The 288,358-nt window shown below is 41.6% G+C and overlaps 5 protein-coding genes across 12 annotated transcripts in view; 4 read left to right on the plus strand and 1 right to left on the minus strand.

The window, feature by feature from the left end:
- Positions 1-77,986: 77,986 nt before the first annotated feature.
- Positions 77,987-187,096, minus strand: CFAP74 (cilia and flagella associated protein 74). Of its 2 annotated transcripts, XM_075839640.1 has the most exons (39): positions 187,013-187,096; positions 182,098-182,242; positions 180,045-180,138; positions 178,466-178,609; positions 174,969-175,067; positions 171,850-171,954; positions 170,754-170,927; positions 169,344-169,454; positions 168,160-168,262; positions 167,162-167,319; positions 162,981-163,182; positions 157,389-157,559; positions 154,376-154,549; positions 153,378-153,496; positions 148,989-149,055; positions 148,305-148,394; positions 146,860-147,030; positions 145,154-145,322; positions 144,019-144,110; positions 142,089-142,211; positions 139,088-139,209; positions 135,887-136,015; positions 127,597-127,684; positions 114,244-114,417; positions 113,161-113,294; positions 111,774-112,050; positions 109,617-109,760; positions 105,411-105,556; positions 103,044-103,178; positions 100,052-100,161; positions 99,020-99,075; positions 96,945-97,064; positions 94,180-94,335; positions 92,222-92,351; positions 88,140-88,294; positions 87,111-87,231; positions 85,049-85,176; positions 83,651-83,785; positions 77,987-80,618 (listed from the first exon to the last, which is right to left on the minus strand). In XM_075839640.1, exons 2-39 carry the CDS (start codon positions 182,219-182,221, stop codon positions 80,517-80,519), a joined length of 5,052 nt encoding a protein of 1,683 aa, XP_075695755.1. In that variant the 5' UTR covers positions 182,222-182,242; positions 187,013-187,096; the 3' UTR covers positions 77,987-80,516. The 2 variants fall into 2 exon arrangements, with proteins under 2 accessions (XP_075695755.1, XP_075695756.1); XM_075839641.1 differs by lacking the exons at positions 77,987-80,618; positions 85,049-85,176 and having other exon boundaries at positions 83,679-83,785.
- Positions 187,097-187,339: 243 nt separating this feature from the next.
- Positions 187,340-212,622, plus strand: GABRD (gamma-aminobutyric acid type A receptor subunit delta). Of its 3 annotated transcripts, none has more exons than XM_075840947.1 (9): positions 187,340-187,375; positions 196,048-196,160; positions 196,899-196,966; positions 197,806-198,026; positions 202,406-202,488; positions 204,323-204,460; positions 207,087-207,242; positions 209,123-209,331; positions 212,082-212,622. In XM_075840947.1, exons 2-9 carry the CDS (start codon positions 196,100-196,102, stop codon positions 212,373-212,375), a joined length of 1,230 nt encoding a protein of 409 aa, XP_075697062.1. In that variant the 5' UTR covers positions 187,340-187,375; positions 196,048-196,099; the 3' UTR covers positions 212,376-212,622. The 3 variants fall into 3 exon arrangements, with proteins under 3 accessions (XP_075697062.1, XP_075697061.1, XP_075697060.1); XM_075840946.1 differs by lacking the exon at positions 187,340-187,375 and adding an exon at positions 190,250-190,584 and having other exon boundaries at positions 212,094-212,622; XM_075840945.1 differs by lacking the exon at positions 187,340-187,375 and adding an exon at positions 190,251-190,584.
- Positions 212,623-233,461: 20,839 nt separating this feature from the next.
- LOC142662587 (transmembrane protein 26-like) lies at positions 233,462-237,368 on the plus strand. Its single transcript, XM_075840798.1, has 4 exons — positions 233,462-233,475; positions 234,236-234,436; positions 235,841-235,980; positions 236,806-237,368. Exons 1-4 carry the CDS (start codon positions 233,462-233,464, stop codon positions 237,366-237,368), a joined length of 918 nt encoding a protein of 305 aa, XP_075696913.1.
- Positions 237,369-240,527: 3,159 nt separating this feature from the next.
- Positions 240,528-264,677, plus strand: LOC142662729 (transmembrane protein 26-like). 2 transcript variants are annotated; one of them, XM_075840948.1, is made up of 5 exons: positions 240,528-240,776; positions 241,419-241,443; positions 250,349-250,565; positions 258,849-258,990; positions 264,087-264,677. In XM_075840948.1, exons 3-5 carry the CDS (start codon positions 250,369-250,371, stop codon positions 264,654-264,656), a joined length of 909 nt encoding a protein of 302 aa, XP_075697063.1. In that variant the 5' UTR covers positions 240,528-240,776; positions 241,419-241,443; positions 250,349-250,368; the 3' UTR covers positions 264,657-264,677. The 2 variants fall into 2 exon arrangements, with proteins under 2 accessions (XP_075697063.1, XP_075697064.1); XM_075840949.1 differs by lacking the exons at positions 240,528-240,776; positions 241,419-241,443 and adding an exon at positions 241,675-241,717.
- A 21,458-nt stretch (positions 264,678-286,135) lies between these two features.
- LOC142662730 (transmembrane protein 26-like) overlaps positions 286,136-288,358 on the plus strand; it is a 14,901-nt gene continuing 12,678 nt past the window's right edge. For 3 of the 4 annotated variants that reach the window (XM_075840952.1, XM_075840950.1, XM_075840953.1), the window contains exon 1: positions 286,136-286,749. The gene's annotated coding sequence lies outside the window, so the exon portion shown is untranslated. The remainder of the gene's footprint in view (positions 286,750-288,358) is intronic. The other variant, XM_075840951.1, reaches the window with a different exon arrangement.

Genomic DNA, 288,358 nt, shown 5'->3' on the forward strand with positions numbered 1-288,358 from the left:
AGATATATATTAATGTTTGGTCAACCCCTTTAAGGTCAAAATGAGACAGTAGTTTGAATGTGATCAACCACCCGAGCATTCATAGATCACATCAAACTCATGTGAATCCAATTCTCAAATTTACTAAATGAGACCTGTATAGAAAAGGCATCAACCTGAAATATACTTTATTATTTATTTCTGGTAGAGATACGCAACCTCTGCTGCTGTATCACACAATGCTCCTTTACGCCTGATTGTGTCTGTGCATTGGCTCGTGTTGGACTATGACAAACAAAAGTATTTTCTTCATAGAGTTCATGTTTGGATAGATTGTTTGCTTTGCTAAATGAGGTAGCCAATAATCCAGTCAAATGACTAGTTAATAAATTCCACGTGTAACGTTAGGAAAAGGAAGCCACTAATGAATTTTTTAACCAATACCTACAGACAAGATCTTCTGATGACATCAGAAATCTTTGCATTTACTAGACAGGTCCCCCGAAAATAAGACGATCACAAGATATCCTGTTGCTGGAACTCCAAAACACAAATTAAAGTGTAATCTGCTATGAACCCAGCAGCAGGTGTTCAATTCCCCTGCAGTGCCTCTTCAGGGAAAATGAAGCATTGCACCGTGCACCCTTAAATCAGGGGGCAGTCTATGTGATGCACAGACATGCTGGGTTCTTCATACAGAGATATGCTGTTTGCAGCCACTCTCTACTCCAGTTAATTAATGGAAGTCTTGGATAAATAACATGTAAGGGAACGTGCATAGTTTTTATTGATGGCCCTATAGGAAGCCAGAGCAAAACTGAAAAAAAGCATTATAGTTGTATTCCTACATGGTAAATATTTGGTTCCCAAACCATAAATGATTATAGTGCCCAACCACTCATTTTACTTCTATCCGGGTCTGCATTGCCATGCCGATTATAATCAGGGTTGCCAACCGTCTGTAAATTTCTGGTCTGTAAAAATAGGTCACTTTTTTCCAGTGTTCTGTTATCACATTAACATCAACCCATACCTGGCAGCTAAATACTACTGCCGGCGTCTTGGCTTTCCAAATATTTCTTCCACCAGATGTGTGAGCAGATACAATTTCCACCTAAAAGTTGTGCAATGTCAGACAGAAATACCTTTGTGCATTCAGTGTCATTAATCATTTTCCTTTAGGTAATTTTTTTTTTGAAATCTTGGTGGTTAAAAAAATTGTTCCACTTGCCCAGAAACATAATTTAACATTTTATAAGATTTTTAGTTCTAATGTTTTCTCCATTTAAATACCTAGCAGCTTTCAAAATTCTGCTTGTTGTCCTTGGAAACAGACAGCTGGTTATCTCAACTCTGACATCAAACATATAACCTAAAAGCTGAGCTCTAACGGTGTAACCATCACCTGAGCTCTGAAAATCTACGGCTCTACATTTAAGGGCTTGTCTAGTGTAAAAACCCATTTTCCTGTGCTCTATTAGGGAATTCTGAGTTAATTGAGCGGAATCATCTATCTATATGGTCAGAGTAGAGAGCGGTTACAAAGAGTGTCTCTTGCTCTGGAGAACCTGTCTTGTCCTGCATTACACGGACTACCCATTGATTTGAATGAAAACTGTGTAATGCTTAGTTTTCCCTGTGGTGACGCTGCAGGGAAAATGCCAACCCTTTAAGATGACACCAGCAAAATGCTAAATTTAACAATAACTTTTATTTAGAAAGGGCCAGCGTTTTTTGCAGTGGTATACGATAAGTAGGGCCATAGGGTTCTCTGTGAACTTAAAATGCTATGAGTGCAGATATTGTAAGGCAAGGAGGAAGTTCAATATAGGGGAACAGATGGTATATTTTTTTAACACTATATTGTGGTAGGATTCTTTGAAGAAGTGGGTTTATAGAACTCTTTTAAAGGGAATGTGTCGCTAGAAATTATAATTATTTTTTTTTAGTCAAACAGTTAGTGTATAAATGATTAAACATTGTTCTAATATTTTTAATTTTTTCACGAGTCAGGAAATATTATAAATTAGATTCTAATTTATAACATTTCCCAGTGCTGGTCACTAGATGGAGCAATTCCCAAAATTGCAGCATTGGCATGTGGTAAAGCAACCACATTGCTTTATGCTGCAAAATTTGAGAATACACACTCGCTCTAGTGAGCTCACAGAATCCCCCCTCCTTTATCCTGGCTAGTGCCAGGAGAAAGGATGGGATTGAACGGTCAAACCTCCTACACTGTGTGTCGCCATTTTTTGAGCGTAGTAGGTTTACATACAGTAGTAATCACACACTAAAACACGTACATACACAGACCTAACTTACCTGCTCCTGCCGCCGCCGCTCCCTCCGGTTCGTCCACTCCGTCTGCTCCCTCCACTCCTCGTGCTTGCTTCAGAACACAGTCCGGAAGCCGCGACCGGAAGTAGTAATCTTACTGTCCGGCCGCGGCTTCCGGTCCACAAGAAAATGGCGCCGGACGTCGCTCGGCCGAAGACCTTCAATTTGGACTGTGTGGGAGCGGCGCATGCGCCGTTCCCACACAGACGGCATACAGCATAGTGGATGGAACGGGCCCCGTTCGCATTCACTATGGGGCTGTATGTGCCGTATTCCATGTCTGTATGTGTCGTTAATCGACACATACAGAGATGAAAAAAAATGGCAGCCCCCATAGACAAGAAAAAGTAAAAAAATAAAAAAAAGTAAAACACAAACACACAAATAAATAAAACATTTTTTAATAAAACACTAAAAGCAAATTGATATCAAAAATTTTTTTTTCGCGAAACTCGTCCTTTAAAGCTTTGTATGCTGGTGGATAGTTTTATGGAATAGGAAGAGCATTCCAAAGAAAAGGAGCAGCGCGGGAGAAGTCTTGGAAGCAGGAGTGGGAGGCTTTACCATGGATTAAGACAGCAGTTGGTCCTTAGTGGAGTCTACGGATAGTCACATAAGAAGAGATTTCAGTAGTCAGATAGACCGGTGTAACGTTACTGAGTGCCTTGAATGTTAGGCTAAGAATTCCTTAGGAGATGGAAAACCAGGGAATTGACTGCCAGAAAGAAATAGTGTTCGTGGAGCAAATAGTAAGAAAGAATAGTCTGGTGGCTGCATTTAGACATGAATGTAAATGAAAATATCATGTAATTCAAAATCAGTAAAGCAATGGTTCCTAACAAATTTAACTGTGGAATGTAGTAAATTGAGGTTCAAAAGTAATTTTTGTAAGCCCCTGTTCTCCAACGTATGGTTTTCCAGCCTGTTGAGTTGTAGTTTTACAGCAGCTGGCAGTGGTGTGAATAGAGAGGGTCCCATAGCAGAGATTAAACAACCAAGACAAAAGGGCTTGGTGTTTTTTCTTCTCCCTCCAACTCCTTTCCATGACCTTTGGGCCAACTCCCTACCCCCTTGTTTTCTAACAGTGCAGTTCCTCTGGAGATGGGAGTGCTATACATAATAGCTAAGTGGATGGGACTAATGAGGAGTGGGTCTCCTCTCCCTAAGGGCCTCATACCAGTTGAATGGTTGGCCTCTATGTTACATTAGGCCCTTGATAGCTTGAGAGCTCATATTGGAGACCACTGATGTTAGCGCTCTACGCTATGGTGACCACTGATGTTAGCGATCTACGCTATGGTTGGTACTCCGTAGTGCAGGATTTTATAAGTATCAGACCTACAAATGAAGAGGGGAAAAGTCAAAGATAGAAAGAATATAATATAGAAATGTTATTCCCCTTCTTTTTACATAGTCTTCCGTATAATACTCAGAGGCCATACTGTATGATGATGGTCATACTGGATGAGATCACCCCATTGAGTGATGAAGCAATGGCTAAATAAGTTCCGTTTTTCCATTGAGACCTATTAGTTCCACCATGTTTCTTCTGCATTTTCCATCAAACCTACTAACAATACTATCATTTCAGATGACATTATCATAAGCCATCACATTTATTTTGGGAGCATAGAGACTATAATAAAAGGACCAACTAGCTGATAATAATAGGATTATTCTATGTGACTGACTTTATCAGATTGTTGTGGTTTATGTGAAGCCAAGTCTTCATGCCATTTAGTAGAATTGTTCTCTATACAAGCTGTGTGAGATTAGATTTAGTTTGATAAATAGACAAGCAAGTAGGCACATAGGCCCTTTATTGTTTCTAGCACCACAAGTGATTACAGACTGCAGAAGGTTCTGGATCTCCAGAAGCTAATTCACGAAGTAAAAGAAAAAAAAAACAGCAGTAAAAGCTACAAATGTGCTCACCTAATGCTTCTTCCTGGAATCTGTAGTTCCTCAATGGAGTACAATCAGAAAGGGGGGCTTGCAGGCAAGCAAGGAATCCAAAGTAGTGCAAAAAATGTAGGAAATATCCTCAGCACATCCGCATTTGAAAATGTAAAAAAAGAGCTTTATTAGAACATGGATTAAAAGTCCAGAAGGACACAGGTAGGGCGTGTTACCGCTAACGCATTTTGAACACTTCATTTGAAAAGCGTCAGTGGTAACACGCCCTACCTGTGTCCTTCTGGACTTTTAATCCATGTTCCAATAAAGCTCTTTTTTTACATTTTCAAATGTGGATGTACTGAGGATATTTCCTACATTAATTTACGAAGTGTTCATGTTAGAGCACCTTCCTCTTGGTCACACAGGGCCCTTGTGCAGCTCCGCTGCCTGCACTAGCAACATTAACAGCGCCATGCAAGGCCAAACTAACTGTTCTGGATTTACATATAATATATATATATATATATATATATATATATTCGTTGCCAATGTTTAAAAATAATTCTGTGAATTTGTGAATCTAATGTTTTCATACAAGAGTAATAATGTCTAGGACCAGTATGCAGCACTGCATTCTCTAAAATGGTTATTTTAGCTTAAAGTGAACGCCCACCTGTTAACACTGTCGTTTTTAGGCCCAAATGCTGTGCTAATTAATTTCTTAATACATACTAAAAGCAGTCAGATCTCCAAATCCTCTTCATAGTCATTGAGTTAAATTAAATTAGTCTGATTGCCGAAAATCATCACTAGAGGGAGCTACTGTATACTGTGTTCATATTCATTTCAATGTATCAATAGTTTGCTGTTACCTCTTATAATATATTAAAGGGGTTGTACCCGAATCGACAATTATCACCCCATTAGTCAAGCATGCACCTTACACTTTATTCAATGTCTATGTTCCGCCAGTTCCGTAAGTTTTGAATGGAGCGGCAGCGCACATGCTTAACCACTGCTCCATTCAAAGTTCTACTCACTGTGGTTTGAGCAGTGACGAGGAGCGGGTCATTCGGTACTCCCGTTCTAGAGATCGGTGGGCCCCCCAGTGATCAGACAATTATCACCAATTCTGTGGATAAGTGACAATTGTTGATTTTGGTACAACCCCTTTAAGAAATGAATCAGCACAAAAAATTGGACCAATTTAGATTTGAAAAAAAATAGCGTTCAAGAGCAGACATTCACTTTAAAGCCTAATTCTGTCAGGTCCGTATTTCACACCGAATAACCACCTCTGTAAATTGAAAGCTGAAGGCATGCCTGGAAGAAATAAACCAGCCAAAAATGTTTGGTACATAACTTCCCTTGATCAGACAAAGAGAACTGAACTTTATTCAGAACAAAGAAACACACAGAGAAGACACATGCCCCTCCCTATAGATGGGGGACTTGCTTAAATCCCATTGGCTCCTCAGCTGTAAGTTTTCCTGTACATTCTTCTGCACACTCCTCTTTGCATTCCAGGGGGCGGTGTCTTCCAGAGGCGTGTTATGCAGGCTCTTTGTGCTCCATGAATCCAATATCTTTGTGTAATATACTGAATATATATATATATATATATATATATATGTAAGGATAATATTTTTCAAACAATATACATGGTAATGATCCCTGACAGTCCCCCCTAAAAATATTATTATTCTATCCCTGAATCTTGCCTATCAACCTACCACTAACCACTCGAACCAGGCGGGTAGGGGTTTTGGATTTCTTCACCAGCTTGAGACGAGCTACTCCTGATGAGTAACCCCCCTTTGTACCTGGACTTCCAAGGTGTCGGAGTGGTCCTAACTTTCCCTATTCTCCTCTGGATGGTTGTCTTGATATAATCTACAAACCGCTGCTGGTTGTAATATATATATATAATTAATCCGGTCTACATTTTATTAATGGTAACAACTGTCGCACTGTCACTTACTGTCCTAATGGGACTTTTACCCCTGCAGATATAACAGGTCATGGGCAGCACAGTGACCTTCACCTCACACCTCCACATAAAACTCCTCAGATTGTAATTTGCAGCACCGTGGCATATTTACACACATTATAATTATAAACCTCAGACATTATAAACAATAGGGCCTCAACTAATAATCATAATGCTATCACCCTCAGGTTTCGGGTCCCATCAGTTCATTGCCAGTCCTGTACACCATCGTCTTCTTCTTCTCCTGTCTTCTGCTCTTCACTGACTGTCACCCTCAGGGTAACCCACACAATTGTGGAGTCAGACTACGTTGGTGTCCAGTGGGGGAGTTATTATTACCCCCTCCTAGCCACTTACTTATCAAAACACTTGATCCTGCTGACGGATTCACTCAGGTCTTTGGTCTTTACTTTGATCTTTGCTGATGTCATCAGGACTTGGTTTGGTCCTTCTCATCTGTCCGACACCGTCTCCTTTAGTTTACGTCATCAGGCTGTACATAGCACCTCATGTTGTGAGCCTGGGGTGAGATCCCACGTAGACGGATTAGTGGAGTTTTATTGTGACTACCACAAACCCTCCGTATCTGTCCTCTTCTTCCGGTAAGTTACTTGTCTGGGCGGCTGCTTAGAATTGTGACACTGCCGTCAGTTCATGATAAACGCGTTGTACTGGCTCAGGCTGCGCCTGCCGCATCTCAGTGATGGAGTTCATCGTGTTAAAAGTCTTTTAGTTCATATTTACTGGCACTTTTCTGGGGACCCCCAACTCTTGTCAATTGTTAAAATAAATACTAATCTGGTGATAACATCATCCGCATACAATATAAACGTTGTTCTAAGTACATACAATAATGTCAGGCCCTTAAATGACATCAAACACCTTTAGATAAGGAAAAACTTCTCTGTTACAATGGACAGGGCACCTAGAAGATGTGTAATTATTGGGTACATTTCATTTGCACTTGGTGATACCCTTTCAGCAGGATTTGTACCTTGATCTCAGCTGATTGCCTAGAACATCTCCACCTCACAGAAACATATACAGATTCCACATGTTTATCTGACAAGTGTCTTAAACCTATTTTTCTTACTCTAATCTGGTTCGTTCTACCTGGGAAGGCCTCTCAAGGTCGGTTCTCTTCGGGGGAGGCGGGTATGATAAGGTTGGCACAGGTCTGCCAGGACTGTTCTGTAGGCAAATCAAACAGCTCTAACAGAATTTAGCAGCATCAGCTGTAAAGCCTGGGACATACCAATTAGATCTTACCACGTCGATCCTTGCAGTCTTGGGGCATATGTGAGGTCATACACCATCAATGCAAGTGCCATCAAGAGTGCCTTGGGTGTTACCGGTTCATCTTCCCTTATCCGTCCACATTCTGTTAGAATCTGGTTCTCACGCCTTCCGCTCCCAGTTGGACTCTTCCTGTGAAGAACAAGCTTTTCATAGGCTAATCAGTAATTGATCTTAATCAGATAATTAACTTGAAGGAGAACATTAACAATGACAGATTTATTTTAAACGTTCACACTGATCAGTAACTAAAACTTACAAACTGATTCTTCTTCTTTATATACATATCTATACATACACATATACACTGCACAGAATTCTCTACTCTAAAATTTCCCTTTCACAACAAAAATAAACAAATAAAAATGTTTTCGAATGGGAATATTCCGCTTCTGTACCTTTTATCTGACGCAATACTCTAATAGTCCAATGCTAAGGCTGGTCTAGAACTTTACATAAAACTTAACTTCAGAATTTAATATTCCCACAACACTTCTTAAATACAGTTATTAAACAAACTAACTTTGGGACAACGTCTAGAGAACTGCTAACATCTTATCATTGTACAAACATCAGGTCAATACTTGGGATAACACTGTTCCCCTGTCACTTACACACAACGTCTGCAGTGGGGAAGATACCGGCCGGGCTTCAGGCCCCCCTGAGAACAGATCTACACACACGAGCACATTGTCATACACTTCTACCTTGGGTAGTTGTATGTTCTGCAGTCGCTGGGACTGTTAATCTGGCCGGGCTGCACTTTTCACAGGTACCTTTGCAGTTTTACCTATGTCATGCCGTACGCACATCATGCCGGCTGCTACAAACCTAGTGGTGGCATTATTGTATCCAGGGACAAGCCAATTTACTGACACCTAACTGCATATACCCTTGTTGTCAGGTCTGTCTTCTCTCGCTCTCTCAATTGGCTTACCCGATGATCCAATAAAGTTCCTACTACCAATGGGCCCTTAATTGTGGGCGATGCCAAAAGCGTACCTAGAGTCAGTGTAAATGTCGGCCGTCTTACCTTCTGCCAGGTTACAAGCCTCAGCGAGCACCTCCAGCTCCGCTCCTTGAGATGAACAAGAAGGTGAGAGTGGTTTCTGGATGATTTACCTTGTGCCTCGTATCCTGTCTTGTACATACTGTATATGATCAAGTATCTCTACATTACAAATTTACATTTAAAAAAAACCATGTCACATATAGATAGAACATTTCAAAGGGGTGGCGTCTTCATTCTCAAAAATAAAAACAAATGTTATACACTTCTTCACACTCATCAGATAACCTAGAATGCTTGAGAATCCCACCCCCATCAGGTCCTATAGATACCTGAATAATACCACAATAAAAAGATTCTTACTAAAAATCTGGCATAAAATTAACAATGTTCAGATATTTTTCACCTCCTTCCAAACTAAATCTGTAAAGACACATGGTCTCTTACACAATACCTCATATTGTGTGGAGACTACAGCACAGCATACCCAGTGCCATATTTACTGTTCTGGAAATATCTACTCAGAAAAACCTCAACATTTAGGTTACTCTCATACACATTTAATCTGGATTACTCATTGGGGTCTCTTACACATTTTTAGATCTCCTGAAACCAAATTAATTAACTCAAAAAAACCAAAATTGTACCTGATCAGTTCCTTCACCATTCCCCCCTTTGTGGACTCTGCGAAAGTAATGTAGCAGAGTTCAAAACGACATCTCAACATAACACTAGTTTAACCCCCTGTAATGTACAACAGCCTGAAACAAAAATGACTTTTTCCTGACAAATACATTTGATCTTTACAATGACATAATTTATATGTGAAATCAAAAACAAAACAATTGTAGTTAGTTATTCAATAAAAACAGAAAATATTATATCTGATAACATTAATTACTGCAAACCAATAAACTGTATATAAAAATAGGGAACGGTGGGGGCACATACATTTTCAACACCCCGTGTCTCACAGTATCTGTAGTTTAATACATCTGAATTATCAAAACACATGAAATCTGATCACATCATAACACATAAATATCGTAACTTTTATAAACAACAGCGCATGCGCAAAGAGAAGAAATTTATTTATGTTTGTAGACATTACTGATATATATATCTAGCAGTGCATATTGTAATCCCTTTGTCCCATCAGCCCTGCAGACTGCACCCAGTCAGCCCCCCTCCTCCACCCAAACACAGCACACTACAGGGGAGAGGGAGGGGGGTCACACACTCACAGCTTCTAACAGCGTCTAGTCTCACAATCTTAACACTTTCAATGCCGGCAAAACAACATACGTATCTGCAATCATTCATCACACTATTGTATAGGAATTATCTACGTTCAAAACATCAACCACATAATTTGTAACAGTATCCAATCTGTCGGCCACCATCTCTATATTATGATGACGTGTTGTTTCATCAGTGAACTAGACTGGAACTTCTGTAAATAGAAAAAAACACTACAAATGACAAAATTAACAAGGCGATTGTTTCATACTGATTTGGTTGGGCCGGGCGTGGCCACATCAGGGGTGGGTGGTGGGGGGCAGCCTCTCCCATTAGAAACACAGTGCGCAGCTGTGAGGGGGGGGGGTTTCCCACCAACAATGAGGACACACTCAACATGAGGTACGGAAGCCATTACCGGGCGTCGGCTGGTCCTGTTTTCTAATACATACAATACCTTTCTTATTCCTAACTTCCTCTTCTGCAAATCCCTCTAAAGCACTTTCCATCAATTTCTTCATTTCACTCACATACTGCCTCCCTTCTCTTCGCTTCATTAAATCATATGCCTAACAGTCTATATTATACACGTAATTTATATAACAATTTTCGGTCAACGACTCCCAGGCCTCGCCGGAAATATTAAAATTCCTCAGTCTACAGCTTCCGGTCCGCCGAAATATAATTTTTATTTAGACTCTCCGGCTTCGCTGGAAATATTAAAATTTCACAGTCTAGCTCTCCGGTCATGTTATATAATTTTATTTAGACTCTCCGGTTTCGCTGGAAATATTAAAATCCCAGTCGATAACTCTCCGGTCTCTTATATAATTTTATTTATTTCGACTCTAATTACCCAGAGGATGGTTAGTCGGGCGCGACTAAGGTCTCACAGGTTTTTTTACCCTCACAGCGGAAAATATCACCTCTGTCGCCTGAGATAACCCAGGAAATCAACAAAAGGGTTCTACAGATCGCCACAAGACTGCCCACTAACACAGATAAGACGAAGATTTATAAAATCAATTCGCTTACCGTGTTATTGCGGAGGTGATCAAATTCCTTCAGTGGGCAACTTTGAGTCCTCTGTTTCACCCTGTGATTGTCGGTTGTCCGGATTTTGATATTTCCTCAAGTGAGGCCCCACGTTCGGGCGCCAAATGTCAGATCCGTATTTCACACCGAATAACCACCTCTGTAAATTGAAAGCTGAAGGTATGCCTGGAAAGAAATAAACCAGCCAAAAATGTTTGGTACATAACTTCCCTTGATCAGACAAAGAGAACTGAACTTTATTCAGAACAAAGAAACACACAGAGAAGACACATGCCCCTCCCTATAGATGTGGGACTTGCTTAAATCCCATTGGCTCCTCAGCTGTAAGTTTTCCTGTACATTCTTCTGCACACTCCTCTTTGCATTCCAGGGGGCGGTGTCTTCCAGAGGCGTGTTATGCAGGCTCTTTGTGCTCCATGAATCCAATATCTTTGTGTAATATACTGAATATATATATATATGTAAGGATAATATTTTTCAAACAATATACATGGTAATGATCCCTGACAATTCCACTGTTAAGAAATTTCATGGTTTAAAACTGCCTTAACAATAGGCTTGCCATTGATCCCTAAATGTCCAGGAGACTCCCGAAAGAAGGGGAGATCTCCCGCAAAAAGGCACATATCCCGGGCGTCACAAATACTCACCTCTCCCCATTCCTGTACTCCTGGTCGTTGTCCTAACCCTGACGCAGAGGAGTGCAGGAATGGGGAGAGGTGAGTATCTGTACATCTAGACTGAGGTCTGTATAGGGGATAGTAGTCTGGTCTGGGGTCTGTATAGGGAAAAGCCTAGTCAGGACTGATAGTAGTGCACAGCTGATAGTAGGTTTGTTTGGTGTCTGTATAGAGGATAGTTTGGTCTGTGGTCTGTATTAAGAAAATAGTATGGTCTGTGATCTGTATTTAGGGGGAGCCTGGTCTGGAGTCTGTATAGCGTGTAGTCTAGTCTGATGTCTTTATAAAGTGATAGTCGTCCGGTCTGGGGTCTGCATTAAGAGGATAGTAGTCTGGTTAAAATCTGCCTTGTAAAAAGGTGTGGCCAACAAAAAGAGGCGTGTCTTACATAAGTCTCTCTGAAAGCCATTCCCAAAAGTTGGCAAGTATGATTAACAACTGAGTGACTTTGTAAATACTTTGTGTTACCTTTTCTATACTTATTTTGAGTCTTTTCCTTTCTCTATTCATATAGATAGAAGCTTTTAAAATTCTACTGGTCGACCATGGTAAAACAGATCTGATGCAGGGAAAATTTATTATTACATGGCAGTCATTCAGATGAATTTTCCGAAAATAGTCATTTTAAATAGATCTGTTCAATAAATTATAATTTAAAATGTTTTAGAAAACTGAACTGATAACAAGACGTAAGGCTTTGTCCTCAATGATGCTTAAAATGTAGCTTTCCCATCACAAGCAAGCATACCCACTAGGGCCTATTTAATAGGAAGGCATTTATAAAACTGGGACTGTACCCCTAGAGTGAAATGATACAATTCTGGCTGCCTGCAGCTGCCACAAGGGGGAGCTTGTGAGCTTACTGCATACTGTTTTATTATTTAATTTAATGCAAACACTTCATGCAGTAAGCTCCTGAGCTCCCTCTAGTGGTAGCTGCAGACATCCAGAATTTATCATTTAACTATATGGCTATGCAGAGGATGTGGAGTTCTGTATCAGAAAAACTGAGATCTGATCACTATAAAGATATATTATTAAATTAATCAGCACATAATTTTTACCTACTTAGATAAACCCCAATTGTGTTCAAGGGTGGACAATTAATTTAAATATTTATTCCATCTGCCTATGGGCCATACTTTCTCTTATTGTCCTCAATAACATTTAGAAAACTTTAGCTTAGTGTTAGGAGTATGATGCAAATGTGTACTACTGTCTTTGTTTTATATGTTCTGTACTTTGCGTTCCAAGCACTGTTCTATCAGGATTAGGGCCAAGATCAGGAAAAAATAACTACCCCATAATAGATGCATTCAATAAATGAAATATTTCCTGTGTCTTTTTAAGCTTATTTGAAATGATCCGCTAATTGCTGCAAGTTAATTTTAGAATTGTTTTGATAGCCTGTAAATGTTTATGCAGGTGTCATTTACGCAAGATTTATAAGAAATGAAAAATGATAAAGCGAGAGCTTTACACAATATTTTCCGATGTTTCTTCCAATTATAAATATCTGTTCATGGTCCCGTTTCCTAAAGGCACAATTGAAAGTTTTGTTATATATTATGATTAAATAGAACATGTTCTGTTAAGTAAGCAAGGAGCATACAAAGTGGCATTAGGATTTTTAAGTAAACCAATAAATATATCCCTTCATTGACATCAATGAAAAAAGATCAATATTTACCTAGCTACACTATATGGCCAAAAGTATGTAGACACCCTTCCTAGTTATTGAATTCAGGTGTATCAGCTACACCCATTTCAAACAGGTGAATAAAATCAAGCACACAGTCATGCAATCTCCACAGACATTCATTGATAGCAGTATGGGTGGTACTAAAGAGCTCAATGACTTTAAACGTGGCAATGTCATAGGATGCCACTATTGCCACAAGTCAGTTTGTGACAATTCTGATCTGCCCATGTCATCTGTAAGTGCTATTATTGTGGAGTGTAAGTGTCTAGGAACTCTATTCACACTGCGTTTGCAGTGTATGTTCAGCACATGCACCAGGAAAGTGGCTCTCCCTTCTATCTCATAGAGGTGGCTCGCAACAGGCTATTTCCTATGAGTTATTTCATACATAACCTACTATGAGGCAGGGTTTAAAGTGGCCCAGCAGAGTACCAGAGGATACACCAATTGTGGTGCTCAAGACTGCAACACTAGACAATCGCTATCATATGGGTGAAGCACGCATCAACACTGACAGAAAACAAAAAGGCACAAGTAACTCACCAGTAGACAAGCGGAACCAACACCGAAGATAGTAGAAGATAGAGATAATGCATATACGGTGTGCATGGCAGATAAATAGCAAACAAAAGATGTTAACAGACGAATAGACAGTGGACAATAATAAACAGCACTAATGACCCTATCTGAATACTATGCCACTGCAGGGTAAGACAACAGCTTGGCAGCAAACAAACCAGTGAAACTATGATCCCAGGATACACATTAAACCACTATACAAAAACGAGATCTCTCAGAGGACCAACAGGTCCCACAGTTAAACAAACACACAGACAGACAGGGAACAAGGTCACAAACAAGAATCTGGAAAGAGTTAGCACATGCCAGAAACAGAATAACTAGCACCTTAGTAATCCAGGCCTAAAGTATATATAGGCCCAAGAAAGGTACTTTGTCCTAATCAACCAGGCAAAGCTAAATCATGACCAAATCCAGATTCAGACCAAAGGCATTGCCTAGCAACGCCCAAACAGAATTTATAACAGAATCATTGATTAGCAGCAGTCCTGACATCTATGCAAAGATGAGCCATCTGTGGTGCATATGAGGCTAATAAACACCAGCGGGAGGGGTGCACATAGGAGAGACCATGGCTACTGAACACCAGCTAGGGGGAACTGCACATAAGATGGATCCAGGCTACTGAATGCCAGCTTAGGTGTTGCACATATGAGAGATTATGGCTACTGAACACCAGCTTGGGGGGTGCACACAAGAGACCACGGCTACTGAACGCCAGCTTGGGGGGTGCACACAAGAGACCATGGCTACTGAACGTCAGCTCGGGGGGATGCACATAGGAGAGAGAGCTGTCAACTTTTGTTAACTTATTCTTTTACCAGAGCGGTTACTGAAATTTCTCCTTGCGATGTTGATCACCTGGGGAGAAAAGTCCACAGATCTAATGGTAACTGGCAGTAGGAACTCTGTGCCCTTTTTTTCTGTCCCTCAGGGTATTGCCATGAGTTTCCACTGACAAACAGAAGTATGGAAGAACAGCTTCTGTGTTGAAAATTTGCTCTTATTTGGTGATGGGTCTGATTATTTCCATTTCTTGTCATATTTCTTGGACCATAAATACATAAATTGACAAGCTTGATAAAGAAATCTCTTCTTTTTTATGCAACTGCCTTATACATAACTGAGAAGTGCTATTTACCAGCCAAACATAGGTTAAATGTTATAATAACATAAATATTTGTAGGCAATTACTTAACTTACTGCAAGCATTGAGCAATCATATATTAAGGCGGAGGCTTCTTGTTATCGGAAAAAAAAAGAGCTACAAACAGGGCAGTCTGTCAAGACAATGTAGCCCCAGGTCTTTTTCCATGAAACTGTCACCCTTAGGAAAACAGATATTTAAGAAAGAAACAAAACCGGCAAAACATCCCACAACCGTGACACTTGGCTCTGGTAATGGGAAAATAATTTGCTAATGACAAGACAGGAAAAAAAAATACAGCAAGTTGTCTAGAATTTAATATTCTGATGTCTTAACTAATCTGCCACATATGGGAAATGCTGCAATATTTTATTTTACTTATTGTTTTTTTAACTTCTGAGCACAATGGAAGAAAAGTAAGAAATGGTAATGTACGTAGTCTCCTATAGTCCAGGTCCAAGGAGATGTTAGGTTAGAGTTACAACATGGTAAATGATGTCCTATGACAGCAGCAGCTGTACGGACAATTTTTTTTATTATTATTTATTCTAAAAGAAAATACAAAAATACAAAAGAGTGAAAGCAATGACCAATTTAAAAAAAAACACCCTGAATCCAACTCCCCTTCCCCCGTCACGGGAGACAAAGAGAGAAGGAAAAAAGAAAAGCGGGGCCAACCTAGGAACTTAATAAAATAAAACATAGTGTGGAAAATTATGAAGCCCTCTACACCAGTTTCTATTTTTATGCTAGCTCTGGCACTTTTCAAAGTGTAGGTGTGGCTTATTGGGAGGGGCGGGGCACAGTATAAATTTACTATAACTAATGCCAGAAAACATTAAATAAGTAAATTATAGCGCAAATGTACTCCACATAACTATTGCAGGGTATTGTACCAGCGATCTAACGATCGCATGTTCAAGTACACTAGTGGGATTAAAAAAATAATATCAAAAAGTAAAAGAAAAAAAAAACATTACTAATTTTTCGGCAAAAGTATTTGAAAAAAATCCAACATAATTGGTATCGCCATGTCCATAAAAGTCCAAACTGTTAAGCTATAACCTTATTTAACCCTCAGAGTGAACATCATAAAAAAAGAAAACACCATAATTCATGTTTTTTGGTCACCTTACCAAAAAGATGCTTGTTCCCGGAAATAGTACCAAGAAAAATTACAGAGCGTCCCGCCAAAAACAAGCTCTCACGCCAATCCATCAACAATTTTTTTTAAAAGTTATGGGTAATATGGCAACACATATTTAACAAATGGTTTTTATTTTGCGAAAGTAGTAAAACATAAAAAAACAATATAAATTTGCTATCGCCGTAATCGCATTTACCCGCAGAATAAAATTAATATCTAATTTTTACAGCACAGTAAACGCTGTAAGAACGAAACACAAAAAACTATAGAGGAATTATTGTTGGTTTTTTCCAAAAGTTTTAACAGATCATAATTTTTTTAAGTTTCCAGTACATTATATGGTACCTTATATGGTGCCAATAAAAACTACAACTCGTCCCTCAAAAAAAAACCCTCATATGAAAAAACTAACAAAAAACGAAAAAAGGCGGCGGCGGCGGCAAGGGGTTAAACAAACAATTGGAAATGTAGTGCAATCTATAATTCAACATAAATTGAGAAAATGATGAGAGTGGTTGAGTGAAATCAAACTTATACCTTAGACACAATGTATTATAGCAAAGATCTTGTTCTCACTTTCTTTGATTAGTGAATTAAAATTGTCATTTAGCTTTGAAAAGTGTCTAGTGGTGACGCATCTTAAGGGATTCATCTGTGTCCAGGACCCATGGTAATGCAAGATAATCGGATACAGGGCAATGGTTAAGCAGCGCCACTCTTGTTCATGGGCTGTGGCTAGTATTGCAGCTCAGACTCATTCAGGTCAATGGAACTGAGCTGTGATACCAGGTGTGTCCCAAGACCAATCACCCTGGTAATGCCATCTAATTATGGCTATGGAGCATCTGGTAGTTAGTAGGACATCCCTCCATCCATCCTCAGACCTCTTGCGATTAACAACGTCCCCCCCCCCCCCCCATTTCTTAACAAAAGGCAATGATCTTGATCATTACAAAGAGATTGGCCAGATTTTCAGGAAGTTCATCATATAAAATAAGACCACGTAAGCAGAGGTGACTTGAGTCTTCTGGTCCCCGATATGAAATCTGTACAAGGACCCCACCCCCCCCCCCCAATTGTAGTGTGAATTTACAGTATCGCTATTGGGCTACCTCAGACACCAGGACCCAGTTGCATCTGCAACCTTTACACCTTCCATTGTGACTATCAGGGTATGTTCACACGAGGGCGTCCGTAACGGCTGAAATTACGGGGATGTTTCAGCCTGAAAACATCCCCGTAATATCAGCCGTAACGGCATGTGCAGGCGCTTGAACGCCGCGTCAATTACGGGCGTAATTGGCGCTGCTATTCATTGGAGTCAATGAATAACGGCTCCAATTACGGCCAAAGAAGTGACAGGTCACTTCTTTGACGCGGGCGTCTATTTACGCGCCGTCTTTTGACAGCGGCGCGTAAATTACGCCTCGTGTGAACAGACAAACGTCTGCCCATTGCTTTCAATGGGCAGATGTTTGTCAGCGCTATTGAGGCGCTATTTTCGGACGTAATTCGGGGCAAAAACGCCCGAATTACGTCCGTAAATAGGCCGTGTGAACATACCCTTAGCTTTCGGCATTGAACATTTTAAGTCCAGATACTCATCAGAAAATATCCTTAAATTCATTAGTAAGTGGCGTTGGTCATTAAATAGTGAAGTTTCCGCTTTGTAGTTGGCATTAATTGTTGATCTACAATACAATACACAGCACAATTTGCAATGTATTCACTTACCACAGGCATCCAGTGCCCCAGGCTGTGTCGAAGCTCTTTATGTATTGTCTCCAGGTATCTGTTCCATTCCTCAGGCGTGTAAAATCTATACACATAAGAGTCATGTTGATCTATTGAATATTATACTATCTGATCATTAAGAAGTTATTACTATCTTGTTCTTCCTTTAACTTTTTAATTTATTAGATTTTTTCCATCGTTTGTGTGCAAGACTAATAAAGACATTGCAAGAGTAGAATGATTCATTTGTTTAAACTTCATACAAAGCATAAATTGTGTTTTTCTGCACTTGCATACTGTGTATTGTGTGACAAACTGACATTTTTAGGGTCATATAGTTTCATTTATCACCCTCTGAAACCTTCTCTATTTTAGCAGGTGCCTTACAATCTGTGCCGCCTATAGGCGATGGCCTACTGTGCCTAAAGGTAAATCGGGCTCTCCTGGTATATGGACCCCTTCCTATCCAATAGCTCATAATACATTACCTCCCTTATATCTTTTAGCAGATCCCCCATGGATTAGGAAATTTTGCTGTTGGATTGCAATAAACCAGGAATGGAAATTCATATAATCCATAAATTTTGTGTTTTACTAGATTTTGCAACATACTGTACTTACCTATAAAACATAGAGGTCCTCATTAGCTCAGGTCCACCACTTCTAGCCTCCTGGCAACCATAACTCTAATGATTTGCCACTCAGTTTGACTGAAGAAGTCATACTATCGGCCATCACCCTGAAGCGGCGGGAGGCCAATAGCAGGGGACCGGAGCAAAATTTTAAAGGACAGTATATTGTAGAGTTTATAGTTTTTATACAAAGGGCAGCTTTGTCAGGTTTTTAAAAACTGGACCTACTTTTAGACAATCCCTTTAAGTAATAATTTAGATGTTTTGTTCAGGCTATATGACACTACTGATAATATTCTCATAATTAGAGTGTATAAAGCTACTATATCACCGGACAGTATTAAAAATGGCAGTACAGGATATCCCAGGTTCAGAGCTGTTAAGTGTGTATAGGGGCTTAGCTTTTGCATCAGGAACATGCAGCAAATAAATCTACAGAACGTGCCATGTATGTCTTGATGCACCTACTCAATGCAACAGTCATACACAAGACGACAAATAATTTTTCACCCTCTATACTCTATGTTCATGGGATTCATTAGGGGACTACATTTTTGGACCTTTTGTCCCAGGACGACAACCACTATCCATAAACCCTATTGACATCATAGAGAGGAGGTCCCCAATTTTGGATTCCCCTCTATGTGTCAGAACAGAGAGCTATTCTGTAAATGCCACTAATGCTCTGGTGGATCCAGAACTTCAAAGCATTACATGGACGGTCATTCATTTGAATGGCCACAATGTAATGCTAGTTGTATGCCTAGATGCGAGCAGTCGCCTTCATTTTTAAAGAAGGATTATTTTTTTATCTGAAACAATCAGCTTAAGAATCACACACTTTCCATTTAAATCAATGGGTTATCTGTATAAGGCACGAATGTGTCTGGTCCTCCAGAGCTATAGACTCTCTATGTAGCCACTCTCTCCTCTGGCTTATAGGTGAGGGTCCTGAATGTGGGTCCCCCTCTATTAGCTCGATATTCAGTAATATGTTATTTAAAAATGGGTTTTCTAAACCAGACAACCCCTGTAATGGCTCTGTAGCACTTAGTGCGACTCTACCTCTCTGCATTCTTCTTTGAAAGCCAGGTTACACTCAAGGCGAGTGCTAGTGATCTACAGCTATTATGTATCAATAAATAGAACAAAACCCTTAGTTGAATAGTTTATACTAAGCAAGGCCGATATATCATCGGCAGTCTATTGCTTTATCAGCTTTATTGACAATTATCCTTACAATTAAAAAGGCTCTGTCACCAGTTTAATATTTCTCTATCTCCTTATTCACAGGTAAAAAGATTACGCTGTGACGTGACTTCCGCAGTTCCTTCACCGGAGCGACGGGAGAATGACCAGATATCGCCTCCTGCCGTGCCAGGACAATTATCCTCCTCAGCACCATTCCTGGCACGGCTGGAGGCGATATCTGATCATTTTCCCGTCGCTCCGATGTAGGAACTGCGGGAGGAAGTCACATCACAGCGTGATTAGATAGGAGATAGAGAAGTATTAAACTGGTGACAGAGCCTCTTTAAAATACAAGTTCTATTCACAAATTTATTGGCCATCTGTTCGTTCGCCTACAGGATCTGTCTCACAACTGCTCCAGACACTCACTATGGTCCAACAAGTTCTCCGTAAACATATAATTATCTGCAATCGAAAAGCAATCTGTTAATAATTTGTTCATTTTGTGTACCAGATGAACTTTGATATTTATTTCCAAGAACCCACAACTGGATTAAGATAATATTAGTGACTCTTTATTAAAGTAGACAGTTTCTATCCTAAAATATCCTAAAAGAGGAATACCCAGACATCCGTTACATTGGCTAAAGTATTTGGTTTCAACTGTATTTTTATTGAAAGTTTTCAAAATTCACACGTGACATAAGGACTCATGGGCAGACCATACAATCCATTTGACATATTAGAAAATACAAACAGATAAAACAAGACACAAGGAAAAAGACAAGAGGGAGGGGGGGGGGAAGAAAACCAAAAAGGTCAATCAAGGACCAATCAAAATTCTAACTCCGAGATATTGGTAGCCAATACTTATCCCATGGATCCCAGACCACTTTAAAACTGTATAACGTCAATACGTCAAGTGAGGCCATCATATGTTCCATAGTACGAATTTCCCTAATTCTAGTCAGTAAGTCGATGTGAGAGGGAGGGGCAGTCTGTCTCCACTTCCAAGTAATCAGGGTTTTAGCAGCAGTGAGAAAGTGCTGAAAAAGTCGAGCTATGGGTTTCTCCAAGGACCTAGGAGGGACATTCAGGAGATAATGAAGAGGATCTAGAGGAATATCCTGCTGCAATACCGCTACCACCAAATTCCTAACCTCCAGCCAAAACTGTTGCACCAGGGAGCAGCTCCAAAAAATATGGAACAGGTCTCCCCTCTGGACTCTACATCGCCAACAATCCGAAGGAATACCCGGATTGAAGCCGTGCAAGTGGGCGGGGGTATGGTACCAAAACATAAGAATTTTATATTGATTTTCTTTATATGTAGTACAGAGGGAAGTTTTAGCTGCTTGTGACCAAATGATCTGCCACAATGAGGAAGGGATAGATTTATTCAACAGGGTCTCCCATTTTAACATATATCTATGCCCGGGTAGAGGGGAGTCATCCGGGGACAGTAATATTGTGTAAATAGCGGATATGAGCCCTTTAGTAGTGGTAGTATGATGACACAGTTTCTCAAAGTTTGTAGGTGTAGTGACCCGATTGGATCCGAAAGTTTGTTGCATGTGATGCCTGATCTGAAGATAGTGAAAAAAGGTAGAAGAGGGGATGTTATGATGCTGTTGGAAATAGGAAAACGGGTGAAGCTCTAGCGTATGAGGATCAACCATATCTGCCAGGTGGAATACCTCTGCCCCCGTCCACAATCGGACCACCCGGGAAGTAGTACCCCCTGGAATAGTGAGAGTATATAGTACCGAGGTCAACGGCGGACAACCCGACGCCAAATTAAAGCATTGTTTACAAGCTTCCCATACCTCCCGTTGAAAGCGCATTGGACCTAACAGAGACGAAGAAGGCAAGGCCAGCGGGTCGCCCCATAACAAAGAGTTTGGATGAACAGGAGCCATCCACAATTTTTCTATTTCGGTCCACTTGTTGTACGCCCGTAGGGACACCCAACAGGGGATACGACAAAGATGGGACGCCCAGTAGTACTTCACAATGTCAGGAACAGACAACCCCCCTGCAGATCGACTAGACAATAAAACAGATTTCGGGATTCGATGTCTGCCGGAGTGCCATATGAACCTGAGAATGGAAGACTGCATTGCCCTCAGTTCCCTCATAGGTACTGCCACTGGTAGGGTCTCAAAGAAGTACAATAATTTAGGGAGCAGGGTCATTTTGACCACTGCAATGCGTCCAAAAAAGGACATGGGGAGAGGACCCCACCTGGCCATAAGTCTACGCAATTCTACAAAAAGGGGAGGGAAATTAGCCTTGTAGACCGATGCATAAGAGGGAGTGAGCTGGACTCCCAAGTAAGTCAGGGAGGCTTCTTTCCAGTTGTAGGTGTAGTTGTGTTTGAGGAGCAATAGGTCTTGGTGTGGGACATTAAAAGGGAGCGCTTCCGTCTTAGAAGTATTAGTTTTATAACCTGAGAGCCGCCCATACCTATGAAGAAGGGCAGTAAGGGTAGGAAGGGAGATATGGGGTTTAGTGATAGTCAAGAGAATGTCATCGGCAAATAGGGGAACCTTGAACTCTTTATCTTGTATCTTGACCCCTGCTATATCTATGGATTGCCGTATTTGAGCTGCAAGGGGTTCAATACAGAGCACAAATAAAAGAGGGGACTGGGGGCATCCCTGACGCGTACCATTCCAAATCTGAAATGGGGGAGAAGTGGAGTGCGGAAGTTTAATCGCCGCCGTCGGGGTGGAGTAAAGACCACGCAGAGCCGTCAGGAATGGACCCGAAATCCGAAATGATTTCAGAGTTTCAAACATAAATGGCCATCCCAAGCGATCAAACGCCTTCTCCGCATCCAGGCTAAGAAGGATCGCTGATTCCTCTTGCCTGTGAAGGGCATCAATTAGATCAAGGGTCCTCCGTGTGTTATCTCCCCCTTGTCTAAGGGGCACAAAGCCCACCTGATCTTTATGGATCAAAGATGGGAGTCAGACATTAAGTCTATTTGCAAGAAGACGAGTAAATTTTTTTTAAATCAGAGTTCAAAAGAGCTATGGGTCTATAATTTGAGCAATCTGCATGGTCTTTACCCGGTTTAGGGATTAGTGTAATTTGAGAATGCAGAAACGTTTGAGGGATGGGAGAACCCTGTAAGAAGTCGTTAAATAAGGAAACCATTTTTGGAACCAGGATCTCTGCAAATGTCTTATAATACTCATACGTGAAGCCATCCGGCCCAGGGGCTTTACCACCAGGGAGGTCCTTCAGTATATCCGACAATTCCTCCGCAGAGATCAGTGCATTCAAAGACGAAAGCTCTGTGTCTTTTAAGCTAGGGAGATTACATGAGGAGAGATAAGTTTGTAGCGTTTCCCACCTACGGTCTGGATCAGAGGGTAATGTGGTTTGGCAAATGATATAAGGATTTATAGTAAGCATGGAAGAGTGTGGCTATCGTGTCTGGGTGATGTTGGAGGAGGCCAGCGCTATCTTGGACCGCTTGCAGAGTGCGAGCAGTCGCCTGATCCCTCAATAGACGGGCTAGAAGCGAATGGGCTTTGTTGCCCTTATCATAATATCTCCGTTTTGTGTATAAAAGTGATTTTTCTACTCCATCCATCCTTAGGTTGCGCTCTAGCCTCTATCAACTTTCGCAGTATCGGCACTGTCAGCTGAATCCCCATTTCCCCCTCCAATTTAGTAATTTTCCGAAGGAGAGCCGCCTTTTTGGCCCTAGAGGCCCTTTTTAGTCTGGAACCCATAGCCATGCAATGCCCTCTCATCACCGCCTTATGGGCCACCCAGAGAGTGGAAATTAGTGGAACCGAGCCCTTATTAAGTGTGTAGAATTCACGCATGTGATCAGCCAGGCCGTCCCTAAGGGTGGGGGATTTAATTAAAGTTTAATTTAGACGCCAATGACATACTCTCATGGAGGGTCTACCTATCTGCAAAGTAACTGAGACTGGCTCATGATCTGACCAGGAGATTGGGTCTATGACCGCCGTCTGAAGCAAACGGAGGGCGGGACATTACCAAAGAAGTAATCTAGGCGCGTGTGAGTGTTATGTGTATGAGAAAAGAAAGTATAAGACCAATCACTCGGATGATCAACTCGCCACAGGTCATAGAGATTATGTTCCCTAATCAGCTGCCTGAAGCGAGTAGAAAGTCTCGCGAGGGTGGGAGATGGAGTAGCGTGCGTAAGAGAAGCCCTGTCCATAATCATGGAGAACGGGATATTGAAGTCCCCACCTACCAACCATGCTCCCCTAGGGAGATTTTGTAGCTTAGAGAAAATTCTACGTAGGAATGGGATCTGCGCAGTATTAGGGGAATAGACATTACATAAGACAATGGGCTGGCCAGACAGAGTCCCCTCCAAGATAACATATCTACCCCCAGGATCTAAATGTGAGGTATGGACCTGTATGGGACACGTAGAGGAAATCAGAATGGCAACCCCCTCCCTCTTACGACCAGAAGAGGCGGAATACACAGCAGGATACGCCCCCATAGCAAAACGAAAGGAACCAGAAGAATCTAAATGTGTCTCTTGTAGAAAGGCGACCTCCGCTCCAAGCGATTTCAGCTCTCTAAGAAGTAAGCATCTCTTCACATTAGAGTTGAGGCCCTTTACATTAAACGTGACAAATTTAACCATGGTCATAGATGTAGGGGAGAAAAAGAAGTGATGTGGAAAGTGCAAATGTATAAAGCTCACAGTTACGTCGGGGCCGGTCTCTGTCAAGTCTCATGGCAAACCGTTCTCTATGATACCCGTCCTCCACGGAGGTTCGCGGAAGAGACAAATTTGTCTCAGCTATTATCGCGGAAAGAGGTGTAAAGGAAGGGGGAAACACCGGGAGAGAAACAAACCAGGGAGACAATACAAATATCAGCATTAACAACAAAAATACATTAAATCAGTGCACATCAGTTAAAGAACGGAATGTACTACCAGGGAGAATACTATACCCTGGGGTGGGTGTTGTTAAAGCAATTAAAAGCTTGCAATACAATAGTATCTTTTGCAACTCTCTCCTAAAACAGAGGGAGAACTGCAAAAAAAATACCCAAATCCAAGAGGAGGTCGGGTCTCAGCAATCAAATAACCTGGTACAAGGGTACGTAGAATTATGCAAAGGCCAAAGAAAAAAAAAAGGTGGATGAGCAAAGTTGTCTCAGGTCGATCCTACCCTGCCACAATTTACTTTAAAGGAATAAAGAAAAACAATTTATAACAAGAAATATAAGCTTAAATCAGCCTAAAACATTTCAGCTGGTGAAAAGAACATCTGATATAAGTGACCAGACTCCTTCACTTAAAGAGGCTCTGTCACCAGATTCTCAAATCCCTATCTCCTATTGCATGTGGTCGGCGTTGCAATGTAGAGAACAGTAACGTGTTTGTTTTTTTTAAAACGTTCATTTTTGGCCAAGTTATGAGCTATTTTATATATATATATGCAAATGAGCTTTGAAATGGACAACTGGGCGTGTTTTTTTTCGTATGTCCAACTGGGCGTGTATTGTGTTTTTAACTGGGCATGTTTACTTGTTTTACTAGCTGGGCGTTGTGAATAGAAGTGTATGATGCTGACGAATCAGTGACCAATCAGCATCATGCACTCCTCTCGATTCATTTACACAGCACATAGTGTTCTTACTAGAACGATGTGCAGCCACATACACAAGTGTCCTGATAATGAATACACATGACCTCCAGCCTGGACGTCATGAGTATTCAGAATCCTGACACTTCTGAATCTTTTCTGTGAGATTCCAGCAAGCCACACGTAATCTCGCAAGATTACGAGGTAAACGAGATTTTGTTTCCCTTGCTGGAAATCTCACAGAAAAGATTCAGAAGTGTCAGGATTCAAGTGCAAGTGATCTTCTTATAAAGATATCTAGGCAGGGCCTACATCAGGGCACTTCAGGTGGAATTGCTGTCAGGGGCTCAGGAAAATTAGGCTAAAAAAAGGAAACCACATTCACCGATTGCCACCTGCCACACCCTCCCCACACTATTTACTGCTGTGTTTAATAGGACTAAATATATTGGGGCCGATTTACTAATGTGTTTGCACCTGGAATAATGTTGCATCAGGTTTTAAACCTATTCATTGAACACATGTGCCAAAAGGAACAGATCTTTATGCCTCTTTAGACACTTTTGAAAAGTGTCTTGACAAGGGGGTGTAACTTAGTGAAAAGGGGGGGGGGGGGGGTGGTACACTATTCTGCCGCAAAATAAGTAAAATCCAAGGTCATATAGGGAAGAGAAAAATATCTATCAGGTCAAGCAAGATGCGTTACATTTTTTATCACTTGCCTAAGGAGGACACCTGTTCGGTGTTGAAACGCTTAGCCCTATGAAATAAAAATAAAAATCTTTTAAACTTTTAAACACTTTCTATGTTCTTTATCCAGCAGCACCAAGATATCATTGATTTTTTTTAAACTTTTTTAACTTCATTTATGCTACTTATTGCGTATGCTTTCATGCACAACCGGCCAAAGAGGAGTTGCAGCTGGTCGTAAACGACTGAAAGCTACTGTACGGTGTTGTGCCTGTTATCAGCACATCTCGCCCAGGTGAGCAGTTATATCTCTCTCTGTCCATTCTCAACATACCAAAAAGTTTCCTCACTATGTTTTTATTTCTTAAACAGGTTCACATGTTCCGAATGGCGGCCCTACAATTAGGAGCAATAACAGTTCAGCTACAAAGTGGTAGGGCACACAAAGGCTCACAGAACAGGAACGCCAGGTTTAGTATTCTAAGATTTGGGTATTTTCATTCATGACAACCTGTGTGATACAATTTATCACAAATTCTAATTTTGGTGCATACATACTGTGCATTGTGGTGCTTCACATCGTCTTGGTTTGTCTGAACTAAACTTGAAATTGTATAACTCGTAACTAGACATCATATGAAATGTTATCTGCAAATCGTCAAGCTTCAAAATGGTCAACTTGGCTCTTAAAATATACACTATGTCCCTTTCTGATTGACATTATATGCACCATGGATAATGTCATTGATTAATTATTAATTCTGAAACACATCATTACATAATTATTTTTCAGAGATAAAATTCATTTATTGACAAGAAAAGAAGTCCTAATTCCTACAGTTATCTAAAAGCATATGGAAATCTTTGACACTAGGTTACACAAGTATCATATACAGGTACAGGTCAATGGCTTTATATCCTGTTGTACATTATTACCACCAGGTACAGGTTCCAACAGGAATCAATTTCAGCACTGATTAAAGGTTCATTGTTTGCAGTTTATTGTAATATATGTTATACTGTGACCTGTGACATCACAAATGAACATTTAAAAGGTTTAAAGTCAAACTTTCCTTATCGATGTTTTCTAACATGATTACGTAATATACTTCTCTATGCATCTCTGGGATGTCAAGCAATTTAGACATATTTTTTTTGAAGGCAGTAGTCCACCTTTTCAACTAATAGTTTTTACTGTTCTTATGCATCTGACATGAAAAATAAAGAATCTTTGCAAATCTGTGTTTACAGCTTCAGTGCGGACATATACATCTCCATGGTAACAGACTACAAACTCTGTGTAGACGGATCATGCAATCATCCTCTCTTCTACCCTTCTTACTACTTCTTGCTAACTTATATTTGGTAGGATATCACGAAGTAGTGGACAAATGGATAGCAATACGACTGGAGAATCAGACTGCACAGGATTTGTTTATAGTCTGTTACCATGGAGACACATAGGTCTGCATAGGAGTTGTAGACACAAAAGAGAAGATTTTTTAATTTATAAAAACTAAAGACTATTTGCAAAGTTGCCTCAATTTTTATTTTAAATGCAGTGGCACTATATAAAAAAAAATATTGTGAAGGTGGACAGTTTTTGCTTTTATGTCCCACTTGTTTGACATTTCCCTAATGGGGAGAATTGTCCAGCCTTGTGCTTAATATCCTTTCCCTTTTGGATCCTTGCAAGACACCATCATTGTGGTCTGGCATGTAAGTGCAATAAACTGGAAAAAAAAAACCTGTTCCCTACAATTTGACTAAGTTTCTAAAATCCAATCGTTCAGTGGAGAATCTCTTCTCAAGAAAGACTTGCCTCCTAGGAGTTTTACAATAATGGGGGAGACTTCTTCATACTGGTGCACCATGCCAGCACCCATTTAGCATGAATGATCATACATTGCAAATCTACCTGTAACATAAAAAGGGCGATTGACACTAATATGGGCCCCTGCTACAGCCACCACATCTTACACATGACTAAGGTAACATTAGCTATAATGCAGTTATACTGGAATTCCAGTCCACACAAAGGTACAATTCATTCTTTGTCAGCTTTATCTTAATAACCGATCGCCAGATGCTCTACAACTCATCGGTCCTTCTGGTACAGAGTAAGGGCCATGCACACGACCGTGATTTTTATCCGCAATTACGGATCCATAATTGCGGGTAAAAATACAGATACATTTGTTTTTATGGCTCACGGATAAGTGTCCGGGCCGTAGAAATGACCCGCAAAAATACTTTATAGTGGGAGCACGGCCCGCAAATGCAAGTGACAGTCCGCGTGCAGATGTCTACGGCTGTGTGCATGAGGCCGTACTTGCAGTGGATATCATCTACAAGAACAGAAACATGTGCCTTTACACAGAGAATGTGTAACTGGAGCCTGAGGTACCACATTCTAAAACTTCTGGTAATTTATAGATGACAGATTCTCTTTAAGTAGATATATGCGGAGCAAAGTGTCTGCCTACACAAAAGACATGATTGGTGGAACATTTAATTATGTCTCTGGGCTTTTTCCATTACACCTGCATGTGGGACAAAAGTTTTAAAGGAGAGTATGAATCTTGTCATTCCAGATTGTAGCAGTCCGGTTTTAGAAACCTATATCTATACAGTCATAGAGCTGTCCAGTTTGGATTATTGCTCCTTCAACTACAAGCTGATCGTGGGGGTCCTACTCATCGCACTTCATGTCAACTGCTTTCATTGGGGAAACCTCTGTGCTAGTGTTCATTTACCTGTAACTCAGGGTACATAAAGTTAAACCTACAGCAAGAGCTTAGGGTCATCGAGTTAAACCTACTAACAACGGAAGAGCACCCAACTGAAGTCAGCCATACACGTTCAAGTCTACTGCCTACCAGATAACTATTTATTCGAATAATGACAAAATAGTTGAAACCTCATTTACATTTTAGATGGCATTAACTACTGCATACAGATAATAACAACAAGAAGCTACTACACAAGTTTACCATATTTTAAAAGGATATAGAAAAGCTTGAGAGGGTTCAAAGGTGGGAAACTAGATTAATAAATAGAATGGGAGGGCTATTAAATTAGACTTGATTTATTCATTACAAAAACCGAACAAAGGGCTAGGGTATATTCCTTACATTTGGAAGAAAAGGTGACTCAGACATCAATATAGGAGAGGGTTCTTTACAGTTAGAGCAGTCAGACTATGGAATGCCTAACCCTAGCACAATTTTTTTTTTTCAAAAATCGGCACCTACAGTCGTGGACAAAATTGTTGGTACCCTTCCATTAAAGAAAGGAAAACCCACAATGGTCAATGAAATAACTTGAAACTGACAAAAGTAATAATACATTTTCATTTACTGAACATCAACTAATGTAAATCAGACATTGCTTTTGAATTGTGGTTCAATAGAAAAAAAAAAACGAAAAAAAAACTAATGAAACTGGCCTGGACAGAAATGATGGTACCCATAACTTAATATTTTGTAGCACAACCTTTTGAGGCAATCACTGCAAAAATACTATTTCTGTAACTCTCAATGAAACTTCTGCAGCAGTCTACAGGTATTTTGGCCCACTCCTTGTGAGGACACTGCTCCAGCTATCTCAGGTTTGAAGGTGCCTTCTCCAGACTGCAGTTCTCAGCTCCTTCCACAGATGTTCAATAGGATTTAGATCAGGGCTCATAGAAGGCCACTTCAGAATAGTCCAATGCTTTGCTCTTAGACATTCCTGGATGTTTTAGCGGTGTGTTTTGGGTCATTATCCTGTTGGAGGACATGGTCTGGAATCACTATGATTTTCAGTAAACCTAACTCAGGCTCTCAATGCATGCCAACGAGGCTCCCATAGGAATGCATTGAGAGTCTGACTTCCGGTTTTCTGAAAAGCAGTGATTCAAGACTAGGTCTGAATGAAGATCACGTGGACGGAGCTCGACCAGAAAACGACACGATGTGGGGATCGGTAAGTATTTTTGCACACAGCACCCCACTGAAACACCAATGTACAATTGGAGGGGGCAATAAAAGAATAAAGTGGAGTGCTTCTTTAAGGGTTTGGATCTTATTCAGGGAATTCCCAGGTCACATCCCTAGAATAGTCTCCAATAGCTGATGGCTTGCAGATGGTGATTTAATAGCGACATACCAGAAATTATAAACTGAAAGTGTGGGCATACAAGTCCGAGGTCAGGGCTGGCAGAGTTCAAGCAATACAATAGATTGCTTGAACTCTGTTATAGATAGATATCCGATCATAACATTTCAAAAACTGTACAATAGCAAAATATAATAAAATCACCATCAGAAGCATAAGAGGGGCAACTGACTAGACAAGTATCTTTTTAACTAGTAAGAGAAAAAGAGAAGATGGGATATACAAAGTACAAACTCTTAATGGTTTTTAGACAAATATGAATTCACCATAGATCTGATGAGCCGCACTCCATGAATTATATAAAGTTGCAGTTATTTACATAACTCTGTTTATTATGTGCTATAATGTTTTGTCCTTGCGTTTATATTTTACATTTATAATCCATCTGTGGGAATCTAAGAGACAGTCCAGGACAACTTTGTAGCCGATGTGATACAAATGTATGGGGATGAGCGTTCGGAGTAATAAGCACTCATCCCCATCTATGGAAGGCGTTTAGGTCCTGCCAGAGCAGGATCTAATACGCTGCCTGTCAGTGTGAAACTGACCGGTGTAATACCCTGCAATACACAAGTATTGCAGGGTACTATAAAAATGATCCAACAGTTGGATCTTCAAGTCCCTAGTGGGACTAAAAAAAAATAGTAAAAAAAGTAAGAGTTCCAAGTAACAAAATTAAAAACTGCCCTTTTTTCCCCCTAAAAATAAATAATCTATGCATAATTTGGTATCACCGCGTCCATAACGGCCTGAACTATAAAAATGTAATGTTATTTATCCCACATGGTGAACGGCGCAAAAAATAAAATAGAAAAACAATACCAGAATCGCTGTATTTAGTCACTTCAGCATATACCCAAAAATGATACCAATAAAAACTAAAGTTTGTTCCGCAAAAAACAAGCCCTGACACAGCTTTCTTGATGGAAAAATAAAAAAGTTATGGCTGGCACAAAAACGAAATAATTTTGTAAATTTGTAAATTAAGTAAATATGTAATTTATAATGCACGGTGAACGCCGTAAAAAAAAAAAAAGAATAAAAAACAATAGAAGTTTTCACGGCTTAATTCCGCTGAATTCTGCAAAAAAACTAGGGGATCACTTTTGGGGGGTTTCTACTGTTTTGGTATCGCAGGGGCTTTGCAAATGTGACATGGCTCCCAGAAACCAATCCAGCAAACTTTAGCTCCAAAAGCCAAACGACGCTCCTTCCCTTCTGAGCCCTGCTGTGGGTCCAAACAGCAGTTTATTACCCCATGTGGGGTATTGCCGTAATCGGGGGAAATTGCTTTTCAAATGTTGGGGTGTTTTTTCGTCTTTATGCCTTGTAAAAGTTGATAATTTCTATGTTTTATTGGAAAAATGGAGATTTTAATTTTCACGATCTAATTCCACTAAGTTCAGCAAAAAAATTTGGCCTGGTAAAACCTTCAGTGTTAGAGAAAAAAATGGATTTTCTAAAAAAAGAAATTAAATTTATACATTTTACCCGCACATTGCTGTAATTCCTGTGAAACACCTAAAGGGTTAAGAAAATTTCTAAATGCTGTTTTGAAAACTTTGAGGGGTGCAGTTTTTAAAATGGGGTGGCTTATGGGGGGTTTCTAATATATAAGGCCCTTAAAGCCACTTCAGAACTGAACTGGTCCCTGAAAAAAATAGGTTTTGGAAATTTTCTTGAAAATATGAGAAATTGCTGCTAAAGTTCTAAGCCTTGTAACATCCTAGAAAAATAAAAGGATGTTCAAAAAATGATGCATACATAAAGTAGACATATGGGAAAAGTAATCTAGTAACTATTTTGTGTGGTATTACTCAGAATCACTTGGATAGGTGAAAGCATTCCCAAGTTATTAACACATAAAGTGACACGTCAGATTTGAGAAAAATCGGCTGCGTCCACAAGACCAAAACAGGCTGTGTCCTTAAAGGAACAGTGTCATCACAAATTTTTTTTTGATATGTTAAAGATGTTAGTGCTTTATTAAAAACGTTTATATTTATTTGTGTGTTTGTGTTTTACTTTTTCTTATTTTTACACTTTTTCTTCCCTATGGGGGCTGCCATTTTTTGTTCCATTTCTGTGTGTGTCGATTAACGACACATACAGACATGGAATACGGCAGCCACAGTCCCATAGGGACTGCGAACGGCTCCCGTCCCATCCACTTCTGTGTACGCCGTCTGTGTGGGAACTGCGCATGCGCCGCTCCCACACAGTCCAATTTGAAATTGGCGCCGTCCGGCGCCATTTTCCTGTGGACCGGAAGTCGCGGCCGGACAGTAAGATTCCTACTTCCGGTCGCGGCTTCCGGACTTGTGCACTTGGACCAGCGGCAGCAGACGGAGCGGACGGGCCGGAGGGAGCCGCGGCGGCAGGAGCAGGTAAGAGATTTCAATGTATGTTCGTGTTTGTGTACGTTTACTACTGTATGTAAACCTACTACACTGTGTGTTAGCTCAAAAAATGGCGACACACAGTGTAGGAGGTTAGACCGTTCAAACCCCTCGTTTATCCCGGCACTAGCCAGGATAAAGGAGGGGGGGATGCTGAGAGCTCACTAGAGCGAGGGCTTTTTACCCAATTTTGCAGCAAAAAGCAATGTGGTTGCTTTACCACTTGCAATGCTGCAATTTTGGGAATAGCTCCATCTAGTGACCAGCAATGGGAAATATTATAAATTAGAATCTAATTTATAATATTTCCTGGCTCGTGAAAAAAATAAAAAAAATTTGAACAATGTTTAATCACCTACACACTAAATGTTTAATTAAAAAAAACCAAACATGTTTTTCTGGCAACACATTCCCTTTAAGGGGTTAACATCATGGGTATGAAGGTGTAAAACCAGAAATGAGCAGGTAATGGGTGAAAACTTCTCAGTGTGTGTATAAATTAAAGAAATTCTCTTTTATTACTTGGATAAAAATTATACAGTTTTGTCATCTAGTAGATTTCTCAAATATTGAGGTTCCTGAGCCCTTTATTGGCCACCTTATCAGGGATGTACCCAGGGCCAGACTGAGACAAAAAAAGCAGCCCTGGCACACAAGCCCCAGCAGCCAACACACACTGTCTAAAACCAGGCTTGGCCTTAAGCCCCCCAGTTACAGCACACAGCGCACGTTGGTCGATTCGGTCCAAAGTGATTTCTGTTGAATGTCAGATTACCGCACTTTTTTATGTGGTGAAAATGCGTTCTAGTGGAGCTGCTAGCTCACAGCTTATGTGTTCAACATTCAGCTTTCCCCCTTCCCCATAGAGCAACACCTACGGGGTGACAGAACGTGATACTTCATTAAGTGATAAGTATATTGCTGAAATCTGCAATAATGTTCTGTAAAAGAGAACTGGTTCAGCCGCATAAGTAACTTTCTTATGCAGCAATCTCCTCGCTACACTGCCTCCACCCAGCGAGGTATCCTCTCAGACAAGGCCACACTTCAGGATTTGTACCAGGGTCCACACAGAAGACACTGCTTATACCCCAGACCACCAGCTCAGGCTTATCTCTGAGCTTTCTTATTGTCCCCTATAAGACCAAATGTAAATGTCACTTCCAGCAGGAATAAGAACATGTCATCTTTGGAAGAATTTGTTGCCAACAGTTGAAAGAAGAGGTAGCGCACTGGTAAAGATCTCTGCTAATAAATTAGAGGCGTGAGGACCGTGTGAGTTCTATCTCCAGGTTCTCCAGCCCTAAAAGCAGTTAACCCCCAAACAACCGTGCTGTCATGTCCCAATGTCATCCAAGGTTTTTCTTGTTGAAGGTCCGATTACCCGTTTTTAAAATGGAAAGCCATATAATCCATAAATGTAGTGCTTTACTAGATTTTGCAACATACTGTACTTACCTATAAAACATAGACCTCATTAGCTCTGGTCCACCACTTCTAGCCTCCTGGCAACCATAACTCTAATGATTTGCCACTCGGTTTGAGTGAAGAAGTCATACTATCGGCCATCACCCTGAAGCAGCGGGAGGCCAGTAGCAGGGGACCGGAGCAAAATTTTAAAGGTCGGTATAATGTAGAGTTTATAGTTTTGATACAAAGGGCAGCTTTGTCAGGTTTTTAAAAACTGGACCTACTTTTAGACAATCCCTTTAAGTAATAATTTAGATGTTTTGTTCAGGCTATATGACACTACTGACAATATTCTCATAATTAGAGTGTATAAAGCTACTATATCACCGGACAGTATTAAAAGTGCAGTACAGGATATCCCAGGTTCAGAGCTGTTAAGTGTGTATAGGGGCTTAGCTTTTGCATCAGGAACATCCAGCAAATAAATCTACAGAACGTGCCATGTATGTCTTGATGCACCTACTCAATGCAACAGTCATACACAAGACGACAAATAATTTTTTACCCTCTATACTCTATGTTCATTGGATTCATTAGGGGACTACATTTTTGGACCTTTTGACCCAGGACGACAACCCCTATCCATAAACCTTATTGACATCATAGAGGGGGGAGTCCCCAATTTGTGATTCCCCTCTTTATGTCAGAACAGAGATCTATTCTGTAAATGCCACTAATGCTCTGGTGGATCCAGAACTTAAAAGCATTACATGGACGGTCATTCATTTGAATGGCCACAATGTAATGCTAGTTGTATGCCTAGATGCGAACAGTCGCCTTCATTTTAAAAACAGGATTATTTTTTTTGCAAAACAATCACGTTAAGAATCACACACTTTCCATTTAAATCAATGGGTTATCTGTATAAGGCACGAATGTGTCTGGTCCTCCAGAGCTATAGACTCTCTATATAGCCACTCTCCCCTCTGGCTTATAGGTGAGGGTCCTGAATGAGTGTCTGCCTCTATTAGCTCAAAATTCAGTAATATGTTATTTAAAAATGGGTTTTCTAAACCAGACAACCCCTGTAATGGCTCTGTAGCACTTAGTGCGACTCTACCTCTCTGCATTCTTCTTTGAAGGCCAGGTTACACTCAAGGCGAGTGTTAGTGATCTACAGCTATTATGTATCAATAAATAGAACAAAACCCTTAGTTGAATAGTTTATACTAAGCAAGACCGATATATCATCGGCAGTCTATTGCTTTATCAGCTTTATTGCCAATTATCCTTACAATTAAAAAGGCTCTGTCACCAGTTTAATACTTCTCTATCTCCTTATTCACAGGTAAAAAGATTACGCTGTGACGTGACTTCCGCAGTTCCTTCACCGGAGCGACGGGAGAATGACCAGATATCGCCTCCTGCCGTGCCAGGACAATTATCCTCCTCAGCACCATTCCTGGCACGGCTGGAGGCGATATCTGATCATTTTCCCGTCGCTCCGATGTAGGAACTGCGGGAGGAAGTCACATCACAGCGTGATTAGATAGGAGATAGAGAAGTATTAAACTGGTGACAGAGCCTCTTTAAAATACAGGTTCTTTGCACAAATTTATTGGCCATCTGTTCGTTCGCCTACAGGATCTGTCTCACAACTGCTCCAGACACTCACTATGGTCCAACAAGTTCTCCGTAAACATATAATTATCTGCAATCGAAAAGCAATCTGTTAATAATTTGTTCATTTTGTGTACCAGATGAACTTTGATATTTATTTCCAAGAACCCACAACTGGATTAAGATAATATTAGTGACTCTTTATTAAAGTAGACAGTTTCTATCCTAAAATATCCTAAAAGAGGAATACCCAGACATCCGTTACATTGCCTAAAGTATTTGGTTTCAACTGTATTTTTATTGAAAGTTTTCAAAATACACACGTGACATAAGGACGCATGGGCAGACCATACAATCCATTTGACATATTAGAAAATCCAAACAGATAAAACAAGACACAAGGAAAAAGACAAGAGGGAGGGGGGGGGGGGGAAGAAAACCAAAAAGGTCAATCAAGGACCAATCAAAATTCTAACTCCGAGATATTGGTAGCCAATACTTATCCCATGGATCCCAGACCACTTTAAAACTGTATAACGTCAATACGTCAAGTGAGGCCATCATATGTTCCATAGTACGAATTTCCCTAATTCTAGTCAGTAAGTCGATGTGAGAGGGAGGGGCAGTCTGTCTCCACTTCCAAGTAATCAGGGTTTTAGCAGCAGTGAGAAAGTGCTGAAAAAGTCGAGCTATGGGTTTCTCCAAGGACCTAGGAGGGACATTCAGGAGATAATGAAGAGGATCTAGAGGAATATCCTGCTGCAATACCGCTACCACCAAATTCCTAACCTCCAGCCAAAACTGTTGCACCAGGGAGCAGCTCCAAAAAATATGGAACAGGTCTCCCCTCTGGACTCTACATCGCCAACAATCCGAAGGAATACCCGGATTGAAGCCGTGCAAGTGGGCAGGGGTATGGTACCAAAACATAAGAATTTTATATTGATTTTCTTTATATGTAGTACAGAGGGAAGTTTTAGCTGCTTGTGACCAAATGATCTGCCACAATGAGGAAGGGATAGATTTATTCAACAGGGTCTCCCATTTTAACATATATCTATGCCCGGGTAGAGGGGAGTCATCCGGGGACAGTAATATTGTGTAAATAGCGGATATGAGCCCTTTAGTAGTGGTAGTATGATGACACAGTTTCTCAAAGTTTGTAGGTGTAGTGACCCGATTGGATCCGAAAGTTTGTTGCATGTAATGCCTGATCTGAAGATAGTGAAAAAAGGTAGAAGAGGGGATGTTATGATGCTGTTGGAAATAGGAAAACGGGTGAAGCTCTAGCGTATGAGGATCAACCATATCTGCCAGGTGGAATACCTCTGCCCCCGTCCACAATCGGACCACCCGGGAAGTAGTACCCCCTGGAATAGTGAGAGTATATAGTACCGAGGTCAACGGCGGACAACCCGACGCCAAATTAAAGCGTTGTTTACAAGCTTCCCATACCTCCCGTTGAAAGCGCATTGGACCTAACAGAGACGAAGAAGGCAAGGCCAGCGGGTCGCCCCATAACAAAGAGTTTGGATGAACAGGAGCCATCCACAATTTTTCTATTTCGGTCCACTTGTTGTACGCCCGTAGGGACACCCAACAGGGGATAAGACGAAGATGGGACGCCCAGTAGTACTTCACAATGTCAGGAACAGACAACCCCCCTGCAGATCGACTAGACAATAAAACAGATTTCGGGATTCGATGTCTGCCGGAGTGCCATATGAACCTGAGAATGGAAGACTGCATTGCCCTCAGTTCCCTCATAGGTACTGCCACTGGTAGGGTCTCAAAGAAGTACAATAATTTAGGGAGCAGGGTCATTTTGACCACTGCAATGCGTCCAAAAAAGGACATGGGGAGAGGACCCCACCTGGCCATAAGTCTACGCAATTCTACAAAAAGGGGAGGGAAATTAGCCTTGTAGACCGATGCATAAGAGGGAGTGAGCTGGACTCCCAAGTAAGTCAGGGAGGCTTCTTTCCAGTTGTAGGTGTAGTTGTGTTTGAGGAGCAATAGGTCTTGGTGTGGGACATTAAGAGGGAGCGCTTCCGTCTTAGAAGTATTAGTTTTATAACCTGAGAGCCGCCCATACCTATGAAGAAGGGCAGTAAGGGCAGGAAGGGAGATATGGGGTTTAGTGATAGTCAAGAGAATGTCATCGGCAAATAGGGAAACCTTGAACTCTTTATCTTGTATCTTGACCCCTCCTATATCTATGGATTGCCGTATTTGAGCTGCAAGGGGTTCAATACAGAGCACAAATAAAAAAGGGGACTGGGGGCATCCCTGACGCGTACCATTCCAAATCTGAAATGGGGGAGAAGTGGAGTGCGGAAGTTTAATCGCCGCCATCGGGGTGGAGTAAAGACCACGCAGAGCCGTCAGGAATGGACCCGAAATCCGAAATGATTTCAGAGTTTCAAACATAAATGGCCATCCCAAGCGATCAAACGCCTTCTCCGCATCCAGGCTAAGAAGGATCGCTGATTCCTCTTGCCTGTGAAGGGCATCAATTAGATCAAGGGTCCTGCGTGTGTTATCTCCCCCTTGTCTAAGGGGCACAAAGCCCACCTGATCTTTATGGATCAAAGATGGGAGTCAGACATTAAGTCTATTTGCAAGAAGACGAGTAAAATTTTTTAAATCAGAGTTCAAAAGAGCTATGGGTCTATAATTTGAGCAATCTGCATGGTCTTTACCCGGTTTAGGGATTAGTGTAATATGAGAATGCAGAAACGTTTGAGGGATGGGAGAACCCTGTAAGAAGTCGTTAAATAAGGAAACCATCTTTGGAACCAGGATCTCTGCAAATGTCTTATAATACTCATACGTGAAGCCATCCGGCCCAGGGGCTTTACCACCAGGGAGGTCCTTCAGTATATCCGACAATTCCTCCGCAGAGATCAGTGCATTCAAAGACGAAAGCTCTGTGTTTTTTAAGCTAGGGAGATTACATGAGGAGAGATAAGTTTGTAGCGTTTCCCACCTACGGTCTGGATCAGAGGGTAATGTGGTTTGGCAAATGATATAAGGATTTATAGTAAGCATGGAAGAGTGTGGCTATCGTGTCTGGGTGATGTTGGAGGAGGCCAGCGCTATCTCGGACCGCTTGCAGAGTGCGAGCAGTCGTCTGATCCCTCAATAAACGGGCTAGAAGCGAATGGGCTTTGTTGCCCTTATCATAATATCTCCGTTTTGTGTATAAAAGTGATTTTTCTACTCCATTCATTGCTAAATCCTTAGGTTGCGCTCTAGCCTCTATCAACTTTCGCAGTATCGGCACTGTCAGCTGAATCCCCATTTCCCCCTCCAATTTAGTAATTTTCCGAAGGAGAGCCGCCTTTTTGGCCCTAGAGGCCCTTTTTAGTCTGGAACCCATAGCCATGCAATGCCCTCTCATCACCGCCTTATGGGCCACCCAGAGAGTGGAAATTAGTGGAACCGAGCCCTTATTAAGTGTTTAGAATTCACGCATGTGATCAGCCAGGCCGTCCCTAAGGGTGGGGGATTTAATTAAAGTTTAATTTAGACGCCAATGACATACTCTCGTGGAGGGTCTACCTATCTGCAAAGTAACTGAGACTGGCTCATGATCTGACCAGGAGATTGGGTCTATGACCGCCGTCTGAAGCAAACGGAGGGCGGGACATTACCAAAGAAGTAATCTAGGCGCGTGTGAGTGTTATGTGTATGAGAAAAGAAAGTATAAGACCAATCACTCGGATGATCAACTCGCCACAGGTCATAGAGATTATGTTCCCTAATCAGCTGCCTGAAGCGAGTAGAAAGTCTCGCGAGGGTGGGAGATGGAGTAGCGTGCGTAAGAGAAGCCCTGTCCATAATCATGGAGAATGGGATATTGAAGTCCCCACCTACCAACCATGCTCCCCTAGGGAGATTTTGTAGCTTGGAGAAAATTCTACGTAGGAATGGGTTCTGCGCAGTATTAGGGGAATAGACATTACATAAGACAATGGGCTGGCCAGACAGAGTCCCCTCCAAGATAACATATCTACCCCCAGGATCTAAATGTGAGGTATGGACCTGTATGGGACACGTAGAGGAAATCAGAATGGCAACCCCCTCCCTCTTACGACCAGAAGAGGCGGAATACACAGCAGGATACGCCCCCATAGCAAAACGAAAGGAACCAGAAGAATCTAAATGTGTCTCTTGTAGAAAGGCGACCTCCGCTCCAAGCGATTTCAGCTCTCTAAGAAGTAAGCATCTCTTCACATTAGAGTTGAGGCCCTTTACATTAAACGTGACAAATTTAACCATGGTCATAGATGTAGGGGAGAAAAAGAAGTGATGTGGAAAGTGCAAATGTATAAAGCTCACAGTTACGTCGGGGCCGGTCTCTGTCAAGTCTCATGGCAAACCGTTCTCTATGATACCCGTCCTCCATGGAGGTTCGCGGAAGAGACAAATTCGTCTCAGCTATTATCGCGGAAAGAGGTGTAAAGGAAGGGGGAAACACCGGGAGAGAAACAAACCAGGGAGACAATACAAATATCAGCATTAACAACAAAAATACATTAAATCAGTGCACATCAGTTAAAGAACGGAATGTACTACCAGGGAGAATACTATACCCTGGGGTGGGTGTTGTTAAAGCAATTAAAAGCTTGCAATACAATAGTATCTTTTGCAACTCTCTCCTAAAACAGAGGGAGAACTGCAAAAAAAATACCCAAATCCAAGAGGAGGTCGGGTCTCAGCAATCAAATAACCTGGTACAAGGGTACGTAGAATTACGCAAAGGCCAAAGAAAAAAAAAAAGGTGGATGAGCAAAGTTGTCTCAGGTCGATCCTACCCTGCCACAATTTACTTTAAAGGAATAAAGAAAAACAATTTATAACAAGAAATATAAGCTTAAATCAGCCTAAAACATTTCAGCTGGTGAAAAGAACATCTGATATAAGTGACCAGACTCCTTCACTTAAAGAGGCTCTGTCACCAGATTCTCAAATCCCTATCTCCTATTGCATGTGGTCGGCGTTGCAATGTAGAGAACAGTAACGTGTTTGTTTTTTTTAAAACGTTCAGTTTTGGCCAAGTTATGAGCTATTTTATATATATATATGCAAATGAGCTTTGAAATGGACAACTGGGCGTGTTTTTTTTCGTATGTCCAACTGGGCGTGTATTGTGTTTTTAACTGGGCATGTTTGCTTGTTTTACTAGCTGGGCGTTGTGAATAGAAGTGTATGATGCTGACGAATCAGTGACCAATCAGCATCATGCACTCCTCTCGATTCATTTACACAGCACATAGTGTTCTTACTAGAACGATGTGCAGCCACATACACAAGTGTCCTGATAATGAATACACATGACCTCCAGCCTGGACGTCATGAGTATTCAGAATCCTGACACTTCTGAATCTTTTCTGTGAGATTCCAGCAAGCCACACGTAATCTCGCAAGATTACGAGGTAAACGAGATTTTGTTTCCCTTGCTGGAAATCTCACAGAAAAGATTCAGAAGTGTCAGGATTCAAGTGCAAGTGATCTTCTTATAAAGATATCTAGGCAGGGCCTACATCAGGGCACTTCAGGTGGAATTGCTGTCAGGGGCTCAGGAAAATTAGGCTAAAAAAAGGAAACCACATTCACCGATTGCCACCTGCCACACCCTCCCCACACTATTTACTGCTGTGTTTAATAGGACTAAATATATTGGGGCCGATTTACTAATGTGTTTGCACCTGGAATAATGTTGCATCAGGTTTTAGACCTATTCATTGAACACATGTGCCAAAAGGAACAGATCTTTATGCCTCTTTAGACACTTTTGAAAAGTGTCTTGACAAGGGGGTGTAACTTAGTGAAAAGGGGGGGGGGTGGTACACTATTCTGCCGCAAAATAAGTAAAATCCAAGGTCATATAGGGAAGAGAAAAGTATCTATCAGGTCAAGCAAATCGGTGTTGAAACGCTTAGCCCTATGAAATAAAAATAAAAATCTTTTAAACTTTTAAACACTTTCTATGTTCTTTATCCAGCAGCGCCAAGATATCATTGATTTTTTTAAAACTTTTTTAACTTCATTTATGCTACTTATTGCGTATGCTTTCATGCACAACCGGCCAAAGAGGAGTTGCAGCTGGTCGTAAACGACTGAAAGCTACTGTACGGTGTTGTGCCTGTTATCAGCACATCTCGCCCAGGTGAGCAGTTATATCTCTCTCTGTCCATTCTCAACATACCAAAAAGTTTCCTCACTATGTTTTTATTTCTTAAACAGGTTCACATATTCCGAATGGCGGCCCTACAATTAGGAGCAATAACAGTTCAGCTACAAAGTGGTAGGGCACACAAAGGCTCACAGAACAGGAACGCCAGGTTTAGTATTCTAAGATTTGGGTATTTTCATTCATGACAACCTGTGTGATACAATTTATCACAAATTCTAATTTTGGTGCATACATACTGTGCATTGTGGTGCTTCACATCGTCTTGGTTTGTCTGAACTAAACTTGAAATTGTATAACTCGTAACTAGACATCATATGAAATGTTATCTGCAAATCGTCAAGCTTCAAAATGGTCAACTTGGCTCTTAAAATATACACTATGTCCCTTTCTGATTGACATTATATGCACCATGGATAATGTCATTGATTAATTATTAATTCTGAAACACATCATTACATAATTATTTTTCAGAGATAAAATTCATTTATTGACAAGAAAAGAAGTCCTAATTCCTACAGTTATCTAAAAGCATATGGAAATCTTTGACACTAGGTTACACAAGTATCATATACAGGTACAGGTCAATGGCTTTATATCCTGTTGTACATTATTACCACCAGGTACAGGTTCCAACAGGAATCAATTTCAGCACTGATTAAAGGTTCATTGTTTGCAGTTTATTGTAATATATGTTATACTGTGACCTGTGACATCACAAATGAACATTTAAAAGGTTTAAAGTCAAACTTTCCTTATCGATGTTTTCTAACATGATTACGTAATATACTTCTCTATGCATCTCTGGGATGTCAAGCAATTTAGACATATTTTTTTTGAAGGCAGTAGTCCACCTTTTCAACTAATAGTTTTTACTGTTCTTATGCATCTGACATGAAAAATAAAGAATCTTTGCAAATCTGTGTTTACAGCTTCAGTGCGGACATATACATCTCCATGGTAACAGACTACAAACTCTGTGTAGACGGATCATGCAATCATCCTCTCTTCTACCCTTCTTACTACTTCTTGCTAACTTATATTTGGTAGGATATCACGAAGTAGTGGACAAAAATGGATAGCAATACGACTGGAGAATCAGACTGCACAGGATTTGTTTATAGTCTGTTACCATGGAGACACATAGGTCTGCATAGGAGTTGTAGACACAAAAGAGAAGATTTTTTAATTTATAAAAACTAAAGACTATTTGCAAAGTTGCCTCAATTTTTATTTTAAATGCAGTGGCACTATATAAAAAAAAATATTGTGAAGGTGGACAGTTTTTGCTTTTATGTCCCACTTGTTTGACATTTCCCTAATGGGGAGAATTGTCCAGCCTTGTGCTTAATATCCTTTCCCTTTTGGATCCTTGCAAGACACCATCATTGTGGTCTGGCATGTAAGTGCAATAAACTGGAAAAAAAAAACCTGTTCCCTACAATTTGACTACGTTTCTAAAATCCAATCGTTCAGTGGAGAATCTCTTCTCAAGAAAGACTTACCTCCTAGGAGTTTTACAATAATGGGGGAGACTTCTTCATACTGGTGCACCATGCCAGCACCCATTTAGCATGAATGATCATACATTGCAAATCTACCTGTAGCATAAAAAGGGCGATTGACACTAATATGGGCCCCTGCTACAGCCACCACATCTTACACATGACTAAGGTAACATTAGCTATAATGCAGTTATACTGGAATTCCAGTCCACACAAAGGTACAATTCATTCTTTGTCAGCTTTATCTTAATAACCGATCGCCAGATGCTCTACAACTCATCGGTCCTTCTGGTACAGAGTAAGGGCCATGCACACGACCGTGATTTTTATCCGCAATTACGGATCCATAATTGCGGGTAAAAATACAGATACATTTGTTTTTATGGCTCACGGATAAGTGTCCGGGCCGTAGAAATGACCCGCAAAAATACTTTATAGTGGGAGCACGGCCCGCAAATGCAAGTGACAGTCCGCGTGCAGATGTCTACGGCCGTGTGCATGAGGCCGTACTTGCAGTGGATATCATCTACAAGAACAGAAACATGTGCCTTTACACAGAGAATGTGTAACTGGAGCCTGAGGTACCACATTCTAAAACTTCTGGTAATTTATAGATGACAGATTCTCTTTAAGTAGATATATGCGGAGCAAAGTGTCTGCCTACACAAAAGACATGATTGGTGGAACATTTAATTATGTCTCTGGGCTTTTTCCATTACACCTGCATGTGGGACAAAAGTTTTAAAGGAGAGTATGAATCTTGTCATTTCAGATTGTAGCAGTCCGGTTTTAGAAACCTATATCTATACAGTCATAGAGCTGTCCAGTTTGGATTATTGCTCCTTCAACTACAAGCTGATCGTGGGGGTCCTACTCATCGCACTTCATGTCAACTGCTTTCATTGGGGAAACCTCTGTGCTAGTGTTCATTTACCTGTAACTCAGGGTACATAAAGTTAAACCTACAGCAAGAGCTTAGGGTCATCGAGTTAAACCTACTAACAACGGAAGAGCACCCAACTGAAGTCAGCCATACACGTTCAAGTCTACTGCCTACCAGATAACTATTTATTCGAATAATGACAAAATAGTTGAAACCTCATTTACATTTTAGATGGCATTAACTACTGCATACAGATAATAACAACAAGAAGCTACTACACAAGTTTACCATATTTTAAAAGGATATAGAAAAGCTTGAGAGGGTTCAAAGGTGGGAAACTAGATTAATAAATAGAATGGGAGGGCTATTAAATTAGACTTGATTTATTCATTACAAAAACCGAACAAAGGGCTAGGGTATATTCCTTACATTTGGAAGAAAAGGTGACTCAGACATCAATATAGGAGAGGGTTCTTTACAGTTAGAGCAGTCAGACTATGGAATGCCTAACCCTAGCACAATTTTTTTTTTTCAAAAATCGGCACCTACAGTCGTGGACAAAATTGTTGGTACCCTTCCATTAAAGAAAGGAAAACCCACAATGGTCAATGAAATAACTTGAAACTGACAAAAGTAATAATACATTTTCATTTACTGAACATCAACTAATGTAAATCAGACATTGCTTTTGAATTGTGGTTCAATAGAAAAAAAAAAACGAAAAAAAAACTAATGAAACTGGCCTGGACTGAAATGATGGTACCCATAACTTAATATTTTGTAGCACAACCTTTTGAGGCAATCACTGCAAAAATACTATTTCTGTAACTCTCAATGAAACTTCTGCAGCAGTCTTCAGGTATTTTGGCCCACTCCTTGTGAGGACACTGCTCCAGCTATCTCAGGTTTGAAGGTGCCTTCTCCAGACTGCAGTTCTCAGCTCCTTCCACAGATGTTCAATAGGATTTAGATCAGGGCTCATAGAAGGCCACTTCAGAATAGTCCAATGCTTTGCTCTTAGACATTCCTGGATGTTTTAGCGGTGTGTTTTGGGTCATTATCCTGTTGGAGGACATGGTCTGGAATCACTATGATTTTCAGTAAACCTAACTCAGGCTCTCAATGCATGCCAACGAGGCTCCCATAGGAATGCATTGAGAGTCTGACTTCCGGTTTTCTGAAAAGCAGTGATTCAAGACTAGGTCTGAATGAAGATCACGTGGACGGAGCTCGACCAGAAAACGACACGATGTGGGGATCGGTAAGTATTTTTGCACACAGCACCCCACTGAAACACCAATGTACAATTGGAGGGGGCAATAAAAGAATAAAGTGGAGTGCTTCTTTAAGGGTTTGGATCTTATTCAGGGAATTCCCAGGTCACATCCCTAGAATAGTCTCCAATAGCTGATGGCTTGCAGATGGTGATTTAATAGCGACATACCAGAAATTATAAACTGAAAGTGTGGGCATACAAGTCCGAGGTCAGGGCTGGCAGAGTTCAAGCAATACAATAGATTGCTTGAACTCTGTTATAGATAGATATCCGATCATAACATTTCAAAAACTGTACAATAGCAAAATATAATAAAATCACCATCAGAAGCATAAGAGGGGCAACTGACTAGACAAGTATCTTTTTAACTAGTAAGAGAAAAAGAGAAGATGGGATATACAAAGTACAAACTCTTAATGGTTTTTAGACAAATATGAATTCACCATAGATCTGATGAGCCGCACTCCATGAATTATATAAAGTTGCAGTTATTTACATAACTCTGTTTATTATGTGCTATAATGTTTTGTCCTTGCGTTTATATTTTACATTTATAATCCATCTGTGGGAATCTAAGAGACAGTCCAGGACAACTTTGTAGCCGATGTGATACAAATGTATGGGGATGAGCGTTCGGAGTAATAAGCACTCATCCCCATCTATGGAAGGCGTTTAGGTCCTGCCAGAGCAGGATCTAATACGCTGCCTGTCAGTGTGAAACTGACCGGTGTAATACCCTGCAATACACAAGTATTGCAGGGTACTATAAAAATGATCCAACAGTTGGATCTTCAAGTCCCTAGTAGGACTAAAAAAAAATAGTAAAAAAAGTAAGAGTTCCAAGTAACAAAATTAAAAACTGCCCTTTTTTCCCCCTAAAAATAAATAATCTATGCATAATTTGGTATCACCGCGTCCATAACGGCCTGAACTATAAAAATGTAATGTTATTTATCCCACATGGTGAACGGCGCAAAAAATAAAATAGAAAAACAATACCAGAATCGCTGTATTTAGTCACTTCAGCATATACCCAAAAATGATACCAATAAAAACTAAAGTTTGTTCCGCAAAAAACAAGCCCTGACACAGCTTTCTTGATGGAAAAATAAAAAAGTTATGGCTGGCACAAAAACGAAATAATTTTGTAAATTTGTAAATTAAGTAAATATGTAATTTATAATGCACGGTGAACGCCGTAAAAAAAAAAAAAGAATAAAAAACAATAGAAGTTTTCACGGCTTAATTCCGCTGAATTCTGCAAAAAAACTAGGGGATCACTTTTGGGGGGTTTCTACTGTTTTGGTATCGCAGGGGCTTTGCAAATGTGACATGGCTCCCAGAAACCAATCCAGCAAACTTTAGCTCCAAAAGCCAAACGACGCTCCTTCCCTTCTGAGCCCTGCTGTGGGTCCAAACAGCAGTTTATTACCCCATGTGGGGTATTGCCGTAATCGGGGGAAATTGCTTTTCAAATGTTGGGGTGTTTTTTCGTCTTTATGCCTTGTAAAAGTTGATAATTTCTATGTTTTATTGGAAAAATGGAGATTTTAATTTTCACGATCTAATTCCACTAAGTTCAGCAAAAAAATTTGGCCTGGTAAAACCTTCAGTGTTAGAGAAAAAAATGGATTTTCTAAAAAAAGAAATTAAATTTATACATTTTACCCGCACATTGCTGTAATTCCTGTGAAACACCTAAAGGGTTAAGAAAATTTCTAAATGCTGTTTTGAAAACTTTGAGGGGTGCAGTTTTTAAAATGGGGTGGCTTATGGGGGGTTTCTAATATATAAGGCCCTTAAAGCCACTTCAGAACTGAACTGGTCCCTGAAAAAAATAGGTTTTGGAAATTTTCTTGAAAATATGAGAAATTGCTGCTAAAGTTCTAAGCCTTGTAACATCCTAGAAAAATAAAAGGATGTTCAAAAAATGATGCATACATAAAGTAGACATATGGGAAAAGTAATCTAGTAACTATTTTGTGTGGTATTACTCAGAATCACTTGGATAGGTGAAAGCATTCCCAAGTTATTAACACATAAAGTGACACGTCAGATTTGAGAAAAATCGGCTGCGTCCACAAGACCAAAACAGGCTGTGTCCTTAAAGGAACAGTGTCATCACAAATTTTTTTTTGATATGTTAAAGATGTTAGTGCTTTATTAAAAACGTTTATATTTATTTGTGTGTTTGTGTTTTACTTTTTCTTATTTTTACACTTTTTCTTCCCTATGGGGGCTGCCATTTTTTGTTCCATTTCTGTGTGTGTCGATTAACGACACATACAGACATGGAATACGGCAGCCACAGTCCCATAGGGACTGCGAATGGCTCCCGTCCCATCCACTTCTGTGTACGCCGTCTGTGTGGGAACTGCGCATGCGCCGCTCCCACACAGTCCAATTTGAAATTGGCGCCGTCCGGCGCCATTTTCCTGTGGACCGGAAGTCGCGGCCGGACAGTAAGATTCCTACTTCCGGTCGCGGCTTCCGGACTTGTGCACTTGGACCAGCGGCAGCAGACGGAGCGGACGGGCCGGAGGGAGCCGCGGCGGCAGGAGCAGGTAAGAGATTTCAATGTATGTTCGTGTTTGTGTACGTTTACTACTGTATGTAAACCTACTACACTGTGTGTTAGCTCAAAAAATGGCGACACACAGTGTAGGAGGTTAGACCGTTCAAACCCCTCGTTTATCCCGGCACTAGCCAGGATAAAGGAGGGGGGGATGCTGAGAGCTCACTAGAGCGAGGGCTTTTTACCCAATTTTGCAGCAAAAAGCAATGTGGTTGCTTTACCACTTGCAATGCTGCAATTTTGGGAATAGCTCCATCTAGTGACCAGCAATGGGAAATATTATAAATTAGAATCTAATTTATAATATTTCCTGGCTCGTGAAAAAAATAAAAAAAATTTGAACAATGTTTAATCACCTACACACTAAATGTTTAATTAAAAAAAACCAAACATGTTTTTCTGGCAACACATTCCCTTTAAGGGGTTAACATCATGGGTATGAAGGTGTAAAACCAGAAATGAGCAGGTAATGGGTGAAAACTTCTCAGTGTGTGTATAAATTAAAGAAATTCTCTTTTATTACTTGGATAAAAATTATACAGTTTTGTCATCTAGTAGATTTCTCAAATATTGAGGTTCCTGAGCCCTTTATTGGCCACCTTATCAGGGATGTACCCAGGGCCAGACTGAGACAAAAAAAGCAGCCCTGGCACACAAGCCCCAGCAGCCAACACACACTGTCTAAAACCAGGCTTGGCCTTAAGCCCCCCAGTTACAGCACACAGCGCACGTTGGTCGATTCGGTCCAAAGTGATTTCTGTTGAATGTCAGATTACCGCACTTTTTTATGTGGTGAAAATGCGTTCTAGTGGAGCTGCTAGCTCACAGCTTATGTGTTCAACATTCAGCTTTCCCCCTTCCCCATAGAGCAACACCTACGGGGTGACAGAACGTGATACTTCATTAAGTGATAAGTATATTGCTGAAATCTGCAATAATGTTCTGTAAAAGAGAACTGGTTCAGCCGCATAAGTAACTTTCTTATGCAGCAATCTCCTCGCTACACTGCCTCCACCCAGCGAGGTATCCTCTCAGACAAGGCCACACTTCAGGATTTGTACCAGGGTCCACACAGAAGACACTGCTTATACCCCAGACCACCAGCTCAGGCTTATCTCTGAGCTTTCTTATTGTCCCCTATAAGACCAAATGTAAATGTCACTTCCAGCAGGAATAAGAACATGTCATCTTTGGAAGAATTTGTTGCCAACAGTTGAAAGAAGAGGTAGCGCACTGGTAAAGATCTCTGCTAATAAATTAGAGGCGTGAGGACCGTGTGAGTTCTATCTCCAGGTTCTCCAGCCCTAAAAGCAGTTAACCCCCAAACAACCGTGCTGTCATGTCCCAATGTCATCCAAGGTTTTTCTTGTTGAAGGTCCGATTACCCGTTTTTAAAATGGAAAGCCATATAATCCATAAATGTAGTGCTTTACTAGATTTTGCAACATACTGTACTTACCTATAAAACATAGACCTCATTAGCTCTGGTCCACCACTTCTAGCCTCCTGGCAACCATAACTCTAATGATTTGCCACTCGGTTTGAGTGAAGAAGTCATACTATCGGCCATCACCCTGAAGCAGCGGGAGGCCAGTAGCAGGGGACCGGAGCAAAATTTTAAAGGTCGGTATAATGTAGAGTTTATAGTTTTGATACAAAGGGCAGCTTTGTCAGGTTTTTAAAAACTGGACCTACTTTTAGACAATCCCTTTAAGTAATAATTTAGATGTTTTGTTCAGGCTATATGACACTACTGACAATATTCTCATAATTAGAGTGTATAAAGCTACTATATCACCGGACAGTATTAAAAGTGCAGTACAGGATATCCCAGGTTCAGAGCTGTTAAGTGTGTATAGGGGCTTAGCTTTTGCATCAGGAACATCCAGCAAATAAATCTACAGAACGTGCCATGTATGTCTTGATGCACCTACTCAATGCAACAGTCATACACAAGACGACAAATAATTTTTTACCCTCTATACTCTATGTTCATTGGATTCATTAGGGGACTACATTTTTGGACCTTTTGACCCAGGACGACAACCCCTATCCATAAACCTTATTGACATCATAGAGGGGGGAGTCCCCAATTTGTGATTCCCCTCTTTATGTCAGAACAGAGATCTATTCTGTAAATGCCACTAATGCTCTGGTGGATCCAGAACTTAAAAGCATTACATGGACGGTCATTCATTTGAATGGCCACAATGTAATGCTAGTTGTATGCCTAGATGCGAACAGTCGCCTTCATTTTAAAAACAGGATTATTTTTTTTGCAAAACAATCACGTTAAGAATCACACACTTTCCATTTAAATCAATGGGTTATCTGTATAAGGCACGAATGTGTCTGGTCCTCCAGAGCTATAGACTCTCTATATAGCCACTCTCCCCTCTGGCTTATAGGTGAGGGTCCTGAATGAGTGTCTGCCTCTATTAGCTCAAAATTCAGTAATATGTTATTTAAAAATGGGTTTTCTAAACCAGACAACCCCTGTAATGGCTCTGTAGCACTTAGTGCGACTCTACCACTCTGCATTCTTCTTTGAAGGCCAGGTTACACTCAAGGCGAGTGTTAGTGATCTACAGCTATTATGTATCAATAAATAGAACAAAACCCTTAGTTGAATAGTTTATACTAAGCAAGACCGATATATCATCGGCAGTCTATTGCTTTATCAGCTTTATTGCCAATTATCCTTACAATTAAAAAGGCTCTGTCACCAGTTTAATACTTCTCTATCTCCTTATTCACAGGTAAAAAGATTACGCTGTGACGTGACTTCCGCAGTTCCTTCACCGGAGCGACGGGAGAATGACCAGATATCGCCTCCTGCCGTGCCAGGACAATTATCCTCCTCAGCACCATTCCTGGCACGGCTGGAGGCGATATCTGATCATTTTCCCGTCGCTCCGATGTAGGAACTGCGGGAGGAAGTCACATCACAGCGTGATTAGATAGGAGATAGAGAAGTATTAAACTGGTGACAGAGCCTCTTTAAAATACAGGTTCTTTGCACAAATTTATTGGCCATCTGTTCGTTCGCCTACAGGATCTGTCTCACAACTGCTCCAGACACTCACTATGGTCCAACAAGTTCTCCGTAAACATATAATTATCTGCAATCGAAAAGCAATCTGTTAATAATTTGTTCATTTTGTGTACCAGATGAACTTTGATATTTATTTCCAAGAACCCACAACTGGATTAAGATAATATTAGTGACTCTTTATTAAAGTAGACAGTTTCTATCCTAAAATATCCTAAAAGAGGAATACCCAGACATCCGTTACATTGCCTAAAGTATTTGGTTTCAACTGTATTTTTATTGAAAGTTTTCAAAATACACACGTGACATAAGGACGCATGGGCAGACCATACAATCCATTTGACATATTAGAAAATCCAAACAGATAAAACAAGACACAAGGAAAAAGACAAGAGGGAGGGGGGGGGAAGAAAACCAAAAAGGTCAATCAAGGACCAATCAAAATTCTAACTCCGAGATATTGGTAGCCAATACTTATCCCATGGATCCCAGACCACTTTAAAACTGTATAACGTCAATACGTCAAGTGAGGCCATCATATGTTCCATAGTACGAATTTCCCTAATTCTAGTCAGTAAGTCGATGTGAGAGGGAGGGGCAGTCTGTCTCCACTTCCAAGTAATCAGGGTTTTAGCAGCAGTGAGAAAGTGCTGAAAAAGTCGAGCTATGGGTTTCTCCAAGGACCTAGGAGGGACATTCAGGAGATAATGAAGAGGATCTAGAGGAATATCCTGCTGCAATACCGCTACCACCAAATTCCTAACCTCCAGCCAAAACTGTTGCACCAGGGAGCAGCTCCAAAAAATATGGAACAGGTCTCCCCTCTGGACTCTACATCGCCAACAATCCGAAGGAATACCCGGATTGAAGCCGTGCAAGTGGGCAGGGGTATGGTACCAAAACATAAGAATTTTATATTGATTTTCTTTATATGTAGTACAGAGGGAAGTTTTAGCTGCTTGTGACCAAATGATCTGCCACAATGAGGAAGGGATAGATTTATTCAACAGGGTCTCCCATTTTAACATATATCTATGCCCGGGTAGAGGGGAGTCATCCGGGGACAGTAATATTGTGTAAATAGCGGATATGAGCCCTTTAGTAGTGGTAGTATGATGACACAGTTTCTCAAAGTTTGTAGGTGTAGTGACCCGATTGGATCCGAAAGTTTGTTGCATGTAATGCCTGATCTGAAGATAGTGAAAAAAGGTAGAAGAGGGGATGTTATGATGCTGTTGGAAATAGGAAAACGGGTGAAGCTCTAGCGTATGAGGATCAACCATATCTGCCAGGTGGAATACCTCTGCCCCCGTCCACAATCGGACCACCCGGGAAGTAGTACCCCCTGGAATAGTGAGAGTATATAGTACCGAGGTCAACGGCGGACAACCCGACGCCAAATTAAAGCGTTGTTTACAAGCTTCCCATACCTCCCGTTGAAAGCGCATTGGACCTAACAGAGACGAAGAAGGCAAGGCCAGCGGGTCGCCCCATAACAAAGCGTTTGGATGAACAGGAGCCATCCACAATTTTTCTATTTCGGTCCACTTGTTGTACGCCCGTAGGGACACCCAACAGGGGATAAGACGAAGATGGGACGCCCAGTAGTACTTCACAATGTCAGGAACAGACAACCCCCCTGCAGATCGACTAGACAATAAAACAGATTTCGGGATTCGATGTCTGCCGGAGTGCCATATGAACCTGAGAATGGAAGACTGCATTGCCCTCAGTTCCCTCATAGGTACTGCCACTGGTAGGGTCTCAAAGAAGTACAATAATTTAGGGAGCAGGGTCATTTTGACCACTGCAATGCGTCCAAAAAAGGACATGGGGAGAGGACCCCACCTGGCCATAAGTCTACGCAATTCTACAAAAAGGGGAGGGAAATTAGCCTTGTAGACCGATGCATAAGAGGGAGTGAGCTGGACTCCCAAGTAAGTCAGGGAGGCTTCTTTCCAGTTGTAGGTGTAGTTGTGTTTGAGGAGCAATAGGTCTTGGTGTGGGACATTAAGAGGGAGCGCTTCCGTCTTAGAAGTATTAGTTTTATAACCTGAGAGCCGCCCATACCTATGAAGAAGGGCAGTAAGGGCAGGAAGGGAGATATGGGGTTTAGTGATAGTCAAGAGAATGTCATCGGCAAATAGGGAAACCTTGAACTCTTTATCTTGTATCTTGACCCCTCCTATATCTATGGATTGCCGTATTTGAGCTGCAAGGGGTTCAATACAGAGCACAAATAAAAAAGGGGACTGGGGGCATCCCTGACGCGTACCATTCCAAATCTGAAATGGGGGAGAAGTGGAGTGCGGAAGTTTAATCGCCGCCATCGGGGTGGAGTAAAGACCACGCAGAGCCGTCAGGAATGGACCCGAAATCCGAAATGATTTCAGAGTTTCAAACATAAATGGCCATCCCAAGCGATCAAACGCCTTCTCCGCATCCAGGCTAAGAAGGATCGCTGATTCCTCTTGCCTGTGAAGGGCATCAATTAGATCAAGGGTCCTGCGTGTGTTATCTCCCCCTTGTCTAAGGGGCACAAAGCCCACCTGATCTTTATGGATCAAAGATGGGAGTCAGACATTAAGTCTATTTGCAAGAAGACGAGTACAATTTTTTAAATCAGAGTTCAAAAGAGCTATGGGTCTATAATTTGAGCAATCTGCATGGTCTTTACCCGGTTTAGGGATTAGTGTAATATGAGAATGCAGAAACGTTTGAGGGATGGGAGAACCCTGTAAGAAGTCGTTAAATAAGGAAACCATCTTTGGAACCAGGATCTCTGCAAATGTCTTATAATACTCATACGTGAAGCCATCCGGCCCAGGGGCTTTACCACCAGGGAGGTCCTTCAGTATATCCGACAATTCCTCCGCAGAGATCAGTGCATTCAAAGACGAAAGCTCTGTGTTTTTTAAGCTAGGGAGATTACATGAGGAGAGATAAGTTTGTAGCGTTTCCCACCTACGGTCTGGATCAGAGGGTAATGTGGTTTGGCAAATGATATAAGGATTTATAGTAAGCATGGAAGAGTGTGGCTATCGTGTCTGGGTGATGTTGGAGGAGGCCAGCGCTATCTCGGACCGCTTGCAGAGTGCGAGCAGTCGTCTGATCCCTCAATAAACGGGCTAGAAGCAAATGGGCTTTGTTGCCCTTATCATAATATCTCCGTTTTGTGTATAAAAGTGATTTTTCTACTCCATTCATTGCTAAATCCTTAGGTTGCGCTCTAGCCTCTATCAACTTTCGCAGTATCGGCACTGTCAGCTGAATCCCCATTTCCCCCTCCAATTTAGTAATTTTCCGAAGGAGAGCCGCCTTTTTGGCCCTAGAGGCCCTTTTTAGTCTGGAACCCATAGCCATGCAATGCCCTCTCATCACCGCCTTATGGGCCACCCAGAGAGTGGAAATTAGTGGAACCGAGCCCTTATTAAGTGTTTAGAATTCACGCATGTGATCAGCCAGGCCGTCCCTAAGGGTGGGGGATTTAATTAAAGTTTAATTTAGACGCCAATGACATACTCTCGTGGAGGGTCTACCTATCTGCAAAGTAACTGAGACTGGCTCATGATCTGACCAGGAGATTGGGTCTATGACCGCCGTCTGAAGCAAACGGAGGGCGGGACATTACCAAAGAAGTAATCTAGGCGCGTGTGAGTGTTATGTGTATGAGAAAAGAAAGTATAAGACCAATCACTCGGATGATCAACTCGCCACAGGTCATAGAGATTATGTTCCCTAATCAGCTGCCTGAAGCGAGTAGAAAGTCTCGCGAGGGTGGGAGATGGAGTAGCGTGCGTAAGAGAAGCCCTGTCCATAATCATGGAGAATGGGATATTGAAGTCCCCACCTACCAACCATGCTCCCCTAGGGAGATTTTGTAGCTTGGAGAAAATTCTACGTAGGAATGGGTTCTGCGCAGTATTAGGGGAATAGACATTACATAAGACAATGGGCTGGCCAGACAGAGTCCCCTCCAAGATAACATATCTACCCCCAGGATCTAAATGTGAGGTATGGACCTGTATGGGACACGTAGAGGAAATCAGAATGGCAACCCCCTCCCTCTTACGACCAGAAGAGGCGGAATACACAGCAGGATACGCCCCCATAGCAAAACGAAAGGAACCAGAAGAATCTAAATGTGTCTCTTGTAGAAAGGCGACCTCCGCTCCAAGCGATTTCAGCTCTCTAAGAAGTAAGCATCTCTTCACATTAGAGTTGAGGCCCTTTACATTAAACGTGACAAATTTAACCATGGTCATAGATGTAGGGGAGAAAAAGAAGTGATGTGGAAAGTGCAAATGTATAAAGCTCACAGTTACGTCGGGGCCGGTCTCTGTCAAGTCTCATGGCAAACCGTTCTCTATGATACCCGTCCTCCATGGAGGTTCGCGGAAGAGACAAATTCGTCTCAGCTATTATCGCGGAAAGAGGTGTAAAGGAAGGGGGAAACACCGGGAGAGAAACAAACCAGGGAGACAATACAAATATCAGCATTAACAACAAAAATACATTAAATCAGTGCACATCAGTTAAAGAACGGAATGTACTACCAGGGAGAATACTATACCCTGGGGTGGGTGTTGTTAAAGCAATTAAAAGCTTGCAATACAATAGTATCTTTTGCAACTCTCTCCTAAAACAGAGGGAGAACTGCAAAAAAAATACCCAAATCCAAGAGGAGGTCGGGTCTCAGCAATCAAATAACCTGGTACAAGGGTACGTAGAATTACGCAAAGGCCAAAGAAAAAAAAAAAGGTGGATGAGCAAAGTTGTCTCAGGTCGATCCTACCCTGCCACAATTTACTTTAAAGGAATAAAGAAAAACAATTTATAACAAGAAATATAAGCTTAAATCAGCCTAAAACATTTCAGCTGGTGAAAAGAACATCTGATATAAGTGACCAGACTCCTTCACTTAAAGAGGCTCTGTCACCAGATTCTCAAATCCCTATCTCCTATTGCATGTGGTCGGCGTTGCAATGTAGAGAACAGTAACGTGTTTGTTTTTTTTAAAACGTTCAGTTTTGGCCAAGTTATGAGCTATTTTATATATATATATGCAAATGAGCTTTGAAATGGACAACTGGGCGTGTTTTTTTTCGTATGTCCAACTGGGCGTGTATTGTGTTTTTAACTGGGCATGTTTGCTTGTTTTACTAGCTGGGCGTTGTGAATAGAAGTGTATGATGCTGACGAATCAGTGACCAATCAGCATCATGCACTCCTCTCGATTCATTTACACAGCACATAGTGTTCTTACTAGAACGATGTGCAGCCACATACACAAGTGTCCTGATAATGAATACACATGACCTCCAGCCTGGACGTCATGAGTATTCAGAATCCTGACACTTCTGAATCTTTTCTGTGAGATTCCAGCAAGCCACACGTAATCTCGCAAGATTACGAGGTAAACGAGATTTTGTTTCCCTTGCTGGAAATCTCACAGAAAAGATTCAGAAGTGTCAGGATTCAAGTGCAAGTGATCTTCTTATAAAGATATCTAGGCAGGGCCTACATCAGGGCACTTCAGGTGGAATTGCTGTCAGGGGCTCAGGAAAATTAGGCTAAAAAAAGGAAACCACATTCACCGATTGCCACCTGCCACACCCTCCCCACACTATTTACTGCTGTGTTTAATAGGACTAAATATATTGGGGCCGATTTACTAATGTGTTTGCACCTGGAATAATGTTGCATCAGGTTTTAGACCTATTCATTGAACACATGTGCCAAAAGGAACAGATCTTTATGCCTCTTTAGACACTTTTGAAAAGTGTCTTGACAAGGGGGTGTAACTTAGTGAAAAGGGGGGGGGGGTGGTACACTATTCTGCCGCAAAATAAGTAAAATCCAAGGTCATATAGGGAAGAGAAAAGTATCTATCAGGTCAAGCAAGATGCGTTACATTTTTTATCACTTGCCTAAGGAGGACACCTGTTCGGTTTTGAAACGCTTAGCCCTATGAAATAAAAATAAAAATCTTTTAAACTTTTAAACACTTTCTATGTTCTTTATCCAGCAGCACCAAGATATCATTGATTTTTTTAAAACTTTTTTAACTTCATTTATGCTACTTATTGCGTATGCTTTCATGCACAACCGGCCAAAGAGGAGTTGCAGCTGGTCGTAAACGACTGAAAGCTACTGTACGGTGTTGTGCCTGTTATCAGCACATCTCGCCCAGGTGAGCAGTTATATCTCCCTCTGTCCATTCTCAACATACCAAAAAGTTTCCTCACTATGTTTTTATTTCTTAAACAGGTTCACATATTCCGAATGGCGGCCCTACAATTAGGAGCAATAACAGTTCAGCTACAAAGTGGTAGGGTACACAAAGGCTCACAGAACAGGAACGCCAGGTTTAGTATTCTAAGATTTGGGTATTTTCATTCATGACAACCTGTGTGATACAATTTATCACAAATTCTAATTTTGGTGCATACATACTGTGCATTGTGGTGCTTCACATCGTCTTGGTTTGTCTGAACTAAACTTGAAATTGTATAACTCGTAACTAGACATCATATGAAATGTTATCTGCAAATCGTCAAGCTTCAAAATGGTCAACTTGGCTCTTAAAATATACACTATGTCCCTTTCTGATTGACATTATATGCACCATGGATAATGTCATTGATTAATTATTAATTCTGAAACACATCATTACATAATTATTTTTCAGAGATAAAATTCATTTATTGACAAGAAAAGAAGTCCTAATTCCTACAGTTATCTAAAAGCATATGGAAATCTTTGACACTAGGTTACACAAGTATCATATACAGGTACAGGTCAATGGCTTTATATCCTGTTGTACATTATTACCACCAGGTACAGGTTCCAACAGGAATCAATTTCAGCACTGATTAAAGGTTCATTGTTTGCAGTTTATTGTAATATATGTTATACTGTGACCTGTGACATCACAAATGAACATTTAAAAGGTTTAAAGTCAAACTTTCCTTATCGATGTTTTCTAACATGATTACGTAATATACTTCTCTATGCATCTCTGGGATGTCAAGCAATTTAGACATATTTTTTTTGAAGGCAGTAGTCCACCTTTTCAACTAATAGTTTTTACTGTTCTTATGCATCTGACATGAAAAATAAAGAATCTTTGCAAATCTGTGTTTACAGCTTCAGTGCGGACATATACATCTCCATGGTAACAGACTACAAACTCTGTGTAGACGGATCATGCAATCATCCTCTCTTCTACCCTTCTTACTACTTCTTGCTAACTTATATTTGGTAGGATATCACGAAGTAGTGGACAAATGGATAGCAATACGACTGGAGAATCAGACTGCACAGGATTTGTTTATAGTCTGTTACCATGGAGACACATAGGTCTGCATAGGAGTTGTAGACACAAAAGAGAAGATTTTTTAATTTATAAAAACTAAAGACTATTTGCAAAGTTGCCTCAATTTTTATTTTAAATGCAGTGGCACTATATAAAAAAAAATATTGTGAAGGTGGACAGTTTTTGCTTTTATGTCCCACTTGTTTGACATTTCCCTAATGGGGAGAATTGTCCAGCCTTGTGCTTAATATCCTTTCCCTTTTGGATCCTTGCAAGACACCATCATTGTGGTCTGGCATGTAAGTGCAATAAACTGGAAAAAAAAAACCTGTTCCCTACAATTTGACTAAGTTTCTAAAATCCAATCGTTCAGTGGAGAATCTCTTCTCAAGAAAGACTTACCTCCTAGGAGTTTTACAATAATGGGGGAGACTTCTTCATACTGGTGCACCATGCCAGCACCCATTTAGCATGAATGATCATACATTGCAAATCTACCTGTAGCATAAAAAGGGCGATTGACACTAATATGGGCCCCTGCTACAGCCACCACATCTTACACATGACTAAGGTAACATTAGCTATAATGCAGTTATACTGGAATTCCAGTCCACACAAAGGTACAATTCATTCTTTCTCAGCTTTATCTTAATAACCGATCGCCAGATGCTCTACAACTCATCGGTCCTTCTGGTACAGAGTAAGGGCCATGCACACGACCGTGATTTTTATCCGCAATTACGGATCCATAATTGCGGGTAAAAATACAGATACATTTGTTTTTATGGCTCACGGATAAGTGTCCGGGCCGTAGAAATGACCCGCAAAAATACTTTATAGTGGGAGCACGGCCCGCAAATGCAAGTGACAGTCCGCGTGCAGATGTCTACGGCCGTGTGCATGAGGCCGTACTTGCAGTGGATATCATCTACAAGAACAGAAACATGTGCCTTTACACAGAGAATGTGTAACTGGAGCCTGAGGTACCACATTCTAAAACTTCTGGTAATTTATAGATGACAGATTCTCTTTAAGTAGATATATGCGGAGCAAAGTGTCTGCCTACACAAAAGACATGATTGGTGGAACATTTAATTATGTCTCTGGGCTTTTTCCATTACACCTGCATGTGGGACAAAAGTTTTAAAGGAGAGTATGAATCTTGTCATTCCAGATTGTAGCAGTCCGGTTTTAGAAACCTATATCTATACAGTCATAGAGCTGTCCAGTTTGGATTATTGCTCCTTCAACTACAAGCTGATCGTGGGTGTCCTACTCATCGCACTTCATGTCAACTGCTTTCATTGGGGAAACCTCTGTGCTAGTGTTCATTTACCTGTAACTCAGGGTACATAAAGTTAAACCTACAGCAAGAGCTTAGGGTCATCGAGTTAAACCTACTAACAACGGAAGAGCACCCAACTGAAGTCAGCCATACACGTTCAAGTCTACTGCCTACCAGATAACTATTTATTCGAATAATGACAAAATAGTTGAAACCTCATTTACATTTTAGATGCCATTAACTACTGCATACAGATAATAACAACAAGAAGCTACTACACAAGTTTACCATATTTTAAAAGGATATAGAAAAGCTTGAGAGGGTTCAAAGGTGGGAAACTAGATTAATAAATAGAATGGGAGGGATATTAAATTAGACTTGATTTATTCATTACAAAAACCGAACAAAGGGCTAGGGTATATTCCTTACATTTGGAAGAAAAGGTGACTCAGACATCAATATAGGAGAGGGTTCTTTACAGTTAGAGCAGTCAGACTATGGAATGCCTAACCCTAGCACAATTTTTTTTTTTCAAAAATCGGCACCTACAGTCGTGGACAAAATTGTTGGTACCCTTCCATTAAAGAAAGGAAAACCCACAATGGTCAATGAAATAACTTGAAACTGACAAAAGTAATAATACATTTTCATTTACTGAACATCAACTAATGTAAATCAGACATTGCTTTTGAATTGTGGTTCAATAGAAAAAAAAAAACGAAAAAAAAACTAATGAAACTGGCCTGGACAGAAATGATGGTACCCATAACTTAATATTTTGTAGCACAACCTTTTGAGGCAATCACTGCAAAAATACTATTTCTGTAACTCTCAATGAAACTTCTGCAGCAGTCTACAGGTATTTTGGCCCACTCCTTGTGAGGACACTGCTCCAGCTATCTCAGGTTTGAAGGTGCCTTCTCCAGACTGCAGTTCTCAGCTCCTTCCACAGATGTTCAATAGGATTTAGATCAGGGCTCATAGAAGGCCACTTCAGAATAGTCCAATGCTTTGCTCTTAGACATTCCTGGATGTTTTAGCGGTGTGTTTTGGGTCATTATCCTGTTGGAGGACATGGTCTGGAATCACTATGATTTTCAGTAAACCTAACTCAGGCTCTCAATGCATGCCAACGAGGCTCCCATAGGAATGCATTGAGAGTCTGACTTCCGGTTTTCTGAAAAGCAGTGATTCAAGACTAGGTCTGAATGAAGATCACGTGGACGGAGCTCGACCAGAAAACGACACGATGTGGGGATCGGTAAGTATTTTTGCACACAGCACCCCACTGAAACACCAATGTACAATTGGAGGGGGCAATAAAAGAATAAAGTGGAGTGCTTCTTTAAGGGTTTGGATCTTATTCAGGGAATTCCCAGGTCACATCCCTAGAATAGTCTCCAATAGCTGATGGCTTGCAGATGGTGATTTAATAGCGACATACCAGAAATTATAAACTGAAAGTGTGGGCATACAAGTCCGAGGTCAGGGCTGGCAGAGTTCAAGCAATACAATAGATTGCTTGAACTCTGTTATAGATAGATATCCGATCATAACATTTCAAAAACTGTACAATAGCAAAATATAATAAAATCACCATCAGAAGCATAAGAGGGGCAACTGACTAGACAAGTATCTTTTTAACTAGTAAGAGAAAAAGAGAAGATGGGATATACAAAGTACAAACTCTTAATGGTTTTTAGACAAATATGAATTCACCATAGATCTGATGAGCCGCACTCCATGAATTATATAAAGTTGCAGTTATTTACATAACTCTGTTTATTATGTGCTATAATGTTTTGTCCTTGCGTTTATATTTTACATTTATAATCCATCTGTGGGAATCTAAGAGACAGTCCAGGACAACTTTGTAACCGATGTGATACAAATGTATGGGGATGAGCGTTCGGAGTAATAAGCACTCATCCCCATCTATGGAAGGCGTTTAGGTCCTGCCAGAGCAGGATCTAATACGCTGCCTGTCAGTGTGAAACTGACCGGTGTAATACCCTGCAATACACAAGTATTGCAGGGTACTATAAAAATGATCCAACAGTTGGATCTTCAAGTCCCTAGTGGGACTAAAAAAAAATAGTAAAACAAGTAAGAGTTCCAAGTAACAAAATTAAAAACTGCCCTTTTTTCCCCCTAAAAATAAATAATCTATGCATAATTTGGTATCACCGCGTCCATAACGGCCTGAACTATAAAAATGTAATGTTATTTATCCCACATGGTGAACGGCGCAAAAAATAAAATAGAAAAACAATACCAGAATCGCTGTATTTAGTCACTTCAGCATATACCCAAAAATGATACCAATAAAAACTAAAGTTTGTTCCGCAAAAAACAAGCCCTGACACAGCTTTCTTGATGGAAAAATAAAAAAGTTATGGCTGGCACAAAAACGAAATAATTTTGTAAATTTGTAAATTAAGTAAATATGTAATTTATAATGCACGGTGAACGCCGTAAAAAAAAAAAAAGAATAAAAAACAATAGAAGTTTTCACGGCTTAATTCCGCTGAATTCTGCAAAAAAACTAGGGGATCACTTTTGGGGGGTTTCTACTGTTTTGGTATCGCAGGGGCTTTGCAAATGTGACATGGCTCCCAGAAACCAATCCAGCAAACTTTAGCTCCAAAAGCCAAACGACGCTCCTTCCCTTCTGAGCCCTGCTGTGGGTCCAAACAGCAGTTTATTACCCCATGTGGGGTATTGCCGTAATCGGGGGAAATTGCTTTTCAAATGTTGGGGTGTTTTTTCGTCTTTATGCCTTGTAAAAGTTGATAATTTCTATGTTTTATTGGAAAAATGGAGATTTTAATTTTCACGATCTAATTCCACTAAGTTCAGCAAAAAAATTTGGCCTGGTAAAACCTTCAGTGTTAGAGAAAAAAATGGATTTTCTAAAAAAAGAAATTAAATTTATACATTTTACCCGCACATTGCTGTAATTCCTGTGAAACACCTAAAGGGTTAAGAAAATTTCTAAATGCTGTTTTGAAAACTTTGAGGGGTGCAGTTTTTAAAATGGGGTGGCTTATGGGGGGTTTCTAATATATAAGGCCCTTAAAGCCACTTCAGAACTGAACTGGTCCCTGAAAAAAATAGGTTTTGGAAATTTTCTTGAAAATATGAGAAATTGCTGCTAAAGTTCTAAGCCTTGTAACATCCTAGAAAAATAAAAGGATGTTCAAAAAATGATGCATACATAAAGTAGACATATGGGAAAAGTAATCTAGTAACTATTTTGTGTGGTATTACTCAGAATCACTTGGATAGGTGAAAGCATTCCCAAGTTATTAACACATAAAGTGACACGTCAGATTTGAGAAAAATCGGCTGCGTCCACAAGACCAAAACAGGCTGTGTCCTTAAAGGAACAGTGTCATCACAAATTTTTTTTTGATATGTTAAAGATGTTAGTGCTTTATTAAAAACGTTTATATTTATTTGTGTGTTTGTGTTTTACTTTTTCTTATTTTTACACTTTTTCTTCCCTATGGGGGCTGCCATTTTTTGTTCCATTTCTGTGTGTGTCGATTAACGACACATACAGACATGGAATACGACAGCCACAGTCCCATAGGGACTGCGAACGGCTCCCGTCCCATCCACTTCTGTGTACGCCGTCTGTGTGGGAACTGCGCATGCGCCGCTCCCACACAGTCCAATTTGAAATTGGCGCCGTCCGGCGCCATTTTCCTGTGGACCGGAAGTCGCGGCCGGACAGTAAGATTCCTACTTCCGGTCGCGGCTTCCGGACTTGTGCACTTGGACCAGCGGCAGCAGACGGAGCGGACGGGCCGGAGGGAGCCGCGGCGGCAGGAGCAGGTAAGAGATTTCAATGTATGTTCGTGTTTGTGTACGTTTACTACTGTATGTAAACCTACTACACTGTGTGTTAGCTCAAAAAATGGCGACACACAGTGTAGGAGGTTAGACCGTTCAAACCCCTCGTTTATCCCGGCACTAGCCAGGATAAAGGAGGGGGGGATGCTGAGAGCTCACTAGAGCGAGGGCTTTTTACCCAATTTTGCAGCAAAAAGCAATGTGGTTGCTTTACCACTTGCAATGCTGCAATTTTGGGAATAGCTCCATCTAGTGACCAGCAATGGGAAATATTATAAATTAGAATCTAATTTATAATATTTCCTGGCTCGTGAAAAAAATAAAAAAAATTTGAACAATGTTTAATCACCTACACACTAAATGTTTAATTAAAAAAAACCAAACATGTTTTTCTGGCAACACATTCCCTTTAAGGGGTTAACATCATGGGTATGAAGGTGTAAAACCAGAAATGAGCAGGTAATGGGTGAAAACTTCTCAGTGTGTGTATAAATTAAAGAAATTCTCTTTTATTACTTGGATAAAAATTATACAGTTTTGTCATCTAGTAGATTTCTCAAATATTGAGGTTCCTGAGCCCTTTATTGGCCACCTTATCAGGGATGTACCCAGGGCCAGACTGAGACAAAAAAAGCAGCCCTGGCACACAAGCCCCAGCAGCCAACACACACTGTCTAAAACCAGGCTTGGCCTTAAGCCCCCCAGTTACAGCACACAGCGCACGTTGGTCGATTCGGTCCAAAGTGATTTCTGTTGAATGTCAGATTACCGCACTTTTTTATGTGGTGAAAATGCGTTCTAGTGGAGCTGCTAGCTCACAGCTTATGTGTTCAACATTCAGCTTTCCCCCTTCCCCATAGAGCAACACCTACGGGGTGACAGAACGTGATACTTCATTAAGTGATAAGTATATTGCTGAAATCTGCAATAATGTTCTGTAAAAGAGAACTGGTTCAGCCGCATAAGTAACTTTCTTATGCAGCAATCTCCTCGCTACACTGCCTCCACCCAGCGAGGTATCCTCTCAGACAAGGCCACACTTCAGGATTTGTACCAGGGTCCACACAGAAGACACTGCTTATACCCCAGACCACCAGCTCAGGCTTATCTCTGAGCTTTCTTATTGTCCCCTATAAGACCAAATGTAAATGTCACTTCCAGCAGGAATAAGAACATGTCATCTTTGGAAGAATTTGTTGCCAACAGTTGAAAGAAGAGGTAGCGCACTGGTAAAGATCTCTGCTAATAAATTAGAGGTGTGAGGACCGTGTGAGTTCTATCTCCAGGTTCTCCAGCCCTAAAAGCAGTTAACCCCCAAACAACTGTGCTGTCATGTCCCAATGTCATCCAAGGTTTTTCTTGTTGAAGGTCCGATTACCCGTTTTTAAAAGAGGTGAAAAACACATCTTTGTAAAGCTGCTGTGCAGCTAGCTCACAGCTTGCGTGATCCGAGTTGAGTGCAGGAATCACTTCTGTATATATGGGTTCTAAACCCCATGTTGTCCTCCTGGTGAACTTGGGCTGCTCCCCCTTTCCCAAAGTGCCACCTATAGAGGGATGGATTATGATACCTGTTTGAGTGATGAGTATATTGCTGAAATCTGTAATAATCTACTATATAAATACAACTGTCTCAAAAGAGACAGCTGCATAAGTAACTTTCTTCTGCAGCTGTCTCAAAAGAGACAGCTGCATAAGTAACTTTCTTCTGCAGCAACAATCTCACTGCACTGCCCCCACACCACTACAAATACCACCCTGCAAAGTACCATTTTGGACAATCCACACATCAGGATTTGAACCAAGGACTGCACAGAAGACACTCAATATTTAGACACCACTTAATCACCACACCACCAGCACACATTAACATCTGAGCTTTCTTATTGTCTCCATAAGACCAAATGAAATCATTACTTCCAGCAGGAATAAGAACATGTCATCTTTGGAAGAGTTTGCGACCAGCTCTCAACAGCAGAGGTAGCACACTGGTAATGTTCTCTGCTGATAAACTAGAAGTGTCAGGAACATGTTGGTTCTATCCCCAGGATCTCCTCCTTGTGTCTCAGTTTTGAAAGTCTTTCACCAGTGCAGGTTCACAAGGCGAGACATCCTTTTAAAGGAGAAATGCATTGCCCTGTTGAGAATCAGCCAATTGTTGGAAAAACTTGACCAAGCACGAGCAACAAACTTGTATAAGTAAGGAGACCGCCACCTACCACACAAGCAGGATGCTTTGAACCTAGGGACATGGGCTAACTCCATAGCAAACCAGGCCTAGGCACTTAAGCCCCAAGCCACCATGCTGTCATACTGCCCCCCAAATGTGATCTAAAGTTTTTCTTGTTGAAGGTCCGATTACCCTTTTTTAAAAGGTGAAAAAAAAAAGTGTCCTCGTAAGGCTGCTGTGCAGCTAGCGTGATCCGAGTTGAGCATAGGAATCACTTCTGTACAATGTGGGTTCCAATCCACATGTTGTCCTCCTTGAGCTGCTCCCCCTTTCCCAAAGTGCCACCTATGGAGGGGTGGATTATGATACCTGTTTGAGTGATGAGTATATTGCTGAAATCTGTAATAATCTCAAAAGAGACAGCTGCATAAGTAACTTTCTTCATATAAGTAACTTTCTTCTGCAGCAACAATCTCACTGCGCTGCCTTCACACCACTATAAAGACCACCCAGCAGAGCTCCCTTTTAGACAAGGACACACATCTGGATTTTTAACCAGGGGCTGCACAGAAGACACTCACTGTTTAGGGTGCAGCTTAAAGGCAATGTGTTGCCAGAAAAACATGTTGTTTTTTTTTAAATTAAACATTTAGTGTGTGGGTGATTAAACATTGTTCAAATTTTTTTTATTTTTTTCACGAGTCAGGAAATATTATAAATTGGATTCAATTGGATTCAAATTTATAGTATTTACCATTTCTGGTCACTAGATGGAGCCATTCCCAAAAATATGTGGTAAAGCAACCACATAGCTTTTCTGCTGCAAAATTGGGTAAAAAGCCCTCGCTCTAGTGAGCTCTCAGCATCCCCCCCTCCTCTATCCTGGCTAGTGCCGGGATAAACGAGGGGTTTGAACGGTGTAACCTCCTACACTGTGTGTCGCCATTTTTTGAGCTAACACACAGTGTAGTAGGTTTACATACAGTAGTAAACACACACAAACACGAACATACATTGAAATCTCTTACCTGCTCCTGCCGCCGCGACTCCCTCCGGCCCGTCCGCTCCGTCTGCTGCCGCTGGTCCAAGTGCACAAGTCCGGAAGCCGCGACCGGAAGTAGTAATATTACTGTCCGGCCGCGACTTCCGGTCCACAGGAAGATGGCGCCGGACGGCGCCAATTTCAAATTGGACTGTGTGGGAGCGGCGCATGCGCAGTTCCCACACAGACGCCGTACACACAAGTGAATGGGACGGGAGCCGTTCGCAGTCCCTATGGGACTGTGGCTGCCGTATTCCATGTCTGTATGTGTCGTTAATCGACACACACAGAAATGGAACAAAAAATGGCAGCCCCCATAGGGAAGAAAAAGTGTAAAAATAAGAAAAAGTAAAACACAAACACACAAATAAATATAAACGTTTTTAATAAAGCACTAACATCTTGAACATATGAAAAAAAATTTTGTGATGACACTGTTCCTTTAAGCACCAGGCCACCAGCTCAGGTTGATCTCAGGACTTTCTTATTGTTCCCATAAGACCAAAAGTAATCATTATTTCCAACAGGAATAAGAACATTTCATTTTTGGAAGAGTTTACAGCTGACTCTTGACAGCAGAGGTAGTGCACAGGTAATGTTCTCTGCTGATGAATTAGAGGAGTCAGGAAAATGTGGGCTCTATCCCCAGGATCTCCTCCATGTGTCTCAATTTTGAAAGTCTTTCACCACTGCAGGTTCGCAAGTTCATTTAAAAGACAAAATGCATTGCCCTATTGAGTGCCAGCTGCTTGCCAAAATTTTCGGGATAATGTTGTCACCGTTAAGCACAAGCAGCTCACTCGTATAAGTAAGGGGACCGCCATCTACCACACAAGTTGCATGCAGCAAACCCAGGTACATGGGCTAACACCGTAGTGTTCCTGAACTCAGTACTTTAGCCCCAAGCCCCCCAGTCACAGCGCTCTCATGAGACGATGCAGTCAAAAGTGACTTCTGTTGAATGTCAGATTACCGTGCTTTTTTTATGAGGTGAAAAATGTGATCTGGTGGAGCCGTCGTCCTGCAGCTCATGTGTTCAGACACAACAGTAAATGCCACTAGCAACTTATTAGTAAAACGCTTTATCGCCAGCATCTGAGAAAGATATTCGCAGGACTGACGGGCTTTTTTTCAAATGTATATTTCTTGTTAAAGAATGGCAGAAGGAGACATCATGTCTCCACCGGAGCGCTTCTTTAAGGGGTGTAGGAACCTCAATATAGATAAAGTAGAAAAATAAATGACAATCAAATTACAAAGACGTGATATTTTTTTTTCTTTTTAAAGACGATCTTGACAGAGCAAATATAAAGCAAGAACATTTTTATTATTTTTACATGGAAAGAAAACCAAACAACAGGAGGCAAGATGATCATTTTAGGCACAAATCCAAGCAGTAAAGCTCATTTAAGGTCAGTTCACACTGAGTTTTTTTACATGTTTTTTGACGCGGAGACCGAGTCAGAAAATGCGCAAAAAAACGGCCGAAAATGCCTCCCATTGATTTCAAGGCGTGAAAAGAAGCGACATGCCCTATCTTTGGGCGTTTACGTCTCTGACCTCTCATTGACATCAATAGGAGGCAGAGATAGCGTATTTCGCGCCGTTTTTGCCCATCGGCGCTCAATGGCCGTGGATGAGAAACGGTGCGAAAAACGACGTGCAGGCAGAGCAAAATCTGCCTCAAAATTCCAAACGGAATTTTGAGGCAGATTTTCTGCCTGCAAAAAACTCTGTGTGAACCCAGCCTAAGGCTAAGTTCACACTGAGTTTTTTGATGCGGAAACCTTGCCAAAAAGCTCGTCAAAAATGGCCCGAAAATGCCTCCCGTCGATTTCAATGAAGCTACATGCTCTATCTTCGGGCGTTTCCACCTCTGACCTCCCATTGACTTCAATGGGAGGCAGAGAAAGCGTATTTCGCTGCGTTTTATGCCCGCAGCGCCCAATGGCCACGGGCGAAAAACGCTGCGAAAATCGGCGTGCAGGGAGAGGAAAATCTGCCTCAAACTTCCAAATGGAATTTTGAGGCATAAATTCTACCTGCAAAATACTCCGTGTGAACATAGCCGACAAATGCATATGGTCTTGTGTCCCCCCCCTCACCTTCATTTATTAACCCTTCTTCTCCACACTGTACAGTAGTTTATACTTCTTAGGGGGGATTCACACGAGCGTGTATTCGGTCCGTGCGGGCCGCGTGGTTTTCACGCGGCACGCATGGACCAATACAAGTCTATGGGGCAGTACAGACAGTCCGTGCTTTTTGCGCAGCGTTTGTCTGCTGCGCAAAAAGCGCGACAGGTTCAATAACTCTGCGTATTTCGCGCATCACGCACCCATTGAAGTCAATGGGTGCGTGAAAATCACGCGCACCACACGGAAGCACTTCCGTGGGACGAGCGTGATTCGCGCAACAGCAGTGAAAAGGATGAATGAAAACAGAAAAGCACCACGTGCTTTTCTGTTTCCAAGCATCCAAACGGAGTGTCTTTGCGAGGAGCGAACCCCGACAACCGAGGCAAACTTCACCGGGTTCGGCCAAACTCGTTTTGGCCGAACCCGGCAAAAAAATTTCCGGTCCGCGACGTCGGGAGAGATTCACTGTGCATGGTGCTGAAAGAGTTAAACTGTTTCAGCACCATGGACAGTGACTTGCGATCCCAAAATACATGAACCTGTAAAAAAAACCGAAGTTCTAACTTACCGATTACTCCTGTCTCCTTCCTGCAGTCCGACCTCCCGGGATGACACTTCAGTTCAAGTGACAGCTCCAGCCAATCACAGGCCAAGCACAGGCTGCAGCCAATCACAGGCTGCAGCGGTCACTTGGACTGCCGCGTCATCCAGGGAGGTGGGGCCCGATGTCAAGAGAGGCGCGTCACCAAGGACGCGTCACCAAGGACGCGTCACCAAGGCAACGGCCGGGAAGTTCTCGGTAAGTAGGAACTTTATCTTTTTTTTTACATGTTTTTCGCTGTTGTGTTCGGCATTCACTGTCGAGGGTGCTGAAAGAGTTAGCTCTTTCAGCACCTTGGACAGTGACGGGCGTCGACAAGCCTCATCTCTATGATGCCGGCTGCGCGAAAATCACGCAGCCGCGCATCAGACACGCATGACACACGCAGCTGTCAAATGGTTTTTGCGCTCGCAAAACGCCGCGTTGTTTGCGCGCGCAAAAACGCAACGCTCGTGTGAATCTGCCCTTATTCTTACTAAAGATATTGCACAAATATTATACAAGAGAACGGTGTCAGTAACATCTAGAGAAGCCGAGTAGTTCATTAAAGGGGTTTTCCACCTTCTGATAACTGATGACCTATCCACCGGATAGATCATCAGTACATGATCTATGGGGGTCCGACCCCCCGACCCCGCACAGATCAGCCTCCGTGCGTGCACTGGACTTACATGCCGGAAGCAGTTGGCTCCAGCCACGGAATAGTTCTTTGCCTTTTCTCGAATAGGCCACATTATAATTTTGCTACTATCTGCAGCTTACCTAATGTAAATGTGTGCGTAGTCTTATATAGATGACTTTATACATAGCTTAAAATAATCAAAAAAGCCATATCCCATAAACTCTATAGGTGTGAGCATAAAATAAAGACCTTCTTGGCAGAACATTACATCCAGAAAGACAGCAGACCTAAGGAACAGTCATTCTGTATCTACGTGATCTGGTAAATATAAATACTGTAATCATATTCAGGGCACAAAGACTTGTTTCATGTGTACATAGTCATTACACTTACAGTGCTAGGTTTACTATACATTTCACATTCCTTTGCCAAGAATTCTAAAAATATCTTCACACCCTAAAAATAACAGATCCTGTTGAGGTTTATTCACATGACTGGGTGTAAAACTGACGATTTTCACGGCCGATTTGCACCCATGCGGGACCCGTTTACATGGATCCCTCATAGACTTGACTCTATTTAGGGATCCAGGAAACCGGGGAAAAATAGAACATGTCCTATTTTTTCCGGGGCCGTTCACACGGTCTGTTAAAGAAAACAGCCGTGTGAATAGCCCCATAGACATGCTGATTATTCCTGTCGTGTGAGTAAGACCTTAGTCACTGCTAGAATTTAAAAAAAAAAAATAATTATTATAATTTTGTACCTCAGATATTTAAAATGAACAAAATCTGATGTGATTTATTCATGGTGTTTTCTCACCTGCCATTTCTTGGTCTTGGACATTGGATGAATAGTTCTGAAGTCTATTATAAGATTTCAATCCTATTATCTCCATTTTTGCCACTGCCATAAAGCACATCCTGCTGCACAGACAATATAATAAGATTGTGTGTCCCCAATATGGCAGCACCCAGATAGTTAATAAATAAATTTGTCCCGTTTCATTTTAAACCAAATCAGAATAATAGATTTATATATTTGATTTCCAGAAGTTTTGGAATAGGGTTTAGAAAATCCATTTTCAAATGTCCTGTTATTGAATTCTGAGTTCATAGAGATCAATTATTCAGGACCCTCATCTATTAGCCACAGCGCAGAGTGCCAACAAGGAATTTCTCCCTGTCTTGAGGACCCAGCACATTTAAGCATTACATTGACAGTCCTTTGATTTCAATAGGAACGGTGTAGTGCGATCCCGCTCTTTAACCCGTTAAATGCCCCGGTTAATAGCAGCTGCGGCATTTAAATGGCTAAAAACCGTTGCAAAGGCCCCCCCCGTTGATTGACCTGGCAGCCATCTTTGTACTCCTATGAATAAGGCAGGGCTTCATAGGAGACTGTCAGAATCACGATATACTGCAATACATTAGTATTGCAGTATATCGTGCAAGCGATCGTTGGTTAAAGTCCCCTAGGGGGACAAGTAAAAAAAGTAAAAAACAGTAAAATAAAGTTTTTCTAATAAATAAAAAATAAAAAAAAATATTAAAAGTTCAAAAACCCCCGTTTACCCATAAGCACAATGTAAAAAAATTTAAAAGCTAACTTAACTGGTATCGACGCATCTATAAAAAGTCTGAACTATTACAATATATCATTATTTGGTCCGCTCGGTGAACACCGTAAAAAATTAAAAACATCAGAATTGCTGTTTTTTGGTCACTTCATCTCCCACAAAAAATGAAATAAAAAGTGATCAAAAAGTGTCATGTACCCCAAAATGGTATCAATATAAAATAGCTCGCCCTGCAAAAAATAAGCCCCCATACCGCTAAATCGACGGAAAAAGAAAAAAGTTATGGCTCTCAGAATGTGGTGACAAAGCTTAAATTTTATTTTTAACAATCACTTTTTTTCCTTGCAAAAGTAGTAAAACATAAAAAAAACGATATAAATTTGGTATCGCTGTAATCGTATTGACCTGCAGAATAAAGTTAACATGCAAGGAATTGCATTTTTTTTCCTATTGCACCCCACATATATTTTTTTTATCTTTTCCCACTAAATTATATGGTACAATAAATAGTGCTGTGAAAATCGTCAACTTGTCACGCAAAAAACAAGCCCTCATACGGCAATATTGATGGAAAAATAAAAAAGTTACGGCTTTTGGAAGATGGGGAGGAAAAAACAAAAGTGAAAATCCGAAAAAAGGCTGCGGAGGGAAGGGGTTAATTATGGGCACCTGTGTCATGTGATCTCAGTCTGACCATCAAAAAGAAAAACATTCCCTGGTGTGTAGACAGGAAGTCATTTCTCCTGTGTGGCTGACTTCCTGTGAACTACAGGATCACATTATCACCTATCAAATCCCTCCTGGCAGCTCAGAGAGCCCTCCCCTTCCCACCCAGCTTCACCCACTTTGTTCCTATGTATGTCCCCCCATGCAAATAGTGCTGCTGAAGAGATTATTTATGCCCTATCTAAGGGAGCAGGAGTGCAGTCATATAATAGGTGAGTCCATACAATGATTTGCTGCAGAGTTATAAAACTCCCCTGACTCACTCTGACTGTCTATGCTATCTGTTAGGCTGGGTTCACACGAGCACATTAACGTCCGTAATGGACGGACGTATTTCGACCGGAAGTCCCGGACCGAACTCAGTGCATAGTTATGTACGATGCTAGGAGTCCCTGCTTCTCTGCAGGACAACTGTCCCGTACTGTAATCATGTTTTCAGTACGGGACAGTAGTTCCACGGAGAGGCAAGGACTCCTAGCGTCGTACATAACTATGATGCTAGGAGCCCGGCCGAAATACGTCCGTCCATTACGGACGTTAATGTGGTCGTGTGAACCCAGCCTTTAGTGCTGTGTGCAGAGTCCAGTGTATTTATATGAGATGCAGCTTTACATTGCTCTCTGCTTATAAGAGCTGACAGAGAGAAATCTATCACTAGCAGGAGGCAGAGGAGAGCAGTGTGAAGCTGCATTACATAGGATACGCTGAGACTCTGCAGTGTGAGAGCAGAAGTTCTATTTCACTGATCTATCACTTGCTGCACTTAGATAGGACTCAGAGCAGAGCAAGTGTAGTGTGAGGAGTCTCCACCCCTCTGCAGAGCCAGAGGGATGATGGGAAATGTAGGCTGCAATTGGGGAATCATATCAGAAGGGATGAAGGAATCAAGATGTCAGACGACCCATAAATGACACATCAACTAAAACAGGTTGACGCAAGGCATACACAAGAGCCTCTACATTATTCTTGAATAATAGCCTATGCTGCTCTATATAGGCAAAAAAATTATGATTATTGCTCGAGTGATTCTTTAACAAGCAAACTGTATAATACCAGCAAGCAAATGGAAAGTCATCATCAAAGTCAACAGATCACATAGCAGATGCTCATGTATAAAGTTGGCATTTTGTATGAACTATTCCATTGCTGAAAAGGCTGTGAACAGTCACTTAAATTGCTTGGCAGTGAACAGGTTTGGTTTTATCTACCTCTTACTTACATAGTAATCAGTCATTCCTATTTGATTTAGCAAATGCACGGAGTTCGGCTTTAGGCTCTATTCACACGACAGGGTCCGAGTGTCGGCCGGTGAAAACGGCTGTTTGTCAGTTTTTCTCGGCCGTTTTGCATCCGTTTAGTTTCCGTTCCGGCCCGTGTTTCCGTTTTTAACGGCCGATTTTGACCAGTTTTGCATCAGTTTTTTTCTCTGTCCGTTTTAAAAACAGATGAATTTCATTTGTCAATTTTTTGCCACAAACTTCCCTCTGTAGATAATGCCACACAGCCCCCTGTAGATACTGTCACAGCCACCCTATAGATGATAATGCCACACACTGCCCTGTATAGATAATGCCACAGCCCCCTATAGATACTGCCACACACTGCCCTCTTTAGATACTGCCACAGCCCCCCTGTAGATAGTGCCACACAGCCCCCTTGTACACAGCATGCCCGTAAAATGGCACACACCCGTAGATGGCACCCCCCTACCTGTAGATCGCGCCACTGTAGGGGACCGATCCAGGAGAAGTCCCTGACGTCACTGTCCATATATGGATAGTGAAGTCAGGGACTTCTCCTGAAGTGGAATCCCCGGCCACAGCGGCCGACGCTGTGTCCAGTGATGATGCTCCGGGAGAAGTCCCTGACTTCATTGTCCATATATGGACAGTGACTTCTCCTGGAGCGGTCCCCTGCTCCTGAAGTGGAATCCCCGGCCACAGCGGCCCATGATTCCGCTCCAGGAGAAGTCTTTGACGTCACTGTCCATATAGTGACGTCAGGGACTTCTCCTGTAGCGGAATCACCAGTCACAGCTGTGTCAGGGACGGCTGTGACCGGGGATTCCGCTTCAGGAGAAGTCACTGACTTCACTGTCCATATATAGACAGTGAAGTCAGGGACTTCTCCTGGAGCGGAATCCCTGGCCACTGCTTCGGCAACACTGTGGCCGGGGATTAGGTATTCCACTCCTACAGGGAGCAAAAAAAAACCTCCTCCTCCTCAGATGCACTTTGCACTGTGAGAAGAGAGCGAGCGAGCAGCAGAAAGCACGGCCGTCACTCGGATCACATCCAAGTGACAGCCGTGTTTTACCGACACCATAGACTTCTATGGGAGCTGACGCGGCCGGGAGAACGGCCCAAAGCAGGGCATGTCCCAATTTTTGAGGATCCGGGTGTTGGCCGATAAAACACGCAGTTTTGGTCCATTTTTCTTGGCCGTTTGCATCCGTTCCCCTTCTGGGCCACGTTCCCATTTGTAACGGCCAATTGTGACCCGTTTTGCATCCGTTTTAAAAACGGATTAATTTTATTTGTAAAAACACCCCCAGGAAGGTCACATGATCGCCCAGTCACCATTTTATCTTGCTTTCAGAGTATAGACAGCTTTGTCTGATCTCTCAGTTTCTTTGTATTGGTTTCTAGTTATTTTTTTACGTGCTACCATGTCCTCACAACGATTAAACCGTGTACTGCAGCTTTGGCTGATTTTTTGTCAATCCAGACAGCAATCACAGATGTGGATGCCCTCTGTAGATAGTGCCACAGTGCCCCCTGCAGATATTGCCACATAGCCCCCCTGTAAATACTGCCACACAGCCCCCTGTAGATATTGCCACAGTGCCCCCTGTATGTAGTGCCACACAGCCCCCCTTGTAGTGTCACAGCCCCCTTGTAGATAGCACCCCCTGTAGATGGCACCCCACCTTGCAGATAGCGCCATTGTAGCTCCCTGTAGGAGCGGAATCCCTCTGGCCAGGTAGGAGTTGTCCCTGATGTCACTGTCCATATATGGATAATGATGTTAGGGGCTCCATCTAGGAGCAGAATCACTGGCCAGAGGGATTCCGCTCCTATAGAGAGCTACAGCGGCGTTATCTACAGGGGGGGATACCATCTACAAGGGGGCTGTGGCACTACATACAGCAAAAAAATCTCACATTGTACTTTGTACTGTGAGGAGGAGGAGAGCGAGTGGCAGAAAGCATGGCCGTCACTTGGATCACATCCAAGTGACGGCCGTGTTTTACATATTTTGACATCTCGGTTTACCGGGCTATAAAAGAAATTGGCCTTGTAAATAGCCCCATTTGGGGTCTATTGTTTTTACTGTGGCCGTGTGAGGGCCGTTAAATAAACGGCCGTCACACGGCCGACTATCCCTGTCGTGTGAATAGAGACTTAGTGGTACTTTACAAGGCTAAAATTATTATTCCTAATTCATCCAATAGCCTTAAATAGCAAATATCCTTAATCCTTGTGTCAAGATAGAGAACAACCAAGGCTAGAACAAATATTGAAGACCTATGGAGAAAAGCTGCCTTGCTGTTCGTTGTCAATACATTGTACTGTACATAAAATATATGGCACAGTTTATCCACTTACTTGTGCTTCACCTCTCAGGGCCTCGGAATGCAAACAAAAAAATCTAAATAAAGAAAATCCCAAATTTGCACAGATGTTTTATTGCTAGTGTCATACATTTCAATACTGGGGTACATTGCTGCTAATGTGGGTTTGTCCTTTACTCAGTGAAACAAGCCATTATGTGGACTGAACTATGATTTTAATTTTATCCTTTCAGTAGGTGCATAAAACCCCATTTAAATCATGATTCATCAAAGCCAGTTGTTTAAAATGCTACTAAAATCTCACAGGAAAATCTCCCAATGTGTACCCATCAGGCAACTGTATACCATACAGTTGCATATGTAACCCATGGGCTCCCATGTTGGGCCACTTTTAGATAGGCTTTATACGTGCTTTTTTGCACCCATAGTACGAACTAAAACACCCGGTGCCTTAACTCCAGTTCTGATGAACCGTGGGAGGATTAGGTGTTGCGCTGTAAAAAACCACCCATAATATGCCTGTCTGATATTGACCTTAAAGAAAACCACACCACATTATATATATTCCTTTGCAGGATGCCTCTGTATTAGAAAGTGAAGCCACAATTACGTCAAATAATGTCACATGGACATAATGTCATCGATTACAGGGTTCCACTTCCAAAGAACCAACTCAATTAAAAGTTTAACTTTTTATAGCATATGGGTGCCATAGGGATGGTCCTCAGCTTGGAACTCCCTTTATGAACCAAAGCAGATAGCCACTATAATAGCAGCGTCTTGTCCACGCAATACATGCATGGCCATTCATTTGAATGGCCGTATGTAATGCTACATTTTCACTACAGTGGCCGCTGCAAGGGAAATGTATTGACAACGGCTTTCCCTAGCAATTAAAACTGATCGCCAGGGGTTAAAGAAGCCGGATAAGGGGCAATTGGAAAGAAAACCCCTTTAAAGAGGCTCTGTCAATAGTTTACTAATGCCCTATCTCCTAGCTAATCTAATAGGCGCTGTCACACTGATAATGATAGTGAAAATTGTGTCCCAAAACATTTAATATTTTAAAAGTTATGAGCTTTTTTCCAAATATGTAAATGAGCCTTTATTAGACAAGTGGGAGGTAACAGAAGCGATTCTCCTGAGGTGGAGCCTTCTCACAGCCTCTGACGCCGTCCTATCAGAATGAAGCTTCTTCACACAGTGTGACAGACTGAGGCTGGAGGGAAGGGGATCACTTCAAACAGCCATATCTCGGGCTGTGGACCACCAAGAAAGGCATACGCCTTTAACAACGCATATAAAGGAGGAGATTCTAATCTTTCATATGACACCAGACACATCGCAGTTCTAGCTGTGGCACAAAAGGAAATATCGCCAGTTGAATGGGAATGAGTCCGGGAATGGAAGCTGTATACTATATGATCACGCTGTGTTGCTAGGCAGGGAAGGGGGAGAAGCTGTATGCTGATTGGACAGCGTCATACAGAAAACATTACACCGTCCAGAGTGAAAAGAAAGAGTCACCTCCTATTTGGCTATTAGAGCCACATTAGCATATTTAGAAAAATTCTCATAACTTTGCAAATAATAAACATTTTTTAAAACAAATTACACTGTAGTTATCAGCAACACAGCGCCTATCAGGCTGGGTTCACACGACCTATTTTCAGGCATAAACGAGGCGTAGTATGCCTCGATTTACGCTTGAAAATACGGCTACAATACGTTGGCAAACATCTGCCCATTCATTTGAATGGGTTTGCCGACGTACTGTGCCGACGACCTGTCATTTACGCGTTGTCGTTTGACAGCTGTCAAACGACGACACGTAAAATTACTGCCTCGTCAAAGAAGTGCAGGACACTTCTTTGAAACGTAATTTGAGCCGTTTTTCATTGAAGTCAATGAAGAACAGCTCAAGATTACGAGCGTCAAAGACGCCTCGCAAAATGCGAGGAGGAGCTTTTACGTCTGAAACGACGCAGCTGTTTTCTCCTGAAAACAGTCTGTCTTTTCAGACGTAAAAGCCAGTTCTCGTGTGCACATACCCTCAGATTAGTTAGGAGATAGGGAATTAATAAACTGGTGACAGATCCTCTTTAAGACTCTAAGAATTGTATAATAAATTTGGAATCAGTATGCAACTAGTCTTGACTGTGATATAACTTGATCTACAATACAATCTACTATGGTTTACTTTTGGGGTGAAAACTCAGTGCAAACATACCTGTGCCTTGTAAGATTCTATGAAACAGCTTAAATGTGTAATGTATGTACAATAAATAAGGTCTGATAATTTGTACACACACCAGCAATTGTCTTTATCAGTGGCCTTGCACCTTAACGGCTGTACAGGAAAACTTCCAGGTTTGTTTAGTTGCTGACCTTTCCAGCAAATTACAGAATGTTCTTACTTTACCCAGTGCCAGGCAGCATTGAGTGATCTTTGCTGGTTTATACACGGCTTAATACAGATAATAACCTTGCTTAAGTAACGACTGATAAACGGAACACAGAAGCATCAACAGTGCAAGTTCAAGTACAAGTTTTACAGCTATACACTCAGATTTCCAAAGCTATCCTTCATTACTACCTTGGCAATCTGCTCGCTTTGCACTGCTTTCATAAGCGAGTTCCAAAGAAAAACAAAAATAAAACAAAAGAACAAACACAAAATACAATTATTTCTTTAAAGTTTAATTATCATATAAAGCAACTGTCCATTTGTGAGCTAAAAAAATTATATGTTTTCAGTACTTATAGGTGATGTTTACCTGCTATTTATTTTTCTCAGTTCGGCTCTTTTTTAGCTCAGATCCATTAGGGCAGAGCTGTGATCTGTGACTACAGCTTAGCTTACAGCACCTACAGGGTGTCTGAGGTAGTCTGAAACACACCTCCTGTCTCATCCTTGGTTCAGGCTGCTGCTATGTCCCTCCCCACTACAGCTCTGCCTCTTCTGATTGGCTGCTATGTATAAACACAGGTCTATCACAAGCCCACTAGGAATGATTATAAAGTACCAACTACTGAACCACAAGTGAAAACAAGATGAACGTCAGGTAAACACCACACATGGACTGACATAAATGAGCCTTAGTAAGGGGGAACCTGGAGAGTCACTTTAAATATATGTTTTTAATGTAAGTCGCAAGGACCTAACTACTTTGTGAGGCAACAAATGGTGACATTACTACTGTATGGGGACACATCGGGGGATATTACTACTGTGTGACGGCTCATAGGGAGGCATTACTGTGTACGGAGCACAATGGAGGCCACCTTTAGAGTTATGGGAATTCACAAATACACATTTACTATAAATATTCTGGTCTAGGGGACAAGTAGGTAATTGATATTTTTAAGACCAGATATGCTGTCTTTTGCCTTCAATTTCATCTTAACAGCAGATTATCTGAGAATTCAAGGACGATCAATGAGTATCTGGTGTCAGTGGTTACTGGTTACAATACATGGCCATACACTATACATTTTAGTACAAGCTATGTAATCTGAGACGATAACTGTACACATAAGCCCCATCTTGCCTGGTTATTACATTTAGACTTTATTAAAAGGGTTTTCCACTTTTGAGCAGCCCCTTCTCAAATTCACTTTTAGGGTATTTACTTTTTACCAAAGAGGGGTCCACATTTGCACCCCATGATTAGATAATGTTGACAGCTGCTTGAAGTGCTTCCTCTTATACTTGGTAGTTAGTCACTAAGTCTATCCTTAGTTTATAAAAGAAGTCTAGAGAACTCTGTTAAAGTGGTTATCTCACTAAGACGACTCTTTCCATAAGCCTTATTAGCCATATGAACACCATAGAGGGGGGTCCTCTATGGACCAGAGCAGAGAGCCGCTAAGTACCAACAGCTCCCGCTCTGGTGGACCCGACTTTTTTCTGGCAATAACAACTGATTGTGGAAAAGCCAAATCCACGGCGATCAATCGGCTTGACGGTCTAGATTTATTTAAAAATGTAGTTTTCTTGATGAGACAAACCCTTTAACTTACTATAGCCAAACTTTTACATCACGAGTTTCCTACAGGGAGCAGTGAAAATCAAATGATCACAATGTGGCTTAGGAATAAGTTCACTCACCTAGATTTTTGGTATAATCAAACATAAATGGTTATCACCAGAATACCAAGCCAGCTGTAAAGAGCTCTGGACATTTTGATGCTATGTTTACAGTAATAAACGCAAGAAATTAGGAAATTTACAATATATATCCTAGATTGGTCCCTAAACCAACATCCCAGGAGACAAGAACTATATGGCGGAACATACGCAAACCTCCGAGTTCACCATCCATAGACATGCATGTAAATGAACACAGAAGGATCTTAAACAAGCAAAATAATATATATAATAAAAGCGTGATAATCTCTTCATTCAGGTGTCTGTTGTCCCTTTGCCTCTCCTTACGGAAACCACTGTTTTATAAGAGGTATTGGGTGGAGCAGGAATTAGTGTAATCCTATGGCTAAAACAAATGGTGCTTCATTTTTCCAGGCGTTGTGTTGCATATGAGTTTTTCATTTATTAATAAACAGCAGTTCAAGTGCCACAGATCAGAATGACTTCGCGCTAGTGTTTCCTAGTTTCACAATGACACGACTTGTGTTGTGAAGATAACCCGGCACGTTTCAATGATATCACCTTTCAATGTCAGCTTTGCTGTTGTTGTTGTTGCAGGGTTACTGGGCTGTAAAACGATACAAAATAGAAAAAAAAAAGTTAAGCATGTAATGCACTAATACAGTAAGGCCTCACGCACATGGTCATATTACGGCTCTGTATACAACCTCCGAGTTGTACAGAGCTGTAATAGGGCACCCAAATTTCTATGGGACCCTACTGTACATCTATGTGGCTCCGATTTAATTTTTTCTGCGAAATTTATGTACAGAGTTATTTTCCATTGCTTTTAGGAGAGAATAACAACATAATATGAAGCCACACTAAGCACCATACATTGGCACATTGAGTACCAATGGCTCCAGATACGCCAAGTGGCGCCGTACAACCTCCTGGTGTGTGAACGTGGCCTTAGTCTGGATTCACACACAACTGTCTGCATTTAGATGTTATTTAAAGTCGATAATAAAATATTGAGTGAATATAAGTGATGGTATTTTTGGGTTCAGTGGCGTTTTTTCCAAAGTGCAGCATGCTCTGCCTATGGTGTTTTTTCTGGCGTTTTTCCCTTAGGCTTCACTATAGGACTTTAAAAAAAAGCCAGATAAAACACCATACATGTACAAACTCACACTAAATAAAAAAAGTCATAAAAAAACCTGCATGTTACATTTAAAAACGCTGGTGTTTTTACATTTGTTTTTTTATCCAATTTAAAACGCCAGACACGCTAAAATACCTGTCATTCAATGCGATTTCTCAAAATCTCATATATATACTTTGCTGAAAATCAACACACTTTTCAATTGAATGGTGAAATCCGCATCTGATTCTGCAGATAAATTGTCATGCAGATTTACCATGTGGATATTGTGCGGATTAGCAAACATCTGCAGTGTGTGAACATACCCTAATAATTTATCTGAAATATAAGCCATTTTTTTAAAGGAAGAAATTCGTCAGGAACGCAAAATGTCAACACCCTCCATATATAATATTGCACTGCATAGGACGTACAGTTTGCAGGACTCTATCATGAATAATTGCAATAGGAAACCTAAAACATCCAGGGCTGGTCTTCGTTTTGTAAATGGTTTAATGCACGTCCACTCAGTACAATACTGCTCCTATTCATTCCCCAGTAATATATGAAATAATACGGCCCCTGCTGGGTATTATATAACCCGCACCATGAGTCTCTAGTAATATGATTTGATGCCACAAACTGTTAAATTATTAAGATTTTCTGATCGTATGGTGATTTGTTACACCACTTTATAATATGCATTTTAAAATATGAATGATATAAAATCAATGTTAAGATCCCTGCAAGCACTTTGTATGAACAGATATACCATAAGATAAAACGTGGGTCCTCATTGTTTATTATAATGGATAATTTTGTTGGTCACTAATAAAAGGTGTGTAATATATAATGCATTCCCTTCCATAAATAATTCCAAATGTTAAACAGTTGCCTTCAGTGTTGTTGTTTTCAATCCAGGATATTGCCCGGAGGCCCCAAGCCTCGGGTCATAGGGAGTCTTGCGGTGTGGGCATTGTGTTAGGAAAAAACATCTGGAATATTGATGTATAAGGCTTGAATAGTGGACAGCAGTGTAAGGGGCCTTCTGCTGAAGTCTTCCCTGTATAATTTGTATTATGGTGCAAAGTACACCCCTTTCCGACCATACTGAATGTAAACGGACACCCAGATGTCCTCGCTTTATGTTAAAAGGGTTGTCTGATTTAGAAGACCCATTGTCAAATACCCTTTAAAGGTATTGTGAATTAAATGAGGGGGACTCATCACAGGGAGCTCTTACAAAGAGTGCCTTTTTACTCCGGATGACCCAGAACATCCATGCATTACATGAACAGCTCACTAATTTCAATAGACACCATGTAAAAGATTTATTTCCCCCGACTGCAGTTGATCAATGGGATGGCAAATAGGCATCCTATGGATGTGCTATAAAAGGTCTGTGATGGGTACGGCTTTTTAAGCTTTAGGCAGTTACCATGGAAATCTTAACGTCATTGGTGACATCACAGGATTTCCCAGGTCAGGAGGAATACTGAGATGCACACAAACCTAAGAACAACATGTGCAAAGCCAAGCGTCGGATTTTGTAAAGCACGCCGCCACTGGACTCTGGAAACTTGTTCTGTGGAGTGATGAATAATTTCTCACTATCTGGCAGTCTGATGGAGGAATCTGGGCATGGTTGATGTCAGGAGAACACCACCTACCAGAATGCATAGTGCCGACCGTAAAATTTGGTGGAGGAGGGATAATAGTCTGGGGCTATGTTTCACGGTTTGGGCTAAGCCTCTTATTTTCGGTGAAGCGTAATGTTAATGCTACAAGAATTCAAAGGGGTTTTGCACAATTCGAACTTTGTGGTAATAGTTTGGGGAAGGCCAACATGACTGTGCCCCAGTGCACAAAGTGAGGTCCATAAAAACACGGTGTGACGAGTTTGGTGTGGAGGAACTCGAGTGGCTGCACAGTGCCCCGACCGCAACTCCATTAAACACCTTTTGGAGGGGAATTGGGTTGGCGATTGTGAGCCAAACCTTCTAACCCAACATCAGTGCCTGACCTCTCACATGCCCACAGGCACTCCAAAATCTTGTGGGAAGTCTTCCCAGAAGATTAAAGCCTGTTAAAGGTGGCCCCACTCCAAGTTAATGCTCATGGTTTTGGAATTTGATAAACAACAAGCTCATATAGGTGTGATGGTCATATAGTGGATATTGGGGTAAAAAGATGATGTTTTGTTCTGGTCACCAATGCTCAAAAGACTTAAGGTTAAGAAAAGGAACATAAGTGAGGAATAAGATGAATGGGAAAGACCTGCACCAAACAGGGATAACCCCTCATTGTAAATGGGAATTCCTAACTCTTCATTGTAACATCTGAATGGTGTTGTATTTTATATTGAAAAACACCACCCCACCCCACCCCACATTACCCTGTCTGGGTCGGTTTTGTGCACAGGGCCTAGAGTTAATTATGGCTGTGACCAAGATCCTCGCTGTCATTTGACAAATCCTATTTATTTATAATCGATCTAACATCCAGAATTGACATACATCATATCCAGCCGGGGGTATCCAAGTAATAGATACAGTTTTCCGTTGTCCGGCATCAACCACGGCTTTCACTGGTTCTATGGTGAATCCCTTCTGTTGTAAGAGCTGCACATTATCCCAGGCAAATTCTACATTCTGAAAACAGAGGGAAAGATGGTGTGAAAAGGTAACTGCAGTAATACTTGTGCACCAATACTCATTAATATCTGACTGGCGCACTTCATAGATCTCTGCCCTTTTGGAAGCTTTATGCACAAGACTCAACAATGAAGTGGAAAAATATGTCGCTTTCTTCAGGTATAAAAAATAAGGAATAGATTGGGTAAAATTGCTAAAAACGTTAATTTAATAAGCCGCTTTTTGTGTACGTTTTTTCCCAAAAATTTGGGTATGTGAGGTTTAGTTCATTTAGAGCAGGGGTCAGCAACCTTGAGCACTCTAGCTGTTGCGAAACTACAATTCCCAGCATGCCCTGGCATCCTTTGGCTGGAATAATAAAGCCCTTGTCTGTCTGTACATGTTGGGTGTTGTAGTTTCAAAACAGCTGGAGTGCTGAAGGTTGCTGATCCCTGATTTACAGGGTCAGCTCACAACACAATAACCGTGCACCATATCAGGATGCACCAGAATTATATTGTTTGACTGTGGTTTTCAATGTAGAACCAACGTTACTGAACGTGGACCTTGATTGGGAGAGAATACGGGGTCATGGTTGACCACAAAAAGAACAGGACATTGTCCAAGCGCACTTTTCAACCTTGGACAAATATATACTGTACCTCTTAGTGTAGCTTACTGTCTCTAGCTCTATTAGATGAGTAACCTGAAACTTCGGGGCCCCAATGTAATATTTGTGCCAGGCCCCACTATCTATTACACACCATGTATAGTAGTAGTGTCCTCTTATGAAAGTACAAGGAGATGTTGGTAATTCTCTGTGCAATGAACATAGGATGGTGTTTGATGCTCATGCTCTGCCAATGACACCTCAGAGAACTTGTCAGTGGTGGTGGACAGTCCCAGGCAGAACAAATGTATTACCAACTATCAATAATGTAATTTTGTAAAATAGAATTATAAATAATTATGGAATTGATTTGATATGCAGTTATATAAATTAAGTTCGAGCAGATTATCATTGTGTACCATAGTCATGCTTGCAATCATAGTAAAGTGAAATAAGTGAACATAAAATGTGGGTATTGGAAACAAACCATCTATAATAAAACCTTAGTTATCCGTCTGCCTTCAGCGAGCGGGTAGATGTGACTGACCTAACCAGGATTGTACACCGGATTAATAAATCCCAGGGGTCTCATTCTAATATCTTGTGCTGCTTGGTTACATTGGATACGTGTTCCTTGAGTCCGTCACTCCCCGAACAACGCGCCTGTTTACCTTTTTGGTGGAAGATAATAATGTACGTATGCAGCCGATGTACAACTCTCTGACAGCTGGTCTCATTTCATGCTCTGTCTGGGCACATTGAAGGGTCACAAGAAGTGAACTCACAGGTTCATCTGAATCTTAAGAAACATGGTTAAAAAAGTCATTGTTGCACCTATAACTGATGAATTGTAAAGCGATCTAGTACTAGACAGGTGCAGCAGGGCATTAAACCTCAGTCTACAAACTAAGTGCCATGTAGCTGCGTAACAACGTATTTCCAACATTTTTTGTTTGCAAAGAAAACAAGCATGATGTCAGGTTCGGAAAACACTGCATTTTCTATATGCTTCACGCACAGCCACTTGAGAGATGATGTCTGGCAGAGATTGCTATTGACGTCAATGGGGTTATTAGACTTATGCCACCAGTCTCAAGACAGCTGGGGAATGGAAATATATAGAGCAGAACATATAAAATACATGAATTATGCAGTGACTGGCATGGATTTTAATACCATGTGATAAAAGGCAGTGGCGAAAAGTGTTTCATTAAAATATCATGAAGAGAGGGATTATTTTTATATATATTTTTATGATCTAGAAAATTCTCAAAAGGCTAAAATTTTATAAACTAAATGATTGGATTTTTGGCTATGAAATCTGGATCTATGACAGAGGCGTAGCTATAGGGGTCGCGCACTGAGACCCCCACCAATCACTAAAACAAAGTGGCAGAAGTGCTCAGAGTACGGACTCAATAGAAAGTCTATGAGCCCGTACTCCGCTACATCGGATTTCTGGAAAAAGCTGAACAGAAACTAAGCGGCTGATCGCTCACACGAGCACTTCTGCCACTTTGTTTTGGTGATTGGTGGGGGTCTCAGTGCTTGGACCCCCACCAATCAAAACTTCTGACATGTCACAAGTTTGTTAAACTTTTAGTTACCTTTTAAAGGATTTCTCCTATTATACTGCTTTATGCAAGGAGCATAGCGAGGAAGACTAGAGGAATGTGCCCTGGGTGCTGGTGCCAAAGGGGGCACGAACAAGCCACTCTGCCTTGACCAGGGTATTAAAATACAAGGAATAAGCAGTGAAATGAATATTTTGCCCCGGGAGGAGGATAGACTAGCTACGACTCTCTTTGCCGGGGAGAGCAGATTGTGATCCACTAAAATGATTGGACATTATGGAACCTACCCTGTGCTTACAGCAGTGTGTAGACCCCACAAATCTATGTTTTATAACCTACACCATTAATAAATTATAAAACATTATGATGGGGGAAAAACAACCTTTAACCACAGCAGTTAACAGGCAAATCCTATCATCTGCGCCTACAATTTGCTAATGCCTTTTAGAGAATACGCATCCAGTATTTTATAATATAGGACAAAACCTATTATTAAAACCCCATGCAGGAGGAGATATTGTAAACCCTTTTCAATGGTAAATTCATGCCCCACTCAGGCACCAGGGTCTGTAATGTCATAAAGTATCCCTAAACATTTGGTGATTATGGTTAATCTGGCTGATGTCCCCCAAGATAACCGCGGATGTCCGGCCAACTACCACACACCATCTGGGGGTGACTTTAGACATAAGGGTATGTGCACACACACTAATTACATCCGTAATTGACGGACGTATTTCGGCCGCAAGTACCGGACCGAACACAGTGCAGGGAGCCGGGCTCCTAGCATCATAGTTATGTACGACGCTAGGAGTCCCTGCCTCTCTGCAGGACAACTGTCCCGTACTGTAATCATGTTTTCAGTACGGGACAGTAGTTCCACGGAGAGGCAGGGACTCCTAGCGTCGTACATAAGTATGATGCTAGGAGCCCGGCTCCCTGCACTGTGTTCGGTCCACTACTTGTGGCCGAAATACGTCCGTCAATTACGGACGTAATTAGTGTGTGTGCACATACCCTAAATAGCGCCTACCTCATGAATGCAATGCATCAACATATACAGAAAATACATTTTGAATCAACATTAATACAACATATTGTTACTTTTTGTTCTTTTAAGATCTTTCAATATGAATTTTGTAGCTCTACTAAAACTTACCTTCTTCATTTACTGGGACTATGCTGAGTGATTCAGTGTAAACATCTATAGGATCGCCACCCTCTACATACATAATGTGATTCTTTGATGCTCCCTTTAAGTGGATGCTGTGCGCTATATGCTGTGGAGACAAAGCAAAAGGCTGTAATAAGCAGGTACCGTCAACTATTTTAAAGTATATACTCTTGTAACTATAACTACAAGGGGGTGTAGAGGTTGCAGTTGCACCTGGGCCCTGGTGAAAGGGAGACCCAGAAACCCCTCTGTCCCATAAGAATACAGCAGTACTATAAATGGTAGGCAACAGTTAGGGGGCCCTGGTATAGATTTGGCCAGGAATTTGTTATATTACAGGTTCTAGTAGAGGAAATATTTCTATAGCTTTGATACCCCAATGGCGGCTCAAGAGCCACATTTGGCCTTCTAGTTCCGATATGTGGCCTGGCGAAGGGTGGCGGCTGCATAGGGGGCGCTCTCCACAGGTTAATGACAGAGCAATGACAGTAACCATAAAGAACAGAGCAATGTCCCTTTCTCTATACTTTCCCGTGACAGATTTTCCCATCTATTTCTTCCATACTAATCCATTTTCTTTGAATGTACATATATAATATCATCCAATCATATAAATAGTCATCTGATCACTATTCTCTTTGCATTTATCTACGTCTGAGGGTCCTCTGAGAGAACAAACAGATACGATATAGACTAGATCCTGACCTAAAACTCATTAGGAATGTGTAATAAGTCCACAGTATGCTTAATCGGCAATTGGGTCAGTGTCTGAGACTTTATGTATTTACGTGTCATTTCATGTTGGTACAGATAATAAATTAAGACTAAGGATGAAAACTGGGACACGCTTGATGAAGTGTATCTAGCTGTAATAGTTGATCGTGTATTATATGCATATTTTTATGTGCATTTGTTATGTCTATGTCCTTTTAATAAAAATGAAAATGACCTAGATCTATTTATGATGTACTTCCATAGAAAAAAAAAGAATGTAATTTGTGTTGTTTCTCTTACCTTGCTGAAGAGCTCCACCGTGAGGACGTCTGAGTAAAGCACGCTCTCATGGTCTGGTGAGAAAGACACACTGATGTCTTGTGTTTTTTCAGGTTGGATGATGCCCTCTACAGGAATCACACTGAATACACTATGTCCATTGTAATTCTGTGGGCCTGAAATGGTAGAATATAAGAATTTGTTATTATATTCTTATTTTATCTATCTATCTATCTATCTATCTATCTATCTATCTATCTATCTATCTCACGTCTATCTATCTATCTATCTATCTATCTATCTATCTATCTATCTATCTATCTATCTATCTATCTATCTATCTATCTATCTATCTATCTCATATCTATCTATCTATCTCATATCTATCTATCTATCTATCTATCTATCTATCTATCTATCTATCTATCTATCTATCTATCTATCTATCTATCTATCTATCTATCTATCTATCTATCTATCTATCTATCTATCTATCTATCTATCTATCTATCTATCTATCTATCTATCTATCTATCTATCTATCTATCTATCTATCTATCTATCTATCTATCTATCTATCTAATATCTATCTATCTATCTATCTATCTATCTATCTATCTATCTATCTATCTATCTATCTAATATCTATCTATCTAATATCTATCTAACTCTCTATCTATCTATCTATCTATCTATCTATCTATCTATCTATCTATCTATCTATCTATCTATCTATCTATCTATCTATCTAATATCTATCTATCTAATATCTATCTATCTAATATCTATCTATCTATCTATCTATCTATCTATCTATCTATCTATCTATCTATCTATCTATCTATCTATCTATCTATCGATCGACTTCTGTGGGCCTGAAATGGTAGAATATAAGAATTTGTTATTATATTCTTATTTTATCTATCTATCTATCTATCTATCTATCTATCTATCTATCTATCTATCTATCTATCTATCTATCTATCTATCGATCGATCGATCGATTTTTGTGGGCCTGAAATGGTAGAATATAAGAATTTGTTATTATATTCTTATTTTATCTATCTATCTATCTATCTATCTATCTATCTATCTATCGATCGATCGATCGATTTCTGTGGGCCTGAAATGGTAGAATATAAGAATTTGTTATTATATTCTTATTTTATCTATCTATCTATCTATCTATCTATCTATCTATCTATCTATCTATCTATCTAATATCTATCTATCTATCTATCTATCTATCTATCTATCTATCTATCTATCTATCTATCTATCTATCTATCTATCTATCTATCTAATATCTATCTAATATCTATCTATCTATCTATCTAATATCTATCTATCTAATATCTATCTAATATCTATCTATCTATCGATCGATCGATCTATCGATCTGTCTATATATTTAATACCTATCTAGGTAATATCTTTCCATCTATCTAATATCTGTCTATCTATCAATTTCCCGCTCTAAATAATCTGTCTGTTAATGAAAAAATAGCATGCTCACTGTAGCAAAAAACATTGCATAAATATAAAATTTGTTTTTAATAAATTAAAAAAATAAAATAAATATATATATATATATTACATCTACAATGCAGGACAGATCTGACCAAGTTTGGTTGCCTGACAGCTTTTCTCTGCAATCCAGACACCTACAACAGGCCCAAGATGATATAACTGATATGCCTAATTTCCCTCAATTTACCCCCCTCACTGTCCTATAAAATATGAATTCACACATTTTAGGCACAAGACATATACATCAAAATTCACGCCACCTCTGTTGTGCGCCGTCAGCATATATGTCGGGAAAAATGTGGCCTTTATACGTCGACTGCACTGTTCAATACAATTTTATAAAACGAAAAAAAATAAAAATCGTGCGATATACGTAATTTTTAGTGGAGAAAATATAGGCATACAGTTGCATACATCTGGCCCAAAACACAGTGTGACGTTAGCCTAACACAGCGAGAGCCACTGCTTGTTAGCAACTCTCCACTCCGGGTGTCTCGAACAGCTGACCCTCCGCTATAAGGCCATGTTCAGACGTGGCAGAATTTTTCCGCTGCAAATGTTGGAGCAGATTTGGGGCAATTACGCAACGAAACTGCACCAATATTTGACAGGTAATTCAGACGTGGCAGATGTCACAGCGGACTTGCCACAGATTTCAGTTTTTGCATTGAAAAGGTTGAAATCCGCAGTGAAATTCCGCTTCTTCTCCGCAATGTAATGTGCGTGCTGCGGAGGGAAAATTCTGCACCGCAGCCTGATTTACGCACAGTTATTTTCCGCAACGTCTGAACTAAGTTTCCTAAAAATGTATAGAAAGAAATGTAAAAAACGTCTGCTGCAGATTTGTACTGCGGACTGTCCAGAGTGGAATTCAACAGCAATTCCGCCACCTCTGAATATGCCCTAAGGCCTTAAATAAGCCTGTCCTGGCCAGTACTGACTTTAACCCTTTCAGGACCAGACTAATTTTCGTTTTTATGCCTTTGTTTTTTCCTCCCTGCCTTCAAAAATACATAATTTTTTTTGTTTTTGTTGACACAGTCATATGGGGGCTTAATTTTTACGTGACAAGTTGTTCTTTCCGATGGTACTATTTCATATTATGTGTGATGTACTTGGAAGCTGGAAAAAAAATCAGAAATTTAAAAAAACAGCAGTTCCACCATTTTCTTATGGGTTTCGTTTTTACAATGTTCACTGTACGGTGAAAATGACCCATTACCTTTATTCAGTACAATAACGGTTATAGCAAATTTATATAGTTTTTGTTATGTTTTAGTACCTTTAAAAAAATGTCAGCGTTTGAAAGAAACAAAAAAATTATTTGGATTGCCATATTGTGAGCCCAGTAACTTTTTTATATTTCTGTGTAAGGTGTCTTTTTGTACGTGGAAAGATGTCGTTTTTATTAATACCATTTTGGGGAATGTCTGGCATTTTGATCACTGTTTATTTAATTTTTTTGGGGGGTTGAAGTGGCAAAAACACAGCGATTCGGCCATTTTGACCTCTTTTCCCACTACGGCGTTCGCCGTATTGGAAAAATCTTTTTATATTTTTTAGTTTGGGCATTTTCGGACTCTGGGATACCTGATACGTTCATTTTTGATTATTTATTTTTATATGTGATATAGGGAAAGGGGGGTGATTTGAATTTTTATATATATATATATTTTTTTTTTTTAAGTTGCAAATTTTATTACTATATTTTTAGCCCACCCTAGGGGGCTTGAACCTGCGATCATTAGATAGTTTCTGCCATAGACTGCAATATCACAATATTGCAGTCTATGGCAAAATTAGAGCATTGCTATTGAGACCTGCCACAGGCAGGTCTCAATAGCAATGTTCCTATAGCAAGCATGGGAGCGTTCAGAAAACTCCCAGCTGCTATAGGAATACACCGGCTCCCGCGAAATCACCGCACAGGAGCCGGTGACCGGCCCCAAAGTGAAAGGGGCAGTAAAAACCCCTCAGATGCCGGAGGTCACATATGACACTGGCATCTGAGGGGTTAAATGATTGCGATCAGAAATTTTTCTGATCCCAAGCATTGCCGCTGGGTCCCTGCTGTGTAACACATTTTTAAAAACCCTTTCCTGGCGTAAATAGGCATATTAGAGACGTGAAAGGGTTAACCTTGTACGCAGGCCACTGATTGGTCAAATGAGCGTTCATATAAATTCTCGTTCCCGATCATTGCCCTGTGTAAACAGAGCAACGATCAACCGATCAATGATCAAACGCTCGTTCATCAGCTGGTCTACTCATTTATGTGGCCAATAAAATGGTTGCTAGTCGGCAGCACATGTCCCTGTGTAAGCAGGGAGATGTGCTGCCGACATGATGGAAATGGAACAAACGATCATAGTAACGAGTGCTCGTCCCCAAACAATACCGATCATTGCTCCTTGTGAAAGGAGCAAACGAGCAGCGATCAACAAATCGTCTCACTGATCAGCGCTTTTTTTTACGGCCCATAATCGTGTAAAAGGTCCCTAAGAGACCATGAAAAAAACAAGTGTGTTAATAAACATTGTAATTAAGTCTCATTAAGATGAAATGGTATTTACCGACAAAACCGGCTGATGATTTCTGTGAAGTAATAAACGTTGGAAGTTTTTGCATTTCTTCATACTGGGTCACTGATAGACTCCTCAGTTTAATGGAGTAATTCACAGGCACCGTGGATGTGTTGTGTAACTGTAACAGAGATATATAAGCAGTTAAACTAGGTAACAGAATTCATTATTATAAGAACTAATCGGCATTATAATTCACACAGATAAATGAATTTACAGACTACCCAAAAAATGTTAGATTTTGCCCTATGAATCTAGCTTTGTGGCAGAAAATGAAGTATTCCCATATACACCACTGGACATGAAAATAGTTAAAGGGGTATTCTGTTTTTTATATTCTCAATTATTTATTTATAGAAAAGGATCCATACAAGTTCTAATATACATGTATTTAAAATTCTGCTCACATACCTTTGTATTAACGGAGTTCTCTGGGCATTTTCTATTGATGACCTATCCTTAGGATAGGCCATCAATATCAGATCGATGGTGATCCGACTGATCAGCTGACTGAAGGGGCCGCAGCGTTTGTCGGACCCCCACCGATCTGATAATGATGGTTTATCCTAAGGATAGGCCATCAATATAAAATCCCCCAAAAACCTCCTTTAGGGGATGTTCACAGTTCACACGCTTAACAGAAAACGGCTGTAAAATACAAAGCTGTTTTCAGGGCTGTTTTTTTTGCATCAGGCGTTGTTTGATTCGTTTTTTACGGCCATTTTTTAAGCTGTTTTTCTATTGAAACAATAAAAAACGGCTCCAAAAACGGCTCAAGTATTGACATGCAGTCTGCCAGTCTCTGTGCGGCAGCATCTCTAAGGCTAGGATGACAACATGTTTATACCATGCAATTGAGGCCTTCTCCAAAAAACTGCAAGAAAAGGTTGCAACAGGATGTGTGCGCAGTTGGATCATGTTGCTATTGTGAGAAAGAAAAAATAGTATACGTCTGGATAGCGGGACAGAAAAACTTAGCAAAAAAGCAATATCTATTTTTCACAACAGAAGTCAATTGCAATAGGCTCTAACTGTATGGGCATCAAGTTTCTACCAGGATGGGACAAGTGATAATTCTGGGTGCATTTCACGATTCTACAAATCCACAGCCATATTCTAAGTATGCAATCCAACGTGGCGAGCATATTGCAAATCAAGGTTCCGTTTGACGCATGCATTAAAAAAATTTGGCCAACAATATATGTGGCAAGAAAAAAAAAGTGCACGAAACGCCAGAACCGAAGCACAAAGACAATAATAAATCTGCTTCTATATGTTTTTTGCACTTTCATTTAACAACATCACCTAGAGATCCCATGTTTATTCCTATTCAGTTAGCTCATGGATGCATTTCACAGGACCGATCCACCGGCTATACCAGGGGTCAGCAACCTCCAGCACTCCAGCTGTTGTGAAACTACAATTCCCAGCATGCCCTTACAGCCTTTGGCTGGAATAATAAAGTCTTTGGGCTATACAATTCTACTGTGTAGACAGGGGTCAAGTACACTATTATAAGAAAGCTTTGTTAGGTATGTTATCTGTAGGTTAGCAAGAAGCAGGAGTCACATGGAAGGAAGGAATACATGGCTGCAGGACCAGACTATACACTGGTTTGTCTGTAGTCTGTAACCATAGACACGCATAGGTCTGCATGGAGCTGTAAACACAAAACGGTAGGATATATTTAATCAAGTCTATTGGCAAGATTTCTTCATTTGTTCTTTTAGATGCACTGAATTTCATGGAAAAACAAAGGCAAAGGTATTTTATTTTTATATTCAAGTTAACTTCTCACATAAATACTGGATATGTTCAGTTCATTGTAATTCTATAATAAATATTATTGCAGTGCATACACACATGATACAGATGTTTATACACAACAATTGCAGTTGATTACTCCAAACATTGCATTAATTAAACTGCCAACCATGTAAATAATTTACCTTAAATGTTGATGTGGCGCTATCTTTAGCTAGAACATATCCCATGTTTAGCATTCCTCCTTCCAGCGAACAGCTGAGAGATGGAGCTAAACCACGTCCTTTAATTCCCAACGTTAGAGTTGCTTGCCGGGTGCACACCTCCAGATTTTCAAAGAACTAGAAGGATACAAACCAAACTACAACATAACTTTACTATAGTAAACCCTAGACTTGTTCCTGTGCACTGCTTACAATTACAGCTTAGAAGACCTCCAGTGGGAACACAACTTTCAATTCTTGCACCCCCCACCTGTCTGTATACCACACTCTGCACTTCTTTTATATATACTGTCCTTACTTTTTGAACTGCTGCCTTGTCTGTGCTTTAAAAAAGCCTCCATCTTGATTCTTAGATTTCCCCAGCTTTCTCTTCCTCTCTGCTTTGCTATCAATCCCATGATGCTTCAGCACAGCATCACATGACCAGCTAAAGACCATACAATTTCTGCATGCTGGGCGAGACTGATTATCATTCCCTCTATATTCTCCTAAATAAGCTGAGAAACCATAAGTATACAGACAGGGAGGCTGCACTATATTCTTCTACATTATATCTGTGTGACAGGAACCTGTGTAAGTATCAGTGGTGACCTATGATAGAAGTTTCTGTCCCCCCCCCCCCCTGTGTAATACTAGTGTGGTACAGGAACTGCTGAAGCCTGTGATGGGAACACATAGATCTCCATTGACTCAAGTAAAGAAAGTAGTCACCGAGCTTGATTCACACTACTGCTATGCAACCATCCTAGTCTGATATATAGAGATAAGTAACAGGTGAGAGACTGACACATGGAATATCATAATGTTACACGTGGGAAAGTTTAGTTTTGGCCGGAGTGTCCCTTTAAGGTTTTATGCACTGAACAAAGCTGTGTCCACGAACCCTGTACAGCAGCACACGTGGTCTCAACTGGTTAATATTACACACCCGAAGACAGTATGTGTATCCCTGTGAAGCACTGTATTCTCTCCTATGTCAGAATGGACTTTACACTGTCTGTGCTGCTTCTAAAAGCAAAATGGTAATACAAGGTATTTAGAAAAACAATTATAGTGGAGACTCATCCTGCCGGGTCAGCGCCGCTCCGTGTGGTCTTACCCTCAGGTTCTGCCCTAAACTTGCCAAATGTAGTTGAAGAATTCAACACAAATGGAATTTTGTTGCAGTGACAGAACTCTGGTTTGTTGTTTGTTTCTACTATAATTTTATTATAATATAAAGTCACATCAATCAGTCAATCACAGCCCCCTGTGGCTACAATCACTGCCCCCTGTGGCTACAATCACTGCCCCCTGTGGCTACAATCATTGCCCCCTGTGGCTACAAGCAATCTCACTATTTCTATTGGTCAAAAATTGTCTATAGAGACAAAATTATCGCCTGGAGTTTTGAAAAACTGATTCCAGGCAACAGTTGCCTTGTGTTATATTTTCCATTTGTTTGCAATGTCACATTGGGGCAGCCAGCACAACCCATCCTGTGACTAAATCTTAGTTTCCCTTCAGTCAAAAAGTGAAGAATGTTTGTGTACTATCAAAGTAGGCTAAATCAATTTTTCAATATCAATCTCTGCAAGACAAGGAAGTTAAATCTCCAGATTTGCTCCCCAAGTTTGTGCTAATTAATTTCTTATTATATCTTTATAGCTGTCAGATCTCCAAATCCCCTGCATAACCTTAGATTTAGCAGATAAGATGCCGGCTACCTGCACAGCTTCCTGCATACTGTGTTATTTTTGCATTTAATGTACATGACATGACTGTGGGCCGACAGCTATTTTGCCCGACAACACTATAAATATAGGCACATTTGGATCAGCTGAGCTTGCATGTTTATTTAAAAAAAAAAAAAAAAAAGCTGCTGTCTGAGTCATCTGGCAGTGGCTTACTGTATCTCCTGGAGGAAAAACAATCTAGGATTTCAACATGCCGATCCTTCTTTCCCCTGACATCTGCTGGGGGAGAGTCGAGAGCCCTCCACACACATAAGATCGTCGTCTGACCCTACTGGAAAAAAAAAAAGGCTGGGTTTGGCTGACTTATGTGTATGGCCGGCTTAGGCTGGGTTCACACCTGTGTTTAGGCTTCCTTTGTTCAGCTCTGTCATAGGAGCGGAATAATGAAAAAAACTGCAGTGCCGGATCAGTCACATGGCTGACACCAACGGCGCCCCAGGTCTGTCATGGGGTCCATCATTTTACAGGCATTATCGACCAGATCTGCAAATGAAGCTCCTGAAGATGCCTCCAAAGCAGGTGTTAACAGAGCATTAACAGCAGCCATGACTAAGGACGCAGTCAGCGTCAGAAACGCGTAGGCTCCGCTCTAATTGCTGTACCATCCCTCTGTTGCACATAGGGAAATTGACCTATATTTTATCGCACTTGTTTTACCCTCTGCTTGAATAAAAACTTGGAAGAAGATTCCTATATTTTTAACAGAAGCACACAGACTCATCGCTGGACTCAATCCTTCGTCTTTTTTTTTAGTATGCAGTAAGCTCCCTCTAGTGGTGGCTGCAGGTGGCCAGCATGTTATCTTTTAAATCTATGCAGGTGATTTGGAGCTCTGTATCTGAAAAATGAAGCTCTGACCACTATAAAATAAGAAATTAATCAACAGAGATTTTTGGAAAAAACGTCATTCAAGGGTGGACATTCACTATACTTTTACCTACTGCAGTCTTTGGTTATAGTCTGGCTTAGCATTAGTGTCTGAAAGCTTACGGTTTTGTCTTCCTCAGGTGTAAAGGCAATGATGAGAAGACACTTCGCTCCAGGATCCACAATACCAACAGGATTGAGCAACACAAAAGGACCACAGGAATTTAAAATAGAGAAACGAGGCTGGGAAAAAAGGAGTCAAGGAACATAATAGATGTCAACAATCCTCTATTACTTTTACAGGCAATACACTTATCTATCAAGAGCTTTGGGATCACAGCATCAAGGCTCTTTTTAAATTGAGCTGTTAAAGTTTAGTCTTTGCAATGCTGAATCTTAAAAACGCATTTAAAGTAATTGTAAACCCGTGAAACATAGATGCTTAAGGTCAAATCACACCGTATCTTCAAATTTCAAGGGGTGCTCTAGGATTAGAATAGAAGGTCTGTTCTATCCCCAGAAACAGCACCACTCTGTGTCTGTGTCTGGTATTGCAGCTCATACACATTCAAGTGAAAGAGGCAGAGTTGTAATACCAGAAAACATCCCATTGACAGGAGAGGCGCTATTCTTTAAAAAAAAAAAATACTTTTTTTTCCAATGTCCATGAAGAGTATTCAGCGGAGGATGGAAATAAATTTTGCAGACTGAGCTGCAGATCATCAGTGGTGGAAGTGAGTATAATAGAGGTGCGTCACATCACTACTACATAGGTTTTGACTCATCCACAACTGTGGGCATAGCTTTTCTATAGATGTATTATCACATTGTTGCTGTAGTTTGGCTCCAGATCCATACATTGGAAAAAAGATCCTCAATAAAGAACTACCATAGTGCTTTGGATGATCACTTGGGCTATCAAATATCTGACCTTGTGGAAATACATCACTTCACCCCATATAATAAATTTACGATCTGACATATTGCTATTCATTATCAGGGCCTGATCATACCATGGGCAAAAGAGGCGAATATCCCAGGGTCTCCACCACCACGTTTCTACCTCAGGACAGTCTACTCCAAACTTCTGCACCATGTCATCTTAAATTTAAGCTTAGGTGCTGGCTATAGTATTAGTTTGACACTGTAACTTGGGGACTCTATGGTATTATTATGTAGGTATTAGAAGGTGCACACTATATTTGTTGTACCTGGAAAGTAATATGGCACTTTTTCTAAATAGGAGGGGGCCTCCAAATACCTACTTTGCCCAGGGCCTCAACCAATCTTCACCCAGCCCTGTCCATTATCAATCTCCGGTTATTGAAGAAACTATAATGTAGATAGTGCTTTACAGTCCAACCAACTCCAAAGGTGTCATGTTTAATTAGAATAAGGAAAGAGCCCTTCTTGATTCTTGAAACCTAGTTGAAAGAGACCTATGGGACAGATGCCCTCTTCTCTCTATAAGGGTGCAGTCACACGCGGCAGATTTTGTTGCAGAAATTGAACCGATTTTCAGTCGCAGAAATTTCTGCAACAAAATCTGCAGCGTGTCACTACATTCTAAGGTCGGGTTCCCACAGTGCAGATTTGCTGCAGATTTTGCATGCGTTTTTTTTTGCCAAAACCAGGAACGGAACCTAAACAGAAGAAATATATAAAGAAAGGCCTTATAGGTCTGCTCTCCTGGATCCAATTCTGGTTTTGGCTAGAAAAACGCATGCAAAATCTGCACTGTGGGAACCCATCAGTTCATAACATCCTGCCTAATAAATTGTTGTGTGGTATAAGAGGTCAAAACGAATGATGAAACTACTATTTATAAATAGTAATAGCTGCTATTTTTGCTGAACAATGAAGTGTTAATTGAAAGAACTGCGTTAGGCTATGTTCACACCTACGTCAGGGCTTTCCGTTGTTCTGCTCCGTCAGAGGATAACCAGAAGCGACGGTTCTGTTGCACCACGGACACCAACAGCAGGCAACGGAACCCATTGACTTAAATGGGATTCGTCAGCTTTCTGTCGGGGTGTCCGTGGTTTTACTGGAAACATGGCGCAGCATGCCGCACTATTGTTTCCGGTAACCTCTGCTGGATCTGCGACAGAAGCCCCTAACGGAGCCTCCAACGCAGATGTGAACAGCCCCTAATTGAACTCGACATATGCACTATTGTTTATAGGCTTAAAGGATACTTCCACAGGATCGGGAGAAATGTTTTGTAAAGTTACTCTCTTTACTACACGTTGACCTGCAAGAAAAACATAATAAATTACAAACACACGAATATGATCACGGCGTATAGAAACTTATTTCAAGTCACCCACATGCAAAAACTAGGGCCTCATGCACACGACTGTATTACAGCTCCATGTACGACACCCATAGACTGATTTCATACAGAGGTTTTATTCCTGTTTGAATCCGCTTGAATTCAACCCAAAAAATATTGTGGAATACGCCATTGGATGCTGTATATGCGGAGCTGTTCTCCTCTAGAAGCACTACGGGCATTTGTACGCCGGCACACAGAGCACGTGTGCTGCCATACAGCCTCCCTGCTGTGTGAATGATGCCATACAGCCTCCCTGCTGTGTGAATGATGCCATACAGCCTCCCTGCTGTGTGAATGATGCCATACAGCCTCCCTGCTGTGTGAATGATGCCATACAGCCTGCCTGCTGTGTGCATGATGCCATACAGGTTTTTTTTTTTTAAAGAGGCCTGGTCTATAATAGAGGCTGCTAATTGTTAATAATTATTGCTAATTACGAATATTGGTTAGTCATTCTGAAAATGAAGTGTATACTATTGAATATAATATGGACAAAATGATTACAACCTTGTTAACACAGCAGAAATCTAGAGGAATAAAGCGATGACACGCTAACATAAAATCTAATTGAGCCATTCACAGTTATGCTTGTTGCTTTTAATTTGAAAATCCATTAAACATGGTAATCTATAGTAGAAGCGCAGCACTTCATATAAATACATCACCCCCTCCCTTCAATTCATGATATAAAAAAAACAGGGAGAACGCCGGCATAGGGCAATTTATACACATTTAAAATGCCAGGCTTGTTAGGGATTTACTCATTGAAGGGTGCCAACAGCTATCAATAAAATGTTGATAGTAATGTTAAATGAAGCTACTTTGGTCATTTTATAATGAAGTGTAAGGAAATGCACAGTCTGGTATCTGCCTCATTCAAGTGATTGAATACCTATTGCAACCTCTCCAAAGCTGATGAGATGGCGTCCATTTTCGGAACTGACAATTACAGGCGGTGCTATGGCAGGACAGTGTAGCTCAAGATACAGGGTGTTGTGAGGGCTAATGAAACACAAGTAAAGAAAAATAGTTAAAAATCATATTAAAGTATATTTTCCGTACAAATATATTCAAGGTATTTGCGTCAGGGTGCACAATAACACAGCTAAATATTATGAAAAATTCCAAGTCTTTTCATACGGTTATGCACCAGGCGGCCACCAATACTGATTTCTACTAAATACCAATAGGGGGAAAAACGATCTACTAAGAATCGAATTTCTCCCCAACAAAGTACACATAGCTTATTTAAAACGAAATTTGGACTCCGATACCAGATCATGATCTACTCTCTACAGGGATAGTTTCAGTCAGTCTGTAGTCATTGAGAGGGTTTGGATGGGATGGGCAGGATCTCTCACTCTGACTGATAGGGAGACCATAAAGAGTAGAAACCTCTGGGTGACCTGGTGACAGAAAAAGCATCCCATGAGAGGTAATATGGCTGAGACTGAACACAGTTACTGCACATAGGGGTTCTGAGCTTAATTAAAATGTCATATTTTGGCTCAGGACAACCCCAGTCCATATGCCATGCTAGGGCATATGGACATCATAGAGGGGTGCGCCCACTCAGGATCCGAGTTGGAGTGACTATGAAAAGAAGCTGCTCCTGCTCTGCAGACTCTTCTGAATGGCTCTTCTCAATGCATCTGCAGGGGAATTTCCCGGCAAATTGCAGGGGTTTCATGAACTGGAACCAGGGCGATCAGCTGATCGCTGTGATGTCTCTCAGATGAAAGGGCTTGCCTGTAATGACAACCTCTTTAATCACTTAAAATTGTTTTTATTTTCACATACAAAACACACATGATCAGTTTCACTGGCCATAATACAGCCACATTTTAGCGTCTGTATCAGTCCCACAACACCCAGACGCCCTGTGGTTCAACTAAACAGAACTTAAACCAACATAAATTGATCTAAGTTCAATTTAGCAGAACTGCATGGGATCCGTGTGTTGCAGGTGTAACATGGATGTTAAGATGCGGCACTGTAAAATCGGCCTATTTGACAAATGCAAACAGGATTTCTTCAGTTTCTTTATCTGTTTTGTGTTCTGTTTGACAGATCCGTCAACATTTTCTGCACATGCACAGAAGAAAAATCTGTGTAGAGCATCAGATCCGTCAAAAACAGAGCATAACGTATTGAAACATATACAAACTGAAGCAAGTTTCTGTTTCTCGATGGTTCAGTCTAATGGTTTCGTTAAAAAAACTGACATTTTGTTTCGGTTGATTTCTGTCCGTTTTTATTTATTATCCATTAAATAAAATAAGGATCCGTCTGAAACGAGATCTAGATGCAGATGTGAACCCAGCCGTACATGAACTACTGTAAGTAATAAATTTCCTTCCTACCTTATTTTCTCATACTAAAAGTATTATATTGCACAAAATATTTGCTTGTAGGATGCTATAACTTCGTTGCCATAAGGTACATATTTTATTTATACATTAAAAGGGATGCATTTTCAAACTGTGTACTTACTGCTGCAAATTAAAATGGGAAAGCTCCATATAAAATTTGTTCGTTAAAGGCTATTTACATTTATGAAATTGTTTATCTATCTTATTATTGTCTATCAGTGTGTTTAGTGCAACTTTGTAAATACTTTTAATTAAAAAATATTTTTACTTTTTGAGATACAGCTGCTTTGTATCTAGCGCTGAAACCTGTATCTGTCAGATCAGCGGCACTGACAGGTTCAATGTCAGCGGGTCAGAGACAAGCAGGATCAAGCTGTTACCGATCACATCTAAGATCATAACTTAGATGTGATTGATAACAGGTGGATACTGCATGATCCGCTGACACTGGACCCGTCAATGCCGCTGAAGTGACACATTCAGGTCTCAGCACAAGATACAGCTGCTCTGTTTACAGAATACAAAGCAGCAGTATCTCAATACGTAAAAATCTATTATTATAAAGTATTTAGAAAGTTGCATCAAACACACTCACACATTTTTATAAAAAAAAAAAATGATTTCAAAAGGTTTACATGGCCTTTAAAAGCATAGTAAGATTATTGTATCATGGAACATATCAATTTCAATACACTGGGTAGTAATTCAAAACCTTGTGTGGCAAAGAAAGAATCTTTATGAAAATTTTTACCTGCTTTAAAAATTGCTCAAATTACAGAATATCCTGCTTTGCTCTTATACACAATGTAATATCAGCTATCCAATCAATATCACCAGCAGTAGTGCACTGTCTGTGGTCATCTTTCCCTACAGGGTACACATTTTAACACATAGGGTACCTTTGCTTTATAATTGATGTACACGATGACACATTATTTACTAGTATTGATTTCCCAAATTATATTTTAGTGCTACATCAATGCACCAAGAGTAAGGCCTCATGCACACGACCGTAGTGTTTTTCTGGTCCGCAAATTCCAGGACCGTGTTCCGTGAAATGTCATCCGCAGTTCATCCGTATGTAATCCGCAGTTCATCCGTATGTAATCCGCAAAATGCGGATGAAAAAAAAAAGCCTAGGTAAAACAGGATGACGACAGAACTCATTCCCGGTCGTCGCCTAGCAACACTTCCGCAAATCCGCAAAACTGCGGATGACACACGGAGGTGTATCCGCAATTTCCACGGGCCCATTGACTTCTATTGGCATGTCCGCATCGAGTTTCTGCGGCACGGATTTGCGGACATGCGGAGACCCGTGAAAACACGGATAGTGTGTATGGGCTCATAGAAATGAATGGGTCCGCAATTCTCCCGTGGATTTGCGGGGGAATTGCGGACGCAAAAACACGGTCGTGTGCATGAGGCCTAACATTGTGGTGGAGTATCTCTTTAACTGCTGATGAAACGGCAAAATCTAATTTTCTTCTGTATTTCTATTCTAGTTTGTACCTGAAATTTAAACTTTCTTCAGATTTCCTTTTGCTGACATCACAGCTGGCAATGAAGCATGGAATTATATATTTCTCAAACTTTCCCATAAACCTTCCGTAGATGGAGACTCTGGCAGCTGCATACTGGTCAGAGCTGAAATAAATAAGAAGCAAAACCTCAGAAATCATAAGTCTCCCTTACTGAACTCCACAAAAATATAATATAGTCTAATCTTACGCTCAAACGTGAAATCTGGGCTTATAGTAGTTCAGTTCCCCAAGAGCCGCAACTTCATGAATACATGAAACCCATTTTCCAACACCCTATTGAAGTCAATGCATTATACAGACAGCCCTTTGATTTCAATGGAAACTGTGTAATGCTTAATTTTCCCTGTGAGGGAGTTACAGGAAAAACTAACACTTGCTGTCAGGTTTCCCCATAAGATAACAGCTAATTACTGGGGGTCCTAGCAGTGGGACAGCCTGCAATTATGTTATCATCAGGGGACCCTTCTAAAGCTGACAACCCCCTTTAAAAAGTCCTCAAATGTCTGGCTTAAGTAAAGATGGAAGCCATTTCAGTTATGTAATATGATGTTCTTAAATCGAATATGTCATTAGAAAATGAGTTAATGTTAAAATGAAGTTTTTATGTTAAACATATTTTTAAGAATCTTTTTTTTTTTTCTATGTCATTATCTCTATTAAAAACTAATCCCAACATCTTGCAGTTTTCACTCTGGAAACTGAGCCTCACAATAGACTGACCCTTCCTGTTCTGTAGAGATCACCTCTCGGCAGTCATCTCATTATCATCACAGGCAGGATTACAATGACAGGAAACACCTCTATATAGATGATACAGGATAAAACATTGATAATAGACTGACCCTTCCTTTTCTGTAGAGATCACATCTCAGCAGTCATCTCATTATCATCACATGCAGGATTACAATGACAGGTAACACCTAAATATAGATGTCATGTCCGTGGCTGCGGGCCGTCAGGTTCACTCTTCCCCTGACGGCCGTAGGCATGGATCGGCGAGTGCTGGCCCCAGTCTCCTCCTCAGGAGACGCCAGCGCTCGCTTCCACTCACCTCGGCCAGATACCGTAGGATGCGCGCGCTGCTCCGTTAAGAGCGGGCACGAGCCTGCGCACCGGACTTTAATGAACTATCAGCCCATGAGTGCCCTGGACTATAAGAGGAGTTCAGCCCCTTGCTTCGATGCCTGAGCGTTGTTGTCATACCCTAAGTTTGTCTATGCGATGGTCTCCTAGTGTTTTCCAATGTTCCTGTTCCTAATCCTGTTACCTGTATCCTGTGCTATCCTGGTCGAGAGCCGTGCTGAGCCAAAGTCGTGCTGTGCTGTATACCCCGCCTGTCCTGCTTCACCATGCCTGACATCTGCCTGCTGCCTAAATCCCAGCCGAGCCTGCCTTGCTACTGTCCGAGCTGCCACAGGTACCCTATACAAACTATAGACTTTAACCTGCGCCCTGTTGGCCAGCTGCCATACCGCCAAGGCGGTACGGCCCAGTGGGTCCACGAACCCTACGTGACAATAGATAACAACGAATCCACCATTGACAATAGGTGATGGACACAGCTCCCTCCCCTCCCTGCACAGTGACCTCTACACAGGTCACAGAGTATGCCTAAAAAACATAGGTAAGATGGCTGCCCCCATACTCATGTACAGAAAATAAAATAAATAAAAAAAATCTACAATAAAAACATTAGAAAAAAAAAAGATTATGTTGTATGATCTGGTTTTAGCTAGAAAAAAAATATAGATGATACATTACCTTTAAAGCTGAATTAAATTAAATTAACCACTTTAAATACAAAACAAAACATTTAAAAAACTGCTGACATGTTATAAGTTTTGATTGGCGGGGTCCAAGGACTGAGACCCCCACCGATCACTAAAACGAAGCGGAAGAAGCACTCGAGTGAGCGCTGTGCCGCTTCGTTTTGATCGGCTATCCTCGGAAAGCCGAGCAAGCGGTGTATGGGCTCAATGACTTTCTATTGAGTCCGTACACCGCTTTAAGGAAAGCCAATCAGAAACTAAGCGACTCAGTGCTCACACGAGTGCATCTGCCGCTTCGATTTAGCAATCGGTGAGGGTCTCAGTGCTTGGACACTCACCGACCAAAACTTCTGACGTCACTATGACATGTCAAAAGTTTTTTAAAAGTTTAGTTGCACTTTAACGTTTGTATGGTAAGGGGGATACATTTATAACTGCACATTTAAAGAATGATGCTAAAGACCTGTGACTTTATGAATTTTTGTGAGACTAAACTAATGCCAAGCAATGTGTAGAATTTGCCTATGTTTCTGTGATATAGTCTGTATTGGGGTTGGGTTTCTTACTCCACTTTGATATCTTCTATCTTGGGTAACTCCATCGGGGCATGTTCCTCAGATTTCATGGACTTCTCCTTTTGAACTTGCTTAGGAGAGGAAAGTTGTTTTCTCTTATCCTTCTTTGAAGAAAACTCTCTTCTCTCTTTTTTGCTCTGAAACAAAATAATCAGGGTTCAAATCTGAATATTTGATATCATCGTCCTGGTTTATTAAAAATTAAGATTATTAAGGTTTCTGCCATAATATACTAAGAAGTCAATTCAAACACTACTGATGTATAATGAGAATGTCAAAACATCCATAGGGAACTTTGTAAAACAGATACTTGTTAAAAAAAAAACTTATATAAAAGCATAAAAAAATTGATATTTTCTTCATTTGAGTTACATATTCTGCATGTGCTACAAACACTTATACTAAATTATGATTGTGTGAGATACGATCTTGTGATGATGATGGCTTGAGTTTTTAAAGCGGTTGGTTGAACATAAAAATGTTTTTTATTTTCCAAGCGCTGATCCTTATAATTTATGGCAGAAGTCTATGTCATGGGGTACAGTGTCATCTAATGTATATGGTGGCGCCATGACTCTTCCTCGACGGCAGATGTCAGGAGAGAGAAGACTCAGGCATGTTGGACTTTGACATGCCCGATACTTTTGTTTGCAAATAGATAAGCTGCTGCAAGCTCACTTCTCCCTGTTTAAAACACATTCATGCTCGGCTGAGATGAGCGTGCATGTGTATGGGGGAGTCAGCAGTAGCTGTCGGCCGAACAATAGCTTGACCGACAGCTATCTCAAGTGTATAGCCAGCTTGAAACACAACTCCAGTCCCATTGTCCTTGTCATTAGCACATTTTTGGTGCGGATTCCTTACAGCACAATGATGGTTAATAGAGTTTTACAAACGCTCGTTCACACGAGGCAAAAAAGATCTTTGTGGGTTTTTGGGCTTGTTGTAGAAATGTTGCCTACATCTGAACTTAGCCTAAGGCTTCATGCGCAGAGTCTGTTGGGAGGCATATTGAGTCAACGCGGGTCCTTACTATGGAGCCATAGACATTCCTTGTGATGCCATAAGGTGCTCCATATGGCGCCATATTACAAAATGATTACAAAGAATATCTCTGTAATACAGCATCCATTGGAGCATGCCATGCTCTCATAAGTAATGTAACCGCCGTCATCCCTCACCTTCAGATGGCTGCGACAGCAGACTCCTGGCTTCTAGCCAGCGTCTCCCTCCTCGGAGATGCCAGATCACGCGGCCGTCCTCTTCTGGACAGTTTCCTAAGGTGCGCACACTCATCCCTGGCCTTAAAGGGCCAGCCCGCGCGCATACTAAAAGTTCCCTAACCAATCCCCAGATGATCCTAGACTATAAAAAGGTCTCCACCCTTCCACTCTTTGCCTGAGCATTGTTGTTGTATTCCCATGTTAGTTTTGCAAATGGTCCCTTAGTTGTTATTCTGCTCCCAGTGTTCCCATAACCTACTACCTGTATCCTGTATCCCATAACTGTGCTTGTTCCTGAGTTACATCTAGTGTTGGAATCGTGTTGTCATCTGCCACATTTCGTGTCATCTACCACGTCTGGTGCCATCTGCCACATCTGGTGCCATCTGCCAAATCAGACTCCATCCGTGTCAAAGCCTCTGCTACACCTTGTGTCTGATTGGACTCCTACAGGTACTCCAGTACTTTGCATAGACTTTATATAGACTGTTGTTTGGTCAGCTCCCACTCCGCTACAGCGGAGTTGCCTAATGGGTCCACATACCCCAGGATCGTGACAAGTAATCCATCAATATATATTTCCAGGCAATCTCTTTAATATACCATAAATTTATTATATAAATACTGTAGATCTTTTTTTTTTTATATACATGTTCGTTTTTGCCTAAACTCTGCACAGATATGAGGAGATCTGAAACAGAGGTTCTGGCAATGCATTATACTTACTGAACTGCAGCACGGATTAAGATCAAAGTAATTATTAGAATCCAATGTAAAGATTGTAGTGACAATTATGAGTCATTCAGCACAAGTCATGATAATTCCAGCTCCCTACGGGGTGATGTTAATTAATCCCATGTTATTTCCGGCCTCCAGAATAATATACTGCTGACATCTGTGGTTCAGAGGCTGCCACCCATTTAACTTGTTAGTCCTTGGTAGGTATTATATACAAGGCGAAAATAATATACCCAGTATTTATGATGTTTGAAGAATTTGAAGTGAACACATCCAAATTTCAGGGACAGAACTCTGGCTCGTAAATGTCATTAGATACTTCCTAGATGTTACAATGTAATAAAGTGTAATAAAGCAAACACATAAAACATTGTAATAAAAAACAAGAGATAATACAAAACTATGAAGACAAAGATTACAGACTACTAGATTTCCAGAGCAGCATTCAGGCCATGTTACGGATTTATATTGTAAGGATCCATAATACAGCACACATACCGTATTGATCCTTGAGAAAAAAAAATGTTCCACACTGCGTTGCCTAATAGTAGTGACACTAATGAATCCTATCCGGAGACTGGAGATTTGCTTGTGGCAACATCCCAAAATATTTTTGAGAGCTTTGCAAGCAACACCTGTGAAACATTACTCCTGATAAATAATTACGACAGGTCACTTTATATTCTTTCTGTTTAAATGCACTGCAATCGCATATTTCTTTACAATCTTTATAATATATTATAGATATATTTAAATAATCCATATTACTGTGAAAAGGTTTTATATAGCATCCAGAATTATTCCAGGAAATATGCTTGAAATCTAATCTGGTTCTGTGCCATTCAAAACGTCTCCTTAACCAGAAGCCCTACTGTCATAAACTGATATAAACACAACCATATGACCCAAAGGGAGTGCTCATGAAGATCTGTTTATCTATGTTCATTTTAGAAATGTGCAGGAAAAAAAATATTGGATTATTACATGTCAATGGTATTAATAATTGGATCCGTTGGATTGCAGGAATATAAGGGAAATAGCATTATATTTAGAAGCACTCTGGCAACTTTTGAAAACGTGATTAAGTGAAAAGCAGTGAGGTTTATCCCCTTACCAGACACTTTATTTTACTGTTAGCCGCTCCGTTCCTGGCCGGCGTTGGGTCACGTGATCCCCACTCTCACTCCCTGAGGGTATGTTCACACGCTAGCTGGCTTTTACGGCTGAAATGACAGCCTGTTTTCAGAAGAAAACAGCTGCGTCGTTTCAGCCGTAAATCCTCCTCCTCGTATTATGCGAGGCTTCTGTGACACTCATATATCTTGAGCTGCTCTTCATTGAGTTCAATGAAGAACGGCTCAAATTACGTTGCAAAGAAGTGCCCTGCACTTCTTTGCCGAGGCAGTCAATTTATGCGTCGTCATTTGACAGCTGTCAAACGACGACGCGTAAATGACAGGTCGTCTGCACAGTACGTCGGCAAACCCATTCAAATGAATGGGCAGATGTTTGCCGACGTATTGTAGCCTTATTTTCAGACGTAAAACGAGGCATAATACGCCTCGTTTACGTCTGAAAATAGGTTGTGTGAACCCAGCCTGAATCCTACAGCCTCTGCTGTGTGGACCAGAAGTCTGCCTTTTTACGCAACGCTATAAAAGCTGCGATTTGAGCCCCATAGACTTGCATTGAGAGACTGACCTCTGGTCCACACAGCAGACGCCGTAGAATTATGGTGGTCTGAGTGCGGGTCCCGTGACCAAATGGCAGCCTGGAATGGAGCGGCGAAAATGTCCGGTAAGGGAATAAACCTCACTATCTTTCACTTAATCACGTTTGGCGGGATAGGGTATTTCGCCGGAGTGCTTATTTAATGACTGGCCATTGACATTACATTTCTGAGAGCTGGTGCCATCAATTTTGGGGAAATCTAATATTTATGGGGGTCACAAAAAAGCCCCCAGTTATCTAACATTATCGAAAACAAGGTACTGACAGGTTAGATTTTTACTTATTTCATATCCTATTGTCTTTACATAAGGGTGTCTGGTGGCCACTTATCTTTTACCCTCTAGAAAAAACATGCACATGTGGCTAAACCGACCATATATGTTAATAAAGGGCGGGAGGGGGCACTGGTTTGTACTGGGAAACATTAAGGACCTTTTGTGGGAAACTTTAATAACAGGGTGTAAACGTTTAGCTTTTTATAAAGAACAGATTACAATATACCAACCAAGTCTTCACTTTCCACCACCGGCGCTGCCTGTTTATCTAGGAGTGCTTTTGTTTCAATGGCTCGACAAAGCATCCGAACAGCTTCCTCCCGAATTTCTTGATCCAAAAGAGTTGGTTTAAAGGATACCTGGATCATACACCTCTGAAACGGAAAATACAAAAGATATATGAAGGAATTTTTCATGTAAGAGAGAATAAAAATGTATAATTTTAGGATAATCACTACCAGCTGGATTATGTGCAGTTACAAACATTACTACACATAAAAGTTCCAATATGGCCGCCTCTAGTAGTCAATTATAAGGAGAAATTCTATTTGCAGCATCCTATTAGTAAGGCTGCAAAACTTGGGCTAATTGTATTTGGTATTCAGATTATGGTCTTAAAGGGATTATCCTACAATAGACTTTTAAGATATGTCAGACAAACACGTAATATAAGTAAGAGTCTCTAAGTCTATATTAGTTCAGGAAATGATTGTAGGCTCTGTTCGTTTACATCTCTTCTTTTTAACTACATTCATAATATATGCCAGGAAATTCCCGTCACATTAGCGGAATGTATCCACAGGGCTCCTTGCAACGTTACGTGTCTATAAGAAAAGCGTGTACTTCTGGCATACACCGGGTGGATCGGCATACCTTTTTTTACTGTACAGAAAAGTGTAGTCTGCTGCACTTTCCTACACAGAGGCATACAGTAAAAAAGTGTTGTCATGCTCGCGGTTGCTGACCACCGGCACGTCCCACTTGTCGGCAGCCGCGACCGCAGGACTGTATATTCATGTCGGCGTCTCCCTCAGAGACGCCGACACACACGGCTGCAGCATTCTCCTATGTCCCGTAGGGTGCGCTCGCTCACTCCCCGACCAACCCAGTGACACCCTGGAGTTTAAAAAGGACTTTGCCCTTCTTCTCCTTGCCTGAGCGTTGTTAGTCTTCCTGTGTTCATCTATGCAAATGGTCCCTTAATTGTATCCTGCTCCCAGTGTTCCTGTTTCCTGCTTCCCGTATCCTGTTGCTGTGTTTCGTTGCTGTTCCTAAGCCTATTGTTGGAGTCGTGTGTGCCTCATCTGCCACATCTGGTGCCATCTGCCGCGTCTGGTGTCATCTGCAGCGTCTGGTGTCATCTGCCGCGTCTGGTGTCATCTGCCGCGTCTGGTGTCATCTGCCGCGTCTGGTGTCATCTGCCGCGTCTGGTGTCATCTGCCGTGTCTGGTGTCATCTGCCGTGTCCTGTGTCATCTGCCGTGTCCTGTGTCATCTGCCATGTCCTGTGTCATCTGCCATGTCCTGTGTCATCTGCCATGTCCTTTGTCATCTGTCGCGTCTGGTGTCATCTGCCGTGTCCTGTGTCATCTGCCGTGTCCTGTGTCATCTGCCGTGTCTGGTGTCATCTGCCGCGTCTGGTGTCATCTGCCATGTCCTGTGTCATCTGCCATGTCCTGTGTCATCTGCCATGTCCTGTGTCATCTGCCATGTCCTGTGTCATCTGCCGCGTCTGGTGTCATCTGCCGCGTCTGGTGTCATCTGCCGCGTCTGGTGTCATCTGCCGTGTCCTGTGTCATCTGCCGTGTCTGGTGTCATCTGCCGCGTCTGGTGTCATCTGCCATGTCCTGTGTCATCTGCCACGCCAAACATCACCTGTGCTACGTGTCTGCTACTCCGAGCATCTTCCTGAACATCCTCCCAGGTACTCTTGCCCGAGTGACTGTTTTTGACTATTGTTTGGCCAGCTGCTTCTCTGATACGGCAGAGCGGTCTAGTGGGTCCACATACCCCACAATCATGACAAGTGTATACCGCACTGCATGCTTTTTTACAATGGGATCCTATTGGCGACGTATGCCACTGGGTGCCTATACCGTGGCATATGTCACAGCCTTCTATTCGTGTACAATGGAAAGACAAACTTGCATGTGTGCTTATTTTACAATGAATTTAATGAAGCTTATGGAAACACTATGTGCTCTAGGTCTCAAGATCAGTGTGGACATTATATAAAAGTCTGTTCTGAAACTTTGTATTCTAAACTGGTGTCGTTATTTAGTTGACTAGTATTCATATTAGTGCTTTCCTAACTTATCTTACCGTCCCTCCATTAACAGTATCACTCATCTGCTTAAAAATAATAAAAATATCACTACCGAGATATACCTTTCCGGGCAAAACGGTGCCGACTGATGGTGATATGGTGATGGGAGAATCCTCAGGCAACTGGAACTGAAATGAAGTAGGCCCAACTGGTGCAACCTCACCTTTGCCAATCCTTGGTACAGGATGTGTGAACTCATTACAACTAGTATGTGAATTGACAACATATAAGGTTGCAGTGGAGGTGTCATTTAAAGCTGTTGCTGGAAACTGGACCAAGGAATGAGATAGCTCAAGAGGTGGATGGACACCAATTGCTTTACACGAGATTTTAAACTGTCTAAAAAACACAAAAGGGAATTGAGAATATGGTTTGATTTTAGTATATTCAAAGGGTTAAACACACATATTATTCTTTTAAGCCTCTTCATGTAAACCAGAATATTTCTAATCCCTGACAGCAAGCAGAGCTGTTAAAAACAGTGAGGCATTGATGCACAAGGTAGATAAGTACTTCACATTATATGACAAACAAGCTGTACTCAAATGGTAAGGCCACATATTATGTGTGGAAAATAGCTGCAAAAATTCTGTGGTTTTGCCTCCTTTCTTTTTTCGGAAAGTCAATGCAAACCCGCAACAAGGCTGCTACATCTGGACTTATCCACATAAAACCAGAAACTCCCTTAAAGAGGATCTGTCACTAGTTCATATAAACTGAACTGGTTAACTGATCTCAATAGCGCTGTCTCCCTGAGTCCAGCGTTTTTTTGTTTTTTTTTCCTGGACCCCGCTCCTATGTTCCAGGTATATGGCCCACTGTTCTGTCGGCTGCCTATATGCTAATTTACTGTAGTTAGCCAATGGGGTGGAGCTAGCTTCCCTGCCTCAGATGCTGATTAATCAGTGCGAGGCAGCTTGAGGGTAGTTCACGCCCTGTTGGCTAACTACAGCAAATTACCATATAGCGAGCCAACACAACGGTGAGCCATAAAAAAAGCAGCGCTGGAATCAGGGAGACAGCGATATTCAGGTCAGTAAACCAATTAAACTTATACTATCTAGTAAAAGGTTCTCTATAAATCAGGTGAGTGTCTTGATGGACTTTTTGTTCCGATTTCAAGAAATGACAAATTATTATGCAGTTCTCTGGATTATCAAGCACTCTGATGCAACAAAGAAAACATAATGAGAATAGTAACCTTGGCTGTGTCAATTCCCATTGTACTTAATAGGGATAGGAAAGGAAGAAGGAGCTCGGTACTAAGTGAATCGATGCAAGTGTGCTGAATAATGCAGGTCACAAGACAAAATCACAAAACAGCCAGGAAAACGTGAATAACATCTTGCAAACGATCGTAATATCATTTATGGATGTGAATTTCCAATTAACAATAATGTGTGCAATTCTGTTTTACAACAATATCCGAACAAAACAATTTCCACTTACCTATTAATAGCCGATTTGCAAGTGAGGTCAAAATTATATTCTCCAGCTTTTGGTGCTTTAAATATTATATCCAGTTTAATTGATTCCAAGGGAAGAATAGTTCCAAAGCCATCATTTGGCTGAATATCTACATACTATAAATCAAAAGAAAGATCAACCTGACAAATGCAATCTGCTATATCTGCTAGCCAAATACACCTACTATATATATATCACACACGTGTGTGTGTGTGTGTGCGCGCGCGCGCGCGCGTGTGTGTGTGTGTGTGTGTGTGTGTGTAAAGTGCCGTGTGGGTTTTATATACCAAATTAAAGTCAAATATACATTCATGTTAGTTCATCCTTTTTAAAACAATATTTGAATTATTTAAATTAAAATTGATTTATTACTATGAATATGATTTATGTCTGTACAGAAGCTAAATTATAGGACTAGCTTCTAACACCCAAAATGCTCATATTTCATAAAAAAAGAAAGCCCCCTAAATGTACTTTCTCTTTTTGTGCAGCATCCTTCTACTGAATACATGCACAAATGTGCAGCAGAATGACTAGGAGGATCTGCCAGTCCTATATAAACAATGGTGCAGGAAAGGTTAAATGGGTTGTCCACTTTGGACAATATCTTCTTGTTAGAAAAGTCAGCCGATGTTATGCTGATCACAGATTGTCAGCCGATGTTATGCTGATCACAGATTGTCAGCCGATGTTATGCTGATCACAGATTGTCAGCCGATGTTATGCTGATCACAGATTGTCAGCCGATGTTATGCTGATCACAGATTGTCAGCCGATGTTATGCTGATCACAGATTGTCATGCTGCTGGGAACCCGAGCAATCAGATGTAATCTGTGAAGGGCAGCAACTGTACAGCGACGCCACAGGGGAAATGAAGAATTACACAGATCGCTTTGTAATCAATGCACTGTACATGTAGTGTACACACAAATTGGGTTCTCCACAACCAAACTAAAAACTGTTGGATGTGAAGTAGAAGTGCTAAAAAAGGCAACCAGATGTTGTATAAATAGGGTGAATATGAACCATTTTCCAGTCATAATATACACACTTATTACACATACCTCTGGAATTCCCATAAAACCAAATTCATGCGGTAGAATGGATTTGTTTGATAGTTGAATGGAAGCCTGAACAGCTTCATAGATTGTGCAGTGTCCAAAATTAATTTCATTTGGGCTTATTTCCAAATCCGACGTGGTCACCACCGCATGAACAGTGAAGGAAACAGGCCGGGCCTGAAAAGGTAAAATGGTTTCGTGAATATCATGTGTGTGAAGTGATGTTTTTACTGAAATGACTTTGCTTTAACGGATTATCAGATGGATTTAGAGAAGTACAAAAACAAAATAAACTTTAAAGTACAGGTCCATCTCTACAGCTACTGCTAACATGGCAAATGTAAGTTAGTAAAAATGACTGATAATTGTAGGGGTTATGACTGCAGGATCAGACTACACATGTTTTGTAGTCTCTTCAAACTCTCTATGGCTTTCCTGTCCCTACGACAGCAGTCTATAATATCATGAGAATTTGTAGGTTTGATCCTATTTAAAGACTTATATGAATTTACAGTCTTTAGACAACTGACAGATACCCAGGAAACCTCAAGCAATCTTAACTATTTCTGGACAATCTTCCACTTTCTACAAAATTCTAAATTATCAGCTAGTTTTGGGCCTTAATATACACTACAAACTTCTGTACCATAACCATAGTCAAATATGCCAGTGAGTATAAGGGTCTATGTACGGTACATGGCATTGCGCAAGCATGGACCCTACAAAGTGGCACATGAAATAGAAGGGACTCATGGGCAGTTTGTGTGTGGTGGTATCTTTATGAGACATGGTATTCTCCTCTAGAATACCTGCGTAAGCCTGAGTTCACATCTGCGTTGGAGGCTCCTCGTCGCAAATCTGGTAAAAAATGCTGAACAAAATAGAGCAGCATGCAACATTTTTTTTTGTCTGGTAAAACAACGTGCACGAGGAAAATCCAACTAAACCAGACAATGCGTTCCATTGGCGTTGTTTTTTTTCTCGCTATTCTGCTGTTGTGACAGAGCATAACAACGGCAAACCAGAACGCAGATGTGAACGAAGTCTAATCCAGCATGCAATATCGAATATCTGGCACCTTAGACTGCGCTCATTAAAGTAATATATCCCTCACTCCGACAGCACTGTGGGAAGATAATAAACACATTAATATACATAAATTACATATGTATACACCCTGTTCAGTGTATTCATATCTAAATATGCCCTTCGCCCAGCTCCACCTATTGGCACCAGCCTACAGTGTCTTTAGTTAAATCCAGCCCTGACTGCATAGGATATTTTTCTTGCAGATAAGTACAGTATTAGCCCACAGCTCTACTCACCTTTTAATATTACTAATGAAATGTTAAAGAGCCATCAAACTATTTTGGGCTACTTTTGATGTATTTACTAAGAAAATGAGTTCTATAAGTGATATTAAAATCCTATCCGGATGATAATCCAATTTTTTAATAACTCAAGGAACTGGAGCATAAACCATTATCGCATTGCTCACTAAAACTTTAAGAATCATTTTAAAAGTTGAAGAATAAGTTAATATCCATAAGATGAGCTCGGATTAAAGTCAAACTAGAAATACATACATATATATATATATATATATATATATATATATCATATACAATATATTATTAAGGATGAGAATTGCTGTCCATATGCACTTTTGCAGCATTCACCATTGAGATGTCAGCAAATGTTATGGGAAGGCAGCTGCCTGTCAGGTATAGGTACGCTATTTTGAGGCTTGTATAACGGATTTTATAACATATGTTGCAATATTGTGACTGCCTATCTACATCCCTTTATTTATAATAAAAAAAATGGCAAAAATATTGCTACATATATAAAGTGACATATTTTCAGACCTTAATACATGTGCAGTTTTTTCAATGCAATGCGTGTCATATAGCGCTATACTAGTAGACCATGTGTTACTAAGACAGAGGGCGGTGGCTTTCTTCAAGTATGTCCTGTGGGACACTTCCAAAAAGATCTGCACTGTAATGCCTCGTGTATATGGCCATATTATGGCTCTGTAAATCATCTGGTGCCATAAAAAGCGCCCATAGACTTCTAAGGGGCCTGACTGTACCTCCATGTTTGTACGAAATCTTCTAGAAAAAATAATAATAGTGCCATGCTCCATTGCATGCCGTATTATGGAGCTATTTTTTAATAGTCTTATATCGTGTTAGTTTCATACTAATGGTTAGATCTAAAGGGAGTCTTACATAGGCAGTGGCATTATTGCACTAAGATTTTCTAACATTTTGGAAAATCTGAGTGCAATATGGAGCACTGCCTATAATCAGGGGGCTTGTGTGCATTACTGCTTTTGATATATTACTAACTGCAAAGAACGATTAAGAAATTACATTACAGCTTTTGGGTCAAAAAATTGTCCTCTGTATGTGTAATGGCAGGAAGGAGGTGAAGGGAAAGTGAGCCCTAATCTACCCACCGCCCTGTCCCTGCCTACTTGCAACGACCCGCCCTAGGCGACGGGGTACAACTGGGCGGCGGTCCCTACGCTGTCTAAGTGCACGGGAGAACAAACAGGGAACACGCAAGGGGAGGGGCAGTAGCCCACGGAACGCCGCGAGGAAACGGAGCGGTGAATGAGTAGTCAGGACCAGGATGAAATGGAGTATACCAACGTGAGCACGGAGAAGGAAGCAAGCTAGGGGCAAAGCGAAGCAGGTTAAGCGGAACTGCAGCAAGGCAGAAGCACGGCAGAAGCAGGCTGGAGCAAGCAGCAGTGGGGCCAGGAATCCAGAAGAATTACAAGCACTGAGGAAGAGAACACGGCAGGTAATAAAGGACAGGGGGCGGAGCTAACTCAGACTGACCAGGCCGCGATAGGCTCTCCCACTCCTGAGCCTGCCACCCTGGTTGGTGGGAGACGGTGTCAGTCTAACAGGTCTGGCCTCAGGTGTGGATTGATTAATCCCAGGAGTATACCTAGACGTAGTACCTGGCAGATCCCTAACAGTACTCCCCCTTTTATGAGGGGCCACCGGACCCTTACTAAGAGGACCCGGTTTAGTAGGGAAGAGAAGGTGGAACCTCCTGATCAATACCCCAGCGTGAACATCACGGGCAGGTACCCAAGTCCTCTCCTCCGGCCCGTATCCTCTCCAATGGACCAGGTACTGGAGGGAGCCCTGGACCATCCTACTGTCCATAATCTTGGCCACCTCGAATTCCACCCCCTCAGGGGTGAGAACGGGAACAGGAGGTTTCCTCGAGGGGGACCAGGACGGGGAGCAGCGTTTAAGGAGGGAGGCATGGAAGACGTCATGTATGCGAAAGGATGGGGGCAGCTCCAGACGGAAGGATACAGGGTTGAGGACTTCAATGATCTTATAAGGTCCAATAAATCGTGGAGCAAACTTCCTGGACGGGACCTTAAGGCGCAAGTTCCTGGATGACAACCAGACCAAATCCCAGACGACAAACCGGGGGTTAGCAGAACGTCTACTATCAGCTTGAATCTTTTGTGCGCTCTGGGACGCCTCTAGGTTCTTCTGAACCTGGGCCCAGACTGTGCACAGTTCCCGATGAACATCCTCTACCTCAGGATTATTGGAACAACCAGGGGAAACGGAGGAGAACCTTGGGTTAAACCCGAAATTACAGAAAAACGGGGAGACCCCTGACGAGTTACTGACCAGGTTATTCAGGGAAAATTCAGCAAGGGGAAGGAATGAGACCCAATCGAATTGACAGTCAGAGATGAAACACCTTAAATATTGTTCGAGGGATTGGTTAGTCCTTTCCGTTTGGCCATTAGTTTCGGGATGGAAGGCGGAGGAGAAGGACAGATCAATCTCCAACTTTTTACAAAAAGCTCTCCAAAATAAGGAAACAAATTGTACCCCTCTGTCAGAAACGATATTGACTGGGGCCCCATGGAGACGCAGGATGTGTTTCACAAACAAAGAAGCTAACGTCTTGGCGTTAGGTAGCTTCTTAAGGGGCACAAAGTGGCACATCTTGCTGAAGCGGTCTACTACCACCCACACCACCGACTTGCCCTGAGATGGGGGCAAATCGGTGATAAAATCCATGGAGATATGGGTCCAAGGTCTCTGGGGAATGGGCAAGGAACGTAGTAGGCCCGCAGGTCGGGACCTAGGGGTTTTGGACCTAGCGCAAACCTCACAAGCGGCGACGTAAGCCCTAACGTCTTTAGGCAACCCAGGCCACCAATAGTTTCTGGTAATGAGGTGTTTGGTGCCCAAGATGCCAGGATGACCAGATAGAGCGGAGTCATGGTTTTCCCTGAGTACCCTTAGCCGGTATTGCAGGGGAACAAACAGTTTGTCCCCAGGGACGTTGCCGGGAGCTGAACCCTGATCAGCCGCGATCTCAGAAGCTAAATCAGAATCCGTGGCAGAAACGATTATACCAGGGGGTAAAATACAAGCAGGATCCTTCTCGGAAGGAGGATTGGCCATGAAACTACGTGACAGAGCATCAGCCTTAATATTCTTGGACCCAGCCCTATAGGTAACCAAGAAATTAAATCTGGTAAAGAATAGTGCCCACCGAGCTTGTCTAGGATTAAGCCTCCGGGCCGATTCTAGGAAAACCAGATTCTTGTGATCCGTAAGGACCGTTACCTGGTGTCTGGCCCCCTCCAGGAAGTGCCGCCACTCTTCAAAAGCCCATTTAATGGCTAGAAGTTCGCGGTTGCCAATATCATAGTTACTCTCCGTGGGCGAAAACTTCCTAGAGAAGTAAGCACAGGGGCGGAGATGGGTGAGGGAGCTGGTACCCTGGGACAAGACGGCCCCCACTCCCACCTCGGATGCGTCAACTTCCACAATAAATGGCTCCTCTTGGTTGGGCGGAATCAGCACGGGGGCCGAGATAAAGCACTTCTTGAGGGTCTCAAAGGCCTGGACGGCCTCAGGGGGCCAATGGAGGACATCAGCACCCTTGCGAGTAAGGTCCGTAAGAGGCTTAGCGACAACCGAGAAGTTGGCAATAAATCTCCTGTAATAGTTGGCGAACCCTAAAAAACACTGTAACGCCTTAAGGGAGGCAGGTTGGACCCATTCCGCCACAGCCTGAACCTTGGCAGGGTCCATGCGGAATTCATGAGGAGTGAGGATTTGCCCTAAAAATGGTATCTCCTGTACCCCAAAGACACATTTTTCAGTCTTAGCAAACAGATTATTCTCCCGAAGGACCTCGAGCACCTTCCTGACATGCTCCACGTGGGAGGACCAGTCCTTGGAAAACACCAGTATGTCATCAAGGTACACAACAAGAAAATTACCCAGGTAATCTCTCAGGATTTCATTAATAAAATTCTGGAAGACAGCAGGGGCATTACACAACCCAAAGGGCATGACCAGGTATTCGAAATGACCCTCGGGTGTGTTGAACGCAGTTTTCCACTCATCCCCCTCTTTGATGCGGATAAGGTTATATGCCCCCCGTATATCGAACTTAGAAAACCATTGGGCTCCCTGAACCTGATTAAAAAGATCCGGAATCAAAGGAAGTGGGTACTGGTTCCTTACGGTGACCTTATTCAGGTTACGATAATCAATGCACGGCCTAAGACCACCATCCTTCTTCCCCATGAAGAAGAAGCCAGCACCTACAGGAGAAGTCGAGGGGCGAATGAAACCCTTGGCCAGGCATTCTTGGATATACACCCTCATAGCTTCACGTTCAGGACATGAAAGATTAAATATCCTACCCTTAGGAAGCTTGGCACCAGGCACCAAATCGATGGCGCAATCGTAATCTCTATGGGGGGGCAACACCTCGGAGGCCTCCTTAGAAAACACATCGGCGAAGTCCTGAACAAACTCCGGAAGCGTGTTTACCTCCTCCCGGGGAGAAATAGAGTTAACAGAAAGACATGACATAAGACATTCACTACCCCATTTGGTGAGATCCCCAGTATTCCAATCAAACGTGGGATTATGCAACTGCAACCAGGGAAGACCTAATACCAGATCAGACGATAATCCCTGCATCACCAGTACAGAGCACTGCTCCAAATGCATGGAGCCAACCAGGAGTTCAAAAACAGGAGTATGCTGAGTAAAATAACCATTAGCAAGGGGAGTTGAGTCGATACCTACTACAGGGATAGGATAAGGTAAATCAATAAAAGGCATCTTTAGAGACATAGCAAATTCCACAGACATGATATTAGCAGATGAGCCAGAATCCACGAAAGCACTGCCCGTGGCAGACCGGCCAGCAAACGAGACCTGAAAGGGAAGCAAAATTTTATTGCGTTTCACATTAACGGGAAATACCTGTGCGCCCAAGTGACCTCCCCGATGATCACTTAGGCGCGGAAGTTTTCCGGCTTTTTATTCTTGCGCCTGGGACAGGTGTTCAGTAGATGCTTGTCGTCCCCACAGTAGAAGCAGAGACCATTCATTCTGCGAAACTCCCTACGTTGTCGAGGGGACATGGAGGCCCCGAGTTGCATAGGTACCTCCGAGTCCTCCGTGGAGGGGCGAGGAGACGGGACCTCGGGGGGGATCGCAGAAAAGTCAGAGGGGAGCACATTGAAACGTTCAAGCTGACGTTCCCTGAGACGTCGGTCAAGTCGTACTGCTAGGGCCATAACCTGGTCAAGGGAGTCAGAAGAGGGGTAGCTAACCAGCAGATCCTTCAGGGCGTCAGATAATCCTAACCTAAACTGGCACCTTAGGGCCGGATCGTTCCACCGAGAAGCTACGCACCACTTTCTAAAATCAGAACAGTATTCCTCAACCGGTCTCCTACCCTGACGTAAGGTCACCGGCTGACTCTCGGCTAAAGCAGTCCTGTCAGTCTCGTCGTAAATGAGTCCGAGGGCAGAGAAAAAACGATCAACAGAGGAAAGTTCAGGGGCGTCAGGAGCCAAGGAGAAGGCCCACTCTTGGGGCCCTTCCTGGAGTCGGGATATGATGATACCCACCCGCTTGTTCTCGGAACCTGAGGAGTGGGGTTTTAGGCGGAAATACAGTCTGCAACTCTCCCGGAAGGAGAGAAACGTCTTACGGTTCCCTGAGAACCGGTCAGGTAACTTGAGGTCGGGTTCTAGAGGTGAGGTGAGGGGTACTACTAAGGCAGCGTCACCCTGGTTGACCCTCTGGGCCAGGGCCTGGACCTGTAGGGAGAGGCCCTGCATCTGCTGGGTCAGGGTCTCAAGGGGGTCCATGATAGCGTCAGCGTAGGAGAAATGGTAGACTAGGTATAGGCTTGTAATTATGTAATGGCAGGAAGGAGGTGAAGGGAAAGTGAGCCCTAATCTACCCACCGCCCTGTCCCTGCCTACTTGCAACGACCCGCCCTAGGCGACGGGGTACAACTGGGCGGCGGTCCCTACGCTGTCTAAGTGCACGGGAGAACAAACAGGGAACACGCAAGGGAAGGGGCAGTAGCCCACGGAACGCCGCGAGGAAACGGAGCAGTGAATGAGTAGTCAGGACCAGGATGAAGTGGAGTATACCAACGTGAGCACGGAGAAGGAAGCAAGCTAGGGGCAAAGCGAAGCAGGTTAAGCGGAACTGCAGCAAGGCAGAAGCACGGCAGAAGCAGGCTGGAGCAAGCAGCAGTGGGGCCAGGAATCCAGAAGAATTACAAGCACTGAGGAAGAGAACACGGCAGGTAATAAAGGACAGGGGGCGGAGCTAACTCCGACTGACCAGGCCGCGATAGGCTCTCCCACTCCTGAGCTTGCCACCCTGGTTGGTGGGAGACGGTGTCAGTCTAACAGGTCTGGCCTCAGGTGTGGATTGATTAATCCCAGGAGTATACCTAGACGTAGTACCTGGCAGATCCCTAACAGTATGGTCAGCTAGAGTTACGTCTTCATATTTAGTTATTGCTTGTGGTTTGCATAACATAGTTTACAGAGCTGTACTGGATGCATTCACATCTGTCTCACATCGAGTTGTGTTAACTACACACAATCTCACAGGGAGTCAATTAACCTAAGGCCGGATTCACACGAGTGTGTGCGTTTTCGGCACGCAAAAAACACGGCGTTTTGCGTGCGCAAAAGTCACTTAACAGCTCCGTATGATGCGCGGCTGCGTGATTTTCGCGCAGCCGCCATCATTATGACACTCTGTTTGTAAACAGAAAAGCACGTGGTGCTTTTCTGTTTTCATTCATAGTTTGACAGCTGTTGCGTGAAAAACGCAGGTCCCACGGAAGTGCTTCCGTGTGGCATGCGTGCTTTTCACGCACCCATTGACATCAATGGGTGCGTAATGCGCGAAATACGCCCAAAGAACGGACATGTCGTGACTTTTTCGCAGCGGACTCACGCTGCGTAAAGATCACGCAACTGTTTGAACTGCCCCATAGACTAATATAGGTCCGTGCGACGCGCGTGAAAATCACGCCCGTTGCACGGACGTATATCCTATTCGTCTGAATAAACCCTAACAGTGTGTCTGTGGAGTGTGGGGAAAAAAACTATATGCAAAAAAGACAAACTATTGTCATAGTTTTTCTATGCGAAAATTATAATATACGCCTGTATACAGACATGTAGTTCTTACGTAAAGACACGATGTGAACAGTGCAATCTTAACGCTCCAGGACATACTATTATGTCATGGTAAGTGCATCGTTCGCGCTCCATGACATAATAGTATGTCATGGAGTAAACACGGCGCCGTTCGCGCGGGGCGCGTGCATGAGCTGTGATAGCTGCTGTTTCCGACAGCAGACTATCACTGCTCAATGTGCCGGGACCGATCGCGGTGGTCCCCGCAGATTTAACCCCTCAGAAGCCGCGTTCAATAGCGATCGCGGCTTCTTAGGGGTTAATCCGCCATCGCCGGCCTGCTACACGATAGCGGCCGGCGATGGTGACTATGGCAACCGGACACCAAAAAATGGCGTCCGGCTATGCCATAGACGGAAGCCTAGTGGGTCCTGACAGAGTCAGGACCCACTATGCTTGCTGTCAGTGAGTAGCTGACAGTTCTAATACACTGCACTACGCATGTAGTGCAGTGTATTAGAATAGCGATCAGGGGCTGCTGCCCTCAAGTCCCCTAATGGGACAAAGTAAAAAAGTTAAAAAAAAGTTAAAAAAAGTTGTGTAAAAATAAGAAAATAAAAGTTTTAAAAGTAATAAAAGTAAAAAACCCCCTTTTTCCCTTGTCAGTCTTTATTATTAAAATAAATAAATAAATAAACAAATAAACTATACATAATTGGTATCGCCGCGTCCGTAACGGCCTGAACTACAAAATTATTTCGTTATTTATCCCGCGCGGTGAACGCCGTAAAAAAAATAAATAATAAACCGTACCACAATAACAATTGTTTGGTCACTTGACCGCCTAAAAAATGGAATAAAAAGAGATCAAAAAGTCGCATGTACCTAAAAATGGTACTGATCAAAACTACAGTTCGTTACGCAAAAAATAAGTCCTCGCACGGCTTTTTTGAAGGAAAAATAAAAACGTTCTGGCTCTTAGAATAAGGTAACACAAAAAGTAAATGATTTATTACAAAACGTATTTTATTGTGCAAACGCCATAAGACATAAAAAAACTATAAACATCTGGTATCGCCGTAATCGTATCGCCCCGCAGAATAAAGTGAATATGTTATTTATAGCGCACGGTGAACGCTGTGAAAAAAATAGAACAAAAAAACAATAGTAGAATTGCGGTTTTTTAGTCACCACGCCACCTAAAAATAGAATAAAAACTGATCAAAAAGTCGCATGCACCCCAAGAAAACTACAATGGATTCCTCAAGGGGTCTAGTTTCCAAATTGGGGTCACTTTTGGGGGGTTTCCACTGTTTTGGCACCACAAGACCTCTTCAAACCGGACATGGTGCCTAATAAAAAAAGAGGGCTCAAAATCCACTGGGTGCTCCTTTGCTTCGGAGGCCGGTGGTTCAGTCCATTACCGCACTAGGGCCACATGTGGGATATTTCTCTAAACTGCATAATCTGCGCAATAAGTATTGAGTTGCGTTTCTCTGATAAATCCTTTTGTGTTATAAAAAAAATGGTATAAAGAGGATTTTCTGACAAAAAAAGAAAAGTAAATTTCACCTCTACTTTGCTCTAAATTTCTGTGAAACACCTAAAGGGTTCATAAACTTTCTAAATGCTGTTGTGAATACTTTGAGGGGTCTAGTTTCTAAAATGGGGTGTTTGATAGGGGTTTCTAATATATGGGCCCCTCAAAGCAACTTCAGAACTGAACTGGAACCTAAAAAAATAAATAAATGAGGCAATACTTCGCTTCTTACATTATACTGATAATGAGCCATGCCCAACCCGAGATGACCCCAGTTTTGACCGTTTGTATAAATGGAGACCCCTATTAGACCGTTTCAGTGCCCGGTTTTCCCCAGCATACACCCCCGAGAAGTGTATTTCTATTGATGAGTCCCTGGTACATTTTAAATGGAGGGTTCAATTCCGCCAGTACCTGCCGGGTAAGAGGGCAAGGTATGGCGTGAAGATGTATAAGCTGTGCGAGAGTGGATCCGGGTATACCTACAGGTTTAGGATATATGAAGGAAAGGCCACCCCCAAACCAGACTGCATCCTGGACTACAATAGGTACATGGGAGGGAAGGACTTGTCAAATCAAGTCCTGAAGCCCTACAGCGCCATGCGGTGTGGTATAAGAAGCTGGCCGGGCACATCATACAGATGACTTTGTACAATGCGTACGTGCTACGTCGATGTGCAGGCCAGAGGGGAACTTTCCTGGAATTTCAAGATCTAATCTTTAGGGACAAGGAAGGGGGGGCACCCAGTACTTCTGGAAGCGAGGCCACACGCATCGTACCAGGGCAACACTTTCCAAGAGAAGTTCCCCAAACCGGTGTAAAGGGAAAGAGTCAAAAGAGGTGCAGAGTCTGCTATAAGAGGGGGATAAGGAAGAACACAATATACCAATGTGACACGTGTCCCGAAAAACCAGGGCTCTGTATAAAAGATTGTTTTAAAATGTATCATACATCCCTTGATTTTTAATTTACCCTGATGCACTCCGCACAGCTTATCCCCCTCATCTTTCCCTTCTGAGCCCTGCCGTATGCCCAGGCAGCTGATAACAGCCACATGTAGGGTATTGCCGTACCCAGGATAACCCACATTACAATTTAAGGGGTGTATATCTCCGGTGGCGCATGCTGGGCACACTATATCGGACACTGACATGCCATATATATATATAAAATTGCAAATCTCACTCTGCACCATCTGCTGCGCATTATCTTTTACACAGTACCTGTGGGGTCAAAATGCTCACTACACCTCTAGATGAATGTCTTAAGAGGTGTCGTTTTTAAAATGGGGTCACTTCTCGGGGGTTTCAACTCTACTGGTACCTCAGGGGCTTCTGCATACATGACTTAGCACCAGAAAAGCTCCAGTAGGCCAAATGGTGGTCCTTTCCTTCTGAGCCCTCCCATGGGCCCAAACGGCAGTTTATCACAACAAATGGGGTATTGCCGCACTAAGGACAAATTGGGCAACAAAATGGGGTATGTTGTTCCTTGTGAAAATAAGAAATTTTGATCAAAAATGACATCTTATTGGAAAAAATATCATTTTTTTCATTTCACAGCCCAATTCAAATAGGTGCTGTGAAAAAACTGTGCGGTCAAAATTATAACAAAAACCATAAATTAATTCCTTGAGGGGTGTAGTTTCCAAAATGGGGTCACTTCTGGTGGGTTTCCATTGCTTTGATACCTCTGGGGCTCTGCAAATGCGACATGGCACCCGAAAACCAATCCAGCAAAATCTGGACTCCAACAAACACATAGCGCTCCTTTCCTTCTGAGCCCTCCCATGGGCCCAAACGGCAGTTTATCACCACAAATGGGGTATTGCCGCACTAAGGACAAATTGGGCAACAAAATGGGGTATGTTGTTCCCTGTGAAAATAAGAAATTTTGATCAAAAATGACATCTTATTGGAAAAAATATCATTTTTTTCATTTCACAGCCCAATTCAAATACGTGCTGTGAAAAAACTGTGCGGTCAAAATGATAACAAAAACCATAAATGAATTCCTTGAGGGGTGTAATTTCCAAAATGGGGTCACTTCTGGTGGGTTTCCATTGCTTTGATACCTCTGGGGCTCTGCAAATGCGACATGGCACCCGAAAACCAATCCAGCAAAATCTGGACTCCAACAAACACATAGCGCTCCTTTCCTTCTGAGCCCTCCCATGGGCCCAAACGGCAGTTTATCACCACAAATGGGGTATTGCCGCACTAAGGACAAATTGGGCAACAAAATGGGGTATGTTGTTCCCTGTGAAAATAAGAAATTTTGATCAAAAATGACATCTTATTGGAAAAAATATCATTTTTTTCATTTCACAGCCCAATTCAAATACGTGCTGTGAAAAAACTGTGCGGTCAAAATGATAACAAAAACCATAAATGAATTCCTTGAGGGGTGTAATTTCCAAAATGGGGTCACTTCTGGTGGGTTTTCATTGTTTTGATACCTCAACACCTCTTCAAACCTGGCATGCTGCCTAAAATATATTCTAATAAAAAAGAGGCCTTAAAATGCACTAGGTGCTTCTTTGCTTCTAGGGCTTGTGTTTTAGTCCACGAGCGCAGTAGGGCCACATGTGGGACATTTCTAAAAACTGCAGAATCTGGACAATACATATTTAGTAGTATTTCTCTGGTAAAACCTTCTATGTTACAGAAAAAAATTGAATAAATTTGAAATTCAGCAGAAAAAATGAAATTTGCAAATTTCATTTCCACTTTGCTTTAATTCCTGTGAAATGCCTGAAGGGTTAAAAAACTTTCTATATGCTGTTTTGAATACTTTGAGGGGTCTAGTTTTTAAAATGGGGTGTTTTATGGGGGTTTCTAATACATAGGCCCCTCAAATCCACTTCAGAACTGAACTGGTACCTTCAAAAAAAGGCTTTTGAAATTTTCTTAAGAATATGAGAAATTGCTGTTTATGTTCTAAGCCTTGTAACGTCCAAGAAAAATAAAATAATGTTCAAAAAACGATGCCAATCTTAAGTAGACATATGGGAAATGTGAACTAGTAACTATTTTGGGTGGTATAACCGTCTGTTTTTCAAGCAGATGCATTTAAATTCTGAAAAATGCAATTTTTTGTAAATTTTCTCTAAATTTTGCAATTTTTCACAAATAAAGACTGAATATATCGACCAAATTTTACCACGAACATGAAGCCCAAAGTGTCACGAGAAAACAATCTCAGAATCGCTTGGATAGGTTTAAGCATTCCAACGTTATTACCACATAAAGTGAAATATGTCAGATTTGAAAAATGGGCTCTGAGCCTTAAGGCCCAAACTAGGCTGCGTCCTTAAGGGGTTAAACTGACCTGATCAACTACTGATATTGTCAATGGGGCCTCCATTACTCCAGTCTCTTTATCAAAATATGCACTGGCATCTTGCGAAAGCGAGTGCCTAGAAAACAAAAAGAGTCAGCATTTTATTAAAAAAACAACAACAAAAAAACAAAAAACGTACACGTACTGCCATGATGGAAGATAAGGTTCAGGCAATTGTTTCTTCTCGGCATACACTACACTTTACAATTCTCACTGATGTTACGGCTGTCAATACAGACATTTTCGTATTCACAGTATGACATTTCCATGATGAGATTTATACACAAAAATATCAGTTGACACACATTATATAATTGACGCCATCACTTTCTGGCATTTATTCCGTTAAGATTGTTAGTGAAAGAACTGGAAAAAACATTGAGCATGTAAATGGAAAATATGGTTGTGATTCCCTCTGGCGTTGGACTGATATATGTTATTAAAATCTGTATGGAGTGCTACAGAATGATTTAGTTCTCTTTTAGCAATGGGAAATTGAAAAAAAAAATCTAATATGAATTATAAGAAGACAATGTGGCCCTGTCAGGTGTCTTACATCACCCTATCTGAGGTCAGCATAGGAAAAAGGGGTAGGGTGCTAAGGTCAGGGATATATAGTTTTCTATTATTTGATTCAATATTTCCTTTAGGAAAGCAAATAAAATTATGTCAAAAGTTTTTTAAAAGTTTAGTTACACTTTAATTCAGTATTTTCATATAAAAAGCTGTTTTATTGTGTCCGGGACCCATAGAGAAAGCCTGTGAGTCCTGCTTCCGCCACCCACACACAGTGATTGACAGCTCTCCTTGTATGCAATTTCATGCAGGAAAAGTGATCAATCACTGTGTGTGGGCGGGGGAAGCAGGACTCACAGGCTTTCTCTATAGGTCCCGGACACAATAAAACAGCTTTTTATATGAAAATACTGAATTAAAGTGTAACAAAACTTTTAAAAAACTTTTGACATGTCATAATCACGTCAGAAGTTTTGATCAGTGGGGGTCTAAACACTGAGACTCCAACCGTGCTGCTTTGTTTCCGAAGGAAAGCCAAGCGAGTGGTGTACAAACTCATAGACTTTCTATTGAGCCTGTACACCACACCAAGTAAAGCCGATTAAAAACAAAGCAACAAAGAACTCTCCCGAGTGCTTTTGCCGCTTAGTTTTAGTGATCGGTGGGGGTCTCAGTGCTCGGACCCCCGCCGATCAAAACTTCTGACATGTCACTATGACATGTCAGAAGTTTTTTAAGAGTTTAGTTACACTCTTTAACCTCCGCATGATGCAAGAGATCCAAGAGATCCTTGACCAAGACAGTTTTACCCTTGACCTCCAGCAGCTTGACCTCCGATGATCAGTTTAATTTGGGAAAGCACTGTAAATGCTTATGCCTATGAATAATCTCATCTATTTCTCATGTACTCCTTTATTCACTTATAGTGGATGGTCACTGACTTGTTGATGTGTTATCATGTGTAAAGTATTTGTTTACTGTACATGTTATTGGCTTAAACTCTACTGCATTGCAGATCATCCTGGTACCAAGTGAAAGTAATAAATCAATATGATTTTTCTGGTTAAAAACGTACAGGTTTAGTTCTGGAGAGCATTTAACTTGCATCAATGATTTCTGAAGAATAATGTTTTTTGGCTTCAATTATTGTGACACCTGCTTGTACTGATGTACACAACCAACCTGCATCCAAAGTTAATTAAACACACATACGCCAGGAGAACATCTACAAGCTGTTCTCCTTCTTGGGGGCAGTGCAGTTATCTCCATATGTCACCTTGACATTGACATTCAGTAATTATGACCCGGAGCTTCTCTAATAATAGGACCTCGGCAAAACTCAGGAGCATTAACATAGTTTACCTATAGTTATCGGAGACATTAACCTCCCTATGTATTATAATATTCAGTTTACTCAACTGTACTGAGCATTTAATATGAAACATACAGTAAATAAATATTTTGCTCAGCCCGTATAAACAGTCAAAAATTGTAGATAATAATAAATGATAAATAATAACTTAATACAAATATAATGTAGTAAAAAATAAAAATAAAATATAGAATAAAAATGCGTAATCTTTCACTCAAAAAAAACCTTAAATAATATAGCATTTTATTGGTTATGGTAACGTCAAAAAATATTGCAATATGATCACAAAACCGTAGTGATTTTTACGGTCTTTTGGTTTTACAATATTAGATGCATTAGTCCTATCATATTAGTATATTGATGTATGAATGAACAAAAATAATGATGGGAACCATCCATCAGTGGACAATGGAAGGAATAAAGTAAAACAGTGATGCATTTACTATAATCAAGAAGAAAGCACAACCACAACACCGATTATGGGGCTTGAATCCATATTTATTGTGTCCGGGCTGCAATACTCACAATAAAAAGAAATTACCCATAAATACTAAAAAAAAAATATCTGTGAACTTTAATTAGATTTCCACCCAAAATGTTAGAAAGCTAGCCAAAAGTTTGTTTCATGAAGATCTACTCTTTCCATATACCCCCTCATTGAGAGGGGTCCCCCCTCTGGATCCCCATTAGCCAGAATAGAGAGAAGCTAACAAAGAGCAGCTCTCGCACTGGTGGACCCGGCCCATCCATATATTGCATGGTCAGTCATTTATTTATATGTCCATCATGTAATTCTTTAGTTTTTAGATCACTGGGGATTTCTGAAGCCAAACACTTTAAAGGGGTTATCTGATAGATAATGTTTTACAAAAACTCTTAGAGATGTTCCCTCATTCATACATGTCATTTTATTTGCAAAAAAAATAGAATTTCTTGTTGTTCACGTAGCCCCGATGTCATAGCAGCACCGCTCTTTCTCTTCCAATTAAAAGGTGGGACTTACTAATTCAGCGCAAACTAAATTACTACAAGTCCCGGCATCTCCTCTTCTCCTCACATACGCATGCATTTACTATGCACATGGGCAACGATGGTCCCTGCTATTCAATAGCAGACAAAGGGGGTGGCTTAGTTACTACTACATCAGTGTGCCAGCCTCTTGCGGTCATGTGAAGATGACACGCCAACATGAACGGGAGAGGAAGCACGCCCTCAGTCACGTGAGGTTGTGTCGGCGCCTTATCGAAATTACGAAAACTACAGGATTTCCAGACAGAGGAGAAAATTAAAGTATGTTAGTAAGTGACCCTAGCAATTTTTGGTCCCCAGATAACTCCTTTAATTCAAAAAGGGATTGTCTTTATAAGAAAACCCTTTTAATAATGTTTGATTTTCTTTTACATAAATATTGTTGTCAGGATCTGCTGTCATATTGGTTGCCACTTCTGTATTAACCTCATTATCTGATGGCAGACTGCCACTTTTTCAGCATGTTGTTAATAACAAAGTGATGTCATCACTTGCTGAGAAGATCATTTAAAAGTTATGTCTCCTTATCAAAATCAATAAAAAATACCCAAAAACTCAACACTCTTGTCTCGCTAGAGCTCATCTGCTGCTGAGAAATTCAGGAGGTGGGAATGATTGCAGCATGTCCTCAACATGCACCAGCTATAGCCTCACATTAAATTTGTAGCTGTATAAAATCAAACAAAGATATCCATATTTCCACTCTGCACTGCAACCGCTATTTTCTTTGGGCATGGAAAAATTGGGCACAGAAATATATGGTGGCTCATTATCATTAGGCACCACCAACACATCTCCAGTACAATAGGTGACTACACTGGTCTCCACAGGAGCAAATAGCTCCAGCATTGTCACCTGCTGACTGCAGGACTTGTTGCTAGGCAACATGTCAAACTATTTTAGGTGCTGCTTAGGAGACTCAACACATAAATAAGCCTACTTATTAGGAAGTCTAAAGATCCCCCTTAGGGATTAATTACAAAGGGGGCAGAATTTGTAATAACGGTTCTGATTAGCAGGAGTCATTACATATCTATATTATTTTGACAGACATTTTAATTAAAAGTAATAGTGACTTAAAAAACTATAAAGCAAGTCAAATAATTGCCTTAAAACATCATATATTTCGATGTGTTGGATGTTGTTAATTGCTCTAGTCATCAACAAGCTTGTCACTTGGAATGTGCTGAAAAAGGCAGATTGCCGTATAAATCAATGCGAACCTGCTTAAGTCTAGCCTGATAATTCAATGGGAAGGAAACCAAGCTCTTACTTTGCCAGCCCTAGTTCATGCACAAAGCTATAAACTTTAGATTTTCTCAGTATCCAGCATTTTTAGCAAAGCAACTAGCACAACGAAACAAAAACGCTGCAGATGTGTCACGTACTGTCCTGTATTCATCACTGGAGTCCCTGCTCTATAACACTCAGGACTGCAATAAATATCCTATGCATGTGAGGCTGCTCAAGGAGTCTTCAAATAAAGAGTTGGGCATAGACATGGAGAGAAGAGATCAGCACGGCCAAAAAATAAAGTAATTTGTCGAGTCTGTATTTCACTGACACTTCAAGATTGTTGAAATGAACACTGGTCCCTTGTGTGCCCTTTTAACAATGCATTTTCTTTCACATTGGCATTAAAAGCTGTAGCCACAGAAATATACACCATAGAAACATATAGATGTAAAATGCGACTTCATTTGTCAGATTTTGAAAAATTGTAACATGAACTTCTGAACAATATGGGGTTGTTGAAGTGGTGTAACAGTTAAGGGTATGTGTTATGGGGGTCTTCCTGATAAGTAAGGGCTCATGCACATGTTATATGGATCTGTAGTACAGCGCCCATAGACTGCTATAAGCCCATACTGTACCTCTGTGTGCGTCCACTTTTATACGCAGTATTTGTTTCTCAAGAATACTTACATTATCAGGATATGCTCCAACGCCAACGCAACGGAGGTGTTTTTCCCTAGCGTAGAAGACGGGAAACGAAATAAAAACAACAATGCCAGAGCGCCTGTAATACACAGGTTATCCAAAGAAAGAAATAACTGCTCACCTATATCGTTTGCGTGTAAGACACAGCAACCTGTATGCACATGTGAAGTGGGATCAGGGCTCCACCTATGATCAGGTGGTCACGAGGAAAGACATAAGGACGTTCCCTGGCTTTTTTTGAATATAGGAGAGAAGAGGCAAAAGGCGTGAGCCAGACGCTGGTTCTCGCCTTCTGCCTCTTCTCCTATATTTCTCTAGAGTAGGATCGGGTAGAAATTTGTGCTTCATGGTGTCCTTGCAGGTCTGTATTACTGATTCCTATGAACTCTGTGTGCCACTGTACAGGTTACTTTGCGGTGGGCATGAAGCCTTTCACGTTTTAGAAGCGCATGCTCCTTCCAAGGTTATTTCTAAACTAAAATGTTGTCTACTGTTGTCTAAATGTTGTCTAAAATGTTGTCTAATGAGAGCCTACTGTTGTGTTGGCTCTCTATATGCTAATTTTCTGGAGTTGACAAGCAGGGCGTGAACTTCCCTCAAGCTGCCTTGCACTGATTGGTCAGCATCAGAGGCAGGGAAGATAGCTCCACCCCATTAGCTAACTACAGCAAATTAGTATATAGAGGGCCAACAACAGTAGCCATATCCCTGGAACGGGCGGGGGTCCAGGAAAAAAAGAAAAGCAGCGCTGGATTCAGGGAAGCAGCGCTATTCATGTCAGTTAACCAGTTCAACTTATATGACCTAGTGACAGGTCCTCTTTAAAGACCATCTGTCACAGCCAGAGCCAATGCATCGATGAGATGACTAAGTTGAATTCTATGGCTGCATCCGCACCTAACTAATTGCCCCTTATAATGTTTGCACCTACTGTGTGCAAAGTTGTGCCCTGAATATGTTTAGATTGTTTCTTATATGCACAGGTCAAGACCCTTGGGTGATAGATACTGATCTCCAAGCTCTTTTGGAGATGTGATTGTGCCAAATCCAGTTGAAGGGCAGACGTCTCGCCACTGATATATGTTACTAGTACTTTTGCGCATTTTGGCTGCCACTACCCGCCAATAGAAAAAGGATATCAGGGTAAGTATATATCAATTTAATTTATGAGAATCTGGACATCTAGCAGGAGACAAAATGTGTTACCACCGGAATTGTTTTTTAATAAGCAAACATTCAATCCGTTATCACATAACACAAAGCATGTGAATAAACTGCATCACTTCAGCCTTTAAAATAAAATTGAATTAAAATAAAATTGAAATACTTACCTGATTTGTATCAAATATGCATAATGCGTGACTATTATCGCCTGTTCTTGCCCTGGCATTGGTCTCTCCAGTTTAATCATATGAACAAGCCATTTGGTGTAATGTTTAAAGGCTATAAAAGCTTGTTTTAGCTACAAAAAATACTGCTAAACTCTTCAGTTAATGTTAACATTGTGAAAGCTGTTAAGTGAATGCAATGATTTAGGAGATGAAACGCTGAGTGGCCCTTATTACAGTAAATTGCAGCATTCTACAACTGAAATGTTCAACATCCTAACATATTATTTATTCTCACATCTAATCCGAACCAGGCATTTTTGGGCTGATGTGGTATGCGATGTGTACAATATGGCTGTGCAATCTAATTTGCAGCCCCTGTGTGATGCCATGGGGGCACCTGTATCATGTAAATTGTCAGTATTGCTAGGTCAATATTACGTGGGCTATTACACTATTTTTACTCCTCATGTGATCTTTTGCAAGGGACATAGTGAGGGAACAGCGAATATGTCATGCATGTTGTACCCTATTAGTAAACGAAAACGTGTTTGCCTTTTTTTTTTTTAAATGGAGTGTAGGGATATATGCTTAATCCACATGCGTCTCACAGGTCAGGTAACCGGTTAAGTGCAATCAATTCAGTACAGAAGCACTTCCAACAAAAAATAGCCGATTTCCTTGAAGAAGCTGTATTTGCGAAACGCGCGTTGGGGCATTGTAATCACTCTACGGACCGCTACATTCTCCTTGACTCCATGGGTAAGATTCCTCACACGGACCCCCCTGGTTTTACCAGGTGGGTATAGACTCATACTTTGGGCTATTTTTGGACATCCTGATTGGATGCACTTGTGGTAATCTGGGCATTTTTTCTCCTTTTACACATATGGTCTTACGTACAATTAGTATTTGTTGTTTAAATTATATACTATATTTCAACAATATGATACCATAATAGTACTTACAACTGAAATAGGTGCCCTTTTCTGCCGCATGGTACTTAATGTTGTTCCGTGTGTATTGATGAACATCTACCTGTGATTGCACTATTACTGCTTGTGTGGTCCATATACAGATAATGTTCTTTAGATCCTCTTATTCATTTTTATAATGTTTGTCTTTTTTATTGTAATAAAATGTATACTATTTTCTATTTATTTATGGTTTTGTGACTCATTGTCCTCTTGTTCTATATATGCTTTATCCACCTACCAATTTACAAAAAAGAGAATTGCAGCCATTAATTGCACCATAAAACTGGACAACTTTTAGTATAAAAGTACCATAGCTGCTCCAAATCTACAGGATGGTATTATATGTGAATACATTCCTACATGTGCCCTATTGTGTCACGTGGTACATTAGCAATTCCTTAACGTGTAACTCTAGGCAAATATTCATAATTTGTTAAATGGACCTACTAATGTCATTCAACATACCAGGGCAGTTATTTATTTTGCTCTGGCCACCCAAATACAAGTTTCCAAGGTGCTCTGTACACTATAGGTCTCTAATACCACAGGCTTTAACACTATGGTGGCATGTTTCCGGTCTGTACAGGAGTTACCAAAACAACGCCTCTCTAACATCATTTCCTGGTGTGTAGCTACTGGCTGAAGCTGCACCTCACAGGCTTCCTGCTCTGCCCCCTCCCCCTGCATACATTTTGTACATAATAGTGGTAATACTCTGCTCCCTTTCAAGGAATTCCCTCGCTTTTTGGTCCAAATGCAGGAAAGCATCTGAAACAGAGAGCTCTCAAAGTTAACATTGCTGTTGACTGTGGTGTTAAAGACCCATAGTGTATAGAGCATTTTAGGAACTTGCACTGGGGAGTGAAATAATTAACGACCCTAGTAGATCTATTTTCCAGGATTTTCACTTTGATATTTTTGTGTTATGGAGGAAATGATTGATAGATGTATGCTAAAAGAGGATAAAAAAAGACTGGACATGTTTTACTTTTCCTCCATCCACCTGTGAGGTCTGTATATTGAAATCTGCATCCCACCCTCCTGACCAAAAAGACGGAGGAGAGACAGGTTACAAGTCCCTATGACACAACCCATTACACTTTCTAAGCATTAACCTTGGTAAAAACTTGAGCTGAACACTGAAGGAAGACTGAGCCTGAATGAAGCCAGTTTTTGGAAGCAACTCCATGTGGTTCCTTAGTTCTTTGCAGACCTCAAACTTTAATCGGAGGGCGGTTGTTGCTCTGCAAAAGACAAAGAACATATATAAGTTATGGATGCTTTAAGTAAATTCTCTTTTTTATTTACATTTCCAAACTAAATACCCTGAATTCTGCAAAATGAGTATCTATGTTCCGTATGTTGGCTTATCTTACAAAATACCTATCTTCAGTGAATGGAGGCACTGAATTTGATATAAACTTACATAATAGCAGTGTTGCATGTGTGTAGCCCCAATTTTAAATGTACATTTTTATTTTTTTATGTGGGATTACTGAAATGATAGAATAATGATCATTATTTTTCTTTGTTTACTTTCTATATACAGTTTGGTCTTCTTTAAAAATGTTTGGACAATATCAAAATATATTTCTGCTTGTGCTGCTGCCTCCTCAGATATACTGTATAAAGTGGAAATAGAATACAATGTTAGGTTACTGTTCAGCATGCCATTTTGTCCCTATAATTGGCAAATTTACTTTTCTCTTTCAACCAATTATGTTAAAAGGGTTTGGGTGGTATTAACCTCTGCTTGTCAAACATCAAAGTAAAAGGAGATTAACAAGTTTCATGCATAATACATATATGGATGGCTTCTTGAATTTAGCCTCGAGTCTGACTCATCCAAATACTTACTAAGATCACTTGAATTACTGCACTTTTTTATGTTTTTTGTATGCCATCTCTAGTGGTTAAAAAAGATTTATATTGTACATTGTCTGAACTTTAGGTAGTGCAGATTTTGATAGAAACATTATATCATAAAGACAGGCCAGATTCACATGAACACGTGTAAACTGAAGTTTTTCACATCCGAGTCTATCGAGGGATCTGTGAAAACGGACGAAAATAGCACGTGTTCTATTTTTCAATGGACCCTTCACACGGTCCATTTAAACAACGACCGTGTGAGCTACCCCATTGAAACACATGCGTCCGTGTGACGGCCGTTGTTTTAACGGCCGTCACACACACGGACGTATACTACGGTCGTCTGAATTCACACTGTAATGATCAGCAATGTAAATTGATACAGTATGAGCACTGTGTTCCACTTTTTATTGGTGTTCACAGTGTAAAATTTTATTTTTAAAACAGTGAAACAGGCCGAAAATTGGGTCAGATATGGTCAGGCCTTAAATAAGCACAAAATTAGAATAGCTCATTAAGACATTGTACATCCTCAACGTGTTGCTAATAAGTTCTCAACCTACATAAATGAAAAATACCTACATTAATAAAAAATTTAATAAGAATTTGGGTTATAAACATTGTAATTGTGTCAGGAATGTGGGTTACTACATATACTTGTATTAAAGGGTGGTTATAAAGGGAATGTATCACTTATCATTTTTTACCTAATTAAAATCAGACAGTTAAAACATATTTTTTTCTAATTTGTTTTTATTTTTTGATTGTAGATATTTTTTATTCTCCGTTCTGTAAATTATTATGGGGGCAGCCATGAATGAGCTTCTGTTAAAGAGGCTCTGTCACCACATTATAAGTGCCCTATCTTCTGCATAATGGGATCGGCGCTGTAATGTAGATTACACCGGTGTTTTTTATTTAGAAAAACAACACATTTTGACCAAGTTATGACCTATTTTAGATTTATGCTAATGACTTTCTTAATGCCCAACTGGGCGTTTTTTAGCTTTTGACCAAGTGGACGTTATAAAGAGAAGTGTACAGCGCTGACCAATCAGCGTCATACACTTCTCTCCATTCATGTCCATTTGTACTCACACACAGCATGATCTTGCGAGATCACGCTGTGCTGTCACTTACTCACACATTAACGTTACTGAAGTGTCTTGAGAGTGAATAGACATCACTTCCAGCCAGGATGCGATGTCTATTCACAATCCCGACACTTTGGTAACGTTTGTGTGGGACTTAATGACAGCAAGTGTGATCTCGCGAGATCACGCTGTACAAATAGACATGAATGGAGGACGCTGATTGGTCATCGTCATACACTTCTCTTTACAACGCCCACTTGGTCAAAAGCTAAAAAACGCCCAGTTGAGCATTAAGAAAGTCATTAGCATAAATCTAAAATAGGACATAACTTGGTCAAAATTGATAGTTTTTCTAAATAAAAAACACTGCTGTAATCCACATTACAGCGCAGATCCCATTATGTAGAAGATAGGCCACTTATAATGTGGTGACAGAGCCTCTTTAACAGCATTTAGAGAGATACATTACAGCAGCCACAAGGACTATAGGAACCTGTGAACAGGAGAAGAACCAATCACTTCTATGGGAGTTTTCTAGGCATGCTCTGTGACCTGTGCAGAGGTCAATGTACAGGGAGGGGGAGGAGGGGAGCTGTGTCCATCACCTTTTGTCAATGGTGGATCCTGTGCTATCTATATAGAGGTGTTACCTGTCATTGTAATCCTACCTGTGATAATAAGATGACTGAGAAGTGACCTCTACAGAACAGGAAGGGTCAGTCAATTGTGAGGCTCAGTGGCCAGAGTGAAAACTGCTAGGTTTTAGGATTATTGTTTAATATAGATAATGACATAGAAAAAAATAAAATCAACACAAATTCTTAAAAAATATGCTTAACATAAAAACTTGATTTAAATAATAGGCCATTTCTTGATTACACATTTATTTTAAATGTGTTTTGTGGGGGCCAAAAATTATTAGCAGTGTACTCCCTGCAGTATGCGAGCACACTCGCTAATATACATTCCAGTCCCCCGTCACCCTGATTCTGGGATTTTCACAGATTATTATACACTACCGAGGGACCGGAAGTCTAGTTAAACAGACTTCTTTGATGACAATACGACTTTTTGTCATGTGATCGGCCCCGCTGTGCTCTATGTAATCGCAGAATGTATATTAGCAGGTGTACTCACATACTGCAGTGAGTTCACTGCTTTTAATTTTTGGTCCCCACATAACCTCTTTAAGTAACAACGTCACTCTTGTCCATGGACTGTGTCTGGTATGGCAGCTCACTTGAATGGGGTTGAGTTTTATTACCAGACAAGACCCATGGACAAGAGTGGTGCAAATATTCATTTGTCATGAAGTTTAGGTAGCTTGTAAAATCAAGGTTACTTTCATACCTGTTTTTAACTACAATGCTGTCCTGATAAAGGCGATCATACATACATATCTTCAGATCAATGTTAGTATTTGGAACATACACAGGAACGTCAATAGCAGACCCAGTGGCTGTTATAGGAATCTGAAAATTAATGCATGAATTACATGGTGCAATCGGTCTTTCAATGAGGCCAATAAAATCCATTCAAAATCAATTTATCAATGTCATCCATTGACCTTTAGGTCTAATCCTAAATTGTCTGTATAGAGAGCGTCCCCATGGTTGAGTATTATAAAGCTGTTGGCACTCCTTGCGCTGCCGTTTGGTGACTCAATGCGGCACAGGATGCTCTCCTAGAAGCAATGTTACTGAGGAGAACACCTCCTTAATATAGCATCCGTTTGACCAAGCCACACATTTTTTATATCATGGATTCCTTAGGAATCCATGATATAAAAACTCTGTATGCTTTCGTATGAATTACAGTATAGGCCCATCGATTTATATGAGTGCCGTATTACAGATCTGTCTTGTACTGTGTACATGAAGCCTTATTTTTATTGTTGGTAACAGGGCTGGCCTAAGGGGTATGCATCAGCTGGCCCTACTGAAGTGGGGCTCAAAGATGGCCTTGTACCCGAGGCTAGTGACCACCATCAATCTTAACATTAATTGTATAGCAGTTTATATTAGATATTGTTATTATATTACTTTACGTGTGGAGCTGTAATTTGGTCACTGCATGTGACATTATTTGAGCATGGTATGGTGATATTGCGTGGCACTGCTACTTAGGCACTGTTCAGTATATTATTTTTGTAGTGAATGGTGGTGGCGTTGTATACCATTGTTATACAGGCAACTGTATGGAAGTTTTATTTGGTTAATATATAGCACGGTTATGGTCGTATGCCATGTGGAGGAGCAACGTAAGGCCTGTCCTGGTTGGAAAAAGTCTGGTGTTCAAAATGCCTGGTTATTGTATGAATATTAGTTGATTTGTGTTATAAACTATTGCAAAACAGCAGACAATTAATAAAAATAAGACAAACTAAGCACATATAGCATACAAAAGTAACACAGGTTGAGAGTTCTTCTTGGGAGGAAAGTGAAATAACTATAAGAAGCCTCTGAAAAGTTTTAGGCAATTGCTTATTAGTTTAGAAACTAAAGGAAAGTTTGATAGCGCCGCTGGGCAGCATGGATCAGTAATGATCTTATGATTCAACTTTATTTTGTAAAAAATTCCCTGATCACACTTTTTCTCAACTAACTAAAATACAGTATATGAAGCAAAAGAAATCTCAGAAGAAAAAAATAATCTTGTTTTGAAACATTTTTGTATGTCTTCTTACTGAAAATGATGCACGGCTCCATTTCATCTAGGGATAAGGATCATTTATAAGGCGCAGATGCTGGGGTGATGAGGTCTTGTGTGCAAACTGCATTCTAATTCAACCCAAAAGAATTGGATTCTACTTTGCTTAGGGCTCTGATTAAGTCAAGCAAGTTGTTCCAAATAATTTTTGTTTATGGACCTCACTTTGTGTATTATGAACTTGTCAGGAAGCAGGAAAATGCATTCTCCAAACTATGCCACAAAGTTGGATACAGACAATTGTCTAAAATGTCATTTCACGCTGTATTTACGTCAGGTGTTTACACCTGAAATAAATAAAAAAAATACAGACATATACTGTACAGTACCCTTGGGCTTCTATGGGACAAACGTACGGCAGGTTTATGTCTGGATAGGTTTTTTGACGGTATTCTAGGCTTCTGTGCTTTTCAAAACAACTCAAAACTATTAGAGCAAATGAACATCATAGAGGGACACCCGTAAAACATGAATAGTCATTCATTCAAAATCAATAGCCACCCGCATCATACTCTGGAAAAATCTGTAGTTTGCCAGGAGTCTCATTAACCAGATCTGCGGTACTCAGTAGTTGGCATTAAAGAGGTTGTCTGTCGTGAGACAACTCCATATATATCTGTGAGGCCTTATTCACACGAACGTGTTATACGTCCATGCTACGCACGTGATTTTCACGTGCGACGCACGGACCTATGTTAATGAATGGGGCCGTTCAGACCGTCAGTGAATTTCACGCAGCGTATGTGCGCTGCGTAAAACTCACGACATGTCCTATACTTGCCCGTGTTTCGTGCAGCACGCACCCATTGAAGTCAATGGGTGCGTGCAAATCGCGCACGGCACACGGAAGCACTTCCGGGTGAAGCGCTTGATGCGCGCTGCAGTAGTAAAATAAATGAATGAAAACAGAAAAGCACCACGTGGTTTTCTGTTTGTAAACATAAAACCAGAGTGTCATAATGATGCCGGCTGCGTGAAAATCACGCAGCCGCGCACCATATGCTGATGACACACGGACCTTTTGCGCACGCAATCCGGACAGGTCCGTGTGAATAAGGCCTTATCTGCAGTCAGACAAATATATATGTCTTGATCTTCTAGAAAACATCCAGAGACCAACAGAGTATTCGACATACATTGTAACAATGTAAATGTTATAGCTATTTATTTTTATAAATCTTCCTGACATAGTAAAGATACACACTTCCGTATAGTATTGTCTGTATACACAGTGCAGCAGGGTGTGTGTGCTTTATGGCAGCTGCAATGAATGGGAGCTTAAAGTCAGATAGAGAAAAAAATTGATTATTTTAGCCTCCAGGAAGAGCAGTCGCTCAAGGGCTGCCATTTATTATTAATGCCCTATAATGTTAATGAGATAACTCTGGTCGCCATGTCCCAGTCTATACAACAAAGCTGTAAAGTGATCTATAGAAAATGTCTGTCTACTGTGTGTGCTTCAGTGGCTAGTGTTAAAACTGTAATATCATAAAAATAAATCCAATTTCTGTGGATCACCTATCAAGATAAAAAAAAATAAAAAAAAAGAGGACACATTTATATCCAGTATATAGAAAAAATTGCTTTCCTTTCAGTCTGTTGTTCTGTAACACATTGACCAAGATCAAGAAATTATACTTACTGCTTTGCAACTTTGGTTTTCAAAGGTGATCTCAAACAATGTAGTTGACTTCCCTGGAAATGTCGGAGTAAATACAACCGGTATTTTTACAAAGGAAAAAGGTCCTATATCTCCATCTGTCCCCTGAAATACAGATTACATCAGACAAAACAAAAACAGCAGGGAACAGAAATTCTGGGTTGAAGTGAAGGAAGGACAAGCAAAAATGTTGGCAACTGATACAGTAATAAAGAACAATCCATGCTGCAGCCTTGTCAACAAAATAAGACACAATTTATTGACTGTGAAGGAATCCCCAAGACCTGAGTGCCAAGAAGTCAGTCCCTGAGCGATTGATCTGCTGCTTGTAAATAGAAAAATCATACAGAATGAGCTGCATCAGTGGTTTTAATACATATCAACTAACAGTTCTTTATTAGACCCCAAACCAGACCCCCAAATTAATCCATACCCAGACCCGTAAATTAATAAAGACCCCCAGACCACATTCTGAAATTAATCAGACACCAGACCACACCCGGGTCTTGCGGCGCCCAGAGCTGAGGAGCAGGAAGTGAGATGGGTCAGTATACTGGCCATTATCTATTAGAGTAACCCTTTCCCGTCGCTGATCTGTAGATTTACGTCGGGAAAGGGTCTTTAAATATGGCGCCCGCTCCGAAGCAGAACGGGCGCCATAGCTGCCGGGTCTCTGCTGTGTTGCACAGCAGGGACCCAGAAGCAATGCATGCGATTAGAAACATTTCTTATCGCAAGCGTTTAACCCCTCAAATGCTGGTGTCAGATGTGACCACCAGCATCTGAGGGGTTTTTACTACCCCTTTTTCTTCGGGGCCGGTTACCGGCTCCCGAACGGCGAGACCGCAGGAGCCGGTGTATTCCGCTAGCAGCTGGGAGCCTTGTGAACGCTCCCAGCCCTGCTATTGGAAGATTGCTATTGAGACCCCCTGCGGGGGCTAAATAAAAGTTAAAAAAGAATAAGGAAAAAAAGTTTTTGTCCAAAAATATAAAAATTCGAAATCCCCCTCTTTCCCTAGATCACATATAAAAATAAATAAGCAATAATAAACATAAACACATTAGTTATCCCCGTGTCTGAAAATGGCTGAACCATAAAAATATTTATCCAATACGGTGAACCTAGTAGCGGGAAAAAAGGTCAAAATGGCCGAATCGACTTTTTTTTGCCACTTCAGCTCCCCCCAAAAAATGGAATAAAAAGTGATTGAAATTCCCCAAAATGGTATTAATAAAATAAAAACGACATATTTCCACGTGCAAAAATACACAGCTCTGTACATACAAATATAAAAAAGTTACAACAGTCACAATATCTTTCAATCTTTTACATTTTACTAAAACATAACAAAAACTGTATTAATTTGGTGGTATCACCGTGATCGTACTGACCAGTAGAACAAAGATAACGTGTCATTTTCACCGCACATTAAACACCGTAAAAAAGAAACTCGTAAAAAAATGGCGGAACTGCTGGGTTTTTCCAATTCCACCCCATTCTGATTTTTTTTCACAGCTTCCCAGTTCATCGCACATAATATTAAATAATACCATTAGAAAGTACAACTTGTCCCGTAAAAACTAAGCCCTCATATGGCTGTGTCAACGAAAAAATAAAAGTTATGACTTTTTGAAGGCGGGGAGGAAAAAACAAAAGAATAAAGATGAAAATTAGTCTGTCCTGAAACGGTTAATGACTGATTTTTTTTATTATCTTTATTTTTAAATGTGAAGTTGGTCCTTGCTGCGCCACCTCCACACTCTGCACATGGGGAAAGTGCTCTGGTAGCGCCCTCGCACCTTCCTCAAATCTACGCTGCTACAGTGAGTAGCATAACAAGAAAAAAAAAAAAGAGAAAGCAATATCCATGTCAGATTGGAAAACTTATATTGATTAATACAGCACTCGTACCTCACCCAGCCTGATATCAGTAATATTCTCCAACAATTTTTCCTGTAGATGTTCATCTTCATCAACCACAGGGGGTTCCTCACTGACACGATCTACAAGTAAACATAAAAAAAAGGTTGTAGGTTCGTCTTTCAGTGAGTATATACCTTTTTCATATTGGAACTTGCTCCATATTTCTGTTTTATGAGCGGTTATACCCAGATAACACCACAAGGGTACCAGAACTTGGAGGAAGCAGAGGCCCATCTCACAAATACAAGTGTAGTGGTCCCAAAGGGGGGGGGATACATTTATAATACAACAAAGGATACAAATACAACTGACTACTTCCTGTGGCCGAGTTGTATTACAGATTGCCGCAAGCTTCCTCCAAGAAGAGGAAGTGGCGTGTCAGCAGCCACTGGCTAGTAGCTTACAGATAACGTCCTTCTAAAAGGCGCCGGTACAAAAGAAATGGAAGAGCTGGGAATGATCTCTGGGCTGCCACTGTATAGAATCACTTTCTAGCAGGCACGGTGTATATTGGTGCACTTTCTGTCAGGCACTGTGCATATGGGGGTTGCTCTCAATGAGGTACTCTATATAGAAGTACTCTCTGCAGACACTGCATATATGGGAACCTCTCTGGGAAGCTCCGTTCCTGCTGTCATTTTTTCGGCTTTTACTTCATATTGGGGCACTCTCTGGCAGGCACTGTGTATAGTGGCATGTCTTTGGCCACCACTTTATGGTTGCATTCCTTGGTAGGCACCGTTTAAAAGGGAACCTGAAATACTCTATTATGGGGCACCTACCTCAACTGTTAAAGGGACAGTATGTCCATCATTGTTATGAGGCACTACAGATAGCATTTCAATAGTTTACAAGGCAGAAATGATCAATCGTAGGTTTCAATTATTTATTGTGCGTTTGTTTCTGATAACTATTGCTGTATTGCTTTCTCCGGACTGCAAAGTGTTGATGCCAATATACACCACCATCGTGTCGCTAAGGTTAGAAAAACAGAATCAGTGGGCAAACCATGGTAAAACGATCAGTTGTAATCATGACAAAGCAAAACATTAGGTATTTGTGTTCACTATACAAAATAAGTTTGAAAACTTTAATACACAAGAAATGTATTAGAAACTAGTACCTATTGTTGCATTGGTATTAACATTTGTGCTCTTGGCATCCTCTCTCTGAGAACTCGTTCTTCCATCTGCTTGGGCCGACTTTGGGATCTCTGAGCTTTGATCAGTGAATTCTGGAGACAAATTAACATCTGCATCCTGGAAGATGTCGTCAGGTGAAGTTGAAGGTATCTGGGAAACATAAAAATAATGCACGTCCTACTACTAACAGGCAAAATAAAGACAAAAACTAAAATCAAACGTAATTGTTTTAATGCCATAATTATGTGTCTCTCTCTCTCTCTCTCTCTCTATAATACACATATATAATACACATAGTTACATAGTTAGTGCGGTTAAAGGAATGGGAAAAGGGAAGGTAAAAAATTCTACACATAGGAGCTAATATTTTTTTGTTCTAGGAAATTATCTAAGCCTTTTTTGCAGCATCTACTGTCCCTGCTGTGACTGCTCCTGCGGTGACTATTCCATAAATTCACCGTTCTCACAGTAAAGGCGGCTTGTCGCCTCTGCAGGTTGAACCTTTCTTTTTCCAGAATGAGGGAGCGCCCCCTTGTTTTTTGAGGGGGTTTTACATGGAACAGGATTTCACCATATTTTTTGTATGCGCCATTCATATATTTATATAAGTTAATCATGTCCCCCCTTAGTCGTCTTTTCTCAAGGCTAAATAGGTTTAATTCTTTTAATCTTTCCTGATAAATTAGATTCTCCATGCCCCTTATTAGCTTTGTTGCTCCTCTTTGTATTTTTTCCAACTCCAGGGAATCCTTTCTATGAACTGGAGCCCAGAACTGAACTGCATATTCTAGATGAGGCCTCACTAATGATTTGTAAAGTGGTAATATTATATCCCTGTCCCGCGAGTCCATGCCTCTGTTAATACACGACAATATCTTGCTGGCTTTAGAAGCAGCTGATTGACACTGCATGCTGTTATTTAGTTTATGATTTACAAGTACACCCAGATCTTTCTCAACAAGTGACTCCCCCAGTGTAGCTCCGACTAGGACATATGATGCATGCAGGTTGTTTGTACCCAGATGCATAACTTGACATTTATCTACATTAAACTTAATTTGCCAAGTGGACGACCAAACAACTTAGTTTGTTTAAATCCGCTTGCAACCGAACATATATTTATATTTTTTATTTATTTATTTACCAGTGGTTGTACTAAAGCTGGCAATACCCAGGTGCCTGGTAGCAGCCTACTCCCATCCTCAGCTGACAGCTATGTTATGTGTATGGCCAAGTATTATGAATGGTTTATCTATATTGATTTAATTATAGTCAGGACACATTTTTCATTCTTGGCTAGCTATATCGTACAGATCCAGATGCTTGGGGTAGACAATTTATTCTCAAATTTTCATTCAGTGAGGGGTGGTGCCATGTCCTATTGACACCAATGCAACACTACCATGCTGTCTCAGTGACTTGTGGTCAATCCAGCAGCTAATATTCTTTAGTGAAGCCAAGGGGTCGGAGGTGGAGATCCCAGAACAGAAAGCCTGATACCGATAAACACACATACACCTAAACATGATTACATTTGAATCTGCTGTACATTAATTTGCTGAGTATTTTAGAATCAATATTTTGGGGTCACATATGTGATAATACAGGGTATATCTACCCATACTACCAGAGGCCAGTTTGCATATTCCACACCAGTATTTCAGCAAATACGTCATTTTCTACTTACCATGTCCTCAGAGGAGACTGGAGGTGTCTTCTGCGCATCATTATCTTGTGTTATTTGCTTTACAGAAAACATTGTCCCAAGAGCTCCTCTATTTGTCAGTGTGATGTACTGAGTCAATGTCTCTCCAATGACATGCGTGCCAAAATTAATCCATTTTTTATCTATGTCCAGCTGTAAAAGTTGTCTTCAGTCAGATAATATTCAATATTTACCACATTTATACCTTCTAAAATGAACTACATAAATTGTGTTGATAACATAAGATAAATGCATTTTGGGTTCTGCGGGTCATCAATATCAGATCGGTGGGGGTCCTACTCCTGGCACCCCCACCGATCAGCTGACATTAATATTTACCAGGCACAGCACCATAAACATTCATAGCGGATGTATCCCGGTTTGCGGCTCAGTCCTATTCACTTGAATGGAACTGGAACTGCCGGGCACATCCGCTACGTATGTGTACGATGATGTACCTGGTAAGCTATGAAGAGGTTGCAGCTTTCATTCCCGTGGCCCCTTTAGTTAGCTGATCGGCAGGGGTGCCAGGAGTCGGACCCCACCGATCTAATATTAATGACCTATCCCAAAGATAGGCCAACAATATAAAATGCAAGGAGAACCCCCTTAAGTCAATGTTTGCCAGACCACATGACATTACAGTATATGGTTTATAAATGCTTTATATTTTGGTGCACTTGTAACTTCACACTTGCCAGGTACACTCAAGCAAATCAAATGAATCACATTTTTTTTAATAAAGATCATTGAACAATAAGTAAAAGTACATCTTAGATATAATTTTAAATCAAAATTTACCTGCGAGATTTATTTAAAAATCTAGTATCCGATCAGACGTAAGCTTTCCCCAGCACAGCAAATGAAATAATAATTACAGCTGATTGGCTACAATGGCTTATGGCATTTCATGCTTTGCTAATTAGGAATCCTACAATTCTCACATTCTGCCAATTTCACAGCAGGATAAAGCAAGAGCTGTTATTTCCATAGACCCATCGCATATTTATTGCCGCTAGGAATTAGTTGGAGGCAATTTCACTTATGATTAAGTATCTTTACCCATAGTGCTGGCTAAGAATAGCTCAAATATTGTCAGAGATGTGATTCGCAGGTGGTACTGATAACCACCACACTCCTGAGAAACCTGGCAGCGTTATCTAGAAGAAGGACTGAAGCAATAATGAGGTCTACTGGTTACCAGCACTGGAGTCAGGGGGCAACCAATGGGGGGATGGGACTTTGTCTCCCTGGCAGAATCGGATTTACTAGTCCTACTGATGAAATACAGACAGACATATTGGACCGATCTCTGCTAATCCTATGAACATAATATGAGACATGATATGTTTATATGAAGGACTGGACAGCGAGGTTTATATGTAATCAATAGTCAAGTGTCAAGAGGCCGTATTCTGCCACATTACCTCAGACTTCTTCGTTGTGCATTTCACAGGAACAGAAAAGGGACCGGTCTGAGCCAACATCATCACCTCCCCGTCAAGATCTTCATTAATCTAAATAATGAATAATGGTTAGACAGTCAACAAGCACAAGCTTTACAGTTTTTCACTTCCTTGACTATATACAGTATCTATCAAAATGCATTGCTGAATTAGATTCCAGCAAAGAGCAAACAGACTGGCAGAAGATAAACCTCCTCCCAGGAATCCCAGATTTAGCTGCAGAGTCCTGGGACACGACTTCTTGGTCCTAGCAGAAGTGATGATCTGGGTCAATCTCTGGCGTAGTACAAGAAGACGACATTACATTTCAGCAGCTGTAAAGCAGTATAATATTGTATAGCTGGTAATGGAATGGGGGTAGTGACTGCGACTTACATTGTTTTTGAGGCACTGTGGCTGGATCTGTTAAGAGGGCACTGTGGCCGGATCGGTTATGGTGTATATACATGTGTGTGTGAATGAATATATATATATATATATATATATATATATATATGGAGAGAGAGAGAGAAAGAGAGAGAGGGAGATGTGTATATTGTGGGTTTTTTTCACAATATGTCACTTGCCTCAGAACTGATGAATACATTTTGTGGTTGTTTACATGCAGTAGAATGTCCTTAAATAAAAGTAACAGTATTAACTTACCATTGGTTTAAATATTACAATCATTTCACATGACATTCCAGCTGACATTTGTCCAGGTGGGTCAAATCTATAAAAACCAAAGCAAAATATAACGTTTAAGTGTATTATCCTGTGATGAGAGGATTTAATGCTGTGTAATTCAAAGATACCATGGCAGCACTTCAAAAACAATATACCCCCAAATAAATATAATATAGTTCCAAAGAAACGTTGCATGGGTATATAAAGGTATCTTATGTTTGCACCAGTGCTGCTTGTTTCTTTCTGTGGATTTAATGCAGAGGTCACTCTATCTATACCTCTCCAGCTATTGCAAATCTACAACTCCCAGCATGCCCTAACATCAGAGGCTTCAATGGGGTTTAATGAGGTCTTCTTAAAGGGACCCTGCAGTCCTATCTGTGGGCATCACGTTATAGAGCAAGAGGAGCGGAGTAGATTGTATATATAGTTTTGTGGGAAAGATATTGCATAAACTGGAATCTTATTAATTTATATCTCTACTCATTCCGGGCTTATGTCCAGTGGGCGATCCTACTCAGTGACTGGCAGCCCTCTCTGTATGCACTCTCATACAGGAAACACTGTCAATCATTGAGTGAGATCGCCCACTGGATTTATAAGCCCAAAGTGAGCAAAAATAAATGAATAAATTCCAAAGTTAATCTGAATCTTTTACTCCAAAACTATATATTAATTTTATATTTATATACAATTTTAACATTTGCATTTCAACTTGGCTTTGGTCTCTAATATTATAATTTCTTTATTCTTACAGATGGCAAAGGCTTAAAGCAGTATTCCTAGAATCTACAATTATCACCTATCCACAGGATTGATTGCGGAGTCCCCCACCGATCGCGAGAACAAGGGTCCCGAACCCCCAGTTGTTCTTAGACTGCAGTGAGGAGGACATTGAATGGAGCGGTGATCGAGCATGTGCGCTGCCTCTTCATTTAAAGTCTATAGGAATGACGGAAACAGCGGAGTACAGCGCTCCATTTAAGTTCCTCCTCACCGCGGAAGGTGCAGTACGGAGGATTAGGAGGTTCGGGATTCCCGTTCATGCGATAGTTGGGGTCCCAGCGATCAGAAAATGATCATCTATCCTGTTGATAGGAGATAATTGTCGATTATAGGACAACCCGGCATTACAGCGCAGTGCTCCCACAATAATTACGGTAACAAGTGACATCACTTGTCACTTGCTAATTACCTGAGTGTTTTGTTATTTTGTTTTTTGTTTTTTAGGATTCAACCTGATAAAATTTGCACAAAACACAAATGAATAACTTGTGCTTCTCTATGGAATAAATACATAGTAATAAACATACACGAATAGACCACATACAATGGATTTATGCAGGAAAGCAATTATTAGGATTTCAAAATCATCTGTAAATGCTATTTTACATACAGCACTCTGTATATACAGTATCATTTGTACGATGGGCACAGAATTCCTCCATGTAACCTTCATTGTTTTTCCTGTCACATCTCCACACTGAAACCTTGTCACCAGTGAGCTGCAACGTGAAGTTTCTATGATAATCTAATTCTGTAATGTGGCATGTTGGTTCCACCAGCTCGTAAACTGTGTCACACTATATCCATCACTCACACCTCAATGTCATAGACCGTCCTCATCTTTAACAAACAGTAACTTTAAAAACTGTTCACTTTGGGGGAAAAAAATGTGAATTCTTACAATACTGGAGGTTATTATAGACAGGTCATATACATTAATGTGATATTTAAAAGAATGTGAGAATTTGCAGACCAATATTTCCAGTCCAATATTAAATTCCAGTTATGTTCTGCATAAAAACCCATTTATTTTAATTATAAAACTAATTATATACCATTCCTATAACGTGGTAAATATTATAATCTGTATGAACCACTGGATGCCCTTGATTTATCCATGATTACATATAGATCAAGAGACATTTTTATTCTCTGCTTCTTTATGCCCAAGAAATTGTCCGATGTAACACCCTAATTTTTATTCCCCCCCCAACTAATAGTTCACTTTTAGTTTTAGGGTTTTAGGGTAAATTCAAACAAAAAAAGCTGCACCATGTCCAGAATACAAATGCTGCATCTTCAGAAGAGGGCCACGCAGAGCAACCATAAGGCGGCCGTGATGTAACCGAAAACTGCAGCAACATGCGGTTATATTGCAAATAGGTGGGCGGCTTTCAAACGGATTGTTAATGGAGGCACAAATTTGCAGCAAAACAGCAGTTTGATTGTTAATGGGTGCACAGTTTTGCACTATAACGAGTCGGACGTCCATTACGAATCAATTTGAAAACCACGCCGATTTATGGTAAAGCTCAGCGGCCGCTCTGTGTGGCCCTACACTAATACACGTGGTTTTAAGCATGGTCCTGTGATTGCAGCTTTATAAAGGACACAATTCTTGGAGCATTTTCCTGGAATTGAGTCGATGCAAACTACATGGCAGTAATGCAATAAAAAAAATACAGCTAAACTTTTGCGTTTTTCTTTGCAATTTCAGTTTACCCAATGAAGTAAATGGGGAAAAAAATGCAGAAAATACACCGACTTTGTTTTTTGAACAGCACTGTGTGAATGGGATTCCATAAAATCCCACTCATGATATTATAACATATGGATGCAGCAGCAAAAAAAACACAAAAAAACTGCACAACTGCCATGTACGAATGCACAAACTCCTGTATAGGTTACTGAGCGGACCATGAAAACCGCCAATGGGCATCATAGAGCAAGGAGACGTCTGCAAGGAAGATCTCTGGTTTGCTGAAGTGGGGGAAAGCTAAACTTTTGGAGTGGGTGTCTCAAATCACTTTTGCCACTTTAAATCTTTCCTTCACATTTGTATTCTTGTGCACCCTTTTTTGTACACAATAAAAAATAAATAAATAAATTAAAAAAAAAGCTGATAAATGTTGAAAAAAAACCAGTTCCAGAGGCAAAAAATAAAAAAATAATGTAAAACACTAAAGCTCAAAACTATTACATTTCCATCCACTGCATAAAATAACTACTGGAATTAAAGGGGTTTTCCCATATTAAATATTTATCACCTACCCACAGAATAGGTGATAAATATCTGATCGGTAGTTGTCCGACTGCTGGGACCCCCACCGATCACAAAGAAGGGCTTACCTTGCCGTTCCTGGGAGCCCCATAGGAATGGAGCGTAGTGCGCATGCTCGACCACTGCTCTATTAATTTCTATGGGGCTACCATAGAAGTGAAAGGATCGGTGGTCAAGCAGCTCCATTCCTATGGGGCTCCCAGGAACGGCAAGGAAAGCCACTTCTATTGTGTGGATAGGTGATAAATAATTATTATGGAAAAACTCTTTGAACATAGCACAAAATTATGTGATATCCCAGAATATTATGACACTGGACTGGCAATCTGTATGAAAGACTTGCCAAAATATGTTGCAATATTAGACATCTAATGTCTAATATCAGCTAATGACCCATTAGTCTAAAAATAATGCAGAATCTGTAGCCAGCATAATTCTACTGCTACCTGCAATGACATAAAATCGACACCCTAAATGACCAGTGTGAAGAATATGTACTAGGTCTAAAACACAACACGACAATGCAATAAAAAAAAAAAGGCAGGAGCTAGTAGTTTGCAGCTTGAGCATTAAAATAACTTTACTGTAAAATAAAATTAAGCAGCACAATTCGCCAATTGTACAACAAACCCGCTCAGGGGGAGAGCAATGTTAGAATTGTTCAGATTGTACTCAAACAATGAGGAACAGAATAGTAGAGAATAATCTAACAGAACAAACAAGGTCAATGAGTGATCACATATAGACATCTATACCGTATCTAAAGTATTACAAAAGAAAAAAGTTAAATAAAGCATATATGTATAAAAGAGATATATTATGTTCGGACCAGATGTATCAGGCCTCGGGAGGTATTCTGGTGTATCCGGGGTTGCCAGGTGATCATGAATTGGTTTACAATATCAGATAGGATGGTGGATATTTTTAAGCATCCTATTAATTATTTTCTTTACTAAGTTAAAGGAGAAATGTTGGATTCTCCCAGCTGGCTAAAATTAGTATCCAAGCTGCCATGCAAATAAATTGAAAGTTTATGCCGCTGGTAACGCAGGCCAGGGGGTTTATCCTCTAAAAGTTTGACTGAAGGAGATTTGGGGAATTGTGTTCCTAAAGTAGTGCTAATAAGGTCACATACTTTTGACCAAAATCTCAAAACAATCTGGCAAATATAGAGATGCGAACCCGTCTCCTGACAACCCTGGAAACAGAGTGGTGAGTAGCGGGCTGATTTAAAGTTCACTCTTGGATCTACTTGAAATACAGAACAGATTTTAAGTGCATATGAATGATGAATTACTTACTGTATGGTGATGAAATCCTCCATATGATCACTTACTCCCACCAGCTTGCAGAAATTAATTGTATATGATGCATTTGTCAAAATGATTTTTTTCTTATATGTCTTACCCACATCAAGGTCCTGAAAAGTAGGGTAAGAATAACAGAAACATCATTTTATTTGATCTTAGAGCAGTGCCTGTTATTTTCACTTTTAAAAAGGTTGTCTAGTATAGAAATCTTATTTTCATGGACCCTTTTAGGGATCTCTAAGTTAATAAAGGGGGAATCCTCCGTTCAGGACCCTCGTCTCTTGGCCAGAGTTGGAAGCGCTTACAAAGAGCGTCTCAAGCTCTGGGGGACCAGTCCTGTCCTGCATTATACGGACAACCTATTGATTTGAATAGGCACGGTGTTATGCTTAATTTACAACTAGGTGGCGCTGCAGAGAGTTAAACAAATAGTGCCAGAGACCCCCACCACTTTCCTGAAAATTAAGGGAGAAGTGCTAATTTAGCGCTGCATCCCCTTCTTACTTTTTGCTGCCTCAATACCGGCGCTCCTGCCCATCAAGCTGTGCAGGGAACTGCAGCCATCCCTATTTACGTCACTTTCCGACCCCAAAACAGTGGAGGGGACGCAGCGCTACATCAGTGCTGTGACCCCTTCATTCTCAGGATCGGTGGGGTCGGACCACTACTGATCATAAAATGATGGCATATTCTAGCAATATGCGATCACTTTATAAGATGGGAATAAATCTTTAAGCCAACAATACAGAAAGCACTTTATTAAAATGTTTCTTCCCATTTTACATTTGGTAGAAAACTGTAGCAGTAAAGGAAGGAGAGACACCAACAACTAATAAAGAATACACAAAGTACAGTTATATGAATGTCATTTTAATGTAATATAATGAATTGGAGTAGGTTAATTCCCATTGAGAATAATGCAGAAATAAATCCATTGTTATTAAAAGCCAAATTATTTGGTTCATTACTGTCATTAACGTGAGACTAACCTTGAAATGAATCTTTTTTGGTTTGCTATAAAACGGACAGCCTTTAAATTCATGTCCTGAGACCACTTGCTTTTCAATGATGCCATTACGGAGCCTCCTCAGGGTTTCAGTCATAATTTCTTTTTCCATTTTACTACCCCCTAGAGGCTTGTTGTCTATGTCATCTTTGGGTATCTAAATAAACACGGTGCAGCGTAGAAAAATCAATGACTTATCAGTTTATGATCATCATCTTTCAATTAGATTTGACTTGAAGAATTTTTACGTTAGAGGATGAGACTATGACGCTCAAAGTATTGCAAGGATATGCCAACACTTTATGATTGGTGGAGGTCTGACCTCTGGCAATCCTCTATGGTCTGGAGAATGAACAGGCCACAGTGCTGATTAAGAAGTGTGACCTCTTTTAATTTTTTTTCCCATGCACAGTGGTTGGCTAAGTCGCTGCAGCGCAGGGGAAAAAAATCTGCAGCACGGCCCAAATCAAAGCAGTCAGGTGGCCAAGAGCGGCGCTGTGCAGGGAAAACTTAGAGGGGTACACAGTGCTAAATCAGTGATGTGGCCCTTTTATTCTCAAGATCACAGTGGTCCCAAAGGTCGGACCTCCACCGATCATAAAGTAATGGCATATCCTAGTAGAATGCCATTCAATGTCTAGGGGGCCGACATTGTCTCCGGCAAAACCACTGTGTATAGCGTTTGGCTTTCTCTGTCAGTGCCATAAACTTTGACTAGAGTGGCAGCAAACATGTGCAACCGCTGCCCCATTGAAAATCATCCTCATTGCTATCATGCAGTGAGAAGGAACGGAGGTTGGGGCCCCCATTTTAGTGTTCAGTGGGGGTCCCAGTGATGAAACCCGCAGCGATCATACATTTATCACCTATACTGAGGATAGAAGATAAATGTTCTTAGTAGAAAAACCCCTTTAACTCAATAATGAAACAGTATACAATAAGGTCCTAAGCTCCCCCTAGTGGTGACTGCAGCCAGACAGAATCTTATCATTTAAATTTGTTTATGCAGGTGGCAAATACCCAGGAAAAATATTTGAACATGTAGCAACATATTTATCACATGACTGTGGACAACAATGTTTGATTAGTGGGGGTCTAGCCTCCGGGACCCCTGCTGATTAGCACAATGAAGGGCCATGGAATTCCTGCGAGTGCCGCTTCTCCTGTATTGTTTTTTTACAGGCATACTGTACTGCAACTTGTACTATTCAGTTCTATTCAAGTAAATGGTACGAGCTGCAGCACAGCTGCTAATTTTCTCTTTGAATGTGGGCAAGAATATATTATACAGAAGATCATCAGATAAGGAACGGATTGGAGAATTATATGCTGCTTTTTATGGCAACATTGGAATAGCTGTTTAATAAAGGTTTCTTCTGTAAAGCTTAATCTATATCATATTTTATAAAACTGTCTGTACAAAAATGATGTACAGCGGCAAACCTATTGCACTTCGATTATGGAGATCTTCATATTATAAAAATGGCATCTGCAGATGTCAGATACATAAGATATAATAGCAATAATCCATAAAAAGCAGAGCTGATACAGCGATTTGAAAAAATAGGCAAAATTCGAAATCTAATTGCACGGAGTATTGCTTTACTCACTGAATATGGGCTGATAAATAATCATGAAAAAAAAAATCAATTAGGACGATCTCATAGAATTGCAAATTGCCGCATAAAATGATTCTGAATTCACAGCACTGCTGTCATGTTCAGTTATGTATAGTAGACTAGCCAACGAACACAATATGATCTGTGGCTTTGCAGTCCATGCACGGAAAACAGGAGAGGAGATTAATCATCGAGAGATCAAGCTGTAGACACATATCCATGGCGTTCTTCTGATCAGAGTTCAGCATTAGACATAAGTTAGCTCTTATATGACTATGTTGAAAGACAATTGATTAAATAACTAGAAGCAGTCACATCCAAGACATGCAGGGACACAAACCCTAAAGTTTATATTATCTACGTTGGTGGTAGATGCTATTGCTCTCTGTTATCAGGCTTGGGAGATGCTGACTGAATTGTTTTTTAAAAGGATATTCTGGTTTAAGGACTATCTCCAATGATAATGCTGATCTTGTCTAGTCCAAGAAGTTTAAAAGGGACGGTGGGAGTTGTGTGGTCTGGTTGGCTAGGCAGCGATGCATTGCTGGAAGGATCTCCTGCAAAGGAGATTAGAAGGAGAGGCTAACAGCATCATATAGTTTACCTAGTAACCGGACCACCCGTTCTCCTGGCTGTATCTTCCGCTATCACTTTAAACTTCTGACGGGAGATTCAACCGGCATTATTATTGGAGGTACTCTTTATTTGTTGTATAATAAAAAGTTATGCAATTTTCCAATATACTTTGTGTATCGGTTCTACACGGTTTTCAAGAAGTTTTCATATACCCTATTAGGGAATGTTAAGTTAATAGAGAAGGATCACCCGTACAGGATCATCTTTTGGCCATAGATGAGGGCGGTTACAAAAAGTATTTCGCTCTGGAGGATCTGTCCTGTGCTGTATTACACAAACAAATCACCGATATGAATGGGCAGTGTGTAATGCTTAATTTCCCCTGTGGTGGCGCTGAAGGGAAATTGAACAGTTACTACCAGGTTTATCCATAGATTACAACTGATCACTGGAGGTCTTAGAAGGGGGAAACTTTTTGAGCAGCTTATCGTCAAGAGACCTTTCGAACAAGTAAGTACTGTCTAAAGCGGACAAGCTGTTTAAGTTAAAAAACTCTTTTAACAACCTGGATAATCAGAATGTAAAGGGTCTGCCTATAGCCAGCTTGAGATGATATTACACGCATGAAATGTCTACAGTTGCATTGTATATACCTGTATATCACTGTAATGTACATGTAGAAATATTAATACAATTCACAATGTTGCTCATAAAAATGTCAAGTGCCCTGAAATATTTTGTGTATTTTTTCACCAAGCCATTTCCTGTAGAAAACAGCTCATGTATTTTCCTCTCCTTTACCTGATAGGGTTTGAGGTCTTCATTCCATAATCCTCTGAACTCTGGCTGAGCCAAATTTTCACTTTCTCCTTCAAATTCCTGTGTAAGTGCAGGTGACACTTCAGGGGAGCGCTCAGCTAGGGAGCGGTCATCCTCGTCAGAGGAGAGAGGGGAGGGAGAGCGCCACTTATTCTGTCGACAAAGAAAAAGTGTAAAATATTCTTCAGGAAAACATTTCGGCACCATACATTCTCATTCACTTTACTTAGAAACCCATAAATGGCTAGTACAATAACTTATCAAGTTAAATCGACTTTATGGTTTATTGTTATTTGTTATTCTTTCATACCAGAAATGGACACGTCTTTTTGTGCTAGTTTTTATTGTTTCTATGGGCAGATCACTGAATATCGATGTCATACTGATAAAATATTTGTTTTCCTGTGTTCTGAATGGCTCGTTGCAGTTACAGTATGCGTATCAGAGCTGTGGCTTCTAGCGATCCCAGATAAAGTTATTAAACACATTATTCCTGCCTCTCACAATGCTTTATAAGTAGGCAGGTTTGCTGTTCAAGCCCTATGCACACGAACGTGCCCATCACGGTAATCACGGTCCATAAATACGGGCACGGCCGCCCGCAGACAGTCGTCCGTATTTGCGGCCTATGTTCCCATTATAAAGTATGGGAGCACGGTCCGTAAAATAAATAAACAGGACATGTCCTATTTTTTACAGAAGGTTTCTGCGGCACGGACACCTTCCAGTAAATATATACGGGTAGGTGTCTGTCGGCCATAGAAATGAAGGAGTACGTAATTACGGACAAAATCCACGGTCGTGTGCACGTGGCCTCAGGCTTCTCGAAAAGCTGAGAGCTGTAATACAACAGTTAAAGCATAGTAAATATTGTCTCCTTAATAATGGAGTATTTCTGTCTGAATCTATTATTTTTCTTTTTTTAAATTTGGTCCTTTTTGAATAGTGTGAAATCATAAAATTACCCACAAAGGCACTTAGACTTGAAACAAGAAATAATGTAATGGTTATTTTAAAGATTGCGCACTGTGAGTCGTGGTCTGTATCATAATTATTATTTTTATAACATGCTGTTCAGATACAATTAAACCGCAGGTAGAAAACATATTATGAAGCTTCATTACATTTCTACCCTCGTAACAGAGAGTAAAAGACTGCATGGCGGCGGGGAACAATGATGCCACAAAAAATGAGCTACATGGCTTTGAAATAAAGCTGAATGGATTTCTAATATAAAAGATCTGTCTACTTTTGTTACTTTGCAAATCCATTTTCTATGGTATGTGGTGGATATAAGGGTATGTGCACACACACTATTTACGTCCGTAATTGACGGACGTAATTCGGCCGCAAGTACCGGACCGAACTCAGTGCAGGGAGCCGGGCTCCTAGCATCATAGTTATGTACGATGCTAGGAGTCCCTGTCTCTCTGCAGGACGACTGTCCCGTATTGAAAACATGATTACAGTACGGGACAGTTGTCCTGCAGCGAGGCAGGGACTCCTAGCGTCGTACATAACTATGATGCTAGGAGCCCGGCTCCCTGCATTGTGTTCGGTCCGGTACTTGCGGCCGAAATACGTCCGTCAATTACGGACGTAATTAGTGTGTGTGCACATACCCTAACCTTTATAATGTTTAGTCAATGGCATCACTTACGTCACTTTATGGAATTGTTAAAATGAAACACAATTAGTTGGGTACAACTAATACATAGACTGCTCTCTCTTAGCGAATAGGACTAAAACCAGCCTGTTTCTTTTAGATTATAATGCCCTGTTCACACTGAGTTTTTTTGCAGGCAGAAAATTCTGCCTGGAAAAATCAGCTCTGTTTTTTTTTAAGTGGTTTTGCCCCACAGGCGTTTTTTTACTCGTTTTTTGAGGTGTTTTTACCTCTTACTATAATAGTCAAAGGAAAAAAACCGCGAGCGTTTTTTGCCATAAAAAGCGTAAAAAAAGCATAAAAACAAACGCTGCGTTTTTTCCATCTCTTATTGATTTCAATGGGGTTTTTGAGGCGGAAAATACCTCAACATAGGGCATGACGTTTCTTTTTCCCCGCAAGCGGTTTTTTTCTGCTTGCGGGAAAAAAACGCCTCCACCCCCCATTTAAATCAATGGGAGGCAAGTTCAGCCGTTTTCTGCCGCTGAGTATTTTGACGAGCTTTTTGCAGTGGAAACCGCTCCACAAAACTGGCCGAAAATGCCTCCCATTGATTTCAAAACCGCCTGGCGGGAGAAAGAAGGGACATGCCCTATCTTCGTGCGTTTATGCCTCTGACCTCCCATTGATATCAATTCGCTCAGTTTTTTGCCCATAGCACTCACTGGCCGTGGGTGAAAAACGCGGCGAAAATCGCGGCAAACGATGTGCAAGAAGGTCAAAATCTGCCTCAAAATTTTGAGGCAGAATTTTCCTCCTGCAAAAAACTCCGTGTGAACACAGCCTAAGGCTATGTTCACACGGAGTATTTTGACGAGTTTTTTGACGCGGAAACCACGTCACAAAATTTCAATGGGAGGCGTCGGCGTCTTTTTCCCGTGAGCAGTAAAACTGGCTCGCGGGAAAAAGAAGCGACATGCCCCATCTTCGGGCGTTTCCGCCTCTGACCTCCCATTGACTTCAATGGGAGGCAGAGAAAGCGTATTTCACAGTGTTTTATGCCCGCGGCGCTCAATGGCCGCGGGCAAAAAACGCCGCGAAAAACTCAGCGAAAATCGGCGTGCAGGGAGAGGAAAATCTGCCTCAAACTTCCAAACTGAATTTTGAGGCACATATTCCTCCTGCAAAATACTCCGTGTGAACACAGCCTAAGGGTCAGCAGTCAGACTACCATGATTATTTTTTTTACCTACCCTTTTTACCTACCCTTATGTTATCACATATTATATGTGTTTTTAAAATCCCATTCACATGTATTGTAGACCATACTTACCAACATTTAAATACCCAAATCTGGTCCTTTAAGCCCCGTTCGGCATAAGAACGCCCCAAAATGAATTAAAAAGTGCACTTTTTGGGGGAAATTTGCATAAACCTGCCACTTTTGTGGGCCAGTTCGTGGGATTGTCTTGCCTAAATCGTGATTGTTGGCAAGTTTGGTTTTGTGCTGTACATTATTGCAGATTTACAGTGCGGCAACCACACAGAAAATCTGCAAGAGATCAGTAAGGGTATGTTCACACGGCAGCGTCCGTAACAGCTGAAATTACGGGGCTGTTTTCAGGAGAAAACAGCTCCGTACTTTCAGGCTGGGTTCACACGACCATGTTACGTCCGTAATGTACGGAACGTATTTCGGCCGGAAGACCCGGACCGAACACACTGCAGGGGGCCGGGCTCCTAGCCTCATAGTTATGTACGACGCTAGGAGTCCCTGCCTCTCCGTGGAACTACTGTCCCGTACTGTAATCATGATTACAGTACGGGACAGTTGTCCTGCAGCGAGGCAGGGACTCCTAGCATCGTACATCACTATGATGCTAGGAGCCCGGCCCCCTGCAGTGTGTTCGGTCCGGGTCTTCCGGCCGAAATACGTTCCGTACATTACGGACGTAACATGGTCGTGTGAACCCAGCCTCAGCCGTAATGGCATGTTGAGGCGCTTTTCCGCTGCATCAATTACGGACGTAAATGGAGCTGTTTTTCCATCGAGTCAATGGAAAACGGCTCCATTTACGTCCGAAGAAGTGACAGGCACTTCTTTGACGCGGGCGTCTATTTACGCGCCGTCTTTTGACAGCGAGGCGTAAATATACGCCTCGTGGGAACAGACCAACGTAAAACCCATTGCTTTCAATGGGCAGATGTTTGCCGACGCTATCGAGCCGCATTTTCGGACGTAAATCGAGGCGGAAAACGCCCGAATTACGTCCGTAAATAAGCCGTGTGAACATACCCTAACATTGTCAGTCAGGAGACACAGCTGATGAATCATTAGATATCCTCCAAGTCTAGTAGGCCTGCACAGACTTTCTGCTGACCATATATGTTCCGCTCAATAATGGTGGACTAGGCTGTTCGGCACATCCACCTGAACAATGGTTGAATGTCTATACCGACACGTTGCAGTCATATTTCAGTTTTTGTTGCAATATTTGCTACAATATCAAAAACCGCAATATGACTGCATTGTGTGAATACACCCTAAGGGCTGATTCAGACGACCGTGGCGTTTTTGCGCACGCAAAACACGCAGCGTTTTGCCTGCGCAAAAGCCACTTACCTGCTCCGTGAGGCAGCATCATATGATGCGCGGCTGCGTGCTTTTCGCGCAGCCGCCATCATTATGACACGCCATTTGGATGTTTGTAAACAGAAAAGAACGTGGTGCTTTTCTGTTTACATTCATCCTTTTGACTTCAATGGGTGCGTGATGCGCGAAATACGCCGAGATATTGAACGTGTCGCGCTTTTTACGCAGCGGACAAACGCTGCGCAAAAAGCATGGACTGTCTGCACTGCCCCATAGACTTCTATTGGTCCATGCGTGCCGCGTGAAAAACATGTGGCCTGCACGGACGCAATTCACGTTCGTGTTAGTCCGCCCTGATACTGCTGGCCTTTCTTCTGCTACCTGCATGCGGCATTAAAAAAGTAAAGCCTCACACGAGCGTGTTTGGTGCGTGATATACGGACCACATGTCGGCCGCATTTCCCAGACCGAACACACTGCAGGGAGCCGGGCTCCTAGCATCATAGTTATGTATGATGCGACGTGTCCCTGCCTCCTCTGCGGAACTACTGTACCGGGCTGAAAACATGATTACAGTGTGGGACAGATTTCACACAGCGAGGCAGGGACTCCTGGCATTGTACGTGACTATGATGCTAGTAGCGTTCCTCCCTGCACTGTGTTCGGTGTGGGAAATACGGCCGACATGCGGACCGTATATCACAGACCGAACGTGTGAATTAGGCCTAACTATTTGTAACATTTCTCTGAGTGACTTCTGGGGCTTCTTGTAACCCAGTTTAAGAAATACTGATATAGAAAGATCACTGAAAACAATTATCAAATGTCATAACAAGATTCTATGCAGGTTTCATTAGTCGAACCAATAATAAGGGTATGTTCACACGGCCTATTTACGGACGTAATTCGGGCGTTTTTGCCCCGAATTACGTCTGAAAATAGCGCCTCAATAGCGCTGACAAACATCTGCCCATTGAAAGCAATGGGCAGACGTTTGTCTGTTCACACGAGGCGTATATTTACGCGCCGCTGTCAAATGACGGCGCGCAAATAGACGCCCGCGTCAAAGAAGTGACCTGTCACTTCTTTGGCCGTAATTGGAGCCGCTATTCATTGACTCCAATGAATAGCAGCGCTAAATACGGCCGTAATTGACGCGGCGTTCAAGCGCCTGCACATGCCTGTACGGCTGAAATTACGGGGATGTTTTCAGGCTGAAACATCCCCGTAATTTCAGCCGTTACGGACCCCCGCCGTGTGAACATACCCTATTAGTCCTTGTACTTTTGGTACAAACTACTCCGAACTAGTCACAAATATACAGTGTTGCATAGCGTTTTGGTTTTCTGAGCATGGCAATTACTTCACTTCCTACCATCAGCTCCTGGTCTTCTTCTGGCTCGGTCACTATGGTTGACTTAATATACTGCAATGCTTTATCTCGCAGTCTGCCATGTTCCTGTATCTTGCTCATTTCTAAGGAGGCTTGTCTCTTTTGTTTTATTTGGCTGGATTCTTCCTGTAAAATCCGGGTAACAATTTCTTGCTTCCTTAATTTCTGTGACTCTTCAAATTCTCTAAATAAAAGCACAAGTAATGTACAAATAATAAGTATAATTCAATAAAGTATGACAAAGTGCAAAAAGATTGCTTTGCGGTCCTTTATATTCAACAAGTAATTTAGAGCTCGGAAAGTTTTGCGAGTTCTAAAGAAAGTAATCTAGAAAAGTAACCCTACATTAGGCTGTCAATGTGTGTGAATATTCTTATAGTAGAAGCGCATCAAGGTGTAAGGCATAATCAACACCGCAGCCCCTTCACTACTGTATAGACGGAGCGACACATCTGTCCATGCCCCTGTGTATGATACACTTAAATGAGTTGAGCCGCAGTACGAGACCCCTACCTATGGACGCCGCTGTATCAGATATTGCAGTGATTGCTTCCCCTGCTTCAAAGACATGACACCGATCATACATTTATATCCAATCCTAACGATAGGAAATTAATGTAACAACCCAGAAAATTAATGTAGGATTTTGTTATAAGTGTGCCAATGTTTTGCGAATTCGCTTTTAATCTTAGAGGGGTTTGCCCATCAGGGACATGATTGTCAGCTGCATCCGTAACTGGCATTCACTTCTATGGGAGTTACGGAAACAGCGTAGCTCAGGGAGCTAAGCTGTTTTCTGATTACATGGTCGGAAATTACAAGTGGCAGCGGGAACCATGAAAGGTAGAACAGGGTTTAGGTGGTCCTGTTCTAGAGATAGGTGGAACCCATATCTATCTGGAACCCGCATCTATCTGACATTTATGGCATATCTTGTGGATTTGCCATAAATGACCCTGATGGGCAAACCCCTTTAAGATTTATATATAAAAAACAAAGACTCAAAGTGACCGGTGCCATCAGGCAAAGACGCTGTCACATTATTTAATTTGAGACATTACACCAATTAAGGCAAGTAAGCATAAAAAGCCGTCCTTAAAGTGAATGCTATCTTTTTTTTTTTCAATCTGAACAGGTTTAAAATTCTACTGTGATTATTTTCTGAATATATCTTTATAGTGGTCAGAACTCAATTTTCTGCTACAGAGCTCTAAATCTACTGCATAGACATACAATTTAAAGGAAATCTGTCACCAGGTTTGTGCTGCCCTTTCTGGTTGCGGCATAAAGTAGTGACAGGGACCCTGATTCCAGCACTGAGTCACTTAGTTTGCACTATTCAGTCATTTTCATATTACTGCTTTTTATCTTCTGCAGCGCTGGTAGTTCTCGCAATGCTGTGCACACGCTCTGTAGTCCTCGATATTCATGAGCTGCGGCTTCCCCTGCCCTCCACACTCTTGATTGACAGCTTTCTTGCTATGCACAGTATGGGAGGAAAGCTGTCAATCAGCAGCGGGAGGGCAGGGGAAGCCGCAGCTCATTAACACGCTTGTCTTGCGCTGCAGGAGATAAACTGTGACTTAATGAAAACTACTGAATATTGTAAAATAAGTGACTTTGGCGCTACTTTATGCTGCCCTTAGATAGAGCAGCATAAACCTGGTGACAGATTTCCTTTAAGGGTATGTTCATTCAGGGCGGATATGAAGCGCAAAAGCACACAGCATATCTAGTCTGGTCGCCACAAAGAATTCCATTCGAAAAAACGCACCAAATTGTGTTGCAGTTTTTGGGCCGGAAGTTCCACTGCGGAAAAGTGCACATGAAAAAAAAAAAGTTTCATACTTACCCATAGCCAAGGCGATGCGTCCCTCTGCCGTCCTACAGCCCGGCCTCCTGGGATGACGTTTTATCCCATGTGACCGCTGCAGCCTGTGATTGGTAAGTATAAGATTTTTTTTTTTTTATGAGATACAATTTTTGTGCCGGAATCGCAGCTTTTCTGCCACAGAAATCGCAACATCTGATATTTGTTGCGGGTTTTACCTCTCCATTGAATTTAATGGGGAAAACCTGCAGCAAAAAAAGCAGCAATTACGCAAATACAACTGACATGCTGCTGATTAAAGAAACGCACCGCAGGTCAATTCCTGAGCATTTTTTGCGCTTATCATTTACGCAGCGGATTGATGAAATTTGTTTAAATCTCACCCACCCTGCTGCTACTGTATTATGCTGCGGATTTTCCGCAACTAAATCTGTTGTGGAAAATCCGCAATATTTACACTTCGTGTGAACCCGACCTAAAGATAATATGCTGGCTACCTGCAGTCACCACTAGGGGGAGCTTAGGATCTAACTGCATACTGTTATACACAGAACTCAATAACATAAACGTATGCTGTAAGAGCCTAAGCTCTCTAGTGACAGCCGCAGATAGCCAGCATGTTGAAATATAAATATAAGTATATACTGTGTATTTGGACCTCTGTATTAGAAACATGGGGCTCCAACCACTATAAAGATATATTATAAATAATTATAATTTATAATATAAACAATCAGTGCAGAATTTTGGAACTAAAAACGACATGACAGGCTAGAAGTATATCAAACCAAAAGCATTGAGGATAAGGCCTTGTTCACGGCGTGAATTTGACACGTTTTCGCAATGGGAAAACACATTGTAGGTTTATTTATGCATTGAGAATAAGGCCTTGTTTATACGTTTTTTTTACGCATTGAGAATAAGGCCTTGTTCACACGGCGTGTATTTGACGCATTTTCGCCGCATTTTACACGCCCAAAAACGCATGATTTAAGCTTCACATTGACATAAATGGGAATTGTATTGCATACAACGCGATTTTTTTTACCGCTCGCGTTTAAAAAATGCGTTGTGTAAAAAAAGAAGCGTCAGGTAAATTCTGTGGGGTGCGTAGGGGAGGATCCATAGAGCGAACAAGACGATCGTGGTGGTCTCACAGATGCTCAATTGGGTTAAAGTCTGGCGAATTAGGGGGCCAGGGAAGTACTTGGAAGTCTCGGTCGTGTTCTTCTAACCACTGTCGGACATTTCTAGTCGTATGACATGTCACATTATCTTGCTAGAAGATTACATCTGCCCCAGGGAAGACAAACAGCATGTATGGGGGGACGTGATCTGCAACGATGGATTCATACCCAAATCGGTTCAGAGCCGTCCACATGTATGAGTGCGCCCAGAGAATGCCAGGAAAAAATTTCCCCGACCATAACGCTGCTGCCACCAGCTTGTGTTCTTCCAGCAATGGTTGCAGGGTGTTTGTTCTCTGATGTTTCTCGTCTGACATGCCAATGTCCATCCGTTTCATGAAGCAGAAAACGTAGCTCATTGGAGAAAGCAACCCCTTGCCACTCATCGGTGGTCCAATTCAGATACTGCCGTGCAAATTGAAGCCTTTTTTTTCCGATGCACCATTGTTAGTACAGGAGCAGTGACCATCCGTCTGCTTTTGAGCCCCATACGCAGTAGGGTTCGCTGAACTGTTGTTTTAGACACACGTCTGGCCCTCGCACACCTTCGTAGTCGACGTTCACCTCTCACATCAATGGCCCGTGGTGCTCCCATGTCGGTTATTACCAATGGTGCCATTTGTCCACTCACTATACACTTTCACGACAGCAGAACGTGAACAGTTCACAAACTGCGCTGTTGGAGAAATACCGCCACCCTTCTCCCAAAAGGCAATAATCACCCCTTTCTGCAACTCTGGTAAATCGCCCCTTTTACCCATGGCAACAACGAGTGATATGTGTTCAGACAGCCTATCACACACCTTATATACCCACCAAGCCAGCCCACGACACATCACTTCCTTCATGGGCTACGCGCTGCCAACGTCGAAAGTAGGAGGTGGTCATAATAATGTGACTTGACTGAGTACTTCCAGCAATTAGAGTGCCGTTCTTGCACACCTTTTTTTTAGCTAAAAATTTAACTGGATGCAAAAAGAGGTGTAGGACACGTCTGGTTTTGGCAAAAACAAAAAAACAAGTGCACTGAAACTTCACTGTGAAGAAGAACGTCCAGGGTTTCCTTCCTTCTTCTGAGTCAGCTAATAAAGGGTCTTAATGAGTAAATTGTTCAAATACAATCCTACTCATAATTCATCACTCACATTTTCCTCCTTTCATATTCTTGAAGCCTCTTCTTATGTATCATAAACTTTGCAACATCTCCTCCTTTGGCGAGTACAGCTTCTTTCTCCAGCATCTGTTGCCTTTTAGTCATCGTGGCCTGTGCCTTGTTCCGAGACTCAATGACACGCAGGTTTTCCTGTAAAATGTAAAATACATTATTATAGAGAAGGAAAACACATTTCCAACGTTTGCAGAATCAGCTTAAAAATTCAGCAAGGATATTAGAGATGTCATGGATAAGAATTTAGGGAAACCAATTTCGGTACAATGTTTGGGCAGATTTGATTGGAATACAAAGACTCAATGCAAAGAAACTAACAGTGTTCTTTGACTGATTATTCCTCCTTTTAACTTCTCACTATGCCTGTATTTGCTTCATCTACTGCCCTATAGTTTTTTTTATTTTCATCTTTTCAACCTTTTAGCTACTTGATTTTTGCCCTTTCTTATTAAATCATCTACCAATACACAGTAGCTGTCATATTCCATCTATGAAATAGTTAGAATAAGTTTTGCACCGGCTTGTTGTCTACTATACTACATGAGGGATCTCTTCTCCCCTGTGCTGATAGACCCGGATGCTGAGCAGTCTGTAATTTCCCCCTCCCTTCCCCTGCGGTCTGCCGTGTGTGCTCTCCTCCCTATCTTCACTCTGATACAGTTCAGCTTGTGTGATCTGCCCTCTCTGAAGACGTGGATGCTTTTCAACCCCCTCCACACTCTGATCTGCCATGTACAACTTCAACCCCCTCCCTGCTGCCATCTCGAGCTCAAAGGGGTAGAGCAGAGAGACCCTAGAGCCAAGAGCAGTGTGTTGTCGGATTAATGTCAGAATAAGCAGCCCAGTCAGCTATGTAGAGGAGTTACACAGACTTTACAGCAGCAAAAAGGTTGACATTTTTAATTAAGAAAGTTGCATTTAGAAAGCAAATTAACAATAAAAAAAAAAATCTATGCAAACATTATTATTTCATACCCGGTTTGTAGAGATGTTATTTCTCAAAGACAGTACAGCTTGCATCCTCTTCTCCATGTCTTCTCTGCTTTTACGTTCTTTTTCAGCCTCCATCTCACGAACCCTTTGGTTTCCAAAATAATTCATCAATCAAGAGAATCTCAGAGATAAAGCTTCAGTGCAAACAAGTCCCTCATATGGAGAAAAACCATGAAAAACTATTTTGGTATATATAATAAATTATATCTAGCTCGTGAGCACTCTTGACATAAATAAACTCACAGAAAAAATCAGTTAACCTTACAATATTTAAAAATGGCCATCCATAAAAGACGATCCAACAAATGTTCCATATCGGGATGCTTATTTTGGAAGGTCCAACATGATATGATATTGCAACCACGGGAACAATTTTCCATGGCAACGAGTGCAGTCTTACATAAACATATGTGATCTGATAAATGCGCTGACCAATCGTACAAATTTTTAACATTCAGAACCGATTCTTTTGGCATAAATATAACAAGAATTTTGAACGATTTTACACTTGAAGTGCAAATAAATATAATGCAAAATACAATGTCTGACTTCCATCCTTATAAATTATTTCATGATGTTTTCCTCATTCATATATTGCAACTTCTTTCAATACAGAACATTCTGCTCGTTTTCTTTGGAGCAGAGATTGGTTTAGCGCAATTTTGCCATCAGACATGTGACCTAACATCATAGTCCTCAACTAGTACATGTCACTTGAGCTCCCACAATGCACTGCGCTCTAGTAACAGAAGTCCAGCAGAATCCTAAATTGACCTTCCTATCTGAACTGACAATAAAACCTCACATAACTAAAATGAGGTAATAGATAAGTAAAACTGAGAATTTACAAGGTTACTTAGTAAAAAATTCTATAGCCACTAACATTCTGCCAGACCACTTGAAACAGTCGAGACTGTTTTTTTTAATATACATCTGTATTGAAAAACGTAGTTGAATGCAATTTTCAATACAGTTGGGGTTGCAGGACCCAGACTTATAATGGCCAAAGTATATAAAAAGGATGCAATTTTGACATATGTGCGGCCTTTAAAGTCTAAGGGCATGTCACCATATATGTCAGGTGAACAGACATGGTGTGAATTCAGCCTTATATATTTTGCTGTGTAATCTATTTCTATAATAGATGTCGATTTAGGAAACCCCACCTTGCCATAGTTTCCTTCAGAAACGTAACAGCTTTTTCATGATTCTTCTGTGCCTCCTCCACAGCTTTACGATAATGCTCTTCCCGTTCCTTTAACTGCTTAACCTCTTGCCTGAAATACCAAAAATAAACTCAGTCATTAATTTATTCTTATGTGATATTTTACAGAATTAGGCTGTAATAATTATAAACATTTGACTACAATATCTGTAATAAAAATAACGAAATTATTATATTTTCTATTCTATTTTCAGCAATGAATACCAACAGACCAGCCCACAGAATACATGATGCTTGGTTAACTGCTGTGCAACACAAGCATCAGACACAAGTATCAAACTTGCAATCATGGAAAGGTCTATGACAAAATCCAGTTCAAGGAACAGCTTTATCGAGGCATGTTAAAAACCATGGACATTTTATACATTTCAAGATTACTTAGCTAAACTATGACTAGGAGCTAAGTCAATTCAAAATGCATAAGTTGCACATTTAGGCACCTTTGGCATACTGAACCCATACAGATCCTGGATACAGTCATGTACATGAGCCCTTAGGCCCGGGGCTACACAGGACGGAAATGCTGCGAATTGTACAAGCGGCTTTTCTGTGTGGAAAATCCGCAGAAGATTACAGTACCAGCCATGTGGATGAGATTTTAACAAATCATTCTATTACTAGTTTTAATGTAGAATGGTTGAATTCCGCAGCAAAATACGCACGTCACCTGTGCGGATTTAGCTGCGGAAATGCTGCTGATACATTTCTGTTCAGTGTGGACACAGCGGTCTCTTTCATTTATTTCTATATGCCGTTCTGATAACTGAGAATATGTAGTAATATTTATACCTAGTATACACCTATCCATTGCATCATGAAGAAATGTTACTCTGCGTGTAATATGCCCATTTAAAGACCAATTCCCTTTGCCACACAATGTGTCCCCGAAGTCTTCCTCACAATACTGACAGTGCATAACTTACGGTCTTTTTGGTTCCTGTACCCTCCCCCCTTTTCCCATTTGTATGACTGTTGTTTATTCTGAAGCATCTTGCTTTCTTGCGCAGTCTTCTCATGATCCCGGATCACTCGTTGGGTGGGAGAATAATCGTGCCTTTGTGTAGTATGGAGAAGCAATCTACAGCTACTCATGCAGTGGTCACCTAGACGGGAAGTGCTTGTTAGGTAACCTGGACCCACACAACCCACTAATGATACCTACAAGAAGATAAATACAGTATGCAGTGTGTAATACCCATTATACTGTATTATGATATTAATGAAATGAAGCTAGGCTTTAAAATACATGAAATGCCTACATGCGAAGCATGACTGGAATATTCACCATTTCCCGTGTTGTTGCATCAGTGAAGGTTGTTACAGATTTATAATGTCGTTTTATTTTACTCACTCTTTTTCTGTGTGTTTTTTTCGCTCAGTCAAAGAAAGTGACATTTTCTCCCTCAGAGCTCGCTGCTCCGCCAAGTCTTGGCGCTGTCTGTCTAACTCGTCTTCATCTTGTTGAAGCCTTTCACGGAGACTGGTAAATTTTCCTTGTTCTACTTCAATGTGCCAGAGGTCATACCTATCGAATAAGAACAAGTTTTTAGGAAGGCAGAGATTAAATTTGTTAAATATCTTTAAATATAGCATCCTCTTTCTTTAAACATGACTTATACGTGATGATAAAACAATAGGAAGCTGCAGACAACTACTGAATTATGCTCTGACATAGGTCTGGTAGTGGTTCCTCACGTGTCCCTTAGCAACAGGCTACAAACTATCACTTTGTAGTCTGTTACTAAGAAGCAAATGTTGGAATTTCAAGTGGCATGTGGCGTATCTCAGTGAGACTGAACCTACTCTTTGAAGGAGAAATCCATGAAAAATATCTTCTGATATGTCATAAATACATGTGAAAAGATCACATTGGTTAAAGGGGTTGTCCCACTAAGGACATTTTCACCTACCCACAGGATAGATGATAAATGTCAGATCGCGTAAGGCCCCACCGCTTGAGCCCTCCTTCCTTCACGCTGTAAGGTGGAGTTTGAATGAGCGGTGGTCACGCATGCACAGTGCCGCTTCATTCAAAATCTATGGGGCTGACAAATTTTCTGAAGATTTCTTTTTCTTCAGAAAATTGAAATGTCCCTTTTTCTGAAAAAATTGTAATACATTATAGGGTATGTTCACACGCAAACTCAAAAACGTCTCAAAATACGGAGCTGTTTTCAAGGAAAAACAGCACCTGATTTTCAGACGTTTTTAAGCCACTCGCGATTTTCGCTGCGTTTTTTACGGCTGTTTTTGGAGCTTTTGTCGATAGAGTCAATGAAAAACGTCTCCAAAAACGTCCCAAGAAGTGACCTGCACTTCTTTTTCGCAGCCGTTTCTTTACGCGTAAAAAAAACGCAGCAAAAAAAGGATCCGATTTTTCGGCCGTTTACGTACCCGAACTGCTACACCCCACTGAGTTCTGTTCAGAACAGGTCAACTCAACTCACTCGTTATCTTTCAGTATGTCGGCAATCTTTGTTTTCACATCTTCCTCATTGAGCAGTTCAGTGCTCAGTCGTTTATGCAGAGCTCTTAGTCGGAACACAGCAGCCCTGTCATAGCAAACAAAGAACATCAATTTCAGTAAAAACATTTAAACAATTCAAAACATGTTATAACCATATATAATCTAAAGGATTCTATTCTTTATCGCACATACAATACATAAAAGATGCACATTTAAAGTGACTCTCCATCCAAGTACTATTTATATTTAATATGTATAAATAAAAATGTATATAACCATGTATGTAATATACATAAATCATAAAATTCAGGAATTTAATATTTGCAAGGAGAAAAAGTGTGTGTGCTTTGAAGATTTCAATAGCTTATGTACGGCATGCAGCATGGACACATGGGCGACTGGTTGAAATATGTTTTAAGGAAGCAGATATTACTGATTCACTTGACTGGAAGGCCTAGTTCACACAGAGTTATTTGGCACTGTTTTTGACGCAGAAACCGCACCAAAAAACGTCGGAAAAAAAGCAACATGCTCTTTCTTCCTGCGTTTCTGTCAATAGGAGGCAGAGAAAGCGTTTTTTGCGGTGTTTTTTGGCCGCGGCGCTAAGTGGCCGCAAGACGCAGCAAACGGCATGCAGGCAGATTTTTCCGCCTGCAAAAAAACTCTGTGTGAACAGGGCCTAAGGCTTCATGCAAGTGGTCTATTACGGCTCTGTACAACTCCGAAGTTGTACAGAGACATAAGGGCGGGTTCACACATGGCGGAATTGCACTTAAATTACGCTGCGGACACTCCGCAGCGTTAATCCGCAGCGGAGCCGTTTCTACATTGACTTTCACTTTAATTTAGCAGTGTTCGTTTACACGATGCGTACAATTCCGCTGCGGAGCATAGGCTGCGGAGCGGAATTTGGTGTCCGCAGCATGCTCTGTCTGTTGCGGAGCAGTGGCGGACTCATGGCGGAATTTCTCCATTGACTTCAATGGAGATTCAAAGTTCCGCAATGAAGTCCGCAGCTGTCATGCACATGTCATGTGTGCTGCGGATGCGTCTTGCTTTTTTTACTTGACATTTCTTCATTCTGGCTGGACCTATGTATTTCTAGGTCTACAGCCAGACTGAGGAAGTCAATGGGGCTCCCGTAATGACGGGAGCGTTGCTAGGAGACGTCAGTAAATAGTCACTGTCCAGGGTGCTGAAAGAGTTAAGCGATCGGCAGTAACTGTTTCTGCACCCGGGACAGTGACTACCGATCCCAATATACATGTATCTGTAAAAAAAAATGAAGTTCGTACTTACCGAGAACTCCCTGTTTCTGTCTCCAGTCCGGCCTCCCAGGATGACGTTTCAGTGTAAGTGACGGCTGCAGCCAATCACAGGCCAAGCACAGGCTGCAGCGGTCACATGGACTGGCGCGTCATCCAGGGAGGTCGGGCTGGATGCCGAAGGAGGGACGCGTCATAAAGACAACGGGCGGTAAGTATGAATTTCTTTTACTATCACTAGGGAAAGTGCTGTCCCTTCTCTCTATCCTGCACTGATAGGGAGAAGGGAAGCACTTTTCCCGCAGTCCGCAGCAGCTAGTCCGCATCAATTTTCTGCACATTTTGTGCAGATCCGCAGCCGTAATCCGCAACCCGGATTATGTGCGGCATTGATGCGGACAGTTGCGGAGGAATTCCGCCATGTGTGGTCATGCCCGAATACAGCACTCATAGAAATAAAAATGGGGCTTTACTGTCGCTCCGTATGTCTACAAAGGCATAAGCTTTTTACAAGTAGAATGTATATTTTTAAAATACAGATCCCAGTTACAAAAGCAATTGACAACAAATAATTTTTTTAAGATTTTCTCAAAACGTACAGTATATAAATATAAAGCTGCAAAATATTTTATATGACAAAAAACAGAATATTGCCCAGTTTAGAAATGCATTATAACGTATGCAGACAATGTTAGCTGCATCCATCAATGACTCCGTTGCTGTTGTGAATTACGATTATCTTATTATACTCTGCTACATCTTACCTCCATGTTGTTGTCTTTTCTCAGACAGCAGATGATTCTTAATGGTAGAAACATCAGGCTAAAATAGTGTTACAACCAAGGACCTTAGGGACATATACATCACCTGTGCCATCTGCTTGTCACTAAGGAACCCTGGCGCCAACACATACCCAGCATAACAAGCATCCTGAACTGAAATGTTGACATGAGCGCACCTGCACTTTATACTTATCGAAAGAGTCATTGTGTTATTTAGACTATATAAATGTCTTAGGAGCAGTCATTGATATAACAGAAATCCCAGTTCCAAAAAAATTTAGTTAGCTTATGATTGTTGCGAATAAGTGTCCAGTTTACAAATGTCTGCCTCCACTACAAACTAGACCAATGTAAAGAATAGTGCGGTCTGCAGCAGAAACCTGTATTAAGATATTCACATGTCCCCATTACGTACTAAATGGGAAAAAAATAAGTAAAATTTAAATGATAAAATATTTGGGGATATTAGTTGATAGTAAACAGAACTGCTGCAATTAGTGTCAGGCAGCTGCTGCCGAGGCAAACAACCATGAAAAAGGGCATAGATATCTATTCACACAATATATGGAATATCGTGTACAGTTCTGGGCACCAATGTACAAAAAAGACATAGCAGAGCTGGGGCAGGTTCAAAGGCAGGCAACCAAAGTAATAAATGGAATAGGTGGACTGCAGTATTCAGAAAGATGATCAAATAGAGGGCTTAGGGGGTGACCTAATAACTATGTATAAATACATGATTGGTCAGTAAAGAAATCTGTTTAATGACCTATTTATACACAGGACTGTAACTATAACAAGGGGGCATCCACCTTATTAAGTATAGTATTTGCAGAGCAGATCTCAGGCAAGAAAATAACAGATTGGCAACCATTGTTGCCAGGGTACAGTCAAGTTTTCGGCTGGTATACTTGCTAACTTTTGTATACAGATTATCTGCAACTTGGGATTCAGATACAGGTCTTAAAGTGCGGGGATGGGTACAGGACTAGTAAAGGAGTCCCACACAGGACTCTATTCTGTAGTTTTCGGATATGAATGTACTAGCTTACATGTTATAACTCTTCTGTTCATTCTGAATATCCATTTCCACACTAGACTTCTGTTGCTCCAGTGACTTGATTCTCTCCCAGCAAGCCTTCAGTTGTTCCCTGTTGCGAAAGATTAAAAATTTATAAATATTAGTACCTCCCACCGATCACTAGAACAGGGTCCCTGAGCCCCCCATTACTTCTGACTGCACTTTCATTGGAGCGGCGGACGAGCATGTGCGGTGTCGCTCCATCCAAATTCTATGGGACTGACGGAGATAACTCAGTACAGCTATCTCATAGGCATTGAATGGAACGGCAGGTCACATGCTCAACCACCGCTCCATTCAAGCTCCTCTCCATTGCAGTGGGGTGAGGAGGAACGGTGGGCTCAGAACCTCCGTTCTAGTGATCGTGGGGATCCCAGTAGTGGATAGTAGTGGATAGACGACAACTGTTGATTCTGGGAATACCCCTTTAACATATAATTTCACCAAAAATGAAGCTTCATACTGCAAGATTTGACTATCATGCTATAACAAAACTGACAATTACAGCTCGAGCACAAAATGTGATGGATGAGAATTTCCCTCAGTCAGTAGTAATGGGATACAGTGTTTTGCTAGCTCAAACGGAAGACAATGAAAAACTGAAATAAAGCACCCACCCTAAAAATATAAAGGTTGCAAATTTAAGAACTGTGGGAAATGCATTTAATATAATATAGATGTTATATACATCTAAATACATTTAAATAAACAGCTGGGGAAAAAAAACTATCTCCCTCTATGCATTAAGTACTACTCCACTTATCTTGAGCAGTGGAAGGCAATTGTCAGAATACTACACAAAGAGGCTGCTTTTTAAATCCAATGTGGATCAATGAAAATGTATGCATCTGGCTACTAATAATCTGAATGCACCTTGTAAATAAGGATCTGGGTGCAGATCATAGACTAAATAACAGCACAATGTCAATCAGCTGCTTCTAAGGCCAGCAGGATATTGTCGTGTATTAAAAGAGGCATGGACTCGCGGGACAGGGATGTAATATTACCACTTTACAAAGCATTAGTGAGGCCTCATCTAGAATATGCAGTCCAGTTCTGGGCTCCAGTTCATAGAAATGATGCCCTGGAGTTGGAAACAATACAAAGAAGAGCAACGAAGCGAATAAGGGGCATGGAGAATCTAAGTTATGAGGAAAGATTAAAAGAATTACATTTATTTAATCTTGAGTAAACAAGTCCAAGGGGGGGATAAATCCATATAAGAATATTAAAGGCCCATATCAAACATATGGTGAATGAAAATCCCCTCAAAAGACGCTCTGCGTCTGGAGAAAAAAAGGTTCAATCTCCAGAGACAAGTAATTTTTACCATAGTAGCTGTAAATCTGTGGAACAGTCTACTGCCGGAGCTGGTCACAGAAAAAGGTGACGGTTTAGGGTATGTTCACACGGCTTATTTTTGTTCATTTTTCGGGGAGTAAACGCCCGAAAAACGTCCGAAAGATCAGAAGCAGAATGCCTCCAAACATCTGCTCATTGATTTCAATAGGAAAAACAGCGTTCTGTTCCGACGGACCATAAAAAAACGGCCACGAAAAAGAAGTGCATCTCACTTCTTGAGACGTTTTTGGAGCTGTTTTTCATTGACTCCATAGAAAAACAGTACCAAAAACGGCCGTAAAAGACGCCGCAAAAACGTGAGTTGCTCAAAAAACTTCTGAAAATCAGGAGCTGTTTTCCCTTCAAAACAGCTCCGTATTTTCAGACGTTTTTGAGTTTGTGTGTTGTGTGCACATACCCCTAGAAAGGATTAGATTAGTGCTACTCAAACTGTGTGGTGCCCCCTAGCTGTTGTTATTGAGGTACAGCCGGGGAGACCGTTTTGACAGTAGGGATTATAAACTGCACAGGCTTTTCTCTGGCTGCATCAATCTTTGGTTTGGCAACATAAGAGCCTCCTTGGGGGCTTTATTGTAATGCTATACAGGGTTTAGAAGACCAGTAAAAGGTAAATTGAGCAATTTTTACAATTTTGCCGTGGACTTCGACCATGCGTGGTAAGGCATCACATTGTTCAAGCTGGTGAGGCCCCAGCAGAAAAATGTTGAACATTTCTTTGAGCAGATGAACATCAATACTTATGTAAATATAAAGAATTCTTGCTTGAATGGGGATTCAGTCTGATCGACTTGGAATCAGGATGGACATTTTTCCAGTTTAGGGCAGGTTGGCTCATGCCATATGGCGTTTTTCTTTTTTTGCCTTCTGGATCAGACGGAAATAAAATTCTAAAGAGTATTCCTACCCCTTCCCTTCATCCACATCATGATCATCTCAACTTGATGGACATGTGAGTTTTTTCAACTATACTATGTTACTATGTACCATGTTGATGTTAACTACCTAATTCTAGACTCTATGGGGGTAATTTACCGAACCGTCGCCACCCTCGCCGCTTTCATGGAAAGGGTGTGCGGTCTCGTGTAAAAGGGGTGTGGCCACCGCAGCCCAATCAATTTATTATAATTTACCCAAGAAAATTATAGTGGACTTTTAGCTAGTGTAGATTTCGCTCTATGGGGCATAGCAAGGTAGAGGCTCGTGCTGGGCCCATACTATGCCACCTCCCTACCCTTCAATTAGACAATTAAATAAATAAAAAAATTATACTCAATGAACGGCTTCTCTTCTCCCCTCCGGCTCCCTCATCACTCCAGCACCGCACACACAAGGACCTGATGCCAGGCAGAGTGAGGACGTTGTAGGCAACACAAAACTGATGACGTTGAAGTGCTGCATCGCATATAAGGGCTTGGCGCTGCTCGCCGTCAGGTCCTTGTATGAGCTCTGCTAGAAGGATGAAGGAGCCAGAGGAGTGAAGAGGAGCGCTCGGGTGAGTATGAATGTGGTTGTTTTGTTCTATTTGGCTGAAGGGAAGGAATGTCCGGCGCATGGCCGTGGTTGTTGTGCACTATTGTAGTGCACGGTCTGGCCGTAAGATGCGACACATTTAATAAGAGGCTTTTTCCTCTTAATAAGGCCTTATTTACACAAGCGTAGTTCACGTCCGTGATATGCGCGTGAAACTCACGCACGTCACACAGACCTATGCTAGTCAATGGGGTCTGTTTATAAACATCAGAACCAAGTGTCATAACGATGCCATACGTGCAAAAAACACGCAGCCACGCACCAAACACTGATGCCACACGGAACTGCAACGAGCAAAGAACGCCTAAATGTGTCTGAGTTTACTCCAACTTTTCAGTATATTATACTTTGTTCCAAAGTGTTGTACAAGTGTTGTACTTTCAGCCTGAAGTTACTTGTGTAAGCGTAGATGTCAATCTTTATAATGAGGCCTGAATTCAGCTGAGATTACCGTAAGGATTCCCAAGAAATGTCAACAGAATTTTATTAGTTGCAGTTGCATCGCATTATCACACAGAATATAGTTACGGCTTCCAGACCATAATCTCCGCTGTTGTAAACTGTACGGAAACAAACCTGACTTTCTGGATCATTAATTCTTTCTCCTGTTGAAAACTGTCCAGCTGGTCTAGTTTTTTACGTAGTCTGAAGGCCCGAACTTTATCGACATGTCTTGTACCTTTTATCATCTCATCCTGATCAGTATACTGTTCACTGGACCTAAATGTGAGGAAAACACATATGCAGAAATATTTTATTACTGTAAAGATAACCGGCTGGTTTCAAATTTAAAAAAAAAACAAAAAAAAACATTTTCCATTTTTAAAAATAAACAAATATTTAAGCAATAAAAAAATAAACCTAATTGGTATTGTCGCGTCTGTAAAAGTCTGAACTAGTAAAATATCACATTATTGAACCCGCCAAGTGAACACTGTGGGCAATAAACATTTTTTACAAGCATTGGTGTTTTTTGGTCACCTCGCTTCCAACAAAAATATTTATAAAAAGTTATCAAAAATGTACCAATAAAAACTACAGCTCGCCCGCAAAAAAGAAGCGCTCACACCACCCCATTGATGGAAAAATAAAAAGTTATGCGTCTTAGAATATGGCAACACAAAAAATTTTTTTTTTGTAACAAATAGTTTTCTGTAAAAGTTGTACATCAGGAAAGAAAAAAATCTGCATTTGGTATCACTGTAATCATATTAATTAATTCTGGAATTAAGTTAACACTGTGTTTTTACCGTAACAACGAAACTCAAAGAACGATGGTAGAACTGCTGTCCCCTCCCCAAATAATTATTTTTAGCTTCCCAGTACATTATGTAGTACATTATATGGTACCATTAAAGACTACAACTCAAAAAAGAAGCCCTCATACGGCTATGTCGGTGGAAAATCAAAAAAGTTACAAACTCAAATGGCTCTTGGCATGCGACGATGGAAAAACCAAAATATTTTTTTTTAAATTGGCTGTGTCCCCAAAGGGGTTAAGAAAAACACCAGCCATGAAAATGTGAAAATTATTTATATTCTGTAAGACACAGTAATTTCTGAGAACTTAGTTGTATAAAATCTACAGTACAAAGTCATAAACGTGCTCGTTCTTAGACTGAATTTCTGAAAATACTCAGTCTCCGATTGGTCGCTATAGTTTACACAGTATTTTTTTCCTGGAGGATCAATTTAAATGTATAGCATAGCTTACTTTTGTGCCGGTGTCCTCCGAAATATCCCATTATGTCTTATAAAATGAACTCATTATTTCCATTTTGCATGTTTTTCTACCATATACGCTATTTATCGAGCTATTCCATTGCGCTGCCAGCTCTAAATCTCGTCTAGTATCGCCTGTCACCGTCGTAACGCTTCAGCAAAAACAGCTCATTTAGTAGTTCCTCTTCAACTTAAAGAAATAAATAGGCCAACCTACGCTCAGAACAATCCCCTAAGAAAATTCAATCTATTTCACCAGTTTAATGCTCTGACGACTGCATAAAAAAAGCATAAAACAAGCATTGGATGGTCATTGTTTGCTATCTGTATTCCCCTGTGCAGCATAAACCCTATGGTGAAATCATAGCAATCATAATGCATTCCCTAGATAAATGACAAGAGGAGACACGGGGCCGGACCTGGCCCTGCTTACCGGTTAGATTCAGAATCGAAGCTGTCATTTATTTCATCAGCTGCGTCTTCAAACTGATTTTTTTCTGTTGTGTCTCCAAAAGTATATTCATCATCTTCAAGGAGAAAACAAGCAATAGACTGCATGAATAAACACCTAATTATACGCTGCAGAGGTGCGGCTGAAGAAAATGGAAAGTAAACATCTAATACAATGCATATTTATAGAAGGCAGGCAACTAAAGTTTCAGAGGACATGAATGCCCGATGCATTAGGTATGGCGGCTTAATTGTTCTCCATCCTTATCTGGTGCATGCAATATAAACATTGGGGTCACATGAGACAACGGTCAGTGGAATGCTTATCTCCCCCAACAACACCCCAATAAACATGCACACTGGATCGGCCAAGCATGCATGTTTATTACCATTGGGGAAACAGAGGCGTCTGGGAAACAAAGGATCAGATTTGTTGAAATCCAGCATGCCCGATCCTCCTTTCTCTCAATGTCTACTGTCAGGCTGCCCCCATACATAATAATAATTTACAAGGAACATATTGAGAACAGGAATTCTGGGGCCCCATAGCTTTATGTGCTAGGTAATTGGGCTGAAAACCTGTCCAGATATAAGGATCAGTTAACACAGAGTTTTTTGGAGCTGGTTCTGACACAGAAACCGCGTCAAATCAGCGTAAAAAAAAACGTCCCAAATCGCCCATCAATTGATTTCAATGGGAGGAAGAGACGTTTTTTCCTGGGCGGCTTCTGGCACATTGTGGAAAAATAAAGCGACATGCTCTTTGCAGAAGCAATTTCCACCCATGACATCCCATTGAAATCAATGGGAGGCAGAAAAAACCTGCAGCGCTCGTTTTTTAGCATTTTGCGGCATATTCTGTCCACGGTTCGTGCATTAAATGCGTTAGGAACAACGCTGGCAGTTCAAAAATGTGCCTTAAAATTCCTTGAATTTTAAGGCCTTGTTCATACACAGTTTTTTTGCAGGCAGAAAAATGTGCTTCAAAATTCCTTCAGGAATTTTGAGTCAGATTTTGACCTGCCTGCAACTTATTGCCACAATTTTTGCAGCATTTTTCACCCGCGGCCATTGAGAGCAGTGGGCAAAAAACGCTTTCTCTGCTTCCCATTGATTTCAATGGGAGGTCAGATGCCTAACTGCGGCATGTTAAAAGTGGAAAAAACGCCTTTGCCTCCCATTGATATCAATGGAAGGCGTTTTCAGACGTTTTTTGGTGCGGATTTCAACGTGGTTTCCGCGTCAAAAAACTGTGTGACCTAGGCCTAATACTGAGAGGTGGATACAATATATCCATTCTGAGAAATCCTCTGTAAGAAATACGTTAGTAGTGCAAATCTTTTTCATGTACTCAAAGTTTGCTACAATGTATCAGTGCAGGTAACAGCTAGAAGTCCAGAATCCAGGCTAGCTCACAGATGATGTTTAAAGAGTAGCTGCACTTTCATCAAACTTTTAAAATGTCATAGAGACATATCAAAAGTACGGAGAGGTGAGGGTCCGAGTGCTGAGACCCCCACCGTCACTGAAACAAAGGAACAGAAACGCTCAGTTGAGCACTTTGCACCTTCAGCTGTGATCGGCGCTCCCTGCCAGGCTGAAGACTGCTCACATAGACATTGTATGTGAGCCATATTCAGGAGCGCTGATGACATCCGAAGGTGCAAAGCTCTCCGCTGAGCGTGAGTGACGGTGGGGGTCTCAGCACCCGGACCCCCACCGATCTAAACTTTTGATATGACAAACAAAAGTTTGATGAAAGTGTAGTCACTTTTTAATAATGATTAAAGGGGTTGCCAAAACTGGACAACCCCTATTTAAAAAGCTAGCTTCTCCAGACCAGTTGAATAGGACTGATTGTAATACATGGTGATGTGGAGTCTGCCAGACCAGGACTCGCTCTTTGCTGCGGCTTTCCAGTCTGGCTACTAGAAATGGATCTTGAGTGGGGAGACCCACATCTATGATGCCCATATGCCCTGCAGAAATGTAAAAAAAAACGTATACAAAGCTCTGAACACGTCACATCCTCGCACCTTTCATTTGCTCCTGCTGAGTCCAGAGGTCATCTGCTAGGTTTTCCTCTTCTAAATAAGACATCATCTCTGCTTCATCTTGTGAACTTTCGAAAGCAATTGAATCCTCCATATTTAAAGACATATTTCTTAAAATAATAGTCACCTGTACGAAGTGAAATTAATCAAGGAAGACAATTATATTCATTGTTACATAGTAATAAGGTTAAAAAAAAAAAACAACACAAGTCCATCAAGTCCAACCTATAATCCTGCCGATCTAAAGGGAGGCAAAAACCCACATGAGGTGGATGTGAATTGCCCCATATTAGGGGGAAAATTCCTTCCTGACTCCAATTGTAAATGAATCAGAATATATCACAGGATTTACATCCCATCACCAGAATCCAGCACATATAACTTGAAATATTATATCCTTGAAGAAAGGCATCGAGGTCCTTCTTGAACTTTTTTTAATGAATCAACCATCACAACATCCTGTGGCAGAGAGTTCCATAGTCTCACTGCTCTTACAGTAAAGAACCCTGGTCTGTGACGATGGTGAGGCCTTTTTTCCTCTGGACGTATAGGATGCCCACTTGCTATTGTTACAGGCCTAGGTATTAATAGATCATTAGAAATATCTCTGTACTGTGCATTCATGTATTTGTACATTGTAATTAGATCGCCCCGACCCATCTTTTTTCCAAACTGAACAGCCCCAAGTATGATAACTTTTCTTGGAACACGGTGTCCCCGCCCCTAAGGGTATGTTCACACGCACTAATTACGGACGTAATTCGGGTGTTTTTGCCCCGAATTACGTCCGAAAATAGCGCCTCAATAGCGCTGACAAACATCTGCCCATTGAAAGCAATGGGCAGACGTTTGTCTGTTCACACGAGGCGTATATTTACGCGCCACTGTCAAATGACGGCGCGTAAATAGACGCCCGCGTCAAAGAAGTGACCTGTCACTTTTTTGGCCGTAATTGGAGCCGTTATTCATTGACTCCAATGAATAGCAGCGCCAATTACGTCCGTAATTGACGCGGCGTTCAAGCGCCTGCACATGCCGTTACGGCTGAAATTACGGGGATATTTTCAGGCTGAAACATCCCCGTAATTTCAGCCGTTACGGACGCCCTCGTGTGAACATAACCCTTAGAAGAGATTCGGCGAAACGCGCGTCGGGACGAGCCCGACTGTTAGGTAGGGAAAGTTTCCACATTGAGGGATACAATAGACTCTGCCCACGTCCGATTCACTGAATGCAGTGACCAGACAAATGATACAGCCCAGCATAACGGCATCCAATACAGCCGCCTATGTTGGTATCTGCAGCCAGCACTGCTCTTATCCGGTTCATCTGAATCGATGACCGGAAGCACAGGATAGCATAGCGAGGCGGCATTAAACAGCCGTGAACGCTGGTATCCTCTGCTTGCCTCCTCCAATTCGGTTCAATGAATTCAGCGGCCGAACTTGCATTACACATCAGTGGGGCAGCTTTGAAATAGCCACCTACGCTGTCAGCATCTACACTGTCCGGTCTACTGCATCAGTGACCGAAGTCACAGTGTAGCCCAGCTGAGCGGCACTAATGTTAGCCGCTCTCACGTAATTACACACTTATCTGGCTGGCGCCTTCCTTAGAATTAATAGGTAGCATGTGAACTTGCTCAGAAAGAGCTACCATGTACATATATTTGGCCACGCAAGCACACAGTCAACAATAAATACGTCTAATATACTGAGCATCCGGGAGAACGCTGGCATTCACACATGCCGTTCTAACCACTGCCAACTATTAGCTGACTGTGCCCCTGCGCCACCATTTAATAATGTGTTACCACTAACTGTATCATTGAGAGCCAACTATTATTTGTCTTTACCCCTCCTAGAATCACTTGAACTATTTCAAACACAGTTCCACTCACATTGGAACTTTAAATTATTCAGTGGGTTATCTAATTTACACATAGGGTGTCCACAAGGGACCGTTCACCCTATCCCTCCAAAGTATAATACACCTACAGTCGGGCTAATTTTTTCCTCCCTAATTAGTTCACATGCGTGAAATACATAAGGGTAATATTTATCAGAAAAAGTATTGATCAATAATCCACTCAGGTTGGTTCAAACCAGGGGACATCCAACCCTCCATTTGTTAGGGTCACCAATTCACCCTTACGTACTTTCTTCTTTTATAATGTACACATAATAAAGGTTATATTTTAATTTCAGTTATAGCAGATATTCCCTCCTCTCCCCTTTCCCATATATCTTGATAACTTTTCTTGGTATGGCAATCCACCCATTCCCTTAAAGGGGCTTTCCACTACCGAACAACTGATGACCTATTCACCAGATAGGTCATCAGTATATGATCGGTGGGGGTCTGTCACCCGGACCCCCCACCAACCAGCTGCTCCAGCCACCTCCGGGCACCAGACGTCCCTGCCGGAAGCAGATGGCTCCGGGCCACAGAATAGTGGCACAGCTGCAGTTCGGCAGCACGGCCGATATGCTATGTACGGAGCCAACTGCTTCCGACTCCAAACACTGCCTACTGTGCAATGACATCCGGTGTCCGGTGGCAGCCGGAGCAGCTGATCGGTGCGGGGTCCAGGTTTCGGACCCGCACCGATGACATACTGATGACCCATCCGGGGGATAGGTCACCAGTTATGTGGTAGTGCACAACCCCTTTAATTACCTTGGTCGCCGTCATCTGCACCCGTTCCAGGTCAAATATTTCCTTCCACATTACTCCATGTGTGGTCTGACTAGTGATTTGTATAAAGGCAAAACTATGTTCTTGTCATAATCATCTACTCTTTGATGCATCCCATGGTTTTATTTGTCTTTGCGACAGCTGCCTGGCACTGGTTGCAAAAGTTACGTTTCCTGTCCACCAATATCCCCAAGTCTTTTTCTGTGGCAGTTTTTACCTAGTGCTTTACTATCTAATACATAATTGTAGAATTTGTTTCAATGGCCCAAGTGCATAGCCTTACATTTATCCACATTAAACTTAATTTACCATTCCTCCACTTGCACCTCCAGCTTCCCCAAAGCCCTGTATAAAATTATATTTTCCTCCTCTGTGTTGATTACCTTACATAGCTTATTATCATCTACAAATACTGAAATTATACTCTATAAACACCCTACAAGGTCATTAATACACATATTAAAAAGAACAGAGGCCAATATTGACCCCTGTGGAACCCCCCTGGTAACTGTGACCTACTCTTAGGATGCTCTTTTAATAACCACCCTCTGTTTTCTATTACTGAGCCAGTTATTAATGAGGATTCGTTCACATCTGCGTCGGGCTTCCGTCCATAGTTCCATCAGACCTTTCCGTCAGGGCAACCCATGAACGGAAACCATAGCTTTCCGTTTGCATTGCCATTCATTTCACTGGTAATGCTTCCGTTGCTAATGGTTTCCGTTTGTCTCCGTTCCATAAGGTTTCAGTTTTTTCGGTGGAATCAATAAGTCGACTACGCTATTGATTCTGCCAAAATAACGGAACCCATGAACGGAACCCCGACGCAGATATGAACAAAGCCTTACATATATTTTTCCCCAGTTCCAGCAATCTGCACCTCAGTGTGCATCAGCGGTGTTTTCTAGGGGCTGCGCGCTGCCGGACAGACCACCTGCATGAGGCTGTGCCATGTGAATGAGGCCTAAGTCCTCATGCACACGACCATAGATTTTATCTGCAATTACGGATCTGTAATTGCGGATAAAATACTGACACATTCAATTCTATCGGCCACGGACACCTTCCCGTATATTTACTGGTGTGTGTCCGGGCCGTAGAAATGAGTCGCAAAAAATAGGACATGTCCTATTTTCTGCATTTACGGACCGCGCTCCTATACTTATCACTGTGCGCACAGTCCAATGTGCGGATGACACTTCGCGGCCCGTCCGTGCAGTATTTACTGACCGTAAATCCTGCATGGTCGTGTACATTTAGGCTAACGCTTTCACATATCTCCCAAAATATGAAATAAAATACAAATGTAACTATAATTCCTTGAGTAGTTCTCTTCTGTCAACTTGTTATAAAACGTATTCAGATGTTTTGTAGTGATGTCTATTTTTGGGAAAGATGGGTAACATCCAATATCATCATCATTACATCTCACGTCGGATTTGCTGGATATTTTTATTAACGTTGCATCCACCCGAGCGCACATTTGTTTACCTTTACATTTCTGAGATCTCACATTTTTACAGGTCGAAAACTCCTAACCTCACCTTATACGCGGATCATGCCCATGCCATAGATATACTTTGCATCGCGAACAAAAATTTGCATGGGAATTAGATGTAATCAGATTTGACACAGATTTCGGCAATTCGTGCCGCCATACAGGTCTATGGGTCCAAGAAAATAACAGACAGCACACAGAAGCCATCCATGTTCTGTCCGTATTTTGCGGATATGTTGCTAGGAAACTCCTGGGACATTCGATCATGCAGGCCGTGAGATGACACACGGAAACAACGGGACCGTAATATACGGTAACACGGAACGGTTGCGGAGGCAACTCAGAGGCATTACAAAACCAAATACGGATAACAGAACCTGTAGCTTGAGGCCCGATTAACGGTTACGGTCGTGTGCATCTGGCTGCTGTTTTTTAGCAAAAAAAAATGCACAAAAAAAAAGCGCCACGGAAAACATGGCAGCTTTTTTTTTTTTTTTTAGATCAGTGGGATTTTCTATTTGGATTTCTCTATTCATGTTACATTCTTCATGTTCCAATTTTGTGATGCAAAAAAAACGTTCTAATTTATTAGATGCCGGATTAAAGGAATCTGACTGTATTTCACTACAGATTTGTATATGTAAACTACGCAGCGGCCACGCAGACAACACTGCAGCCCAGCAGGTCCTGTGATAAAGTTACCTGGAAATATGAAGTCCTAGAAGTTGTATCTTATAAAAGTTTCTACGTCTTCCAGGCCAGCAGCTTCCCGGGAGAGGAACTGACACAACGCGTCACCATGACGACGGAACCAACCATTATGTACAGGGGGAGGGAATACTAACAACCAGTTTATAGTTTATTGTTTATAGTTATACTCGCTATTTTTCTTTTTTTTAACTTTCAGGCATTGAAAAGGAGCTAAAGCAAATATGTAGTTAATTACAACAATGTTTAGGGTTAGGAGGGAGAATGGTACATTCCAACGTGAGGTGATGGAGAGCCCCACCCCCACCCCCACATACGGTCACTCAGTGTTGTGTGAGGGAGATGGGGGGTGCTGTGGTGTGTGACTCCTGTAAAATGAATATTAGGAACAATAATTAAGAATAATAATGTATTTAATGCCCTGGTCAAGACATAATTCTGTATTACAACAGTGGAGAATGTAATACAGCTTAGACCTGGCATAGACGGTGACTGTTGTATGGGGTCTGGTTCACACTTGATTTTTTTTATCTGCAGTTTTTTGCTGTGGTTAAACTGCAGCGTCTTAATGTTACCAGATTGAAACCCTCATTATAGCGACAGATGTGGAGTTTGGGGTAAATTCCTCAATGACTTCCATGCCGTTTTCCATATTGGCAGTTCTAGCACCATGTGCTTTGCTAACAATGGCGGTCTAAAGACAGTTTAAAATTAGACCAGACACATTTTTTAAAGAGTCCCTCCACAGTTACTCCTCTGTCTGATTTGACATTGGGCATGGAGAGCCGTAAATGCACGCTAGGCAGTACGGTTGCCGGGGCAAATTTAAGACGCCCAGCAAGTATTGCGCACGATTCTCACTGACGTTGCCTCAACAATTGTACCACCCAGTGTGCAGTTACGGCTCTCCATGCCCAATGTCAAATCAGGCAGAGGAGTAACTTTGAAGGCACAAAATAGTGCGCGCCATGAATAAACCTGGCGCATTTTACGCCTCCATTTAGCCACACCCACTTTTCTAGACACTTCAAAACTAGTCTAGTGAGGCATAAAACATGTCTAAAACAATCAATTTAGCAAACGGCATATACGCCAGTTTTATGGCGCAATTTGAGCCAGAATTCTGGCGACATTTGCTGCGTAAATCTCCCCATTATTTTTTGGTGCTGCAATGGTGCAGTTCTCTCGCACATCACTAGGGCCAGGTGCGGACAACACCTGCCACTCCATGTCTGTGTATTCATTGATGTGCCATAGACTTTAATGGCCAAACATGCCAAAGGGGTGCCCTTTCGGCAAACGTTTGGCTGGGGTACGTCAACTGTATTGATAAGGTCAGTTGACAGTATACAAAAAAAAACCAGTATGGCGTGCGTTATACATAAAGTTACATATATCTGTTCATACATTCAGCGGGACCATTTCAAACGGGCGGTAATCCTACAATTTTACCGTGTTTCACGTGTTATTCAGTGTTGCTGTGGAGTCAGAGCCGTACAAAGCACCGGAACGTACTGATAAATGGGCCTGACCGTGTTCCTGATACTGATTCCCGAGCCATTTGCATATGTAATCTGAAAGATTTATTGCATTTTAAACTGCATCAAAAAACGCTCCTAAAAACGCCTAGCGTTATTAAAATAAAACATGCTTTTTTTTAAGGCGTTTTTAGTGGTGTTTTTCATGTGGTGTCACTTTGTACGTGCTTTTATTCTTGCATTTTTGAAGTCCTGTAGAGAAGCCTATGGGAAAAGTGCCTGAAAAAACATCATACCCAGAGCATGCTGCGTCTGGAAAAACCGCCAATGACTACAAAATTGTCTCAAACACGTCATAAACCAAAACAAATTTATGTGGAGTGCATTCGATATTTTACTATAGTCTTTTGTAACATCTGGTCGCACTAAAAAAACGCAATAAAAAGTGCTTCAAAAATGCCACAAAAACAGCAGAAAAACCTTGTGTGTGAATCCAGCCTTAAACTGGTAGATCCGTGGGTGTAGGTGGTATGAACGATATTTGTTAAAGGAAGGTATGTTTCAGGCCGTGGGGCTTGTTTGTAGCAACTGGGCAACATATTTTTGAATGTCTAAAGATAGAATTTGATTCACATCTGATAGTCTAGAAAGTCTCACAATCCGGTACTTGTTTCCAGAACGGCACTGCAATTTAATCTGGAGTTTCTCAGGACCAGAAGACAGAACAAAGATAGTGGCATGGTACATATTTTGTGTTAACGTGGTGTTTTGTACTTCAGGATGATTCCATGCTCATCCAATAATCCCGAATATTAGATAATCCAGTACCTAGCAGTCCTATTAATACAGAAATAAAGGAATTTAATCCAATGAACAAAATGATACAGTACAGAACAGCAGCTCCGCGGGAAAGCAGGGACTCCTAGCATCATAAATGTCTATAATGTCAGGAGTCCGGTCCAACTGCACCGTGGTCGGGCCGGGAAATCCAGCCGACACTCGGACCGTTTTTCATGGCCCGATCTTAGTCGCATGAGCACTAATGAGAATGCTCTGATGGGCAATATTCATGGGGTACTCTACCTGTCACTGATATGAGGGCACTCTGGCTGTCATTGCTATGGGGACACTTTAGAACTACAAGTTGGGGGACTTGTACCTCAGTTACACTGGCCTCTGTGCTAGTTATTAGGTGTACACCCTAGCTAGGCTCTTTTCCCCTGTGTTTGACACCTGTTTGACCCAGCTCGCTTGACTACTCTTTATTTCTCCCACTGCACTACATACTCGGCTCTGCTTTATCACCATTAATAAACCTTAGCTCCTCAGACCACTCTCCTGACTTCCGAAACTGTACTGCACACCCGGCTCTGCTACATCAACGTTACTGGACCTTGACTAGTCTAACTACCCTCCTGACTACCGCTACTGTACCCGATCCTGCTAAATCTGCGGTACTGACTTCCTGACTACATTATGTCCCTGCCTGACTCCGGAACTCCTGACATTGCTCCATCCCTCTACCCTTCTCGGTACAATTATATAGACCTTGTTTGTCATTGCCCATAGCAACCATATCTGCAATCCCTCTCGTTTTTGTTCTGACTCGCATCTGCTAACGTAATCCAGAGAATTATCCACACACACTAGCTAGAGGCATCTAAGTCTCGGAAACAGCCAAGTACCTCATACCCAACCGTAGTCATGGGAATGGGGGGTGCTATAGGTGAAATTGTGCTGTGCGGCTGGTTCTCTCTGATAATGAGAGGAATCAGATCATTTCAATAACTCATTTAATGCCACATAAATACAAAGAACAAATCACAAAGGCAGCAAGGACCTGACAGTTCTGCAATCTGCTCTATGTGGCTTGAACTATGCATCTTTGGGCACCGCTCATTGGCATCCAACAATTTGCACTGGCATCTAGCACAGCACAAGCCTCTCATAACAGCATGGCAGCGTTATATTATAGAGAGGAAATACAGCTCTAGTCTGGGAGCATCCACCGAGCTCTATAAACATGGGATTTATCCTCTGGACCCTGCTATTTTCTGTAACATTTACCGCACCTACGATGAGCCACAGGTAACCTGCAATTATTACTCTCTTCCCAAAATGTTCTGGGATCAGTGGTAGAATAATGTTCTGTATTACGTACTATAGCTCAGTTTACCGGGGTAGTAACACTACGTTGTTGAATATGGTAATGGATACTTAACTTTTTCAGACTACATTGTTATAGCATCATTATGACTCCAGTATGTTTACATGCACTGCTATATACAGGGGCATAGCTGGGTGCGGAAATCATATGCCTTGGGTGCTTGGTGTCGGGAAGAGGTGGGGATGCCAACAAGCTACTCTGCCTTGAACAGTCACAGGGTATTTAGATACAGGGCCAGATTAGAGAATAAATATTTGCCCCAGGTGAAGGAAAGCCTAATGTAGCTACGTCTCCGGCTCTATATACCATTATGATACCAGCTCTGCTACATTTGTATACTTTCATCGTTCCTGCAGGCTATATTGAAGGGACCGACTTTAGACCCTCCAGAGATGTAACTATTTTCCACACATGACTGAAAACACAATTAATAATTTTTACACTGACGATCGACAGTCCATTGATTCAATAGTACAACTTATCAGCCATGTTTTAAAGCTTGTATTGATTGTTGCTTGTTATATCATGATTTTATGTATTTGGCACTGACAGGATATCAGTGATAATTGAACATACTGGTCATTGATGATCGTGTGTACAAAATCTTTTCATAGTTAAAGGAATAATTTAATTTTAATTACATTTTTCTCTTAACACAGACATATGGGAGCTATACGGTTCTCGGCACCCCCGGCAAACATCTGATTTTACTGGCCAGTCAGACATTTCTCCTTCAGTGTAGTAGCACAATGTGGCCCTTTAGAGGAATGGCCGTCCATGGACGGTTTGTGTCCGCTAGAGTGGGAGCTGCACTTACAGAGTGGCTGAAAGAGGGGGGTCCCAAGTGTGAGACCCCCCTAATGATGTCCATATGCCCTAATAGGACAAATGGACAGAGGTTGTCTCCATGAGACAAACCCTTTATGGTTATTTTGCAACGATTATGCGCTAATCAAAAATAAATGTCGTTAACCCCATTTTTGTAATTTAAATTTACCATATGAATATTCTTCAGATTCCTTCATCAATCTTTGTCCTGATCAGAATATTTGTGATTTTTCATACAGTGCATTTTTGGATTCAAATCCTAGTATAAAATAATTCTGCTGAGACATATTTTTTAAAATGTTGCATAAAAATGTCCTACCTTTTTCGGGACTGAAGAGAAACCTGTGTGAGTGGACTATCTTGTCATGCATGTATTCCACTTTTTATGCAAATAACTGCTGTAATGAGATGATTCTTGTGTTACAATATAGTCTTTTTTTTTTTTAGCCAAGCCACCTTTATTAGTAAAAAAAAAAAAGAAAACCTTTATATTTGTTGGTATCTAGAGGGAAGAAAAAAAAACAACACATTTTTGCATTCTATTCAGATGGACCTGTTCCATTTTTTATTTACTTTTTTTCAAAAAGATTTATACATGGGCTCGATATATTTCAATATGTTGTACTGGAAAATGATCTCAGTATGAAGTCTTCCCATTTGGTAGCACAATTTGTTCTAAAACCAAACTTGTATTGAATACTAAGTTCTTCATCTCTTATAAGAATTCATATAATATGTATATTAAAACTTAAAGAGTTGGATAGAAGGTTGTTATATATTATTATTATTATTATTATTATTATTATTATCACTATTATTATATATTGTTGCATGGTCACAGATTAGTGTCTAGCCTGGGACCATAGAAACAGTATTTACAAAATGTATTTATGTCATGGGCATACACTGACAAGAGAGGGCCCCTGGGCAATACCCCCAAATTCATGGCCCCCCAGAAAATGTCTTGCTGGTGTGGCAATCCAATTGGGAGACATGGCTAGGTGGGTATAGTCCCTTACGTGTGATATAATAGACAGTAGGAATCACTACTATTTTTTTTAAGGTAGCAGTAGGCCACGTTGTCTGTAGGGCCCCTACAGCGTAGCTGCTCAGATTGCATATATGGTATATCCAGCCCTGATTTATACAGGTTTTTTTTATATAGGTTTTTATTGTGTCAACTCGAAGGGATATATTAAAAGGATAAAATACAATTTTGAGTCTAATTTTTGATGTCTGTAAGTGCTACCACTTGGTAGGACAGGCTCCCTCAAAAAGTCGATTGTGATCTACTGGTAGATCTCTAACTAGTCCTGAATAGATCACTGATAACTTAAATAATAAATGTGTAGCTAACTATTATCTCACATAGTAGTGGTAATTCCAAGTTGCCCACAAAGCCCTTTTGATTTTCATCAGTCATTTTGTTCTATAGAGTAACTTTACTGATAAAATAGTTAGTAACACTTATAATTGGAAAAGTAATCAGTCAAACTGGCCCACCAGAGCACCAGAGGATCGTCCGGTGGGCCCAGGCATTGATATATAAATGGGCCAATAATAATGCAGGGTCTCATTGGTCCAACTGAAGACAACCTGATTTGGCACTGGTTTTGGAGCCAGTCATTTACCACTAGGGTTTATTTTTTATGTAATGATTGACAAATAACATATTAGACCTTATTGATAATATGTTCTGTGTGTGCAATGATAACAAAGATTACAACAAAATTAAAAGTGGATGTTCACAGGTACTGTATAGATCAGGGGTTTCAAGCACGCGGCCCGCGGGCCGCATGCGGCCCCTGGGGCTGTCATCTGCGGCCCACGGGACACAGAGCCGCTAGTATCGGCTCTGCTCCGAGACTCTGGAATTCCCTGACATCGCTGTCCACATATAAACAGCGATGTCTGGCGCTTCCCCAGAGCCGGAGTCCCGGGCAGAGCGCTAGTAGAGGCTCTGCTCCGGGACTCTGTGGAATTCCCTGACATCGCTACCCATATATGGACAGTGTGTCAGGGTCTTGCCCAGAGCGGAGCAGAGCGCTGGTGTCGGCTCTGCTCCTGGACTCTGTGGAATTCCCTGACATCGCTGTCCACATATGAACAGCGATGTCTGGGGCTTCCCCAGAGCAGGAGTCCCGAGCAGAGCGCTGGTGTCGGCTCTGCTCCGGGACTCTGTGGAATTCCCTGACATCGCTGTCCACATATGAACAGTGATGTCTGGGGCTTCCCCAGAGCCGGAGTCCCGAGCAGAGCGCTGGTGTCGGCTCTGCTCCGGGACTCTGTGGAATTCCCTGTCATCGCTGTCCACATATGAACAGCGATGTCTGGGGCTTCCCCAGAGCAGGAGTCCCGAGCAGAGCGCTGGTGTCGGCTCTGCTCCGGGACTCTGTGGAATTCCCTGACATCGCTGTCCACATATGAACAGTGATGTCTGGGGCTTCCCCAGAGCCGGAGTCCCGAGCAGAGCGCTGGTGTCGGCTCTGCTCCGGGACTCTGTGGAATTCCCTGTCATCGCTGTCCACATATGAACAGCGATGTCTGGGGCTTCCCCATAGCGGAGTCCCGGGCAGAGCGCTAGTATCGGCTCTGCTCCGGGACTCTGTGGAATTCCCTGATATCGCTGCCCATATATGGACAGTGTGTCAGGTCTTCCCCAGAGCGGAGTCCCGGACAGAGCGCTATTATCGGCTCTGCTCCGGTACTCTGGAGAAGCCTCTGACATCGCTGTCCATACATCGACAATGATGTCAGGGGCTTCCCCAGAGCAGGAGTCCCAGTGATGTCAGGAGCACAGCTGGAGTCCCAGGAAGAGCCTACTAGCGCTCTGCCTGGGACTCCAGCTCTGGGGTTGCCCCTGACATCTCTGTCCATAAATGGACAGTGATGTCAGGAGCAGAGCTGGAATCCCAGGCAGAGTGCGAGAAGCGGCTCTGCTCCGGGACTCCAGCTCTGGGCAAGCCCCTGACATCACTGGGGCAGCCTCTACAGAGGGCACTGGGGCAGCCTCTACAGAGGGCACTGGGGCAGCCTCTACAGAGGGCAATGGGGCAGCCTCTACAGAGGGCACTGTGGCATTATCTACAAGTGGGTGTGTGGCAGTATCTGAAGAGGACACTGGCATTATCTAGGGGTGTGTTGATTTATCTACAGAGGGCACTGTGGCCTTATGTACAGAGGGCACTGTGGCCTTATCTACAGAGGGCACTGTGGCCTTATCTACAGAGGGCACTGTGGCCTTATCTACAGAGGGCACTGTGGCCTTATCTACAGAGGGCACTGTGGCCTTATCTACAGAGGGCACTGTGGCCTTATCTACAGAGGGCACTGTGGCCTTATCTACAGAGGGCACTGTGGCCTTATCTACAGAGGGCACTGTGGCCTTATCTACAGAGGGCACTGTGGCCTTATCTACAGAGGGCACTGTGGCCTTATCTACAGAGGGCACTGTGGCCTTATCTACAGAGGGCACTGTGGCCTTATCTACAGAGGGCACTGTGGCCTTATCTACAGAGGGCACTGTGGCCTTATCTTGGGGTGTGTTGCATTATCCACAGAGGGCACTGCGGCAGCATCCACAGAGGGCACTGCGGCAGCATCCACAGAGGGCGCTGGGGCACTATCTAAAAAGGGGCTGCCCAATCTTGACATGTGTGCTAACTAAGCCGCCGGACTACATTTAGCGACACAAACTGGAAAGCTGGATTGTTGAAATAAGCACGTGGAGAAATATCTCAAATTTTAAACCTAGCACTATTATTATAGTAATGTAGTATTATTATTCTAGTAATATAGTGTTATAGTAGTTCAAATAACTAATTGATTAACAATAATTTTGTATTGTATCAAATTTGAAAGTAATGCGGCCCGTCAACTTCCCATTTTTTCTATATGCGGCCCACTTACCCGGCCGAGTTTGAGACCCCTGGTATAGATGGACGGTAGCCCCATAATTTACTCCGATCAGCCCAAGGAACCTTAGTCCGACACTGGTTGTACTGCCAACCTCCTGCTTTCTAGAATTAGGCTGGATTCACATGTGCATGTTCGATCTGTAAAGGACGGAACGTATTTCGGCCGCAAATCCCGAACCGAACACACTGCAGGGAGCCCGGCTCCTAGCATCATAGTTTTGTACGACGCTAGGAGTCCCTGCCTCTCCGTGGAATTACTGTCCCGTACTGAAAACATGATTACAGTACGGGATAACTATGATGTTAGGATCCCGGCTTCCTGCAGTGTGTTCGGTCTGGGACTTGCGGCCGAAATACGTTCCGTCCTTTACGGACCGAACATGCTCGTGTGAATCCAGCCTTACAGAATACACTCTGGCTGAGACCTGCACTGCACTGTCTGATGTTGTTGTCCAAACTTGAACACCACTTTTCTTTTATCTATATAGGCCTATAATTCTGTGCCGAATAATTTCTCAAAATATCTTTATCTACAGTCCGAGCTCCATTTTTCTTATATGTGCAGCCCATGTTTTTAACTTTTTTTTGTAATTATATAATATGGTAATCATTGTTTTTTTTTTCCTTTTACTTTGTCAGTGGTACAGAGGACATAGGAGAATACATTGGATCTAATCTTGATATATCCTGGATGCCAAGTTTGGAAGGGTTGATGAGAGGGTATGCAAGGAATTTCAGACCAGGCATTGGAGGTAAGAATAGAGATTTGAATGATGGATATTTTGTAGACACAGAAAAGGGTTAAGACAGTATGGCAGACCTCACCTACAAAGCAGCGCAGTCAGGTAGCTGAACTACCGCCAAGTAAAAAAGATATGGACAGAGCAATCATGTAATAGATGCTTTTTATTCATTTATTAGTTCATGATATTTTCTACAGGGGTGAGAATAACTATAATCGGAAATGCACCAGCCCTTGTATAAGCTTGTTCGGCTGTTTCTATAACTCCCATTGACTGGAATGGAGAGAGACGCGCACATGTTCGTCCAGATGTCTATTTACATGTAAAGCGGCAACCACCGGACTCCTCAGGTTTCAGAACAGGGGGCTAATCATTCTCTGCATATGATGGGTCCTTTTGAGTTCATTGTAAGGCCATGTTCACATCTGTGTCAGGGCATTCCATTGTTCTCCTCCGTCAGAGGAGAACAAGGGAATTCCGGACGCAACGGTTTCGATGCAACACAGATGCCACCTGCGGCCTATGGAACCGATTGACTTTAATGGGTACCGTCGGCTGTGCTATTGTTTCTAGTACTCTCTGCCGGATCTGCGATGGAGGCCTCTAACAGAGCCTCCAACCCATATGTGAATGGGCAATTAAAAAGTATATTTTCAGGATCTTTGCTTGCAATAACTATTAAAATGTAAATAAAATGTAGATTTTCATGACACAAATTGTTTTTTTATTTATATTTGTTATCTGTAGGTCCTCCTGTGATTGTTGCTGTAGACATTGAAGTGACCAGTATTGACCACATCTCTGAAGTAAACATGGTAATAATGCATTTTTCCTCTTCTCCCAACACAAACACATGTAAAAACAGCAGTTACCTGTTGCCGCCACTAGTGGGCGATCTGTGTATGTGTTTGTGTGTGTGTATATATATATATATATATATATATATATGTATATATATATATATATATATATATATATATATATATATATATATATATATATACACACACACACATAAGAAGAGGTTACTTGAATAGAGATTGGACACTAATGGCTGCAAAAATCAGCCAAGATTTTTACAAGTACCGTATATATATATATGGAGAAACAGACAAGATGGTCTCTATACTGAAGAAATTAACATTTTGGATTAAAGTTGCTATTTGAGAATATATTTAATAGAAACCAGACCATTAAATGGGTTTTCCCATAATCATTATTTATCAACTATCCACAGGATAGGTGATAAATATCTGATTGGTGGGGGTCCTACTGCTGGGACCTCAACGAGACAGGGCTTACCTGTCGAAGACAGCGGTGCGGTAGCCCCATAGAAAAGCATGGAGCGGTGGTCGAGCAAGGTAAGCCCATTCTCATGACCGCTGGGGGTCCCAGAGGTCGGAGCCCCACCGATCAGATATTTAACCCCTATCCTGTGAATAGGTGATAAATATTGATTATGGGAAAACCCCCTTAAGTGCTCAACTGAATAATAATAATTATGTTGCTTGGGAAATTAATAACTTTCTTATTTTTATTATTAGTATTGTTTTATTCTCCTCTCCTATAAAATGTCTTCTAGAAAGTAAGAACTCCTGTGTGATATTTAACTGATTGTAGGATAAAACTTATCCTGAGTTATTTTATTGTTCAGGAATACACGATGACAGTGTTTCTACGTCAGAGTTGGAGAGATGAAAGACTTTCTTACAATCACACCAACAAAACTCTTGGCTTCGACTGCAGATTTGTTGAGAAACTTTGGCTTCCAGACACATTTATAGTAAATTCCAAATCTGCCTGGTTTCATGACGTCACAGTAGAAAACAAATTAATCCGATTACAACCAGATGGTGTCATCTTGTACAGCAGTAGGTAAGGATTTAAGGCACATTACCTAACAATGCATAAAAAAACAGCAGTGGGTTATTCAAGGAGTGGTGGCCACTTAGGATGTCATGGGGAGGAGCACAATTAAAAAAATGCAAAAAAAAATCAGTCTTGCTCTACCAGCATGCATATATACAGGCACACCTATACATGCATATACAGTTAGGTCCAGAATTATTTGGACAGTGACACAAGTTTTGGCATTTTAGCTGTTTACCAAAACATATTGAATATACAGTTATATAATCAATATGGGCTTAAAGTGCAGACTCTCATCATTTAAGAATATTCACATCCTAATTTGAGGAAGGGGTTATTACAGCTCTTTAATATGTAGCTGCCTCTTTTTCAAGGGACCAAAGGTATTTGGACAATTATCTGAAAAGCTATTTAATGGGCTGCATGGGTTATTCCCTCGTTAATCCATCATCAATTATGCAGGTAAAGGGTTTGGAGTTTATTCCAGGTGTGGCATTTGCATTTCGAAGCTGTTGCTGTGAATCCACAACATGAGGTCAAAGGAGCTCTCAATGCAAGCGAAACAGACCATCGTTAGGCTGAAAAAAAATGAAGAAATCCATCAGAGAAAGAGCACAAATGTTAGGAGTGGCCAAACCAACAGTTTGGTAAATTCTTTAAAAAAAAAAAAAAAGAGCGCACTGGTGATCTCGTGTACTCCAAAAGGCCTGGATGTCCATGGAGTACAACAGTGGTGGATGATCACAGAGTGCTTTCCATGGTGAAGTAAAACCCCTTCACAACATCTACCTAAGTGAAGAGCTCTCTCCTGGAAGTAGGTGTATCAGTATCTAAGTCTACCATAAGGAGAAGACTTCATGAGAGTAAATACAGAGGGTTCACCACAAGGCGCAAACCATTAATCAGCCTCAAAAATAGAAGGGCCAGATTAGACTTTGCCAAACAACATGTTAAGAAGCAGACCAGTTCTGGAACAGCATGAAACTAAGATCAACCTGTACCAGAATGATGGGAGGAAGAAAGTATGGAGAAGGCTTGGAACGGCTGATGATCCAAAGCACACCACATCCTCTGTAAAACATGGTGGAGGCAGTGTGATGGCATGGGCATGCATGGCTGCCAAAGGCACTGGGTGACTAGTGTTTATTGATGATGTGACTGAAGACAGAAGCAGCCGGATGAATTCTGAAGTGTTCAGGGATTTACTTTCTGCTCAGATTCAACCAAATGCAGCAGGTTGATTGGCCGTCGCTTCACAGTACAGATGGACAATGACCCAAAACATACTGCGAAAGCAACCCAGGAGTTTTTTAAGGCAAAGAAGTGGAATATTCTGCAATGGCCAAGTCAATCACCAGATCTGTCACAAGGCGGGGTGGGGACCCACTGGGCCGTACCGCGTAGTGAGATGGCAGCTGGCCAAACAGGTATGGTTCAGAGTCTATAGTCCAGAAAGGGGTACCTGAGGCAATGTAGGCAGTAGCAAGACAGGCTCGGCTGGGACCAGGCAGCAGGTAGACGTCAGGCGTGGGGCAGTAGAACAGGTGTGGAGGTGCAGCAAAGCACGACAACAGTTCAGCACGGCAGTAGACCAGGATGGTACTGTTAGCACGGGAAACAGGATACAGGTACCGGGGAACACTGGGAAGCTGGAAGACACTTAGGAGACCATTTGCAAGACAGACTAAGGGAAACAACAACAACGCTCAGGCGAGGATAAGAAGGGCGGTGACCCTCTTATAGTCCAGGAGTTCAGGAGTTGATGATGATGATTTCCAGGTGCGCGGGAGACAGGCTCGATACCCAGAAGTGAGTGGCGGCACCTCACAGGGGGACAACGCAGCACAGTAGCAGGACGTCCATGGCCGCGGTCGTCGAGGGGTAAGTTAGAACGACAGACCATGGTCATAGACGTTACAAGATCTCAACTGATTGAGCTGTATTTCACTTGCTTAAGACAAAACTTAATGCAGAAAGACCCACAAACATTCAACAACTGAAGACAGCGGCAGTAAAGGCCAGGCAAAGCATCACAAAGGAGGAAACCCAGTGTTTGGTGATGTCCATGGGTTCCAGACTTCAGGCAGTCATTGCCTGCAAAGGATTCTCTACAAAGTATTAAAAACATTTTTTTATTTATGGTAATGTTAATTTGTCCAATTACTTTTGAGCCCCTGAAATGAGGCGGCTGTGTAGAAAAATGGTTGCAATTCCTATAATTTTCACAGCATATTTTTGTTCACCCCCTTGAATTAAACCAGAAAGTCTACACTTCAATTGCATCTCAGTTGTTTTATTTCAAATCCAATGTGGTGGCATGCAGAGCCCAAATCATGAAGATTGTGTCACTGTCCAAATACTTCTGGACCTAACTGTATTAACATTACCAGCATAAATATAATATGCATGTCCAGCAAAGCCAAACGTGCATGTTAATAGGGGAAAGCGGGGAAGATGCTGTCAGATGAACAATGGTCTATCTGACAGATATCATGTTTACCTTCAGGGACCGAAGGTGGGGGGCGCATTATGAAATCCCTTCCTTGGGTTTTAAGAGAGCTTGTCCCACCCCTGAATGGCTGTGGTAATGCCCATGCTTATTATGCGCACTTGAATTCAAATTTTGTAGTGTAGTGGTTTCCAAAAGAAAAATACACAGGTTGATTAGACGATTAGGCAAATGGGTACTGCTCGAACCAGTGGATCCACAGTGTCAATGAAGCTGTGTAATAGGAATAGTCCACATTTTATACGTTTTATTGCCGAACTGGCATCACAGGTCTGTTGTGTCCGTGCCTCATGAAGATGCCAGTTTAGCATTGAAACATGTTGTTATAAAGGACTATTCATAGGCTGCGACTTTGCTGCTACATTATTGATCTACGGACTCAAGCAGTGCCGATTTGCCATACAACATTTTACTAATGAAAAATGTCTGTACCCCTGATCACCACTTCATCTTGAGAAAGTGATTAGAATATGTTTAAATGATTCCATTTTGTGTAGCATCCATCTTGGATGAAGTCTCCATTTTGTATTGTAAAGAATCCAATTTAGTGAATAACAAGTCATTATTTCTTTAAGACAAGTATATTAGTGCTAATTTTGGTATGTTTCTCAGTTAGGCTGTATTCACACGAGCATGTTCAGTCCGTAAAGGACGGAACGTATTTCGGCCGCAAGTCCCGGACCGAACACTGCAGGGAGCCGGGCTCCTAGCATCATAGTTATGTACGACGCTAGGAGTCCCTGCCTCTCCGTGGACGTAATGTCTCGTACTGAAAACATGATTACTGTACGAGACAGTTGTCCCGCAGCGAGGCAGTGACTCCTAACGTCGTACATAATTATGATGCTAGGAGCCCGGCTCCCTGCAGTGTGTTCGGTCCGGGACTTGCACCCAAAATACGCTCTGTCCTTTACGGACCGAACATGCTCGTGTGAATCCAGCCTTGTGTGTCCCCCTGAGTTCTAAAGATTGCTATGGACAATGTAGGCTTTAACCTTGGGGTTACAATTCTATGAAAAGACTGTTCATTACGAATGGAAGGGAGTGAGATAAGAATTAATTCTAGCCCAAATAAAATGGATACTGATGTGGACATTCATGAGAAAGAACAGCTCATAAAGATAGTATTGTATTATTGCCAGAGAATTTGCAGGCATTAAGTCTGACGTAAGCATCTAATGAAAATTATAATATTACATTTGAAATGTATTGTATGTCTGTGATTGGCTTATTTTGAAATATTCTCATTGTATGCTATTGGCTGAATGAGAGTTATTGTCATATTGTAAATGATTGGCTGAAATCAAGCCTACACCCTTTTTGAAAAATATTATTGTAATTGTTTCATCAATAAACGTCTGTGTCTGTTACTTCTCTCCGATATATATATATATATATATATAATCTTTGATTCGGATCTGGATAAATTCACTGGGCAGGTATTGGTTGAAATACCCATTACAAATTTCAGTTAATTTATTTTTGGGCCAAGATTGCGTCAACAATCTCACATATCCCCAGTTCTGAGAACATCATTTTTATACATACAGTATGGGTGATCAATATTATGTGTTTTATATGCTGCACTTTTGTAAGCTTAGGCTTAGTATGCCCCTAAAATGGATACATAAAAATAAAGTGAAAAGTTAATGAAAAATGTGAATATCTGATACATTTACTCTAGATATTTTGGGCGGAACATCCATATATGCTGATAAACACCTAGATATATACAGTACATCCGCTAAGGAGCGCAGTATAGATTGTAGCTTTATTAGAGTATATTAGAGTCTGACAGAATGTGAAGTTTTATATACATTATTGTACAATGTTACAGTAATTTTATTGCTGAACCTAAAACTTGCATCAATTGCAGAATCACATCAACTGTTTCCTGTGACATGGACTTAACAAAGTACCCACTGGATGAGCAAGAGTGTATGTTTGACCTGGAAAGTTGTAAGTTTCTTACTAAACATCTTATATCATTACACTGGCCTAGATTCATATAGAAATATAGAATTAAAATGGTTCTCCAGGCATGGGCCGGATTTTTATTCTGATGACAAGAGGATAGTTCATCAGTATATGATCAGTGGGGGTCTGACATCCGGGTCCCGCACCAATCAGCTGTTCCGGTGGTTTCCGAGCATCGGAAGTTATGCAGGGGTTGGTCTCGGAAGCAGTTGGCTCCGAACACGGTATAGCGTCCATGCTGGGTTACGGCAGCTCTGCCCCTATTCACTTGAATAGGAGCAGAGCTGCACTGCTGTAGCACGGCCGTTATACTGTGACTGTGGCCATCTGCTTCCGGCACTGATCACTGCATAACTTCTGGTGTCCAGAGGCAACCGTAACAGCTGATGGGAGTGGGGTCCCCCACTGATTATATACTGATGACCTATCCTGTGGAAAACTGCACCATGCTTGGACAAACACTTTAACTGTGAGCACTATTTGGAAAAAATAGTAACTATTCCAATATTCCTTTTGGCCATTTATTAATCCTTGGACAGATTGGAGGTGGGCACGCCCAAGATGGAGGCAGTCACTTCAATGTGTTTGTTTACTATTGCGTTGCAGTCACAGATTAGCTCCTGTCCATTTATTTCACTTTGTTGGTAGGTGCTGACTAACTTTGCCCTTTGTAGTGTACATTTGGGGGTGGTGACTGCCTCCATCTTGGTCGTGCACTCCTCCCTTCTGTCCAAACCCGTTTTTAATCAGAGAAAAATAAATCTGGTTCCTATTTGAGTTTATTTTGCACACCTAGGCCCAAGAGAGAGGTGAGTGTCTTATTATACAGGTATAATGTTGAGTGTAGGGACCCATCTGTATAAGGTCGCCTTGTCGTGGCAGGTGGGTTCACACAATTTAATCAAAATGTGCACTAAGATCCTCACATTTATAAGTACAGATGATATAGTAGTAATGCAATTTAAATATTTAATGTTTACATATATCTTAGCACCCCTAGAGTGCTGCTGCTTCTCTGTGTTTGTTTTATATATATATATATATATATATATTGGGGATATGCCATAGCATGCTGATGGTTGAGGTCTGATCTCTGGGAAGGAAAAAAACAAGGTCCTTTTGGCTGTTCTTCTGCATGGTGACTCCTGGCTGTGCTGGGAACTGCAGCACCGCTCCTTTCAAGTGAATGGGACTGTGCCCCTTCATTCTGAGCACCGACTGTTGGGACCGCCACCGATCATGAAGTGATTGTATATTCTAGCGTTAGTCAGAAAAACCCTTTAACTATTACATTTATAAAGTAAATCCCCATCCTGGAGGGTCTTTCAATAATATACAATATATGGGACATGTTTAAATAGATATTCCTATATTAAAATGTCATTAACAAAATCAATTTCTATAGTCCCACAGCCCTGTATAATATTACCGACAGCTATTCCAATAAAAATATTACAATTATTTATGTAATTCCTTAGTATACTATTGAAATTTGTTCCAAGAGAAATATTTACTTTAATCATGATTTTCTTTTTATTCCGACAAATGGATATTTTGTACCCAGGAAAAGGTTACCCTTGTGTCAGGCAACATCTAAATTTTGACAAATGAATAAATAAATTCATTTCAACTGTGTAAAATAGAAGTGACAATGGTTTGCCCAGAGCAATACTAAGAATGGAGAAAGTGTTGAAGTGTCACTATTAGGTAACGTGCTTCAGTGACCAAGTTATGTAACCTTGTACATGCTGTACTCCATTAAACTTTATTGTATTCTCATGTGCATGGTGGTTTATAATATTCCAATATCATCCAGATGGCTATTCAGCAGAAGACATTCTCTACAACTGGTCAGAAAACCAGAACCAGATCCATGGACTAGATAAACTCGAGCTGGCGCAATTCACCATTACTGGCTACAAATTCACCAAAGAGGTGATGAACTTCAAATCAGGTAACAATTTAACATGTATGTTAGACTTAAAAGAAATCACAAAAAGGATTACATCTAAACACGTTTTTATGTTAAATGCATAATTGTGCAGTTCAAATTTAATGAAAGTTAATCGCACCTTTTTAAGGTAAAAATAAGACGTTTTAGATCGTGGATTTTCAAGATATAAGAATTTTTTGTGCAGTCATATTTTAAATAACTTGGAATAAAGTACAATAAGTGCCCAATTTAAATAAAAATATATTCCCTCTGTAGCACACATATCTGTGAGACCTGGGCTACATGACAACGTCAGCCATAAATTCAAGCTCAGCAGGGCTATGCTATTTATGCATTTCGATGCCGCCTTGACACAGCCTTGTAGGTAAAGCTACACATAAGATAAAAGTCATCCAAACCCATCGATTTTGTCGGGGTTGGCTGATGGTTTTATGTATATGGGAGCTTTCCGACTCTCCCCCAAAGGCAGATTTCAGGGAAAGAGGGAATGAGGGATTTTGGTCTTATTCCCTTATTTGTAGTCACACACCTTTTTTATCCAACACTGGCTGATCAATCCTATTTCGAATCATCAACATTCTAGAATGAAATGCTACAATTCTGCTACAATTCCATATCTACTTAATTTATTTGTGAGTTTGTCTATCTCCATGGTAACGGACTACAAACAAAGTCTGTGTAATCTGATCTTTCAGTCACACTCCCTTTCATATATCCCCTAATTCTTACGAAACTTTGGTTGGCTAGTAAGAAGTGGGGCCTAGATAGAAGGTAACATGACTGCAGGATCAGACTACACAGGGTTTGTTTGTTGTCTGTTACCATGGAGACACACATGACTGAATAGTATCTGTAGACGTAAAACAATATGATTTTATTTCAATTAAGACTATTTCCAAAGTTGCGTTATTTTTCATTTTAAATGCATTCGAACAACAAACACAAAAGTTTGAGAGGTTGACTTCTTTTTTATCCATTATATACATATTCATTTTTTTTTATCATGTCATAATACACATTAACGCCTCTGAGTAAAATAAATAAGTGAAAAGATTCCAGCACATTGCCCATGAATATGACTTTTCATCATAAGGAGGCTTTCTCTCAGTTATATTTTTCAGTCGGTGATATGTATGTCTGATTTCTCGTGTCAGCCTATTTCAGTAATTGTACACATCACACTCTGCAACCAATATCCCAGCTGTTTATTATTCAACAGATCAGCATCTAGCATCCTTCATTAGATCAGCGGGGTGTCCTGTAGGGAGAAGAATAACAGATCAACCAATATTTTCAATGATAAATTTCCAAAAAGTTCCCTGCATAAGATGGAAAAAAAAAATTCTGCATCTGTAGAAATAGCAATTTATCCAAATGTTTCTTATGTTTTTTTTCACTCCAGATATCTTAATACTTATTATTTAAGTCCTAAACAAATCTCTGGAAGTCATTATGCTGGGTCTTCCGGTAGAGGGAGCCTAGTTAATTAATAAGAGAGATCACAAATTGTGTTTCATTTCTTCTGCTTGAGTACAAAGAATCTAACTTTACCTTTTATTATTCTACATTAAGGGGCTTGTTTGCTTAAGAAACCCTCTTTTCATATACCCTATTAGACAAATCTGAATTAATACAGGGGAATCCCTAATTTATAAAGGCCATCAAGTAGCCAGAGTGTTTCTTTCTCTCGAAGACCCAGCATGTCTATTCACTACACAGAAAGCATAATCATTTTAATGGGCATCATGTAGTGCTTAATTTCCCCTGTGGTGGCGCTCTAGGGGATTGACACTAGTTGGCATGTTCTGCAAATTACAGATGATCACTCATCATGTGATCATCTTAATTTTGTGGACAGCAGTGGTGTGTCAGGTCTTGGTCGCTAATTTATGATTTTCCTATACGGGTGTATGTATACAGTCTATTTTCATCTCATGGTTATATCACAACAATTGCAATGTGCCTATATTGGTAACTAGTTTCATTAGCATGTGCACACAAATTGTCTACATCCTGTTTAATTCTACTCATTACCTTTCTGTTTTGGGACCTTGACATTTTGTTACCATCTGGATCATCCACTGCTTCAGTGTTCTGACTCCATTCCTTATCTGCGAGGGTTTTCTCTGTTTCTCGGTTTTAATTAATGTTTTTATGTATTTTTACGGAACATTAATAAAGTATTTGTTGTATTTATTCAATACATGGTCGTGATGTTTTTTTTGGTTGGTTTAATTAAGACAAGACATTGCAGCACTTTGAACTTGTGGTGGTCTCTTATGTCACATCTGGGTCCTCTGCATGCCTATTGTAAATTATACAATACACAGCCTACCACAAGGGGGCAGAATTTATATTTTTTCCATAACACAAACCACAAGGTGAGACAATTTAGGATGTTACTACATAAAAACAACTTGCGGTGAGGAAGGACATACAAAGTGTTTCATATATGTTCCTATGGCCAGTTTTGTATCCAGACTTTCTATCATATGGCACATATGCAATCAAATATGTTCAGTCAAATGAGCATTTCACATATATCTGTTTCAGGTTTATTAGTTTTGATCACTGCGACTACAAAACAATTGGAAGTTCTGATGGGGTTTATTCTTTTATATTTTAGCAGGTCAGTTTCCCAGGCTGACACTTCGTTTGCAGTTGAAAAGAAATCGAGGGATGTACATCATACAGTCCTATGTGCCATCCATCTTGCTCGTGGCCATGTCATGGGTTTCATTTTGGATCAGTCAGTCTGCCGTTCCTGCTAGAGTATCACTGGGTAACATTACTGTATAATATTCTATGGATTGAAAATCAAAGGATTATAAATTATAGAGTAAAAGCAAATATATTTTATTTGAGTTGCAACCACATTATATTCAAACGCTCTTATTGGATCCAACTATTCTAATTGTGACTTTGTATTCCTTTTTCCACTGGGACATATCATTTGTTTCCAGTATATCATCCATATGTATAAGACCTTAAAGAGGCTCTGTCACCAGATTTTGCAACCCCTATCTGCTATTGCAGCAGATAGGCGCTGCAATGTAGATTACAGTAACGTTTTTATTTTAAAAAAACGAGCATTTTTGGCCAAGTTATGACCATTTTTGTATTTATGCAAATGAGGCTTGCAAAAGTACAACTGGCCGTGTTGAAAAGTAAAAGTACAACTGGGCGTGTATTATGTGCGTACATCGGGGCGTTTTTACTTCTTTTACTAGCTGAGCGTTCTGACGAGAAGTATCATCCACTTCTCTTCAGAACGCCCAGCTTCTGGCAGATCACGCTGTGACGTCACTTCCTCAGGTCCTGCATCGTGTCAGACGAGCGAGGACACATCGTGTCAGACGAGCGAGGACACATCGGCACCAGAGGCTACAGATGATTCTGCAGCAGCATCGGCGTTTGCAGGTAAGTCGATGTAGCTACTTACCTGCAAACGCTGATGCTGCTGCAGAATCAACTGTAGCCTCTGGTGCCGATGTGTCCTCGCTCGTCTGACAGGATGCAGGACCTGGGGAAGTGACGTCACAGCGTGATCTGCCAGAAGCTGGGCGTTCTGAAGAGAAGTGGATGATACTTCTCGTCAGAACGCCCAGCTAGTAAAAGAAGTAAAAACGCCCCGATGTACGCACATAATACACGCCCAGTTGTACTTTTGCAAGCCTCATTTGCATAAATAAAAAATGGTCATAACTTGGCCAAAAATGCTCGTTTTTTAAAAATAAAAACGTTACTGTAATCTACATTGCAGCGCCGATCTGCTGCAATAGCAGATAGGGGTTGCAAAATCTGGTGACAGAGCCTCTTTAACGTCTGTGTTTCAGCTACTAGCATAAATCAACTGAAAATCAGCTCAGCGTCCAATACTAGGCCAGAATACTGCATTAGAAGAATGGTAAAGGGGTTGCCCAGTCCCAAAAAATTGATGGCCTATCTTCAGGATAGGCCATCAAAATGTGATTGGTCAGAATCCGACTCCCGGCAACCCTGCCGATCAGCTGATTTGAAGGGGCTGCAGCACTCGTACGAGCGCTGCTTCCGCTACATTTCCTTTACTGCTCACACTGTGAATCGTCAACACATTTGTAGCGGCACTTCACAGTATTACAGCCTTCTCCCATTAAGGTTAATAGGAGAAGGTTGTAATACTGCGAAACGCCGAACAAGTGTGTCGCCGATTCACAGTGTGAGCAGTGACAGGAACGAAGGGCAAGCAGCGCTCGTACGAGTGCTGCGGCCCATTTAAAACTGATCGGCAGGGTTTGCCGGGAGTCAAACCTTAACCGATCACATATTGATGATCAATCATTTGGGACTGGACAACCTCTTTAATGCACCATCATAACTAACCTGCATTGACCTGCGTATACCCTGAAAATGTGTACAGAATACTAACAAAAAGGCAACAGTTTCTGATTTTAATTACATATTTGTATGACGAGGATATTCATTTCTCATCATTGATGTTTCGATTCTTTTATAGGAGGAAACATATATGGTGCAGAACAGATTTAGATCAATATTTAATAAACCTCCTATTCTTATAGGTGTAATTGATTATATACCAGAACAGATCCATTTTGTGCCTATCATGGAAATATAATTGACAATATAAAGAATATGTAATCTAGATTTATTTTTCCCCTTTAGGAATAACTACTGTGCTTACTATGACAACTCTTATGGTCAGTGCACGTTCTTCCCTGCCCAGGGCATCTGCTGTCAAAGCTCTGGATGTCTACTTCTTGATATGTTATGTCTTCGTGTTTGCAGCGCTAGTAGAATATGCATTTGCCCACTTTAATGCTGATTATATGAAGAAGCAGAAGAAGACAGTGAAGCACAAGAGGAAAAGCAAGGTCAGATATTATGGATGATAATAGGCTAAGGTCTAATAATGGAGTCATGCAACTGAGCCTAGTAAAAATGAAGCTCTACATTTAAAAATAAGAAAAAAAAAAAACAAACAGTTTTTAACAAGTTAATGCACAAAGTTGCGTAAATAATTGTACAAATCAGCAAAGTACAGTAAAATGTGTGACAACAAAATAAAGCCCGGCTGGCCCGGGTCTATAATACAGTCAGAAAAGGGGGCCTGTGAGAAAAGGTACAAAAATATTAGAGGTAAGGAGAGATAAAGGGATAAACAAAAACAGAGAAGTAGGTGCTCATGGGCTGAGCAAATAAAAGGGTCATATGTGGCAAATGACGAAACACGTCAAGTATTAGAGAAAGTATATAAGTATTAGAGAAAGTATATGCCCTCCATAGATCCCAGGTTTTCTTGAAAGATTTGAAGGTACCCCATGAAAATGCAGCAAACTTTTCATTTTTTAATTAGTAGTTCATAAACTCTACCTTTAGAGCCATTCAGAGATTACATCTAGGATTTGTTCCTCTTTTCTTTTTGTACAGTCCCATGTTAGCTGTCACCCACCCCAAGCTGATATATCAAGAGAAAGGTCTTTACAGTATCACAATATTAAAAAAAGAGCGAGATACAAGAAAAAAGACAGGGCGCTCCTCTAGGTTGATAACGTCGGTCCACAAACAGATAGCATACATACACATAAAGGAACTAAGGTTTTTCTTGGATACACTCACCTTCTTTGGCTGTTTATGATAGTCGGCACAACACAAACTTCTAGCATGTGCAATACGTAGACTCCATGGGTAGGCTGTCTGCTGGCCTTTGTAGTGGGCACCGGTAGCTGGGGGAGATCAGCGTGATCCGATGGAAGAAACCGTTCCAAAAATACTAGCAAAAGGATTCGCTCTTTGCTGAAGGCGCTCCGCCTCTCCTGCATTCGTTAAAACCGACCGTTTTAACGGCTGCATGAGAGACGGAGCGCCTTCAACAAGGAGTGAATCCTTTTTCTTGTATTTTTGGAAATATTAACAATATGATGGGAAAGCTCACCTCCTCCCCCTCACAGCACAATGACCTCTGGAAATGTTATAGAGCATGCCCACAACATTCTCCCATAAATGTCAATGAGTCCTTGACTGTTTAGGTGCCTTCTGTAAAGCAAATCTCTGCTGTTTCAGCAGCCAAGGCAAGACGGCTGACCCCATAATCATGCAAATAATTTAGAATAACAAAAATAGACAATCAAAAAATTTAAACCGATTAGAAAAAAAGTAAGATTCAGTATATATATATTAACTCGTAAAAAAATATGAATGTGAGTCATTCCTTTTAATGAAAATATGTCTCATGACAATCACTGTAGTAAAGAAATAAAGTTTGAAGGTCATTTACTGTGAGATCTGGACTAGTGTACACTTAATCTAGCTAAAGCCTGAATATTAAGTGTCATTAGCTCTAAATGTTCCTGCAGGTTTTACCGGTGGTGTGTTTTTATTACACAAAATAAGATCCCGTCATTGTGGTTATATACTATAATCTTCTAACCTAAGCCCATCTTAGTCTTTATGAAGTCACTCTTCAAATGAATTCATACTTACCGGGTATTACTCAGGTACTATTTATTAGAGGGGTTCCCCAGTTTCATCAAATAAAGCTCATTCAAAAATATTAAAAAAAAAAATAAAAAATAAAAAAGCATCATTGGTGTCACATAGTCTGGGCACTCAGTCTTTGGATTGATTTTGGAGCTATAACCTGGGTAATAAGGGATGGGGCATACATCTGAAAAAATTGCTGTAGCATGTGCTTTTATGCCCCGATCATTGAGTCTTCTGAACATTAGCTACCATTTTTGTGGCTCCGTAAAGCATGTTTCCTTGTCCACCCCTGCTCTATGGTACTCTCCACCACATCCTACTACCGTATATATCATTCTCTCTTACATTCTCCTTTACTTTACAGCATTCCCTCCTACAGCATTCTCTTGTGCACCTGCTCTAGAGCATTTTTTCCCATTCTACACTCTACAGCTTTCTTCTCTACACTCAACAGTACAGCATTCTATTCTGCATTCTACTATATAGCATTCTCCAATCCATCTTATGCTACAGTCATTTTACTCTATACACTATCTAACACAATTCTCACTGTAACAGCCCCTGATTTTCATTTGTTTTTTATGCATCAAGTGTTTTTTGATGCGTTTTTTTACGGCCGTTTTTGGAGCTGTTTTTCTATTGAGACAATGAAAAACGGCTCCAAAAACGGCACAAGAAGTGGCATGCACTTCTTTTTTACAGACGGTTTTTTTTCCGCACCGTTTTTGCAAACGGTGATGTAAAAGGACGCCCCGTGGGAACGAAACGTTGTTTTTCCCATTGAAATCAATGGGCAGATGTTTGAAGGCGTTCAGCCCCCGTATTTTCAGTTGTTTTTCGTGGTGTTTACTGCGCTATTGGTTCTATCAAGAACAACGCAATGGAACCCTGTCACAACGGTGACAGATGGAAACCATTAGCTAGGTTTTCGTCACCATTGATATTAATGGTGAAGGAAACAGAAGCTTAGGTTTCCGTTTGCCTTTCCGTTGAGGGGTTAACCAGACGGAAACCTCCGGCGGAACCCCTTCAACGGAAGGGTAACTGTGATGTGAACAGGCCTTAAGAGAATAATTTTCCTATATCTTGTTATTATTGTGTGTCTTTGTAACTACAGTAGTGTAATTATCCTGTGTTTCAGGTGACTCTTCAGGATGGAAAGGACGCCATTGTTTTATTCTCATTTTCAATATTGGGAGTAAATTGTAAGCAGATACATAAAGAGACAATAATTCCAAGCACAATGAGTGAACTCCCAGAAGTCACAAGGCGTCGTGAAGCACACAAGCGTGAGCTCACACCTGGAAACAAAGGCAAGCTGAAGATTTACCTGAAGCCCATAGCTGCTGATACAATTGATGTATATTCTAGGGCAGTTTTTCCAGCGACCTTTGCAGCTGTGAATATTATTTACTGGGCAGGGTATTCAAAGTAAAGGTAGAGTATTAGAGTAATACATACAAATTCAATCAAAAATACTTACTACTCATAATACATTATTAATACAGATTAAACAGTTTAGGCTCCCATCGTTGCAGTCTATACTATTCATTCATACATGTAACCATTGTTATAGTATAATTATAAATTTTTACATTTTATCCTTCCAACGTCATAAGCAGTAAGTTCATATATAATGCGTTTTCCAGAATATAAAGCAGCATGCAGTATAAAATGTCAAATTATCGTACTTTAATAAATAAATGACCATGTGGTATTACTTGTTGACTATTAAGCTGGCCTCATGATGAATAACTTATGTCTACTGTAAGACACAATTTGGAGGCCCTTAACCTGCATCAATTTGAGCTGTATCTCAAATATAAAAACTCAAACTTATATTTTCCATACTGATTATGTATCCCCAAATCCTCTATAATGGATATATCTTATTACAGATAAATGCCACCATTTTTCAGGCTCTTACCCTATCCCTCCTAAACTATTCACTTACTCTAAATTTATTGCTAAGTCCAACTCCTCAAGACAAGATGGACTATCAGCTTACTGAGGGATCAGGTTACTTGCTGCCTATAGAAGTCTATTGAGAGGGGAGAGAGCAGGAGCAGTGAGAGATACACATGCCTCTGCAGCTTCTAGTAAGAGTTATATCTCCTATTGCTCAGTACTGCTGTGTAATGTCCTCCTTGTTGCTGCTGCTTCTGCTGTTGGTGTGCTTCAAAGAGATTATGGAGCGGGATGTTCTCTTCTCTATCTGTGCTGTGTATGAGAGACATGATAGCAGTAAGGCTGCACTTTTTAGCTCAGGACAAACTGAAAATTAGAGATAGAGCCTGCAGAGGGGAAAACTGCTTAAAGAGGCAGAATACAAGTCAGAAATAGTGTTATTACTTATGTACACACATACAGTATGAAAGCTTATTTTAAAAAGTCACCTGAATTGAGAGGTAGTCTTTAAGGCTAGAGTTATACACAGTTTTAATGCAGTTTTTGGCCGCTTTCACATGGCAGTATTCTGGTCAGTATTTTGGTAAAACGAGAAATGTAAACTAAACAGAAAGAGTGTCATGAAAAGATTTTTCTCTTTCGTGTTTTAAACCCACTTTTGGCTTTGACTTCTAAATACTGATGCAAAATATTGACCTTAATACTTCTGTGTGAATGAGACCTTTGGTGCAGTTTTTGGCTCAGTGGTTTCTTTAGCCAACTAATGGAGTGGACATAAAGAAAGGAGATACATAATTATTTTTCTTTATACCCTTCCTTCCTTTTGGATCCACTTCTGAATTTGACAAAAAAAACTGCACCTTAAGGCCTTATGCCTTCTATGTAAGTCCACACAGGACAAAAATGCCGCAGATTTTCCATCTGAATTTGCGGATTGTAAATCTTCAGCGGAATACAGTAGCAGAAAACGTGGTTGCAATTTTAACAAATCTTGTCCACATGCTACAGAAATTTTCAGTGAGGAATTGACCTGTGGAGCAAATTTTTAAGTCTGCAGCATAAAAAAGAAAAAAAAACAGTATACTCACTTTACCATACAACTGGTGCTACTGTGGTGAAGTTTCCCGGCCTCTATTGATGATGTGCTTGGCTGCAGCGGTAATATGTCGGGACGACAGGTCATCACTGCAGGCCGATAAACAGAGACTGGTAGCATTCATGGAAGCACCACCATGAAAGCGCCAGGGGATTGGTAAGGTGAGTATACTTTTTTTTCCGCAAATTGGTAATCCGCAAAAAAATTGGCACAATTTTGTGCACCAAATCCGACCCATGTGGATTCGGCCTAAGGTGGAAATGTAAATCAGCAAAACACCAAAACTTACGCATGAAACATGATAAAAATGGCCTGTTGCATGGGTGGCATTTTCTATCAAATGTAATAATAAAGTCCATATAATGATGTGAGTATCTCTGCTATATACTAACTTATCTTACTATTGTTTCCCAGCATTACTTAATTACTGCAAATGATTCACTCAAGAAAACCTTATTGCTTTTTAATGACTTGTCTCTTCACTATAGACTATCAGCATAAGCATCTCCCATATTTCCTTTTTCCCAAAAGCCAACTGGTCCCTCTAGGCTGAAAGAAAGCTCTTTATTCTTGGCTAATACAGAGTATACTTCAGGTCACACACCTTATTAATAATGGCAGGCTACCCATTTAAGAGCCTTTTCTCCGGTGTAAACATTTGCGAGCACGTGCAGTTTTGCTAATTACATGTAATTATACTTCATTCTGCATTAACAAACAATTATAAAAACTGTTCTATCTTTGTTTTTTAGTGTTTTTTTTTAAGGGAAATACACTTTGTTTCAATCAGCACAATGGAGCCTAATCAATTAAACATATTTACCTGTACGGACACATAGTATACCTCATTTTGGGGAAATCCAGGCAAAAGTTGACCCTTTGGAGGTCCACATTCACTCACGCCAATCTAATTTTCTGGGATAGTTGTATTTCTTCTATTGTTTTGTTAGTTAATTCTAGATTATCTTTGAAGCCATTTTAAATTAGAACCAGGCATTCATTATTTTTAAGAGTGACAACTATTCTTATTATAAAAATGGACTGGAAGGTTGTCACAGCCATCCTCTTATATCTACATACATACTAAGCGTAATTTTTAAAGGAACAGTTCCTACTTTGATCAACATCCTTCTGTTTCTCTTTGCTCCTATGATTCTGCATTTATTTACTGAATTAATAAAGGATCTGTCTATCTTCTAACTACTTATTAGGACCCACAATGTATCTCATCAATTATTGCTATTTGATAATATAAGTTTGTATATTTCACTAACTTTTTGGGGTCATTTGTAAATGAAGAACTGCTGAAAAACCTAGATTTGCACAGAAAATGTGATATTTCTCACAGTGAACCCTCAGGTTACTTGCACAAAGCCGTATAACAGCTTTGTATTGTATGGAGCTCTAATAGGGAACCTGTAGAGTAGCATGGGGTCTTACTGTACCTCTGTATATCTCCAATTTCAGACAGAGGCATACATTGCTTTTTTTTTTCTGTAGAAATCCAACAGAAACCAGTAGGCGTAGCTAGGATGGTCTAATGGGGAATATGCCTTGGCCAGGATATTTAGATACAGGAATAGGGCAGCAAACTAAACCTTTGCCCCAGGTGAAGGAAAGCTTAGCTATGGCTCTGGTATGCTCCATCAGTTGGCGTAATACGGAGCTATTCTCCTATAGGAGCATTGCTTCTAAGCGATAATATCCCCGATATATGGCCCCCGATGCAGCATCATACATATTATGGAGCCACAGGAAAGTGGGCTGTTTGCATAAGGCCAAAGTGTCCCTTTTTAACCATTCAAAGTATTTGGCGGTATGATACTAGAATGATAATACGTCCTTAAAAGTCTTGACCTGTAACAGTACATGAAATGTACATGTACATGTACTCAACATTTGTTCATGCATATACAGGAGAATTCAATGATTAATTTGTGAGGTAAATTTAAGCCTTCGACTGCCAGTAGTTTTTAGCCATTTTGCACCTCTGGTTACCAGGACAATTGTCACACTTTTGCCATGTACAAATGAAAAACGTAAACTACAAAATAGAAAAATCATACTAAATACTGATACATAGATATTTTCTGACAGTAGACACCTGGCACATTGTTAAAATGCCATTTTGACACAAAATTGCATGATGCTGCCTGTGTGTATAAAGTGAAATTTTAATTAAAAAAACTTACAATTTGATATATGTGGCTAAAAGTTTGACCAAGATAAAAATTAGATGCACCACATATCTAAAAAAAAGATTGATATGTGCAGAGTTCATGCATACCATTTATGTCTATGTCTACATCTACATGCACATATCACCTTAAAACCACCAGAATTGAAGAGGCCAAAAATAAAATACAGTGATTAGACACCATAAAAATTGAGTGCACCCCAATACGCTATATAGCACAATGCAAGTAGAGAGAAAAAAAGCCGCACTCATCCGGTCTGACGTAGAAAATTATTTAATGCTTGTAAAAAAAGGTGTGGGGGGGGAGACGAAGACAGTGTCATGCAACAGCTGTTTCCCGTACAACGCATTCTCGAGCCTTGAGAAAGCGTTGTACGCGAAACAGCTGTTGTCTGACACTGTCTTCGTCTTCCCCCCACACCTTTTTACAAGCATTAAAGAATTCTCTACGTCAGACCGGGTGAGTGCGGCTTTTTTCTCTCTACTTGTATTGTGCTATATATGGTCTTACCTACGAAGCCCAACACCGCCCTGGACTTATATTGCAGTCCCTGTTGCGCCTCCGTGGGCAGTGTACTGCCGAATGTCCGGAGGACTACTGGTCACAGCAGTGCTGACTGATTTTCTTGTGCTTGAGTCAATATGCTATATATTTCCTGAAAGCAGATGTAACGTCTATGGCCACGGCCCGTCGTTCTGACTTACCCTTTGACGGCTGTGACCATGGACATCTGAGTTCCTTGCAGCATCGTCCTCCTGTGAGGAGCCGGCACTCACTTCCTGGTTTCGAGACTTTCTCCCGGAGGGCGCGCCCGCCCGCGCGTGCATGGTCTTAAAGGGCCAGTGCATGCATATTTCAGGAAGTCTGCAATCTAGCCCACTGCCCCTACCACATTTTACAGAGGATGTGGTGGGCTTTGTATCATAAGTCTTCTCCATACTTTCTTCCTCCCATCATTCTGGTACAGGTTGATCTTAGTTTCATCTGTCCAAAGAATATGTTCCAGAACTGGGCGGCTTCTTTAGATGTTGTTTGGCAAAGTCTAATCTGGCCTTTCTATTTTTGAGGCTGATTAATGATTTGCACCTTGTGGTGAACCCTCAGTATGGAGTCTGAAGTCTTCTCTTTATGGTAGACTTAGATACTGATACACCTACTTCCAGGAGAGTGTTCTTCACTTGGGTAGATGTTGTGAAGGGGTTTTTCTTCACCATGGAAAGGATTCTGCGATCATCCACCACTGTTGTCTTACATGAACGTCCAGGTCTTTTGGAGTTCACGACATCACCAGTGCGCTCTTTTTTTCCAAGAATGTACCAAACTGTTGATTTGGCCACTCCTAACATTTGTTCTCTCTCTCTGATGGATTTCTTCATTTTTTTCAGCCTAACGATGGTCTGTTTCACTTGCATTGAGAGCTCATTTGACCTCAAGTTGTGGGTTCACAACAACAGCTTCCAAATGCAAATGCCACACCTAGAATCAACTCCAGACCTTTTACCTGCTTAATTGATGATGGATTAACGAGGGAATAGCCCATGCAGTCCATTAATAGCTTTTGTGGTAATTGTCCAATTATCTTTGGTCCCTTGAGAAAGAGTCAGCTACATATTAAAGAGCTGTAATTCCTAAACCCTTCCTGAAATTAGGATGTGAATACCCTCAAATTAAAGCTGAGTCTGCACTTTATCCCATATTGATTATACACCGTGTTCCAAATTATTATGCACATTGGATTTAAGTGTCATAAACATTTCATTATTTGTTTTTCAATTAAACTCATAGTATTGTGTCTTAGGGCTCTTTGGATCATTGTAATCAAATCTCAGACACCTGTGATAATTAGTTTGCCAGGTGTGCACAATCAAAGGAAAACTACTTAAAGAGGCTCTGTCACCAGATTTTGCAACCCCTATCTGCTATTGCAATGTAGATTACAGTAACGTTTTTATTTTTAAAAAACGAGCATTTTTGGCCAAGTTATGACCATTTTTGTATTTATGCAAATGAGGCTTGCAAAAGTCCAAGTGGGCGTGTTTAAAGTAAAAGTCCAAGTGGGCGTGTATTATGTGCGTACATCGGGGCGTTTTTACTACTTTTACTAGCTAGGCGTTCTGACGAGAAGTATCATCCACTTCTCTTCACAACGCCCAGCTTCTGGCAGTGCAGACACAGCCGTGTTCTCGAGAGATCACGCTGTGACGTCACTCACAGGTCCTGCATCGTGTCGGACGAGCGAGGACACATCGGCACCAGAGGCTACTGTAATGGCAGGAAGGAGGTGAAGGGAACAAGTGAGCCCTAATCTACCCACCGCCCTGTCCCTGCCTACTTGCAACGACCCGCCCTAGGCGACGGGGTACAACTTGGCGGCGGTCCCTACGCTATCTAAGTGCAAGGGAGGACAAACAGGGAACACGCAAGGGAAGGGGCAGTAGCCCACGGAACGCCGCGAGGAAACGGAGCGGTGAATGAGTCAGTTAGGATCAGGATGAAGTGGAGTATACCAACGAGAGCACGGAGCAGGAAGCAAGCCAGGGGCAAAGCGAAGCAGGATAAACGGAACTGAAGCAAGGCAGAAGCACGGCAGAAGCAGGCTGGAGCAAGGCAGCAGTGGGGCCAGGAATCCAAGAAGAATAACAAGCACTGAGGAAGAGAACACGGCAGGTATAAATGGACAGGGGGCGGAGCTAACTCCGACTGACCAGGCCGCGATAGGCTCTCCCACTCCTGAGCCTGCCACCCTGGTTGGTGGGAGCCGGTGTCAGTCTAAGAGGTCTGGCCTCAGGTGTCGACTGATTAATCCCGGGAGTATACCCAGACGTAGTACCTGGCAGATCCTTTACAGTACTCCCCCTTTTATGAGGGGCCACCGGACCCTTACTAAGAGGACCCAGTTTAGTGGGGAAGAGAAGGTGGAACCTCCTGATCAATACCCCAGCGTGAACATCACGAGCAGGTACCCAAGTCCTCTCCTCCGGCCCGTATCCTCTCCAATGGACCAGGTACTGGAGGGAGCCCTGGATCATCCTACTGTCCATAATCTTGGCCACCTCGAATTCCACCCCCTCAGGGGTGAGAACGGGAACAGGAGGTTTCCTCGAGGGGGACCAGGACGGGGAGCAGCGTTTAAGGAGGGAGGCATGGAAGACGTCATGTATGCGAAAGGATGGGGGCAGCTCCAGACGGAAGGATACAGGGTTGAGGACTTCAATGATCTTATAAGGTCCAATAAATCGGGGAGCAAACTTCCTGGACGGGACCTTAAGGCGCAAGTTCCTGGACGACAACCAGACCAGATCCCCGACGACAAACCGGGGGTTAGCAGAACGTCTACTATCAGCCTGAATCTTTTGTACGCTCTGGGACGCCTCTAGGTTCTTCTGAACCTGGGCCCAGACTGTGCACAGTTCCCGATGAACGTCCTCTACCTCGGGATTATTGGAACAACCAGGAGAAACGGAGGAGAACCTTGGGTTAAACCCGAAATTACAGAAAAACGGGGAGACCCCTGACGAGTTACTGACCCGGTTATTCAGGGAAAATTCGGCAAGGGGAAGGAATGAGACCCAAACAAATTGACAGTCAGAGATGAAACACCTTAAATATTGTCCCAGGGATTGGTTAGTCCTTTCCGTTTGGCCATTAGTTTCGGGATGGAAGGCGGAGGAGAAGGACAGATCAATCTCCAACTTTTTACAAAAAGCTCTCCAAAATAAGGAAACAAATTGTACCCCTCTGTCAGAAACGATATTGACTGGGGCCCCATGGAGACACAGGATGTGTTTAACAAACAACGAAGCTAACGTCTTGGCGTTAGGTAGTTTCTTAAGGGGCACAAAGTGGCAAATCTTGCTGAAGCGGTCTACTACCACCCACACCACCGACTTGCCCTGAGATGGAGGCAAATCGGTGATAAAATCCATGGAGATATGGGTCCAAGGTCTCTGGGGAATGGGCAAGGAACGTAGTAAGCCCGCAGGTCGGGACCTAGGGGTCTTGGACCTAGCACAAACCTCACAAGCGGCGACGTAAGCCCTAACGTCTTTAGGCAACCCAGGCCACCAATAGTTTCTGGTAATGAGGTGTTTGGTACCCAAGATGCCAGGATGACCAGATAGTGCGGAGTCATGGTTTTCCCTGAGTACCCTTAGCCGGTATTGCAGGGGGACAAACAGTTTGTCCCCAGGGAGGTTCCCGGGAGCTGAACCTTGATCAGCCGCGATGTCAGAAGCTAAATCAAAATCAGTGGCAGAAACGATTATACCAGGGGGTAAAATACAAGCAGGATCCTTCTCGGAAGGAGGATTGGCCATGAAACTACGTGACAGTGCATCAGCCTTAATATTTTTGGACCCAGCCCTATAGGTAACCAAGAAATTAAATCTGGTAAAGAATAGTGCCCAACGAGCTTGTCTAGGATTAAGCCTCCGGGCAGATTCCAGGAAAACCAGATTCTTGTGGTCAGTAAGGACCGTTACCTGGTGTCTGTTCCCCTCCAGGAAGTGACGCCACTCTTCAAAAGCCCATTTAATGGCTAAAAGTTCGCGGTTGCCAATATCATAGTTACTCTCCGTGGGCGAAAACTTCCTAGAGAAGTAAGCACAGGGGCGGAGATGGATGAGGGAGCTGGTACCCTGGGACAAGACGGCCCTCACTCCCACCTCGGATGCGTCAACCTCCACAATAAATGGCTCCCTTTGGTTGGGCTGAACCAGCACGGGGGCCGAGATAAAGCACTTCTTGAGGGTCTCAAAAGCCTGGACGGCCTCAGGGGGCCAATGGAGGACATCAGCACCCTTGCGAGTAAGGTCCGTAAGAGGCTTAGCGACGACCGAGAAGTTGGCAATAAATCTCCTGTAATAGTTAGCGAACCCCAAAAAACACTGTAGCGCCTTCAGGGAGGCAGGTTGGACCCATTCCGCCACAGCCTGAACCTTGGCAGGGTCCATGCGGAATTCATGAGGAGTGAGGATTTGACCTAAAAATGGTATCTCCTGTACCCCAAACACACATTTTTTGGTCTTCGCAAACAGATTATTTTCCCGGAGGACCTGGAGGACCTTCCTGACATGCTCCACGTGGGAGGACCAGTCCTTGGAAAACACCAGTATGTCATCAAGGTACACTACAAAAAAATTACCCAGGTAATCTCTCAGGATTTCATTAATAAAATTCTGGAAGACGGCAGGGGCATTACACAACCCAAAGGGCATGACCAAGTATTCGAAATGACCTTCGGGTGTATTGAACGCAGTTTTCCACTCATCCCCCTCTTTGATGCGGATAAGGTTATATGCCCCCCGTAGATCGAACTTAGAAAACCATTGGGCCCCCTGAACCTGATTAAAAAGATCCGGAATCAAAGGAAGGGGATACTGGTTCCTTACGGTGACCTTATTCAGGTTCCGATAATCAATGCACGGCCTAAGACCACCATCCTTCTTCCCCACGAAGAAGAAGCCAGCACCTACAGGAGAAGTCGAGGGGCGAATGAAACCCTTGGCCAGGCATTCTTGGATATACTCCCTCATAGCTTCACGTTCAGGACATGAAAGATTAAATATCCTACCCTTAGGAAGCTTGGCACCAGGCACCAAATCGATGGCGCAATCGTAATCTCTATGAGGGGGCAACACCTCGGAGGCCTCCTTAGAAAACACATCAGCGAAGTCCTGAACAAACTCAGGAAGCGTGTTTACCTCCTCCCGGGGAGAAATAGAGTTAACCGAAAGACATGACATCAGGCATTCACTACCCCATTTGGTGAGATCCCCAGTATTCCAATCAAACGTGGGATTATGCAGCTGCAACCAGGGAAGACCTAATACCAGATCGGACGATAATCCCTGCATCACCAGTACAGAGCACTGCTCCAAATGCATGGAGCCAACAAGGAGTTCAAAAACAGGAGTATGCTGAGTAAAATAACCATTAGCAAGAGGAGTGGAGTCGATACCCACTACCGGGATAGGATAAGGCAAATCCATAAAAGGCATTTTTAGAGACATAGCAAATTCCACAGACATGATATTAGCAGATGAGCCAGAATCCACGAAGGCACTGCCCGTGGCAGACCGGCCAGCAAACGAGACCTGAAAGGGAAGCAAAATTTTATTGCGTTTCATATTAACGGGAAATACCTGTGCGCCCAAGTGACCTCCCCGATGATCACTTAGGCGCGGAAGTTTTCCGGCTGTTTATTCTTGCGCCTGGGACAGGTGTTCAGTAGATGCTTGTCGTCCCCACAATAGAAGCAGAGACCATTCTTCCTGCGAAACTCTCTACGTTGTCGAGGGGACATGGAGGCCCCGAGTTGCATAGGTACCTCCGAGTCCTCCGTGGAAGAGCGAGGAGACGGGACCTCGGGGGGAATCGCAGGGAAGTCAGAGGGGAACACATTGAAACGTTCAAGCTGACGTTCCCTGAGACGTCGGTCAAGTCGTACTGCTAGGGCCATAACCTGGTCTAGGTAGTCAGAAGAGGGGTAGCTAACCAGCAGATCCTTCAGGGCGTCAGATAATCCTAACCTAAACTGGCACCTTAGGGCCGGGTCGTTCCACCGAGAAGCTACGCACCACTTCCTAAAATCAGAACAGTATTCCTCAACAGGTCTCCTACCCTGACGTAAGGTCACCAGCTGACTCTCGGCTAAGGCAGTCCTGTCAGTCTCGTCGTAAATGAGTCCGAGGGCAGAGAAAAAAAGATCAACGGAGGAAAGTTCAGGGGCATCAGGAGCCAAGGAGAAAGCCCACTCTTGGGGCCCTTCCTGGAGTCGGGATATAATGATACCCACCCGCTGGTTCTCGGAACCTGAGGAGTGAGGTTTTAGGCGGAAATAAAGTCTGCAACTCTCCCGGAAGGAGAGAAAAGTCTTACGGTCCCCTGAGAACCGGTCAGGTAACTTGAGGTCGGGTTCTAGAGGTGAGGTGAGGGGTACTACTAAGGCAGCGTCACCCTGGTTGACCCTCTGAGCCAGGGCCTGGACCTGTAGGGAGAGGCCCTGCATCTGCTGGGTCAGGGTCTCAAGGGGGTCCATGATAGCGTCAGCGTAGGAGAAATGGTAGACTAGGTATGGGCTTGTTATTATGTAATGGCAGGAAGGAGGTGAAGGGAACAAGTGAGCCCTAATCTACCCACCGCCCTGTCCCTGCCTACTTGCAACGACCCGCCCTAGGCGACGGGGTACAACTTGGCGGCGGTCCCTACGCTGTCTAAGTGCAAGGGAGGACAAACAGGGAACACGCAAGGGAAGGGGCAGTAGCCCACGGAACGCTGCGAGGAAACGGAGCGGTGAATGAGTCAGTTAGGATCAGGATGAAGTGGAGTATACCAACGAGAGCACGGAGCAGGAAGCAAGCCAGGGGCAAAGCGAAGCAGGATAAACGGAACTGAAGCAAGGCAGAAGCACGGCAGAAGCAGGCTGGAGCAAGGCAGCAGTGGGGCCAGGAATCCAAGAAGAATAACAAGCACTGAGGAAGAGAACACGGCAGGTATAAATGGACAGGGGGCGGAGCTAACTCCGACTGACCAGGCCGCGATAGGCTCTCCCACTCCTGAACCTGCCACCCTGGTTGGTGGGAGCCGGTGTCAGTCTAAGAGGTCTGGCCTCAGGTGTCGACTGATTAATCCCGGGAGTATACCCAGACGTAGTACCTGGCAGATCCTTTACAGCTACAGTTGATTCTGCAGCAGCATCGGCGTTTGCAGGTAAGTCGATGTAGCTACTTACCTGCAAACGCTGATGCTGCTGCAGAATCAACTGTAGCCTCTGGTGCCGATGTGGCCGACACGATGCAGGACCTGGGGCAGGAAGTGAGTGATGTCACAGCGTGATCTCTCGAGAACACGGCTGTGTCTGCTCTGCCAGAAGCTGGGCGTTCTGAAGAGAAGTGGATGATACTTCTCGTCAGAACGCCCAGCTAGTAAAAGTAGTAAAAACGCCCCGATGTACGCACATAATACACGCCCACTTGGACTTTTACTGTAAACACGCCCACTTGGACTTTTGCAAGCCTCATTTGCATAAATACAAAAATGGTCATAACTTGGCCAAAAATGCTCGTTTTTTAAAAATAAAAACGTTACGGTAATCTACATTGCAGCGCCTATCTGCTGCAATAGCAGATAGGGGTTGCAAAATCTGGTGACAGAGCCTCTTTAAGAAGGACGTTCCACATTATTAAGCAGGCCACAGGTTTCAAGCAATATGGGAAAGAAAAAGGATCTCTCTGCTGCCGAAAAGCGTTAAATAGTGCAATACCTTGGACAAGGTATGAAAACATTGGATATTTCAAGAAAACGTAAGCGTGATCATCGTACTGTGAAAAGATTTGTGGCTGATTCAGAGCACAGACGTGTTCGTTCAGATAAATAATGAGGAAGGTTTCTGCCAGACAAATTAATAGGATTAGGAGAGCAGCTGCTAAAATCCCATTGCAAAGCAGCAAACAGGTATTTGAAGCCGCTGGTGCCTCTGGAGTCCCGCGAACCTCAAGGTGTAGGATCCTCCAGAGGTTTGCAAGTGTGCATAAAGCTATTATTCGGCCACCCCTAAACAATGCTCACAAGCAGAAACGGTTGCAGTGGGCTCAGAAATACATGAAGACTAATTTTCAAACTGTGTTGTTTACTGATGAGTGCCGTGCAACCCTGGATGGTCCAGATGGATGGAGTAGTGGATGGTTGGTGAATGGCGACGTCGATGTAGCTACTTACCTGCAAACGCTGATGCTGCTGCAGAATCAACTGTAGCCTCTGGTGCCGATGTGTCCTCGCTCGTCCGACACGATGCAGGACCTGGGGCAGGAAGTGAGTGACGTCACAGCGTGATCTCTCGAGAACACGCTGTGTCTGTACACTGCCAGAAGCTGGGTGTTAACGAAGAGAAGTGGATGATGCTGATTCGTCAGCATCATACACTCCCATTCACAACGCCCAGCTAGTAAAAGAAGTAAAAACGCCCAGATGTACGCACATAATACACGCCCAGTTGTACTTTTACTTTAAACACGCCCAGTTGTACTTTAGAAAGCCTCATTTGCATAAATATAAAAATTGTCATAACTTGGCCAAAAATGCTCGTTTTAAAAAAAAACAAAACCTTACTCTTATCTACATTGCAGCGCCGATCTGCTGCAATAGGAGATAGGGGTTGCAAAATCTGGTGACAGAGCCTCTTTAAACTATAATCCTAATGTGGGAAGGCAAAAAAACCTCTAAGAGGCAGTTGCAAAATTGCCTTATATTAGGAGGGGTGAATACTTTTGCCGACTCCAAGTATGACAATAATAATGAATTTCTGGATAAATTACCCATTTCCAGATATCTAGTACAGATAAATTGCGATATTATATATTTTTAGAAAGACATCCAGGTCCCTCTTCAACTCCTTCAGCTAAGGCCCCATGCATTCAACCGTAGATTTCAAACGTAATTACGGACCGTAATTAGGGTTACTAATTACGGACCCATTATTTTCTATGGCCAATGGACACCTTCCCGTATATTTACAGAAAGGTGTCTGGGCCGTAGAAAGCTCACGTAAAAAATAGGACATGTCCAATTTTTTAATTTTAAGGATTGTGCTCCCATACTTTATAATGGGAGCACGGCCCGCAAATGCGGACTACTGTCCGTGGCTAGCTGTAACTGTAATCACAGACTGGGATTACGGCTACGGTCTAATTATTCATCACAACTTCCTGGGGCAAAGAGTTCCATAGTGTCACTGCTCTAACAGTAAAGAATCTCCTTCTATAATGATAAGGAAACCTTCTTTCCTCTAGACATAGTGAATACCCCCTTAGTGGATGCCCCCTTTGTCATGGTTACAAGCCTAGGTTTAAATAGGTTATAAAACAGATCTCTGTACTGTCCATTGCAATATTTGTACATAGTGATATATTTGTCACTGAAGAGAATATGGAGGCTAAAATGCGGCTGCATTACATATCAATGTACATATGCGAATGTCACATAAATAAATTTTCAGCGCAGTCGTTAGACTGGGGAGAAATTCAGAGCTTTTAAACTCCATCTTGGAGGACAGTGCAGCACAGATAAGCTATACATCATTACTTTACAAATCTTTCCGTATTTCACCTAAAACTATTTTAATTTGCTACGGAATTATATTTTAATAAGAATTGATTTTTCCTTCTGCCTTTCACGATTAATTTAATTGACTCTGCATATTAGTAGCTCCTTTGTGTTCTTTTATATTAAATTAGCAGCTGACATTTTGATAGCATTTTCCTTTTCAAATATATTAAGCGAATTTACACTGCCGGAATAATAAATCTGTCATTTTAAACCTTTTTCACCATTTGTAGAAAAAAATTCCTTTCAGACATATGAAGATAGAATTGTATATGTAGGGGATCGCTATCCGGCACGTGCCCTACGTGGCACCTCATCTGCCGGGCAAGCTAGGAATTGTGACTCCCAACCTGCAGCGCTCCATCTACCCGGAGAGAAGCCAGCCGGCATGTTTGGAGCTGTGGCATCCTGTTGCCAATGCGACACCACAGCTCTGTGCTTTGCACTATGTGCGGCTCGGCCGCAGGTTCGAGGCCCGGCTGCAAGAGATGACGTCATAGCTTGGAGACGGTAAAGGGGAACAGCTCCTGGAGTTCCCTGCATGTTCTTAGTCCTGGTGGTGAGTTTCCCGGCATTTTTCCTGTGCCATATGCCATCCGTTAGCCATCCATCTCCCACAGACTTCTATGTTAAAAAAGGTATACGGTTAACGTCTATGTTTCTTTACTGACTGGCTGTGACAGATGCCTCTGACGGATGCTATCCGTCGCCGAAAGACTCCTTTGTTAAAAAACATTTATGTTTAACGTATACATTTTTCTACTGGATGGCTATGATAGATGCTTCTGACGGAAGCTATCTGTCGGCCATCTATCACCTAGAGACTCCTATGCTAAAAAAAAGTATATGTTTAACGTATACATTTAATACGAGACTGTATTAAGTTGGTCTCATGACAAATTGTACAAGACTCTGTTCACATGTGTCAGAGACTCCGTTAGGGGCCTCCGTTGCAGATTCTGTCATTTTTGCAGGACAAAATAGCGCAGCAGGCTGCACTATTTTGTCCTGCAAAACAACGAACACCATGGTGGAAACCCCACGGAACCCATTAACGTTAATAAGTTCCGTTAGGCGTCGTGGGTATCCATCCGTCAGTTCTGTTTTTTCGTTGTTCTGCTCCTATGACGGAAAGAGAGCAATGGAAAACCTGGACACAGATGTGAACAGAGCCTAACTTAATGCGATTCATTAAAAGTCAAGTATGGACATATCTGTATGTACCTTGTACATTGATTTCTATGCTCATACGTATATCCTTCTTAAAGCTGATACGGAACAGATTGTAAATAAAAATACTACAGTACTTACATATATTACACTGCCAGATCTTTAGTAAGGGGTCTTTCATGCTACATAGATGTCTATAGGATCCTTCTGATTTTGATACATACAGAGGTCAAGTAGACTTAATTCGGAATCTACCAGAAAAAAGATTGTGACATACTCCATCGAATGCCACATAACGGAGGTACAGTATATCCAGTGAAATCTAGTAATATCTCCGGAGGCACCATATTACGGCACACATAGTGCCTATAGCTCCATAGTGCGGTTGAGCAAGGACACCATGTGCCTCTATACAGGCTTTGTGCACATGGCTCTACTATGTACATGAGGCCAAAAGCACATAAAAAGTTAAGAATTGCTGAATACAATTTATATTTAACGGATAAAATTAACCATGGGTTATTTTCTATATTTCATACATAAATATGCATGTTGCAGTTGTAATCATAGTAACAATTTGCAATACAACCTGAACGTGTGAACACAGTCCTATAGATTTTAGTAAAGGAATATACTGATGGATTTAGCCTTCAAAGCAATGTTACTGATAACCTGTCTGTGTTATTGAATGGACTAAATAATAACGGATGCCTCCAGTACCAGGAAAAAAGACATCATAAGTAGATAAATGAGATAATTAGAGGAAAGCCCTCTGTTATATTAAAGTATTCATTTGTTCAATCTAGCGCCAAACTGATCACAAGATTTATGTCAGAAACTAATCCCTAAAAGAGTTGCAATCCCAAAATAGAAATAATTAAAACAAATTATTTGCAAATAGATGGCTATTAAACATACTTACTACCAAAATTATAATAAATGGTACATGGTCAAAGTTTCTCTATTCATTATTAATTATTATAGGGTTGTTGTTTTTTCTTTTATTTGTGTTTATTCTTTTTTTTTGTGCGTTTAGTTTAATTTTACACTAAAAACAGATTCATTTGGCCATAAGGAGCACTTGATATGTACCCAAACGTGGCCTGAATCACGGCCTGATTGCCGCATTGTACAATACGGACAGGATATATACAATATATATGTATTTATATATCTTTTAGGAAGGTAAGCGTATGAGTGTTCAGTCTCACCAAATAAGAATAAAAGAAGACTGCTGGCAAACCCAAAAAATGGGACATTCAAAAACTTTTAACAAAGTATAACTATGATACTATCGGACCGCCACTCCATACAAACTGTCGAAAACGGGGCTCCCCAGTACTCCATGTGCTCGGCTCTTGTTTCCTGAGAGTTACGAAAGCAGCCAAGCAAGTGTTTATTCTCCATCTGGATGTGCTGGCCAGCGGCCACCTTACCAGGCGGGATAGGGGTGGGCCTACATCTATCAGACATTTTATAATTGTCTGTGATGGAAATAAAAAAGTTTTCTGTGCTAGCTTTATTGTCACACTTATCTTGTAAAGGTTTCAAAGGATTACACAGAGACTTCAAAACTAACGAGAATTCCCACCTAGGAAAAGGATGTATTACACTAGGCCTTATCTCGTTAACTGTAGGCCAGGATCACACACGCAGTTGAGGCTTCGTTCACGTCGGCGTTAGGGCTCCCTTCAGGGGTTCCGTCTGAGCTTTCCGTACAGGGAACCCATGAACGGAACCCACACTGAAACAATCGGTTCGCATCGCCATTGATTTCAATGGTGACGGATCCGGAGCAAATGGTTTCCGTTTGTCTCCGTTGTGCAAGGCTCCGTCGGTTTGACAGAAGCAATAACGGTAACGGAAAACATTTGCACCAAATTCGTCACCATTGAACTCAATGGTGATGCAAACGGAAACCTATGGTTTTCATTTGTTTCAGTCAGGGTTCCGTTCATGGGTTCCCCTGACAAAGAGCTGTGACGCAGAACGGAGCCCTGACGCAGATGTGAACGAAGCCTTAGATGCAGTTGTTAGTAAAGTTCTTAGCTCAGTTTTTTTAGCCAAAGCCAGAAGTGGATCCAAAAGACAGGAAAGGTATATAGAAAAGACTGATGTATCTGCTTTCTTTTTATATCCACTCCTGTGTTTGGCTCCAAAAACTTAGCCAAAAACTACATCAAAACTGTGTGTGTGATCCTGGCCTTAACAGACTTCTTGTTTAGAGGACTCTGACATAATTATATGTCAAACTGCTATCTGAACATTCAAGTTAATAGGAGATAAGAATTTATCGAATACTTTTTGTATAAATAATTTTATTTTATTTTTTTTAAAAGGTGAGGAAAACATGCAAAAACAGGTGTCCAGAAGCTTTAGAAATATGTATAATTTAGAAATCTAGATTTACACCAAGGAACCATCTGTAAGAATTTCTATATATGTGCCCAGGGAGTGATAGCTGAAGTGATAGAATTATTCCACCTGTCCTGCCGGCTCACACAGGATGAAATTATCAAATTACCCATTGGTTATGCTATTGCAGGACATGAAGAATAGTCATTTTCCTCTTTGACGTTACACTGTACAGGCTTTCTATCCCGTTAATCTATATATTAGTGGAGTGTTTATGGGAGGAACCCTCATCTAGTCTTTGTAAAAACAGATGTTAGGACATCTAAGCTTAGTAAATGGCTAATTGTAGATATATAGAGAACTGTTCCATCCTCATAAACATAAAGCCATAAATACATCTACAAATAGGTAAGTACCCGGGATACAGAGTACATTATTGCATGTGAAATATATATATATACAGTATATTAGACTTTGATATTGTCTTCCTTTAAAATGAGATGTGATAAAAAAATATTTAGCTTACTATGTTTTTTCTTTTTTAACGTATGACTGGCAGTATAGGCCAGTGTGTAATATATGGGGTTATCTCTATTAGGCCTTATGCAGACGAGCGTATTTCATGTCCGTGTGCTGTCTGTTTTTTTCTCGGACAGCACATGGACCTATGAAATTCAATGGGGCTATTCAGACATGCAGTGTTTTTCACGCAGCGTGTGTCCGTTGCATGAAACTCACTGCGTGTCCTAGTTTGATGCATTTTTGTGCACCACGCACCCATTGAAGTCAATGGGTGCGTGAAAATCACGGACAGCACATGGATATCTGCTGTGTGTTGTCCGTGATTCACGCACCAGTTGCTAAAGAAAAGCAGAGAAAAAAAGAAAGCAATAAATACAAAAATGTGCACCAACACTGACATCAAAAACTGATGCCACACGGAACATACATTGATGGCACATGGAGCTGCAACGCAGGAAAAACGCTGTGTTTTTCACCCGCACAAAACGGACACGCTCGTGTGAATCTTACCTTAAGGATATATTGTTGCCTAATCATTTTAATTTAGATTTTTGGTCCCACCAAGACAAACTGATTGTTGGGAATTTGTTTTTGGTAGCCTCTAAAATCAGCTATCGGAAAGGTAATGAACTATTAATGGGTGCATATTGATTTTAATGAACCTGCATTGTTTCTATGAGTACATTTAGGGTAAATTCACACACGGTGGATTTGTTGCAGACATTTCTGTGAGTGTCCATTAAATTCAAGCACAGACTGCAGAAACGACACCATTAAAATGTATGGAAAAGATTTTCAGTCACAGAAATTTCTGCAACAAATCTGCCGCATGTGAACATGCCCTTTGAGGAAGGTTTGACATGCTGAAACGCTCGTCGACGAGGACACCGGGCAGCCACATACAGCACCCATAGGTAAGCAACCATCACCATTGAGCTACATTGAAATGATTTGTTAACCAGGCAGGGACAATTATAGTCTCTTTACCACTATTTTCATTTGCCATCTATGGATTTAACCTATGGACACATGTTCTATTAGTATATTTATAACTCTTAAACATACAATACATCCAGATAGCAGAGTGCCATGTACAGTATACATGGTTTTATAGTCCTTAAAGGACGGGTGTCGCGAAAAAAATGTTTTTATATCAATTTGATTTTAGTCTGTTATTAAAATACATTTTATTGATTTGGGTGTTTGTGCGGATCCCACCTCTGGCGCCCTGTGTTGCGGCTGAAGCAGGTGAATTCCGACCATAAAGAAGGGGACAGTGTAGCTGGCTGAGCTACGCTGTTTCCGTAAGTCCCCGTAAGTTTCCGTAAGTCCCTTAGAACTGAATAGTAGTTACGGAAACAGCGTAGCTCACAGGCTACGCTGCTTCCATAACTGCCATTCACTGCTATAGGACTTACGAAAACAGCATAGCTCGACGAGCTGCGCTGTTTCCTTCTTTATGGTCGGAATTCACGGGCTTCAGCAGTTTTCGTAACTCCCGACCATAAAGTCAGGAAGTGGCCAGGAGGCAGCGAGAGCAGAAGAAGGTAGTACAGGGTTAGGGGGCCCCGTTCTAGAAATACGTGTGGGTTCCAGAGGTGGAACCCACATCTATCTGACATTCATGAATGTCCTTCGTGGGAAAACCCCTTTAACATATACTTCAGGAACTTTTCCCAGCGTATACATCAAATGTTCGGCATTAACATAGTGCGCACAGAGCCTAACCTGTAAGGACTTAATTTTTTTAATTTTTCCGTTTTTCTTGAGCAGTTCTAATTTTTTTATTTTATGTTTATATTCATTATATAGTTATTTTGTTTTGATTAATAGTTACTTTTATTTTCATTTTTTGCACGGCTCATTACTGAAAATTATATAACTTTTCATTATATAATGAAAAGATACCCCTTTTGTCAAGAAGCACATCATTTAAAGAGGCTCTGTCACCAGATTATCAAATCCCTATCTCCTATTGAATGTGATCGGCACTGCAATGTAGATAACAGCAAAGTTGTTTTTTTTTAAAAAAAACTATCATTTTTGCCCAAGTTATGAGCAATTTTATATTTATGCAAATGAGCTTTTCAATGGACAACTGGGCGTGTTTTCTCGTATTACCAACTGGGCGTGTATTGTGTTTTTACCAACTGGGCGTTGTGAATAGAAGTGTATCACGCTGACAAATCAGCATCATACACTTCTCATCGTTCCCACCCTGCTTCTTTCACTAAAGACACACAGCGTGACGTCACCCACAGGTCCTTCAACCTTGTCGTCGGAAGAGAGAAGACACCACAGCTCCAGGCGTCCAAAAGGTTAATATGCTCGTCTCTAGGGAATTTACTATGCTTACCTGCACATGGTGATGCTGCTGCAAATTCAACTGTACGCCTGGAGCTGTGGTGTCTTCTCTCTTCCGACGCCAAGGTTGAAGGACCTGTGGGTGATGTCACGCTGTGTCTGCAGTGAAAGAAGCTGGCTGGGAATGATGACGTCACCAACAGGTCCTTCAACCTTGGCGTCGGAAGAGAGAAGACACCACAGCTCCAGGCGTACAGTTGAATTTGCAGCAGCATCACCATGTGCAGGTAAGCATAGTAAACTCCCTAGAGACGAGCATATTAACCTTTTGGACGCCTGGAGTTGTGGTGTCTTCTCTCTTCCGAAGACAAGGTTGAAGGACCTGTGGGTGACGTCACGCTGTGTGTCTTTAGTGAAAGAAGCTGGGTGGGAACGATGAGAAGTCGATGATGCTGATTTGTCAGCGTCATACACTTCTATTCACAACGCCCAGTTGGTAAAAACACAATACACGCCCAGTTGGTAAAAACACAATACACGCCCAGTTGGTAATACGAGAAAACACGCCCAGTTGTCCATTGAGAAGCTCATTTGCATAAATATAAAATTGCTAATAACTTGGGCAAAAATGATCGTTTTTTTAAAAAAAAACACTTTGCTGTTATCTACATTACAGCGCCGATCACATTCAATAGGAGATAGGGATTTGATAATCTGGTGACAGAGCCTCTTTAAACCCAGTTCACATAGGGCAGTTTAATACCGGTTTTTGTTTTGTTGGGTTTTATTTTATACCAAAGCCAAGAATGGATCCTATAGAGAGGAAAGGTATAAAGGAAAGATTTATACTTCTCTTTTTTTATATCCATGTTTTTATTAAGGTAAGTTACAGAAAGTAGAGAATTTGAAGAAAAAGAGAGTAAATATATATATACTCCAGCAGTCAGCATCTCCTTTGTGATTTTACAGGCTCAGTATTCATCTAACTGTATTATTTCAGGCTTTCCCAGCATCCATTTATGGATTTTATTCTCATTTTACCACAGAAAGTACAATCAGGCTGAAATTATGAGGTGGAAAACTGAGTGAAAAACAATAACATAACACGGTTAAGGAATAATAAAATAAAGTCATACGTTTTTGAAATCGACAATATAACAGGAGGTCTCTTTAACCTTTTTAGGGTATTTTCACACGCACTGTTTTCAGGCGTAATTCGGGCATTTTATGCCTCGAGTTACGTCTGAAAAAAACGGCTCCATGGGTTTTACAATGTTCTGTTCCCATGAGGTGTCATTTTACGCGTCACTGTCAAAAGACTGTCAAAAGACTGTCAAAAGACGTCGCTGTCAAAAGACGTCTACGTCAAAGAAGTGCATGTCACTTCTTGGGACGTTTTTGGAGCCGTTTTTCATTGACTCCATTGAAAACAGCTCCAATAACGTCCGTAAAATACGCCGCGAAAAACGCGAGTACTTGCAAAAATGTCTGAAATTCAGGCGTTGTTTTCAGGCGAAAACAGTTCCGTAATTTCAGACGTATTTTGCTACTGCGTGTGAACATACCCTTATAGTCATATTTAATAGGTTTATAGATGGAATTAATATAGATATTATCATCATGTTTCTCATGTTTTTACAGATATTTTGATAAAATGGACATTAAATATTGGAATATTCTGTCAGCCATCCTAAGTCGTGTAATTTTAACAGTGCACGGGTTCCTCCTGGTATGGCAAGTGGTAGAAGTAAAGAAGAGCACTTATTACTGGATGCTGCTCATTGGCCTTCTGCTTTTATATTTGGAAATTCCTGTCATAACCAGGAAAGGAGAATGGAAATGGTAATAAAATGTTTTTCTTTTTTTCAGATGAAATAGATTAAATGTACAATCAAGCAAAACGAGATGAAGTGTAATCCACATTTAAAATAATTGTATTGGATAGAAAAATCATGGCGGCTTTCTTCCAGATACAGCGCCCCCTTTTTCATGGGTTGTGTCTGGTATTGCAGCTTCATTGAAGTGAATGGGGATGAGATGCAATACCACACTCAACCTGTGCAATTGTTTTAGGAAGAAAGTAGCTAATCTTATACAACTCCTTTAATACACAAACTGGTCACATCCACAATTCATTCAGCAGATGTCCCAAACCAGCATGCGCCATCATTGCTTTGCCTCTAGTGGGGAATAATTCTATAAAACATGAACCGTACATAGCACCATGAGCCTCTGTGCAGACCTTTACTTTGTAAATCAATTACTTTACGTATTTTGTGTTGATTTTGAGTTAAATTTTGTTATACTGTTTCAATGAATTTTTGTTTAGATGCAAGAATATTATTGTTGACAATGTGTAGTAGATATGATGTATGTAGGATAATTGACCTAGAAGACTGAGAATGTAAAACCTAAGAGGACTGCTTCTACAAAATACAGAGCCCAAAATTCAGTGTCATGTAATACAATGTTTAAGACTTCGTTCACATCTGCGTTGGTGTCCCGTTCTGACGTTCCGTCTGAGCTTTCCGTCAGAACGGGACCCTGAACGGACACAAACTGACACAAACGGAAACCAGAGGTTCCCGTTTCCATCACCATTGATTTCAATGGTGACGGATCCGGTGCCCATGGGTTCCATTTGTCTCTGTTGTGGACCGGACCCGGGTTTTGCCAGAACGGGACGGGACCCCAACGCAGATGTGAATGAAGCCTTACATCTATTATCTATTCATTTACTTTCTCATAATGTTTTTTTTTTGTTTCATGTTTTTGAGCGTTTTACGGCATGTTGTGAATGGCAGAAGGCTGTTAGGCCCTATTCACACAAACGTGTTAAACGTCCGTGTGACGGCCGTTGAAACAACGGCCGTCACACGGACCTATATAATTCAATATGGCCATTCACACGGCCGTTGTTTCAACTGACCGTGTAAAGGGTCCATTACAAAATAGGACATGTCCTATTTTTTCATTCTTTACGCATCCTTCCATAGACTCTAGTCTATGGGGGATGTGTGATATCGCACAGAGCACGGATGCATCTCAGACGTGAAAAACGCGAGTTTTTCATATTCGAGATGCGCAACGCCCCTCTGAATCTAGCCTAATACTGTGAACCGCCGCTACAAGTGTGTTCGCAATTCACAGTACACAGCAGTAAGGGGAAGCAGCGGGAATAAAGGGGAAGAAACATATACAAATGGTTACTCTCAGTTTTATTATAGTGTTGCCTTTATTAATTAGGTTTAGCCCCATGATGTTTCTCTACCTAACTTCTGCCATTCCCTCTGTGTTCTTGCTGGAACTTAACTTTCTCCAAATGAGGACATTAATGATCAACTCAACAAATGCTGATTATGGAAATCAGGTATGTCTATGGAATATCTCATATTAATACATGCAAATTCAAATAAAACAGTTTCAAATTATATATTTTACATGTACACGTATATTTCACTACCAGCACCTCTCAGGGTGGATGACACTGGAGTAAGTAGTACGAAGAAAATAACCCTAACATAATGCCAAAAATCATTACTATATATTTCTATACAAATATATATATATATATATATATATATATATATATATATATATATATATAAACATTATCATGACATATTCAGTTTTTTTTGTAAATAGCCTTATATTTGACGAGCTACATAGTTACATAGCTGATAAGGTTGAAAAAAGACACAGGTCCATCAAATCCAACCTATAATCCTACCGTGTTAATCCAGAGGAAGGCAAAACCCCCATGAGGTTAATGCCAATTGCCTCATTAGTAGAAAATTGCCTTGATTATACAATTATACAAGGTATAATTTTAATGACAAGTTCATTAAAATTATCCAGAGTTCATAAACTTGATATTGCTCAAACATATCCCACCATGGTATAAAGTCTTCTTCCACGATCCTTCCCTACTAGAGGTCAGGAAATGGTTAGATGTCCCTCAGATCATCAGTGTTGGTGATCTTCTGCCTATGGCTGTACTTACATGCAGTCAAATAATGCAAATAACAGTAAAAAAAATTCTGTCATCTCAAAAATAAAAAGGAAATCCTTTTTAGAGTATTGTTCACCAGTAGTATCGATGCAGTCATTGCGGCAGTAATATTTTAGATTATATAGTGCACAGAAGACGTATATGTTCATAAAGTTTGAAAAACCCCAAAAATAAATAAATTGCCTTTTATTCTTTTTGCACTTTGTACCATCATTTCAATGGTTGGAATCACTGGAGCAGGTCATGATCTTGGTACTAGTTATAGGGTGTTGGCTGATTCCAAAAGGAGAGATGAACAGAGACCAGTTGTCTCAACTACTGCTAATCTACATTGGTTTAGGAGCAGATATTCTAGATATCCTACTGCTAATCAAGGAACCATCTGTGGAAACCAACTGGAATGTGACCATTGTGGCTCTTTGTCTCTTCAGTTGGGCAACCTTACAGTTCACATTAGTCCTAACACAATTGGATTCATCACCCTCTCAAGAAGCACAGAATGAAGAGGAGCCACAGTCAACACCTGGCGAGAAAAAGGGCTGTTCTTCCTCTTGTTGCACAAGTGATATATGGAGTTTATTAATCGCAGTGGGGATGCAGGATGGACCTTTTCTTATCTTCCGTCTTTATCTGGCAATTAAAGAGAAAGTGTTGAACGAAATGATGATATTCTTCATCTGTAAAAATATGCTGACCGTTTCTTTAGAAATATATAGGATTGTTGTGGTTCACTGTGCAAATAGCAAGCTTACAAATAATTAAATATTAATATATTTGAAAAAAAAACAAAAAATCTTAAATTTGCTTTCTATACAATTTCTTCACAAACTTATTTATCATTTCATTTTCCATTGTCCTAAAAAAGAGGAGAAAATCATACAATAAAAAGCCAGATGTGGGATGTGTGATCAACACATATGGTCCATCGCGCATACTTGTACTACATGCACAATGGTGACATTCAATTTATCACTATGGATGGATAAGGTTTCACCAACAGAGACAATCCATTGTCCAAAGTCCTTTGCCAATATTTGAAAACCCTAATGGAGATCTCAAAGAACTCACTGGTGGCACAAGTGGTAAACACCATGAGTCTAGTGTTTATTACATTAATAAAATAAATTTCCTGAAAGTCATACTCTAAAGCCAACTGTATATACTTTGTCTAAAACTAAATTCAGAATTTTCATGATCGTCTATTAATACTTAATTATTATGCTAAAGAGCAGGCTTTATGCTGGAAGGCGCCCTGTGCAGTACCATCTTTTAGCACCTCCTTCCCTCCATATGTTGTACTGTCAAACAGTGTACATAAAACCATACCAAACATATTTTTGTAGGGTGGCAATGCGGCTTAAGCAGGAGATTATATTTGCAGTGTATGGTGCCCAAATAGTGTCATACATTGGCCAAATAACACATTATACAGTAGCTAAATAAGAATGCTATACAGTACAGTGCCACCACCACCATACACTGCATATATAATCTCCTGCACAGTGCTTAATCAAAATTACCACCCTATAAAAATACCACCCAACATGTAATGATCAAATAATGTCTACATACATAAAGTAATATAATAACAATGCTGTGTAATGTCTAAAATAAAAATACTATACAATAAAAATTAAGCTTTATGGTGCTCACTAGACTTGGGTGCCAGGCCATCTCTGAGGCTCCCTTCATCAGGGATAGGAAGCATGCGTCTTCAACACTGCACTAGACTAGATAATACAGAGGAGTTGATAGGGGAAAATTATGGAAATATGTGCCCCAGGTCAGGGGCGGACATGCCATTGGTGCAACCTGCGCAGCTGCTCAGGTGCCCAGTAGGTAATGGAGCCAACTGTCACCCTAAAACACCCATCCTCTGTATAATAGATTGCATTTAAATGCCTGTGCTAATAAACTTTATGGTTAACAATTAGAGAGACATTGGCATGGATTGTTAGGGAGACTTAAGTGGGTGATGTATGATCAGATATTAGAGAGAAAGGGGCCCATATAGTTTTCCTGTACAGGGGCCCTTCTGTCTGCCCCTGACCAAGGTGATTGGTGCCGGGGTGGGCGGCTTACAAGCCACTCTGCCTTTGCCAGGGTATTCAAACAGAATGGCTGCCCCGGGTGAAGGAAAGTCTAGCTACACCACTGAGACTTTATTGGGTAGCCACATTTTCTACTAGTCATGCCAGTCGGTAGTTCTAATTATTGTTACATTACTCAAACCATAGAAATCAATCTCTGAGAATGCAAAACTAATTCTGAATGCTACACTTCCTTTACAATAATATACTTTATTAGTAATTCAGTTTGTTACAAAAGGGCGATAACATCTTTTAACCGCACTGATCTGTATCTTTTCCTGAAACATTATCTTTCACTGTCTTGTAAAGTATCTCTGTACTGATATAATTGCTGTAAAGTGATATAAGCAAAGAGAATAAAGCTGTTGTTAAAATACAAAATTAGCTCAGACCTTACAATCTGAACTATGTGTTTTAATGGAGCACCTATACTACCACAACCTAGAGTCTCTCCAGCAGAACAAAAAAAATTGTTGTTTTTCACTAAATCATTTTATTAATCATATAAAAACTACAATCCTAAGTATAAAATACACAGAAGGACAAGTTAAAAACCTCGGAGAGGTGGGAGTTAGCACAGGGCCCAATGAAAAATATGACGATGTAACTATACATTACTGCAGGGACAGACCACACAAGTATATGATGATAGTCAAGAATAATAGGGAGCATTAAATAAATGCACAATGGTAAACATAATATCATAATTGGTACCATAGGCCCCTGACCTGCCATAGACATAGTGCCAATAGGCCCCCTCCAGGATTAAGCATGGGTGTGAAACGTGTGTCGAAGTTTGAGGTGGATGGCACAGCCTGTGGTGGATGGCACAGTCCTGTCAAAAAGAGGGATCCCAACAGATAAGTTTTTTTTCTTTTACAATGGAAGTTAATTGTAGGTGTATTTAAATATATAGGTCACATTTGCACATTACACATTTTGATCCATCTGATGATCAAGGCAACAAAAAATTAAAAAAATCATATAGTTGAAACTTTCTTTCCTTTGAGGCTATGTTCACATCTGCGTTGTGTTATTCCGTTGTTCTGCTCCGTCAAAGGAGCAGAACAAGGTAATAACGGAAGCAACGGTTCTGTTGCACAACGGATACCATCGGCGACCAACTCTTAATGGGTTCCGTCGAGGTGTCTGTGGTTTTACCAGAGACAATAGCGCAGCATGCTGCACTATTGTGTCCAATAATCTCCGGTAATCCTGGCCGGATCGGTGATGGAGGCCCCTAACGGAGCCTCCAACGCAGATGTGAATGAGGCCTTACATGTACTTCAACTATATGTCCCAAATGTGATGTAAACAAACACAGTGGCATGTAAAGAGAATGTATCACCTATTTTATTTATACTAAAACCAAATATTGATACATATTATTTTTTTCTAATCTGTTTGTATTTTTTTATCGTATATTTTGTTTATTCTTCGCATGATTATGGGGATGGTGATCTTGCCTGAGCTCTGCTCTGTGAACGGTAGTTCTGAGATTTGCTCTACAGCTGTCACATTGACATAACAAACCTCAGAATACAACAAAAATTGTGGCCTGTTCCATCACATGCTGTATTATGGGGGTATGCTAGCCTAGAAGCATTCGAGGCATTGAGGCGCTATACGCAGCACATGAAGTGCATATGGCTCCACCATACGGAATTATAGGAACTCCGTGTGCCGCTATATGGGCTCCGTGCACACAGCTTTTCCATGTCCATCAGGCTTTATCAATGTTTTGCAAATATTATTTTTATTAATATAGTAAGAAATAAATGTAAAAACATTTGAAAAATATGGTAGTAACCATTTCTGTTTATATTGTGCAGTTCTGAGTTATAAAGAAAAATATTTCAGAAAAAGGAACCTCCAGTGACTTGATAACGTGACATTTTCGGCTTATCACAGTGCAGGGTGTGTTTCATACTGGAAATGTTTTTTATTTGTTTGCTCCATTAACCCAGTGGGCTGGAGCACATCAACAATTGAAGAGCACCGAGTAAACGTCAGAACTTGGAAGAAGCCTCTGCAAAATACACTGATTCCTCACATACTGTATAAGGTTTATTTGGAACAGGTAAGATTTACATTGACTTATTTTTATGACACATATTTAACATTAGGCATTTTCATGCTTGCCTCTAATATACACAAGCACGATCTACAATGAAATACATTAAAATGACTAAGACTGAATTCTCACAAATCTTTCACTGTTAGTATTAATATCATTCAATGCCATTTGGATTGTTATAGGGCATAAATCCCACGTGTCCCTCTTTTAAAGAGTCCTTGCTTTTTACCTTGATTTTTTTTTTTTTTTGCATATCCAGTATATTATATTATCTCATGATTTATTGCTATTTGGTCATATACATATTGCATATGTAGCTGACTTTTTATGGCAATATTTAAATGAAGGGCTGCTGATGAAAAAGTCTGTATCAAGTGATTGAAACACTCCAGCTTTCCTCATCATACTGCCAGGCTACACATAGATATGCAATACGTTGTTCTTCTTTATAGTAACATTTACTTTCTAATATATTCATCTTGGCTTTTATGAGCCCATTAGCTGTTTTCTCAATTTATTGCTTAGTGCCTGGTGAATGAAAGAATGAATAAATAAATGAGAGCGTCTGCCGCATGACATATCACACAGAGAAGGAAAGGAAAGAATTGTTATCTCTAATTGATTTATTACTACGTTTTTCTGTAGGTAAAAGGATGTACTGGTCCCTATGGTAAGTTGGTCATCACATAGTATTGTACTGCACTGTAAGCAAGAGTCATGCATGTCAAAGTTTATGACACATATGCCAAGTGTATTGTTAGCTGCATAAAAAATATATATATTTGAGATGCAATCCAGGCAAACATTGAAAAATCTTTGGTCAGAGTCGTTGATCTCCCTTTGCCCCCAAAGATTCACTTTAGCCGTCTTCTACTAGGCTGCGAATGAAGGCTGTGCTACTACAATGAAGAAAATATGCAGCAACAGTAAATAACAATGTGAAGGTAAGGAAGATATAAACACTATGTGATGGCTGATTTTTTATTTTTGGAACTGGAACCTTTCTTTGAATAATTATTTTATTTTAAGCAGCATTTTAAGTTTGGGACTAAGGGTATGTTCACACACACAAGTAAAAACGGCTGAAAATTACAGAGCTGAAAACATTTTTTGAGGCGTTTTTTCTAGACGATTTTGGAGCTGTTATTCAATTGACACAATGAAAAACAGCTCCAAAAACGGCTCAAGAAGTGACATGGTCCTTTTTACAAAACGCTTTTTTACGCGCCGTTTTTTAAAACGCTGGTGTAAAAAAACCGCCCCGTCTGAACGAAACGCCGCTGTAACGAACCTCACTATTGTAAGTAGATTCAGCAGCAATGCATATTTATTTATATATAGTGTTTAAGGTGGCATTGGTGTTCGTAGACTGCTGTCGCCATTTTCTTGTGTATTATTTTGCAGGTAAAAAGTAAAAACACACCCAGTTGTCTATTAAGAAACTAATTAGCATAAATCTAAAATTGCTCATAACTTGCTGAAAAATGATCGTTTTTCAAAATAAAAACCACTGCTGTTATCTACATTACAGCGCCGATCACATTATGTAGGAGATAGGGCACTTATAATCTGGTGACAGAGTCTCTTTAACTCATCTAAAATACAGAACTCTTATAGGATTGGATCAATTTGATATGTAATATTTCATTACACAGAACATTTCATTATATGTTTTATCATGTTTGCATGGTTTGGGGCTTTTATTGACTCTGTATGTTATGACTGGTGTTGATATTAAAGGAGTTGTCCCAAGTGGACAATTCCTTTTCAAATGTAACAACCCCCCCCCCCCCAGTGAACAGCTGATTGTCGTGGTCCGGCTGCTGAAAGCCCCCAGCAATCAGCTGTTATAAGTGGGGGGAGAAGCTGTGTGCGGTGTGTTCCTTGTGCGAATGAGCAACCTTGCAATGCACCTGGAGGTGTGCCTTATGACCCTGGGAAAGTGGGTCTGAATTGTTAATAAAGTCAAGTAGTAACTTTACCAAAAATACTGTTTATAATGCACTGCTGATATTTTTCTTAAAGTGGCATACCCCTTTAAGTATATTAGATACTGATAATTTATCCTTATTGGGAAATATAGATGTAGGAGGTACTAGTTTCAATCTGTGCAACACGCTGGCTTTATCAGTAGTTACGATATTATACCAATACAGTGACATCTAGTGAAAACTAGATGAAAGGCCTTCGAGGAGATTTACATACATTGGTTTCAATGCAATAACCCAAAGTGTTTCCTTAAGAAGACAATGCTCCACAGATGAGTTACTACTACAGATAAGGAAGGATAGTACAAACCAGCAAAACGGTTTGTGACCACATGAACATACACATACCTCCCAACCCTCCCTGATCCAGCGGGACAGTCCCAGATTTCGGGCAGTGTCCCCCTATCCCGGGCAGCCGGTGGAATGTCTCAGTTTCAACTGTTCCTCAGATCGCAGATAAAGTTGAGTATAATGGTGCAGCAGGGAGCCGTCAGCTCCCTGCTCACCATTCACTGTGTAACACCAGCTGTGAGCGGCTCGACTCTATGGAGCGACCTCATCATGCCTGTCTGCGCCGAGCCACGCACAGCACGGACCGGTGGAGCAGAGCGATCTCCTCCACTTGTCATGGGAACGAGGATAGGTGAGTATTTATTTTTTTATTTTTTTTATTAGGCACTATAGGGGCATTATACAAGGTATGGGGGGGGGGGCAGCTATAGGGGCATTATATTGTATGGGGAAACTATGTGGGAATTATACTGTATGGGGCAGCTATGGGAGCATTATACTGTGTGGGGCAGCTATGGAAGAATTACACTGTGTGGGGCAGCTATTGGGGCATTACACTGTATGGGGCAACTATGGGGGCATTATACTGTGTGGGGCATCTATTGGGGCATTACACTGTATAGGGGCAGCTATGGGGCATTATAGTGTGTGGGTCATTATACTGTGTAGAAGGCACTAAAGGGGCATTATACTATGTGGGGGCACTATACTGTATTGGCGCCACTATAGAGGCATTATACTGAGTGGAATCTACTATATGGGGCATTATACTGTATGGTGGGCACTATACAGTGTGTGGGAGGCAGATAATAATATAAGACATAATACTGTGTGTGTGGCAGATATGAGGGGGAATTAAAATGTGTGGAGGGCAGCTATGGGGGCATTAAACGGTGTTGGAGGCATTATGGAGCATTATACTGTGTGGGTGGCACTATGGCGGCATTATTATAGTGTGGAGGCCACTAGGGGGGAATTATACTGTGGAGGCCACTAGGGGGCATTATCCCGTGTGGGCTGAATTGGGTATTTATAGGCGGGGATAGGGCGGGCTAGAGGTGTGGCTTAACGGGCTCCGCATCTCTTGTCCCTCGTTGCAATACTTAAAAGTTGGGAGGTATGCATACGAGCCTAGAGCACAGAGCACCTAACTTTATGTGGAACCAAAAAATTGTAATATTGGTAGGTAAAATCCACTATATCTTTTCAAACTATTTGGTTGCTCTTACTCTATTTCTCGATTTACTCTATGTCTATTACATACTTGCATCTTAAGTTATTAGAAGTGTAGGTAGTTTTTCCATCTCAGACATTTATGGCATATTGTAATGGCAGGAAGGAGGTGAAGGGAAAGTGAGCCCTAATCTACCCACCGCCCTGTCCCTGCCTACTTGCAACGACCCGCCCTAGGCGACGAGGTACAACTGGGCGGCGGTCCCTACGCTGGCTAAGTGCACAGGAAGACAAAACAGGGAACACGCAAGGGAAGGGGCAGTAGCCACGGAACGCCACGAGGAAACGGGGCGGCGAACGAACAGTCAGGACCAGGACGAAGTGAGTACACCCGAGCAGGTACGGAGACAGAAGCAAGCCAGGGCAAGCAAGCAGGTCAAGCAGAACTGCCGCAAGGCAGAAGCACGGCAGAAGCAGGCTGGAGCAAGCAGCAGTGGGGCCAGGAATCCAAAAGAATTACAAGCACTGAGGGAGAGCACAGGGCAGGTAATAAAGGGCAGGGGGCGGAGCTAACTCCGAGAGACCAGGCCGCGATAGGCTCTCCCACTCCTGAGCCTGCCACCCTGGTTGGTGGGAGATGGTGTCAGTCGAGCAGGTCTGGCCTCAGGTGTGGATTGATTAATCCCAGGAGTATAGCTAGATGAAGTACCTGGCAGATCCCTAACAGTACTCCCCCTTTTATGAGGGGCCACCGGACCCTTACTAAGGGGACCCGGTTTAGTGGGGAAGAGGAGGTGGAACCTCCTGATCAATACCCCAGCGTGAACATCACGGGCAGGTACCCAAGTCCTCTCCTCCGGCCCGTATCCTCTCCAATGGACCAGGTACTGGAGGGAGCCCTGGACCATCCTACTGTCCATAATCTTGGCCACCTCGAATTCCACCCCCTCAGGGGTGAGAACGGGAACAGGAGGTATCCTCGAGGGGGACCAGGACGGGGAGCAGCGTTTAAGGAGGGAGGCATGGAAGACGTCATGTATGCGAAAGGATGGGGGGAGCTCCAGACGGAAGGATACAGGGTTGAGGACTTCAATGATCTTATAAGGTCCAATAAATCGGGGAGCAAACTTCCTGGACGGGACCTTAAGGCGCAAGTTCCTGGACGACAACCAGACCAAATCCCCGACGACAAACCGGGGGTTAGCAGAACGTCTACTATCCGCCTGAATCTTTTGTGCGCTCTGGGACGCCTCTAGGTTCTTCTGAACCTGGGCCCAGACAGTGCACAGTTCCCGATGAACCTCCTCTACCTCAGGATTATTGGAACAACCAGGGGAGACGGAGGAGAACCTTGGGTTAAACCCGAAATTACAGAAAAACGGGGAGACCCCTGACGAGTTACTGACCCGGTTATTCAGGGAAAATTCAGCAAGGGGAAGGAATGAGACCCAATCGAATTGACAGTCAGAGATGAAACACCTTAAATATTGTTCCAGGGATTGGTTGGTCCTTTCCGTTTGGCCATTAGTTTCGGGATGGAAGGCGGAGGAGAAGGACAGATCAATCTCCAACTTTTTACAAAAAGCTCTCCAAAATAAGGAAACAAATTGTACCCCTCTGTCAGAAACGATATTGACTGGGGCCCCATGGAGACGCAGGATGTGTTTCACAAACAAAGAAGCTAACGTCTTGGCGTTAGGTAGCTTCTTAAGGGGCACAAAGTGGCACATCTTGCTGAAGCGGTCGACTACCACCCACACCACCGACTTGCCCTGAGATGGAGGCAAATCGGTGATAAAATCCATGGAGATATGGGTCCAAGGTCTCTGGGGAATGGGCAAGGAACGTAGTAGGCCCGCAGGTCGGGACCTAGGGGTTTTGGACCTAGCGCAAACCTCACAAGCGGCGACGTAAGCCCTAACATCTTTAGGCAACCCAGGCCACCAATAGTTTCTGGTAATGAGGTGTTTGGTGCCCAAGATGCCAGGATGACCAGATAGAGCGGAGTCATGGTTTTCCCTGAGTACCCTCAGCCGGTATTGCAGGGGAACAAACAGTTTGTCCCCAGGGACGTTCCCGGGAGCTGCACCCTGATCAGCCGCGATATCAGAAGCTAAATCAGAATCCGTGGCAGAGACGATTATACCAGGGGGTAAAATACAAGCGGGATCCTTCTCGGAAGGAGGATTGGCCATGAAACTACGTGACAGAGCGTCAGCCTTAATATTCTTGGACCCAGCCCTATAGGTAACCAAGAAATTAAATCTGGTAAAGAATAGTGCCCACCGAGCTTGTCTAGGATTAAGCCTCCGGGCCGATTCTAGGAAAACCAGATTCTTGTGATCCGTAAGGACCGTTACCTGGTGTCTGGCCCCCTCCAGGAAGTGCCGCCACTCCTCAAAAGCCCATTTAATAGCTAGAAGTTCGCGGTTACCAATATCATAGTTACTCTCCGTGGGCGAAAACTTCCTAGAGAAGTAAGCACAGGGGCGGAGATGGGTGAGGGAGCTGGTACCCTGGGACAAGACGGCCCCCACTCCCACCTCGGAAGCGTCAACCTCCACAATAAATGGCTCCTCTTGGTTGGGCTGAATCAGCACGGGGGCCGAGATAAAGCACTTCTTGAGAGTCTCAAAGGCCTGGACGGCCTCAGGGGGCCAATGGAGGACATCGGCACCCTTGCGGGTAAGGTCCGTAAGAGGCTTAGCGACGACCGAGAAGTTGGCAATAAATCTCCTGTAATAGTTGGCGAACCCTAAAAAACACTGTAACGCCTTAAGGGAGGCAGGTTGGACCCATTCCGCCACAGCTTGAACCTTGGCAGGGTCCATGCGGAATTCATGAGGAGTGAGGATTTGCCCTAAAAATGGTATCTCCTGTACCCCAAAGACACATTTTTCAGTCTTAGCAAACAGATTATTCTCCCGAAGGACCTGGAGCACCTTCCTGACATGCTCCACGTGGGAGGACCAGTCCTTGGAAAACACCAGTATGTCATCAAGGTACACAACAAGAAAATTACCCAGGTACTCTCTCAGGATTTCATTAATAAAATTCTGGAAGACAGCAGGGGCATTACACAACCCAAAGGGCATGACCAGGTATTCGAAATGACCCTCGGGTGTGTTGAACGCAGTTTTCCACTCATCCCCCTCTTTGATGCGGATAAGGTTATATGCCCCCCGTAGATCGAACTTAGAAAACCATTGGGCTCCCTGAACCTGATTAAAAAGATCCGGAATCAAAGGAAGTGGGTACTGGTTCCTTACGGTGACCTTATTCAGGTTACGATAATCAATGCACGGCCTAAGACCACCATCCTTCTTCCCCACGAAGAAGAAGCCAGCACCTACAGGAGAAGTCGAGGGGCGAATGAAACCCTTGGCCAGGCATTCTTGGATATACACCCTCATCGCTTCACGTTCAGGACATGAAAGATTAAATATCCTACCCTTAGGAAGCTTGGCACCAGGCACCAAATCGATAGCGCAATCGTAATCTCTATGGGGGGGCAACACCTCGGAGGCCTCCTTAGAAAACACATCGGCGAAGTCCTGAACAAACTCAGGAAGCGTGTTTACCTCCTCCCGGGGAGAAATAGAGTTAACAGAAAGACATGACATAAGACATTCATTACCCCATTTGGTGAGATCCCCAGTATTCCAATCAAATGTGGGATTATGCAACTGCAACCAGGGAAGACCTAATACCAGATCAGACGATAATCCCTGCATCACCAGTACAGAGCACTGCTCCAAATGCATGGAGCCAACCAGGAGTTCAAAAACAGGAGTATGCTGAGTAAAATAACCATCAGCAAGGGGGGTTGAGTCGATTCCTACTACAGGGATGGGATAAGGTAAATCAATACAAGGCATCTTTAGAGACATAGCAAAATCCACAGACATGATATTAGCAGATGAGCCAGAATCCACGAAAGCACTGCCCGTGGCAGACCGGCCAGCAAACGAGACCTGAAAGGGAAGCAAAATTTTATTGCGTTTCACATTAACGGGAAATACCTGTGCGCCCAAGTGACCTCCCCGATGATCACTTAGGCGCGGAAGTTTTCCGGCATCTTATTCTTGCGCCTGGGACAGGTGTTCAGTAGATGCTTGTCGTCCCCACCGTAGAAGCAGAGACCATTCATTCTGCGAAACTCTCTACGTTGTCGAGGGGACATGGAGGCCCCGAGTTGCATAGGTACCTCCGAGTCCTCCGTGGAGGGGCGAGGAGACGGGACCTCGGGGGGAATCGCAGAAAAGTCAGAGGGGAGCACACTGAAGCGTTCTAGCTGACGTTCCCTGAGACGTCGGTCAAGTCGTACTGCTAGGGCCATAACCTGGTCAAGGGAGTCAGGCGAGGGGTAGCTAACCAGCAGATCCTTCAGGGCGTCAGATAATCCTAACCTAAACTGGCACCTTAGGGCCGGATCGTTCCACTGAGAAGCTACGCACCACTTCCTAAAATCAGAACAGTATTCCTCAACCGGTCTCCTACCCTGACGTAAGGTCACCAGCTGACTCTCGGTTAAAGCAGTCCTGTCAGTCTCGTCGTAAATGAGTCCGAGGGCAGAGAAAAAACGATCAACAGAGGAAAGTTCAGGGGCGTCAGGAGCCAAGGAGAAGGCCCACTCTTGGGGCCCTTCCTGGAGTTGGGATATGATGATACCCACCCGCTGGTTCTCGGAACCTGAGGAGTGGGGCTTTAGGCGGAAATACAGTCTGCAACTCTCCCGGAAGGAGAGAAACGTCTTACGGTCCCCTGAAAACCGGTCAGGTAACTTGAGGTCGGGTTCTAGAGGTGAGGTGAGGGGTACTACTAAAGCAGCGTCACCCTGATTGACCCTTTGGGCCAGGGCCTGGACCTGTAGGGAGAGGCCCTGCATCTGCTGGGTCAGGGTCTCAAGGGGGTCCATGATAGCGTCAGCGTAGGAGAAATGGTAGACTAGGTAAGGGCTTGTAATTATGTAATGGCAGGAAGGAGGTGAAGGGAAAGTGAGCCCTAATCTACCCACCGCCCTGTCCCTGCCTACTTGCAACGACCCGCCCTAGGCGACGAGGTACAACTGGGCGGCGGTCCCTACGCTGGCTAAGTGCACAGGAAGACAAACAGGGAACACGCAAGGGAAGGGGCAGTAGCCACGGAACGCCACGAGGAAACGGGGCGGCGAACGAACAGTCAGGACCAGGACGAAGTGAGTACACCCGAGCAGGTACGGAGACAGAAGCAAGCCAGGGCAAGCAAGCAGGTCAAGCAGAACTGCCGCAAGGCAGAAGCACGGCAGAAGCAGGCTGGAGCAAGCAGCAGTGGGGCCAGGAATCCAAAAGAATTACAAGCACTGAGGGAGAGCACAGGGCAGGTAATAAAGGGCAGGGGGCGGAGCTAACTCCGAGAGACCAGGCCGCGATAGGCTCTCCCACTCCTGAGCCTGCCACCCTGGTTGGTGGGAGATGGTGTCAGTCGAGCAGGTCTGGCCTCAGGTGTGGATTGATTAATCCCAGGAGTATAGCTAGATGAAGTACCTGGCAGATCCCTAACACATATACACAGGATATGCCATAAGGCTGGGTTCACACGACCACTTTAACGTCCGTAATCGACGGACGTATTTCGGGCGGAAGTCCCGGACCGAACTCAGTGCAGAGAGCCAGGCTCCTAGCATCATAGTTATATACGACACTAGGAGTCCCTGCCTCTCTGCCGGACAACTGTCCCGTACTGTAATCATGTTTTCAGTACGGGACAGTAGTTCCACGGAGAGTCAGGGACTCCTAGCATCGTACATAACTATGATGCTAGGAGCCCGGCTCCCTGCCGTGTGTTCGGTCCGGGACTTCCGCCCGAAATACGTCCGTCGATTACGGACGTTAAGGTGGTCGTGTGAACCCAGCCTAAATGTTTAATATGTTTGGTTCCTACCTCTTGGACCCCCACCAATCGGAAAAATAGGTGGGAGCACCACCAACGAATGTTGATAAATGTCTATGAAGCGAAAAAAACAAACCTTGTCTGTAAATATATCAGTTTTATATGGTAATAATATCCATTATGTATATCAGTATCCTTTGCGGAATATAAATATGTATATGTAGTTATAGTTTTCTGTTTGTCTTTTCACAGATTACAAGTAAATTGAAGAAATGTTGTGCAAATGCTGGAAGATACTGTCGGCCACTTTCAGTCGTTTATTCTTTGCCTTACATGGAACTATTATGGTATTCCTAGCAGCACATGTGAAGAAGGATTTCTCCTACTTATTTCTTCTGATTGGAATTGTCCTCTTGTTTGTTGAGATGTCTGTAACACTGCAGATGACAGAACATGGAGAATGGAAATGGTAATATGGGCGATTAAATACTTAAGGCTAGGAACACACCAAGATGTTGGTTGTGCAATACCTAGTGAAGAAATGTAGCACAAGTCTCTCATTGAAATGAATGTGCAACTGGTTCACGTTGCAGTCCGCTGCATGAAGCTTTAGGGTATTTTCACACACCCTTTTTACGGATGTAATTTAGGCGTTTTACGCCTCGAATTATGCCCGAAAAAACGGCTCCAAAATTCTTTTTTTTTTTTTTTTTACGCGCCGCTGTCAAAAGACAGCGCGTAAAAAGACGCCCGCCTCAAAGAAGTGCATGTCACTTCTTGGGACGTAATTGGAGCCGTTTTTATTGACTCCAATGAAAACCAGCTCCAATTACGTCCATAAAAGAGGCTGCGAAAAAAGCGTGCACATGTCAAAACGTCTGAAATTCAGGAGCTGTTTTCGCCTGAAAACAGCACCGTAATTTCAGACGTAATTGGCGTTGCCGTGTGAACATACCCTTAGTTGCAGTACTTTCACAATATATGGCTGTCAGAGAGCTAAAACCTTATTTATTATGCCTAGTGTAGTCAAAAATAGGCGTAATTGCCCATAGAAAATATTTACTCTAGATCACTGCTTTACTGTAGTTTTCTAATCTAACTTTAAAAAATTCTGACTGTTGCTAACTCAATTATTTAGAATTAGTTAAAGGAGATGTCTGCTTTGGAAAACCCATTTTCAGATACTCTATTAGGTAATTCTGGGTCAGTAGAGTGGGGTCCCTCATTTGGGACCTCCATTATTTAGTCAGAGTAGAGAATAACTACATTGAGCATCTCTATCTCCAGAGGACCTGACATGTCCCTGTTTTACATGCACAGCCCATTGATTATAGCCTGGATCATGTAATGCTTCATTTCTCTTCTGGTGGCGCTGCAGATAAATTGAACACTTCCTGCCATGTTTTCCATGATAATAGCAGATCACTAAAGACAACCTTGCATCAGATAATTTCGGGGAACCCTTCTAATAAAAATGAATTGCAGAAAACGTACAAGCCGTGTAATTTAATCCTTTATTGTAAAAAGGACTAAAAAGAGATGATGAATTTGTACAAAATAACAAAAGGATTAATTGTTCCTAAAAATCTAGAATTAGATTTAGGAGATAAAGGTAATTTGTTTTTATTTGGAACAAGATGTTCTATGATTTCTCAACAAGAATGTTTTAATTTATATCTGATTAAAGATGGCAAATACATTAATAAGTAGTACCAACATAATAGCTATTTTATGAAAAAAAAAAATAACAGAATGTTCAGTAGTTCATAGTACAATGTGAAATATTTCAACAAGTTTTCTCATATCTTCTGGACCGGAAATTATCTGTGCATACAGTGTCTAAACACCTAAAGGTGTCTTAATGGAAATAGTCTTGCAAAGAAAAGTGAGCTAAAACTCCTTAACAGTGGTGTCAAAGTCTGTGGTCAAATTATATTGTTTGTTGACAATATTGCGACCAGAAGCTTTAGCCACGTGCCACCTTAAAAGCAAATTGTTCTTCTATTACTCTTCCAACCTACATGTATTTGGTCTTGGGTTTTTTTTTAGAACATGTTGGGCTTCCATATTTTGTAAAAAAATAATAGATATATTTAACTTTTTTTAAATATGTAAAAGGAAAAAAGGGAAATAAAAAAAATAAAGCAGGTTTGCTGACACCATACGACTATTACAGATGTTGTTAAGTGCCAGAACACCCCCAAAATTACTCTTATTAGTAAATTAGACCCCTAAGGTATTAGTTTAGTGACATATAAAAGATTTTAGCCCTCTATTTTTTCCCAGACTATTCATTGAGTTCAATGGAAAAAATTAAAACTGCCATTTTCTTTCCAAATATTTGAATTCAGGTGACCTTTTCTGACATCTGGTGCATGCCACCGGGTTAACACACCTGAATACATATTTGGCAACTTCTGCCGACTTAAACGATACCAAATATGTGCACATTTCTTACACGCTGGGTGCAAGGCAGAGCTTACAACAAATGGTGCACAAACTGGCTTTTGGAGAGCAAATTTTCCAAAGCTACTTCCAAAGCGATCTTTGTATATGCGACCAGTGTCGTGGCCAAAGTCGCCGTGTAGCCCCAGCCTAAAACTGAACAATACATCAATATATATGATATGAAAGATCTAAATAAAGAGATAGGTAGAGAGAAATAATAATAAACTTTATTTGTATAACACAAAAAAACGCAATTTAGATAGATATAAATGTATAAAGATATTATAATCATCTATCTATCACACTATCTATCTATCTATCTATCTATCTATCTATCTATCTATCTATCTATCTATCTATCTATCTATCTATCTATCTATCTATCTATCTATCTCATATCTCTCTGTCTGTCGCATATATACTGATATATAGTATAAGTCTAGGCTGGGGCTACACGATGATTTTGGCCACGACACATGTCCCGTGGCCAAAAATAGCTTTGTCCAGTAGCCTACATTGCAAGTAAAATGACTGCGACCACATTCACTTTCATTACTTGCCATGTAGACTACGGAACATAATGATCTTAGGCCATGCGACTTGCGTCGCGGCCAAAGTCGCCGTGTAGCCTCAGCCTAAAACTATACTATATATCAATATATATGCGATACAGAGATAGATAGATACAGAGATAGATAGATAGATAGATAGATAGATAGATAGATAGATAGATAGATAGATAGATAGATAGATAGATAGATAGATAGATAGATAGATAGAGAGTTAGATAGATGCACAGATGATAGATCGATAGATTAGGTAGGTAGATAGATAGATAGATAGATAGATAGATAGATAGATAGATAGATAGATAGATAGATAGATAGATAGATAGATAGATAGATAGACAGACAGACAGACAGACAGACAGACAGACAGACAGACAGACAGATAGATAGATAGATAGATAGATAGATAGATAGATAGATAGATAGATAGATAGAAAGAAATATATTTATTGGAGAAAAAAAGTGTTTGTGTTTTATTACTTACTGTTCTCCCTCCCTGACAGCCTGCCAGGAGAGGGAGAAGTTACAGGGGGGGGGGTCGATTAAGCAAGGAGTGGGGGCGTGAAGGGGGGCAGGGGAGATGCCGCGAGACGGGGGGTGAGGTGCCGCAAGGATGGGAAAGCACCACCGACGGGGAAAATATTGTGGTCATTGTAACAGGTTGTGACAATGATCACATGCTCAGAGACCACACTGATTGGTCTCTGGGTAGAGCTCCATGATTTCAGTTGTCTAGAGACAGCTGTTTCACGGAGCTAAATGCTGCGACAGACCGGAAAAAAGCGTAAATCTGCAGGACGCCCTGGAACGGCCTTGAATAGTTAATTGTGGACCGCCCGGACATTTATAGGCTATGGGCGGTCCGCAAGTGGTTAAAGGGTTTTTCCCATGAGGGACATTTATGACATATCCACAGAATATGTCATAAATGTCAGATAGATGCAGGTCCCACCTCTGGGACCCGAACCTGTCTCTAGAACAGGGCCCCCTAAAACCTGTTCTACCTTTTTCTGCTCCCTCTGCCTCCCCGGCCACTTCCTGACTATATGTTTTGGAGTTACGAAAACAGCGTAGCTCGCTGAGCTACACTGTTTCCGTAACTCCCATAGTAGGGAATGATAGTTACGGAAACAGCTGTCACGTAGGGTTCGTGGTCCCACTGGGCTGTACCGCCTTGGCGGTATGGCAGCTGGCCAACAGGGCGCAGGTCAGTGTCTATAGTTTATATAGGGTACCTGCGGCAGCTCGAACAGTAGCAAGGCAGGCTTGACAGGAACTAGGCAGCAGGTAGACGTAAGGCATGGAGAAGCAGGACAGGCGTGGTATACAGCACGGCTACAGCTAAGCACGGCACTAGATCAGGTTACAGGATACAGGAACAGGGAACACTGGGATCAGGAAACACTAGGGGACCATTTGCAAGACAGACTTGGAATACAACAACAAAGCTCAGGTGTGGGAGGATGGGGCTGGGACATTCTTATAGCCCAGGGTGCTCTGGAGCAATTAGCTCAATCCCCAACATGCATGCGCTCTGGCTTCTCAAGTCTGGACTGAGCTCGTGAGCGCACCCTGGTGGTCACTGTGGAGCAGGACGGCCGTATGTGCAGACATCTCTTGAGAGAAGGGCGTTGACTGGATGGAAGGAGTTTGTGGTCAGCGACCACGGACGTTACAACAGCGTAGCATGCGAACTACGCTGTTTCCTTAACTACCATTCAGTTCTAAGGGACTTATGGAAACAGCGTAGCAACACATCTGCAACACAGAGCGTCAGAACGGGGTTTAGGGGGGACCAGCATCTATCTGAGAGAAAACTCCTATCTGTGGGAAAACACGTTTAATGGTCGACATTTCTATTGTCTTAAATTACATTTCTTTAAAAAATCAGAAACGATGTAGTCTAACAAATATTCAGTAAGGTCTGATTCAGATTGCGTTGTCCTTCCGTCGAAGGTATACATCGGGAGGAGTCCGAACTCCTCGGGTAGAGTGCTCATTGAAGCACTGTGCCCAGGAAAACCCCTGACGTCTCTGTCCATATATGGACAGTGATGTCAGGGTCTTTCAACTATGGAGTCTCTGCCAGAGCATCACAAGTGCTCTGGCCGGGGACTACTGTCTTGGGAAAGCCCTTGATGTCACAGTCCATATATATATACACTACCGTTCAAAAGTTTGGGGTCACCCAGACAATTTTGTGTTTTCAATGAAAACTCACACTTATATTTATCAAATGAGTTGTAAAATGACTAGAAAATATAGTCAAGACATTGACACGGTTAGAAATAATGATTTTTATCTGAAATAATAATTTTCTCCTTCAAACTTTGCTTTCGTCAAAGAATGCTCCATTTGCAGCAATTACAGCATTGCAGATCTTTGGCATTCTAGCTGTTAATTTGCTGAGGTAATCGGGAGAAATTTCACCCCATGCTCCAGAAGGCCCTCTCACAAGTTGGATTGGCTTGATGGGCACTTCTTGCGTACCATACGGTCAAGCTGCTCCTACAACAGCTCTATGGGGTTGAGATCTGGTGACTGCGATGGCCACTCCATTACAGATAGAATACCAGCTGCCTGCTTCTTCCCTAAATAGTTCTTGCATAATTTGGAGGTGTGCTTTGGGTCATTGTCCTGTTGTAGGATGAAATTGGCTCCAATCAAGCGCTGTCCACAGGGTATGGCATGGCGTTGCAAAATGGAGTGATAGCCTTCCTTATTCAAAATCCCTTTTACCTTGTACAAATCTCCCACTTTACCAGCACCAAAGCAACCCCAGACCATCACATTACCTCCACCATGCTTGACAGATGGCGTCAGGCACTCTTCCAGCATCTTTTCAATTGTTCTGCGTCTCACAAATGTTCTTCTGTGTGATCCAAACACCTCAAACTTCGATTCTGTCCATAACACTTTTTTCCAATCTTCCTCTGTCCAATGTCTCTGTGCTTTTGCCCATATTAATCTTTTCCTTTTATTAGCCAGTCTCAGATATGGCTTTTTCTTTGCCACTCTTTGCCACTCTGCCCTGAAGGCCAGCATCCCGGAGTCGGCTCTTCACTGTAGACGTTGACACTGGCGTTTTGCGGGTACTATTTAATGAAGCTGCCAGTTGAGGACCTGTGAGGCGTCTATTTCTCAAACTAGAGACTCTAATGTACTTGTCTTGTTGCTCAGTTGTGCAGCGGGGCCTCCCACTTCTCTTTCTACTCTGGTTAGAGCCTGTGTGTGCTGTCCTCTGAAGGGAGTAGTACACACTGTTGTAGGAAATCTTCAGTTTCTTGGCAATTTCTCGCATGGAATAGCCTTCATTTCTAAGAACAAGAATAGACTGTCGAGTTTCACATGAAAGCTCTCTTTTTCTAGCCATTTTGAGAGTTTAATCGAACCCACAAATGTAATGCTCCAGATTCTCAACTAGCTCAAAGGAAGGTCAGTTTTATAGCTCCTCTAAACAGCAAAACTGTTTACAGCGGTGCTAACATAATTGCACAAGGGTTTTCAAGTGTTTTCTAATCATCCATTAGCCTTCTAACACAGCAAACACAATGTACCATTAGAACACTGGAGTGATGGTTGCTGGAAATGGGCCTCTATACACCTATGTAGATATTGCATTTAAAACCAGACGTTTGCAGCTAGAATAGTCATTTAGCACATTAACAATGTATAGAGTGTATTTCTGATTAATTTAATGTTATCTTATCTTCATTGAAAAAAACTGTGCTTTTCTTTCAAAAATAAGGAAATTTCTAAGTGACCCTAAACTTTTGAATGGTAGTGTATATATACATATAGATATGTATATATAGACAGTGATGTTAGGAGCAGAATTGAGATGTCGGTATCCCCAGCCAGGGCGTCGGCAACACCCTGGCTGTGGATTCCGCTCCTGGAGAAGCCCCTGACGCCACTGTAAATACATGAACAGTGATGTCAGGGGCTCCTCCAGTCTCGCAGTCCCTGACCAGAGCGCTTTCGATACTTTGACTGGGGACTTCGTAGTTTAAAGCCTCTGACGTCACTGTCCATATATGAACAGTGATTTCAGCGGCTTCCCCAGTGCCATAATCCCCGGGACAAGCGGTACCTGATGCTCTGCCTGGAGACTCCGACTCTGGGAAAGCTCCCCGAGGTATACGTTTAACAAATGCCTCCGACGGATGTTATACAGTGGCATCCGTCACACATAGGCTCCCATGTTTTAAAAAAACTTATACCGCATGGTATACATTTTGTTTGCAGGATCTCTCAGAATGGAATAGCATAGTTAACTATGTTATTTGTAAGAAAAAAAATATGCTGATGTTTACCAGCCCGACAGATTCCAAAAGGATACCCTTTTGGCCTCCGTCAAGCTTTTGAGCCCTATGGACATGTTTAGTGTGTACGTTGGGAATTTTCCCAACATACCTGCTAAATTTAGTGCTAAAACTAATGTGAATCAGGCCAGACTGTGCACAGCTGGCAGGGGGTAAATTCTCTTGTACAGCATTGTACTTTCCACATTGAAAACTTTTTCTCAAACAAAAGATATTAACAGTGCTATATTATAGGGAGGCCAAAAGGGACAATTGCCCAGGGGCCTCCATCACCTACGGACTTACACCATCTTTTTCTCTCCAGTTTTTTCCAGAGGCTCCCAGCTGCAAGATATACGAGTTTGAAAAGATTTCAAGCGTACCTTTAACTAAATAAAAGTTTTAATACATGACAGAATGATTCAAGTTTTACTAAAGTTTATTTAGTTAGGGTCAGAGCGCCATTCTCTTTGCACTGATTGCTTAATATGGCCAGTGGTAATGCATCAACGTTACTGATGTCACTACTGTGACCTGTGACTACAGAGCTGCAGACCAGTGGGGGGGGGGGGGGCAGGAAACCATTAACGCTGGGAATTTGGAAGAGGAGTATATAGTTTTTATTAGTTGTTTTTAAAAAAAAACTATTTCGACTTATCCTAGCTTGTGGGGAAACAAATCTATATAAGCCCCCTGTCATTAATGCTTAGACTCTTATGGAATTGCTATGCGAGCTATTCCCCAAAGGCTGCAGGAGACTTCCAGGAGGGAGCGTGCAAATGAATCTGAAACCTCAAATCTGTCACAACTCTGATCAACAGAGTCTAAGGTTACTCTATGGCTTTCGTCAGAGCCGACCACAGGGCAGGATGTTTTTTTTCTGCATAGAACCTAGGTTCAATACAGGCAAACCTGAACAGGATAACCAGACAGCCAGAGGGTAAACAGAAAATCCAAATCAGAAAGAAAATGTATATCAGGTATAGCAGAAGTCAAAACCAGCCGGGAGCAGATATTCCAAATCAGTAAACAAGGGGTTATCCAGAGACAAGCCAAGGTCAGTTTCCAAGAAGTTCAGAAGTCAGAGGTATAGGGTATTGTCAGAAGCTTGATCAAAACACCTGAAGACAAGTAAATCACAAGCAAAGAACAAGTGGAGGAAGCCAGGTATAAATACTCCACCCTTATCTCTAATAGGGAGAAAGACAGAGAAGAGAGATAGGCTCAATGTCAAACCAGAACCACCTAGAAGCTAGACCAGTAGTCAAGGCAATCTTAAAGGAACAGACGTTTCCTAACAGACCCTATGTAAGTCAGTCAATCTAGACATAAAATGTCGGTCATTGCTTTTATATTTTCATTGTAGTACTCTAGAAGGCCACTGATTCTTAAATCATATTTATATACTGACCTGTTCTCTATGTTTTGCAGGTTTTCTCCAGTGGTGTTTATATATTTGTGTTCTGTTATCCCTTCTCTTTTTGTAATGGAACTTGAATACCTGAGGTACAGAACGAATAAAAGTGATGATATAAATATAAGCAAAACGACTGGAGCTCATTGCACAAAAAATGTACGTATTTAATCAAATACATGCTTTAGATAACATAATGGTCTTGCATTTTACGTAGGATTTTGTCAGGGGAAGAGTTCATCGCTATGGTTACGCATGAACAACCTACAAAAACCTCCAACCAAACCAATGGCGTAAAGAGGGGTCCCCAATTTACAAGTAGACAACCTAGACGCGAACCATAAGGGAATCAAAGCCCCCAACAAAATGTAACATGCATACATATATACAAAAGTAGAAAATCCTTATTAGATAGAATAGACAATAATACAATGCGGAATAAAAAGATGGACTATACACGAAAAAAAGAGACAGTAGTGTCAGATGAAATAAACCAGTGGCCTGAAGAGACAGTCACCTAAAGTAGTCGGAATATACTCAATTACCCACAGTAAAACATAAATATTGCACAATAAATTATATGCTCATATGTATTCACTAAGGTAGAGGTTCCAGTTAATAGAGAACAGGTAATGCATAATAGAAAATGTCCCAAATATCAAATGCAATTGTATTATCTATTGGTTATATAGATGATCCCCCGTTTTACACACGCTATCAAACCTGTGATATAAAGTTATCGTGTACGTTATTTAACGTAATGGTGTTTTATACCTTATACTTGTAATTCCTACTGTTACAAAATTCTATCTCTTACATATTTACTGGTATAATCAACCTATTATTCAGTTATCTAGACTGTGTCGTTTGCAAGTTTAGCACTGTGCTGTTGTATGGTGTTGGAACGACATGACATTGAATATTTTGTCTGTAAATGTGAGAGGTCTGGGAGCCACTCACAAGAGAAATCTAACTTTTTCCTTTTTCCGCAACCAAGGGCAGATAATATGCCTTTACGAGACACATCTCACACAATCTACCACCCACTGGCTGAACCGGACGTGGATTCTATGGGCAGCCCATCCACACATAGTTCCTACTCAAGGGGAGTCTCCATTTTAGTGCACAAAACAGTCAGATGGGAACCCGATGTGGTTCAGAGGGATCCGGAAGGCAGGTCAATTTTCATACATGCCTGGATAGAGGGCTAATCATTTGTGCTGATTGGTCTGTATTTCCCGCCACCGGCACCTCTGGCCGTTCTCTATGAAGCAGCAAAATTTGCAACCCAATATCCCACGGCGGGACTGATATGTATGGGAAACTTTAACCTCTTATTGGATACTTCTAAGGACAGATTCTACCCACAGGGACCATCTGGGCATTCATCTAAGTCTGTGCCCGTGGCTGGATTCTTGGGGGAGATGGGCTGGCTTGACATGTGGAGGCAACGTAATCCAACCATACAGGAATTTACCAGCTTCACTCCTGGGATAAATTCCTTATCCAGAATCGGTTATGTGTGCAGTAATTCTAAAGTATATAGTATGCTGGGGTTAATATCTCACTTACCCCGGGCCATGTCAGATCACTCACCTATAATTGTTAGGATCAACCTACATCAACAAATAATGTCCAGAGACCCTAGGCGGATACACCCATTCTGGCTTACTTTATTCGGGTATCAGGATCGTATACCGGACCAATGGACGCTGATCTTTGAAGATAACATACCTTTTGATAATTATTCAGCACTGTGGGATGCACTTAAGGTCTATCTACATGGTTGCTTACAATTTTCAATCTCATATCAAAAGTAACAGTCCTCTAGAGAAGAACAGCTGCTGGCAATCAATTGTACAAATCTAGAAGCCACGTATATTGCTGATCCTTCACCCCTCAACCAACAACAATGGCTACAGAAAGGTAGGGAATATTTAAATTTTCTTCACGAGAAGACTAAACGACGCACTTTCTTCTGTAATCAGAGATACTTCGAAACGGGAAACCAATCAAGTAGCCTGTTGACACACTTCATACATTGTAACTCCTCTTCACCAGCTATATTGCATTGTAACTCAGCGAGGATGACACCCTCCATTCTAATGTGCATATACATGTTTCTCTGACTTCTACAGAGATCTATATAGCTCTAAATTACAAGTCTCTTTGACAAATATCCGTGACTACCTAGCGGAGATAAATATACCTACCTTGACGGCAACGCAAAGGGAATTTATAGATGCTCTTGTCACTATAACTGAATTAAAAGAAGCTTTATCATCAATGGCTAAGGGCAAGTCTCCAGGTCCTGACGGACTACCACTAGAGGTAGGGGTGCTGTGCTCCTGGACCTCTTGCATAATTCCATAAATAAAATACTGTGTACAATCTGACTGATATTTCCTATTCTCTGTTAATTTACTAGCCACTACTGTTTTCATATGCTACTGTTAAAATGTAATGTCATAATTGGCACTTGTATGTGCCCTGCCACATTTAGGCTGGATTCACACGAGCATGTTCGGTCCGTAATGAACGCAACGTATTTCGGCCGCAAGTCCCGGACCGAACACACTGCAGGGAGCCGGGCTCCTAGCATCATAGTTATGTACGATGCTAGAAGTCCCTGCCTCGTTGCGTGACAACTGTCCCGTACTGTAATCATGTTTTCAGTACGTGACAGTAGTTCCACGGAGAGGAAGGGACTCCTAGCGTCGTACATAACTATGATGCTAGGAGCCCGGCTCCCTTTCATAGACTCTATTGAAAACAGCTCCAAAAACGGCCGTAAAAAACGCAACAAAAAACGCAGCAAAAATTGCCAGTGGCTTAAAAAACTTCTGAAAATCAGGAGCTGTTTTCCCTTGAAAACAGCTCTGTATTTTCAGACTTTTTGACTCAGCGTGTGAACATACCCTTAAAGTTCATTCTGTCGCAAATCAACATTCTTTTTCAATAAACCGAGTTAAAAAAAAATAATAATTTGGTTTGTGTTGCCACATTCATTGAGCGTTTTTTTTTTTTTGCGGACAAGCTGTAGATTCTAGTGGTACAATTTTGGGATACATGAGAATTTTTGATTACTTTTTATTTTATTTTTTTGTGGGAGTTAAGATGACCAAAAAACAGCGATACCAGTTATGTTAATTGTTGTTTTTTTACATTGCTTTAAGGGGAAAATGTTTTTGTTTTTTTCTACTTTTTACCCTTATTTAACTGTTTTTAACTTTTCCTACTAGTTTCCCTAGGGGACTTGAACCAGCAATCGTTGGATCGCTTACACAATATACTGCAATAATGTATTGCCGTATATTGCGATTCTGTCTGCCTCCAAGTTTTAGGTTTCATACAGAATCTGTGAGAACAAAATAGAGGCCTGTTCCATCACATGTCGTATTACAGAGGTATTTTTCTTTCTAGGGACTCTGTGTACTACCATACAATGGGGCAGATTGACTATTGTTGCGCTAGAATTCTGGCCTAAGTTGTGACTTTTTTGGGCCCAAATCAATTTAGACAAATTTTGGTTATTGATTTTCCGCCTCACTAGACATCTTTCAAAAGTGTCTAGAAAAGGAGTGTGGCTTAATGCAAAGGGGCATGGCTTAAAATGCATCAATGTGCGCCAACATTTTGGTGCAACAAAAAGGGGGAAAACTAAGGCTTTATTCACTCAACACTTAAAAACAACTGTGTGACGGGCATTTTTTTAATAGCCCTCACACATCCGTTTTTAAAACAATGAAGTTCCAAAGGTGTATTCACACGTTTTTGATGTCCTATAACGAAGCCTAAGAGAAAAACCCCTGAAAAAGAAGCATAACGAGAGCATGCTGCGTTTGGGAAAAAACGCAATTCACATAATTTCTTTAAAAACGCCACAAACCAAAATGCAGTTGTATGTAGTGCATTTTATATTTTACTATAGACTTTAATGTAATTTTCGCCACACTAAAGAAAAAAAAAAGCATAAAAAAAGCCATTAACCACTTAGTGGCCAGCCTATTTTAGGCCTTATTGACCAAGCTATTTTTTTTCCTTTTTGCATCGCTGCATTCAAAAAGCTATTATGTTTATATTTTTCCAGTTGACATAGCTGTATGAGGACTTGTTTTTTGCAGGATTAGTTGTATATTGTAATGACATCATTTTGGGGAACATATAACTTTTTTATTAACTTTTATTAACTTTTTTTGGGGGGAATAGAAAATTACCCAGCAATTCCGCCATTGTTCTATGCGTTTTAAATTGACACCTATTCACGGTGTGGCGTAAATAACATACCACCATTTTTCTAAAGGGCGGTATGATTATGGCAATACTAAATATGTATAGATTTTTTATGTTTTACTACTTTTGCACTATAAAAACACTTTTGAACTAAAGTTATTTGTTTTTACATTGTCGCATTCCAAGAGCTATAACTTTTGCATTTTTCCGTTGCTGTAGCCATATGTGAAGAGGTGCAAATCTTTCCATTATAGGTTTTCTCTGTTTATGTTCCACTACTGGTTTTGGGTTCCAAATACTGAAGCAAAATACTGACCAGAATACTGACGTGTGCATGAGGCCTAGGCCATGCCTCTGGCACGGCCTAATAGGCATATAGCCAGGGCAGGCCTGGGGGCCTTTGTTAGGTCCACGGCAACCCATCAGAGGCCCGTGATCGAGTTTGCGGGCCGCCGATGGGTAAAAGAGGGAGCACCCTTGCTCTATAAACCACTTAGATGCCGTGGTCATTATTGACCGCGGCATCTAAGGGGTTAAATGGTCGCAAGCGAAGGAAACTTTGAGTGCTAATGTTAGAGCAGGAGCCCGGCTGTCATCAGGCATCTGAGCACCCACTACAGCCTGCACGGGACACCCATGCAGTACTTAAACTAGGCCACCGTGAAAAGTCGATCATCTAGCCCATTAGTCACCGTGGCGAAAAGGCGTATTGCTGGTCACGAATGGGTTAAAAACGCCATTTAAAAACACTACTAGAAATGCAGCAAAACGCTGTGTGTGAATCCAGTCTTACACGTTAGGTAAGATGTGCCAAATTTCTCATACAATATGCGCCTTCGTGATAAATTTAGCACATCTTCTAACTGCCTGGTCTAAGTTTACGCTGTCTAAATATTAGACAACATTAGTAAATCTGCCCCAATGTCTGTGTGTACTTTGCCATAAGTATGAGCTCTGCTATCTCTATTGCACGTTTGCCTTGTTTTCCTAAATAACAACAGATTTTTTTTATGTCTCGCCAGGACAATAACTACTCCCGTATCGTGCAAAGTGTAGAGGAATGTACAATCTTGGTGTTGATTATAGGACGTTGGCTGATGCCAAGAGGTAAAATGAACCGGGACCAGCTCGCTCAGCTACTTCTGACGTACCTAGCTTTAGGTGCAGATATTCTAGATATTTTAGAACTAATGAAGGAGCCATCAGTGAAAACCAACAAGACTATAACTGTTGTGGGACTGTGTCTGTTCACTTGGGCGGTTATGCAATTCACATTGGTGCTCACCCAACCTTTACCCACTTCATCTCCAGGTACAGAAGAAAATGAGCAATTACAATCAGAATCTGACATAAATACATGTGTACTGTCTTTATGTTGTACCGATGAGGTTTTGAGTGTGATGATCGCGGTGGGAATGCAGGACGGACCCTTTCTTATTTACCGCTTGTACTTGGTAACTAGAGAGGGAGTGTTTAATGACTCCATGACTTTCTTTATATGCAAAAACTTTTTATCAGTTATAATACAAGTTTACAGGGTTGTTGTTTTCCTTTGCAATAAAAATCACAAATCAAAGACATGTAATCCATAAGAATTTACATTTATTGTTTAAAGAGGCTCTGTCACCAGATTATAAATGCCCTATCTCCTACATAATCTGATCGGCGCTGTAATGTAGATAACAACAATGGTTTTTATTTTGAAAAACTATAATTTTTGAGCAAGTTATGAGCAATTTTAGATTTATGCTAATTAGTTTCTTAATAGACAACTGAGCGTGTTTTTACTTTTTACCAACTTGGCGTTGTACAGAGGAGTGTATGACGCTGACCAATGAGTGACTAATCAGCATCATACACTTCTCATTGTTCCAGCCCATTGTTACAGTGTGATTATGCAGTGAAAGAAGCTGGGCTGGAACAATGAGAAGTGTATAATGCTGATTAGTCACTGATTGGTCAGCGTCATACACTCCTCTGTACAATGCCCAGTTGGTAAAAAGTAAAAACACGCCCAGTTGTCTATTAAGAAACTAATTAGCATAAATCTAAAATTGCTCATAACTTGCTCAAAAATGATCGTTTTTCAAAATAAAAACCACTGTTGTTATCTACATTACAGTGCTGATAAGATAATGTAGGAGATAGGGCATTTATAATCGGGTGAAGGGATGTAAGAATATATGACAACTCATAGTGTATGCAATACCAATGTCTAATAATACAAATAAAATGAATACATTTAATAATATAATGAGCTTATGACAGATATGTATCCTGCTACAATTTTAAAGCAAAAATAAACACAAATAATAAATTAATTCATGGTACAAACTCTTGTAATAGTATTTTATAAAACAGGATGAACATGTACATACAATCAAGCATACACCGTGTTCCAAATTATTATGCACATTGGATTTAAGTGTCATAAACATTTAATTATTAGTTTTTCAATGAAACTCATGGATGGTATTGTGTTTTAGGGCTCTTTGGATCATTGTAATCAATCTCAGACAATTGTGATAATTAGTTTGCCAGGTGTGCCCAATCAAAGGAAAACTACTTAAGAAGGACGTTCCACATTATTAAGCAGGCCACAGGTTTCAAGCAATATGGGAAAGAAAAAGGATCTCTCTGCTGCCGAAAAGCATTAAATAGTGCAATACCTTGGACAAGGTATGAAAACATTGGATATTTAAAGAAAACTTAAGCGTGATCATCGTACTGTGAAAAGATTTCAGAGCACAGACGGGTTCGTTCAGATAAAGGCATAATGAGGAAGGTTTCTGCCAGACAAATTAATAGGATTAGTAGAGCAGCTGCTAAAATGCCATTGCAAAGCAGCAAACAGGTATTTGAAGCCGCTGGTGCCTCTGGAGTCCCGCGAACCTCAAGGTGTAGGATCCTCCAGAGGTTTGCAAGTGTGCATAAAGCTATTATTCGGCCACCCCTAAACAATGCTCACAAGCAGAAACGGTTGCAGTGGGCTCAGAAATACATGAAGACTAATTTTCAAACCGTGTTGTTTACTGATGAGTGCCGTGCAACCCTGGATGGTCCAGATGGATGGAGTAGTGGATGGTTGGTGAATGGCCACCATGTCCCAATATGTCTGTGACGTCAGCAAGGAGGTGGCGGAGTCATGTTTTGGGCTATTCTGACATCCTGCAAAGATATTCAAGCAGAAACTGTCCAAATACTCACAAATTCAATGGATGCAAGAATTGTGAAGGTGATATCAGAGAAGGGGTCCTATGTTAACATGTAACTTGGCCTGCTAAGTTTTTTTTGATTGAAAGAGCTTTTGATTGCTGTAAATATGACCTCCTGATGCTGCAAATTCAACAAATCACCATTTTAGTTCTCTTTACAACCTTTAAAATGTTTTAATCTCTGTTGTGCATAATAATTTGAAACAGTGCATTTTGAGTTTTTTACTTCTAAAAAATATCTGTTATCATTAGGAGATTTGTTCAATAAAATTCGCATTATACTCCAACGGTTGATGGCTTGAAGATTATACTGACTGTCATTTGCATCGACTATTTAGGAAAATCAGCTAAAAATAACATTTGCATCATAATTTGGAATGCGGTGTACAGGCATTCAAGTACCATAGACGAACATAGCAATAGAATAGATTGTACTGAAGAGCTCATTGTGGCACTATTATAGGATACCATCTTTTAAACATGCAGGGCCAGATTATAGGTGTTATGCCCGCGGTCGCTGACTGCCAGCACGTCCCACTTACCCGCAGTCGGGACCGCAGGACTGTATCTTCATGTAGGCATCTCCCTCTTCAGAGACATCGACACACACACAGCTGCAGTGCTCTCCTAGGCCCTATAGGGTGCGCGCACTCGCTCACTCCTGGCCGTAAAGGGCGCACCTATCTAAAGTTTCTCAATCAACGCAGTAACACCCTGGACTTTAAAAGGGCTCTGCCCTTTCTCTCCTTGCCTGAGCATTGTTTGTATTCCTGTGTTCGTCTATGCAAATGGTCCCTTAGTTGTATCCTGCTCCCAGTGTTCCCGTATCCTGCGTCCCATATCCTGTTGCTGTGGTTGTTCCTGAGCTTAAGCCTATTGTGGGAGTCGTGTGTGCCTCATCTGCCACATCTTTTGCCATCTGCCACGTCTGGTGTCATCTGCTACGCCAAGAATCATCTGTGCCTGCTTTACCACGTGTCTGCTACTCCGAGTATCTGCCTGATCTTCTACCTATTATACAAGTTTTAATACTGTTTAACATTAAAGTAGAGGAAGAGTACATCATACCTGATTCCACGTAGTCTTTTGTTACCTCTCCCCCGATATTCTCTGTATAGGTGTGCTGACGACAAATCCCATTTTTGAACGGGGGCGCAGACATTACAGCATCGTACAGTGAGTCGCATTGACAGTGAAAATTAAAGCAACCACAGAGTAAAAGAGCAACATACCAGTGTGAACACTACGAACAGGAAAGAGAAAAGTAGATGGACCACCCATCCACATGCAGTGATGAGAGATCCATTGAACCAGACTTTAAACACCATTATGGGTGCTCAGAGGGGGTCTGCTTCGTAGCTCTGAGACCTTCTACATGATATATATACAGTGACTGTTACCGGAGAAGTGAGAACGGAAACTGGACTCGTAGAAGCTCATTTATTTTAGTCTGTTTAAGTTGCTTTGTTTGCTTGGTATCTGTGCCATATTAGTTTGTTTCTACATATATACCTATGCAAGGTATTTATGATTTTAAAAAAAATAGAGCTTCGACAGCTACAATATTATTTTAGGTATAACAAACAGTGTATACGTCATGCATTATTACAAAAAATTATCGGTCATCATGTGTGTGAAAGGAAAAACAGCATATAAATTCCATATACATTCAGAACAATATCGGCAATACAAAAAAGAATGTGCTACAATATTGTTTTAAGAAATGAATTGGCGCAGAATTTTTCGACTTGAAAACGACATGGTGTTAAAAGGTAGACATTAACATACAAATACAACGGGCTCTCAACAATATGTTAAATCAATGTACCAGCCTGTTGGAAATGTTATATCATTCAAGAGTCCGGGGGTGGGAAGATTGTGTGGAAATGGCCTATGCGGGTTCACTTACACTGCAGGCATTTATAAATAAATGCAAAGTGAAAACTGAGACAAGATCGAAATCCTGCCTGCTAGGAAAATTATTTTCAATCATTTGGACCATGGCTATATTTATGTTATCATAAGAAGGATTGAGTAGCATGTGCTCAGGGAAATCACAAACATTAATCCGGAAACCTGAAACCCCAAACAGAAGAGATGACCCCTATTTAAATGACTGCCAGGATTCGACACTAACATGATGGCACTTATTATATAGTAAAAACTTTAATAATGTAGGATAAGAATCATATTATTAAAATGTTGGTTAGGGTAAGCGACTGTCCAGTGGGACATTCACTTTAAGGCTATGTTCACACAGGGTGGATTCGCTGCATAAAAGCACACAGCGTATCCGCACTGTGTGCTGCAGGGAATTCCAGCCGAAAAAACGCACCAAACTGTGGTGCAGTTTTCCGGCTGAAATGTCTGCTGCGGAAAACTGCACAGAAAAAAAAAAGGATGCTTACCATGGTGACGCATACCTCCGACGTCCTGAAGTCATGACGCTCTGCAACCCTGGGATGACGTTTCATCCCATGTGACCGCTGCAGACTGTGATTGGCTGCAGCAGTCACATGGGATTAAATGTCATCCCAGGAGGCTGGCCTGGAGGATGAAACACAGACTTCTGGGTAAGTATATGATTTTATGTTTCTGAATCTCAGCGATTCCACCGCAAAAAAAGGAACATCTGCTATTTGTTGCTGGTTTTACCTCCCCATTGAATTCAATAAGGAAATACAGCAAAAAAAAAGTGTCGTTTACACAAATACACTTGACATGCTCTTGATATTAAAAAAAACGCACCGCTGATATTCTTTGTTCATTAGGATCTGATAGTCTCGCTAGTGCAATGAGGGCAACTTCTGTCGCCATGACTTATAGCCTGCCATTTCCCTACAGTGGCAATATGGGGGAACCAGTCATCTAAGACTATGCTTACACCTGTAATAGACCTGAGCACTGTCTAAGTGAATGGAGTGGGAGGGCACATGTGGAGACGTCACTCACCAGCATTTGCTTGCCCACTCCATTCTGAAGCAGCACTTATGTTGGCTCCATTAACCTAGTGCGCTGGAGTATATGAATAATTAAAGAGCTCCGGAACATACACAGAATTTAGAAAGATGCCCTGCAGATCACACTGCTTTCTCATATTTAACTGGAACAGAGGTAGGTAAGATTTACATTTACTTTTTGTCTACAGCTCATACATACTGGCAAGCATTTTTCCCATATTTCTAATATACAGAGCAAGATAGGAAAATTAACCCTCTGCTTCGTGTATAAAGACATAGAAATGTTGTAGCTTTTCCCCCCTTACTTTTTGTTACTAAACATTATGTCAAATTATCCTCATTGTCTAAAAATCCAAGAATAGAAACAATTGGCATAAAAGTTACTTTTCTGAATATCTATGGGCTGGCCTTTAGAACCTATGTTCCCAGCACATATGTCCAAACCAGAGGGTACGCAATGTGCCCCCAAGACTCACTTGTGTGCCTGCAAGAAGCAAGAATTGTGGTTGGTTTTAATATGGGAACACTGTGATTGACTTATAGGGCATCATTCTGTTATGAGGAAACTGTGGATATTGAGGGCTCTGTTGTAGAGGGACTATGGCACCAGACAAAAAAAAAAAAAACCTGCCTTAATGCACACATATACCTCTTCTCCACCTCTGAAAGATTGTAAGGTGTGCACTCATACCCCTGTACCTCTTAATATTGTTGCTAATGAAGCCATGTAAGGTATGAGGGCACCCACCTGACTTTATGGTTCAATCACTTTGATGGAAAGGAGCAAAAAAAAGTACAGGAACAAAGCAATTGTATGTCATCATGAATGGACATGGCAGGATCACCGTACTATAATAAAATAAAAAAATAGGATATTTTAAGAAAATAATGGCAACATCGCCATAGACATGGTCTATATCGTTTTAAAGTCTATATCGAGCTCCTATCATAACCATGCTGAGAATTCATCGGATTCTTTATGAAAGACACCAGATGTTAAAATATTTGTCAAGCACTCAAGCTTGTGTCCCTAGCAGCTAGTTCCTCTATCCTACATATCCCGGAGAGCTTCTTATACCATTTAGAAATGGTGGGAGGGCGGCTAGATTTCCAGTGTCTTGAGATGATCTGGCAAGCTGCTTGAGTGGAGAAACAAAGGGGAAGAGAGGGTACTGGGATATATAGAAAGGAGGATCACAGCCAGGGTCCATGTTAGCTGAGCAGACTACACGTTTTATTGTACAAGTCATAATCGTTCCAGAAAGGTGTCAATCACACACATCCCCATCACATATGAGACAGGGTACCTACTCCCTCCTCATATGTCCAACATGTCTTATAGCACCGAATATATAGACCCATTGGACGTTACACACGAAACCTGAAAGTTCTTTGTTGACACTTTGAGTATACGTTGAACCATTGAGAAAAGCTGCTATATAAAATATAATTTGTAATTTGGCAAGTCTTGTATGCTGTCTGTTTTTAAAAATAAATGTGTGCCCCCTATGTACTAGATAAAAGGTATACAAAATAGCTCTCCTCTAGAAGGAAGAAAACTGTCTCTCTAGTCACTACCCTGTAAGTCAATGTCCGGACAACTGATGAACTATCCACCAGTCATCGGTAGGGGTCCGACACCCGGACCCCGCATCGATCAGCTTCTCCAGCTGCCTCCGGGAACCGGACAACCATGCCGGAAGCAGATGGCAGCACAGCCGCTATGCTATGTACGGAGCCAACTGCTTCCGGCTCCGTATATCGCATAATGAGCAATAACATCCGGTGCCCACAGGCCACCAGAGCAGCTGATAGGTGTGGGGTCCGAGTGTCAGACCTGCACCAATGATATACTGATAAACTATCCGGTAGATAGGTCATCAGTTGTCCGGTAGTGGAAAACCCCTTTAATAGCCAAACCAGAGACACCGATCTGTAGACAGCACTGTTTCAGAGTTTTGTTCCTCATCAGCACAGAGTAGTGCTCTGGTTGGCTGAATGAGATGCTTTGAAGTAGCACTTGGAAGATCCAGCTGCTAGGGAGTCTTAAAGGCTATGTAAACCTTTGAAAGAGATTTTTTAATAAAAAGGTCAATCCCTGTGTTTTGTGCAACTTTATAATTAGTTTTTATTAAAAATAATTTTTACTTTGAGATACAGCTGTTTGTATCCTATATAAAGAGCAGCTGTATCTTATGCTGAATCCTGTACCCGTCTGGTCCACTTGACTGATGGGTTCAGTATCAGCGGGTCACACAGGATCCACCTCTTATCCATCACATGCGATCGATTACAGGCGGATCCTGCGTGTCAGAATCATTCAGCTCCCGCTGACACTGAACCCGTTAGTCCCGCGGACATGACGAATTCAGGTTTTCACGCACGACACAGCTGCTCTGTATACAGGATACAGAGCAGCTGTATCTCAAAAAGTAAAAGTAATTTTTAATAAAAACGAATTATAAAGATGCATAAAACACACTGATTCACCTTTTTATTAAAAAATATATAAATCCCTTTCAAAGGTGTACATAGCCTTTAAGGGCAATGCAAAAACATGTGGCACTAGAGAGGCAGTTTTCTTCCTTCTGGAGTAGAGCTATTTGCATACTTTTCCAAGGGAGCAGGGAGGTGTTTTTTCGCTTGAATTGCCTGGGTGAATAGACACCACAGAATTGGACTTCATTTGGAGTGCTGCGGTTATTTACAGCACAACCTGCTGTTATATCTCAGTATCACCTACAGCGTTTATATTAATAGGTTTATGTTTTCCTTTTCACAGATTACACGAGAATTAAAATGCAAGTGTTGGAAGAAACTGTCAGACATCTTTTATTCTTCTGCTTACATCGAGCCCTTGGGTTGACATGTGATAATTAAATACTACTGGATTATTTTCACTGGAGTTTTTCTTATGTTTTTTTGAGTTGATCATGACAAAAATGACACAAAATGAAGCCCTGACGGGGGCTGCCAGCGATCATACAATACATTAAGACATCTAATGGGCTAATAAAGCTGAAAATCTGTTTGCACACAGTAAACTACCCCATGAAGTTCCTTACATGGAGGTGACATAAAGAGCAAAACTTCTAAAGCCCTGTTTACACTGGCAATTATCGTTACAATGGGTTCAGAGACAAACAAATGTACAATTTACAAAAAGCCTGCAATGCTGTTTTGTTTTTTTTTGTTTTTTTTTGCGGCATCCAACCATTCTAGACATGCTTGTCTGTGTCCCAATAGTTCAGAACGACATGGCTGTCAAAGGACCGTCATATCCTCCTGATGCAGAGAATGGCAGCTAGCTCAGGTCTGGGATCATACATGATAGCACCCTTTGGTGGCTGCTAATTTGTAAGTTTCTATGTCAGAGAGAAGAGGGGCATCTAATAGCGGCGAGGTGTGGGGCGCAGCATGGCTGTAGGAACAGGTAAGTGCTAATGGGGAACTGTGTGGCTCACACTATTATGAGGGCACTGTGGGGCCAGCATTGTTATGGGGCACTATGTGGCTTGCACTGTTATGAAGGGCAGCTGGGATTATTAGGGCCACTGTGTGACTGGCACAGTTATGGGGGAACTGTGTGGATGGCACTGTTGTGGGGGCACTTTGTGGCTGGAACTAAAAGGCAGCACTGTGGCAGGCTCTGTTATGGGCAGCACTGTGTGGCTGGCACTGTTATGGATGGCATCAGATGGCTGAAACTGTTATGGAGGCACTGTGGCACTTGACCATGGTATTCCATAGCTCGTCCAGTCAGTATGTTTAATATCCTACTACCATTACTGTGGCCCCTCCCCTTTATGACCCAACTTCCCCCTTCCATTAAACACTCCGAGACATTAGGTTGGGTAAAATTGGCTCTGGTGCCAAACTGCCCACCATATATATGTTTACCCCCAGCCGTTTCCCCACAGGCTCAGGAGCACCATTATAACCGGAGTTGGCTTGCTATGAGTGTAAACCACTCCCCGGCACACCACCCAGCAGGAGCCCAAAATAAGCCAGACTACTGACCAATTGTATAATTTTGGAGGAACCATACCCAGGATGAATCCTCCCCACACCAATTTACCACCAATTCCAAGGACTCCCGATCCACCAACAAAGCCACTATGACTCCACCAAAACCACCAACAACAATGCACCTGTGAAAAGAAAAAGAAAGAGCAAAACCGGACCATACCGAAAATTGCAGCATACAAATCAGGGAGGGAGGGCAGGACAATTCCTGTGCTGTCTCTCAGTTAATGGCACTCAGCACCCCTTACTCCCCCCTATATACCCCCAGGTCTCGCCCCTTAAAGCCACCCCCTACCTCGTTGCTAACTCCCCTACTACTCCTACTACTAAATGTTAACCCTTTCCTTCATGTCACCCTGGTCATGCCGGCCTACCCCTATGGCTTTCAGCCTGTGTCCGGCCCTTACTGTATGAGTACTATTTTAAGCAACTTAAAATTTGCAATCCGGGCAAAACTGCTACTATGTAATGATTAGTGCGGGTCTGAGGTCCGGTGAATGACTGGTATTCTTTCTCTGTTGTCCCCTAAATCCCTGTGTCATGCACCGCACCCTGTCCCCTCACCAGGCATAACACAGTGCGTCAGTTTTACCCAGAGTGATCCTTTAAAGTTCAATTGTGGACATTGGGAGTGGTACAATCTGACTAGAAAAGCCAGATTTCCAGTATGGGTGTAGAAACATCAGTCTACTGAGGAAAGTTTCATCAGTATGAGCTCGGACAGTTCCCTCAGGCATCCAGTTACAACCAAAATTATCAAGTATTTTAGTTAAAGACAACGTAAACCAAGTGAATTTATTTATTTTTAAATAAAAATGTCAGTGAGAGTGTTTGGTGCAACTTTAGTTTATATTAAAAAATAATTTTTACTTTTTGAGCTACAGCTGCTCTGTATTCTCTATACATAGCAGCTGAATCCTGTACCTGTCAGGCCCGCGGGACTGAGGGGTTTAGTGAAAGTTGGTCCTGTGTGTCTATGACTCAGGATCCACCTGTTATCCGTCACATCTAAGTTCATATGATAGCTTACAGGTGGATCCTGCGTGCCAGGACCCGCTTTCACTTAACCCATCATTCCCACGGACCTGACGGGTACAGGATTCAGCAAACGATAAAGCTGCTTTGTATACAGGAGATACCAGTATTATAAACGGCACATGGTAGGTTTGAAGGGCGACTGTTTTTTACTTTGCATTGGGGGGCAGGAGCTTCAGTTTACGCCTCAGCCTACGAGTCTTTATTATGGACTGCGTGTGCCACCGTATGGTGCCTCTGTGAAGCACTGTTTTCTCTTCTAGATGAAATGGTCCATTATAAGACATGGGATGGAGCATGCAATATTTTTATGATTGGAGGATCACGGAGGTACTGCATGGGCCAATCGAACCATAATATGGCCATGTATATGAGCCCAAAGGAAACTCAATTATAGTTGATAAATGTATGGCTGTGAAAGAACAAAATGTGGTTAGTAAAATCTATTTAGTAAGAAAATTGAATGGCAACCATTGAGAATAAGAGGACTAGAAATATATAATAAATCGTAGCTGTCATCATTTCTGCATGAGGGTAAGCAAGTTTACCACAAGAAAGACTATGAATCAGCAATGAATATACAGTATATATCTTAGTATACAAAACTGACATATTTCTTCGAATTTAATAACACAGCAAGAATTTTCTGGTGACTCAATCTGGTGTAAATGCTCCCCAAACTAGTATACTCATAAAGTAAATTTTCAAAATCGCGAATCATTATTTGTCAGCAGTATTTTTTCCCCAAAAAAATTAGCCAGCAACTGAATTCACACGTTGCAGATTAGTCACAGATTTTGTTGCGGATTTGATGCAGATTTCACCCAAAAGGTAAGATCCGCAATGAAAATCTGTGACAAATCTGCGACATGTAAACTCAGCCTAAGGCGTCAAGCACATGACCGCAGTTTTATGTCCGTATACTGTCCAAAATTACGGATAGTATAGAATGCATGCTTTCCTATGGGCCACTGCACACGACCGTGGTTTCCACGGTGCCCGGACCGCAAAAAAAATAGGACATGTCATTATACGGTTCGCAATTGCGGTCCTGGCTTATTGAAATGAATGTACATCTTTTGTGTGCACGGTCCATGATTGCGGACGGCCCACAGATGACACTCTGCGGCGCATCCGTGCAGTAATCACGGACCGTACACAGCTGCGGCCGTGTGCAGGAGGCATAAGTATTCAAACCCTGTACTGTGGAATCATCAGATAAAGAAATATTGCCCTTACAATTGGCCTCTGCCTTGGAAATAGAAAACTACTTGTAATCCCAAATAATATGGATTTTGCAATACAGAACTCAAACATCACTTCAAGAAGAAATAATTGGATTCTTGAAATGTATCTAAATGTATTTCTATATATATGAATGTAGGTTTGTAATATATTCTGGTAAGTAGAAATACTCATATTGACTTCAATTTAAATATAAGCAATTTATGCCCAAAATGTTAGCTCGGCCAAGTGACATTCTTCATTTCTGTGTAATTTTGTGAATTGGTTAGATATAGATATTATTTATTTAAAGTTACAAACAATCTCTCAGAGGCGTAAGTTGAAGCTCCTGGGCCCCAGTGCAAAAGTTGTAATGCGGCCCCTCATCTAGCATTTGCTATTTATAATACTGGGGTCTTCCTATGTTGTGGAGGGGGCCCGTGGTCCCTCTTAGGCACCAAAGCCCAGGTGCAACTGCTACCTCTGCACCCCGTTTAGCTACACCCCTCCTCTCTTCTGTTTAAAGGAATACTAAACAAGAAAATACCCAAAAAATTATAAAATAAATCAATTGTTTTTTTATTCTCCCCCTTTTCTTCTGATCTTATTTTGTCTCATATTGCATTCTAATAAATATATAAACAATTGTTTGTATGTGTCCAGGAGATCATCCACTTCTCCTCCTGCTCACAATGCTGGGTGTGGCTGTAAGACAAACGGCTGCAGCAAGACTCCTCCCATATAGCTCTGTCTGCGATAGGAGACAAATAATGTTAGCACCGCCCCTAAATCGACTGCCAGACAAAAAATGGAAACGGTCAGAAGGAAATTAACCCTTGTGTTCTCTGCAAGATTTCTTCAAGTCTGCTTTCGGAACATGCAAAAGATCCAGAAGACTGACAATCACGGTGTACAAGTCTATCTCATGTTTACTTTTATTATTCTTTTCTAGATTTAGTGTTCCTTTAATAATTACATTACATTCGTGAACAAAATCAAGGTGTAAACACAGGAGAGGGGCAGACACAGACAGCAGAGGGGGCCCATAAGAATCCACCAGTCTTTGTGACCTATTAAATTTATAAGCATAGTCCTTTACATGTAATGTAAAGGCCCTTTTACATGAGCCAATGATCACACGAACGCTCATTCCCAATCACTGCCCTGTGTAAACAGGGCAACGATCAGACGATGAATGAGCAAATACTCGTTCATCGGCTGATCAGATCATTTATGCAGCCCAAAAAAATGGTCGCTAATCGGCAAAGGCATGGGGATGATTGATGGTATTAACGATAGTTCCTCCCCATACATGAATCCGTTAGTGACCGCCCATAGTGTTTTTACGGCAGCCACTAAGGGGCTTTATTCCGATGCAATAGCCTTTTTACGGCGTTGCATCAGAAATAAATAAACAGAGCAGGGAGCCTTTAAATTTCCAGAGGGAGTTGAGGGCTGGGGGCATCCCTGCTCTAACGGGTGAGGTCGATATCCGTATCGATCTCACCCGTTTAACCCCTCAGATGCGGCGCTCAATGGCGAGTGTCGCATCTGAGTGGTATTGGAGAGTGGGAGGGAGCTCCCTCTCTCACCCCACCGTCACCCGGCGTGTGTTTGCAGAGTGCTGGTGTCTTCCATGGCAACCAGGGGGCATAATAAAGACCCCCAGGTCTGCCTGTAGTGCATGCCTGCTAGGTCATGCCAGAGGTATGGCCTAGCTGATGCCTGTCCGTTTTAAATGGACAGGCACTAATACACTGCAATACAAAAGTATTGCAGTGTATTATAAATGCGATCGGAGTATCGCATAGTGAAGTCCCCTAGTGGGACTAATAAAAAAGTTTAAAAAAAGTTTGAGAAAGTTAAAAAAAAAAGTGAAAAAAAAATGAAAACCCCACTTTTTCCCTTTACAAAATGCTTTATTATTAAAAAACAAAATAAAGTAAAAAAGTTACACATATTTGGTATCGCCGCATCCGTAACGACCCCAACTATAAAGCTATTACATCATTTAACCCGCACGGTCAATGTCATAAAAAATAAAATAAAAAACAATGCAAAAATTGCTGTTTTCTTTGAAAAAAGGCCTCATACAACTGTATCGGAGAAAAAACGAAAGTTATGGCTCTTCAAATATGGAGACGCAAAAACAAATAATTTTGAAAAAAAAAGTGTTTTTACTGTGTAAAAGTAGTAAAACATACAAAATCAATATAAATTTGGTATCGTGGCAATCGCAACAACCCGCTGAACAAAGTTGTTGTGTTATTTATGCCACACGGTAAACAGCGTAAATTTAGGATGCAAAAAAGTGTGGCAAAATTGCTGGGTTTTTTTCTATTCTCCCCAAAAAAAAGTTTATAAAAGTTAATCAATAAATTCTATGTACCCCAAAATGGTTCTATTAAAAATTACAAATTGTCCCGCAAAAAACAAGACCTTATACAGCTATGTCGACGCAAAAAGTTATAAGTTTTTGAACGTGACGATGGAAAAACGTAAAAAATAGCTTGGTCGTTAAGGTCTAAAATAGGCTGGTCATTAAGGGGTTAACAATCGCTGCTCCTTGTGAATGCAGCTAATGAGCTGTATCGTTGTTCGACGCTCGTTTTACAGCCGGTATTAGGCCATGTAAAATCACCTTTGTAGACAGTAGGAAGCAGTGAGCTGCTTTTAAGGTAGCAGTGTCCCAGTGTCCCAGTGTCTTATAGGCTGCAGGCCTAACGTGGCCTGCAGCCTATACTATTTCATTGTATCTGCGTCCTGAGGCTGCAGATACAAGTGAATATGGCAGTCGCTAGCACCAGGGCCCCCTCCGGTGCTAGCGATGCCACCGTGCATGAGGGGGCCCGTGCCGCCCAGCAAATAACATTCATGTGCCGGGCGGCATGGGCCTCCTTATGCTTCAGGCCCTGACGCAGCCGCTATGGCTGCTATAGTAGTCAGAGGGCCCTACAAGAGTAAGCAGCGGGGCAGGGAGACGATGTCTCCCTGCTCCGCTTCCGGATAAAAGTAGCTCGCTGCCTGGGCCCACCGGAGGATACTCCGATGGGCCAGTTCGACGCTGAGCCGACTTCATACTTCAAGCCCCGAAACAGGGCATGCAATTACATCCAGGTGCGTGAAGAAGTTAAGGCCTCTTGGAGGGTTTAACAGCCATTCTGCCACATAAGAGAATAGCTGTATGTATTGTACTATCACTGTACTGTGACATTACTGTTTATTAGTACTGTGCTGTGGCATCACTGCATTAATTACCTCTGTACTGTGAAATCCATGTGTCCATTACATCTAAAGTGTATTATGTGTTATGTACTGTATTCATTATCCCTGTACTGTGACATCCTTTAGTGCATTATTTCCATACTCTGACATCACTATGTAAAATAACCCACAAGTTTATTATCCATGTACTGTGACATCACAGCACAGGCCGGTCAGACCCTGGCACAGTGCAGGGTAGGTCATACATGACGGGTATAGGAGGTAGGGTAATAGCTCACAGCAAGGTGGGGGCAGAGTTAGTGGAGAGGGGTGTGGAAGTCATGGGGAGAGAGGGATTAGAAGGGTATTAGAGGCTGTGCTGATGGGTTCCCTGTCTTTTGGACGGGAGCAGCACACAGTAGATACATCCTACCTAATGTCTGCACACTTCGTTGGCAGTGCTGCATTAACTACGGCGTCAGTGGACTTTTATATTCAGCAGCTGCAAGCTGCTCCAGCTGAGCATGGCCCCCCTTGGCTGGAGGAGCAGGTGGCAGATTTAGTCAGTGCTCCTGCTCCATTAGCTTCTTCTCCCACACGCCGCGCTGAGCGTTCCCACCCGCCAGCATGGCTGAGCCCTGACATGGCTCCGAGGACTGGGCGGGAGCCTAGTCAAGTGACACGTCCCTGGCTTCTGGCGGCTCTGCTCCTTCAGCCAGGGCCGGGAGTTATCCTGCTCCACGGTGGAGTCCAGCGGTGGTGGAGGGGTTGCGGCGTACACTTCTGGCCACTCCTCCACTCTCCAGTTCTGCAGTGCATTCTCCAGCCACGTAGGCCGCCCTGGTGATGTTTCGGCTGGGGGTGGAGCCTCACGCATGTCCAGGGATGGAGGTTAAAGGGGGCTTGCTTTAGGCCGCAGGCCCGCTTGGCTGTGTCTGAGCTATCGCACAGGCGGTAAGCGGCCGGCCCTCCTGCGCCTTCTGGCTGCCGGACTCGGATGGATGTGGTCAGCCCCTCCCCCACCTCGGTTCCGGCTAGAGTGCATGTCTGTTCGTGATGCAGTGTCACGGGAACCAGGCCTGCAGATGACTTGGAGGATGGCAAGCTTCGTGATCAGGACGCCCGAGCTGATGGGTCCACAGTGCCTGTGCAGCTTGGTGAGTCAATTTCACCTTCTTTACCTTTTCCTGCTAGCCTTATGTCTCCTCTTTCTGAGGTGGTTTCGGGGGTTCCAGTACTTAGGGAGACTGTACATGACGGGGGGGTCTGGGTTGTTGAATGTTGATGGAGGGGGTGATAGTTTGTGTGATCTAGTCGGCTGCATCAGGGAATTGTTGGGCCGTTTGGACGGAACTAGTGTCACCAGAACACCTAACCCGTAACCACTCGTGGCGTGGGTGGTTGCATCCATGGAGGGTGGCGGCCTTACTGCTCCGGTGGGGGGTGTGGATGGCTTGGTCAGTACCACGGAATCGGTGGCGGTCTCGGTTCAGACTGAATCGGCGGCGGCGGGAGGAGAGGTTTATGTGTGCTTTGAAGGACCTTTAGGGGCGCATTTAAAACAGGAGGTCAGGGAAAAAATTTGTAAGGACAAATACGTCAAGATTTTTTCCTTGTTGCTTCTTGAAAAAAGTAGTCTGGCTAAGGGAAAACGCAACGAGAGTGAGAAGGAGGAGGAAGAGAAGCGTCGTTATCGACTTATATCTAAAACTTTTGTTAACTGGTTACAGGTATTCGCCATTTTAGCTAGTGTCATAGGTGAAAAAGAATTTGTGGTGTTTTGGATTGCAAGATGGAATCGAACGGGCTGTGATGGTGTGGCGGGACTCAGGCTTAAGGGTTCAAGGCCTGTTCGCTGTGGCTGGGGGAGTCCTTGGAGTTGGTGAAAAAATGAAGGGGGGGACGCATCGTGGGTATATATACCCCCGAGTTATAAAGATGAAAGAACTCATTGCGTGCACTTTTCAGGTTTTGTAACATAACTGTAAGGGCTCATTCAGACATATATGAAGTCCGTGTGACAGGCGGTAAAACAACGGCCGTCACACGGACTATGTGCTTCAATGGGGCTGTTCACACGACGGTTGTTTAAACTGAGAGTGTGAAGGGTACTTGAAAAAATAGGACATGTCCTGTTTTGCTGCGTGTCACGCATCCCTCCATAGACTCTAGTCTATGGGGGATCCGTGACAACGCGCCCCGCACGGGTGCACCTCGGACGTGAAAAACGGCAGTTTTTCACGTCCAAGGTTAGCCCAAGGTTAGCTACACTAGTCTGAATGTAGCCTAAGAATCATTCTTGTGCACTGACATTACTGTTTCCATTTTCGGGGGTATCTATATGAGGTGCAGAGGTTGCAGTTGGACATGGGGCAAAAAACCTGAGGTTGACCAATCATGGGCGTGACTACCTGGGTAGGAGGCATAGCAGCTGCTATAGGGCCCTGTAGCCAAGGGGGCCCGCCTCCACTTAGTAGAAAGGTGCAGTGTTAGTCTCCATACACACTAGTGTATATTCATACATCCGTAAATACTGTGCGTAAATACGGATTCGTATTCTTCCGCAACTTATCCGCATATACAGAACGGTATCCGCAAATACGGTCCATAGTGCATCCGTATATACAGATCCGCAAAAAGAAGAAAACCACAAATGATGTGCAACAGCTGCAAACCTGTTGCCTAGCAACGCTTCCGTAATTACGGACGGCTACGGGTGCACGTCCATAATTACGAAAGTGTCCAAAGACTTCTATGGGGAGTCCGGGACGTAATTATGGACAAGAATAGGACATGTTCTATATTTTATGGATCATTTCTACGGAACGGACACCCATCCGTAAAAATACGGAAAGGTGTCCGTAGCCCATAGAAATGAGTCTGTAATTACGGTACGTAATTACGGATGAAAAATACGGACATGTGCATGGGGCCTAAGATTAAAATGGATGATATAAGAGAGTGAAAGGAGCAGTGGAAAAATTAAAGCAGGTCACTGGGAGCTGAAGAAAAGTAGGAGAAGACACAGGCAACTTGGTGGAGACCAAATAATAAGCCGTAAATGTCTTGAACTCACTTGCTGCTGAAGGCGGTCGTGATAGGATGGGGCCTCTTTCCAAGTTTTCCTGTGGGGCCCAATGGTTACTTGTACGCCCCTGTGTTTAATCTGCCACACAAGAAGATATCAGTACTATAAATTGCATGTCAAGTTGGGGGCCCTAGTACAACAAAGTGACCTTTATTCATTTGAATGATTCTATTCACAGACAGCAAGCAGAGATCTAGCAGTGAAGAATTTATAAATCCATGCTGCTTCGATAAGGCATCACCAATCCTTCCAACACATGCCTCAAAGTTAAATAAAAACCTTTATTGTATTATTATAGGTGACAAGTACAATATACAGGCGACATTGTGTGAACATGGCCTTAGGATGAGCACATATGTCGAGGATTTGTTGCAGATTTTGTTACCGTTTTGAAGCAGATCTTGCCCTTTTACATTGCAAAGGGTAAAATCATCAATGAAAATCCACGACGTGATGGCATTCTCCATCGCAATGTTCCCCAACCAGTGACTCAGGAGCCACATATGGCTCTCCAGCCCCCAGCATGTGGATCCCCATCTAATGGCAATTCTGAATACTATTGTGGCCGACAGTGGCTTCGGTAGCACTGGGCATTCAGGGCCCAAGCCTTGCATTTTTGGCCCAGTTCCCCAGGGACTGCCACATGTAATTGTATCTGCATCCTCAGGAATTGAATTCTGTGGTGGAGCAGGGAGCTATCAGCTGAGCTCCCTGCTCTGCGAGTCACTAGGGGCAGGGCAGCATGTTCCCCCCGGGCCGGTTCTCTTACAATTTAGGTCCTCGGGGAGATAAGAGCAGCGCAGGGGAGTGTTGGAGAGAATCACTATGATTCTCCTGCACAGAACATGTGACCTCCGCCCGGGTGGCTGCATTATATGACGTCACTTCTGATGTGTAATGCAGCTGCCCGGGTCTTACTCTGCGCAGAAGAATCACAGCTCCTCCGACCAGGCTGCAATAAAATATGGGACCCTGCATTTTGCTGCACAGCACTATCTAGTGCCCAAGCAGGCAGGGAGGACAGAGGAAGTAGAAAGGGCTGGAGGGGAGCAGTGACACACAGCATCCTCCCCTCCTACCTGCAACTTCTACCAGGGAACTGTAATGTTATGTGTGGGGAGGGGGGACTTAACTGTAAATATTATGTTTTGGGGAGTGGGGACTTAACTGTAAATGTTATGTTTGAGTTGAGGGAATTCTGTTTTAAGACTATGTACACCTTTTGAGAAATTTTTTGTTATATAAAAATGTCTATCAGCGTGTTTGGCGCAACTTTCTAATAACATTTTATTAAAATGTATTTTTACTTTTTGAGATAGAGCTGCTTTGTATTCAGGATTCACTGAATCCTGTATGTGTCAGGTTCACGGGACTGACAGGTTCAGTGTCAGTGGGTGCTGACAGTTTATAACTTAGATGTGATAGATTACAGGTGGATCCAGCGTGTCAGACACGCCGGACCCGCTGTCGCTGAGCCTGTTAGTCACACTGACCTGACGGATTCAGGTTTCAGCACTAGATACAGCTGCTTTGTATACAGGATACAAAGCAGCTTTATCTCAAATAGTAAAAATAATTTGTAGTTAACTGTAATTACAAAGTTGCACCAAACACACTGATATACTGTTATATTAAAAAAAAAAAGGTCGCCAGCACATCTTCCTGTGTAAACAGGGAGACGTGCCACAGACATGATGGAAATGTATGGGGACGAACAATCGTAGTGACCATTGCTCGTCCCCATACATTACCGATCATAGCTCCTTGTGAAAGGAGCAAAAGAGCGCAGATCAACGAGCCATTTCATGGATCAGCGCTCATTTTCATGGCCCTTGTTGGGCCGTGTAAAAGGACCCTAGAGAAATGCAATAGTTGAAGGGTTTTCTGTATTTCTTTTTTGATAAATCTTGTCATATGATACACTTACGTTGCTGTTTCTTGGCTGTTCCACCACTGATGGTTTTCTGGGTCCCCTAATACTCCTTTATTTATAATCTGGGGTCATGTCTGTCATCTATAACAATGTCACATCACGCTGTCGTAACGTGGGATTGATATGGACGATACTCAATGGCACTGGATTATAAAAGAAAAGAAGCATCAGGGGACCCAGAAACCATCAGTGAAACCTTTATACGGCAGGTGGAGGTAAACAGATTAAGTATAGGCTGCTACTTATGGGCCAGTGCAGTATGCTTGCCCCCCAGGCTAAAATTTGCCAGTCAGCCCCTTCCACCAGCCTATAATACGCTGGGACAGGATCCCTGTGCAAGCTGATGCGGTGACGTCACTGGATCACGCCGGCCTACGCAAGGGTCCCATCTATATCTTTTTTTTGGTGGGGGTAAACATATGTCTTGGGGCTTGTGCCCCTGATCTTTTAAGACCCTAGCAATGCCCATGTGACGTAGTGGCACCAGTGATATTACAGTACTTCAACTTGGCACTAGGGTCAAAATCATATACCTGGCAATTACCATTAGAGTAGACGTCATATGACTCGAATAACTTCTACTCTTTTGATATCTAGCGGAGCTCAACACCGCAGGTCATATTTAACAGTGGCTCGTGAGGCAAAAGAAGTTGGGAACCGTTGCGCTATCGGATGCTTATTATGAAACTATTGGTTTTGGGCCTGCAAACTGCGCTCATTCTTCAGTATAGAAGTAAGATAATAAAAATGTCTTTAATATTTTGTTAAACACTAAGGAGGCTTTTTTTTTTTTTTTACATTTTCTCCTGGTAGGTATCCTTTAATTTAATTTGACACCCCCTGAGGAAGCAGCTAACGGCGAAACGCGCGTTGGGGTCCCTGTGGTTGAGCCAACACAGATCTGCAAACATCTTCAGTACACATAATGGGTAAGATTGCATGCTTTACAGCCTACGATTGTTACTGTTTACTCCCTCTGCCTCCCCCCCACCTTCATTAGATGTTTACATATAGGGGCTTTGGAGGACATTAGGGTGTTTCAGTTTTTTGAACCCAGTGTGGCTAAGATAATCTACATACTCTTGATAGGCAGTCTGTGAGGTCTGCAGTCTATCCATTTCCGTTTTAACCAAGCATTTTCTGAGTTGTGCTCCTCAATACCGCAGTGTGTTTACTAGAGTCCCAAATTTTTTAAATGTATGTTATATTTGTGTAATAAAACTATTATATTTTTGTATATATTCTTACTACGAGCTCTAATTCTTCGGTATGATTCTAAGTGTTATGGAGCAGTCTTTATGCTAATTATGGGGGGAAGTCGGTTGTCCTTACTTTACCCAGCCTATAATCATAATTTGCTTGGAGCCTATGTATTTACAATCCTTTAATTTAAAAAGTAAAATATTTTGTGTATGCAGCCCAATGTGTCTCAATGATAGCAGACCACAAACAAAAACTCAATTTAGTCATGTGTTACTCCACTCCTTCTGCCCCTTTTCTTGCTAACCTGCCAACAGCAGAAAAGGGGACAAAGTGAGCGGAGTCACATCTTTGAGGAGAAAGGGCTCGGCTGTACTTAGAAGTTTCTTATCACAATGACTGCAGAGATCAGCAAACTCAATACTCAATCATTTCTGCAAATACAAAACAATTTAAAGATCCTACATTAACAGACCTATTTGTTGTATTAATAATTCAGGTTATCTCTATTGCTAAAACATAAAGTCGATATCACATATCTTAATTACACATTTTCTGTGCAAGTGCTACCTTTCTCTGTCTTGTTTGGTACTGTGTCTCTATACTAATCTATTTCGTGATGAGAGAGAAAGCATCACTGTACCTCTATGCAATGGCCACTAATAGTATATTAAAAGTTGCTTTACATGAATACTTAAAAATGATTTTTACTGCATTGGGCTGGATTCACACACAGCGTTTTGCGGCATTTTGGTACGTTTTTCGTGGGATTTTTTGCAGAGTATTTGTTACATTTTTTTAGTGCAGCCAGATGCTACATTAAAGTCTATATTAAAATATAAAATTCACTACATACAACTGCATTTTGCTTTGTGACGTTTTTGACACAATTTTGTAGTCTGTGGTGTTTTTTTCCCCCAAAGTCTTCTCTATAGGACTTCAAAAGCGCCAGAAAAAAAGCATGCACAAAATGACACCAAATGAAAAACGCCACTAAAAAAAAACACCTTAAAAAATGCATATTATATTTTAATAACACTAGTGGTTTTAGAAACTTTTTTGATGCAGTTTAAATTGCCAGAAAAATTCTGTGTGTAGGAGGCTTGATGTTTTCTGTTAACCTTGAGTGTGATAGTAAGACTATTCAACAAGGAACATCTGTTCAATCTGAAACCAGCCTGGGGAGGGGGAAAGTGTAAGCACATTGCTGGGGCGCTCTTTTCGCAGTGCAGACATTTAGTAACAAACAGATAAAGGAAACCTAGACAGGACTTGCCTGCTTGAAAAAGTTTAAGAAGAAGAATTAGAGTTGGAAGGATCTAGAGGGCTACGATCATTTGGTAAGTGGACAAAAATCTCATTTTTGATGGCGTCCGATGAAGGATTGCTTTGCGTGTACTCATAGACATCATAAACTTGTTATTAAGAAGCCTGAAGATGAAGAGAAGACGGGACATTCTGGAGAAGACTATTCATGGAGAATTTGATAATATAACAACAGTCTGACACATCTCATTTGGTAGAACTTTGCCAGAAATCTAACAACCCACCTCATCTGGAAAAAAGTTTTAGATCTTGTCTACTTTGAAATATTAATAGAACATTTTACTAAATGAACAGGAAGAGGCTTGATGACATGTGATCTCTCCAGCTTATTATCACGCTGCAGGGTGTGTTTTGTGCTGGAAATGTGTCTTTATTTGTTGGCTCCATTGACCCAGTGGGCTGGAGCATATTAACAATTGAAGTGCACTGAGGAAAAGTTAGAACCTGGAAACAGACCCTGCAGATCACCAGAAGGTAAGATTTACATTGACTTCTTTGTGCGATACAATTAGACATTTTGTTGCATCTATCGAATATACAGTATGTAGCAGAGTGAAGGATGGAAGAATGGATATGGGTATGTTCCCACACATAGGATACGTTGCAGATTTTCTGCAACAGAAAATCTGCAGCAGAATCTTAAAAAAAACACTGGTAAATCTGTCAAAGAAAGCAACCACCAGGTAGTGTGTTTTTGCTGCGCATATTGCTGTGGAAACGCTGTAGTTTTTACTTGCGGATTTAGTGTCAGGGATTGATTATAGCAAAATGCATGTGCACCTGCAGATTTCTAGCGGTTTTCACTACGTAGATACAGTACAAAACTCAACTTGCGTATTTTAGTACAGAATTTGTTTTCCCCATTCAAGTCTATGGGCCAAAAACACAGCATTTCTGCACAAATTACGCAGCATAAATTGACATGCTGCAGAATTGAAATTTGAACCGGAGAACACTTTCCGCATGACTTTTCTGTGTGTTTTTTTTATGCAGGAGGTAACTGAGATTTTTACTGTGATTTGGTGTGTTTTTCAATGCAATTGTGGTAAAAAAAATGCAACCGCATTGAAAAACGCACCAAATCGCAGTCAAAATGCAGGCAGTTTTTCAATTCGGTGTGAACTGCACCGCAACGTCTGAATGGAAGTAGTAGTCTTAACTGTGCCTACAGTACACATGATTTCGCACTATATCTGCAAAGTGCTGCAATTCTCCCTTATCTCTGATGCTTAGTTTGGTCTTTACTCCTGTTTAAGATCGCTGCCCTCATCCATGGCCCCATATGTGGGGAAAAAAACATTCCAGGGTAATTTGTAACGTGAACTGGTGCAGCGGCATAGGAGTAAGGGCCGTTGTAAAGGGATGAAGTGTTGCTGCTTGCTCCCCCTTAGATCCTGTTTTTGGGCAGTGCATCAAATACGCCTTTACTGTCTAAAGCCAAAATAAACAGACACTATTTGAGAGAAAAGTTATTTTCCTGAATAGCAATTGGCCGATCATGTATGAAAAATTTCAGAGCTAGGGTTTGTCAAGTGTAATCTCTATTCTTCTACTTTTTTTTTAATAACCATCCCAAGAAACATTCCATTCTTTTTAACCCTTAGTGACGGGTACATTTTAACAATCGTTTTGTGCAGGCATGAGACTGGAATTTTCGTTATGACTGCAGGGCTTCTATTATAAACTAAGTAACTGGTCCTCTAAATGGAATCCTAAAATACTAATACACACTTATGGATACACGCACACACACACACACACACATACAAATTACTGTGAAACAGTTGGTCCAAATTTATATTATTATTAATTGCTTAAGCAGGAGGTGGAGTTAGTTGATTTCTTTCACATTTCTCACCTTTTTCATCATTTCATTATCACGCATATGTGTATTGTCACGATCTGTGGGTATGTGGACCCACTGGGCCGTACTACTGTAGCGGGATAGCAGCTGGCCAACAGAGTGCCAAGTCAATATATAAATAGTCCAAGCACAAGGGTACCTGTAGTGGTTCAGACAGTAACAATGACTAGGCACAGATGGGACCTTGGCAGCAGACACCAGGCGTGGTGTAACACAGCA

The sequence above is a fragment of the Rhinoderma darwinii genome, chromosome 10, assembly GCF_050947455.1.
Source record: "Rhinoderma darwinii isolate aRhiDar2 chromosome 10, aRhiDar2.hap1, whole genome shotgun sequence".
NCBI lineage: Eukaryota > Metazoa > Chordata > Amphibia > Anura > Rhinodermatidae > Rhinoderma > Rhinoderma darwinii.

Coding starts and splice junctions, on each gene's coding strand:
- CFAP74 (XM_075839640.1), bottom strand. CDS start 182,221: ATGTCTTTAAATATGGAGGATTCAATTGCTTTCGAAAGTTCACAAGAT. Junction 109,761..111,773: donor GCACCGTTTTGCCCGGAAAG/GTATATCTCGGT, acceptor TTTCCGTTTCAG/AGGTGTATGATCCAGGTATC. Junction 97,065..99,019: donor TTTCTCCCGATCCTGTGGAA/GTATCCTTTAAG, acceptor CTTTTTTCCCAG/CCTCGTTTCTCTATTTTAAA.
- GABRD (XM_075840945.1), top strand. CDS start 190,520: ATGGGATTTATCCTCTGGACCCTGCTATTTTCTGTAACATTTACCGCA. Junction 196,161..196,898: donor TTTCAGACCAGGCATTGGAG/GTAAGAATAGAG, acceptor TGTTATCTGTAG/GTCCTCCTGTGATTGTTGCT. Junction 196,967..197,805: donor ACATCTCTGAAGTAAACATG/GTAATAATGCAT, acceptor TTTATTGTTCAG/GAATACACGATGACAGTGTT.
- LOC142662587 (XM_075840798.1), top strand. Junction 234,437..235,840: donor AGGAAAGGAGAATGGAAATG/GTAATAAAATGT, acceptor TTTATTAATTAG/GTTTAGCCCCATGATGTTTC. Junction 235,981..236,805: donor TCAGGTATGTCTATGGAATA/TCTCATATTAAT, acceptor TATTCTTTTTGC/ACTTTGTACCATCATTTCAA.
- LOC142662729 (XM_075840948.1), top strand. CDS start 250,369: ATGTTGTGCAAATGCTGGAAGATACTGTCGGCCACTTTCAGTCGTTTA. Junction 250,566..258,848: donor GAACATGGAGAATGGAAATG/GTAATATGGGCG, acceptor TATGTTTTGCAG/GTTTTCTCCAGTGGTGTTTA. Junction 258,991..264,086: donor GAGCTCATTGCACAAAAAAT/GTACGTATTTAA, acceptor ATGTCTCGCCAG/GACAATAACTACTCCCGTAT.